At 43.5% G+C, this 288,358-nt stretch overlaps 2 protein-coding genes across 2 annotated transcripts; both read left to right on the top strand.

The window, feature by feature from the left end:
• The first annotated feature begins 107,208 nt into the window (after window positions 1-107,208).
• hcrtr2 (hypocretin (orexin) receptor 2) lies at window positions 107,209-167,856 on the top strand. Its single transcript, XM_055635223.1, has 7 exons — window positions 107,209-107,599; window positions 149,268-149,446; window positions 154,200-154,443; window positions 157,232-157,347; window positions 157,438-157,661; window positions 161,312-161,433; window positions 166,556-167,856. The coding sequence occupies exons 1-7, from the start codon at window positions 107,377-107,379 to the stop codon at window positions 166,774-166,776; spliced, it is 1,329 nt and encodes a 442-aa protein (XP_055491198.1). The 5' UTR covers window positions 107,209-107,376; the 3' UTR covers window positions 166,777-167,856.
• Window positions 167,857-196,840: 28,984 nt separating this feature from the next.
• Window positions 196,841-264,167, top strand: gfral (GDNF family receptor alpha like). Its single transcript, XM_055635222.1, has 10 exons — window positions 196,841-196,975; window positions 213,248-213,388; window positions 218,041-218,193; window positions 218,788-219,186; window positions 219,321-219,392; window positions 226,002-226,335; window positions 227,422-227,678; window positions 238,336-238,422; window positions 260,777-260,861; window positions 262,242-264,167. Exons 1-10 carry the CDS (start codon window positions 196,954-196,956, stop codon window positions 262,285-262,287), a joined length of 1,596 nt encoding a protein of 531 aa, XP_055491197.1. The 5' UTR covers window positions 196,841-196,953; the 3' UTR covers window positions 262,288-264,167.
• The last annotated feature ends 24,191 nt before the right edge of the window (window positions 264,168-288,358 follow it).

The raw sequence follows: 288,358 nt of genomic DNA, 5'->3' as shown, positions 1-288,358 counted from the left end.
CTGGCACTTTAAGGCAGCAACTCTACCGATGCAGTCGCCACAAGGTTAATTGGCCCAAGTGGTAAAATCTGAGAGTGGGTTGATGAGGACAATAAAATGGGATGTAGTCAGTGCACTCAAGTGCCTGCTTCTATGACTTGCGAACATGGCTATGACTACAATAAAATAGGAAGTTAAATGATAAATTTATATCCAGGTGTGGCCTCGCCAGCAGCATGTGTGTTATTACAACTTCTTCATTATTTTTAGTGTATCTAAAATATATGTTTTCATGTTTCTTGGTATGTTTTTATGTGGGTGGTGAGGAATAGGGGAAAACCGTTTTCAGTCACTTACCTCGACGGAGATGTGATCTTTCTCCGTGTCACTTCTCCATCCCCTCCCCGCGGCCTAACAACTGGATTGGTGCGGCCTTTCCTGGAGACTGGCCTGGAGCTTCAAGCCGCAAGCGCAGCGCAGACTTACAATCGCGGAGCCTGTGATCCTTTGCCGAGGATCGCTGTGGAAGTGCTCCGACCACGGGTTTGCAGACATTAACAACGTGAAGCTGCGGTCTCCGGTGAGAAAAGGCCAATTCGGGAACTCCATGCGGCGGAGTGTTTCCGTTCCGTCCCAACGCCAGAGTCTCCATCATCCCTCGGGCCCTCGGCAGAGGCATTGCTGAGGGTTCAAGGCCCCGACCACCATGGGTGAACAAAGGAGGAAGATGACTGAACTTTATTGCCTCCATCACAGTGAGGAATGTTGATTCCACTGTGGTGGATTATGTTAAAATGATTGTGTTGTATTATTTTTTTTACTTGTATGGCTGTATGGTAAATCAAATATCATTGAACCTTAATTAGTGCATGTGACAATAAATGTGAACTTGAACTTGGGTTAACCACCAGCTATCCTATAAATTATGGATAATCCCGTTATAAAATGTCAGATCTCTATGATGCTCAGCAAAACTCTAATAATCCATCATCTAACCTATAATCCCTGATGATAATGCTGATGTGTAGAGCAAACTCTGTCATGCTGCTTAATGTACGCAGATGTTGGTAGGTTTGGACATTGGCGATATAATATTGCATCACTTTGTATTGTAAATCTATATGACTATTAGATACTGCTTTTTGAAACCTCAGCACTTCAAAATTTGGAGGCTGCTGGGCCCAGTTCTGACCTTGTATCAGAGGTAATTATGCGGGTTTAGGTGGATTTGGAACAACTCTCTGCCCAAGACTGCAAGAAATTGCTGTTGGGGATATAGCCCAGTCCATCACACAGCCCAGATTTCCCACCATCAACTCCATAATACATTCCATGCCACCTTGGGAAATCAGCCAAAATGATCTCACCCCAGTCATTCCCTCTTCTTGAGGCAGGAGATACCAAAGTTTGAGAGCAAGTACCACCAGATTCAGGAAGTTTCTTCCCCGCTGTTATCAATCTGCTGAACCGTGCTCCCATAAATTAGTCCCAATCTTCATGCACATTGGACTTTGTTCTGGAACTGTAATGCTACACTGCTATAAACTATATTCTGCATTCTGTTATTTTTATCTTTATACTACCTGTTGGACTTGTATATGCCTTGATTATATTAATTTATAGTGCGAGTTAATTTGACTGGATAAGATATAATAAAAGCTTTTCACAATACCTCTGTAAACAAGACAATAATAAACCAATACCAACAGTAATGCAAATAAGCTTGTGATCCAAGACTTGTAATGATGTAATGCATGTTGATTCAGGAGATTTGCATATTGGGCAGCACAGTGGTGCAACAGGTTGAGCTGCTGCCTCACAGTGCAGACATCTGGGCTTCATCCTGACTTTTAACCTTTAGACTTTAAAGATACAGCACATGAACATGGCCTTCGGCCATGAGTCAGCGCCGACCAGCAAATATCCCATACACCAGCACTGTCCTACACATTAGGCACAATTTATAATTTTGCCAAAGCCAATTAACCTACAAACCTAAATGTGTTTAGAATGAGGGAGAAAACCAGAGACCCCAAAGAAATCCCACGCAGTCACAGGGAGAACGTACAAACTCCGTACGGACATGACCTGTAGTCAAGATCGAACCCGGGTCTCTGGCGCTGTGTGGGTGACTAGTAGAATCTGGAGAGAGTTGATGGGTATGTTGGAAGAATAATAATATGGGATTTTTTAAGGATTAAAGTAAATAGGTGTTTGATGGTCAGCACAGATTCTGCGGGTCGAAGGGCCCGTTTCCATGCCAAATACCTTTATGAGTCTATAAACCATCAGTCACACTCTGAATTATTCAAGCATTTCTTTCAACCAAAATCTGATCTAATACTTTCTCCACAGCTGCTGTCTGAACAGCTGGATGTTCCTGCCATGAATAAACTGAACATTGTAAATATTCATAAATGGTTCATGTTTGCTTGTTTTTTGGTGATATTGGTGTAGAAACCAGAATTGAAATGTATGAGGATAAATTTCCTGGCATCTTTAAATGATAATGTTTGTACAGTCATCAGTCATCCTTCACAGACAATTCCATCAACTTATCAACGCTGACATTTCATTAAAATTAATTAAAATTCAGGGGAAATTATGGAGACCTGGGCTTGCAAAAATTGAATACTTGAAATAAATTATTTGATTCAATCAATGAGTCTGCAATTTTAACAGAGCATGGGCATGCATGGCATATGCAAACCAAACTTACCTATAGGATGAATGCCTAGCGCACCAGGCATAGTCAGTACAAACGCACGCCTACCAGTCCAGACTGGAGAACACCCTCTCAATTGCAAAGAATCTCCTGCATGAGAAATAAACGCAGGGAACTCGGATAGCAAGCTTGCTGGCTGTCAGCTGGAAAACGATAGGCATGATACTCTCCTACTGTTAAATGACGACTAAATGTTGGCTAAACAAATCGTGCACTAAACCAATTTTAATCCCAGTTATCTTATATATCGGTGTAAGAAGAAACTGCAGATGCTGGTTTATACCGAAGATAGACACAAAACGCTGGAGTGACTCGGCGGGTCAGTCAGTATCTCTGGAGAGAAGGAATGGGTGACATTTCAGGTCGAAGAAGGGTCGCGACCCAAAACATCACCCATTCCTTCTCTCCAGAGATGCAACCTGTCCCGCTGAATTACTCCAGCTTTTTGTGTCTATCTAATACTCCTGATCTTTTCAAAGTAATTGCCCTTCGAGAAATTGGCTTCATAAACTTTTGAGTGATATTCATCATTTGAGTCAATTGCCCAGATAATAGCCTCACAAATTCCTCAGACCACATTTCCTCCTTTACTGACATATTCAGCGCACACCGTCACTGCATTTCTCGCAACAAAGACGAGGGACACTGAGATCGGCTAATGGGACCCCAGGGGAGATTTCCCCTTCCAGTGCTGATGCCTTGAACACATTGTCTGCCAAGCTCACTGTTTGATGCTCAGAATGTTTATCATCATTGCCATTTTACCACAAGGCATAATACAAGCACAAAGGAGATTCCCACATCTTTCATTTGGGTCAGTTGCAGCCTTTCTTGACTCAATATCAAGTCTTAGAACTGACCATTTTTACCAGTCATTACCAGTGCAGTTTTAGTTTAGCTTAGTTTAGATTCAGCGCCGAAACAGGACTTCAGCCCTCCTAGTCCGTGCCGACCAGCAATCCCCGCACTCACTTAACACTATCCTTCACACTAGGGACAATTTATAATTTTTTTTAAAACTGAAACCAATTAACCTACAAACCTGCACATCCTTGAAGTGTGGGAGGAAACCAGAGCACCTCTAGAACACCCTCGCGGTCACGGGAAGAACGTACAAACTCCGTACAGACAGCACCCGCAGTCAGGATCAAACCTGGTTCTCTAGTGCTGTAAAGCAGCAACTCTACCGCTGTGCCACTGTGCCACATGTAAATCATGCCACCCTTCTCCCACCCCCTGCTCCCCGTAAATCACCTTTCATTCCTTGATCCGATTCTCCCTCACTGAAACTAACCTCTAATGCCAATGCTCTCTTTAGCCTTCATTATCCCTCCCACCGGCTCCCAGTGCCAGTCCCAACTAGCTCCAGGCAACCAAGCTCTCAATCTATTCATGGTTTTGCAAACATGATCCCACATTAATCTCCTCTGCCGGTACATGATTTATATTTCAAATGTTGCCTAAACAAAATCATATAATCATTATATCCTGAATCATATTTAATTCCCCATTGGCATACATATATTAGTGTACGGGATGATCACTGGTTGGTGTGACTCGGTGGGTTGAAGGTCCTTTTTCCATGCTGTATCTCTAAAGTCTAATGCCTCAAACGATGAAGGCAAGCGTACCATTCATCTTTTTACCAATCTGTTGTGTTGCCACTCTCAGGGAGCTGCGAACTCAGACCCCAAGATTCCTCTGTTGACATTTATTTTCCTGTGTCAAAGGCATATAGAAGGAGATACTGCATCAAAATAAGAAAGAAGCTAGTTGAATTTAGTCCTGCTTGGCTCCTCGAACATAATGGTAGCACATCTGAAGGAACCACTGCCTCATGGCTCCAGTGAACTGCCTTCAATCATGCACTCAGTGCTGTCAGTGTGATGTTTGCATACTCTCCCTGCGACAACATGGGTTACCTTGGATGCTCCCATTTCCTCCCACATCCCAAAGGCGTCGTAAAGAAGAACGTTGGTCAATGGGACCAATTCCCAATCTACTCAGGAGGCACAGGTAGAGCTGCTGCCTCACGGCGCCACAGACCTGCATTCAATCCTGGCCTCGGGTGCTCTCTGTATGGAGTCTGCATGTTATCCCTGGGAACATGCAGGTTTCCTTCAGGTGCTCCGGTTTCCTCTCATGTTCCAAAGACGTGTGGGTTTGCAGGTTAATTGAACTCTGTAAAAAAAAAATTTTTTAAATCGCACCTGGTATGTAGGGAGTGGATGAGAAAGCGGGATACTATAGAACTAGTGTGAATGGGTGATCAATGGTCAGCCTGGACTCAGTAGGCCGAAGAGCCTGAACCAACATCTCATATAATTAACATTAGATTTTACTTCGGAGTCATGTGAGTGACTACGTGAAGAACCCCGCCAGGACGCATGTGTGTTATATCGCTTTCACACTTGCGAAACGACAGGCAGGGTGGAGCGTTCCCCCGCAGCGGTAAGTTTGAAACCGCGACCTGCAGGTAAGTGACTTACTCTGCGGTAGTTTTTTTTTTGTTCCCCGCGCTGTTTTACACAGGGGGGGAAGCTGGCAAAATAGTGTCCACAAGTGCTGCGAGTGAAGCTGGCTGGGGAGGACCGTGAAGTTGTGGGAGCCAGCAGCAGCTGAAGGCACAAGCCCCGTAAGTGGGATCAGCTGTGCCGACTTTTGGTCCCACGTCAGCCAGAACACCACGGCCGGGCGGGAGACTATTCAGAATGGGTCTGTCGACTTTGACAAGTCGAAACGGCAGGAGGCGGGGTGGAACGATGTTCCCCCGTAGCGACAGTTTAAACCTGGACCTGCAGGTAAGTGAAACTGCGGACTTTATTCTTCCCATACTGTTTCACAGGTGAAGAAACATGGAGAGCTGTGCAAACAATGGCAGACGGCACAGGAATCACCCGTAAGGGAACAGCTGTGCCCGACTTCGCTCCCGCACCGGCCAGATTAAACACCATGGCTGGGCGGGAGACTATACAGAATGGAGCTGTTGAATTGAATTGAATTGAATTTCCTTTACTGTCATTCAGACCTTTCAGTCTGAATAAAATTTCGTCTCTGCAGTCATACATACAATAATACAATAATAGACAACAGAACAGACAGTAAACACAAATTAACATCCACCACAGTGAGTCCACAGTGAGTCCATCCTCACTCTGATGGAGGCAAAAATCTTAGGGCTGTAGTCTCTTCCCTCCTCTTCTCCCTCTGCGCTGAGGCGATACCCCACCGGGCGATGGTAAATCAGTCCCGCGGCTCACCGAGCTCCGCGAACGGGCCGGTTCAAAATCCGCGGCCCGGGGGTGGTCGAAGCTGCCGCCCTCCAGTCCAGTGGACGCAGCTATTGACGACGTCGTCCACTGGCCCATGGCTGAACCCCGGTCTCAGGCCGCCGCCGCCAGAATGCCGTCTCAGCCACCAGAGCACCGTTCCAGCCCCGAGCCGGTCACCCTCCTGTGAGCGTCTCAGCCCCGCGCCAGGCCGCCCTCATGGGAGCGCCGTTACCCTCGAGCTGGGCCGCCCCGACGGGGGCCGCCCCGATGGGAGCAACGTTACCCTCAGGCTGGGCCGCCCTCACGGGAGCGCCATTTCCCTCAGGCTGGGCCGCCCTCACGAGAGCGCCGTTCCACCCTCGAGCTGGGCCACCCCGACGGGAGCGCCGTTCCACCCTCGGGCTGGTCCGCCCTCACGGGTGCGCCATTTCCCTCGGGCTGGGCCGCCCCGACGGGAGCGTCTCAGCCCCTCGCCAGGCCACCCTCACGGGAGCGTCGTTCCAGCCCCGAGCTGGGCCGCCCTCACGGAAGCGAGCTCAGGGCGAGTCCTGACAGGCTGCCTCCGGAGCCTCGAGGTCGCCAGCTCCTCCATTAGGCCTCAGCGCAGATGGAGGCAGAGACGGGGGATACGATAAAAAAGTTGCATTCCCCCGAAGCGAGAGACAGCAAGCCCTGTTTCAACGCCCCCCCCCCGCCCCACACATAAACTAAAATACCAAAAACTTAGCTAGACAAAACGAAAAAAACAACACAAAAAAGTGAAAACAAACGGACTGCAGTCGAGCCGCAGACGTTCACCAGCGCCACCACTTCCGGTTGGCTTTGACAAGTCAAAACGGTAAGAGAAGGGGTGGAAGGACGTTCCCCCATAACGGCAAGTTTTAAGCCTGGACCTGCGGACCTGATACTGCGGTCTTTATTGTTCCCATACTGTTCTACAGGTGGGGAAACATGCACAAGGCAAAGAAGTCGACCAGAGCTGCGACAAAGCTGGCGGAGGAAGACCGCGGAGTTGCGGACGCCAGCAGTGGCCGGCGGCACAGGAATCACCCGTAAGGGAACAGCTGTGCCCAACTTCGCCCCCGCACCGGCCAGATTAAACACTGCGTCTGGGCGGGAAGGCAAGAAGAAAACCAAAAGAGTCGTTGACTGATGAGTCCGACTTTGAGCAGCCACGAGCGGCCGGCTACTGTGAGCGCTGGAGCCGGTTGGAGCGGCTTATGGAGCAGAGCTCCAACATGACAGACTCCGGGAGACGGAGTCTAGTTACAGTGGTGATATAAAAAAACACCCACAGCAGCACCTTACGTAGGGCTGCACAGAAGCAGGTGAAAGCTCAAAGGCCGGGCTACAGGAAAGAGGTCTTTTAGGCCTGGCCCAGACCGGCCTTCCTGGAAGACGTGCAACCCCAAATCCCAAATCCCAAAACCGACGACACAACCTCTACGGCGACTGCAAGGAAGAAAACAAACTTTCCACTGGTCACCATGGAGGTCTGGTCTCTTCCAAAAAACAGGAGGTGTAAATAAGGCAAATTGGTGTGTAGATTACATTTTCTTGGGAGGCATGGAGTGCAATAACTACTAACACTTATTTTCTACCTAGTGTTCAGGGATATACAATTGAATTTGTGCAAAAAAATTCCCGGTTCAGCATGTACCGAACTGAATGTTCGTGCCTTCACGATAAGAAAAACTGGAAGTGCATGCTGAACTGGAGAGGCTAGATGCTAGGGAATCATGGGGAAATCCCAACACGACTCTTTGGAATTGTGTCAATATCTTTACAAAAAACAAAAAGATGTGGCTACCAATCATTCAGGTCTGACAAACCTGAATACATTGTGCAGCAAATTCATTCGAAATTGGAAACCTTTGTTACTGCCAAACAATTGATTCCATAGGCTACTTTATGAATTGCATCCATTAAAAGATGCTTACTATACGGTGCCTATGCGGAAGGATTATAGACATTATTAATTCTAAGCTAACACCTTCCACCACTAAGAATTACTTGGAGTTCACCTTTGACTTAGTCTACATGTGGGTAACTTATCAAAGGAAGGTACAGACTTAACTGAGGCCAACAACCTCATTGACATCAGTAAACCACCTATTCGACTGGTAGCAAGGGTAATTGGCAATACTGTAGCCTTTCCAGCCACACTGTTTGACCTTTGTATTACCAATAATTACAAGGACAAAGGTATAAGCACTTAAAATCAATACTGATCATGTGTAGAGACCAATGAGGCTACCAATCTAAGCAATCACGGAATTACAATGATAGGGGAAATATTGGGCATTTTCAAACCCTATCATTGTCAGCAACCATTCAGTGGTGCTACAAACTGATGCCAGTGTTCATGGTTGGCGTGTTATTAACCCCATCTCTAGTGGTGGATATAGATGGGATGCACAAGAAGCATCATTGCTTCAGATACATGTCATAAACTACTTGGAAATGTTGGGTGCGTTCTATGGACTAAAATCATACTGTTCAGAAATGCATCACCTGCATGTTAGACTATAGATTGATAACACCACCATGGTGACATATACTAACTACATGGGTGGAATCAAATCGGTATCATGTGATAATCCGGCTAACACAATTTGGCAATGGTGTATCCAGAAAAACATTTGAATATCTGCTAGTTACCTACCAGGCAACCTCAAATTTAGTGGCAGACACCAGGTCACGCAAATTCATGACAAACATCGAATGGATGTTGGACCGCAAAGTGTTTGCTGATATTGTAGCATGATATGAAACACCAGAGATTGATCTATTGCATCCCGGCTTAATCACCAGTTGCCTATCTGTGTTTCTTGGGAATCAGACATCAGACTGGGGCATCAGCGATGGGTGTCTTCTCGCTGCATTAGGGGGGGGGGGGGATTGTTCTTTATATGCATTTCCTCCTTTCTGCCTCGTCAGTCGGGTATTATGCAAAATACAACTAAACATGGCTCTCCGTTCCGAAATAACCAGATTGTTGGTTCATTCCGTAATGGGCGGGAAAATCATCCCTACCATAATAGGACAAATGTGTTCGTCAGCAGAATCTTAAGTAACCATTTCCATTACTTGTTGTTCTGTAATTTGTTGTTAATAACTTTATCATGGTTTTCAATGTGGGATTCATGTTTAAACATGTTAACACAATTCCTCCCTTAGTCAATTAAGGCAGATGTGATGCATGGACTCGTTTCCACGGCATGAAATCACAGAGCTTTGAAATCTTCACGTAGTCACTCATGTGACTCCGAAGCAAAATAGTAAGATTAAACGAGAATTTACCAGTTCAAAGTTTGATCGTTATTTTATGAGGAGTAGCGTTGAGGGAATACATGCCCTCCGCTCCCACCATTGATCATACAGTTCAACTGGTATCCTCTTCTCTAATCTTACTATGTTCAGTCATTACTGTTATCTGTGATTTCACACCACTGTTTTGAAGAATGACACGCATGCGTCCTGGCGGGTTCTTCACGTAATCCCTCAAAGTTACTCCTCATAAAATAACGATCAAACTTCAAACTGGTAAGTTCTCGTTTAATCTGACTATTAAATTGTTTCAATTCAGCTTCCATCCAAACTTATAAGCACATGATTCACACTTATGAGAAATAAATTCTTACCTTCACAAAAATTAATGGTTTTGACTGGAATAAAAAGCACACTCCACTTTGTCTTTGTGCAAGTCAAACATGGTTTATTATCCTGCTACCTACAATCACGGATTATAGTTTTAGAGATACAGTTTGTAGTTTTGATTCTAGTTTTAAGGTCAAGGATTTTTTCCACTTGCAAAGTTTCAACGTGCAGTTTTTGACAGTTGAGGCAATTATATTGAAGATTGTCAAATCAGAAAGATGATTTATTTTTCTTTTAAATTCCACTCACCAGTTAGTTTCTAATTTCAAGGCAAGGATGGATGGTTTATAACTTGGATTATGCAGAACCTCAATATTATGTTATAATATTGTAATAAATGTTGCACCTTTTATCTGTGTACTGTGGATGGCTTTATTCTATGGTCTCTTTTGTTCGACAGGATTAACAGGCAAACAAAAGCTTACACTGTCCCTCGGTACATGTGACGATAGTAAATGAAACTAAATTTAACTAAACACAAATAATAAACTTCTTGATCCACTGCCATCATCCTGCTCAAAGTGTTCCAGCACTAATACTGGGAGTTACCTATCCAAGCCAAATAAATTACTGTTTGTGTGCAAATTAGCTGCTGCACCTCCTGCATAACAATTAAGAAACTACCTTAAAAGTAATAAAAAGGAACTGCAGATGCTGCTTTATAACAACGATAGACATAAATGCTGGAGTAATTCAGGGGGTCAGGCAGCATCTCTAGAGAAAATGGATAGGTGACGTTTTGGGTCGGAACCCTTCTTCAGTCTGAATTTTAACTCGTCACTCACTCTCTTCTCCAAATACCGGAGAAATTCTGAAGAAGGGTCCCAACCCAAAACCTCACCTAAACATCTTCTCCTGAGAAACTGCTTGACCCGCTATGTTAGTGCAGCATTTTGTGTCTACCTTTGGTCTGGACATTCCAGAAGAGATGAGAGTGATGCAAGTGTGAACGGTGATGTCTTTCTTTCTACAACAAAGAACTCCACTTTCCTTTACTTTGTCAATAGATTAAGAGACAGAAAACACACGTTAATGGGACTCAGTGAAGCTTGAAGAGCTGTTCGGATTGCACAGTTTTGCACCTGACCTTATATTAACTGCAAACCTTGCCCTGATGTACCGTAGTCAGCCTTGCCATCTTCTGTAACAAGTGCACCCAGCTCCCCATGCAATCTCCCATGCTCAGAGTAGAAGAATCAAGAACAGGATGACATAGGTGTAGTAGCCATTTAGCTTAACTCAGTATATTATAATTATCCAGTTACCTTTAAATTTTTATCTGCCTGCAATTATGTGGGTGGGATTTATACGTAGGCCGGGGCATGATACGTGGCTATAATTCTGGTGCAGACTCCCAACTAGTTAGTTTAGTTTGATGAAGATCGTGGAAGAGACATAGTTTTCGACCATGCACGAACAGGACCACAAGTATGATTGAAACGTACTTATACAAGCAGAAGCTTCGAAGAATTATCTTACTGGTTTGCACTTCAATAAATAAACTATTAATCAAGAGACTTTTACTGGAAAATTTATCTCTCGACGGCATTGGATGTCTCGTGGAGAGCTTGTGGGTATGTATAGATTACCTTTGACCCACGGTCATCAATTAAAATAAAGCTAAACCCTTGAGACGTTGTAGAGACTGTCACTACAATAGGTTTAAGGTGAAGGGGGAAAAATTTAATAGAAATCTAAAGGATAAAGAATTTTAGTTATTAAGTTCAAGCCCTGCCTCTTACACACACCAGAATTCCAATGCAAGTTCCTTTCCTTTGCATTGTTGTTGCCTTTTGTTCTTTTAATTTAAAAAGGGTGGTAGATGTATAGAACAAGCTGCCAGAGGCAGGTACTATCGCAATGTTGAAGAAACATTTAGACAGGACAGGTTTAGAGGCATATGAGCCAAACGCAGGCAGGTTGGAAATTGTAGATGGGACATGTGTGGGCACGCTGGGCCGAAGGGCCTGTTGCCACGCTGTAAGATTCGAGGACTCTATTACTCTAAGTGCGTTTACAGTGATAGTGTTCTCCAATAATCAGAGAACGTTTCTCCAAAGCTGGGCATCAGTAATTCCCAAAAGTTTTCATCCTAATTTGGTTGCACTCATAGGTCAAGGTCATATCTGCAACATCTCAAACGCTAATACAATTCCAGATGGAAAGGAGAAGCACAGCTTCCTTTAACTTGAACTGAATAAGCTGCAATATCACCTGTAATTACAAAGCTCGAGTGTGCTTCCAGAAACTTTTCATAATACATCCAATATGTACACATCGACAGCTCAAATAATTAAATGTGAATCTTGCTGCTGCCGATTCTTATTTTAATACTGGAGATAGACTGGCCAAGAGTAGGTAATCACATGGACAATGCAGTCATACCTCGAAAATAAGTAATGAATTCCTGATTCACTGCAGTAAGGTGGCAAATGTTGAATTATGCAGAAAACATAATCAGCTCTCCATCAAATTACTAAATAAATAGAATGTGCAAAAATCATCTTTGAAGTGATCTCTGAATGTTCTCGGGATGGAACATTGGTGCAGATAGTAGAGGCATAGCCTCCATATAACCATATAACCATATTACAGCACGGAAACAGGCCATCTCGACCCTTCTAGTCCGTGCCGAACACATAATCTCCCCTAGTCCCATATACCTGCGCTCAGACCATAACCCTCCATTCTCTTCCCATCCATATAACTATCCAGCCTCACAGCGTCAGAGATCTGGATTCAATCCTGCACTGGGTTGGTGTCTGTGTGAAGTTTGTGTGTTCTCTCTGTGACCCTGTGGGTGTCCTACGGGTTCTGCAGTTTTCACCCACATACTTAAAATGTGGGGCTTGGGCAGATTAAAGTTTTAGTTTGGGAGTTACAGGGTGGAAACAGGCCCTGCGACCCACCGAGTCTATGCCGACCAGCAATCACCCATACATGAGTTCTATCCTACTCACAAGGGACAATTTACAGAAGCCAATTAACCTACGTTACAAACCTGCACGTCCTCGAAATGTGGGAGCAAACCGTAACACCCAGAGAAAACCCATGCGATCACCGGGAGGATGTACAAACTCCGTACAGACATCACCCATAGTCAGGATCAAACCCTGGCCTCTGGCACTTTAAGGCAGCAACTCTACGCTGCAGTCGCCACAAGGTTAATTGGCCCAAGTGGTAAAATCTGAATGTGGGTTGATGAGGACAATAAAATGGGATGTAGTCAGTCCAGTATTACTTCAAGGATTCCGCAGTTAATCAGATTTCTTTCTTTCGTTCTTTCAAGTCCTTTCTCAATCTTTCCCAAGGAAACTAAGCCTTCTGCATTCCAGTCAGATACAATGGCTCTGTTCTGAGTCATCCTTTCAACTGCACCTTCCCCTACATCACTACATCCTACGCTACAGATGGATATGATGGCCAAATCATTCAATATTTTTAAAGCAGAGATTGATAGGTACTTAATTGGTAAGGGTGTCAAAGGTTACAGAGAAAAGGCAGGAGAATGGGGTTAAGAGGAAAAGATAGATCAGCCATGATTGAATAGTGGAGTGACTCGATGGCCCAAATCTGCTCCTGTGTCTTATGCACTTATCCTTTGTATAATCCTTTGTACATTGTGTATCATTCCTCACCTTGTAAGATAATCCACATGTCTAAATATTTAATCCTCTCTGCAGCCTTCACAGCAGCAGTTAATGCAAGCAACATGCAAGCCACAAATGTATTCCAGGGGACAGGGGCCAGGCCACCAGGTGCTCCACCTACTGGTCAAGTGATGTAAATCACCAACACAACAGTGTTGAAGAGGATGATTGCTCATACCGTAAAAAGACGGGTCCAGACCTGAAACGTCACCTGCTCATGTTCTCCAGAGGTGCTGCCTGCCCCGCTGAATTACTCCAGCACTGTATGTCATTTGTATAAACTAGCATCTGCAGTTCCTTAGACACAAACTGCTGGAGTAGTTCAGCAGGTCAGGCAGCATCTCTGGAGAATAATGGATGGGTGATGTTTCAGGTCGGGATCTTTCTTCAGACTGGTTGTATTGAGAGGGGGGGGGGGGGGTGAGGGGTGGGGGGGGGGGGTTGTAACTGTAACTGCAATCGAGAAAAAATAGCGATAAAAAATAGACAGAGGATTGAGGCAAAAGTATTGATGAGTTGTGAATGGTGAAGCTAGAGGAAGGAATGTAGGTTGAAGGGGAGGAAGAAGGGGAGATGTAGGTGCCAATCCGGGTGGGGCATAGGGGAGAGGGTGGGTGGTTATGGGGGAAAGTAAGTAGGGTTTGTAATGACCTAAAATTTAGGGAATTCAATGTTCATACCATTCGTTTGAAGATGCCCAAGCTAAATAGAATGAAATACCTGAAAGTAAGCCGTTTTAAGACAATTTGCAAAATATGTCTGCAACCTCACACCATGGCTGACTATAGACATTCTCCTTATGTTTTTGGGCCTGTACTTAAGATCAGGGATTTAAAATGAAGAACGTACCCACTACCGATCACCACACTCCAAAGTCGTGGTAAGTTGTGCCGGATAAATATCCCCTCACGTGGCTCGCAGCACCCACCTGGGACGCTGCAACCGGGAAGGGCGTAACGGGTAAACAGCAACCCCTCAGGAGAGCGGGCAGCAGCCTTCAGAGAGTGGAAGCTGCAAAATTGTTACTTACGGCACACCAACGACACCAAATGTCAGTCAGGTCTGCAACTTAATCACATCAGAAGGTTGAACAAAGGTGTGTTATAAATGGCATGTTATAATACATCTGAAGAGGGTTCTCGAACCGAAACGTCACCCATTCCTTCTCTCCAGAGATGCTGCCTGTCCCGCTGAGTTACTCCAGCATTTTAGATTAGATTCAACTTTATTGTCATTGCACATTTACAGTACAACAAAATGGTTTAACCTAGCAGTCATAACATAGAATAAAATAACAAAACACACACTCAACACAGTTTAACATCCACCACAGTGAGTCCACCTCTTCACTGTGATGCAAGGCAAAAGCCCCAAAGTCCTTGTTTCTTCTCTCCTTGTTCTCCCTTGGCGATCCAGGCCTCTGATGTTGTGACCCCGCCGGTAATCAAGTCCCACGGCTGAATCTGAGGTCTACATAGAAACATAGAAATTAGGTGCAGGAGTAGGCCATTCGGCCCTTCGAGCCTGCACCACCATTCAATATGATCATGGCTGATCATCCAACTCGGTATCCCGTATCTGCCTTCTCTCCATACCCCCTAATCCCCTTAGCCACAAGGGCCACATCTAACTCCCTCTTAAATATAGCCAATGAACTGGCCTCAACTACCCTCTGTGGCAGAGAGTTCCAGAGATTCACCACTCTCTGTGTGAAGCCGAGCGGGCCGGTTAAAACTCCGCGGCCAGGGGCGGTCGAAGCTGCCAAAGCTGCCGCCCTCCAATCCAGCGGACAAAGCTGTTGTTGCGGGAGCCCTCGGAAAAACAAGTCACCAACCTGTGACCTGCGAGCTCCCAGCGATGTCATCCACTGGGCCCGCGGACGAGCCTCCGAGGCTCCGAAGTCGGGTGGCCGCCACTGGAATGCCGCCACAGCCCTGAGGTCGGGCCGCCGGAATGTCGGAACGCCGCCACAACCCCGAAGTCAGGCCACCGGAACGCCGCCACAGCCCCAAAGTCGGGCCGCCACCACCGCAATGCCACCACAGCCCCGAAGTCGGGTTACCACCGCCACAACAGCCCCAAAGTCGGGCCGCCGGAACGCCGCCACAGCCCCGAAGTCGGCCAGCAAGTGCTGGCTCTGCCTGCGGAGCCTCGAGGTCGGTCCCTGTTGGACGCCGCCAGCTCCGCCATTAGGCCTCTGTGCAGACGGAGATGGAGGATACAACAAGAAAGGTCGCATCCCCCCGAAGGAAGAGACCAAAATCAAGCTTCCCCACCCCCACACATACACAATCCAACTAACCAAAATAAACTGAAACGGGACAAATAGAAAACAAAAAAAAAGAAAGACACAACGGACTGCAGGCGAGCCGCAGCTGCAAGGCAACGCCGCCACCTCCGGATGTGCCTGCATTCAATATAATCTTTGTTTGCAACCAGTGAGAATTCCTGGATCATCCCATCCCAGAAATTATGATGCTCAGTTTTTCAAAAATACTGTAGGATGTGGAGGTTGAAGTTTCACTGAATGTGACTATCTTTGATTTTAATATGTTGTTTTCTTGTTTATGCCCACAGGTTTATGCCCTTTTGTGAGTACAGCTGATATTTTTAACATACAGAAGATGGACACAAAAATCCGTAGTAACTCAGCGGGCATTGTGTGTCTTCGAATAAACCAGCATCTGTAGTTCTTGCTTACACATATTAAAATCAAATCTACCCTGTTGTACAAAATCAATACTGATTCAAGATCAAGATCTTTAGTTTGGCTTATAGTCACGTGTACCAAGGACAGTGAAAAGCTTTTGTTGTGGGTTAACCAGTCAATGGAAAGACAATACATGATTACAATCGAACCATTCAGTGTACAGATAGACGATAAAGGGGATAACAAATCTAAAAGAATTCTAATCTAAAGTAAGACGAATCAGAGCCAATACATCTAACAAGACAACGTTTTACAGTGACCACCCATACAGAGCCTACCTACCATTGGCTATGTAAGGCAGGGGGATAATGACCTCACGCACGAGGCATGTTAAACTTCGGAAAGTGCGCTCTTCGAGTGCAACAAATTGCCGCTGGAGTGTTAATAAACTGGTACTTTGAGACATTGTCAGCAGCACATTGTGTAACTACCGAAACATCGATTTCTTTTTTCTCTTTGCAGTGGAAAGAAGCAGAGTGCAGGTTTTCTAATTACTGTAAGATATAATCATATTATATGAATGGTTCTTGGATCTGCCCACTGTCAATGCCAGGAAAATGAAAGTTGAAGCGCATTATGTCTCCAAACTAGCACTCAACTTATTGCCGCAATTTGGCTATTTCTTTATGGACAGAGGTACGATCGGGCGATGCATGTCCATTTTCTCCAGGAACCATCATTATCCTGAAAGAACAAATAAACCGTGAAACACAAAACTGACCTTGGTCATGTCTACTAAAAGATTTACAATGCAATATTCTCCAGCCTATGAATCAAATGCTTCTGTTGACTTTACTCGCCTCCTAAAATATTATTTTGCAAATCAGCTACATCAGTACAGATTCACAGCTGGCTGGTTTGTCGACTTCTTTCGGAACATTCTAATAATCTCACAACTGCCAAAATACTTCTGCACTGTTGTCCTTAATGATCAAACGTGCAAATTCCCAAATAGATTCCCAATGGAATCAAAGAAGCCTGAAATTAATGACAACATTAGAGTTTCCCAACAAAAGATTCCTCTGAGGCTTGTTAATGCATCACACACTTCAACCATAAGGACTTCTAGCTCCTTTTAGATGCAAAAAACAATGATGCCTGACCACCATGCTAAAATCATTTTTACCTGTCCACTTATTGTGCAGAAAATGAAACCAGCACTTGTATAAGCAGCAGATGTACAAGCCGTTGGTGAGGCCGCATTTAGAATATTGTGTTCAATTCTGGGCACCATGTTATAGGAAAGATATTGTCAAGCTTGAAAGAGTTCAGAGACGATTTACGAGGATGTTGCCTGGATTAGAGGTGTGAGCTATAGGGAGAGGTTGAGTAAACTGGGTCTCTATTCCTTGGAGCGCAGGAGGATGAGGGGTGATCTTATAGAGGTGTATAAAATCATGAGAGGAATAGATCAGGTAGATGCTCAGAATCTTTTGACAGAATAAGGGAATCGAGAACCAGAGGAGATAGGTTCAAGGTGAAGGGGAAAGATTTATTAGGAATCTGAGGGGTAACTTTTTCACACAAAGGGTGGTGGATGTATGGAACAAGCTGCCAGATGAGGTAGTTGAGGCTGTGACTATCCCAACGTTTAAGAAACAGTTAAACAGGCACATGGATAGGACAGATTTGGAGGGATATGGACCAAGCACAGGCAGGTGTAACGAGTATAACTGGGACAGTGGCAGATGTAGGCAAGTTGGGCCGAATGACCCGTTTCCAAACTGTATCACTCTATGACTATGACACTTTCCATGCATCAGGAGGCTATTGTAAAGCAGTGTTCAGGTCACTTGGAAGCAACACTGAAAACTATTAAAAAAAAACAATCAAGTTAACATTTTCGCCAAATTTTAACCATATATAATTTTGAGGCAGGAGGTTTAAAGGTGAATTGATGCTGATGACAGGAGCAGGGGTATTGGGAGCATGGTAAAATTAAATTGCCAGTGACAAGGAATGAGAACAGGTAGCTGTTCTTCACCAAGTCAACACGCTTTTGGGGTCCATCATGTTACAGCTTTGATCACAATTTTCGTTGGGCTGGAGACTTACACAAAATACTGGAGTAACACAGCAGGTCAGGCAGCATCTCTGGAGAAAAGGAATAGGTGGCATTTTGTGTCATACCCTTGGGGTAGTCTGTGCTTAATAATAATCACAGGCCCCTCTGCACATGGCTGGCACTCAAGGGTCATCACACTGGCACCCACCATGGTCCAGGTTCACTTTCCCTTTCCACCCAAAGTGAAATTCTTCTCTCATCGTATCTCTGTACCGCCCACTCTCCTGACATCAGTCTGAAGAAGGGTCTCAACCTGAAACGTCACCCATTTCTTCTCTCCAGAGATGCTGCCTGTCCAGCTGAGTCACTCCAGCGTATTGTGTCTATCTTCTTGTGGTTCTACCCTAAGCCAAGAACATTGTGTCTATGTTTCAAAATGAGCTTTTTGCCTTTGTGCCAAATAAAGTAAATTATTTGTCGTACAAGTCAACAAGCTAATCTTGGGTATCTCTGAGAATGCAAATGTTTATCTTAGTAACCTTGTGATTTGCTGGACACTAAGCAAACCTAAGCATTCATCCAAAACATCTAATTGTTTTCCAAGGAACAGCTTGACAGTGGTGCTGTTAATGTGGCTGGCAATTCCATTTTAGCTGACATTTTGTTTAACCCTTACATTACGTGCATTTGTAACTGATGGTCCAGTGAAGGATGGGACTGTGTGTGCGCAAGGATCTAAAATTCACACAGGTACTGTGTTGTAGTCCAATAGCCAACGTGATGTGTAGGTTGTGAGGCGTGGTGGGAGGCTTGTGGCCCTGCAGAGTGTGAGGATGCAGCAGAGATTCAGATTCAGTTATTGAGTTTCCATTACCCTCTTGGTCATAGACTCCTACAGCACAGAAATAGGGCATTCGGCCCATCCCAACCAAGATGCATCACCTACACTACACTAGTCCCATTTGCCCACGTTTGGCCCATATCCCTAAACACTTTTCCTCTCCATGTACCTGCCCAAATGTCTTTTAAATGCTGGTGTAGTATTTAAGTAAACAGTTCCCAGAATTGCTTTGCTCTGCATCGAGGCTCAAAGTTAATAACCATGTATTCATGGTTCACGAGCTTCTTTGTTGAGCCTTTTCTGACTCCCTCCAAGGTCAAAGCACCCAAACCTTGCTACAGCCTGGAGACAGGTCCCTTTTAAGAAGTGAAGCCAATCTTTAATTAGTGCGGTCTATCTCTAAGTGGTGCCAAGTATTTAGGAGTTTTCGCCGTCTCTCGCTAAGGTGTGCAGTCAATCTACACCGTGGTCCATGCCAGCCACACATTGCAATCACACAAAGAGGCGGGAGGAAGCTTGCTTGATGCCTGTATTCGAAGCAGTGGGCACAGATTAATTATGCACAATGTAAAATAATATGTAATGTAATAGAATATAAATAATATTGACAGAGACAAGGGAAATCAACAGGAAATATTTGGCATAGTCTGGAGAATTGCACTGTTAATCTTTTAGTAAACATGGCCAGGGTCAGTTTATACAAAGAACATAGAACTTAACAGCAGAAGTGCAGGAATTTCAACCCACAGTGTCTGTGTCGAACATGGTGCCAAGACTATCACTTGCAGCATCTACCTCCACAAAAACCATATCCTTTCATTCCCTGCACATCCATCCAATGGTCTTTTAAATCCCATTAACACATCTGCCTCATGCAGCACATTCTGCTCCATGTCCTGTGGTTCCTTTTAACCAATGTCTTCAGTATGGTAGAAGTTCACCTTGCAGAAAATGGGCATTTATCACATCATTGATACATCTGTATATAACAAATTGATAAACAACCAACAACCAAAATTGTGATCAAACTGGTAACAAGATGTACCCCAAAAGCGTGATGACTATGATAAGAACAAGAGGTCCTCCTACAATGTAACAATGCGTGCAACAAAGGTAAAACAGTTATAATGAGTGACTTCAAAGAGGAATTCTTGGAATGCATGCGGGATAGTTTTCTAAACCAACATGTAGAGGAACCAACGAGAGAGCAGGCTATTCTAGACTGGGTATTGAGTAATGAGGAAGGGTTAGTTAAGTCTTGTTGTGCGTGGCCCCTTGGGCAAGAGTGACCATAATATGGTTGAGTTCTTCATTAGGATGGAGAGTGACATAATTAATTCAGAAACAAGGGTTCTGAACTTAAAGAAAGGTAACTTTGAAGGTATGAGGCGTGAATTGGCCAAGATAGACTGGCAATTGATTCTTAAAGGGTTGACGGTGGATATGCAATGGAAGGCATTTAAAGACTGCCTGGATGAACTACAAAAATTGTTCATCCCAGTTTGGCAAAATAATAAATCAGGGAAGGTAGTGCATCAGTGGATAACAAGAGAAATCAGAGATAGTATCAAAACAAAAGATGAAGCATACAAATTAGCCAGAAAAAGCGGCCTACCAGAGGACTGGGAGAAATTCCAGCAGAGGAGGACAAAGGAATTAATTAGGAAAGGGAAAATAGATTATGAAAGAAAACTGGCAGGGAACAAAAAAGCTGACTGCAAACGTTTTTATAAATATGTGAAGAGAAAAATATTAGTTAAAACAAATGTAGGTCCCTTGCAGTCAGAAACAGATGAATTGATCTTGGGGAACAAGGGCATGGCAGACCAATTGAATAACTATTTTGATTCTGTCTTCATTAAGGAAGACATGGTTACATGGGAAAAGTACTTGATATATATTCACAAATGTTCGATTAATGTAAGACAATCTAATTCAATTTAAAATTTTACATAGATTATATTATTCAAAAACAAGATTGAACAAATTTTATCCAAATATATCCCGCATTTGTGATAAATGTTTATCCCAAAACGCAACTATAACACACTCTTTTGTTTCCTGCATAAAACGTTATAGATTTTGGAGTGATATTTTTGAAATATTTACAAAATTATTTAAGATAAGAATGGAACCTAATACTGAAATGATTATATTTAGAGCAATGGAAGATGGGAATAAATTTAACTCATCTCAAAATTTATTTTTAAATTATGGATTAATAATAGCAAAAAAATTAATACTTAAATTTTGGAATAATACATCAATACTAACGCTTAAAATGTGGATTGCAAGCATATTGGACACAGCACATCTTGAGGAAATGCGATTCCTCCTAATGGATAAATTCATAATGAGTTGGTCTCCATTTGTCGTCTTTTTGGAATCATATGGTGCAACACAATTATAAAAGCTAACTGTTTCAGGACTGGATGAGGGATGGTCAAGATTATAAACAATGATCTTACTTCTTTTCTTTATGTCTTATTCTCTTTTTCCTATTTTCTTTTCTTCAACTTTCCTCATTCATTCTTCTTTTTTCTTCTTCTTCACACACTATATATCTCACATTTTTCTATCCTTTACTATCTAATTTCTTTTTCTTATTCTTATTTTTCTTTATTATAATTTAAAACAAAGAAGCTGTGCATAAAATGTATTATGAATATATATTAGGCACTTTGGTGCCATATGATGGTACTTACTTCTAATAAACTAAAATATATATTTTTTTAAACTAAGGAAGACATAAATAATCTGCCGCTAATAGCCGGGGACCGGGGGTCAAATGAGATGGAACTGAGTGAAATCCAGGTTAGCTGGGAAGTGGTGTTAGGTAAAATGAATGGATTAAAGGCCGATAAATCCCCAGGGCCAGATAGGCTGCATCTCAGAGTACTTAAGGAAGTAGCCCCAGAAATAGTGGATGCATTAGTGATCATTTTTCAAAACTCTTTAGATTCTGGAGTAGTTCCTGTGGATTGGAGGGTAGCTAATGTAACTCCACTTTTTAAAAAGGGAGGGAGAGAGAAAACGGGGCATTACCAACCAGTTAGTCTAACATCGGTAGTGGGGAAACTGCTAGAGTCAGTTATTAAAGATGGAATAGCAGCATATTTGGAAAGTGGTGAAATCATTGGACAAAGTCAGCATGGATTTATGAAAGATAAATCACGTCTGATGAATCTTATAGAATTTTTCGAGGATGTATCTAGTAAAGTGGATAAGGGAGAACCAGTGGATGTGTTATATCTGGACTTTCAGAAGGCTTTCGACAAGGTCCCACGTAAGAGATTAGTATGCAAGCTTAAAGCATACGGTATTGGGGGTTCAGTATTGATGTGGATAGAGAACTGGCTGGTAGACAGGAAGCAAAGAGTAGGAGTAATCGGGTCGTTTTCAGAATGGCAGGCAGTGACTAGTGGGGTACCGCAAGGCTCGGTGCTGGGACTCAAGCTATTTACAATATATATTAATGATTTGGACGAGGGAATTGAATGCAACATCTCCAAGTTTGCGGATGACACGAAGCTGGGGGGCAGTGTTAGCTGTGAGGAGGATGCTAGGAGACTGCAAGGTGACTTGGATAGGCTGGGTGAGTGGGCAAATGCATGGCAGATGCAGTATACTGTGGATAAATGTGAGGTTATCCACTTTGGCGGCAAAAACAGGAAAGTAGATTATTATCTGAATGGTGGCCGATTAGGAAAAGGGGAGATGCAACGAGACCAGGGTGTCATGGTACACCAGTCATTGAAAGTAGGCATGCAGGTGCAGCAGGCAGTGAAAAAAGCGAATGGTATGTTAGCATTCATAGCAAAAAGATTTGAGTATAGGAGCAGGGAGGTTCTACTGCAGTTGTACAGGGTCTTGGTGAGACCACATCTGGAGTTTTGCGTACAGTTTTGGTCTCCTAATCTGAGGAAAGGCATTCTTGCCCTAGAGGGAGTACAGAGAAGGTTCACCAGTGATTCCAGGGATGTCAGGACTTTCATATAAAGAAAGACTGGAAAGGCTCAGCTTGTACTCGCTATAATTTAGAAGATTGAGTGAGGATATGATAGAATCTTTTAGGACCGAGATGAGAAAAACATTTTTCACACAGAGAGTGGTGAATCTCTGGAATTCTCTGCCACAGAACGTAGTTGAGGCCAGTTCATTGGCTACATTTAAGAGGGAGTTAGATGTGGCCCTTGTGGCTAAGGGGATCAGGGGGTATGGAGAGAAGGACGGTGCAGGATACTGAGTTGGATGATCAGCCATGATCATATTGAATGTTTATATGTAAATCCAAAGGGTTTCTACAGCTATATTAATAGCAAAAGGATAACGAGGGATAAAATTGGTCCATTGGAGAGACGGAGTGGACAGCTATCTGCAGAGCCAAAAGAGATGGGGGAGATATTGAACAATTTTTTTTCTTCAGTATTCACCAAGGAGAAGGATATTGAATTATGTGAGGTAAGGGAAACTAGTAGAGTAGCTATGGATACTATGAGGTTCAAAGTAAAAGAAGTACTGATACTTTTGAAAAATATAAAAGTGGACAAGTCTCCAGGTCCTGACAGGATATTCCCTAGGACATTGAGGGAGGTTAGTATAGAAATAGCCGGGGCTATGACAGAAATATTTCAAATGTCATTAGAAACGGGAATAGTCCCCGAGGATTGGCGTACTGCGCATGTTGTTCCATTGTTTAAAAAGGGTTCTAAGAGTAAACCTAGCAATTATAGACCTATTAGTTTCACTTCAGTGGTGGGCAAATTAATGGAAAAGATACTTAGAGATAATATATATAAACATCTAGATAAACAGGGTCTGATTAGAAACAGTCAACATGGATTTGTGGCAAGGCCTTTGACAAGGTTCCTCATGGAAGGTTGGTTAAGAAGGTTCAACTGTTGGGTATAAATGCAGGAATAGCAACATGGATTCAACAGTGGCTGAATGGGAGAAGCCAGAGGGTAATGGTGGATGGCTGTTTATCGGGTTGGAGGCCAGTGACTAGTGGGGTGCCTCAGGGATCTGTGTTTAGTCCTTTGTTGTTTGTCATGTACATCAATGATCTGGATGAAGGTGTGGTAAATTGGATTAGTAAGTATGCAGATGATACCAAGATAGGGGGTGTTGTGGATAATGAAGAGGATTCCAAAGTCTACAGAGTGATTTAGGCCATTTGGAAAAATGGGCTGAAAGATGGCAGATGGAGTTTAATGCTGATAAATGTGAGGTGCTACACCTAGGCAGGACAAATCAAAATAGGACGTACATGGTAAATGGTAGGGAATTGAAGAATACAGTTGAACAGAGGGATCTGGGTATAACCGTGCATAGTTCCTTGAAGGTGGAATCTCATATAGATAGGGTGGTAAAGAAAGCTTTTGGTATGCTAGCCTTTATAAATCAGAGCATTGAGTATAGAAGCTGGGATGTAATGTTAAAATTGTACAAGGCATTGGTGAGACCAAATCTGGAGTATGGTGTACAATTTTGGTCACCCAATTATAGGAAGGATGTCAACAAAATAGAGAGAGTACAGAGGAGATTTACTGAATGGTGCCTGGGTTTCAACAACTAAGTTACAGAGATAGGTTGAATAAGTTAGGTCTTTATTCTCTGGAGCGCAGAAGGTTAAGGGGGGACCTGATAGACGTCTTTAAAATGATGAGAGGGATAGACAGAGTTGATGTGGACAAGCTTTTCCCTTTGAGAATAGGGAAGATTCAAACAAGAGGACATGACTTCAGAATTAAGGGACAGAAGTTTAGGGGTAATATGAGGGGGAACGTCTTTACTCAGAGAGTGGTAGCGGTGTGGAATGAGCTTCCAGTGGAAGTGGTGGAGGCAGGTTCATTGGTATCATTTAAAAATAAATTGGATAGGCATATGGATGAGAAGGGAATGGAGGGTTATGGTATGAGTGCAGGCAGGTGGGACTAAGGGGAAAAAAAATTTGTTCGGCACGGACTTGTAGGGCCGAGATGGCCTGTTTCCGTGCTGTAATTGTTATATGGTTATATGTTATAGGGTTATGAATGACGGTGCAGGCTCGAAGGGCCGAATAGCCTATTCCTGCACCCAATTTCTATGTTTCTATGTTAATGCATATATGCACAAGTCAGTGCCATGTTTATTTCAATAGACATTTGTGGACTAAAGTAGTAACTTGTTCTTAAGAGGCCATGGTGTCTGATTACTGCAGGGACTTTATATAAAAACATTTTTTCCCTATACTGTTTAAATCCAAGACCGCTTTTTTCCTACTTGACAATTTCCAAAGTAACTTAGAAGTAGTTCTATAGTTCCTGATCAAATTATATATATAAACATAGAAACATAGAAAATAGGTGCAGGAGGAGGCCATTCGCCCCTTCGAGCCAGCACCACCATTCAATGTGATCATGGCTGATCGTCCACTATCAATAACCCGTGCCTGCCATCTCCCCATATCCCTTGACAATATATATATAAATTGTATACATTACGATATCTTTTCCTTCTCCCTCACTCACCTTTCTGCAATGACAAACTAAATCACCATTATTTAACAAAATTTTACAAATATGCTTTAGAACTTTTTCGGATAGAGTGAATGACCTTCACTTGAGACAGTACAAGACTGCATATTGTTCACTGTCTGATTTACACAGTGATGGTGTTCAGATGATCCATCATCAGTCCTGTATTCCCTCACCAGCCCTAGTCTTTGGCTCTAGATGATGATTGAGAGCATCTGCCTTTGCATGTCATTTCCCGGCTTCCATATAATGGTATATTGTTCTGCTCTCAGGATCAAAGCCTGCCTTTGAAATCATGGAGTCAAAGGAAAACAGGGCACCAAGTTCATTTTGAAAATCACAACAACGCAAGAAAATAGGAACAGGCCACTCGGCCTCTCGAGCCTGCCCCATCATTGATTATGATCATGGCTGATCTGCTCAGGCCTCAACTCCTCCTCTGTGTCAGTTCCCCATCAGACTCAATTCCCTGATCTTTCACACATTTATCTACTTTCACCTTATTTCCAATGATCTGATCAAAATCAGGGCTTTTGCGAATGGTGAAACAAAGCGTATACACGTGTTTACAAAGTCCTGCACTTCAAACATGTTGGCTAAACATTTTTATTCAGCTGATAGAACCTTTTCCCTGCTGCTCTCTCGTCCATTTACTTTTTTTGGAACCATTGGACTATACAGTTTCAACATTAAATGAATCACAAGATCATAGATGATGCAATAGTTACATATAAACATAGAAAATAGGTGCAGGAGTAGGCCATTCGGCCCCTCGATCCAGCACCGCCAATACAATATGATCATGGCTGATCATCAAATATCAGTACCCCGTTCCTGCTATCTCCCCAAATCCTTTGATTCCTCAAGCCTCAAGAGTTAAATCTAACTCTCTTGAAAACATCCAGTGAATTGGCCTCCAACACCTTCTATGGCAGAGAATTCCACAGATTCACAACTCTCTGGGTGAAAATATTTTTTCTTCATCTCAGTCCTAAATGGCCTACCTCTTATTCTTAAACTGTGACCCCGGTTCTGGACTCCCCCAACATCGGGAACATTTTTCCTGCATCTAGCCTGTCCATTCCCTTAAGAGTTTTATCCTTCTCATCCTTCTAAATTCCTTCTAAATTCCAGTGAATATCAGCCCAGTCGATCCATTCTTTTAGTTAGTGCTGCTGCCTCAGAGCCCCAGTAATCCACATTCAATTCCATCCTTCAGTGTTGGCTGTGTGGAGTTTGCATGTTCTTGCTATGAGTTATTTTATATAGTCCTATTTGCTTGCATTTGGCCCATATCCCTCTAAATGTTTCCTATCCACCATATGCTTGTCCAAATGTATTTTAAATGTTGTTTAAATGTTGTCTGGCAGCTCGTTCCATATACTCACTACCCTCCATGTGACCCTCCAAGTGAAATGATTGCCCCTCCGGGTTCATATTAAATTGTGCTCCTCTCATCTTAAACATGTCCTCTTGTTTTTGATTCCCCTACCCTGGGTAAAAGACTTTGTGCTTTCACCCCATCAATTCTCCTCATTACTTTAAACCTCTCTCTAAGATCACCCTTCCATCTCCAATGCTCTAACGAATAAAGTCCTATCTTGCCCAACCTCTTCCTCCAGCTCAGCCCCTCAAGTCCCGGCAACATCCTTGTAAATCTTCTTTACATAATTTTCGCTTACTTGTCCCTTATTCTTGAATGAGACAGAATCAAACCAACTCCTCTGACTTTGTGCTGGATCATGGGTCCTTTCTGAAGATGCACCAGCCTATTTCATTGACACTGAGGTAATCCAGATAATCTGTTCACCCACTATTTAGTCAATTAATTCCAAGCCAAGGGCATTTCCTACAGAAGTACATTTGCACCAGAGTTACACTACAACTGTGTGCACATTGAGCACATTGAGCACATTGCTGGAATTTGTTAACTAGCTCATGCCAAATCTATTCAGATCTCAATAGAATTACGCCGAAGATGGCGGCAGAATAATATAAATCATTTTTCTGAAAGCCACCAAACTGAGCTTTAATAACATTGCCTAATTTAATCTTAGACATTCATAGTCAGAAATTTTGCAGCTTTTTGCCAGGCAAGTCCTTATTCGTAAGTGGTTAATTAATGTCTTACCAATTAGTTTTGCAATAAACCAAACCAGTCTTTCTTGAAAAATATGAGAAGCAATTTTTAAAAGTTGTGTTTCCAAGAAGATCAATTTAGGAATGTAACGGTAATTAAAGGCAAAGCTTCAAGTACGTGTCTGAATTAAAAGGTTTAATTTATTTCAGTTTAGAGATATAACGTGGAAACAGGCCCTTCAGCTAACCGAGTCCATGCCAACCATTGATCACCCGTACACTGGTTCTAAGCATTACACACTAGGGGCAGTTTACAGAAGACAATTAGCCTACAAATATGCACATCTTTGGAATTTGGGGAGAAACAGGACATAAACATGCATAAAAATGTCCATTCCTGTAATAGCCGTGTAACAGGATTTATCTGAATAATCCTGCTAATTTGCTGAAAATGGCAACATTTAGAGTAAGAGTGTTCAGAGTGAAGAGTGGTTTACTGTCATATGTTCTGAAACAACAAAGGATTGCATAAAATGACTTAAGATATACTGCCTACTACCACACTGGCAGATAACCCTTCACACCTTTAAGTGCCTGTCCCAATTGGGCGTCATTTGCACGTTATTTACGCAACATAATTTATGTGTCAAGGCGCGCGAAGCATGCGTCGTGGTGAGTATGTGATGCGCGCATGGCGTGCATTAGGAGTGCATAATGCATGGTGAGGTGTGGTGGCGTAGGCAGTGACACGCGGTCGCGCGCAGCGTCCCAGGATTTTGGGATTCACAAAATCTTCGCGGACCACCTGCGTGACGCGCAAATGATACCCAAGTGAAACAGGCCCTTTACCAATCAAGTATCTGTTGATCTCTGCCTTTAAAATACACATTGCCTTGGCCTCCGCAACCATCTGGAATGGAGGAGGGCACTTGGATAACATTCAGAAATGGATTTAATGGACAGAAATACAGAGCACAATAGATTAATTTGCCTCCTGGGATAAATAAAGTTCTATCATATCTGTAGACTGGCTATTGCATGCTAGCCAATCAAAGTGTTTGTTAATAGTAGCTCCGCCTAGTACGGGCTTTATAATATCAAGAGCTCGCTTACTCTAGCCAGTAGATGTAGCAGCTCGGAGCTGTAACGTACTGCAGATCCTATGCTGTAAGTGATTTAATAAACATGTGTTGTATCTTAACGTGTGTTCGGGTCACATCATTACATGATGTGGGACAGTAAGTCTTACCCACTCCGTTCAAGTTTATTGGGTTTTATTTTCTTTTGATTGGTTTGTGTCTTTACCATCTCCATTATGGCTAATTCCTGTCACTGCCCGAGCCCTTGATCTTTGATTCAGACATTCCTGAGCGATGGCATCTCTTCGAACATGACCACACTCATTGTGCTTGCATCGTTTATCAGAATGTCCCCCAAGAAGTGTGTACATCTGTTTTGCTCAATCTTGCGGGACCTGAAGCAATGAATCGTGCCGAAAACTTCACTTTTGCTCCTGCTGTTTTGGATGACAACGGTCACGTCCGTGTACTGGCAGAAACAATTGATGATCCTGTGGTTTTGCTAAGCACGTTCAGAGAACTGTATGATATGCCTTCAAACCATATTATTGAAAGAACCAAGTTCTATGCTCGTTGGCAACAGATCGATGAGCCTATTGAACAATTTATCAGCGGCTTGAAGCACATGGCTGCACGGTGTTGATTTTGAGATTTAAGAGATGAGCTGGTAGGTGGAATGCTTGATAGAAAGCTGAGCTTCTCCAAAACACTGAATTGACCCTTGACCATGCCTGCCGTATTTCTGAGATAACATCTCCCCACTCTGACCCAGTGCCTTTCAGTCCCCACCAGCAACATAGCATTAATCTTACAGACTTCTCCCCTCGCAAACCCCATACCGGGTCAACTGCTCGCTGTCAGAATTGTAACTCTTTTCAAGTGAAGGGTCGTCAGTTTTGCATTGCCTACAGAAAGTCTTGCAATTTCTGTAAGAAATTGAACCATTTTGCACGATGCTGTCATTTCCGTGTGACTCCTAATGTTTCAAGGACAAGCCTGCACCTGCTTCAGCAGTTCACTGATACTGACACCCAAGAGCCTGAGTTGTCATCCCCCACTTTGCTCTCACACCATGTTGATAACAGTTCTGCCATCCACTCCCTCCTCCCTTCGTCTAATGAACTACTTGACCCTGAAGTAACTATGTTTGTGAATAACAGGCCTCTTCTTGCCAAGGTGGACTCTGGCGCAAAAGTCAACGTTATATTATTAAGGGAGTTCAAGATAATTCGCAATGCTGAACGTATTGACAAGGCCTCCGCAATGCTTCTGGCTTATGGGGGAGAGGTTCTGCACCCACTCGGAAAAGCTGATTTAAAGTGCACTGTAGATGAACAGACCCGCACCTTGCAGTTTTACATTGTTAAAGTTAATTCAGAGACTTTGCTCAGTATCAATGCATGCCATGATCTAGGCCTGGTCTACTTTGGACGTGCTGTCCACAAACTCTGCCTCACTGATGAACCCACTCAGCAGCTACTCTCTCAATGTTTAATGATGAACTTGGCAAGTTGCTTGTCAAATATCGCATTACTGTTGATTCTAAAGTCACACCCGTGGTCCGAGCGCCACATCGTGTCCCACATGCCATGTTTGACAGAATACATGCTGAACTCGAACGCATGATCTCAATGGGTGTTATTGCTGAGGTAACTGACCTGTCTGACTGGGTTTCAACTATGGTCGTTGCAACTAAGAAAAACAAGGAGGAGATCCATATCTGCATCAGCCCCAGACATCTTAACATTGCCATCAAGTGGCCACATTACCCAATGCAAACCACAGAAGATGTCGCTGCACAGATTTGCAACGCAGCAGTTTTTTCGGTCCTGGATGCCAAAAGCTCATTTTGGCAGATTCCACTAGACCCAGACTCGTCCAAACTCACTACATTCGGTACACCCTTTGGCCGCTTCAAATTTCTTAGAATGCCTTTCGGCATCAACTCCATCAGTGACGTCTTCCAGTGCACTATGCAACGATTGTTTGCAGAGTACCCGTGCGCCATCATTGCTGATGATATTCTCGTCTGCGGTTGCGACTTGGCTGAACATGATGCCAATCTGAAGAGAGTACCTGACTGTGCCGAAGATATTCAGCTTAAACTCAATCCACTAAAGTGGAGGTTTTGAGTTCTTGAGGTCACTTACGTCAGACATCTTTTTACCAGCGACGGTCTCAGACCAGATCCACTGAAAACTGCAGCTATCAACGTTATGCCGGTTGCTACTGATGTTGTGAGTTTACAACGATTCCTCGGTATGGTTAACGACCTGGGAAAATGTATTCCCAACCTCAGCGACATATCGGCGCCCCTGCGAGAACAGACACACAGGACGCAGCATGGTCCTGGTACCCACAGCATCACAGGGCTTTCGACACTCTCGAACCGCAGCTGGCTATCGCACCTACACTCTATTTCAATCTGGAGTTACCGGTGACGCTCACCTGCAATGCATCCCAGTACGGGCTAGGCGCAACGTGCCTGAAGGCCACTACTGACGCCGATTTCAAGCCCGTGTCATATGCATCCCGTACACTAACTGACACTATCCCCAGATCGTAGTGGTTTTCGCCTGCATTAAATTCAAGGACATCATCTGTGGTAAAACCGTGACCATCGAGACTGATCACCAGCCGCTGGTCATCATTTTGAACAAACTGATCCATGCTGCCCCAGCACGAGTACAGCGAATGATGATGCAACTGCAACCATTGGATTTCATCATAGTCTACAAGAAAGGTAAAGACATGTATATAGCGGACATGCTATCTAGAGCCCCGCGCAGAACCAACGAACAACAACCCTCCGAACAGGAAAAATTCTGTCATGAAGGTCTTGTTTGTGCCAACTGATCGTTTAAGCAGCCTAGCTGAACACACGACTGCTGATGAGACTTTACAATTGCTGTCCACAGTCATCCGCCGCGGCTGGCCCGACAGTCCAACACCCCACTCGAAATACGCACCTACTTCCTGGTTCGTGACGAACTAACGCTACAAGACGGAATCATAGCCAAGGGCCACAAGGCAGTAGTTCCAGCCGCCCTCCGGGATGAATACTATAACGACATCCACAGGGGCCAACCCGGCATGGAGGCAACCCTCCAAAGGGCACAAAGCATGTTATACTGGAAGCAGCCTTTACTGCCACAACCAGTCCCTCCTCTCCCATGGCCCTCGTTAGCCACCGACATCTTTGAGTGGCACGGGAAACACTATCTGGTTCTTGTTGGGCTGGTTCGAAATAGTTCTACTGCAAACCAGTCCCGAGTTCCTGCAGTCAAACGGATTTGCCGAACTTGCCGTTCGGAGTGCAAAACAACTCATGGAACGACCGTACTGTGCCAAATCTGACGTATACCTGGACTTACTCAATCTATGAAACTTTGCACAGAATCCCATACTAGGTTCTCCAGCCCAACGACTGATGTCTCGCCAACCCCGTGCTCCCCTGCCTGTCTCCCAGCAGCTGTTGCAGCCACAAGTTCTTTCCCCGCCTGCGGTTCAGAAACAACTGCAAATTAAATGTGACACACAGAAGTGGTTCTTCGACAAGTCCAGCAAGCCACTTAAACCTCTTGCACATGGACAAGTGGTTGGTCTGCAAACTGACAAGGCCCATACATGACTGGGACACATCCATGGCCCTGCCAAAGAACCACGTTCACACCTGGTCAAAGTGGACGGAGCCATCTACAGACGCAACCGTCAACACATCCTTCCTGTGAAGGAACAGCGTCCATCGACTCCATATCCTGATGTCCCGCGCCTCGTGCTCCCTCCCACAGTCGGTCCCGTGCCCCACCACCAACCGTCGTTCCTACCGTAGTTTCCCCGCATCGTTTGGCACCTGGCTCGCCTATTTCGTCTCCCACCATGCCTGCCGGGTCGCCGGTTGTTTTCCCACTCACCTCCCCGGTTTTTTCTCCCGCGAAAGGAGGCAAGGTGGTCTCCTATCGCACAAGGCCAGACTGGTTTGTAGGCCACCTGTTAGATATGGCGATTTTGTATAACTTTGCTAGTATGTTATTAATATTACGCTCATAATGCTTAGCCGCCGATGTTTCTTTATTTCTACAAGAAAGGATGTAGATTGGCTATTGCATGCTGGCCAATTATAGTGTTTGTTAGTAGTAGCTCCGCCTAGTACATGCTTTATAATATCAAGAGCTCGCCAGTAGATATAGCAGCTCAGAGCTGCAACGTACTGCAGATCCTATGCTGTGAGTGATTTAATAAACATGTGTTTTATCTTAACGTGCGTTCGGGTACATCATTATAGTATCGTATATTTTTTTTTTTACATAAATATTTCTTCAATCATAATATATGCAGAAAATACATGCTATCTCATTATTTTACTGTACCAAACAATTCAACACTTTCCCCCAAAATGAATCAATCTTTCACTAATGTTTCACCTTTAAACACTGCATCAGTGAAGCAGAGATGCAAGAGACTGCAATTACTGGAAGTGTACGAATGTCAAAATGCATGTAATTGTAACAAACACTCTTGATCAAGCACTGAAATCAAATCGATAATTATAGGAACAGTTCAACAATTAAGAATCAAAATCCATTGTTGGAGAGAGTTGATTGTTGCATTAGTGAAAGTGCTACACAAGGCACAGCCCCTCTGTGACCAGTGGTGAAAGGTCCTGGAGTTTATCCCCTTGTGAAGCTATGCTTACATACAATAAACCACTGGTTGAATTGTTTCATCCAGTTGCAGGTACATGAACTCAAGCACGGCACGGGAAGTATTTAGAGATACATCCTGGAAATAGGCCCTTCGGCCCACCGAGTCCACACCGACTATTGATCGCCCATTCCCACTAGTTATGGGAATCCGCTAGATCCGGTAGGCGGCGCGACTTACGTCAGCAGCGGCCTCTGCAGCCCGTCCGCGTTTTTATTATTTTTGTCTATGTTTTTATGTAGTTTTTGTTATTTTTTGTTGGGGGTTGTGTGTGTGTGTGTGTGGGGGGGGTTGGGAGGGGGGGGGTCGCCCATTCCCACTAGTTATTCCACTACTCACTAAGAACAATTTATAGAAACCAATTAATCGACAAACCTGCACGTCTTTGGTATGTGGGAGGAAACCGGAGTGGGATAACATAGAACAAGTGTGAATAGCGAATGATGGCTGGGCTTGATCTTGGGTGAGCCAAAGGGCCTGTTTCTATGCTGTATATTTAAACAAAACTAAACTGAACAAAACTAAATTGGACTAGTCTTGTATAGACTAGACCCACATTGGCCCCTCTGTACTCAGTTTGTTTTTCTCCCCTCAAGCAGGCAATTGCCCCATTCTCGATTATAGATTTCAATAATATCAAAATAACAGGTGTCAACCTAGCAGGTCTGACATTTTTCGATCATCCTCTCTCACATTTCTTAAATAACCATATGACATTTACAATTTTCAAATCTAAGAATTCCTGATTCCATCAAACTTTAGAAGGTTTTGCATAATATAACTGCAATTTGCTTACCTATCTCCTTCGAATCCCTGGCATAGAAACTATCAAGTTCTGAAATCAATCAGTCCTTGAAGTCATATTTGTTTTCTCAAACTCTGCTATTGATTCTGTTAATTTTAATGAGCTGGACTGCGATTCATTATTAGAAAATCCTTTCTTCTTTTGCTGATATAAGGTAGTGATGCATCGTTTTAATTTCCAATGTTATTATGATATTCACCATATGTTCAGAAGCAGGATTGGCCATGTGACCCTCAGCTATTAGTGCGATAGTCATTATTTTTTCTTGGTTGTGAATAGAGATCAGTTTCCCCAGAGAGTGATTGCGATTTACTGATAAATGCACAAGCAAATTTACTGCACCCAAAAGCATAACTACTTAGAGCAAGGGCCACTGTGAGAAGCAGTGGGCAGTTCAACCTTCAGCTGGCTGAACAAAACCACATGCTGTGATAAGAGAAGGATCTTGAAAGGACCCTGTACATACACCAACCCGACCGGAGAACTGGTAAGGAAGGAGCTGCTAAGGACAGAAGCCAGGAGCAAGGGTCCGTAGGAGGGTGAACCGGGTTAATGTCTCCAGTGCCTTCACAGGCTAAATTAAGTAACATTTCTAATTCTAGTTGACATTACACCTGTCCATATTGATTTTGCAGAAGCAGAATCTTTTTGAATTTTATTTATGATACCAATCCAGCTGAATCTTTCAAAGAACTGCCAAAGGCACTGTGAAATGCTGTCAACTTCTATAACTGGCAGATATTTTTTAATCATTCCTAAGTCAACATTTCTACAGCGCAGAGCAGAGAAGAGGTGGATTTCTGCGGGGTTCTTCAGCATCTATTCACGTCCCTGAAACACCAGAGAGAAGGTCCCTTGTTCATCTGGGCATTTGCTAATATTTCCTCCTGCAAGCACTGTCAAAATCAATGCTCTGAATGGTAACAGGACTTGGAATATAAGGATTTGAGACCCGAGAAGGACACATCAGTGCATTTTGTATGCGATGGTATCAACATTTTTATCAATGCCAGCACAAAAATAATTCAAAAGTGGAGATGAAAATACTCATTTTAAAATTAATGGAATACAGACCTTTATCTCAAAGGGCTGCTGCACAAAGAGTTTGAAGTTTGCTTCGTGATTTAATTAGACTCCACTTGGAACACTGCCTCAGCCCTGAACTCTGTATACAGCCTACATGTCAGGTGTACCAATAGTAACAATGATTATGAGATTTTATTTTTTGAAAATTAAAATATTTAACGTCAGGGCCCATAAATAAAAATCTTGGTATTATTTCATGAAAACACCCATTTGTTTTTCAGAAAAAACAATTTGGTCACAATTCAGCTGGAGTTGGCACTCTAAAGAATGTCTCTGCCCTAACCGTAACATATTGTGAAATGTCTGTGATTTAGGAAGATAATCCCGAAGGCCGAGCCCAGCACGCGGGTTGCAGAGAGTCCGAGGTTTATGTGACTTCACTGGTGGGAACAGATTCCTCTGGGAATCTGTGACAACATACTAGAGTCTGCCACAGCTCTTGATGCTTTACAATCCTCCTTCATATTCAGAAACGTAAAACAATTATTTCAGTTGGAAATTACAAAAAAAAAATCTCCCAAACCATTTAAAATACTTTTAGATAATTATAAAGCTTAAAGGTGATGCTCAATTTCCAAAAACGGCATTCAAACGGGCTGCTGTAAAATGGAGGCACAACTTACTTCCCGTCCCCTCCCTTCTACTTTCAGTCTGAAGAAGGGTCCCGTCTCAAGTTTACTTCAAGGTGATACGTGTGCCAAGGTACAGTGAAAAGATATTATTGCATGCTAAGCAGTCAGCAGAAAGACAATACATGATTACAATCAATCTATTTACATTGTTGTGATACATGATGGGGCATCATAGTTAAAGTAAGAAATGTTGCTGTAGGAAAAGGCATATAAGAGTGGAGCGATTGTAATATGAGTTTGTAGATTTGCTTCTGTGGATAGCATGTAAATAGTTGCCTGGGTTGGACACCACCTTGGAAGTAGATCCAAAGCATCACGCATCCTTTTTCTCCAGAGATGCTGCTTGACCCGCTGAGTCACTCCAGCACTTTGTGTCTATCCCCGATATACATTGGCGGCACCAAACGAGAGACGATTGAAAGTTTCAAGCTCTGAGGAGATTGAAAGTTTCAAGTTCTGCTTTCACCAGCTACTTATCCAGGACCAGCCATATCCAAGCAATAGACAAGAAAGCACACCAATGCTTCTATTTCCTGAGAAAGTTTAGGAAGTTTGGCATGTCCCCCAACAGCTCACACCGACTTCCACATATGCACCATGGAAAGCATTTTATCGGGATTCATCGCACCATGGTTTGGGAACAGCTCCATCCAAGAGCACAAGGAATTGCAGAGAATTGTGGACGCAACCCAGACCAATCACCCTTCCATTGACTCCATCTACACGTTACTCTCGGCAAGGCCAACAGCATAATCAAGGAGACACAAAGGGGACACACTCGGACTATCTTTATTCGGACTTTATTGGACTTTATCTTGCACAAAATGTTATTACCTTTATCCTGTAACTGTACAATGTGGAACGGCTTGCTGTAGTCATGTATAGTATGTCCACTGACTGGATAGCATGCAACAAAAATGTTGTTGCACGTGACACTAAACTTAAAATGGGATCTAAGAGGTTTTTTTTTTACATGAGTGCTTGTTATCAGGAACTCGATGCCAGAATGTGGTGCAATTATTAACTCATGGCCTTTCTTAGGGCCTGAATAATAAGTGAACTGTGTGGGATGAATTAAACTTAATTCTGAATAATCACTGCACACCAAGCTATCCTTGAGAATTATATAATAATTCTAATTAAAGTGAGTAAACGTCAACGTTAATTTACTGAATTGTTACAAATCACTGAAGGGCCTGTCCCACTTTCCTGAGTTATTCATGAGTTCTCCCGAGTTTTCAAACTTGCAGAATGTTTGTAACGAGTCAGTAGGAGGCCGTAGATCTATCATAGCAGCTCGTTATGCCAGCCATAGGCTGTAGACTCGGGGCTATTTTTTTGACTCGTCATTCCGAAAAATGTCCCGGCTTACCTGATGTCCCGAGTACCTACAGCTGGCATAATGAGCCGCTCCGATATATCCACGGACACCTACAGCCTCCTACGGACTCGTTACAAACATTCTGCGAGTTTGCAAACTCAGGAGAATTCGTGGCTAACTCGGGAAAGTGGGACAGGCCCTTAAATCTTCTCAAAGCAAATCTACCACCGTTGCTTGTTCAAACTCATATTTGACTCCAGACACGCAACTCCCACTAGTCTTCTTACTTCAACGACAATTAGGGAGGGGCAATAAATGCTGGCCCGCAAGCACCACAGAGAACATTTAAGCTAACTTCCTCTACCCTCCATTCCCTGCATATCCACATGCCTATCTAAAAGCCTCAAATGCCACCAATATATCTGCCTCCTCCAACACCCCTGGCAACACTTTCCAGGCACTCACCACTGTAAAAAAAAAATAGTTTAAAATTCTAAAATCTAAAGTCCGAAGTCCCACAATCAATCTGAGGAAGGGTTCAACCCGAAATGTCACCTATCCATGTTCCCCAGAGATGTTGTCTGACATTTGTGTCCCGTTTATATTGGTGTAACCTGACTGAGCGAAATAGTGTGACTTTGAATGAGCTACACTGAAACTGGATCTGTAGATGTGATATATGACATTCAGAGGGAGGAAGAATCTCTTGGGGAAAATCAATGGGGAGAATCTCCTGGAACTCAAAAAGCATTGAGGTTTTATACTCTTTAAGCACATGACTGAATAGGAACTCAATAGTTATAATTGCTATAATTTATTTCAGCATTTGTAGGCAAAGTTCAAGTATATACGTACAACAGAAATAAGTGTTAACTGACAAGATTAACTCTGAATATTAATGCATGGGTTTTTTTTTTTTTTGGCCTTCCATCACAGCAATGTGATGGATGTTTATGTAAAATGTAAATTATGTTGTGTCTGGGGTCTATTTGTTTGTAATGTATGGCTGCAGAAACGGCATTTCGTTTGGACCTCAAGGGGTCCAAATGACAATTAAATTGACTATTGACTATTGACTATTGATGGTTTAGAGTTTAGAATTTAGAGATACAGTGTGGAAACAAGCCCTTCCACCCACCAAGTCCACACCGATCACCAATCACCCATTCACGCTAGTTCTATGTTATCCCAGTTTTGCATCCTACACACTAAGGGCAATTTACAGGGGTCAATTAACCTACAAATCTGCACGTCTTTGGGATGTGGGAGGAAACTGGAAGGCCCATGCATTCACAGGGAAACGTGCAAATTCCACACGGACAACACCCAAGGTCAGGATTGAACTCAGGTCACTGGCAACTCTACCGCTGCCCCACAAGGCAGTCCTGCAATTCCAAATATTGTCGTTGAGAATCCAGATACCCAAAGCAACCGTCTATTACTACATTATTGAGAGATAGCTCTCAGGATACTCAAATGCCACAAATAATGATTGAGAGAACATATGTAACTGATCAATTTTGATGAATCAAGTGGCAAAATAACTGGCCTGGAACCTTTCCTGGTCTCTGTAACTGTGGTGTAAAATATCTTAGCTCAAAACTTTTGATGCCTGGTTTGACGTAAGCCAATTAAGGTAGTTCAGTTGGCTGCCTACTTGGACAATTCATGCAATTAGACTGCCTCATGGCCATGTCCGTTTTTTCAAACCATTTCCCTTCAGTTGCCTCCTGCTGAGAGCTAGTAGACTGCACTGTTCACAGGGAGTAATTGTTATTAATGCAGTTTCTAAATTGCCTTCTCCCTAACACTGTCATAGACCATAAGATGCAGGAGCAGAATTAAGGGCCTGTCTCACTTGTGCATGATTTGCGCGGCATTTACGCGACATCATTTACATGTCACGACGCACGATGCACGCGTCATGACACGCACATGATGCGTGCATGGTGCGTGGTAACGTAGGCAGTGACGCACGGTCCCGCGCAGCGCCCCAGGATTTTGGGATTCACAAAATCTTCGTGCGCCACCTGCACGACGCGCGAATGACGCCCAAGTGGGACAGGCCCTTAAGGCCATTTGGCCCATAGAGCCTGCTCCGCCATTCAATCATGGCTGATCTATTTTTCCCTCTCAACACCATTCTCCTGCCTCCCCTCCGTAACCATTTAGGCCCTTAAACATGGTAGATTATGGCAGCCACACAAATAACCATATAACCATATAACAATTACAGCACGGAAACAGGCCGTCTCGGCCCTTCTAGTCCGTGCCGAACACTTATTCTCCCCTAGTCCCATCTACCTGCACTCAGACCATAACCCTCCATTCCTTTTCCGTCCAACAAATGTTATTGAAGAGGTCTGAAATCCAATTTTAACCAACCTTCTCTCGATTCCTTCTCTCCAGAGATACTGTCTGTCCCGCTGAGTTACTCCAGCTTTTTGTGTCTATTTTTGGTTTAAACCAGCACCTGCAGTTCCTTCTTACAAATATAACTTTCCGGGATTTAAAAAATTTTTAAATAAGGTCTCCTCAGGTAAAGTACATGATAGTCTGCAAGTTGAATGTTCCTGTGCACTAACCATAGAATAAAACTATGGTTTATGTATTATAAAACTATGGTATTACGGTTAAATGTATCCTAAAATTCCAAACTCAATTCTTGTAATTACTGTGAGATTCAAAAATCACAAATGCTCTTGAGACAAATTCAGACAAAGAAGTGTTTTTATTAATTTCATATTCTGCAGAATAGGTGTCTCTCCTCTGATGTCCCCTGGAGGCACAAAGAAAATGGAGATGCTTTCTATCTTTATACCCTTCTTCACTGTGGTCACTACCTCAGGTCTCCCCATCGAGTTTCGTCCAATCATAACATAAAGCCCACGTTCCCACGAGAAAGTCCAGGAATGTCTCGGACCATTTCCTGACGTCAAAGACTCCCAAGGCCTTCTGCTGAAGTTGTTATCTGTTTGCTACTTTTTATCTAGAATTTCTCTCTGTTCTGTATATTGTTACTTTATTTCTACCAGCAGTCTGGCTTCTGCGGATAAGCTCATTTCTTTCTAAGTTATATTTTTCAGAGTTCTAGTATAATTCAATCATCCCTATTAACCCTTCTCTCACAATCCACCATTTTTCTTTTTGCTACGCATCTTTTGAATTATACTATATCTTCCTTTTCTAGTGCTAGCAGCAGATTCTTCGCCTCCCTATCCTCCTCTCGCTAGTCATACTGTGTTCTGAAGGCCAGCGCAGGGAATAATACAACATCCGAATAGGCACAAAGTCAATGGTTCCTTCCCTTCACGCACAGTCTACGGGCTGATATTGTCTGGTGGGGCCTCCACAGGACCCTTAAATCGGTTTGCGTGTGTCCACCCTTTTTCTTTTGTTCGTACTGCTGTCTCGGTGATTAATAACACAAGGTAGGGTCCAGTCCACTTTGGTTGCAGCTTTTCTTCCTTCCATGATTTTACAAGATCCCAGTTCTCTGCTTTCACAGAATGGATTGGCAAGTCGAGATGGGGATTCTGTGCCAACAGCTCCTTGGTTTTTAATTCTGTAATAGAATGAGATACTGCCAGTAAACAGTTCCTTAAGAAAACATCATTACCATGGTGGGTATTCCTTCTCTTTCCCAAATAATAAAAAAACTAACTTGTTCAACCTTTCTCTGTATCTCAGTTGCTGAAACCCAGTCAACATTCTAATTGATCTCCTCTGTACTCTCTATTTTAACCTTTTTCCTATAATTATGCCTACCAAAATTATGCACCATACTCCACAATTGACCTCACCAATACCTTGTACAATTTAACATTACAACCCAACTTCTATACACAATGCTCTGATTTATAAAGGACAACACACCAAAATCTTTCTTTACCATCCTTTCTACACGAGATTCCACCTTCAGGGAATTATACACAGTTGTTCCTAGATCCCTCTGTTCAACTTCATTCCTCAATTCACAATCATTTACCATGTAAGTCTAATTTGAATTTGGCCTGCCAAGTTGTATCACCTCACACTTATCAACATTAAATCCATCTGTCATGTTTCAACCCAGTCTTCCAAATGACTTAAATCTCTCTGTACATTTCCCAACAGTCACTTTTAATCCATCTTGCTATTCCTTACTAACCACTTCTTAACCAACCTTATTTCCTTTATTGAACTTTGTCAAAGGCCTTACTGAAGTTCACCACTTTAACCTCATCAATTTTCCTAATAACCTCTTTTAAGAAAAATCAAGATTAGTCAAATGTCACAATCACAAATCCATGCTAATTCTTCCTAATCCTATCCCACTTATCCAAATTCCTATAATATTGTCTTTAGTATCCTTTCCATTATTTCCCACCACTGATGTCAAACAAGTTCTTGTTAAAACTCTACTCTTCTTTGTCCTCCTGTTCAATTACCTCAGGGCTATTGTCTATTCGTACCTGTGGGCCAGCCCTCATGTAATTATTGAGATCGTACTAGGTATCTCAACCTTCTAAACGAACATCCGTCGGTGATTTAGAAAACTCATACATACACCTTGTCTTCAGGTTTAAAGGGTCCTTCTTCCTGGTCCATCTCCGACAGCTTTTACTTTACCTGTTCATAAATAGACTTGTATATCATTATTAACTGTTTCATATACTTTTTAAATTCTAATCGGTAACTGTTCCAAACTCGGTCCCTTGCAGGAACTTCTCCATTGTGTCACCTGCTGGTTAGTTTGCATGCAACATTTCTTCAGTGCCAATGGCAGAGCATTACACAAATCTTATTTATTTTAACCTTCAATGTTCCATTTATTCTTTTCATCAAATGAAAACAATCCGTTGTCAAAGCTGATTTCTGTAGGTTTACCAAACCTCTTGATTACCTTATTCAACATAAACGGCACTACAGTGCTCATACCTAAATCGATTCAGACTTACCCTGGACATCTCTTCCAGATGCTGTTTCAGCTGCTTTGTCTGCATTTTAATTTAACTTCTTTGACATGTACTTTTTCCATTTCACCATACAATTTCAAAATTCCCAATCTAGTCTGAACTATATCCTACCTTTCCCAAGGTCATCATCTGCTGTCTTATATTCTGAAGTATTTCTCTCTCTTCACTTGTGGAACAAACCAACAAATTGTCCACATCAACAAATACTTTCTAAGGGTATACCATATAACCATATATCGAACCTGCCACCACCACCTTCACTGGAAGCTCATTCCACACAGCTACCACTCTCTGAGTAAAGAAGTTCCCCCTCAACTTTCAACTCTGCCTTTCCCATCTAATTAAAAAAACCCTACCTCATCCTGGCCTTTCTTGACATCCTTCCTTAAATCCCTTCCTCTCTCTTGGGGACCCCAGTCCAGTTAGGGCTTATAATCTCCAGATTAATTTCACTCCTGATAGGACTTTGAGGAAAAGTTCCCCAAGACATGTATTATTGGCATGTAATTCTCTGGCCCCGCTTGGTTCCCTCATAGGACTCACTTGTGTCAGTTCATCACTTATTTCAGTCTTTTCAACCAGGGGCTTTGTTCATTGACATTGACCGCAGAGACCAACTGTTTGCTGAATCGGGGGTTGGAAACAAATGACAATCCCACCACCTCCTTCAATTCTGCTTGACTTTAAGAAGAATGACTTCCACCACAATAGTTCATAATATAATGTCCACATGCCTTCTTTTTCTTGTCCATTTTCAACTCTCCACCTTTTCATTCCCCTTTGTTCCTTGGGGTTCACCTTAAGTGGGTAACATTTGCTGAGGGGCCTGCATACCCTCGGTCATGACGGCATCCAACCAGAAGATGGCGCTGTAGCCGGTAAGTTTGTGAGCGGCGGCCATGTTTGTAGTCTTTTGTCGGCCCGGTTGTAACAATTTACATCATCTTTATCTGACACTTAGTGGTTCCCACTACTTTTACCAATGGTGCCTTCAAATCTTTCATGGCCAATAATCGTCCCACATTCTCCTCCTCCAAAGCCCTAATCCATTTCCTTCCCCATCAGGGATATAGGGTGAGGCATTTTTATTTATTATTTATTTTTATTTTAATTTTTTTATTTTTTTTTTTTTAGCCCTCTCAGTTTATGGGTGCCCCAAGGGATAATCTGTCATCCTGTCGTCTCCTACTTCTGTTTCTCTCTCTCTCTCTCTCTCTCTCTCTCTCTCTCTCTCTCTCTCTCTCTCTCTCTCTCTCTCTCTCTTCCTCTCTCTCTCTCTCTCTCTTTCCTCTCTCTCTCTCTCTCTCTTTCCTCTCTCCCTCTCTCTCTTTCCTCTCTCCCTCTCTCTCTCTTCCTCTCTCTCTCTTCTCTTTCTTCTCTCTTTCTGTGTCTCTGTCTTTCCTCTCTCTGTCTGACTCATAGAAACATAGAAATTAGGTGCAGGAGTAGGCCATTCGGCCCTTCGAGCCTGCACCGCCATTCAATATGATCATGGCTGATCATCCAACTCAGTATCCTGTACCTGCCTTCTCTCCATACCCTCTGATCCCCTCAGCCACAAGGGCCACATCTAACTCCCTCTTAAATATAGCCAATGAACTGGCCTCAACTACCCTCTGTGGCAGAGAGCTCCAGAGATTCACCACTCTCTGTGTGAAAAAAAGTTCTTCTCATCTCGGTTTTAAAGGATTTCCCCCTTATCCTTAAGCTGTGACCCCTTGTCCTGGACTTCCCTAACATCGGGAACAATCTTCCTGCATTTAGCCTATCCAACCCCTTAAGAATTTTGTAAGTTTCTATAAGATCCCCTCTCAATCTCCTAAATTCTAGAGAGTATAAACCAAGTCTATCCAGTCTTTCTTCATAAGACAGTCCTGACATCCCAGGAATCAGTCTGGTGAACCGTCTGTATCTCTGTGCCTGGCTCTCTCTCTCTCTCTCTGTCTGTATCTCTGTGTCTCGGTGTCTGTATCTCTCTCTCTCTCTGTTTCTCAACTTGAATGTCTACCATAAAACAACAAACCATAAAAGCTGGTCATGTTTCATCAATTAACTTATTTCCAATTATTTCAATCCATATTCACCATTATTTTAAATGTCCAATTCCTAGCACTAGTAACAATTTTCCAAATTAACTTTACTGACAAGAAATCTAAAAGAACATCAAGAAACGATTAAAAGAAAATCAAAAGCTGATTTTTACAACTTCCCTTTTTCAGGTTACGAGGATACAAAGGGTTAATTTTACAGCTTGTTCGCAATCCAATTTGAACTACAGTGAAAATACTCGCTCCCGCCACTGTGTTCAATTTTACAACTTGCTCATTCCAACCTTTCATCTTACAACCATTCGTTCCAAACCGGTTTTTACATACAAATCACATTCGTTCCATTCTTACTTCAAATAGATTATTCATTTTATATTTTCTCCCTGACCTGCACTGTTGTCCCTGGCCTTTGCCGTCTTCTTATCTGCTAATTTCGGGAGTAACTCCCTCATCATGCTGTATCTCTCTGTTCCTTATTTGCTGTTTTTCTACTGCCTGCAACATAATCTTTACTACTTGTTTTTCACTTCTGTGAAAAGGAATTGATCTAACTGTTCTTGTCAGACCTAAAGGATCTTCAAGGAGGCTATTTAACAAACCCCCTTCCCCCTCAGGGTCCTCTCCTAGGTACCTCCCAATGGGGTCTAATTTCAACCAAACTTATCTTCCCCTTCTGCCCTTTGACTCCCCGTCCTGTTGGCCGGGTGATTTTCGTCCACCCCGGCCCCTGTCTCTCTTTCCTTTGGGTATTTTGGCCCCCTCCGGCTCTGCATTTGTCCCAACGGACTATACCTTATCATTGTTGGCTTCTCCAACCCCTGGGTATTTCCTGCCCTCCAGGGTCCAGCATTTGCCCCAACGGACTATTGGGCAAAATGCGGGGATTTGGCCCACAGCCTTTTCCCCTCCCTTTTTCTAAACACCGTGTTTAATTACCTTATTTATCATCATCATATTCTTAATACCATGTTCATCATATTCTCAATACAGTGTTCATCATACCTGCCTTGCCCGTACAAGGTCTTTCCACAATCGCCCAGGAAGTACTTTATTAGTCATTGTTCCTACCTGGGTTCTGTGCACAGAAATTGCTCGATTGATTTTTCACGATTTCCAACTACTCCCACTTCTTTGCCGAGTCTCTGTGTGGTCCGGATACTACTGCTTAAACAGCTGACGACAAGCAAGGAGTCTGAGACTGCTGAACTCAGCAGGGTGCACCTTCCCTTCGTCCGTCTACTCCCGTCAGCTGTCTAGAGTATTGGATCTCGGAACGAGCCCCCAAGTTGTGAGATTCAAAAATCACAAATGCTCTTGAGACAAATTCAGACAAAGAAGTGTTTTTATTAATTTCATATTCTGCAGAATAGGTGTCTCTCCTCTGATGTCCCCTGGAGGCACAAAGAAAATGGAGATGCTTTCTATCTTTATACCCTTCTTCACTGTGGTCACTACCTCAGGTCTCCCCATCGAGTTTCGTCCAATCATAACATAAAGCCCACGTTCCCACGAGAAAGTCCAGGAATGTCTCGGACCATTTCCTGACGTCAAGACTCCCAAGGCCTTCTGCTGAAGTTGTTATCTGTTTGCTACTTTTTATCTAGAATTTCTCTCTGTTCTGTATATTGTTACTTTACCAGCAGTCTGGCTTCTGCGGATAAGCTCATTTCTTTCTAAGTTATATTTTTCAGAGTTCTAGTATAATTCAATCATCCCTATTAACCCTTCTCTCACAATTACCAATTAGGAAGGTAAATTGATTCATCCTTAGCAAATGTATTAATAGTGATGGCAATCATGGAATGATCCTTACATCGTATAGAGTGTAGACCATTAAATCTAATTGTAACTAATTAGCATGTAATAATGCCAGGGCACTAATTAATGTACGAAGACAGTTATTCCAGGAAATAAACTGGATTATTTAGTATATTTTGTACATTTCTCGATGGGCACAGAAAGAACTTCATTTTGGAAAGTATCATTTGATCGCTAATTGGCATTAATTTAAGGTTTAATTGAAATAAAAACACCGCATCTAATAAAGCGTTATTGCCTGAGACATTCACTGCTCTTCACACAGCAAAAGCATGTTTTTGTAACTTGGAATTAACTGCTGCCTCTACAAACTTATTCTTTAAAGGGAAGTTCTATTTCTATTTTCTCCTCCCCCTTCCCCACCCTGAATAATGCAGATCAATTTTAAGATTATGTTTCCTTGCTCTCAAGTCCCACGTCTGTGGTGATAGCTTCAAACTCCCCGCTAGACTCCTGCAAACGGTGACAAGTAGACCATTCCTTAATGTTCCACTTCAAGAAAATACAAGCCCAGAATACAAGCCTTTTAGCTCCTGGTATCACACAGGTGATTTTATAGTGCAATACCACCAGTTGCGGCAGGATACTATAACAATGGACACTTGGATGGGCACATGGATAGGACAGAAGATCCCTGCACTTGTCAGAATTGCTAAAGCGGAAACTTTACAGGCTTTGATTGGCGCCAGCCAGTCTCGGCTCTGACTGATATGCAGGATAGTAAATGGTCCAGGTGTTCTCCATGTTTCTCTTAAATTGATAACATGTATCGTGGTTTTGCAAACTAACCTTAAATGCATAATTTCTATTGGGTCACTGCAAAAGCATTGTAAAACAGTATACATAATGTTACAAGACGGTCATCCTGTTAATTGAAATTGGTCAAACTGTTGAGCCTTGGAGAAGTTGTTTGCATCTCAGGGCACATGTTTCAATGTTTGATCTTGTTAGCTTCCTTCGAGAGCTTTCTTTCTTATACAATGTATGAGCTGTTGTATTATTGGGTTAGGGAAATGTCTGTTATAGAAACATAGAAAATAGGTGCAGGAGTAGACGATTCGGCCCTTCGAGCCTGCACCGCCATTCAATATGATCATGGCTGATCATCCAACTCAGTATCCTGTACCTGCCTTCTCTCCATACCCCCTAATACCTTTAGCCACAAGCGCGAAAGGTATGTATGGGGTTAATCAATATTTGTGATTGGGTTATTAAGAGACCACCTCCATGTGGTTCGGCCGCTCAAGGTCAAGGGACATATAAAAGTCCACCACCGCAAGGTTCAGTGTCGATTTTCTGGGAGAGCACTTGGGACTGCGTGAACTTCTGTAGTGTCTCTGTCTGCGCGAGGACTAGAGGGCTTGAACAGGCAGATACGAGGATCAAACCCACTGTGGGATAAGTAGAGTAGTTGAACTGTAATGCGCATTTATTAAAATAAAATTTAGTTGTTTCGAGTGTTTGATTCAGTGTTTTTACTGAAACTAGACTGGGGGGAAGCTTAGAAACAGGCAATTTACAGGACAAGGGTAGAGAGGGCATTTTGGTCAGGAGTGACAAGTTGGCCAAAGGCCCTGCTCCTGTGCACTATGACTCTATAATTCTATGACTCTATATGATTATATTAATTGATTGTCTGCTGCACGGTGAAAGTGATCAATGAAACACTTTGGAAAACGTGAAAACTGAGCTATATAAATGCAGGTCCCTTCTTCTTCCCAGCTTTAGCTTCTGGATTGTAAATCAGATTGTAAGCAACATTTACAACTTGGCCATTTCCAACACTTCAATATTCCATTCGGAACATGAAATGTCACAGATAATTACACAGCAGGGTAACACCTCACTGCAGCATCCTCACTTCATGTTGCAAAATTCTCACATGTCTAAAATATAGCTGGATGGAAGGTTTTTGTTGCTAAATCTTGTCTAAATCTAAATCTTAAATACTGGGACTTAGTCCAGTATGCCAACTTGGTCAGCATGGACAAGTTGGGCCAAAGGGCCTGTTTCTATGCTGTATTGCTCTTTGAGTTATCCATTTGGGTGCATATCTTGAGGAGGAACAGATTATGAAAGTGCAAAACTCCAAGATTACAAAGAAAAAGCTCCGAACTGTCACCGGTATTCAAAGATTATTTATGGCAGTCTTAGAACCCTCATCAATATTCTTGATAGTCCACGACTAAGAAATGCCAAGGGAGACAGAACGTTGGTGGCTGCGAATGTATATTTCCTTCATATTTCAATTAAAAATTGAGATCAATGTTCAGGTCAGTGCAGTTCTTTTGTTCTGTTGAAAATACTCTGTCTGCAGGAGTTTACTTTAGTTAGTTTAGAGATACAGTATGGAAAGAGGCCCTATTGCGACCAATTCCACCCCGACCATCGCTCACCCATTCACAATATTTCTATGTTGTCCCACATTCTCATACACTCCCTACACACTAGGGGCAATTCTACAGAGACCAATTAACCTACAAACCTGCACGTCCTTTATGGTGTAGGCGGAAACCGGAGCACCCGGAGGAAACCCACGAGGTCACAAGGAGAACATGCAAAGTCCACAAAGACAGCATTAGAGGTCAGGATCAAATCTGGGTCTCCGGTGTTGCAAGGCAGCAGCGTTATCAACCGTGCCACTGTGAGTTTGTAATGGCCATTGGGTGGTAACTTACCTCCCGAGGTGAAAACAGTCAAGAAAGGGAGAGTGTTAGGGACAAGCCATGGGAAAACGAGGACATTGAGGAACTTGGCAGCAAAGGGAACAAAACATTCAAATGCGGTGATGGAACAAAAAGATCCCTTCTCTCCAGAGATGCTGACAGTCCTGCTGAGTTACTCCAACAGTTTGCGTCTATCCATGATTAAATGGGGTGGCCATTCATATTGTGCTGCTGGAGGTGAAATTCTTAACCGGTGGAAGACAGAGAACAGTGAAAGCTGTCATCAAGAATGTTTTTTCAGCGGGACTGTGACATTGCGGTACAATCATACAATGTGGAAACACAGGCCCTTGGGCCCACACCGTCCAAAATGTCCCATCTACACTAGTCCCACCTGCCTGCTTTTGGCCCATATCCCTCTAAACCTGTCCTATTCATGTACCTGCACAAATGTTTCTTAAACATTGCGATATAGTTGCTGTGTTAGCTGCACCAGAGACCCAGGTTCGAGCCGTACTATGGCTGCTGTCTGTGCAGAGTTTGCAGGTTCTCCCTTTGACCCTATGGGTCTCTGGGTGCTCCATTTTCCTCTCACATACCAATTTGTGCAAGTTTGTAGGTTAATTGGCCCCTGTAAATTTCCCTGTTGTGTAGGATGTGTTAGTGGGGTAACAGAACTAGTGTATGGGTGATTATAGGTCAGCACAAACTCATTGGGCCAAAGGGCCTGTTTTCATGATGCATGTCTAAACTAAACTAAAAACCACTACACGTGGTGATGGAAAGGCAACAAATCGAAAGGTACTCTATTAAAATGAGAATCTGATAAGCATCATCACAGAAGTGTTTCTCTGAAATAATTACTGCTGCAAATATCATGTTCATATCTCAGTATGATTATTTAAAGTTTGCTCCATAACACTGATAAGCAGATCTGATCCTTATATAAATACTGCCATTCTACCTGATCAAATGCCTTCTCTGCATCCAGCGTAACGACTGAATATCTTCAATGTCCTCTTTGTGAGAGTACATTATATTGAAAAGCCTTCTCAAGTTATTAAATGATTGTCTTTTGGGTATAAATCCCGTTTGATCCGGGTTTACCAATTTGTTAATATAATTATTCAGTCTTCTTGCTAGAATCTTTGCTAAGATTTTCTGATCCGTATTTAGAAGTGATATAGCTCTATAAGAACCCGGTTCATCTAAATCTTTATCTTTTATTGGTATAAGCGTTATTGTTGATTCTGCTAAAGTTTCTGGTAGTTTATTTTCGGTATAAGCCTGCGTGTATAAGTTGAGTAATCTTGGTACAATTGACTCCTGAAATCGTTTATAAAATTCATTACTAAAACCATCTGGTCCTGGGGTCTTCCCATTTTTCAATGAGTTTATTATTTGTTTTATTTCTTCACTAGTAATCCGTGCTCCTAATTCCTCTTGTTCTAAACTATCCAATTTAGGGAGGTTGCAATTATCTAAAAAAATTGTAATTTTACTATCATCTGTATTTATTTTAGTTGTGTATAAATTATGATAAAATTGGGCAAACCTTTTATTAATATCCTTTGGTAGTGTTAGAAGCTCACTCTTATCGGATTTAATTTTAGTGATAGTATTTTCCTTTTCTTGTTGCTTCAGTTGCCTCGCTAATAATTTATGTGGCTTATCTCCAAATTTGAAGTGTGCCTGTTTTGTAATTTGGAATAGTCTTATTACTCTTGCCGATAATATTCTATTGAGTTTATATTTCAATAAGGTTATCTTATTATGTTTATCTATGGTTGGGTCACTTGCATTGTCCAGTTCTAGTGATTTTATTTCTTGTTCTATCCTCTGAAGTTCTCTTTTATTTTCTTTATTTTGAAAACTTTGATAAGAGATTATAGCACCCGCGAATGTATGCCTTAAAGGTTTCCCATAATATCGATACAGAAATACCCGTTGTCTCATTTATCTCGAAAAAAAATTTTGTTTGTTCTTTTATATACTCATAACCCTGTGGGTTATTTAATATTTGTGCGTTAAATCTCCAAAAAGGTTTTATACCCGGCATTCCCTCGATTTTAAGTATCAAAGTCAGTGGTGAATGATCGGAAATAATACTATTATGGTATGATTGTTTAGTCGTATACGGGATTAATTTTGTATCCAATAAGAAATAGTCTTCGTGAATATGTTTTATGAGCCGATGAGTAAAACGAATATTCCCTTCCAATTGGGTTTGCTATTCTCCAAACATCAGTTATGTTATTATTTTTTATATAAGTATTTAAAAATTCACAGGTCTTAGTTTTAACAAGACGCTTCCCTACCTTTATTGATTTATCTAAATATGGGTCTATGACACAATTAAAATCTCCCCCCATTATTATATTTTGATAATTATGCTCTGCAATTATATCTACTATTTTCTTAAAATGGCAGCATTTATATAAGGTATTCCAATAATTTAATACGGGAGAGAATTTTATTAGATGGGGTTAAACTACTTTATGACAAACCTACAGCAAGAATATTAACTAATAATATGTTATCTCCATAAATGTTATTTATCAAGGGATAATAGGCAGGGTTGTGCCTTATCACCATTTCAATTTGCCCTTATGATAGAACCGCTGGCTGAAAAGATTAGAAATCATCCGAATATTCAAGGATATTAACGACTCTAAGAATAAAATGTCATTATATGCTGATGATATTCTTTTATATATTACTAATACACAAACGAGTATCCCCACCTTATTAACACTAATTGAGGAATTCGGTTCTTTTTCAGGATATAGAATAAATTGGAATAAAAGCAAAATTATGTCTTTAACATAGACACTATTTAAAATTCCCTTTCAAAATTGCAACAGTATTCAAGTATTCGGGTATTCAAATTACGAGAAGACACAAATCATTATTTAGCAACAAATTTTATCCCACTATTAAATAAACTGAATGTTATGATTACATTTTGGAAAACGCTCCCACTCTCATTGATAGATAGAATTGATGCTATAAAAATGACTTTCTTACCACAATTAATATGTTTGTTTCAAGTGATCCCAATATATATCTCAAAATATTTTTTCAAAAAACTAGATTCTAATTTCACTAATTTTATATGGGATTATAGAGCACACAGAATTCAACGAAAGCATTTGTGTAAACCTAAAGAAGTTGGGGGTTTATCATTACCTAAATTTATGTATTACTACTGGGCAGTGCATATTAAGAACATAATGTACTGGTTGGATAGTTCCACTCACCAGTCGAAGTGGATAAGAATGGAGAAAGAGGAGTGTTTCCCATACGATATAGGAACGATCTTGTTCTCACCGATAAAATTGAATAGTATAATATATAAGAAGGACCCAACTATTCACAATACAATAAGAGTTTGGAAACAAATAAAATTATCCTTGAAATTAAATAACCTATCAGTACTAACCCCAATATTGAACAATCCTGCATTCAATCCATCTCTTATCGACAAATCATATAAACAATGGGATAGACTGGGGATTAGGAAAGTAGGAGATATGTATGAATTGGGCAAATTGTTATTATTTCAACAATTAAAATCAAAATTTAAACTGAATGATAATCAATATATTAAATATGTGACTTTATGAAGAAATATATACATAGATTTCAAACTATATTTTTAGACCCTTTAGTAGAATCAATGAATATTAAGGCTGATTCACAAAAACTAATATCATATTTTTATAATAGTATATTAAATAGAGAATTACCCTCAACAGAGGCACTAAGAGAAGATTGGGAACATGAACTAATGATAAAGATCCAGAAAGATAGATGGGAAAAATATCTGATGAACACACATAATTGTTCCATTAATGCAAGACATAATTTAATTCAATTTAAATTATTACATAGACTATATTATTCAAAAACAAGGTTGAATAAATTCTACTCAAACATCTCTCCTAGATGCGATAAATGTTTGTTTCAAAATGCCAATATAACACATTCATTTGTAGGATGTACAAAGTTGAATACATTTTGGAGCGATATATTTGATATATTTACAAAGCTCTTGAAGTCAAGAATAGAACCTAATACGGAATGGATTATATTTGGAATAATAGTAGAATATATCAATTTAAACAAAGACCAAAAAGTATTCTTTAATTATGGGTTAATAGTTGGAAAGAAATTGATACTTAAATTTTGGAAAAATGGGGGAAGAGTTTATTTATTTTAGTTTTTGAATAATATAGTCTGTGTAATGTTTTATATTGGATTAGAGTATGCCGTACGTTGATCAAGCATTTATGCACATATATTAAGTGTTTATCCCAGCTCTCTTTTGAAATTTTTATAGCTAATTCTTGTTCCCAATCTCTTCTAATATTATCTGTTGTAGGTATTTCTATATTCAATATAATATTATAAAAGTATGATATTAGATTTGCTGATTCAGCCTTTATCTTCATGGCTTCATCTAATAAGTCTGGGGGCATATTATAATAGTCTTTTGTATATTTTTTCAGATAATCACAGATTTGAAGATATTTAAAATATTGATTATTTTTCAAGTTATATTTCAGTTGTAATTGTTGAAATGGTAATAATTTCCCTAATTCATACAGGTCTCCGAGCGTTTTGATTCCCGTTCTTTCCCATTGTGTAAATGATTTATCTATAATTGAGGGTTTAAACGAAGGGTTATTGGCTATTGGCATTAGCAGAGATAGATTTCTTAATTTTAAGTTCTGTTTTATTTGTTTCCAAGTTCTGATTGTACTATGTATCATTGGATTTTTATTATAATATTTGTTATTCAAATTCGTTGGTGAGAGGAGAGTCGCGCCTGTATTACCAGGAGCGCAGTCCTCTCTCTCCATTATAATCCAGTCCACCTGCTGGGCAGAGTTGTCCAGCAGGTGAATCATATTTTTAATATTTACCGCCCAATTATAGTACATGAAGTTAGGGAGCGCTAGACCACCCATCTCTTTTGGTTTACTGATGTGTGCTCTTTGTATTCTGTGGGATTTATAATCCCATATAAAGTTTGTGATGTCTGAGTCTAATTTTTTGAAAAAAAATTGTTTAAACTCTTCCCCAATGTCTCACCCATTTGTGATAAATGTCAGGTACAAGAAGCTAACATAGCGCACTCTTTTGTTTTCTGTACAAAAATTCAAAAATTCTGGAACTAAATATTTGAAATCTTTACAAAATTATTTAAAACAAAACTTCTACCCAGAGTAGAATGGATCATTTTTGGAATATCGGAAGGTAACCCTGAATTAAATATGTTTCAAAAGAACTTACTTAATTATGGGCTAATAATCGGAAAAAAGCTTATACTTAAATTTTGGAAAAATGCTCCAATACCAACAACAAAAATGTGGATTTCAAACATGTTCGAAACATTACACTTGGAAGAGATGAGACTCCTCCTAGCAGGTAAAGCAGATCACTTCCAAAAGACGTGGTCTGCATTTATGGAACTATTACAAGCTAAGGTGCAATAATAAGTTAAAATATAAAGGCTACCAGGACCGGGTAATGGGGGGTACAAAATACATTTTTAATAAAAACATGGTTGGTATATCCTTTTTTGCGGAGTTTTGTGTTACAATAGAGCGACTGATTTTCCTTTTTTCCTTTTTTTTCCTTTCTTTCTAGGGTCTTAATTATTTTCTTTGCTTCCTTCTCTAATTCCTTCCCTAAGGGGTTCTTTTCTGCACCTTCACGATTCTTGCTTACTTTTCTTACTTCTTTTATTTCTTTCTCTTTTAAAGCTCAAAAAATGAAGTGGTACAACATAATGTAATAAGATATATGCGATGTATTAATGTGATTTACTGTACTGCTAATAAAAATAAAATTAAAAAAAAAAAAAAATTTTGGAAAAATACAACTATACCAACTATTAAAATGTGGATTAGGAATATGACGGACATAGCACACCTTGAAGAAACGAGACTCCGCCTAATAGATAAATATGACCAATTCTTAAGGAGTTGGTCCCCTTTCATTGACTTTTTGGAATCATGTGATGCAGCAGTACCGTAAAGATTACTGATTTCAGGTCAGGTCATGGATAGATTTACATCTCCGAACAAAGATTTGAAAATCTCTTTTTTAAGGGTCTTTTTCTCCTATTTCTACTTTCTACTTTTTCTTTTCTTATATACACACTTCACGTTTTTCTATTTTCTACTATCTATTTTTTCCTCCTTTTCTTCTCTCTATTTTTTGTTTTTTTTAACTTCCTTTTCAAAAACATAAAACTAGAAGTTGTACATAGAATGTATTACGTTATGACATAGTTGGCACCTAAAATTAGGTACCACTGTATTGTTGTACTGTATTAACTTCTAATAAAATAAACAAAAAAAACCAAAAAAGCAGTTCTGATCCTATGATTTTTATTCCTCTTGCGATCTAAATAATGGAACACATTTTATGCTAGCTATGGCACTTAACTGCGGCAATCAGAAGTTTGCAGAGTATGAGCTGTCGAAACTTACAGTAAAGGCAAGAGTCCAGCCTTGGAATATTCCAACATGTTACTCAACAAAACTTGTCTTTGCAGCTTGATTAGAAACACTGCCATGGCACCCTGGAACACCAGATCAAGATTAGGTACAGCTTCCTCTTGAGTTTGTTTCCCCACTCACTCACTGGGTCACACAGCTATCTCACAACACCAGGGACATGAGTTCAAGCCTGTTTGTTAGAGTGTTCGGAGACATATTGACTCTCCTTAAATCTCTAAGAAAGTAGAAGCACTGGTGTCCCTGCTTTGTGATTGTGATGACCAGGACAGGTCATTCAAGATGCTGACAGCCAGGAATTAACTTTCTAACACTCTCCACCCCCGACTCATCAATTAAAACTAGCCCATGATCTCCCGAATTACCACTTCTGAACTTAACAATTAGTTTATGATTTTGTTGAAGCTGGGCGAGAGATGGTTGGTGCCTCACCAGTTGTTCTACCTCTCACCTGTTCGCTAGCCTGCTGAGTTCCTGCAGCAGTTGATACCCTGCTCTCAATTCCCACAATGCTCTGCGCATAGACTTTTCCTACTATTCCACTGAATGTTCGGGTTCTGATGTTATGATCACCAAGCTGAAAATAACAACGTGCCTGCACTAATATTGATCTCAGTTAACAGCAGAGGGATGTTAGGATGACACATTCACAGCAATAAAGGCATTTGTTTCCCTGCAATCCTGGACAAGGAACTATCAAGAAAACTAATGGCGGCCTTGATCAGAAGAAGCCATAAATAATCTTTGGACGTTTGTGACACTTCAAAGCCTTGGTTTGTGAGACTCAAGCGGATGAGAATCTTATGGATTCATAAGCTGTTTCTCATTGTGATTTGTATCTGGTTTGGCAAAGGAACATAGTGTGTGCATAGACTGTTGGTATATTTCAGCTGGGTTGCCTTAGTCAAAGTGGCGTTGCTAGGTAGGAAAGGATAAAGAAAATCACAATGTTGTTTGTAGGCAAGCCTGTCAGAGATGCGCTAACACTTCAGTCACAACTATTAACCTTCATCCTGTATTACAAGCCACTCTGTAATAATCCTTGTCAATCTTCCCCAAATCTCTTTTACATTAAAAAAAAATGATCATGGCAGGATATTAATCTGGATTTTTAATTCATGTATTCTGTTTTTTTTTAAATATATAATTTATGATGCTTTTATAATGGGACTTTCTCACGGGGCGACTTGACGCAAGAGGTAACCAGAGTTGAACATCGTGGGAACCTCGTACGATAACCGTACGGCATTCGTGGACCACCGTGGACCACCGTGGCGCTAACGGCAGGTACTCGTGTAACTTGTTGACTCGGGAGAAAATTCAAGCAAGCTTGAATTTCTCCAAGAGTGACTTGTACACTTGTGGTTGAACATTGAAACATTATATGGACGTAGTGGCCAGTGCGATATCCGTAATAACTCTTGCGTTTACCGTGGGAACTCCTGCGAACGGTGAACCCGGAAGCTGGACAGAGGGGACAGAAGGTGAGCGGTGAGCGCTTTAATCTGTGTTCTCACAAACTTAATTCATAATCTGTCTTTTTTTAATGCATTGACTAATACATCACTCTGTGATTCGAAAGTATACAGATAGGACATATGGAGTGCCGCGTGCAATGGGAGCACAGCCACAATTCCGTGCTGAACAGGTAAACAATTGTCTTCTGTGGGATTGAATTTAAAAAATAAAGATTTGCATCCGCATATGGACATCAACTTATTCATGAGTTATGTTAATGAGATTCAAGAAAATAACTATAATCTTTAAAAGGGACTTTACTGAAAGGTCCCGCATTTTTATGGTCCCTGAGAAATTTTTCACATGTACTTCTTAATTTCGTTCTAGAGACACTGATGTTTACAGAGCAGCAGCCTGCTAGAATTCCATGATTGCCTTTTGTTTACAGAGAGGGCAGTGCACAAACACCATTTCAAGAAGGGGCAGATGGTTTCGCTGACGTCAATTAGGCCAGTTATCCCTCGGACGTTGAGAATTATTTATGTAGTCTTTAATCGTTTGAGTTTTAGTTTATTTTAGTTGTTGGCCACTCACCATTTTGTGTGACATCTAGAGTCCTTTATAAATGTCTGTATGTTAATGTGTGTTTTTTCCTCTTGGGCATTACTTTGTTTCTGTTGGAGGCTCCACATTTTATTATAGCCTGAAGTGTGATAAAGCTTTTAACTCAGCAGTTTGATTGTCAGTGCTTGTTTACCTCATTGTTAAATAAATATATTTTTTACTATCAGATTGATGTCTGCAATTCTTCATTAACACATCACTACAAGATGAATGTCTCTAATGTTATAATCCCTCTCATGCTGAAACACAAAATAGTTGAAGGGAGGTGATATAATCCAATTTTCATTCTTTTTCATTTTTGAGTGTTCATTTGTGCCACGTGATGATTTAACAACACTTCACAGTTCACAATGTTCATTCAAGATTTAACGGGAAAGCTCGGGAGACGGACAAGTCACTCGCACAAATAACAGAAATGCCGAGTACCCGTGGGAACTCTTTATCTACCCCCCGTTATATTGTGTGATATCGTGCTAGACCACGACCACTTCACTCTGTTTACATCTTGCGTCAAGTCGCCCCGTGAGAAAGCCCCATGTCATATACTAAGATTTTATATGTACTTTATGATATTTTTTAATATGCAATGCATTTTTAATGTAATGTTGCCCCTTGTCTGGACCTCGAGTCTGTAATAAAGTTTATTATTATTATAATTATAATTTGATGCAAATTTGTTGCATCACAATCTATGGTTGCAGATTTCAATAACACAAGGATAAAATAGTAAGATTAAACGAGTACTTACCAGTATGAAGTTTGATCTGTATTTTATGAGGAGTTACGGTGAGGTATTACGTGAAGATCCCAGCCCAGTGTGCATGTGCGGCATACTTCGAAGCAGCGGTGTGAAATCACAGGATAGACACAATATTTGAAGTAAGATAGTAAAGATCATGAGACATCAGTTTATTAGTTTGATCTATATATTGAGGGTGGGAGCGGAGGGCACGTAATACCTCACCGTAACTCCTCATAAAATACAGATCAAACTTCATACTGGTAAGTACTCGTTTAATCTTACTATTTTACTTCGGAGTCACGTGAGTGATTCCGTGAAGACTTCAAAGGTCTGTGATTTCAAACCGTGTAACAGTTTTTATTTCACTCACTGCCAAAGTTTTTGAGGGAGGAAGTGTTATCGTAATCAACCAGTGGATCTGCTTTCACAAGAAACAGAAAGGTATTTGTTAACAATAACAACATAAAGAGCTCCCCTGAGCTTAAATTAATATTGCAGTTTGTAATATTCTTTCTGCAATTAAATCAGGTTTATCAACGGTTTATAATAAAAAATGTTCTGAACGTCGTTCCCTTGATCATTCTGCCGTATTGAGAATGTGATCAACCGGGATGTCCATTCGTTCAGCCGCTGATATCAATGCTGCCCTAGTGGAATGGGATTAAAATGTATTATTATATATTCCGGCAGCTTTCAGTACCTGTTTGAGCCACCTTGGAGTGGTTTGGCTCGTACCCCGTCTTGGGGTTTCTGTGGTTGACCCATAGGCTTTCCTCTCCCTCTAAGATTGTGGGTTGTGTCTATATATTGTAGTAGATGGGTCACCACACTCAACCTGGACTCTGGTGGGTAGGCCCGGAATCCCACCAGTGAATAGGGCGTTCCTGGTCTATATAGCCATATAACGATTACAGCACGGAAAACACAGGCGATCTCGACCCTACTAGTCCGTGCCGAACTCATAATCTCGCCTAGTCCCATATACCTGCGAGTTAGATTTTTACCAGACCTAGAATATGAACGTGATGCGTCTGGGGTAATCACCATGTTATCCAGTCTAGTTTTATGGAGTGACTGGACTCTGTGAGCGTGTACGAGAGCCATAAGCATGAGCGTTTTTAACATAGATTGAGCAAGCTGAGGGATCTGGCTGGTGCCATTCTCTGAGATATGTCAATATCACACCAATATCCCATACATGGGTATACCTGGGTTTTTGGGGCTTATTATTATAGTTGCCCTTGATAAGTTTACCTTCAGTGGATGGGATCCCATGCTCTGCTGTCATGCTGTTTTAGATAAGCAGATAAGGCGCTCCATGCTGTATTTACGGCACTGTAACTCACCTTTTAGTCATGGTGTAGATGTTCCAGGAACTCCAATACGTCAGTGGTTGAATAGTTTGTTGTCCCTGCGTCGTGGCAGTATTTTACCCATGTTAGCTTTTGGTGACTGTTCGCAGGGATGCCGACATGGTGGTAATGGTTCCTTTGGATAATCCCAGTCCCTGGTAAGGTCTATTCAAAACCTGCATCCAGGAGTTTGATGTTTTTCTGGCATGGGTGGCTTGTGCCTGATACTGGGTTGAGTCAGCAAACATGGTCCACTAGGGAAATCCATAGGTGACTCGCCCACCGTGTCGTGATGAACTGGGAACCATGGCTGTGTAGGCCGGTCGGGCACGTTCAATATCTCGGAGACAGATCCCATCTGTATTGCGAAGTGCCCGTCTGATGAGGCAGAAGGGAGGAAGGCAAAGCAGAAATTCCCCCTTCCAGCGTGTAGGCATCTATCGCTGCTGCCTCTAATCTGGTTCCTAAGTCACATACATAGGTTACTGGTGATTCCGTCTTGTGCAACCAAATTGATATCTGGCTTTCAAACTGCTTAATACCTTTAGCAGATATCTTGGGTTTGACATCTATTCAATGTTATCATAAATTTTACCCCGTGACATGGTGTCTCCCACTGTGTTCTAGCTTCCTAGGACATAGGCAGCTGATAGTTAAAATGTCTTTTGACACACCATTGCCAGATTTGTTTGACCAATTTGTTGCACAATAATGATTATTATGCTCCCCATATGGTTGATATAAGCCACCACCATAGTATTATCAATCCGTAACCACATATGTACATGCTGCATTTGAAATGCATATGCTTTTTAGCCCAATAGGCGATCACCAATCCCAAGTAGTTGATGCCCGGTATGTGTAGTAACGATGTTTGTGAATTGGTCCATCTGTTACCTGTGCTGGATATGGAGTTTAGTTGCTCCCCAGCCTAAAGTACTGGCATCGGTTTTTAATAACCAAGTTGGGATTGGTGATGATAATAGGGCTGAAAACTATGCCAAATATATGTCTGCCCACCACCGTAATTGTGATATAGCTTCAGTGGGTACATTCATGATTTGATTATAGTGACCCAAGTACCTTGGCAAAGTAACAGTCATATGGACGGAATTATTATTGAAACCCAGATAATCCATGGTAGTTAACGCTTCAATTCTGGTTTATCTGGGCGTGGGATAAACCTCAGAGCTTTAGGGAGCTGTTTCGTAGCTAGAACTGCTGCCACAGCTAATTCCTTTGTTTCCCCTAATATGAGGATATCATCCAATATATGCCATGATTATGCTTGTTTCTTAATATTTTCATGGCCATTTTTGTAATATTTATAATGTTTAGGCCTGAGGTTAGACCATAGGGAATGCTCTATGCTCCCATAGTTGCCCTAACCGGGATATCCATTATCCAGGTAAAATTTTTTAGGTATCTATAATGATCCTAGTGTATGGGTATAAGATAGTTAGCATCTTCCATATCAATGCTCCCCATAGGTATCCTTTGGAGATCAGATGTCTGGCAGTGAGAAAACCCGTCTCCATCTTAAAGTGTATATACTCAACAGATTATTTAGTGATATTAGATCAATGATGATGCTACATTCACCATCTTTTGTAGTTTTGGTGAATATATTCGATACAAATTCCAATGGTTCATGTTTACTCCCATGATCCGTTTAGTAATGAGCCTTCTAGTTCAGCTTGACCTTCTCACTTCTCTTTCTTAGAGGGAGAAAATGCCCTTTGGGCGCATTGCTGAACTGGCGGTAATATGCCCAATTTGAATTCGTTTTTATCCACTAATACTGTTGAGTATATTTTGGTTATTTGTGACAGCATCCCATGCTTTATCAACAAGTGTAAATGCCCCCCCCCCCCCCCCCCCCGCAGTTAGTAGAACACCCTTATTTAGTGTAAACTGGGAGGAACCAGACTACCTACCTCCATGTTTATTGTTTTTTCATGAAGGCCTAGTTTGCTGGTATGCTGGTGCTGTCGGTGGGGCGGCGCATTTTCCCACGGCTCCGCTCTGGGCCCCTGTCTAAAAAGAACTTTGGGGGTAATGTGAAGCGGTCGCCAGGCTTTCACCAGTCCTTGTTTGATATTGCTGGTGGATGCCGAGGGATGCTGCCAGCTGGGTGTTGGATGCGATGTCCTGCTCGTTCCATGGCCTGCCCTCATGAGGCGCACAGGTTTAGCTGCCTCTCTTCCCGCAGCAGCGGTTTGCATAGCCCCGTATATTTGGGGTTGCGGGCAGGTCTTATATGCACCATTGTTCAGTCTAGTATACCAAATTTGGGAACATCTTAGGCGTCAGCACCCTGGTAGTGCAACGGAATAGTCTCATCCTGGGAGAACCACCTTGGTGATCATGGCGTCTCGCCTGCCAGGTGAGTATGATCCGTGGAAAACGAGCAAAGGCGGTAACATCTTGACCCTCTGTTAGGAGCTTCAGAATTCGCTGCTTTTAGCTCTTGTCTGCGAGTCTGCTGACCCAGCTGCCTGCGGATTTGCCTCTAGAAAGGCCTGCTCCTGCAGGGCTTTGTTGGGAAGATGGTCGCGTGGAGGAGCCATGTAGTGGCCCACGACACCCAGTAGCTCTTCCTGATCCTGCTCCCCTGGCATACTGCTGTTCTCGTCCGCCTGCCCAGCGTTTAAGCCAGCCCAGCCCTGGCCTCCTTAGCTAGCCTCAAAAGCCGGAGCAAAAGGGTGTGCTATAAATTGGAGGAGGCATAGCTCAAACTCCGCTGTTGCATCAATCCCTCGTCAAGGGAGATGGCTAGTGCAATAGCACTGGGGTAGGAGTGTCAGCTCCCTTGGCATTCAGCCAGTGCCCCTTTTTCCCTGGAGGTTTTGAACTCCATGACCTCCTCTGGCTTGGGGAGACAGACATACTTATTTTTGCTGTCTCCAACCTGTTCCAGTTTTGGAGGAAGTTGGCTCCTGTAGAACCTGTTAAATTGGTAAGATTTTTGTCTTACCTGTATGTAGAGGCTGCCTGCCGTTTTTCAGGCGGCATTGTAGCGGTTCCCGGGCGGCGATTCTCCTTGTCAGGAGTCTGCAGGGCTGCCGGTCGGGTTTTTAAATTTCCCGCCGGTCCGCTGCTGTTAACCAAACAGCTGTTCAGCGGACCGGCATCAGCGCAGCTCCCTGCAGCGGTCCGCAGCCTGTGCGGTCCCGTTTGCGCCTTTCCCCCTCCACTGTCGGCTCCTTCGCTGGAGTCGAACGGGGGCCGCTTCCTCTGCTGCTTTGCTCCCCCTGGAGCAAAAACCACAAGGCCCGATTAAGGTAAGTACTTACCTCACGTCCTTGGATGCGGGAGCTGCCGACTCCCGCTGGCCGCGTTGCACAGCTGTGCGATAATGCCGCACATGCGCACTGGGCTGGGATCTTCACGGAATCACTCACGTGACTCCGAAGTAAAATTGATAATCTTCAAACAATAAGAAAAAAAATTGACGAAAAACTGACGAATGAACATGGCGAGGTGACTTTTTGGGTTGTGACAGTTCTTCAGACCGATTGTGGAGAGTGAGGGGAAAGCTGGAACAGAGGAGGGGCATGACAAAGCTGTTTGCACGATCGGTAGATGCAGGGCAGGGAGGGGTTTAATTGGCAGATAGTTGGACGTTGATTAGTTGGATGGGTGTTAGGGGTTATGGGGAGAAAGCAGGAGAATGGGGTTAGGTAGGAGAGATAGATCAGCCATGATTGAATGGTGGAGCGGACTTGATGATCCAATCACTTATGACATGGCAAAGGCCAGAGATAAAAAAAGACATAAGGTGTGAGATGAGGAGGAAACCATGTTTACTAAAGGAGGAAGACATCTCGGATGTCCTAGAATGGATCCAAGGAAGCGGAGGGCTGAACATGACCTTGTCCTCGCCAACAGAATTGCTGCAGAGATGGTTGACAGCTTCAAGTTCCTTGGCATCCACATCACCAGCAACCTAACCTGGACCTTCACACTGATGTGAAGATCAAGAAAACAGATCAGCGTATTTACTTCTTTGGAGTTCAAGTAAATTTCTAATGTCCACAAGGATTTTTTTTATTTCTACAGACGCGCTAAAGAAACTATTCTGATGTGTTTCATTTTATCTTTATTGCACCACTTGACCACCTGAACTGCAGAGAGTGCTGAACACAATCCAATTCATCACAAGCACATCACCTCCTTCCATCCAGTCCATCTTCATGGTGTCTTGCATTTGGAAGTAATGTCAAAGATGTATGCCACCCTGGCCTTCACCCTTACTCTTTTACCTTCTGGGGGTGAAGATACAGGAGCTTTAAAACTGCACATTGAGGAATAGCTGCTTTCCCATTGCTCTTAGACTCCTGGTCCAATCACCTATTTCACAACCCATTCTTGGGCATGCAGCCTTGTACTCTTATTCGCAACTAACTCATTTAGTTATTTTGTTATTGCACTTTCTTTTTTTTTTGCACAAGTTTGAATTTTTTTTACATCACAATCATGCACCATCCTTCTGATTTTCATAAGTCATAAGAGCAGAATCAGGCCATTCGGTCCAACGAGTCTACACCATTCAATCATGGCTGATCTATCTTTCCTTCTCAACACCATTCTCACTTATCATTGTATTCATTGTTTTGTTTATCATTACTGTATGTACAGTATATACCATTTACTCTGTAAGCTTGATGTTAACAAATAATTTTATTGCAGCCTGGTGGATATGATAAAGTAATCTGAATCTGATCCATCTCAATATATTACAGAATGACAATGTTACTTAACAAGTCAAACAACTCAAGAACTTCGGCAACTCAAACTCTAAAGGTGATTACAAAAAGTGGTAAACACAGTTGGGTCCATCACGGGTATTGACTTCCCCACCATCGAAGGGATCTACAGGAGGCACTGCCTCAAAAAAGCAGCCAGCATCATCAAGGACCCACACTACCCTGACCATGCTCTCATTTCAATTCCGCCATTGGGAAGAAGGTACAGGAGCCTGAAAATTGTAAAATCCAAGTTCAGGAATAGCATTTTCCTAACAAGCATTAAGCATTTGAACACTGGAAACTCCAAATAAACTCCAAACTAAGAACTGCCTCGATTGTACTCGGGACTTCAGGCTTTTTTTTTGCAGTACATTTTTTGCAGTTTTTTTTGTTTATTGAACTTTTTTTTAAATGTTAATTTATTGTATTATCTATTAAGTACTTTGTTAACAAACCTGTTATGCTGTTGCAAGTAAGAATTCCTTTGTTCGGTTTCAGTACATATGACAATGAAACACTCCTGACGTTGCAAATGGTCCTATTGAACCAACACAAGTCTTTCGACAGAAGTGGCAGATTTGCATTATCCTTTTATGTAAAAAAACATTTCACAATTTCCTATCTAAACGACATGCTTAATTTTTTCTGAAACTTGTCAGAGAGAGCAATTATGGCATTGAAACAATCTCTTCAGCCCATTGAGTTCACAAAAATGATATACACTGCATTCATCCCATTTTTTATTCTCCCCCACGCACCCTTCAACTCCCCCCAGATTCGACCACTCGCCTACACACTGAGGGACAATTCACAGTGGCCAACTACCTAACAACCTACACATCTTTGGGCTGGGAGGGGGAAACCTGAACACTCAAGGGGAAACCCATGCGGTGACAGGGGAAACATGCAAACTCCACACAGACAGCAGTAAAAATCAGGATTGAATCCAGGTCTCTGGCGCTTCAGGACAGCAGCTCTACTGAGCCATCAACTCCGGTGCCTAAATGCAAGTGTAGGGCAGTGCTGCGTGCATGGAGTTTGCACGATCTCCCTGTGACTGTGTGGATTTTCGCTATCTCTTCCCACATCCCAGACTCAGTTGGTTAATTGGCTGCTGTAAAATGCCCCTGGTTTGTAGGTGAGAGAGTTGATGAGAATGTCAGGACAATAGGTTACTTGAAAATTTAGTAGGAGAATTGCTCTGTGAACTACAGAGACGTGATGGGCCAAAATGGTGAAGGAAATAAAGAAAAAACAAATACTTGTCTTCATACCTCCAGGTCGAATCTTCCCCCGTTTTTATTAGTGTTGCCAGAAAGATCCTTTAGTTCCTGCCAAGAATCTCCAGTAATCTGAGAGGGTTGGAAAACCTCCATGCAGTTCACCAGGCTGTGGACAAATTCCCGAGGGAAGCCAGCTTTTGTTTGAGAGTTGATGCAGTTACTGGAGTTGATGGCTCAGTGTCTGGGCCACTACATAGCCAGTGCCGCCTCCAGGAGAATGATTCCAGGAATGAGCGCGTTAGCATAAATGAGTGTTTGACAGCACTGGACCTCAACTCGCTGGAGTTTAGAAGTTTGAGGGGGAACCTCATTGAAACTTACAGTATAATGAAAGGCATTGATACAGTGGGTGTGGAAAGGATGTTTCCATTGATGGGAGAGTAGAGGACCAGAGGTCATAGCCTCAGAATTAAAGAGTGCTCTTTTAGAAAGGAGGCGGGAGGAATTTCTTTAGTCAGAGGATAGTTAATCTGTGGAACTCATTGCCACGTAGTGCTGTGAAGGCCAAATCAATGGATATTTTTTAATGCAGAGATAGACAAATTCTTACTTAGAACAGGTGTCAAGGGTTATGGGGAGAAGGCAGGAAAAAGGGATTAGGAGGCAGAGATCAGCCATGATTGAATGGTAGAGTCAACTCAATGGGCCAAATGGTCTAATTCTATTCCTATGACCTGTCAACCTGTGAGATACACCCAGGTTGTAAGAAAACAGATACATGAAGTAAATAGCAAACATTGTCCCTAACAGGCTGAGGTTTTCCCTTCCTTAAATCATTCATCAGCCCCATGGTCATGTTAATGTTGAGAGCAACGGTGTTATTCTGGCACCATTCAACATGATTATCAATTGTCCTCCTGTACTCTGACTCGGTTAAACAGCCATGGATTTAGAGCGAGAGCAGGAGACTGAGCATGCAGCCTTGACGTGCCTCTATGCAGATGGTCTTGTCTGTATTAAATCATGAAAAGCGTAAAGGAAATTAATTAACTTGTGCTGTAAACTGACCCAAAGGCCATTTCATACCAGTAGCAAGGACAGTTAAATAATTATATAAAACATATTTGGAATTGAATGCCTCTTGGCTGCCTTCAGCAGAGGCGAGACACATACTAATCACTTCAAATGACAATCAGAGCGACTTCCAATCCTAAAACAAAAATGTTTATCTGCATATGTCTGTGTTCATAAGGCAGTCCTTTGCAGCAAATAAACTCAGGAGTTCAATAGAAAGAATGAAACACATATGAATGCAGTTTTAATATTATTGTCCAATTCTGTTTGTTTTTCATATAATTGGTTTTGATGCAGATATCCAGTGGCACCTGCATTCAATTATGAGAACTTTATTCAAACAGCAATTGCTAATATATTACTCAACCTCACAATATGATTGCTTGATTTTGGAAATGTATTTGGAATGTTTCTGCCTCAGTGCCTGCTTACAATTCCAGCACCATTATAAATGCACAAGGGAGAGTTGCACATCTGTGTTGTGTGCACATCACATCTGTGTTGTGTGCACATCACTCCCACCCCATGTTCCAAGTAGTGCAGGATTTACCTTGCATTAGCTAACAGATTCATGCAAAACTTTTGACTTATTCTTCACATCTATTGTTATTCATTCTTGCATCTATTGTCCACTATTCCATGCAAGTGAAAAATGACAGCACAGGACATGACATTCAGCCAAAAAAAACAAGACCACATGTTTTAGTTTAGTTCACAAATGGTAGGAGCAGAATTAGGCCATTCAGCCCATCAAGTCTACTCTGCCATTCAATCATGGCTGATCTCTTTCCCTCAACCCTATTCTCCTGCCTTCTCCCCATAGCCCCAGACACCTGTACTAATCTATCTCTGCCTTAAATATATCCATTGACTTGGACTTTGCAGCATTCTGTGGCAATGCATTCCGCAGGTTCACCACCTTTTGATGAAAGAGATTCCTCTTCATCTCCTTCCTAAAAGGTCGCCCTATAGTCTGAGGCTATGGCCTCTGGTCCTACACTCTTCCACCAGCTTGCTGTTTGAAATACGGATGAACTGTAAATTGCATTTCTTGAGAATAATTAAAGTGGTCAGATTTGCACTAACCTGGCAACAAAGTCCACCATCAGCAACAACAATTTTATGTAACATTTGTAATGAAGGAGAATACCCTAAAGCACTTCATGGTGGCACAACCATAAAAATGGGCACTGGAGGAATGGAAGTAGAGTTAAGAATGCAAGAATGAGGGCTGACAACTTCAGACCAGAAGGGGGAGAGCTTTAGACCCATTGTCAGTATCTCCCTCGCACACAATCGTCAGTGAATCTCAAAACCATGAGAAAGATGGGACAATGGTGATATTTTAATCTGGCTGAGGTCAAAAATCAAAGCATCCATCTCCAGACTTGTAGGAATTACGTGGATCAGTTTTAGGGCCACTGCTTTTTCAGTAGAACTCCGATAATCCTGAGATAGACACAAAATCTGGAGTAACTCAGTGGGTCAGGAAACATCTCAGGAGAAGAGGAATAGAATGAATGAATTAATTATACTTTGCCAAATATGCCAGGTCACAGTGATATTCTTTGCTTTGCATACATAAGGTATGCAAAGAGTCACCACATAAAGGGCATCGACAAAGTATTCAATGTTAACACAAACCGTTTTTAACCCTTTCCTTTCCTCTAACAGTCTGAAGGAGGGTTTCTACCCAAAACGTCACCTATTTCTTGCTCTAAAAATGCTGCCTGACCCACTGAGTTACTCCAGCTTTTAGTGGCCATCTTCAGTTAAAACCAGCATCTGTAGTTCCTTCGAACACATCCTATAATGCAGACTGTGGTTGTGCTGGACAAACTGACAATCTGAACTATCGGTTGCTTCTTCTATTAATACCACAACAAACTTCAAATTCACTTGGGAGACAGTGGTATAATGAATTGTTCAATGAATCCAGTGAGTTTAAAGGGAGCAGGCAATGTAAGACCCGGGCTCTGTTATAACTAAATGAACATGAGAGTGTGCAAGTCATTCAGCCTCTCACACTCATTCCGTCATTAAGTAGGATAATTACCAATCTTTCAACGGAGCATAACTTTCTAGCATTCACTTTATATCCCTTAATTTCCTCAATATCTGAAAACACATCACCTCTCTCCCGAATATGCTCAGTGATTGAGCTTCCACATCCCTCTTAGATTGATAGTTTAAAAGATTCACTGTCGTCTGGATGAATAAATCTTTTTCTTATCTCAGTCCCACATAGCCCAACCTTAACTGTCCAACAAGGGGAAGCATTAATCCTGCAATAACTTGGACAAACCCCCGTACAAAGTTTGAATCTTTCAATTAGGTCACTTCAAAACATTAAAGAATATGGGTCCAGTCTACTTAGCAGAGGATAAATCCACTATCACAGGTATCAAGCTGGCGACAAAAAAGAAGAGATCTGAAAGACAAAATTACTTGGAGACTGCTGGATGTACTCAGCAGTTCAGACCACATCTACTGCAAGAGAAACGCAGTCAGTGTTTCGGATCGAAGACCATTCGTCAGAACTGGAACGGCAAGAAACTTGTTAAACTAGAATAGTGAGGAAAGGGTCCGTCTCTCTAAGGGCAACATCTTAATGACCATGCGGTTGAGCTGTAAACAAGATTATCTGGTGAATAGGCATTAGGTGCAGGAGTAGGCCATTCGGCCCTTTCAGCACCGCCATTCACTGTGATCATGGCTGATCATCCACAATGAATGAATGGGAGCAGTTAGTGAATGAGAACATAGGCAAAGGAACGTGGATAAAAGAATGTAGGAGCTGTAGCAGCAGGAAGACATACCCGGCACATTGGGCAGGATAATTCCTTCACTCCCAGAAGAAAATGAAAATAAAACCCAAGTTTCAGATCCGTAAGACTTCCGGCTTTCATTCAATGTAAACTTTCATGGATTGCTTTAAAGTAATAGTTTTAGATCACTTTCAATTCCTATCTATAATGTTATTTCTTTGTATCCCGACACAATGAAAACAGATAAAATTCTCCATGAAATGCTCAAGTGGAAAATAGTCTCGTCAGCTTCTGATCGTCAGCAAGCTCGGTTCCAGTTGTTTACTAGTGATGGGCAAATATATTAGAGATGAATTTCCACTTGAGCAAAAGCTCCTGAACAAGAGAAAGGGAAAGCAAATGATATACATTGTGCGGCATAAGTCTAATAAATCCCCAATCCGATTATTTCAGAAATTCGGGTGCTTTAATGTCTGGTCCACCCATTCTTGCTCCTGTTTCCTTGAAACTTCTCAAACCCCCTGTATCTCACGTTCACCTGAAGCTCACCAGCAACCCTTTACTCTGGACACTCACTGGACTACGTAACATGTAAGCAACTGGAGTCATAAGGTCACAAGGAATAGGAATAGAATTAGGCCATTCAGCCCATCAAGTCTATTCCTCCATTCAATCATGGCTGATCTATCTCACCTAACCCCATTCTCCTGCCTTCCCCCGATATCCCGCGACACCTGTGTGTCATGGGATATGGCATCCTGTGCACTGTGTTATAGGAAAGATGTTGCCAAGCTGGAAAGGGTACAGAAGATTTACGAGGATGTTGCCAGGACTAGAAGGTGTGAGCAATAGGCAGATGTTGAGAAGGGACTCTATTCCTTGGAGTGCAGGAGGGTGATCATGTAGAGGTGTACGAGATCATGAGAGGAATAGATCGGGTAGATGCACAGTCTCTTGCCCAAAGTAGGGGAATCAAGGACCAGAGGACATACGTTTAAGGTGAAAAGATTTAATAGGAATTTGAGGGGAAACTTTTTCACACAAAGGGTGGTGGGTGTATGGAACAAGATGCCAGATGAGGTAGTTGAGGCAGGGACAATCCCAACATTTAAGAAGCAATTAGGCAGGTACATGGTTAGGACAGGTTTGAAGAGATATGGACCAAATGCTGACATGTGGGACTAGTGTAACAGGGACATGTTGGCCGGTTTGGGCAATTTGGGCTGAAGGGCCTGTTTCCATGCTGTATCACACTATGACTATGACTCTACCCAATCTCTGTCAGTCCAGCAACACCAAGGCCACAATGATGGCAGATTATCAGTTTCAATATTAAAATATCCCCAGTTTCACAAGTTTCTATCCTCAGTTTCACAACAGCATTGCATATCCTTATCTGTGTCTAAGAAAATAAACATGCAAATCAAACTATTTAAAAATGAATATTTAAATTAAATTAATAAAATGACAAAGAATGTTGTTGCATTAAGTAATGCATAATGAGATTGTTAATTAAATCTTAACATGAAAATTATTTTGAATTTTTATTATAAGAATATGTAGCCAATAGATAATATAACCAGAACAATTTCACAAAAAATGTAAATTCAAAATCAACTCCAAAAACTACTTGAGCAAAGAATTTGAGCAAAGATTTGGGTTAGGCAGCATATGTGAAGGGAATAGATAGATGACAGAAGGGTCCTGACCCAAACCATTGCCTGTTCATTCCCTCCGTAGCTGCTGCCTGACCTGTCGAGTTCCTCCAGCAGTTTGTTTATCTAAGATTCTAGCACCTGCTGTTGCTTCTGTCTCCAGAAATAATCTCTTGTTTCTTTCACCTGAACATTTAAAGTAAGAGCAGGCACCAGTCATAAACGCGAAATGGTTTGGCCTGAAGCAAACATTAACAGCAATAAACTATCTGTGAATTCAATCCTAAGCTGTCAGAAGCAGTTAAGATCTCATTGACAAATAATATTTTTTTAATCTTTTTGTCTAAAGCAGGAATTAACATGTTATCGAGATTCGTAGACCATGATCAGAATGGTGAGAGGGTAGAAATTGCAATGCACATAATGTCAGTGTGCAACGTTATACAGTCAGACTCTTTTTAGTTCAGGAAGGAACTGCAGATGTTGGTTTAAACTAAAGATAGACACAAAAAGCTGCAGTAACTCAGCAGGTCACTGAGCATCTCTGGAGAAAAGGAATAGATGACATTTTGGGTTGAGACCATTGTTGAGACTTCTTGACCCAAAGCTTCACCTATTTCATTTCTCCAGAGATGCTGTCTAACCAACTGAGTTACTCCAGCTTTTTGTGTCTATCTTCTTTTTAGTTTAGAGATACCACACAGGAATAGGCCATTTGACCCACCAAGTCCACACCGCCCAGCGATCCCCGCACACCAACACTATCCTACACACACTACGGACAATTTAGCCAATTTAGCCTACGCTTGTGGAGTGTAGGATTAAACTGGAAAAAACTCACACGGTCACAGGGAGAACATACAAACTCCGTCCAGTCAGCACCCGTAGTGAGGATGGAACCTGGGTCGCTGGTGCCTTTAGGAAGCAACTGTACGCCTGCCCCACTGTGCCGCCTCAGAGAGATACAACCCAGAAACACACCCATCAGCCCAGAGAGCCCACGCTGACCAACAAGAACCAGTTTAATGCCAACCCTACACTAATCCCATTTTCCTCTCCGCACATTCTCCTTTCGATCTTGCCCACTCACCTCCATTCATGGTGGTAATCGACGGTGATCAATTAATCTACCAAAGCACATGAATTTGGGATGAGAGACAGAACCAGTCCACCCAGTGGAAATCCACCACAAGGTGTACGTGCAAACTCCACACAGGCAGCTTGGGAGGTCAGGATTGAACCCAGGTCTCTGATGTTTGCGGTTGTGGCGCTAGATGTTACTGTTCAACTCAATTCAGGGGAGTACAGAATATGCTGGAGAAACCTGGGAAGAGCGTGCTGTACTTCATTGCTAACTTCTATTCATGTTTGAGAATAGTGCATGCTATATCTTGAACAAAACTTTTTGTAAAAATTGAAAATTCTAGTCTAGTAATTAAATCAGTCACGCTTATTTTTTCAAAGCAATGAGAGATTCTACAGGACTAGACTAAATAACAAAGTTTCATTTTAACGACGGCAATACAGATGCCCAGATGAGACACTTCTAAAAATGCTATGGATAAATCATACTCAACGTTCTTCAGCAACCTGACAGCACAAGAAAGTTTCATTCTACAAACACAACTCACACAATGTAGTTGTGACTTAAGTATAATACATGCTGATATCACTTCAACATCACGGTAAACTTCAGAATACAGATTAGGTGACCCGTGATGTTGCCGAGAGAAAGGTTTTCATTCTACCTGCATGCATATGACAATAAACTTGACATAACTTGAATATAGAACAGCATTGGAACAGGCCCTTCTACCTACAATGTCAGTGCCAAACATGATGCCAAGACCAACTGTTACCTGCCTGCACATAATCCATATCTCTCCATTCCCTGTTTATCCATGTGACTATCCAAAAGCCTCTTAAATAATGCAATTGTACCCCTGTGCATTCCAGGCACCCACCACTCTCTGGGCAAAAAGTGTAACTCCTTTAAACTTTGGCACTCTCTCCTTAAAGTTCTGCCCTCGAGTCTTTGACAATTCCACTGAAAAAAGGGTCTGACTGTCTGCCCTACCTATGACTCATAATTTTACATACATCTATCAGCTCTCCCCTCAGCCAATCTAAGTCTATTACAAATTGAGATTGAATAGACTAATTGGAATACATAGTTAAAGGGCAAATTCCCACTCAAATACAACAAATTCAGTTGAGGAGCTACTGAAATTCAATTAAAATTGATCAACCAAAATTTTATCAATAGGTGTACATTTTGTACCTTATTTGAAGTTACCTGTGCCCCAAATCTAAATCCAGCTGTTGAATTCAAACTTGCAGAGTGATAAATCCAGTAACCTTAATTGAATTGTAGTGATGCAGTATAACATGGCCCTTCTTCCCCTGCTAACACCCTGAAAGTCCCATCAAATCCATAGAAATGCAATTCTTTCCATTCATATTATCTATCAGGTGCATTTTGAATGTTGCTATCAAATATGCTCCATCAGTTTTTCAAGCAATGTATTTTGGATCATAACTGTGCTGACAAAAATCTTCCTTTTTATTCACTCATACTTTACCTTCAGCCATGATCACATTGAATGGCGGTACTGACTCGAAGGGCCGAATGGCCCACTCCTGCACCTATTCTTTTTTGTCCTCTGGTTACTACCCCTTCACCCACTGCAACACAATTCATTTCTCTTCACAATCTTCAACACCACAACTAATTATCTTCACACTGCTCTCTGCTCCGAGGAAAATGATCCCATCATCCCCAATTACACCACTGTGTATCTCATCCTCGATGATATTCTAATAAATCACCGCTGCTCAATCCAAGGTCTTGGCATCCTTCCCAGAGTGCAAAATTGAACCCAAGACTTTATTCCAGGCCGAGATTTATAAAGTTGTGGCATAAATGCTATTGTTATGTTATGTTTGCTGTGCTAAAGATAATGCTTGCCTTTGCTTATTGAATATAGCTCACAACTCCTACCTTCTCTCCACCAATTTCAATGTTTTGTTAATGCTGCTCCTCTTTATTCTGACCTCGCAATGACAACACTTCACTTTTCTTTGTCGAGCCTCTCCCACTTAGGCGCTTGTTTTGGCGACTGCCAGCGACTATCACAGTCGTAACAGGTCACCGACAAAGCGACGACTGGAACCCCACCCCCCCCAATGACAATGTCTACGACAAGCGCCGGCAACCTACCACCTAGTCGACATCCAACTACGGCAAGCTACCGACAACCGGCGACCCATTAGGAAGTCCACCAATGACCACAGCTACGACCACACAGGCAACAACTTACGACAACAAAAGTCAACCTACATCCACCCGCGACAAGCTACGACAAGCAATGACCCTGTCAGCGACAACTGAAGACAATTCAGTCACCGGTACCGGTCGCCGGTTGACGTAGGTAGTCGCCAATGGAATTCACCAAAGTCACCTGGCGACAACCTACAACAACATCTACAACAGGAGAAGACAAGCTATGTCAAGCCCACAGTTGCCAAAAAGTTTTGAACATTTCAAAATACAGTGCCAACTTTGTGGAGTGGAGTGCACACAATAATCTCCATCTCAACACCAAAAAAACGAAGGAGATAGTTGTGGATTTCAGGAGGGGGAGGAGGAGGATTCAACCAACACCAATCACCATCAGGGGCACTGAGGTGGAGGTGGTCGCCAACCACAGGTACTTGGTGTGCAGCTTGACAGTGAGCTGGACTGGAAGAGTCATATGGAGGCGGTGTACAGGAAGGGACAAAGTAGACTGTATTTTTTAAGGAGGCTAAAGTCATTTAATATCTGTCAACCCCTATTGTGCAGTGTCTACCATTCAGTGGTGGCCAGTGCTCTGTTTTTTGCTGTGGCCTGTTGGGGAGAAGGCGCCCGAATAGCGGACAAAAACAGACTGGATAAGCTGATCAGGAAGGCCGGCTCAGTGGTTGGGGCAGAGCAACTAACGGTCAAGCAGGTGGCAGAGGCCAGAACTCTGAAAAAACTAGGCTCAATAATGACCAACCCCACTCACCCACTCCACGCCCTGAAGGTGATCAAGTGTAGCATCTTCAGTCAGAGACTGATTGCACCAATGTGCAAAACGGAGAGACATAGGAAGTCTTGTATACCAGCTGCTATAAGGTTTTATAATGCACAAAAATTTTAACTTATTATGTATTGAAGATATCTGTTGAAATGTGTGGTGTTATGTCTGTCTTGAAGCTGTTGTGGCACTGTAATTTCCTGTAAAGGATTATTAAAGGTTATTCATTCATTCATTCAACCAGAAAAAACGTTACGACTCTTTAGGCGACTTGAGGAGAATACTCATGACCATACAGGCGTAGCCCCGTGACCATGCGGCGACTGCCTAGGCGCTGAAAAAAATCGCCCAAGTGGAGTTTAGGCTTTAAAATATAGCAGATATGTATCTGCCTGTTGCATCACAGCATCCCAGTCCTCCTAAAGAATTCTGCTATCCGTCTCACTGTATTTCCGAATATTGCATTGTCTGAAGACTTTGAAATCTAAGTCACTGACATATCAAAAAAGCAATAATTTCCTCCTTCCCAGGAAGAAATGATCCACTTCGCTGCTTTCTATTTGTGATCATTTATTTAACTGCTTCACTCTGCTTGAAGCAAGAAGCTTCACTTTTGCGAAGACTGTGCTTTATTGAACATCGTAGTCCGAGAAAGATGCAGCAGGGAAACAAGCCATTTGACCTACTGAGTCTGTGCTAAACATCAAACATATATTTACACCAATCGTTATTGTCACCAGAGCTGCGGGTAACAGCAAAATGATCAAGACTAAGCTGCTGAGTGTTTTTGCCTCCAAGTTTTCACTGGACCTAGATGCCGAAATTTTTTCTGTGAATCTTAAAGATAAACTTAGCCGTGAGGTTACCTGTCCAAAGATTGACACTGTACACTAGTAGATACTGTTCATTTAAAGTATCTGCGGAATGTAATGAGGTTGGTGAAATGTACCATCCGGAGCTCTGGCCAGAAGGGGCATTTGTCCGGCGCTATTACGAGCCGCGCAGGGTCGGATTCATCGGATCAAGCACTGCACCTGCTGCGGGGTGAATGATTGTGCCTGCTGGTGCTAGGGGCACTCACTCGTCTCGCTAAATGACCATTCGGGTTCTATCGTACAACTGTCGTGACCTACGTTTGGGCCAGAGCGCAGGGGATAAAGCTCGCCCCTCAGTTGTTGACAACCTTCTGGAGGGGAAGAATCGGTAGGCGGCGCGACTCTCGTCAGCAGCGGCCTCTGCAGCCCTTCTGCGTTTTTATTATTTTTTGTCTATGTTTTTATGTAGTTTTTGTTATTTTTTGTTGGGGTATGTGTGTGGGGGGGTGAGGGTGGGGTGGGAGGGAGAGGGGACGGGGTTAACTTTTAAATCTCTCCCTGCACGGGAGACCCGACCTTTTCTTTGTCGGGTCTCCGTTGTACTTGGGGCTGCAACGAGGAGCGGCCTCCAACAGGAAGACCGGGGGCTCTGGTGCCGACGACTCACCTCACCGTCGCGGAGCTGGCCGAGTCCAGAGCGAGTGGAGCGGTGGTGGAGCGCTGCTGCGGCCCGACCTCCGGAGATTCGGAGGCTGCAACTGCGGGTCTGGCGGACGGCGGCACCGGGAGCCTGCGGGTCCCTGGAGGGAGACCGCTTTTCAGGACTCCCGCAACGGCGACTTCTCCCGCCCGAGTTGCGGGGTCGAAGAGCTACTGGAGTGGGGCCTTACAGCACTGCCCCGCGCGGCTTGAAATGGCTGCGGGACTCTGCGAGCGCACGCCGGGGGCTCTAACACCAAGACCCGGTGTGCGACCTTGCATCACCTGGCGTGGCTTTAATGGCCGCGGGACAATCACCATCGCCAGCCGGGGGCTTTGACTTTGACATCGGGGGGGAGAGTGGAGAGATAAGTTTTTTTGGCCTTCCATCACAGCAATGTGATGGATGTTTATGTAAATTATGTTGTGTCTTGGGTCTATTTGTTTGTAATGTATGGCTGCAGAAACGTCATTTCGTTTGGACTTCAAGGGGTCCAAATGACAAATAAATTGTATCTTGTATCTTGTATCTTGTGAGAACTGTGACATACTATGCAAGAGACATTCTTAGCAAAGCACGACTTGGACAAACTCAATTTTCTCAATGACAACTTTCAAGGGGCTGGGGAGTCTACAATTGACCTTGGCATGGAAATAGTCAGAGGTAGGATACCAGGGCGTGTGGCTATTCTATGGAACAAGAAGCTTGACTCATCAATAAATGTGGTTCAGCTTGATGCTGACTGGTGTATTGCAATACACTTTGCTCATAACAACAAGGGATTTGTTATCCTGAATGTGAATCCCTATGAATGCCATCAGTATGAGGATGAATATTTAACTAGTCTTGCTTTCATCTATTCCTTAATTCAGAACAATAATTATTGGAGTGTATATGTCATTGGGGATATGAATGCAGGTATCTCAGATAGGAACTCATTTTTTGCCAATCATATGGCTCGGTTCTGTCAAGATAATAATTTAATACTAGCCTAAGTGGGACCCGTTGGGTCCCATGTTCACACTTGAGGGTTGGTCCCCCAAAGCAATATTCCACCTCCATCAATTCCAATATTGATGGCCAGTGGGGTGGAGGGCTTTCTGGAGTGCTAGTATGGGAGTTGTGGGCCGAAGGGACTGGTTTCCGGAGGGCTAGCATGGACATTTTGGGATGAATGGATTATTGGGCTGACAGCTTAGTCACTCAGGCCTAGAGGACTGGCAGCTCAGTCACTCAGGCCTGTTAGGCTGGCAGCTAAGTCACTCAGGCCTGGTGGGCTGGCAGCTCAGTCACTCAGGGATGGTGGGCTGGCAGCTAAGTCACTCAGGCCTGGTGGGCTGGCAGCTCAGTCACTCAGGCCTGTTAGGCTGGCAGCTAAGTCACTCAGGCCTGGTGGGCTGGCAGCTCAGTCACTCTGGGCTGGTCGGCTGGCATCTCAGTCACTCAGGGCTGGTGGGCTGGCAGCTAAGTCACTCAGGCCTGGTGGGCTGGCAGCTAAGTCACTCAGGCCTGGTGGGCTGGCAGCTCAGTCACTCAGGCCTGGTGGGCTGGCATCTCAGTCACTCAGGGATGGTGGGCTGGCAGCTCAGTCAATCACGGCTGGTGGGCTGGCAGATCAATCACTGGCAGTTCACTCACGGCTATTCCTTGAAATTCCATTTCAAGCAGAGTTCAGGACACCACATTCAATTTCATAGCATTTCAAGCAGAGTGCAGGCCACCGCATTCAATTTCATACCATGTTAAGCAGAGTGGAGGCCACTACATTCAATTTTGTAGCATTTCAAGCAGAGAGCAGGCCACCACATTCAATTTCACAGCATTTCAATCAGAGTGCAGGCCACCATGTTCAGTTTCATACCATTTCAGTCAGAGTGCAGGCCACCACATTCAGTTTCGTAGCATTTCAGGCAGAGTGCAGGCCATCACGTTCCATCACGTTTAATGCAGATAAATGTGAGGTTAGCACTTCGGTAGTAACAACAGGAATGCAGATTACTATCTAATTGGCGTCATTGGGAAAAGGAGAAGTACAACGGGATCTGGGGGTCCTTGTACATCAGTATATGAATGTAAGCATGCAGGTACAGCAGGCAGTGAAGAAAGCGAATGGCATGTTGGCCTTTATAACAAGAAGAATTGAATATAGGAGCAAAGAGGTCCTTCTGCAGTTGTACAGAGCCCTAGTGAGACCACACCTGGAGTATTGTGTGCAGTTTTGGTCTCCTAATTTGAGGAAGGACATTCTTGCTATTGACGGAGTGCAGCAAGGTTAATTCCCGGGATGGCGGAACTGTCATATGCTGAGAGAATGGAGCAGCTGGGCTTGTACACTCTGGAGTTTAAAAGGATGAGAGGGAATCTCATTGAAACATACAAGATTGTTAAGGGTTTGGACACGCTAGAGGCAGGAAACGTGTTCCCGATGTTGGGGGAGTCAAGAACCAGGGGCCACAGTTTAAGACTAAGGAGTAAGCCATTTAGAACAGAGATGAGGAAACATTTTTTGTCACAGTGAGTGGTGAGTGTGGAATTCTCTGCCTCAGAGGACGGTGGAGGCAGGTTCTCTGGATGCTTTCAAGAGAGCTAGATAGGGCTCTTAAAAATAGTGGAGTCATGGGATATGGGGAGAAGGCAGAAACTGGGTACTGATTGAGGATGATCAGCCATAATCACATTGAATGGCACTGCTGGCTGGAAGGGCCGAATGGACTACTCCTGCACCTATTGTCTATTGTATGCGAGTATGAGGATAGCTCCTCTCCTTGCTATTTGTTTTACTGGCTTTATGATTAATGGCTTGTTACCAGACTCAATGTTGTCCGTTCTGTTAGTGCCGGTCATTAAGGACAAAGCTGATAAAGTAGGCAGCCTAAATAATTACAGGCACATAGCTTTAGCCAGCATATTGTCAAAAGTCTTAGAAAGAGGTCTGCTGGATAGAGTAAGTACGTTTGTTAACTCCACAGATAACCAGTTTTGTTTTAAAGCTAAACATGGCACTGACTTGTGGCCCTTGTGGCTAAAGGGATCAGGGGGTATGGAGAGAAGGGAGGTACTGAGTTGGATGATCAGCCATGATCATATTGAATGGCGGTGCAGTCTCCTGCACCTATTTTCTATGTTTCTATGAATCCCAGTTGTGGAGACACTGGTATTGCTGTCTCGTTGTAGGGCACTGATTTTTCTTTTTTTATTCTGGATTTTAAATCATCTGTTGTGTTTTTTTTTAAAATATATTAATTTAAGATGCTTTTACAAGTGATATACTAAGATTACTAAGGAGGGATTTCACAGCCGCAGGGAGAATGTGCAGACTCCACATGGATGGCATTGAAGATCTGGATTGAAACCAGGATCATGGCAGTAGCAAGTGCTTTAGCGCCATCACATGGGTTGTGGAACCGCGGGGTGGGTTAGGGGATTACAGCCCCCCCACGTTTTGGGCTACTGTACGGGGTAATCGCGGGTCTAAAAAGCTGTAGTCTGAAGATCAAAGTGATGTGTGTAGGGAAAAACTGCAAAAGTGGTTTAAATCGAAGGTAGACACAAAATGCTGGAATAGCTCACCCTACAGGTAGGGTCTCGACCCGAAACATCACCAACTATATGCTAGTTGGGAATTGTGATTATACAGGAGAGAATGGACACTTGGTCCATCTTTCCCTGCTGGCGCACTGAAAGGCCCATCTACTCCACAGAAATGCCATTTTAGACAATAGACAATACTCAATAGACAATAGGTGCAGGAGCTGGCCTTTTGGCCCTTTGAGCAATGTGATCATGGCTGATCATCCCCAATCAGTTCCCCGTTCCTGCCTTCTCCCCATATCCCCTGACTCCGCTATTTTTAAGAGCCCTATCTAGCTCTCTTGAAAGCATCCAGAGAACCTGCCTCCACCGCCCTCTGAGGCAGAGAATTCCACACTCACCACTCTCTGTGAGAAAAAGTATTTCCTCTAAATGGCTTACTCCTTATTCGTAAACTGTGACCCCTGGTTCTGGACTCCCCCAACATCGGGAACATGTTTCCTGCCTCTAGTGTGTCCAAGCCCTTAACAATCTTATATCTTTCAATGAGATATCCTCTCATCCTTCTAAACTCCAGATTGTACAAGCCCAGCTGCTCCATTCTCTTAGCATACAACAGTCCCGCCATCCCGGGAATTTTTCCCCACTCATATTATTTACCAGATGCTTTTGAATGTCACTATGGAACATATCCCATCAGCTTTTCAAGCAATGGATCCAGGATTTTAACAAAAACTCATTTTATTTTTTAACTGCCCATGGTTTACCTTCCATCTGTGTACTGTGATTACTGCCTTCTGCCAATGCAACATAGAATGAATGAATGAATGATGAATGAAAAAACTTTATTGTCATTCAGATATACACCGAGACACAGTGCACCTTGAACGAAATTTCGTTGCATTTGACTCTCCAAAATCAGCTAAAAGTTAAAAGTTCCAGGTGCGTCCATAAAAATGCGTCATGCGCATGGTTCTGTAAAATAAATATATATTAAAAAGTTTTTAAAAGTGACGATATTTAAAAAGTTCTAGCCTCGGTTTTTTGATTGTTCAGTAATCTTATGGCCTGGGGGATGAAGCTGTTGCAGAACCTGGTTGTCCCGCTCTTCATGCTGCGGTACCTCCTCCCAGAGTTAAGCAGTATGAACAGTCCAAATTGTGGGTGTGTGGGAGCTCTGATAATGCCCTTAGCTCTACTCAGACAGCGCTTGTACCCCATGTCCATGATGGAAGGAAGAGAAGTCCCAGTGATTTTTTCCGCTGTCCTCACCACTCTCTGAAGGCACTTCCAGTCCGCAGCTGTACAGCTGCCGCACCACGTGGAGATGCAGCTGGTCAGGACCGACTCAATTGTGCTTCTGTAGAAAGTGGCGAGGATGGGAGGGTGGAGGTGTAAACTTCTCAACCTGCGGAGGAAGTACAACCGCTGCTGTGCCCGTTTTGCCAGAGATGTAATGTTTGTGGACCAGTTTAAGGTGTCCGTTATAGTTTAACCCTCTTCGCAAACTTTAACACAACTAAACCTCATCACAATGATCTCCGCTCTGAGAATGATCTTGTACTTCCGGTGGCGCTGGTGTCAGCAGCCTCCACCTACAGCCCGGTATCTTTTTGTTTTTTGTTTATTTAGTTATGTAAAAGTGTGTTTTTTTGCGTTTTTTTGGTGTTTTTATGTGGGGGAAGAGGGCACGGTGCGGGGGATACCGTCCTTCAGCCGCTTCCTGGTGAGGACGCGACTATTATTCGAGTCGCGTCCTCGCCCCTCCCCCCTCCCCCACAGCGGCCTACCTACCTGAATTGGCGTGGCCTTTCCTGCAGGGATTGACCGGAGCTCCAGCAGCGGCGGGACAGCGCTGGAACATCGTGGGGCTGGCGATGCCTTACCGGGGGTCGCCGTCTGGAGCCCGGAGTGCTGGACCTGCTGCACTGACATCCTGGAGCTGCGGTTTGTGGAGCTCCGAAACGCGGGCGGCGCTGATGGACAGCGCGGGGTCCTGTCACTCTGCCCGGCTCGGCCTGTGGACTCAGGAGCTGCAGACTCCGGCTGCAGGAGGCGGCTGATCAGGAGGTCCGGGCCGCTGAGGAGGAGGATGCTCACCGTCGGGGTTCGGCGTCGGCATTCCACCAGCCCGGCGTGAGGGCCTGAACATCGGGCCACCCGGGACGGCGACTGCGGGTGCTCGCAAGGCCCTGACCACGGATGAACACGGAGGGGAGGCTGGCTGGACTATGGTGCCATCCTCACCTTGGTGCCATTTATGTTATGTTGTGTCGTGGACTTTCTGTGTTTGTGCTTTTTTTTAATTCAATTTCAATTTTATTTTTAATACGTTTTATTATTTATTTATTATTTATTTATTTATTTGTTTTTTTTTTTATGATACTGCCTGTAAGGGAAATTCATTTTGTTGTCTCAAATTGCGACAATGACAATAAATTTGAATACAATACGATCTCAGCTTCCCTAACTTCACCATGTAACTGAAATACCACATCCTGCGTGGTGGGCATTTCAAGTTTCTGCAAATGGATATAAACTAACCTTCATTTATTTTCCTAGCAGACAAGAGTCCGAAGCGAGGATGTGACTAAAAGTGAATTTATTCCTCACTGGCACCTTTCCCATAGCAGGGACCATGAACTTTTTACATTGGATGCTGCACCATAAAGCAGATGTAGTCTCAAACAAGAGAGATGACACCCATTATTCAATGCTTCCCAGCAAGTTTCCAGAACCAGTTTAGAAGCCTGCACTCGATAGGTTTATGCCTCTGTGATTACTGTGCGGGGTTAACATTTGCTATCCTCCTGCCCTCTGGGATTTCATGTCAAATGATAATTTGTAGATTGTGCCAAAATGCAAACTGAAGATCAGCGAGATTTTTTGAACCGAACTCATGCAATTCAAAGGTCAGGGAGATAAAATCTGAGTCAGAACAGCAAACACAAAAATGTGATTCTGCAAAATGGTGTCTACCGCTCAACACCAAGCAGCTGTACGCTTTTCAACCAAAAATCATATCTGCAAAATATCACACACACACCATTTACACAGCAAAAGCCATCAACATTACACAAAACGGGTTGTTGTGGTTTTGTAGTCAATCATCCCAAGCCCATCACTACAGCAGTGTAAATGGAAGTGTCAAGCTCCAATCATCTTCAGCTGGGTTGACAATGATTGTCATTCCCCCGTTCCTGTTGTAAATGGGAAATTTGCTGAAGTTTACACAAATTTCAGTTCCATTCACAACTCCTCTGCTAATGACATGGCCCCATGCCTGCACACTCCACGATACAGTCAATTTTCTGGCTTGGGCTAATAGGTGGCAAGTTACATCTATGACAAACATTCCAGACAACAGCTATCTACAGGGAAAGCAACCAATATAATCAAGGTCTTTGATGATGACCACTCACACACTGGTCATCCCCTTTTACTCCGCTCATTTATTGGGCAGGATACCCATTCAGCAGAAAGTACAGAAGTTGAAAGCATGTATCCTTAGACTCAGGAAAGGCTTTTTCCCTTCTTATCAGGCTTCAGAATAGTCCTTCCATAAGCTAAGGTTCTGTTCGATTCACCTCTAACCCATTGGATGTTGACTCCGGAATTGATGCACTGCAAAGCACAACATTGAGAACTATATTCTGCACTGTATTTCCCCTTGGATTTATCCAGACTCTAGTAGACTTCATTGTATTGATGTAAGATACTTCCAATCTATTTGGATAGTATTCAAAATAACATTTTCCACTGCACCTCGGTACACGTGTCAATAATAAAGCCAAACCTAAACTAGGTGGAGATTTCCTGCCCAGATTTGAAGTGATGCCTGAAGGAAACCTTGGTTTATTCCCTCCCAACTCTATACTCAATACCCAACTCCATACCCAACTCAATGTTACCCACTCAAGTGAAGCTAACCCCTGGACAAGGTATAGCTTATCGCAGTGAAGGAGTCATCAAAGATATTGTCTGAAGTTTGGGAACATGACTATCAGGATACAGCGAGTCAAGTTTAGTTTAGTACAGGTATCAGGGGTTATGGGAAGAAGGCAAGAGAATGAGGTTAGGAGGGAGAGATAGATCAGCCATAATTGAATGGCAGAGTAGACTTGATGGGCCAAATGACCCCATTCTCCTCCTATCACATGACCTTGGTGAATTTAGTTTAGAGATAGAGCCTGGAAAGTCTATGCCAACCCATCAATCATCCGTTCACATTAGTTATCTCACTTTCTCATCCACTCCCGACACACAAGAGGAAATTTACAGAGGCCAATTAACCTACAAAGCTGCCATCTCATCTTTGGGATGTGGGGGGGGAAACTGGAGCACCCAGAGGAAACCCATGTGTTCACAGGGAGAACACACAAACTCCACACAGATAGCACCCGAGCACAAGATCAAACCCGGAAGCAGCATCCATACTAGCACCACCACTGTGCTGCCCGAGATAGCTCTCCGAATTTTGGTCCAGGATGATCAAGCAATGTGTTTTCAAAATGGTGGCTGCTACGCATAAATATTTGGGCAAGGCATTGGAAATAGTTCTCTCACTCTTTTCAAAACTAGGGTTGTGCACATGCAGGAGCACTCATATTCACTGCACAATTTCCAGTTTGAATGTGCTTGGCCTTTCAAATGCCTATAAATCTAAATGTCTTTGAACACCCAAGTCTGAAGCTGTCCCATGGAAATCTTCTGATATACTGTACTCAAGAGAGACGACAACATGATCCCCCTCTTAAAGCTGTGCTAAAGGACTCACCTTTGTCAGGGCAGCACCCCTCAACTTTAACTTCACAGGGGACTGCGGAGTATAAGCTATCCAGTGCCTGTGAAATCTGTATTGAGAGCCAGTGGCATCTGGGGTTTAATTCCCATCTCTTCCAGCACTTTATAAAAATAAGACTCATGTTTAACATTAACTGTGGGTCTGAAGTCAGAGGTCAGACTGGGAAAGGATTGCAGTTTTTTCCCCTATTAAAAGGCAGTCAGGAACACAATGATTTTTTAAAATATAATACAGTAAATCCTCCATTGTTAAGTACTTATTCACCCTGAATACTCATGCAGCCAGCTAAATTATCTGAGTGTTAATCTCCACATCTTTTGACTCACAAAAGTTCTGTTGAACCTGCCGAATACCGTTAGAGTGCCCAGAACACCACGGATAAATCACACTGCCCTTTTAACATTTAGTATTTAGTTTAAGCATTAGTCTATCCCTGACTAAGCTCGCCATTGAAGCTTCTGCATGGCCTACATAGTATTGTCCTAGTTTTATGAAAATAAAATTCACTGCTTAAGGTTAAGATATTTTGTTGTTTATTTATCATTATAGGAACCATAGAGGTATAGGCTAACAAGCACTAAGTCCACTTTGAAGATTCAGCACTTCATAGGATGATAAATGCTGCCAGTCAGTAGATTTAAAGTAATAATACCCAACTTGCCCATACTAACTAACATGCCTCATCTACACAAGCCCAACCTGCCTGCATTTGGCCCATTTCCCTTGTGGAATTGGGGGATGATGCTAGGTTTGGCAGTGACCATACCAACACTTGCAATAGGGTAAACTCAACTAATACATTTTATTTACAGTGACAATAGACAATAGACACAGGATAGGCCATTCAGCCCTTCAAGCCAGCACCACCATTGAATGTGATCATGGCTGATCAACCCCAATCAGTACCCCATTCCTGCCTTCTCCCCATGTCCCCCGACTCTGCTATTTTTAAGAACCCCATCTTGCTCTCTTGAAAGCATCCAGAGAACCTGCCTCCACCACCCTCTGAGGCAGTGGTAAGAAAGGCCAGGGCTGCATGGGGGCACTGTCACTCACCACCTGGGCACATTGTGCAGCACATTGGGGATCTTGGGCTTGTCTCAAAAGCTCAGTCCTAGTCTTGAATGTGGAGGCATGGTAATCTCAGGCTTCTCCCTGCTGTTCACACTTGCTTTGAGAGAAGGCACTGGCAGTCTCAGCTTTTATCCTGTCTGCTTGGGGTTGGGCTTGTAGAGGCAGCACTAGCAGTCTCTAGATTATCCTGTTGGTTCAGTGTTTGCCTCGGAGTGTGGCCGCAGTCCTTCATTGCCCATGGGCAGGAAGGGGCACTGCCTTCTCATGTTTGCCCCAGCCACTCAGTCTCAATAGAAATGCTGGCTGTCTAGCGCCTTCCCAGCTGCCCAGTCTTGACCACAGCGGCAGTAGTAAGTTTGACCCAGCAGTCCTCAAACCTGTGACAAGGCAACCTCCTTGCCCCTGGCTAGGAAGGACTGGGTTTTATAAGGAGTAGGCTGGCAAGGTTCAGGTGGCCAATCTGATGTTAGCTAATTGGACCCAGCTGTTACCAATGATGATGATGAGGATTGGCCTCTCCTGTCAGCCAATGATGGGGATCAGAGTGACATCCAAGTCAGGGGCCACTATCACACCCTCTAAACCTATCCTATCCATGTATCTGTCCAAATGTGTGATAGTATCGGCCTTGACTACCTCCTCTAGCAGCTCGGTCCATATACCTACCACCCTTTGTGTAAAAAGGTTGCTCTCAGGTTCTTATTAATTCTCCCCTCCTCCCTCACCTTAAAGATATGTCCTCTAGTTCTTGAATCCCCTACTCTGGGTAAAAGACTGTTCATTTACCCAGCCTATTCCTCTCATGATCTTATACACCATTATAAGATCACCCCTCACCTTCCTGTGCTACAAGGGATAAAGTCCTAGCCTGATCAACCTTTCCATATAGCTCAGGCCCTTGAGTCCTGGCAACATCTTAAATCTTATCTGCACCCCTTCCATTTAATAACATATTTCCTACAACAGGGTGACCACAACTGAACACAATACTTTAAATGTGGCCTCGCCAATGTTTTTTTTTTCATTAAACACAGTTTAACCTTAAACGGTCCCAGGCAAGTGTGCATGTCACCTGGATATATAAGCAAGAATGCATGCCCCTGTAAATAAGCTCTTCTAAGCTTCCCCCAGTCTAGTTCTAGTTCAAAAGGACAATGCAAAAGGTCACGCAGCCCAAAGCACTCTTCAAGAAGATCGACAAAGGACCTCATGGGGCTGCCTTTTATAGGTTCCCGAACATTGAGGGGTTGAACTACAGAGGAGTGGTCTATTTACAATCCAATCAAACATATTAATTACAATAATACATTATTGACAGTTACACAGAATCCCCCTTATATTGTTGCAGGAGAATTTTCTGGAAGAAGCTAACTTACCTCTATTAATGCAACATTTACCCTGGAATCCAAACAAACCTGCCAGAGGCTCAATACTTTAGCCAATCACCAAACAGCAGGGTGACTGTCTAGCAACATTATTTACAATATGTACACTTAGTTTGTAGTAATCCAAACATCTTCATGCATTTCACACTTCCTTGGAGGTCCCCTGCAGAATCCCATTCATACTGTCAATAGAATATGCAACACTGATCTGGGCCCTGGACTTACTGGCATCATTCAGAAGCTTGTCGTATTTCTGCAGAGCACATCACACTTGACCAAAATGGCCTAACAATACACAAGTCCTTTAGTAAATGTGGGTGCTATGACTGCTCTGGTTTAGCCAGGATTAACATTCCTCCCTTTTATCACATATATGATAACCATTTTATGATAGCCAAAGGTACATTAGTGACTGTTACATGGTGATTTCCAATGTACTCCTAATGAAGGTTCCTCATATGAATTTCAGCTAGGTTCAATCCAGATTAAAACCGAGATGAGAAGAACTTTTTTCACAGAGAGAGTGGTGAATCTCTGGAACTCTCTGCCACAGAGGGTAGTCGAGGCCAGTTCATTGGCTATATTTAAGAGGGAGTTAGATGTGGCCCTTGTGGCTAAGGGGATCAGAGGGTATGGAGAGAAGGCAGGTACGGGATACTGAGTTGGATGATCAGCCATGATCATATTGAATGGCGGTGCAGGCTCGAAGGGCTGAATGGCCTACTCCTACACCTTATTTCTATGTTTCTATGTTTCTATTTCCTTACAGGTGTGACTTATTCAAAACAACCATGGGGAATGCTTCAATTCATCCAAATTCAGTCTCAGCCTTTAATTTACTATTTGAGTTTCAAGGTCTGTCTTACCCTTTTCCAATCCACAGCTTGTGGTCGATAAACACAATTCAATTCAATTGCTGTGGAATTCCCAGCTGTTTAATTTCAATTTATTTCCATATATTGTGGACCATTTCTTTAAATCAAGCCAATTTTGAATACCGAATCTAGGGACAATTTTCATTACACCTAGATAATAGTAGCCGCTTTATAATCATGGGTTGGATAAATTTTGATCCACCAGTCAAATACATTGACTGACAATCCCCTGATACTTCTTCTAATTATACTTAAGGATAAAGGGGAAATCCTTTAAAACAGAGATGAGAAGAACTTTTTTCACACAGAGAGTGGTGAATCTCTGGAACTCTCTGCCACAGAGGGTAGTTGAGGCCAGTTCATTGGCTATATTTAAGAGGGAGTTAGATGTGGCCCTTGTGGCTAAGGGGATCAGGGGGTATGGAGAGAAGGCAGGTACGGGATACTGAGTTGGATGATCAGCCATGATCATATTGAATGGCGGTGCAGGCTCGAAGGGCCGAATGGCCTACTCCTGCACCTAATTTCTATGTTTCTATGTTTCTAATCCGGTCAACTCTTTCTTATCCAGCAACTCTTCTCTAGGCAGTTAGCCTTGAATTCGTGAAAGGAAGCTTTGTCCTTTGCACTTCCTAATTCCCTATTCTTTTAACACTGTCTCTCATGTTCTCTGAATATTCATTTATGCTCTACAATATCGGACCTCTGCCAAGTTCTGTTCTTTCCTTCATGACTTACCAATCTTTCCAATCTCTGGCTATCTGTCTGGGGGTTAGACAATAAAATATACCAGGTTAATTCTCAAATTTCAAATACATTTAAGCAATATCCCATAAACCATTTCCAAATCTCAAATTTCAAAGTCCTTCCAATGCATCACCACACAATTTTAAAGAACTAATTTAGAATTTGTCAATTTATTCCTAACAGCTGAAATTTAGGCACAGAGCCAAAAGAGATGGGGGAGATATTGAACAATTTCTTTTCTTCGATATTCACCAAGGAGAAGGATATTGAATTATGTGAGGTAAGGGAAACGAGTAGAGTAGCTATGGATACTATGAGTTTCAAAGTAAAAGAAGTACTGACACTTGAAAAATATAAAAGTGGATAAGTCTCCAGGTCCTGACAGGATATTCCCTAGAACATTGAGGGAAGTTAGTGTAGAAATAGCCGGGGCCATGACAGAAATATTTCAAATGTCATTAGAAACGGGAATAGTCCCCGAGGATTGGCGTACTGCGCATGTTGTTCCATTGTTTAAAAAGGTTTCTAAGAGTAAACCTAGCAATTATAGACCTGTTAGTTTGACTTCAGTGGTGGGCAAATTAACGGAAAAGATACTTAGAGATAATATATATAAGCATCTGGATAAACAGAGCATTAGGAACAGTCAACATGGATTTGTGCCTGGAAGGTCATGTTTGACTAATCTTCTTGAATTTTTTGAAGAGGTTACTAGGGAAATTGACGAGGGTAAAGCAGTGGATGTTGTCTATATGGACTTTAGTAAGGCCTTTGACAAGGTTCCTCATGGAAGGTTGGTTAAGAAGGTTAAACTGTTGGGTATAAATGCAGGAATAGCAAGATGGATTCAACAGTGGCTGAATGGGAGAAGCCAGAGGGTAATGGTGGATGGCTGTTTATCGGGTTGGGGGCAGGTGACTAGTGGGGTGCCTCAGGGATCTGTGTTGGGTCCTTTGTTGTTTGTCATGTACATCAATGATCTGGATGAAGGGGTGGTAAATTGGATTAGTAAGTATGCAGATGATACCAAGATAGGGGGTGTTGTGGATAATGAAGAGGATTTCCAAAGTCAACAGAGTGATTTAGGCCATTTGGAAAAATGGGCTGAAAGATGGCAGATGGAGTTTAATGCTGATAAATGTGAGGTGCTACACCTTGGCAGGACAAATCAAAATAGGGCATACATGGTAAATGGTAGGGAATTGAAGAATACAGTTGAACAGTGGGATCTGGGAATAACCGTGCAGAGTTCCTTGAAGGTGGAATCTCATATAGATAGGGTGGTAAAGAAAGCTTTTGGTATGCTAGCCTTTATAAATCAGAGCATTGAGTATAGAAGCTGGGATGTAATGTTAAAATTGTACAAGGCATTGGTGAGACCAAATCTGGAGTATGGTGTACAATTTTGGTCGCCCAATTATAGGAAGGATGTCAACAAAAAATAGAGAGAGTACGGAGGAGATTTACTAGAATGTTGCCTGGGTTTCAACAACTAAGTTACAGAGATAGGTTGAATAAGTTAGGTCTTTATTCTCTGGAGCGCAGAAGGTTAAGGGGGGGACTTGATAGAGGGCTTTAAAATGATGAAAGGGATAGACAGAGTTGATGTGGACAAACTTTTCCCTTTGAGAATAGGGAAGATTCAAACAAAAGGACATGACTTCAGAATTAAGGGACGAAGTTTAGGGGTAATATGAGGGGGAACTTCTTTACTCAGAGAGTGGTAGCGGTGTGGAATGAGCTTCCAGTGGAAGTGGTGGCGGCAGGTTCGTTGGTATAATTTAAAAATAAATTGGATAGGCATATGGATGAGAAGAGAATGGAGGGTTATGGTATGAGTGCAGGCAGGTGGGACTAAGGGAAAAAAGTTGTTCGGCGCGGACTTGTAGGGCCGAGATGTCCTGTTTCCGTGCTGTAATTGTTATATGGTTATATGGTTAATTATTTTAAGTTGGAGCCTGCCTCAATGGTCTCGAGAGGCTGTCTATATTTCTTTAAATTCTTGAGACTTTGTTCTTCCTTTTCACTGGTGTCAAATATGATGTTATGTTGGTGTTTAAGAGGGAACTGCAGATGCTGGAGAATCGAAGGTTACACAAAAAAGCTGGAGAAACTCAGTGGGTGCAGCAGCATCTATGGAGCGAAGGAAATAGGCAACGTTTCGGGCCGAAACCCTTCTTCATGTTGGTATGGTTCGGCACTAGGGTATGTGTAAATTATGTAGATCTTCTTTTAAATCTGTAGGAATAGGAATACCGAGGAGCAACCTTCGTTGTCGTTGGTCTTTCCCAGATGGTAGATGTTAAAGGGACGGGACAATATCACTTCTTCCTTTCTGTTTGTTTCTGTCTCTGGGGAGCTACCTGGATGTAAATGATGACTACACATCCTACCTGAGCTGTGTCTTCTGCCCGTTCTTGAGGGTCCACATGCACTTTTACCTCACTCCCCAGGTAATGGTGTGTTATAGGCAGTGCTGTCCTGAAGGCACAACTCCACAAAAAGTTATTAAACAAGTTTACAATTGCTCCTATTCCTCATTCCTACACCTCCTGCGCAATAGATTATTTTCTTTCTTTCCCGAGTGCCAATCTAAGTTCCTTTGAATTTTTTTCTTTGTCTTCTGACACCAGCTACTTTGTCTCTTTCCTGGTATCTTTATTAATTTTTTGCTCCTTTCTATCAGTGGCTGTTCTTGATCACGATTTGACACAATTAAGGCAGTTCCTTAAAATTGCTACCTTCTCTTTACAACTTCCTTCCAGGTACCTGCAAGGATTGGCCTCTCTTGTCAGCCAATGATGGGGATCAGAGTGACATCCAAGTCAGGGGGCCACTATCACACCCTCTAAACCTATCCTATCCATGTACCTGTCCAAATGTGTGATAGTAGCCTTGACTACCTCCTCTGGCAGCTCGGTCCATATACCTACCACCAGTGGCGGACTGGGTCTAAAAATATTGGTTGCCAGGAGATAAAGGGGGCCCACTTCATCAGGGGCCCACTTGCCATCGGGCAAGCTGACACCCTGGCCAGTCCGCCACTGCCTACCACCCTTTGTGTAAAAAGGTTGCTTCTCAGGTTCCTATTAATTCTCCCCCACCCCCCTCCCCCCCCTTACCTTAAACATATGTCCTCTACTTCCCGATTCCCCTACTCTGGGTAAAAGTCTCCGTTCATTTACCCAGTCTGTACCTCTCGTGATCTTATACACCCCTATAAGATCACCCCTCCCCCTCCTGTGCTACAAGGGATAAAGTCCTAGCCTGATCAACCTTTTCATATAGCTCAGGCCCTTGAGTCTTGGCAACATCATCTTAAATCTTCTCTGTACCCCTTCCACTTAATAACATCTTTCCTACAACAGGGTGACCACAACTGAACACAATACTCTAAATGTGGCCTCGCCAATGTTTTTTTTTTATTAAACACAGTTTAGCCTTAAACTGTCCCAGGCAAGTGTGCATGTCACCCGGATATACAAGCAAGAATGCATGCCCCTGTAAATAAGCTCTTCTAAGCTTCCCCACAGTCTAGTTCTAGTTCAAAAGGACACTGCAAAAGGTCACGCAGTCACTAGTGCTCTTCCAGAAGAGCAACAAAGGACCTCATGGGGGCTGCCTTTTATATGTCCCCAAACATCGAGGGGCTGAACTACAGAGGGGTAGTCTATTTACAATCCAATCAAATATATTAATGACAACAATACATTATTGACAGTTACACAGACCAATAACAGAATCCCCCTTATATTGTTGCAGGAGAAGTTTCTGGAAGAAGCTAACGTAACTCGATTAATGCACCATTTACCCTGGAATCCAAACAAACCTGCCAGGGGCTCAACACCTTAACCAATCACCAAACAGCTGGGGTAACTGTCTAGCAACATTGTTTACAATATGTACACTTAGTTTGTAGTAATCCAATCATCTTCATGCATTTCACAATTTCTTGGAGGTCCTCAGCAGAAATCCCATTCATACTGTCAATCGAATATGCAACACTGATCTGGGCCCTAGACTTACTGGCACCATACAAAAGCTTGTCTTATTTCTGCAAGGTACATCAGACTTGACCAAAATGGCCTAACAATACACGAGTCCTTTACTAAATGTTGGTGCAATGGCTGCTCTGTTTTAGCCAGGATTAACATTTGTCCCATTTATGATATATATGATAACCATCATTTATGATAACCCAAGGTACATTAATGACTGTTAAATTATCAAACTAACAACAAGATGATGTATCTTCTCAGAATCTCATCAAGCTTCCCGAGCTTTCGTGAGCGTAGCTTCATGATTCCCGTCTGATGAGTCTTCACCTCCTGAGTTTTCGTGGGTGTAAATCCCCTCCATCCATGTTGTCAATCCCTCTATAATGATCCATAGCTGAACCTATAATTTCTAAGAGAACTTGGGATGAAGTAAGTTACACTCCATGCTTCACTGATGATTTCCCATGCATTCCTGTCATTCAGTATCAACAAAAGACCTCTCTCTGTATACTATTACTATTCTGTGATACAATCTTTCCCATACTATGATCAACACCAACATGTAGTCACTTATCTCCGCAGTCACATAGCGATTTCCGAAGGTTCCTCATATGAATTTCAGCTGGGTTCGGTCCAGATTTCCCTGGTTTTCTTCTTTAATTCTTTTAAGTTGGAGCTGCCTCAATGGTCTCTAGAAGCTGTCTATATTTCTTTAAATTCTTGAGACTTTGTTCTTCCTTTTCACTGGTGTCAAATATAATGTTATGTTGGTACGGTTGGGCACTAGGGTATGTGTAATGATGTAGATCCTCATTTTAAATTTGTAGGAATAGGTATACCAAGGAGCAGCCTTCTTTGTCTGTTGGCCTTTCCCAGATGGTGGACGTTAATAGCAATTATCCTAGCAATTATAGGCCTGTTAGTTTGACGTCAGTGGTGGGAAAATTAATGGAAAGGATACTTAGAGATAATATATAAGCATCTGGATAAACAGGGTCTGATTAGGAACAGTCAACGTGGATTTGTGCCTGGAAGGTCATGTTTGACTAATCTTCTTGAATTTTTTGAAGAGATTACTTGGTAAATTGATGAGGGTAAAGCAGTGGATGTTGTCTATATGGACTTCAGTAAGGCCTTTGACAAGGTTCCTCACGGAAGGTTGGTTAAGAAGGTTCAATGGTTGGGTATTAATGGTGGAGTAGCAAGATGGATTCAACAGTGGCTGAATGGGAGATGCCAGAGAGTAATGGTGGATGGTTGTTTGTCAGGTTGGAGGCCAGTGACTAGTGGGGTGCCACAGGGATCTGTGTTGGGTCCACTGTTGTTTGTCATGTACATCAATGATCTGGATGATGGTGTGGTAAATTGGATTAGTAAGTATGCAGATGATACTAAGATAGGTGGGGTTGTGGATAATGAAGTAGATTTTCAAAGTCTACAGAGAGATTTATGCCAGTTGGAAGAGTGGGCTGAAAGATGGCAGATGGAGTTTAATGCTGATAAGTGTGAGGTGCTACATCTTGGCAGGACAAATGAAAATAGGACGTACATGGTAAATAGTAGGGAATTGAAGAATGCAGGTGAACAGAGGGATCTGGGAATAACTGTGCACAGTTCCCTGAAAGTTGAATCTCATGTAGATAGGATGGTAAAGAAAGCTTTTGGTGTGCTGGCCTTTATAAATCAGAGCATTGAGTATAGAAGTTGGGATGTAATGTTAAAGTTGTACAAGACTTTGGTGAGGCCAATTCTGGAGTATGGTGTACAATTTTGGTCGCCTAATTATAGGAAGGATGTCAACAAAATAGAGAGAGTACAGAGGAGATTTACTAGAATGTTGCCTGGGTTTCAGCAACTAAGTTAGAGAGAAAGGTTGAACAAGTTAGGGCTTTATTCTTTGGAGCGCAGAAGGTTAAGGGGGGACTTGATAGAGGTTTTTAAAATGATGAGAGGGATAGACAGAGTTGACGTGGATAAGCTTTTCCCACTGAGAGTAGGGAAGATTCAAACAAGGGGACATGACATGAGAATGAAGGGACTGAAGTTTAGGGGCGCTGCACTGGCAGCAGCCTCTACCTACAGCCTGTCTGTCATTTCTATCTTCTTTTTTTTCCAGTTAGTCCAAAGTCTGTTTTAGGGGGAAACTTTAACCGATACCAGCTGGATCGGAGCGGCCTTTCCTGCCGGGGACTGGGAACCGGACCAGGGCTGCTACAGCGGCGGCACAGCGTTGGAGTCACCGCGGAGCGGGCGATACCTACCTGGGTCGCCGTTTGGAGCTCCGGAGCGTTGGGCCGTTGTTCCAACATCGTGGAGCTCTGGTGCGGAGAGCTTCCAACGCGGGCGGAGCTTAACAACATCGTGGAATCCTGGGGCGCCTTGCAAAGGGTCGCCAGCAGCAGTCTCCACCCGGCGCGGCCTACGGACTTTGGAAGCCGCCGACTCCGGTAGGAGGGGGCCGACTCTGTGTCCACGCCGCTGAGGACGTCCCGCAGCCCCGACGTCGGACTTACAACACCCCGGCATGCGGTCCTGGACAATCAGCCGCCCGTAGCGGCAACTGCGGAGGGCTTGGGGAGGCCCTGACCACGGGGAATAGTGGAGGAAGAGACTGACTTTGGTGCCTTCCCAAACAGTGGGAAACTTTGATTCTGCTGTGTGGGGATGTTTTATGTCAAACCCTATAGTGTGTTGTGTCCTGTTGATTTTTATTGTATGGCTGTATGGAAATTCATTTCACTGTGCTATCAGGCACACGTGACAATTAAATCTATCTTGAATCTTGAATGAGGGGGGACTTCTTTACTCAGAGAGTGGTGTCTGTGTGGAATGAGCTTCCAGTGAAGGTGGTGGAGGCAGGTTAATTTTTATCATTTAAAAATAAATTGGATAGTTATATGGACGGGAAAGGAATGGCGTGTTATGGTCTGAGCGCAGGTGTATGGGACTAGGGGAGAATACGTGTTCGGCATGGATCGAGATGGCCTGTTTCCGTGCTGTAATTGTTATATGGTTATATGGTTAAAGGATGGGACAATATCACTCCTTCCTTTCTGTTTGTCTCTGTCTCTAAGAAGCAACCTGGATGGAAATGATGGTTACACATCCTACCTGAGCTGTGTCTTCTGCCCGTTCTTGAGGGTCCACATGCCCTTTTACCTCACTCCCCAGGTAATGAGCAGTACTGTCCTGAAGGCACAACACCTCAACAAGAAGTTATTAAACAAGTTTACAATTGCTCCTATTCCTCACTCCTACACCTCCTGCACAATAGATTCCTTTCTTTCTTTCCCTAGTGCCAATCTAAGTTCCTTTGAATTTATTTCTTTGTCTTCTGAAACCAGCTACTTTGTCTCTTTCTTGGTATCTTTATTAATTGTTTGCTCCTTTCTATCAGTGGCTGTTCTTGATCACGATTTGACACAATTAAAGCAGTTCCTTAGAATTGCTACCTTCTCTTTACAACTTCCTTCCAGGTACTTGCAAAGGGTTTCTCTCGTTCTAATTCTGAATAGTGTTTGTTACTATTTCCCTTAGATCATCCCAGTGTTATGCGGAGGGTATGTTCTATCTGCTCAGATTTCATTTCGGTTTTCTGAGGCAGGGGTCAGGTTACTTTGTCCACACTCTGGACTGGCTGGCAGATCAGGACTATAAAAATGGATTCACCTGCAAGAAAGGTGTCTGGCCTCCCGCCCCCAGATCCTCTAGCCAGCATCCTCTCCTTTGATCTTCAGGGTCCCAAGTATCCCTATATCCCCCATGGGATCCTCCGACTTCTTGGACCTCATGGCCCTTTCCTTCAACCCCTTCCTCCTCTTTGATCTATTGTGGGGCAAGCTCTGCTCCAATGCCCTATCTCTCCACAGACATAACACTGGTCTGGTCCAACCATTTTCTACCCTTTCCCATAGAACTGAGGAAAACCAGGCTTCCAAATAGGCATGTCCCTAAGGTAATCTGGAGGGATCCAAGCCTTAAACTCCTCTTCTTCTTTTGATTTCACTTTCAATTTCTGTATCAGTTCCACTGGTCCCCGGAAGGATTTAATAAGAGCAGCAAAGATAGTCTCTTCTCTGTCACTTTTTCCATGTTACCCCCTCCACTAAGGCTTCAGGAGTAGGGTATCCCAGAATCGGCAAATAATTACTATGTTCTTCAGGGGTGATCAATCATTGTAGAGGCAGCGCTAGCAGTCTGTAGATTATCCTGTTGGTTCAGTGTTTGTCTCAGAGCATGGCTGCAGTCCTTCATTGTCCGTGGGCAGGAAAGGGCACTGGCATCTCAGGCTTGCCCCAGCCACTGAGTCTCTGATTCAATAGAGACGTTGACTGTCTAACTACTTCCCAACTGCTCAGTCTTGACCACACAAGTGGTGATGGTAGTAAGTTTGTCCCAATGACCCTCAAACCTGTGACAAGACAACCTCCTTGCCCCTGGTTCTTCTTCTTCTTATAGGATTCCAGCAGTGTAGACGCTGCTAAGCGTATTACTGCCCTCCACAGGTCAAAGTTTGAACTAAATTCTTACATACAGTCCTGTAACTTGCAGGAATTGAAGAACAGCCCTGGATATCAGTTGATGTTTCTCACTGTGTCCAAACAAAGATGAAACAGAAAAAGCCTCAACTCCAAGACGCGTCAGTCTAACAATCAATACTTTTCTTTCTACCCTGTACTTTTTACATTCTAGGAAAACATGCTTAACTGTCTCATTACTCCCACATTCACACAAGCCAGAAACATGTTTCCCTACAATGCACAAATAGTAATTTAACCCACAGTGTCCCAACCTCAATCTACACAGTTTAACTGAGTCCCTACGGGACAGAGATGTACAGAAACATATTTTCCTAACTTCAGATTGTATAGAAAAGTAGTGTCTACCCCTGACTTTCATTTCCCATCCTCTCTGCCATTCTTTTGTTAAGCCCACTTTAATTATTTCTCTCAGTTCCACTCTTCCCAATGATACATGGATATCTATTTCTCTTCTTAAACTCTCCTTTGCTATGAGGTCCACCTGCTCATTCCCCCTCACCCCAGCATGCCAGGGAACCCAGCGAAAAGTGATGTTACATGCAAACCCAATTCTAGAAAACACACTCAAGATTTCATTTAGAATGTCAGGACGAGCTTTAGATTTCCCTACTCTTAAAGTTTCAAGAGCAGCTGCAGAATCAGAACAGATAATGACTTCTCTAAAACTGGCTTCCTCAATCCACCATAGAGCCCATTGAATTGCCATTAATTCAGTCGTGAGAACAGAGCTTCCATCAGAAATGCGCCGGCTAATCTTCAACCCAAGCTGCTCCACATACATTCCAAACCCAGCTCTCCCACTAACAGGATCTTTAGATCCATCTGTAAAAACAATCAAAGTGCTCTCACTGATTGAATTAAGATATTCCACTATTCTTGGAGTCACCTCACGCTTATCTTTTTTCTGAAGAAAAGCAAGCTCAATAAACAGTTCAGGAAGAACCCAATAGTTGTCCCCTGGTTCTTCTTCTTCTTCTTCTTCTTCTTTGGAGTTTTACGGCAGCCGGCATCCACAATGTTGCATTGCTGCCGCCTTCTGGCTTCACTCCGCAGTCCTCATGTCTTTACTTTATATCCTTTTTATAAGGGCCAGAGGCCCTCAAGAAATTAAACAACAAATTTACTCCTTTTCCTTCCCCTCCATACTCTAGAATGTTCTTTTCTGATATATCTGATCAGTGATACATAGATATGTTTAAGCGATAATATATCTGCTCCCCACTCTAAACCTGCCAAGCATCTCATTACATTGATGGCTTTTTTGCATTTTCCAATTATTTTTGTAATGTGGACCCTCCATGTTAATCTGGAGTCAAAGTAGACTCCCAGGAAATGGAAATCTTTTACTCTTTCCAAATTGTTGCCGTATAGTTTTAACTGGACATCCTCTTTAATTTTCTTCCTTGTGAAAACCATTGTCTTTGTCTTCTCTATAGAGAATTTAAATCCCCACTCTTCCACCTGTTGCCCCCTGGTTAGGAAGGCCTGGGTTGTATAAGGAGTAGGCTGACAAGGTTCAGGTGGCCAATCTGATGTTAGCTAATTGGACCCAGCTGCTACCAATGATGCTGAGGATTGGTCTCTCCTGTCAGCCAATGATGAGGATCAGAGTGACATCTAGGAGACACTACCACACCCTCTAAACCTATCCTATCCATGTACCTGTCCAAATGTGTGATAGTAGCTGCCTTGACTACCTCCTCTGACAGCTCGGTCCATCTACCTACCACCCTTTGTGTAAAAGGTTGCTCCTCAGGTTCCTTTTAAATCATTTTCTTCTCACCTTAAACATATGTCCTCTGCTTCTTGATTCCCCTACTCTGGGTAAAAGACAATGTTCATTTACCCAGTCTGTTCCTCGCATGATCTTATACACCCCTATAAGATCACCCCTCACCCTCCTGTGCTACAAGGGATAAAGTCCTAGCCTGATCAACCTTTCCATATAGCTCAGGCCCTTGAGACATGGCAACATCATCTTAAATCTTCTCTGCACTCCTTCTACTTAATAACATCTTTCCTACAACAGGGTGACCACAACTGAACACAATACTCTAAATGTGTCCTCGCCAATGTTTTTTTTTCATTAAACACAGTTTAACCTTAAACGGTCCCATGCAAGTGTGCATGTCACCTGGACATAGAAGCAAGAATGCATGCCCCTGTAAATAAGCTCTTCTAAGCTTCCCCCAGTCTAGTTCTAGTTCAAAGTGACACTCCAAAAGGTCATGCAGTCCCAAGCGCTCTTCCAGAAGATCTACAAAGGACCTCATGGGGGCTGCCTTTTATAGGTCCCCGAACATTGAGGGGCTGAACTACAGAGGGGTGATCTATTTACAATCCAATCAAACATTTTAATTACAACAATACATCATTGACAGTTACACAGATCAATAACAGAATCCCTCCCCCACATTTCTTTATTTTTTATTTAATTAAATATTTATTTAGAACAGAATAAAAGAATAAAAAGCAAGTGTGAGACAGCATACCAAAAAACAAAACAAGAATATTTATAAAGTGTCATAAGCAATATCTATAAATAAATGAAATCGTATGTGTCTGAAAAGGAGCTGGAAGAAGCCAAAGCTTATTAATTCCCACCCCTTGTTCAACTGCTTGTAATTACTTGATACAAATGTAGCAGCTATATGTACACCATATGTACACCAGCAGCTATATGTACACCAAATTATTTTCATTTATACACTAATCAAATATTTACAAAGCCATACAAAAACAAAGAAAAGAAAAAGAAAAGAAAAACCCTTATATACTATACAGTATCATTCTGGAAGAAGCTAACTTAACTCGATTAATGCAACATTTACCCTGGAATCCAAACAAACCTGCCAGGGGCTCAACACTTTAACCAATCAACAAACAACAGGGTAACTGTCTAGCAACATTATTTACAATATGTACACTTGGTTTGCAGTAATCCAATCATCTTCATGCATTTCACACTTCCTTGGAGGTCCTCTGCTGAAATCCCATTCATTCTGTAAATTGAATATGCAACACTGATCTGGGCCCAAGACTTACTGGCACCATTCAGAAGCTTGTCTTATTTCTGCATAGCACGTCAGACTTGACCAAAATAGCCAAACAATACCTGAGTCATTACAAAATGTTGGTGCTATGGCTGCTCTGTTTTAACCAGGATTAACACCCTCAGTATATGTAAGTATGCATGCTCCCAAAATATGCAAGAGTCCAAGCTCCCAGGGAATATATACAAGAGAACATGCCACCAGGTATGTATGCAAAAGTGCATTTCCCATGTGTATGGGTGATTCTTCAGTAAGTGTGTACTTTGGTGTCCCGCTACTTTGATGCTGAATATAAGGAACATCCGTAATTCTATCCCATTTCTTCTTTTTGTATATTGTTAATAAACATAATCCTCATAAATAAAGATTAAACCTTAAATGAATAAAGTGTTATTTTCTAATGTTTTTACCGATGTTTGATGCCCGTTTAAAAGTATTTTCATTTCAGATAGATCCCCCATTAAATAAATATGCCAACTTGAAATTTCACAAGTAACCATCGAGACAGGCGGTTTTCCGTGGGCGCGTGGGGGGCATCAAACATTGGGATCGAACATCGGGCCGGGAAAAAATAAAATAAAACACATTTAAGATTTCATCTTTATTTATGAGGATTATGTTTATTAACAATATAGAAAAGAAGAAATGGGATAGAATTATGGATTTTCCTTATATACAGCATCAAAGTAGCGGGACACCAAAGTCGACAGTTACTGAAAATCACCCTTTGGTCATCTCTGTCACGTGACACTCCCGAACTTGATCATCCCCATCGCGCTGAATCATGTCCGTCACATGAATATTTTATGCTCATAATGTCTCAAATAATATAACAATTGCCATAATTGTAATTGATAAATGAACAGGATGCTTCTGCCCATTCATCTGAAGTTAATATTGTTTTAGAGGAAGTTGGTGAAAGGTTATGTGACGGTTACCATTCTTGCTGAAAATCACCACTTTTTTCAGCAGTAAACTGTTACGAAGGTTTAAACTCAATGCATTATACTGAAAAAAGTTTTTTTTTGGTAGTTTATTTGAAGAAGATACTATAATTTGAAAGACCGATAAAAATTTGATTTTATATTCTTAAATCAATTATATTTTACAATGTTGTTTATAAAAATGCGACGGATATGACTGAATGCAATGGGCAACCTGGAAAAAGTAGAGGAAAAAATGAATTAAATTAAGATTGCGCCAACCATATTTTTCCCAGCGTAGAGATATTCATCTATGTGAAACAACATTCAAAGTTGCAAAAACTTAAGGTTTATAATCGGGATTCTAGAAACTTCAAAGTAGACACTTACTGAAGAATCACACACATATATATATTCAAGGGGGCATGCTTGCAGTATTTATATGCATGAGTGCATGCTCCCAGTGTATCTATGCAAGAGTGCATACTCGCAGTGTTTTTATGCAAGAGTGTATGCTCCCTGGGCATTAATGCAAGAGTGCATGCTTGCAGTGTATACAGTGTATTCAGAACGTATTCAGATCCCTTCACTTTTTCCACATTTTGTTATGTTACAGCCTTATTCTAAAATGGATTAAAAAAATTTTTTTTATCATCAATCTACACACAATACCCCACAATAAAAAGCAAAAACAAGTATTTAGAAAGTTTTGCAAAGTAATTAGAAAGAAATAACTGAAATATCACATTTACACAAGTATTCAGACCCTTTACTCAGTACTTTTTTGAGGCACGTTTTGCAGTGAATACAGTCTCAAGTCTTCTTGGGTATGATGCTACAAGCTTGGAACACCTGTATTTGGGTAATTTCTCCCATTCTTCTCTGCAGATCCTCTCAAGCTCTGTCAGGTTGAATTAGGAACATCGATGCACAGCTATTTTCAGGTCCCTCAGAGATGTTCGATCAGGTTCAAGTCCGGGCTCTGTCTGGGTCACTCAAGGACATTCACAGACTTGTCACAAAGCCACTCTTGTGTTGTCTTGGCTTTGTGCTTAGGGTTGTTGTCCTATTGGAAGGTGAACCTCCACTGTCTGAGGTCCAGAACGCTCTGGAACAGGTTTTCATCAAGGATCTCTATGTACTTTGCTCCGTTCATCTTTCCCTCAAGCATGACAAGTTCCTGCCGCTGAAAAACATCCCCACGGCATGATGCTGCCAGCACCATGCTTCACCGTAGGTATGATATTGGCCAGATGATGGCGGAATGGGGAGAAGGCAGGAACGGGATACTGATTGTGGATGATCAGCCATGCTCACATTGAATGGCGGTGCTGGCTCGAGGGCCGAATGGCCTACTCCTGCACCTATTGTCTATTGCCTATTGTCTATTGTGATGAGCGGTGCCTGGTTTCCTCCAGACGTGACGCTTGGCATTCAGGCCAATGAGTTCAATCTTGGTCTTGTGTTTCTCATGGTCTGAGAGACCTTTAGGTGCCTTTTGGCAAACTCCAAGTGGGCTGTCATGTGCCTTTTACTGAGTAGTGGCTTCCATCTGGCCACTCTACCATTGGTGGAATGCTGCAGATAGAAACATAGAAACATAGAAATTAGGTGCAGGAGTAGGCCATTCGGCCCTTCGAGCCTGCACCGCCATTCAATATGATCATGGCTGATCATCCAACTCAGTATTCCGTACCTGCCTTCTCTCCATACCCTCTGATCCCCTTGGCCACAAGGGCCACATCTAACTCCCTCTTAAATATAGCCAATGAACTGGCCTCAACTACCCTCTGTGGCAGAGAGTTCCAGAGATTCACCACTCTCTGTATGAAAAAAGTTCTCCTCATCTCGGTTTTAAAGGATTTCCCCCTTATCCTTAAGCTGTGACCCCTTGTCCTGGACTTCCCCAACATCGGGAACAATCTTCCTGCATCTAGCCTGTCCAACCCCTTAAGAATTTTGTAAGTTTCTATAAGATCCCCTCTCAATCTCCTGAATTCTAGAGAGTATAAACCAAGTCTATCCAGTCTTTCTTCATAAGACAGTCCTGACATCCCAGGAATCAGTCTGGTGAACCTTCGCTGCACTCCCTCTATGGCAATAATGTCCTTCCTCAGATTTGGGGACCAAAACTGTACGCAATACTCCAGGTGTGGTCTCACCCAGACCTGTACAACTGCAGTAGAACCTCCCTGCTCCTATACTCAAATCCTTTTGCTATGAAAGCTAACATACCATTCGCTTTCTTTACTGCCTGCTGCACCTGCATGCCTACCTTTAATGACTGGTGTACCATGACACCCAGGTCTCGCTGCATCTCCCCCTTTCCCAATCGGCCACCATTTAGATAATAGTCTGCTTTCCTGTTTTTGCCACCAAAATGGATAACCTCACATTTATCCACATTATACTGCATCTGCCAAACATTTGCCCACTCACCCAGCCTATCCAAGTCACCTTGCAGTCTCCTAGCATCCTCCTCACAGCTAACACAGCTCCCCAGCTTAGTGTCATCCGCAAACTTGGAGATATTGCCTTTAATTCCCTCATCCAGATCATTAATATATATTGTAAATAGCTGGGGTCCCAGCACTGAGCCTTGCGGTACCCCACTAGTCACTGCCTGCCATTGTGAAAAGGACTCGTTTACTCCTACTCTTTGCTTCCTGTTTGCCAGCCAGTTCTCTATCTACATCAATACTGAACCCCCAATGCCATGTGCTTTAAGTTTGTATACTAATCTCTTATGTGGGACCTTGTCGAAAGCCTTCTGGAAGTCCAGATACACCACATCCACTGGTTCTCCCTATCCATGCTACTAGTTACATCCTCGAAAAATTCTATAAGATTCGTCAGACATGATTTACCTTTCATAAATCCATGCTGACTTTGTCCAATGATTTCACCACTTTCCAAATGTGCTGCTATCCCATCTTTAATAACTGACTCTAGCAGTTTCCCCACTACCGATGTTAGACTAACTGGTCTGTAATTCCCCGTTTTCTCACTCCCTCCCTTCTTAAAAATGGGGTTACATTTGCTACCCGCCAATCCTCTGGAACTACTCCAGAATCTAAAGAGTTTTGAAAGATTATTACTAATGCATCCACTTTTTTCTGGAGCTACTTCCTTAAGTACTCTGAGCTGCAGCCTATCTGGCCCTGGGGATTTATCGGCCTTTAATCCATTCAATTTACCCAACACCACTTCCCGACTAACCTGGATTTCACTCAATTCCTCCAACTCCTTTCACCCGCGGGCCCCTGCTATTTCCGGCAGATTATTTATGTCTTCCTTTGTGAAGATGAAACCAAAGTAGTTATTCAATTGGTCCGCCATATCCTTGTTCCCCATGATCAACTCACCTGTTTCTGACTGCAAGGGACCTACATTTGTTTTAACTAATCTATTTCTTTTCACATATCTATAAAAACCTTTGCAGTCAGTTTTTATGTTCCCTGCCAGTTTTCTTTCATAATCCATTTTTCCTTTCCTAATTAAGCCCTTTCGTCCTCCTCTGCTGGTCTCTGAATTTCTCTTTTTCTGGCTAATTTGTACGCATCATCCTTCGCTTTGATACTATCCCTGATTTCCCTTGTTATCCACGGATGCACTACCTTCCCTGATTTATTATTTTGCCAAACTGGGATGAAAATTTTTTGTAGTTCATCCATGCAGTCTTTAAATGTCTTCCATTGCATATCCACCGTCAACCCTTTTAGAATTAATTGCCAGTCAATCTTGGCCAATTCACGTCTCATACCCTCAAAGTTACCTTTCTTTAAGTTCAAAACCATTGTTTCTGAATTAACAATGTCACTCTCCATCCTAATGAAGAACTCAACCATATTATGGTCACTCTTGCCCAAGGGGCCACGCACAACAAGACTACTAACTAACCCTTCCTCATTACTCAATACCCAGTCTAAAATAGCCAGCTCTCTCGTTGGTTCCTCTACATGTTGATTTAGATAACTATCCCGCATACATTCCAAGAAATCCTCTTCCACAGCACCCCTGCTAATTTGATTCACCCAATCTATATGTAGATTGAAGTCACCCATTATAACTTCTTTGCCTTTGTCGCACGCATTTCTAATTTCCTGTTTGATACCATCTCCAACTTCACTACTACTGTTAGGTGGCCTGTACACAACACCCACCAGCATTTTCTGCCCCTTAGTATTTCGCAGCTCTACCCATACTGATTCCACATCCTCCAAACTAATGTCCTTCCTTTCCATTGCGTTAATCTCCTCTCTAACCAGCAACACTACCCCACCTCCTTTTCCTTTCTCTCTATCCCTCCTGAATATTGAATATCCCTGGATGTTCAGCTCCCAGCCTTGGTCACCCTGGAGCCATGTCTCCGTGATCCCAACTATATCATAATCATTAATGGCTATCTGCATGTTCAACTCATCCACCTTATTACGAATACTCCTTGCATTGAGACACAAAGCCTTCAGGCTTGTTTTTACAACTCTCTTACCCCTTATACAATTATGTTGAGAAGTGGCCCTTTTTGATTTTTGCCCTGGTTTTGTCTGCCTGCCACTTTTACTTTTCACCTTGCTACCTCTTTCTTCTACCCTTATTTTACACCCCCCTGCCTCTCTGCTCTTGTACCCATCCCCCTGCCACATTAGTTTAAATCCTCCCCGACAGATAGGAGAAGAACTTTTTTCACACAGAGAGTGGTGAATCTCTGGAACTCTCTGCCACAGAGGGTAGTTGAGGCCAGTTCATTGGCTATATTTAAGAGGGAGTTAGATGTGGCCCTTGTGGCTAAGTGGATCAGGGGGTATGGAGAGAAGGCAGGTACGGGATACTGAGTTGGATGATCAGCCATGATCATATTGAATGGCGGTGCAGGCTCGAAGGGCCGAATGGCCTACTCCTGCACCTAATTTCTATGTTTCTATATAGTGGTCCTTCTGGAAGGTTCCCCCATCTCCACAGAGGAACTCTGGAGCTCTGTCAGAGTGACCATCGGGTTCTTGGTCACCTCCCTGACCAAAGCCCTTCTCCCCGGATTGCTCAGTTTAGCTGTTCGGCCAGCTCCAAAGTTCTTCCAAAGTTCTACCATTTAAGAAGTGCGGAGACCACTGTGCTCTTCGGGACCTGCAATGCCGCAGAGATTGTTTTATACCCTTGTGTGTCTCGACACAATCCTGTCTTGGAGGTCCACGGACAATTTGAGTGCCATAGCAAAGGGTCTGAACACTTATGTAAATGTGATAGTTCAGTTATTTATTTTTAATTACTTTGCAAAGATTTCTAAACACCTGCTTCGCTTTTTCATTCTGGGGTATTGTGTGTAGATTGATGATTAAAAAAATGAATATAATCCATTTTAAAATAAGGCTGTAACATAACAAATTGTGGAAAAAGAGAAGGCGTCTGAATACTTTCTAAATGCACTGTATATGAAACTGCATGCCCCCAAGTATACTGTATATGCAGGAGTGCATGCTCCCCGGTATATATGCGTGTGCATGCCCCCAGGTATATATGCAAGAGTGCACTTTCCCAGTGTATATATGCAGATGTGCATGTTCCCAGTGTACTGTATATAAGCATGTGCATGTCTCCCAGGTACACTCCGTGCCACTTGTGAATTTGCAAGCCTTTGCGTGAATGCGTTACGCCTCTTCTCCGTGTGTAAGTGCACCTGAATCTAAGAGATGCAGATTCCTCCCGTGAATGCATGTCTTTCGCTCCATGCCTGTGGATACCCGCCGCACTTCCCCACACACCATCTCAGGCAATAACTAAAATATGGAGTGACAAAGGCAGGTCTCCGATGTGCACCCCGCTTCCAACAGCTCGGATTAAAAAAATATATATTTATTTTTTTTGTTAAATTCTGAAGTGGGGGGTTTGGGAGCCTGAGTCGTTCGGTGGAAGCGGCGCCTGCGGAGAGTGTCTGCAGCTGCGAGAGACTCACGGGGGGAGAGAGACTGGGGCGAGTGCCCTGCAAATACTCCAAGGGCAAAGTTTCGGAGGCTGGCTTGGAAGAAGAGAGGGTAGGAGTTGGCTTAAGCTCAGTCACCTTCGGGCTGATCTTTATTCCTCCCGAGTCACAAGCATCTTGCCGGTGAAGCGGGCTGGACGGTTCCCCGGGCTGTGGGGGATGGAGGGACCGGAGAGAGAGATGCAGAGCGGGGGGACTGCGGTGGGTCTGTTCCTGACCAACGAATCCACCGGCAGCCCAGCCCTGGATCCCAACACCGACTACGACCAGGAGTTCATCCGTTATCTGTGGAGGGAGTACTTGTACCCGAAGGAATACGAGTGGGTCTTGATCGCCGCTTACATTGTTGTGTTCATCGTTGCTCTGATTGGGAACGTACTGGGTGAGTGACCACTGTTATTGGGACACCTCGTTCCTTTCCCCTACATCTGCAACCCCCCCCCCCCCCCCCCCCCTCGCCCTTCCTCGTCCACTTTCCATCCTCTCCCAGGTCGATATACGTGTGAATCAGCTGGATGTTGATGCTAAAGATAAGATTGGAGTAGTACTCAGCGTGTCGGGCAGCATTTCTGGAGACATTGGATCGGTGACATTTCGGGTCGCGAGTCCTCTTCTTCAAACGGTATCGACCAGCATCTGTGTAGGAAGGGACTGCACTGGATTGCACCGAAGATGGGCACATAATGCTGGAATACCTCAGCGGGACAGGCAGCAACTCTGGAGAAAGGGAATAGGCGACGTTTCGGATTCCGAACCCTTCGGTTCCTTTTTATTTCAAGGAGTTCTATCCAACCTGCATGTTATTCTAAAGCATTTTAATTCACAGCGCAATAGAACACCATACTGCTAGAGGAACGCAGTGGGTCAGGCAGCATCTGTGAGGGGATGGATAGAAGATGTTTCGGCTCGGGACCCTTCTTCTGTCCGCTAATGTACCCCTACACTGGTCCGCTGAGTTCCTCCTGTAGTCTGTTCTGTTTTGCTCAAGATACCAGTGCCTGCAGTCTCTTGTGTCTCCATTGTAATTCGCAGTCGGGTCCGGAGATTGTGCCCTGCCAATTTTTCTCCCTCGTTGTCGACAACCGTATACCATGCATCCTGTCAGTAGCAGGACGCTCGGAACCGGTAACAATGTCTGAATGTTAGCCGGTGGGGTGTTGCGTTATGCAGAAGTGATTGCCACCCTTAAGTGGGAAGTGGGGTATTCGTGGAAGTTAGTGGGGTCACCAGCCTTTGGTTGAGATGCGAATGAAGACGTGATCTTGGCATTTGGGCATGGGGCTGTCTGCAAACTCAAAGAATACTGTAAAAGGGTCTGAAGAAGGGTTTGACCCGAAACGTCAGCTATTCATTTTCTCCGGAGATGATGTCTGACCCGCTGAGTTACTCCAGCTTTTTGTGTCTATCTTTTGTGTCCCTTGATTTCATTGTCCCTCTGCCAAACAGTGAACCTGACCTGCACTACCTGTCCACACTGCCTGTCACTTTAATCTCGATTACTCAGGTTAAAGGTGAGAGAGGGTGCACATGACCAGGAGTGAGAGGCAAACTGAATGCATGGCTATGGCTGAAAAGCAGCAAGATATCCAGGGGAGATTATGGGGTGAGGGTATGAGATTGGAGTATAGAGGGGAAAGTAAATCAGCCATGATCGAATAATGAAGCAGACTCAATGGAGCCAATAGCCCAAATTTGCTCCTATTTGTGATCTTATGACGATCTGAATCCCTTGAACAAACATGCTGGTGTACAGGTAGTATAATGAGAGGTGCACACAAAGTGCTGGAGTAATTTAGCAGGTCAGGCAGCATCTCTTGAGAAAAAGGATGGTGACATTTCGGGCCTGGACCCTTCGTCAAATTACTATGGGAGGTTTGCCTCAAACTGTGAAGCCTCCCTCACTGATATCTAACTCGCAACCAACATACTACTGTTGGGACATCTGCTTGGCGTTCAAGACAATATATAGGCTGATGCAGTCATAAGAAAATGCTGTGTATGCTTTCCTGTGTGTGAGATGTTAAAGCTGTTTCATAAAGACACAAATGCATGCGTGGTTATTTCAGGAAATAGCAGGTGAATCATTCCTAAAGACTCACTGTGTAGAGATGATTTACAAGGATGTTGCCTGGACTCAAGAACCTGGGCTATAGGGAGAGGTTGAGGCTGAGGAATGATCTTACAGTGGTGAATACAATCATGAGTGGAATAGATAGGGTGAAATCACAGAGTCTTTTAAGAATTTAGGAAATTAGGATTTTAGGAAATTAAGAATTAGAGAGTATACGTTTAAGATGAGAGAGGAACCTAAGGAGCAACCTTTTTCCACACAGAGTGTAGAGGCTACATGGAACAACCCTCCAGAGGAAGTAGTTGAGGTAGGTACAATGACAACACTGAAAAGGTATTCGGACAGATACATAATTAGGAGCGGTTTAAAGGGATGTGGACCAAATACGAGTAAATAGGACTAGCTTAGATGGGGGGGGGGGGGGGGGGGGGGGGGGGGGAGGACCAGTGGATCAGTTGGGCTTGAAGGGCCCTTGTTTCCATCCTTTGAATGCTCCCAAAGAAATGAACTGCTATTTTGCTAGGAGCATCCTTCAAGCAAAATCTCCTATTTGCTCCCTGCATTGCAACAGTTCTGCTTTTTGAAAGTGCTTTATTAAAACATCAGAAGCTGGGGAAAAGAAGGTATGAAATTGAATGAATTTCATTTCTCTCCACGAGGATTTTAACATCTTGCTCAAAGTGCATTTCTCAGGTATCCGAAAGGCCCTTTGAAATTCCTGAAATGTCAGCAAATATGGGCGGCACGGTGACGTGGGATTTTTCCGGGTTCTCCGGTTTCCTCCCAAACTCCAGAGGCATTCAGATTTGTAGGTTAATTGGTTTATTTGTAAATTGTTCCTAATAATAATAATAATAATAATAAATGTTATTTGTGGGCGCCTTTCAAAAGTCTCAAGGACACCTTACAGAAATTAACAAGAGTAAAAAAACATATAATCGGAGTAAAATAAATAATAAAGACATCACCAATACACAAATTAAAGACAGAATTCGACCCAAAGACAAAAAATCAAAAACACAATGTGAAGAGAGAGCAGCGGCAGCTAAACCGCGCCAGCGTACACTCTCCCTTCTGACAGCCATCTTGGACACAAACTAAAATATTCACTTACACACAAAAAATCATCCCCCCCACAATGGTTACCACTGTGAGGGAAGGCACAGAGTCCAGTCCCCATCCCCAGTTCTCCCAAAGTCAGGCCCATTGAGGCCTCCGCTATTGCCTCTACGGAGGCCCGATGTTCCTGGCCATTCTGGCCGGGTGCTGTTGCCCCGGCGTCGGGAGAGTCCTCTCAGCGGCTGGGCCACCTGGAACGGCCGCTTCCTTACTGGAGACCGCGGCTTCTGAAGCCGACAAGGCTTATATATATTATTATTATATTATATAAGGCCGCGCCAGTTTGGAGCTCCCAGGCTCCCGATGTTGAAGTTGGCACCGCCCGCTCCGCTCTGCAGACCCGCAGCCCGGAGGTGATGAACTCGACGGTCACAGCTCACCGGAGCTCCAGCGCGTCGATCCAGCGCGGCGACCCAGGCAAGGCATCGCCCGCTCCGCTCCGCGATAGCACTCCAGCGCTGTGTTGCCACCGAAGCCGAGGTGCTGGGCGGTCCCTGCCAGGAAACGGCGCTCCACGCCTGCTGGTAGGCCACGAGGACAGGTCGACGGGGCAGCCCGGAGAAAAAGCTGCCTCACCGACCAGGTAGGGACCTAGAAATATTGTTACCCCCTACCCCCACATTAAAAAGTCTATCTCTCCCACAAAGCACAGGACTCACTAAAACTACAAAAAAAAGTGAATTAAACGGACGGCTGTTGGTTAGCAGACGTTCCCCAAGATGGTTCCTAGTGTGTACAGATAGCGTTGATGTGTGGGGGAATCGCTAGTCGGCGCAGACTCGGTGGGCCAAAGGGCCTATTTCAGCGCTGTATCTGAATCATGAGAGGAATAAATCGGGTAGATGCACAGAGTCTCTTGCCCAGAGTGGGGGAATCGAGGACCAGAGGAAGGTTCAAGATGAAGGGGAAAAGATTTAATGGGAATCTGAGGGGTAACTTTTTCACACAAAGGGTGGTGGGTTTATGGAACAATCTGCCAGAGGAGGTAGTTGAGGCTGGGACTATCCCAATGTTTAAGAAACAGTAAGACAGGTACATGGATAGGACAAGTTTGGAGGGATATGGACCAAATGCTGACAGGTGGGACTAGTGTAGCTGGGACATGTTGGCTGGTGTGTGCATGTTGGACCGAAGGGCCGGTTTCCACACTGTATCACTCTGTGACTCTAATATATAACTCAATTTTTACTGATAACAAGGATTAGTCATCCAAGAAGAGCGGTGCAGTGTCTTTTTACCAAATGCAAAGTGACACAAACAATTTAGAACAACCAGAGTGTTATGATATAGTTGTTTTTTAGAAACGTGGAAGTTTCCTGTAGATTCTGCCCGCTCATTTATTGAGCCGTTCACATATTATTGCATCTTCCTGCCAAAGGATAAGAACTCTGATTAGGAACAGTCAACATGGATTTGTGCCTGGAAGGTCATGTTTGACTAATCTTCTTGAATTTTTTGAAGATGTCACACGGGAAATTGATGAGGGTAACGCAGTGGATGTTGTGTATATGGACTTCAGTAAGGCCTTTGACAAGGTTCCTCATGGAAGGTTGGATAAGAAGGTTCAATGGTTGGGTATTAATTGGTAAGTTTTAGAAACGTGGAAGTTTCCTATAGATTCTACCTGCTCATTTATTGAGCCGTTCACATATTATTGCATCTTCCTGCCAAAGGATAAGAACTATCACAGAAACACGTTTGTTGAGCATTGCGGATTGTGCATTGAAAGATGACAAGCAACAAGCTTTGAAAGAAAATATATACTGGGCACTGTATCACCTGCAGGCAAGCACATACAAAGGAGGCACAGAGGAGAGGGTGGCATAGCTAGTAGAGCTTGTGGCTGTTATCTGTGTAGAGTTTACATGTTCTCTCTGTGACTGCAGATGTTTCATCTGGGTTTCTCCCACATCCCATAGATACGTGGGTTTGTAGTTTATTTGTCTGTGTAAATTGCCTCTAGTGTGTAAGCTGTGGATGTGAAAGTGGTATATGTGGCATCTGGGATTATACCAATTTTGACAGTGACCACACCAACAATCACAGTAGGAAGAACTTGTGTATATATTTTATTCACAATAGTAAAAAGTTCAGAACTGCATCAGGGTGCTGTCCCTCACTTTCAGGGCATGTGCAGTGATGCTGTTGATCCCAGGCTTGTCCCGGCAGCCCAGTCTTGGTCTTCAAAGGAGGAAGCGCAGCAATCTCAAGCTTCTCCCTGCAGTTCACCCTTCCCTTGAAAGAAGGCACTGGTGGTCCCCGACATATCCTGGCAGCTCAGCATTTGGGGCTTCAAGAGACAGTTCTGGATTATCCTAGTGGCCCAGTCTTTGCCTCAATGCATGGGCATGGTTCTTCATAGTCCCTGGGCAGGGGAAGACACTATTGTCTCAGGCTTTTCCCAGCCAAACACACAGGCTAACCTCTGTAGAGGTGCTGGCTGTTAGGGGCTTCTTCCTGGCAGTCCAGTCTTGACCAGACAGTGGCACTAGTGATCTCAGGTTTGTTCTAGTGGTCTCAGGTTTGTTCTAGTGGCTCAGTCTTCCTCAAAACTATGACCGAAACCCAGCCTGCAGGGAGACCTACCCCTTTGTTCTTCTTCTTATTTGGAGTTTTACGGCAGCCGGCATCCACAATGTTGCATTGCTGCCACCTTCTGGCTTCATTCCACAGTACTCATGTCTTTATATTAGATCCTTTTTATAACCCCAGAGGTCCTCAAGAAATCAAACAACTTTATTTCTTTTCCTTTCCCTCCACACTCTAGAATGTTCTTTACTGATATTTCTGTCAATCCAATTTTCCTCATTTCAATTATCATAAATCCTCTTTCTGTCTCATATCTCCTACATGCAACTAGGGCAAGCTGAACTGTTTCTGGCTGATGGCATTCCTCACACAGCCCAGTAGGGTGTTTTCCCAATATTTTTAATGTGCTGTTCATGTGGGTGTGTCTTATCCTCAATCTTGTTAATACTACCTGTTCCCTCCTGTCCCCCCCTCTTCTTGCTGTAATGCCCACTCTGTTTTGTAGCAAATAGAGGTGTCTCCCCTTTGTCTCCTGTTCCCAGTATTGTTGCCACTCCTGATTTATTTTCTTCCACACAATGTGTTTTCCTTCAGATTTGGATAGTTGTAAGTTTACCTCTATGTTTATTTTTTTTACAGCCTCCTTTGCCAATTTATCCACCTTTTCATTCCCTAGAACACCAATGTGTGCTGGGACCCACAACAAAGTCACGTCACTGCCCCTCCTTACTTGGCTTAATAGTAGCAGGATTTCATAAACTAAGTCAGGCCGCCTATGGGATGCACCAGACCCAATACTCTGGATTGCAGATAATGAGTCGCTACATATTACTACTTTACATGGTTGCACCTGTTCCATCCACCGAACTGCCATCAAAACAGCGTACAGTTCCACTGTATATACTGCCAAATAGTTATTTGTTCTTTTGCAAATCTCAACATTCATCCCTTGCACTACCACAGCTGCCCCTGTTGTTTCAACTACTGGGTCCTTTGATCCATCTGTAAAGATTAAGAGGTGTTCCCTGTATCTATTATATATATGGTTATGGTATTCTGTTTTTAGGTCCAAATTTTTTTCCCTCCTTTTTGCTTCCCATATCTCCAGATCAACTTTTGGGATGTTCAATAACCATATTGGCACAGATGGCCACAATACTGCTGGGCAGAACTCTTTGTCCTCTACTCCCATGTCCCTTGCCACAACTCCTCCAACCCAGCCGAAGCTTCCAGACTGAGCCACCCCTCTCTCCCAACACTCCTGTGCTACCTGTTTTGTTGGGTGGTTCTCTCCATGACCCTTAAGGCTTAGCCAGTAATTAGCCATTAGTTGTCTGCGGCACAGTCTCACCAGCATCTCCCCCAGTTTCCACCTGTAGTGCACATACAGGTAACCCTACCCCCTTCCTCTTGGAATGTCTGGGTTTTATAGAGAGGAGGTTGACAAGGTCCATGTGGCCAAACCAATATCAGCTAATTGGACCCAGCAGTTACCAATAATGCTGGAGATTTGCCTCTCCTGGCCCGTCAGCCAGTGATGGGGATCAGTGGCATCCAAGGGAGGGGGCGCTATCACTGATAACACAGAATAAGTATTAGTGAATCAGCCATGTTCACAATGAATGGCAGCGCTGGCTCAAAGGGCCGAATGGCCTCCACCTGCACCTATTTTCTATGTAACAAGTGGTCAGTGGTTGGTGTGGACTCAGTGGGCTGAAGGACATGTTTCCAAGTTGTATCTTTAAACTAAACTTTGAATTAAACTAGATTGAGCATTATGTAACTCGTTTTGAATCCAGATATACTGTATTGGATGTTGTCTAACCTGCTTATAATTTAATCACTGAACAATGCACAACAAAATTTGAAATGGTCTTCCAATGTTGTATAAGACGTTAATGAGACCGCATTTAGAATATTGGGTTCAGTTCTGCACACCATGTTATAGGAAATATATTGTCAACCTTGAAAGGGTTCAGAAAAGATTTACGAGGATGTTGCCAGGACTAGAGGGTGTGAGCTGTAGGGAGAGGTTGAGTGGGCTGGATCTCTATTCCTTGGAGTGCAGGAGGATGAATGAATGAATCTTTTTATTGTCATTGCACATGGTACAACAAAATTTAAAAGTCAATCCCACGGTGCGATTCACAAGAGCAATTTTAAATATAGAAGAAAAGGTAAAAATATATACATATTTAAAAAAATTACAGATAAATAACAATAGCAGCTGAGGTAGAACCATTCAGTTGAATGTGAGTGTTATTTCTTATTTTGCATTGTTAAGTTCACGTATGGCTATGGGGTAGAAGCTGTCTCTGAGTCTGTTTGTGCGAGTTTTGAAAGACCTGTACCGTCTGCCAGAGGGCAGCAGGTGGAACAGATTGTGTCCAGGGTGGGAAGGGTCCTTCAGGATGTTGGCTGCCCTGCCAAGGCATCGAGAGCTGAAGATGTCCTTCAGGGAGGGCAGTGGGCAGCCAGTGATTTTTTGTGCGGTGTTGATGACTCTTTGAAGGGCTCTCCTGTCCGCTGCAGAGCAGCTGGCATACCATGTGGTTATACAGTACGCCAGCACACTCTCGATGGAGCAGCGGTAGAAGGACGCCAGCAGCTTCTCCTCCAGGTTGTTTTTCCTGAGAATCCTCAGAAAGTAGTCGCTGCTGGGCCTTCTTGACTGCTGTGGTGGTGTTTGTAGTCCAGGAGAGATCCTCTGTAATTTGTGTGCCCAGGAATCTGAAGTCTGAGACCCTTTCCACACAGCCCCCATTGATGAATAGGGGTTTGGGAGCTGCACTGTTCTTACGGAAGTCTATGATAATTTCTTTTGTTTTTGTAGTGTTTAGGATGAGGTTGTTGTCTGAACACCACGCTGCCAGTCTTTGGACTTCCTCCCTGTAGGCTGTCTCATCTCCTCCTGAGATGCGTCCAACCACAGTCGTGTCGTCCGAAAACTTGACGATGGTGTTGGTGGAGTGGGCGGGGGCACAATCGTGGGTGTAGAGGGCGTAGAGGAGGGGGCTCAACACACAACCCTGTGAGGAGCCGGTGCTGAGTGTGATGGGGTGGAGAGGTGATGGCCCAGTCTGACGGTCTGGGGGCGGTTAGACAGAAAGTCCTTGATCCAGAGGCAGATGGGTTGGGAGAGTCCTAAATCCATGAGTTTGGTGACCAGTCTGCTGGGGATGATGGTATTGAAGGCGGAGCTAAAGTCAATGAAAAGCATCCTCACATAGCTCCCCTAGTGTTCGAGGTGGGTCAGTGCAGTGTAACGAGCAGTGGCGATGGCATCCTCAGTGGACCTATTTGCTCTGTAGGCAAACTGGCGTGGATCGAAGGTGGGCGGGAGGCTGGCTTTGATGAAGAGTGGTCTTATAGAAGTGTACAAAATCATGAGAGGAATAGATTAGGTAGATGCACAGGGTCTCTTGCCCAGCATAGGGGATTCAAGAACCAAAGGACATAGGTTCAAGGTGAAGCGGAAAAGATTTAATAGGTATCCGAGGGCTAACTTTTTCACACAAAGGATGGTGGGTGTCTGGAACAAGCTGCCAGAAGAGGTAGTTGAGGCAGGGATCATTTAAATGATCCCATTATTTAAGAAACAGTTAGATACCCACAATACCTCTACTCTGATCAAGAAGGCTCATCAGCGTCTCTTCTTCCTGAGGAGACTGAAGAAGGTCCATCTGTCTCCTCAGATCCTGTACATGGATAGGACAGGTTTGGAGGGTTATTGGACCAGGGCGCTCAGTGCAGGCAAGTGGGACTAGTGTAGCTGGGACATTGTTGGTCCGGTGTTGGAACAAGTTGGGCTGAAGGGCCTGTTTCCACACTGTATCAATCTTTGCATCGACGCTATGACTCTAACATGTTTTTGCACTAACTGCTGGACTCGGGTTTGGCTGATTTTCTTGGATAGCACGCAAAACAATACTGCTCATTACAATACATTAGATACAAAAAGCTGGAGTAACTCAGCGGGACAGGTAGCATCTCTGGAGAGAAGGAATGGGTGACGTTTCGGGTCGAGATCCTTGTTTCTGCTCCACTGCTCACCGTAGCTTGGTATACGTGATTGCAATAATAAAACAATACCATTTCAAAAGATATTAAAGGCTAGTGTTGCCAAGAATGCTGACATCCACTGTACCTTTAGAGACAAGCATTGTTTACTGCAGACACTGGTTCCATGCATCACAATGAAGCTGCAAAGTGATTACATCTATTACTAATTGCTTGCTTCTTTTAGTTCTGATTAATTTGTATCCAATTCTATGATGTGAATACGTCTATCTGTCAGGGCCAGCAGTCATTGTCCATCTTTAATTATCTTTAAAGATGGTGGAGGAGGCAATTTGTACAGTTGTGGTTCCAGTGACTGTACTCGCATGGTATCATAAGGCAGGGTTCCAGGATACAACCACGATGAAAGAATGATGATACTTCTAAGTCTGACCTGCTGGAGAACGTACAGTGACTTCCTTATCATCCGTAAGTATTCGTTTATTATTGTCACATTCACCGAGATATGTGAAAGACGTTGTTTTGCCTGCTATCCAGGTAAAACATCCCAACATGTTCGCAATCAAACCGTGCAGAGTTTAATGTTGCATTTACAGATAAAGTGCAGATAAAAGAAAGAGGACAATGGCCACAATGAGGTAGATTGGGAGATTGGGAGATTGTGAATACATCTTTAGTTTACGTCCACTCAAGAGTCTTAATAACATTATCAACCGGTGAACGGTTCTTCCATATACGATGCTCTGCAGTGCTGAGAACTATATTCTATGCTCTGTATTTCCACCTTTTACTTGATCTATTGTACTTGAAATTGAACTGATTGTATCTATGTATGGTAAGTAAATCTGATCTGTCTGCATTGCATGCAAACCAAAGCTTTTCACTGTACCTCTGTGACAATAATAATTCGAAACCTAACAATGGGAAGAAGCTGTTTCTAAAACTGTTTGTATGTACTTTAAAACTTTTCTAACTTCTGCCCGATGTGAGAAGGCAGAAGAGCGAATGACTGAGGTGTGAATGGTCCTTGATTATTGTAAACGAACTCCAGACACGCTATGTGATCCAAAATCATCTTTAATCAGCACTTAAACTTTAACAGCATGAAGGATGGTTAGATGTCAGAACATGCCAACTGCTGCTCGAACTGAGCAGTGCAAGAAGCAAGTGTTAATAGAAACGTTATAGCGGGGTGGGCTTAATGATGCTAAGTATGTGTGATTGGTTAACATGCATAGTCAATCTACAATTATGTTACCTGCTTTCCCGAGGCAGCGTGTAGCATAGATGAAGTCGATGTGGGGGAGGCTGGTTTGTGTGATGGACTGGACTGCATTCCCAACTCACTGGAAACTAGTGTGGTCTTGGGCATAGCAGTGATAACCAATCTGTGGCATGTCTTAATAGAATGCTTTCCATGGTGCAACTGTAGAAATTATAGAGAGTCTGAAAACATGCCAAACTTCCTTAGTCCATTTCCTTCCTCTGAGTGTTAGATTCCATGTTTGGTGGGTTAGGTTGAAAGACCCTGAGTGAATGATGCAGGGCACTTTGCAGATGACACACACTGCAGCCACTATCCACTGGGGGCATTAGGAGTGAAGGTTTGGGGTGATGGATGTCATGCTCTTGAACCAGGTTGTTGCCTCACATACAATACAATACAATACAATACAATACAATACAATACAATACCATTTATTAGTCATTTGAACTTCACATGAGGTTCAAACGAAATTTGGTTTCTGCAGTCATACAAGAAAAGAACCAAGACACACACCAACACAATTTACACAAACATCCATCACAGTGAATCTCCTCCTCACTGTGATGGAAGGCAAAGTCTTGTCTCTCCCCTGCTCTCCATTCCTCTCCCGATGTCAAAGTCAAAGCCCCCGGCGGCATCAGCAAGTCCGCGGCCATTTAAAGCCGTGTCGGGCGATGTAAGGCCCTGCTCCGGGTCTTGATGTTGGAGCCCCCGGCGGGTGCTAGCAAGTCCGCGGCTGTTTAAGCCACGCCAAGCGATGTAAGGCCCTGCTCTCGGTCACTTTCAACCCCGCAATTCGGGCGGGAGAAGTCGCCGTTGCCGGTGCCCCGCAAAGCAGTCTCCCACCGGTGACCCGCAAGCTCCCGGTGTCACCATCCACCGGAGTCGGGTCACAGCCACGTGCCACCGCAGCTCTCCACGCTCCGAAATCTCCACGATCCGAAGCTGGACAGCTCCACGGTGGTGGGTCCACAGCTCATCAGGCTCCGTGACTTGAGCCCCCAGGTCATTCCGGTTGGAGGCCGCTCCACGGTGCTAGGCCCCAATGACAACGGAGACCCGACAGGGAAAAGGTCAGACATATCTAGCTATCTGAGGAAAGACATTCTTGCCATAGAGGGAGTACAGAGAAGGTTCACCAGACTGATTCCTGGGATGTCAGGACTTTCATATGAAGAAAGACTGGATAGACTCGGCTTGTACTCATTAGAATTTAGAAGATTCAGGGGGAATCTTATAGAAACTTACAAAATTCGTAAGGGATTGGACAGGCTAGATGCAGGAAGATTGTTCCCGATGTTGGGGTAGTCCAGAACAAGGGGTCACAGTTTAAGGATAAGGGGGAAATCTTTTAGGACCGAGATGAGAAAAACATTTTTCACACACAGAGAGTGGTGAATCTGTGGAATTCTCTGCCACAGAAGGTAGTTGAGGCCAGTTCATTGGCTATATTTAAGAGGGGGTTAGATGTGGCCCTTGTGGCTAAAGGGATCAGGTGGTATGGAGAGAAGGCAGGTGCAGGATACTGAGTTGGATGATCAGCCATGATCATATTGAATGGCGGTGCAGGCTCGAAGGGCCGAATGGCCTACTCCTGCACCTATTTTCTATGTTTCTATGTGGCCTGTGCATCTCCAGACAATGGATGAGCTGGACGCAACAAAGGGCGTCCCATTCACATAAAACGTGAATGACCACGCTTTCTGGTCATAAAACTCTCAAGCAGAGTTGAAGGATATCAGAAAAAGACACAAAGATGCCACGTTGGCTGTGCCAGCTGAGAGACGGCAGTGGCGGCTTGAAAGATATCAGGCCACTTGAACAGATATCGACTGTCAGCAACACAGCGGTGCAGCGGGTAGAGCTGCTGCCTCACAGAGCCTGAAACACGGGTTTGATCCTGACCTCGGTTGCTTTCTGTGTGGAGTTTGAACGTTCTCCCTGTGACCGCGAGCATTCCTTCGGGTGCCTCCGTTCCCTCCCACATCCCAAAGATGTGTGCGTTTAAACGCTAATTATCCTTTGTAGGTTGCCCCTGTTGGAAGAGAAAGTGATATAAGATAGAACTAGTGCGAACGGGTGATCGATGGTCAGCGTTGACTTGGTGAGTCGAAGGGCCTGTTTCCATGCTGTAAACTAAACTAATCTAAATCAAACTAAACTAAACTAAACTAAACTCTACATGACAAGTTGCTGTTGATTAATTATAAACATAAATATACACTGAAAGAGAGATAAATAAATTAAAAAAAAACAAATGCACATTTGAAATGCAGTTTCTGGGCTAGATATCTGGGTGACATCATGGTGACGCAGCGGTAGAGTTACCACCTCACAGCGCCAGAGACCCGGGTTTGATCCTGACTACAGGTACTACCTGTATGAAGTTTGTACGTTCTCCCTGTGACCATGTTGGTTTTCTCCCAGTGCTTCACTTTCCTCCCACATTTCAAAGACGTGCAAGTTTGTAGATTTAATAGGCTTTGGTAAAATGGTAAATTGTCGCTAGTTTGTAGGATAATGTGAGTGTAGGGGGATCGCTGGTCGTTGCGGAATTAGTGCACAGGGTGATTGCTGGTTGGCGTAGACTCGGTAGGCCGAAAAGCCTGTTTTCACGCTGTATCTCTAAAGTATGTCTAATGTCTAAAGTATGGCAGATAGGAATTATTCCCGACCAGTGGCGTAGCGTGGGGGGGGCCAGTGGGGCGGTTGCCCCGGGCGCTAAATTTTTAGGGGCGCAAACAAATTGTTGAATGCATTTTTAAAATAAAATTAAGAGGCCCGGGGAGCCGTTGGAGCGAGGAGGGGTTACCTGGAGCTGTGAGTATAAAAACAGCGCGGGCCAGGCCGCCGCTGCCGCCGCCTCAGCTCCGAGTTCTGGTCGCCGGTGCCGCTGTTGCAGCCAGCAGCTGCATCAGATGCCCTCTACCCCCTTTGACCTCGCCTCTGCCCCCTCGCCCCCGCCCTGGCCTCTGGTGCCCCCCCGCTAATTCTAAACTGCGTGCCTACGCCACTGTTCCCGATAGAGAACGCTGGAGACTGTTGCAGAGCAGGCATCAGATGAGTACACCTTTGACCTCGACTGCTATTCTGGTGTCCATTCTAGCGTGCAGATAGAGAACGCTGGAAAATAGTTCAATGGTGCTTTATTGTCACGTGTGGTGCAAACACACAGTGAAATTCTTTTATTATAAACAGTCCAGCAGAGTATGACCATACAACCCCCGATATGCATTTGTACAGAAATAGTCGACTGAGCCCACATGCAAGTGGCGTCATGTTTGGAAGGAAAAGGCCTTGAGTCATAAGAGGCTGGATAGGCTTTTAACCTTTCACCCTGTAGCAAAGGTGACTTGATTGGGATTTATATAATCATGAGGTGTGTAGATATGGTGGATGGTCATAGTCATCTTCCCAGAGTAGGGGAGTCTAAAACTAGAGGGCATAGGTTTAAATTGAGAGGGGAAGAATTTACAGGGGATCTGAGGGTTAAGCCTTTCACACAGAACCAGCTGACCAGAGGAGTTAGTTGAGACAGGTTCAATTACAACATTTAAAATACATTTGGATAGGTACCTTGATAGGAAAGTTTCAGAGCAATATGGGACAAATGTAGGCAAATGGGATTATCCAGGCATCTTGGTTGGCATGAATGAGCAGAGCCAATGGGCCTGTTTACTCTGTGAATCAATAAATTCACTGCCATGCTCATTGCTGCCGGCACATGACGGATTGTTACAGACCCACTGGCTTTTCTTCCAACCCTTCATTACATATGCCAAAGCAACTGGAATTTAAATAACATGTAACCTCTGAGGTAACAGTAAAGAAAGGGAAATCTATAAAGAAATCCTGTTTTCAAGTAGAATGAGCTGTTCGTGCAAATCGACAAATTTTTTAAGGTTATTTAGATCCATCTAATTATTTTGTAACAACCTGATACATTCTCATGGAGTTGCCACAGAATACAGAGAGAATGGGGAGTTGATATATCGGCCTCAGAACAATGAAATTCTTACGTGCAGAAGTTTAACAAGCCTGTAGGCAACACATTCAGATAATGCATAATACATTTTTTAAATCAATAAATTAATAACCGTAGCGCTAGTGCAGAAAAAAAAACCAAAGTCTGTGATGCAACCAAAGACACAGTCCATAGATGTTCATAGTTGCTGAGGTTAGTGCTGTGCAGTGTTCACGAGCCTGATGGTTACCAGGAAGAAGGTATCCTTGAACTAAGTGGTCACGACTTTCAGGCCACTGTGCCGTCTTCAAAGTGAGCAAAATGAGAGCATGGCTGGTGTGTGGGGTGTTAGGGTAGTGTGGTAATTTCTATTTTCATGTGAAATGTTGACAATGTCCAGAGTAAAAGAGCAAATAGGAGCCTAAAGCAGGACGTTGCCAAGTGGGAAGGTCAAGGGATGGCAAGGGCTATTAACAGCAATGAAGCAGGGATGACAACAGGCATTAGGTTGGAAATGCAAACACAACATCAATACGAGTGCAAAAAAAGGCTTGTCCTATGGTTAAGGAGGGAATGGTAAATTGATTTTAAACACTGCCAGGCAGCATCGCTGGAGAACATGGGTAGGTGACACAAATTGCTGGAGTAACTCAGCGGGGCAGGCAGCACCTCTGTAGAGGTCTCTCCTGAGACGCTGCCTGTCCCACTGAGTTTCTCCAGCATTTTGTGTCAACTTCAGTTTAAACCAGCATCTGCAGTTCCTTCCGACACATAGATAGGTAACATTTTGGGTCGAGACCCCTTATTAAGACTCCATGAGATATTTCAGATAGGGGATGGGGATGGTAATTGTGATTCTGCCTTACGTAAAATCTGACGCATAAGGAGACAGAATCTGAGCACTTAAAGCCTAAATACAAAGGCACCCCAACCATACATCTGTTTCCAAAATATTAAGTAATTGAATGAACTCTTCAAAATAAATGGATTTACTTTAACATTGGGGTACAGATGGAAAGTATACAAATGTATTTATATTCAATAACCTTCTCAGTCAATTAAATTAGCATCCAGTTTTTAAACTGAAAAAGGTGAGAAATTTAAAGCAGCTGGAAAGGGTCATTACCAAATATTTGACAACAGCATTATTTGTGCTTCGTTTCCCCAGACCCTTATTAAATTATTGTGATTTTGCTGCATATCCTGATGACTCCACAGATTTATCATGCGGTATAAAAGTTGATTGTGACTACTTTCCAATCAGTGCTCTGACTAATTTTAACCCCCCCTCCCACACAGTATTTAACCTTTCACTGGTTCAGCTGCAAAAATTGTTAATTTTCTGATACACAAATTACACCATTTAACACGTATTCCCACCAGATTCATAATTCAAAATCTAATGTTCACACTATTAGCTCTATAAAATATTGACTGATATTTTGAACCAAAGACTCCAGACCAAGGTAATGGTGCAACTTAATGTTAATTAACACTTGAGTTACCCAAGCGTGCAAGGAAACCACTGATGGATAATATCTTCTCATTTGATTTACTTTTCCAATCTATCACTACTTTTACCAAATCATGAGCCTCACAGCTTGGTTGTTGAATTGATGAATGAACTGGTCAGATGGACCTGTGGAGAGGGGCGATAGTCTTCTCTGAGCTTTGAACTCAGGGCCCTCCTTCTTGCAGTGATTGTTCCTGGGATGTCACCCTGGGATGGGTGGGGTGCAAGGTCTCGATAGATTTCCATTCAGGTTTCCTAAGTGGGACAAGGGCTTTATTTCCAGCTTTTTTCTCCCCACTAAAATCAGTCTGAAGAAGGGTCCCGACCCAAAACATTACATATCCATGTTTTCCAGAAATGCTGCCTAGCCCCCTGGGTTGCTCCTGCACTTTGTGTCTTTCCTTATCTCTTCTCACTCCCTGGGTGCTCTTATACCCTTCAAAATGTCAGCAAAATAGAGAGAGTACAGAGGAGATTTACTAGAATGTTGCCTGGGTTTCAACAACTAAGTTACAGAGAAAGGTTGAACAAGTTAGGTCTTTATTCTTTGGAGCGCAGAAGGTTAAGGGGGGACTTGATAGAGGTTTTTAAAATGATGAGAGGGATAGACAGAGTTGACGTGGAAAAGCTTTTCCCACTGAGAGTAGGGAAGATTCAAACAAGGGGACATGACTTGAGAATTAAGGGACTGAAGTTTAGGGGTAACATGAGGGGGAACTTCTTTACTCAGAGAGTGGTAGCTATGTGGAATGAGCTTCCAGTGAAGGTGGTGGAGGCAGGTTCGTTTTTATCATTTAAAAATAAATTGGATAGTTATATGGATGGGAAGGGAATGGAGGGTTATGGTCTGAGCGCAGGTATATGGGATTAGGGGAGATTATGTGTTCGGCACGGACTAGAAGGGTCGAGATGGCCTGTTTCCGTGCTGTAATTGTTATATATGTTATATGTTATAAAAGAGAAGCATTTTACCTTTACCAGCAGCAGTCGGACACTGCTGCTCCCCCACAACATTTGCAAGCCACCCAAATCTGAAGACAGAGCCACCTTCTGATGCACTCTCCCACCAGCAACGCACCAACCTGACGGATTATAGGGAGAGTAGGTCTCTGAAGAAGCTACATGGTGGGGAGATCAGTACCCGTGATGGACTGGGCAGTGTTCACCACCTTTTGTAACCTCCTTCATTCCTGGGAAGTTACATCATTCCACATTTCCATGTCTTCCCCAACTACTTCCTAATTAGAATGGAGCGGCATAGTGGCACAGCAGTAGAACTGTGTCGGCTGAGAGAGGACAGTTACAGCTTGAACGATATTAGGCCACTTGAACCGATATCGACTCTGGGCGACACAGTGGTGCAGTGGGTGGTGCTGCTGCTTCACAGTGCCAGAGTCCTGGGCTTGATCCTGACTACAGGTGCTGTCTGTATAGAGTCTGTCCATTCTCCCTGTGACCACGTGGGATTTCCCCGGGTGCTCCGGTTTCCCCACACACTCCAAATATGTACAAGTTGTAGGTTAATTGGCTTTGGTACAAAATGTAAATTATCCCTAGTGTGTAGGATAGTGTTAGTATGTGTGGATCGCTGGTCGGCGTGCACTCAGTGGGCCGAAGCGCCTGTTTCCACGCTGTATCTCTAAACTAAACCAGACTCGAATGATGGCTACCTTCGAGGCAATTTTATCTCCATTGCTGACCCAACCGTCCTGCACAGTTTAAGAAGCTGAACGCTAATAACGAAACAAAGACATGTAAGTTCATGTTGAGCAAGACACCAATGAAGTCCTTGAAGAAAGTGGTGCTAAAGTTTGTCACCTTTTTATGAACAAACATCCCTGCAACACAAAGGGAGTTCAAAGTTAAAATTAGTGTTATTTTCTTTTGGAATTTTATTCTACATATGTTGCATTATTGCTATTGAGGGAGTGCAGCATAGGTTTACCAGGTTAATTCCCGGGATAGCGGGACTGACATGTGATGAAAGAATGGGTCGACTGGGCTTGTATTCGCTTGAATTTATAAGGACGAGAGGATATCTTATAGAAACAAATAAAATTCTTAGGGATTGGACAGGGTAGATGCAGGAAAAATGTTCCCGATGTTGGGGGACCAGAAACAGTGGTTACAGTTTAAGAATAAGGGATAGGCCATATAGGACTGTGATGAGGAAAAACCTTTTCACCCAGAGAGTTGTGAATCTGTGGAATTCTCTGCCACGGAAGGTAGTGGAGGTCAATTCACTGGATGTGTTCAATAGAGAGTTAGATTTAGCTCTTAGGGCTTCTTCTTGCATTTGAGGCAGTAGAAGTCTGCAACAAGTTGATGCCATCTGGTTTGACAACCATAGGCGCCTGCCCTAAAAAAGGTGCATGCTTCGGGTTGGCACCAAGCTGCAGCGCTGTTGCAGTCTCTGTTTGTTGTCGTTCGCCTGACCGAGGTCAGTTGACAGCGCTCACCACGGGGAGGTCGACAACATGAGGCCCCTCTTAGGGCTAAGGGAAGCAGGGATATGGGGAAAAAGCCGGAACGTGGCACTGATTTTGGATGATCAGCCATGATCATATTCAATGGCGATGCTGGCTCAAAGGGCCGAATGGCCTAATACTGCATATTTCTAAGGCAGAGATAGACAAATTCTTGATTAGAACAGGGGTCAAGGGAGATGGGGAGAAGGCAGGAAAATGGGATTAGGTGGCAGAGATCAGCCATGATTGAATGGCGGAGTGGACTCGATGGGCAAAATGGTTTAATTCTACTCCTATAACTTGTGAACTTGTTCCACAGTGGAACGAATGCACATTTTAGGCGTTCCCTAAGTTCTGAACCTCTGTGTTTTGCCACATGCCCTAAATTCCTGAACTTATTTTTGAAGTTGAGGGAAATCTTTGAAAGTGGATTGAAATGGGGTCAATGGGGTCAAATGTTTTTTTTGTTTTTACATTTCTATTAAATGATTATGTAAGATGAACAAACGGCATGTAATAGTATTTGCAAGTAACAATAATTAGCCCTTAATTTATATTGTGAATGAAGAGCCAAACTCATGTGGAGCTTTAGTTTAGTGATGCAGCATGGAAACAGGCCATTCGGCCCACCAAGTCTATGCCAACCATTGATCACCCATTCACACCAGTTCTACTTAATCCCACTTTCTCATCCACTCCCGACACACAAGGGTCAATTTACTGAAGCCAATTCACCTATAAGTCCACATATCTTTGGGATGAAGGAGGAAACCAGAGCACCCGGAGGAAACCAATAGACAATAGACAATAGACAATAGGTGCAGCAGTAGGCCATTCAGCCCTTCGAGACAGCACCGCCATTCAATGCGATCATGGCTGATCATCCCCAATCAGTACCCGTTCCTGCCTTCTCCCCATATTCCCAGACTCTGTTATTTTTAAGAGCCCTATCTAGCTCTCTCTTGAAAGCATCCAGAGAACCTGCCTCCACCGCCCTCTGAGGCAGAGAATTCCACAGACTCACCACTCTCTGTAGAATCCATGAGGTCAGAGGGAGAACGTGCAAATTCCGCACAGACAGTACTTGAGTTCAGGATCAAACCCAGGTCTGTGGTGCTGCGAGGTGGCAAATCTACCAGCTTCACCACAATGCTTTCCCTAATGCCTAATCTGTAATCCCAGGCATTGCTGCAATTTACAGAAAGCTACAGAGGCAACTTGATGTGGAATCACGGTGTCAATGCCAGCTATCAACCACTCATTTACACTGTGGCAAATTGTCAAAGCCAATTAACCTACCGACCTGCACATCTTTGAGATATGGGAGGAAACCAGAGCACCTGGAGGAAACCCACATGGTCACAGGGAAAACATACAGACTTGACACAGGCAGCACTTGAGGTCAGGATTGAACCCAGATCTCGGGAAATGGGAGGCAGTGGATCCACTGGCTGTACAATAAATGTATTTTAATTTTTGTGAATACATTGTAGTACATAGATTCTTTAGTGTTGCAGCTTGGACAAGCAACTAACGGAACTCGCAACAGAATATCATATTTTGTAAATTGTTAAGGATAAAACTATAAAACAATTTTGGACAGGCACATGGTTAGGAAAATGTAGAGGAAAATGAGCCAAAGCAGGCAAATGGGATTATCTATGTCAAGGTGTCTTAGTCGGCATGAACGAGTTGGGCTGAAGGGCCTGTTTCCGTACTATATGACACTATGGCTCTAATAATGTTCAATTAATGGCAGTGTCTCCTACAACAATACATGAAAATAATGGCATAATGACACAAGTATTCTCAATTTTTAAAGAATTGTGAAATTACATAAATGGACAGCAACTGTAGTGATCTGTCAATTCAAGGGTTGCCAGCAATTCTTGCAAATTACGCTTGACTACAATGCTCTGTGTTTTTGTCAGGAATCTGCTCATTTACATCAAATCTCTCCAAGATAATGCAGCTGAAACCGTGCCATTTCAAACGTCCCTTGCAGGTCAGAAGAACCGTAATGGTGGACCAAAGCAGTTGTTAGCCGTTAACGTTCCTGGCAGGCAGGCCTTTAAAAAAACAATTACAATTAAACCGTATCAATAAAATATGGCCAGAACATTTTCCCCATTAAGCAGAAGCCTGTTTCAGAGCAAAGAGTCTGGCTGCCCATTCACAGAACTTGTCAGGAGAATGAATCAAAGAATTCCGTTCCATTTCACCTGTTAGAAGTACGTAAGGTTATGATAGGCACAGATAAGGTAGACTTTTTCACAGGTAGAAATATCCAAGAATAGAGATATCAAAGTTATTATACCCAACAGTTCTAGCAGCTGTCTCGTTGCTCCCGACAACTCGCTTTAATTTAAACCCTTTGGCCCGCATGATGTTTGCTCACAATACAATTATCGGATAGCGCCGCAGTACTGGTGGTGAGAGCTGCCATTTATTGAGCAGCCCCAATGCCATCTGACACGATGAGGAAAAGAACGCAGGAAGAAATTGGGAGGTCATGTTGCAGTGATATAAGACATTGGTGTGGCTGCATTTTGAGTATTGTGTACATTTCTGGGCACCATGTCAAGAGTCAAGAGTCAATTTATTTGTCATTTGGACCCCTAGAGGTCCAAACGAAATGCCGTTTCAGCAGCCATACATTACACACAAATAGACCCAGACACAACATAATTACAGTTTTACATAAACATCCATCACATTGCTGTGATGGAAGGCCAAAAAAAACATCTCTCCACTGCACTCTCCCCCCCCCCCCCCGATGTCAGAGTCAAAGTCAAAGCCCCCGGCTGGCGATGGCGATTGTCCCGCGGCCATTGAAGCCACGCCGGGTGGTGCGAGGTCGCACACCGGGTCTTGGTGTTGGAGCCCCCGGTGTGCGCTCGTAAAGTCCCGCAGCCGTTCCAGCCGCGCGGGGCAATGGTGTTAGGCCCCGCTCCAGGAGCTCTTCGACCCCGCAACTCGGGCGGGAGAATTCGCCGTTGCAGGAGCCCCGAAAAGCGGTCTCTCTCCAGAGGAGCCGTGGGCTCCCGGCGCCGCTCTCCGCAGACCCGTAGCAGCAGCCCCCGACCCCGCAGCAGCAGCAGCCCCCGACTCCGCAGCAGCCTCCGACTCCGCAGCAGCCCCCGACTCAACAACAGCCTCCGGCTCCGCAGCAGCCCCCGACTCCGCAGCAGCCTCCAACTCAGCAGCTGGAGCAGCAGCAGCAACCCGCTCCGGACTCGACCAGCCCCGCGACGGCGACGGTGAGTAGCACCTGAGTCCCCGGCTTCCTCCTGTTGGAGGCCGCTCCTCGTTGCGGCCTCAACGACAATGGAAACCCGACGAGAAAAGGTCGGGTCTCCAGTGCAGGGAGAGATTTAAAAAGTTTCCCCCCCCCCCCACCCACCCCACCCCCACCCCCCCCCACACACACACCCCAACAAAAAATAACAAAAACTACATTAAAACACAGACAGAAAATAATAAAAACGCGGACAGGCTGCAGAGGCCGCTGCTGGCCAGAGACGCAGAGATGCAAGACGCATGTTACGGGAAAGGTGTTGTCAAGTTGGAATGTGTACAGAGAAGATTTACAAGGATGTTGCCAGGACCTGAGGGTGTGAGCTTTAGAGAGAGGTTGAGTAGGCTGGGACTCTATTCCTTGGAGCGCAGGGTGGATGAGGGGGTTATCTTATAGATGTGTATAAAATCATGAGAGGAATAGATTGGGTAGATGCACAGAGTTTCTTGCCCAGAGAAGAGAAATCAAGAACCAGAGCACATAGGTTCAAGGTGAAGGAGGAAAGACTTAATAGAAAACTGAGGTGTAACTTTTTCCACACAAAAGCTGGTGGATGTCTGGAACGAGCTGCCAGATGAGGTAGTTGAGGCTGGGACTATTGCAATTTTTAAGAAACAATTAGACAGGTACATGGATAGGACATGTTTAGGGGGTTATGGGTCAAACGCAGGCTGGTGGGACTAGAGTAGATGGGACATGTTGATCGGTATGGGCAAGTTGGGCCCTAGACCCTGTTACCACACTGTATTACTCTGTGGCTCTATGCATTTAAATGGCAAGAGTTCAAATGGACCATGAAGGGTAGATTTATGATTTGGTTAAACAGGCTGCAGTAAAGGTTAATTTACTTCGGAGTCACGTGAGTGACTACGTGAAGAACCCACCAGGACGCATGCGTGTCATATCGCTACACGCATTGCAAAATGACAGGCGGGGTGGACGTTCCCCCGCAGCGGCAAGGTTAAAAGCCGGGACCGACAGGTAAGTGGTTACTCTGCAGTCATTATTGTTCCCATACTGTTTCACAGGTGGGGAAGTGATGGATAACTCGAAAAAGTCAACTAGAGCTGCGACAAAGCTGGCGGGGGAGGACCGCGGAGTTACGGGCAGCCAGCAGCGGCCAGCGGCACAGGAATCACCCGTAATGGGATCAGCTGTGCCCGACTTAGCCCCCGCACCAGCCGGATCAACACCGCGGCCGGGCGGGAAGGCAAAACGAAAAACAAACAGAGCTGTTGACTCTGATGAGTCCAACTTTGAGGAGCCGCGAGCAGCCAACGACCGCGCGTGCTGGAGCCGGATGGAGCGGCTCATGGAGCAAATGCTCCAACGTGACAGACTCCGGGAGATGGAGTCTAGTCACCGTGGGTCATACATAACACCCACAGCAGCAACTTACGTCGGGCTGCACAGTGCATCTCCCTCATCAGAGGGGAGCACTGGGAGTCAATTCTGGGCTGACCCCGAAGAGGGGTTTGCTGAACAAACTACAAGTGTGCAGGGGGTGCAAGAAGGAGAAAATCTACTGGACATGGTGTCCAACTACATACAGCCAAATCAGACTCGACGAAACCTAGAACAGAAACTAGCTGCCAGCATTGATTTCCTGTCATTCAAGCAACTACAGGAACAGGCTGTGATGGACACCACTGCCAAATATCTGGCACCAGGAAATTGTGTATTCCTGAATGTTCCAGTCGTGAATAATTGTGTCTGGCAACACGTCGGAGCAGCAGTTAGAAGCCTGGATGTCAAGCTCCAGAGAATACTAAAACTACTAACAGCAGGGATCACAACATTCGCTCGCACAGTGGATGGGAAGGAAATGTCACAAGAACAACAGGATGCACTGGCACTATTCTGCAATACACAGTATGAAATCAATAGTGTCAGAAAGAGTGCCATCCGACCTGCCTTAAATCCAAAATTTGCAGGCCTGTGCAAACCTGGAGACACAAAGCCACCAATATTATTATTTGGGGGAAACCTGTCCAAGCAGGTTAAGGAGCTCGATGAGGAGGCAAAAACCCTGGGGTTTATAAAGGCGACAACAGCAAGGACCTCCCACAGCCACAGACAGCACCCTTACGCACCCACCAGCAGAACAAGAGAAGCTGGTGAAAGCTCAAAGGCCGGGTATACAGGACAGCGGTCTTTTTTAGGCCATGGCCCAGGCTAGCCTTCGTGGAAAATGCGCAAACCCCAAACCCAAACCTAAACCCAGACACCGGCGCCTGAACCTCCTCGAAGACCACACAGGAAGAAGTAAACCTTCCACTGGTAACCATGGAGGTAGGTGGGTCTGATCATTTACAAATTATAGGAAGTGTGGATAACACACATATCGGTGGGCTATTACACTTCTTTTGGGAGGCATGGAGTGCATTAACAACAGACACTTATATCCTAAACAGTATCCAGGGATATAACATTGAATTTGTGCACAAAAATAGCCCCCCAGTTCAGCATGTACCGAACCGAAGATTCGTACTTTCATGAAAAGAAAAATTAGAAGCACATGCTGAACTGGTGAGACTTCACGCAAAGGAGGTAATTGAAAAAACCCAACACGATTCGCTGGAATTTGTGTCTAATATCTTTACCAAAAACAAAAAAGATGGTGGTTGTCGCATCATCATAGATTTGACCAAATTGAATACATGTGTGCAATATATTCATTTTAAAATGGAAACCTTCGTTACTGCCAAACAATTGATTTCCAAAGGCCACTTCATGGCTAGCATCGACTTAAAAGATGCTTACTATTCAGTGCCTATACGGACTGACCACAGACGTTATTTAAAATTCAACTGGATGGGGCAGCGCTGGCAGTATAGAGCTCTACCAAATGGATTAACATCAACCCCCAGGCTGTTTACAAAAATTTTGAAACCAGCCCTAGCATTTCTTCAGAAACAAAAACATATGATCATGGCCTATCTAGATGACATATTAATTGTGGGCAAAACTTTGGAATTAGCCAAACTAGCTGTATCAGCCACCAAACAATTGTTTGAGAAACTGGGGTTTATCATCTATCCAGTTAAACCTAAACTAACGCCTTCCACCATAATGAATTATTTGGGGTTCACTATTGACTCAGTTCACATGTCGGTGACTCTACCAAAGGACAAGGCTACAGTCTTAACTGAGGCCTGCAACAACCTCATTGACATCAGTGAACCATCTATCAGATTGGTAGCAAGGGTGATTGACAAAATAGTGGCTGCTTTTCCAGCCACACAATTTGGACCTTTGTATTATCAAAATTTACAAAAGGCAAAAATACAAGCACTAAAAATTAATGCTGGTCATTTCGACAGACCAATGAAGCCACCAATCAAAGCAATTATGGAATTAAAATGGTGGAGGGATAACATTCGTCATTGTTCCAGCCCTATAATTATCAGCAACCCCTCAGTGGTGCTACAAACTGATGCCAGTGCACTTGGTTGAGGTGCTACCAATTCCATATCCAGCTGTGGAGGTAGATGGAATGCACAGGAGGCATCATTACTACAGACACTTGGCATAAACTACCTGGAAATGTTCGGTGCGTTCTATGGCCTAAAGTCATACTGTTCTGGAATATATCACCAGCATGTTAGACTACAGATTGACAATACCACCGTGGTGGCATATATTAACCATATGGGTGGAATCAAATCGACATCATGTGACAATCTGGCTAATACAATTTGGCAATGGTGTATCCAGAGAAATATTTGGATATCAGCTACTTACCTACCAGGTAACCTAAATTCAGTGGCAGACACCAGGTCACGCAAATTCAATGAAAACATCGAATGGATGTTGGATATAAAAGTATTTGCTGAAATTGTAGCACGGTATGGAACACCAGATATCGATCTATTTGCATCTAGACTCAATCACCAGTTACCAAACTATGTTTCTTGGGAACCAGACCCTGGGGCATCAGCGATAGATGTTTTTTCGCCGCATTGGGGGAAATTGTTTTTCTATGCATTCCTCTCCTTTCAGTCGGGTATTACGCAAAATACAACAAGACTCGGCGTCTGGTATTTTGGTAGTGCCCGATTGGCCTACTCAACCATGGTTCCCTGTGATACTCGACATGGTCTTAGAACCATGTATCACCATCCTGAAACAACCAGATTTGTTGGTTCATACCGTAACTGGGGATAGCCATCCATGTCATAATACGACAAACTTATTAATTTGTAGAGTCTAAAGAAACCTCGACTGGAACTGGGACTGACGGACCAAACATTGAACATTATCTCAGCTGCTCACAGGCAGTCCACCAAAAACAATATCTGGTATACATCAGGAAATGAGAGATATATTGTCACAGAAACAACATCACTTACAGCTCGATGAACATAACATCTGTTCTAGAATTCCTGGCAGGCCTCCATTATGATGAGGGGCTCAGTTACAGTGCCATTAACTGCGCCAGAATTGCCCTTTCAGCATATCTATCGCGAGGATCAGAGCGTCATTCTGTTGGGACTCACCCCCTGGTAACCAAACTTATGAGGGGAATTTTTAATATCAATCCCCCAAGAACCAGGTACTCTCAAATATGGGATGTGAGTATTGTCCTAACGTTTCTAAGGAACTGGTCTCCAGCAACAGCTCTGTCCCTGCAAAAACTGACGCATAAAACAGTCATGCTGATGGCTTTGGTCACAGCACAAAGGGTACAGTCTTTACATAAGTTAAGGCTGGACAATATGACTTCTTCAACAAGAAATATAACTTTTCATTTTCACGAATTAGTCAAACAGAACAGACCGGGATCATCAGGCCTCAAAATAGAATTTAGGGCTTACCCTATAGATGATCGTCTCTGTATTATAGGACATTTATTGTTATCTATGGAGAACACCAAAAACATCAGAGGCTATGAGATGGCACTACTAATCAGCCACAAGCTACCCCACAAAAAAGTGTCAGTTCAAACTATTTCCAGATGGCTGAAACAGGTTTTAAAATCATCTGGAGTGGATACTAACATATTCAAATCTCATTCCACCAGGGCTGCAGCTACATCGGCAGCTATGGAGTTGGACGTACTGATGGACCAAATCCTGGAGACAGCAGGATGGTCAAGGGAAAAAACGTTCCAACAATTCTACCATAAACCAGTGGTTAAACCTGGAACTTTGCAGAATCAATTTTAAGTTCTGTAATATGATTTCACCCCATGAAATAGGGGCTATAATTTGTTGTTAATAACTTTATCATGGATTTCAATGTCGGGGTCATGTTTAAACATGTTAACACAATTCCTCCCTTAGTCAATTAAGGCAAATGTGATGCATGGACTCGTTTCCACGGCATGAAATCACAGAGCTTTGAAATCTTCACTTAGTCACTCACGTGACTCCGAAGTAAAATAATAAGATTAAACGAGAACTTACCAGTTCGAAGTTTGATCGTTATTTTATGAGGAGTAACGTTGAGGGATTACGTGCCCTCCGCTCCCACCCTTAATCATAAAGTTCAACTGGTATCCTCTTCTCTAATCTTACTATGTTCAGTCATTAGTGTTATCTGTGATTTCACACCGCTGCTTTGAAGAATGACACGCATGCGTCCTGGCGGGTTCTTCACGTAATCCCTCAACGTTACTCCTCATAAAATAACGATCAAACTTCGACCTGGTAAGTTCTTGTTTAATTTTACTATTAAAAAGCACATTGATGTTTTATTTCGTACCTGGATATAATTGGCTGTGAAAACGAAGAGATAATATGCAACTTTCCAATCAGCCCATCGGGAGTTGTCTATGCACATCTAGATTCCATAACAACAACTAAATATACAACCGAAAAGGTGACATCTCATCTGCAAAATGTGTTTCCCAGAGCACGATCCAGAGAAGTGGAGTAATCAGTGTAGCAATAGTGGTGTAAACCAGTCATACACCAACTCTTGGTGCTGGAGTTTAATGGTGGTAACCTCCTCACCAGATGAGCAGCTCCTCACCTTACATTCCATTTACATTAATGGGGTGAATCGCGGGCTTGGTTTGGGAACAGCCCCATCCAAGAAAGCAAGGTAATGCAGCAAATTGTAGACGCAGCCCAGGCCATCACACTAACCAATCCCCCTACCATTGACTCCATTTATACCTCACACTGCCTCGGCAAGGCCAGCAACATAATTCAGGACGAGTTGCACCCTGACTACTTCCTCTTTTCCCCTCCCCTCTCCCATCAGGCAAAAGGTACAGAAGTGTGAAAGCGCATACCTCCAGATTAAAGGACAGTTTATCTAGCTGTTATCATGCAACTGAACCATCCAACCAAAACTAGAGAGCAGTCTTGAACTGCTATCTATCTCATTAGTGACCCTCGGACTATCTTTGATCGGACTTTACTGGCTTAACATTGCAGTAACTATTATTCCCTTATCATGTATCTGTACACTGTGAATGACTCGATTGTAAGCATGTATTGTCTTTCCACTGACTGGTTAGCACGCAACATAAGCTTTTCACGGTACCTCGATACACGTGACAATAAACTAAACTAAACGGAATGCTGGGAGTGTCCCGGGGAGCCACGCGTGCAACGGGAGAGTCCTAGGAAGCTGCGCAGGCCCAATCCACCCTCCGAACAACTGCGGCATCACAGACCGGAACGCATGCTGGTAGGTTCCACCTACCGGAGAAGCCGGGCGGCGAGGCCTGTCAGGACCAAAAGAGCGACGATGGCGAGCAGAGCCTCAGCAGCAGCGATGGGAGTCTCGGTGGTGGGGCCTTGGCAGCAATGGAGGCCTCTCCGGCAAAGGGAGCCGTAACGGCGGGGGGGCCTCAGCGCCGCTGATGGGAATCTCGGCAGCGGCAGCAAGTGCCTCGGCAGCAACATGAGCCTCAACAGCGATGGGAGCCTCGATGGTGGTGGGGCCTCGGCGGAAATGGGAGCCTCAGCGGCAGGGGGGAAGGACACGCGATCGACCCGCAATCAATGGTCGGTGAGCATAAGTGAGGAGGTGGAAACAGTGGGGACCCGGCGTGCGGGGACCACCATGAGGGACGGTGGGAAAACAAAGGGGGACCCTGTGTGAAGAGGGGGGGTGCACTGTAGTTTAGAATCCTCTGCCCAGGATACTAATCAAGAATCTGTCATTCTCAGCCTTAAAAATATACATTGACGATCTCCACAGCTGTCTGTGGCAATGAATTCCACAGATTCACCATTCTCTGACTTCTGTGTGGAAAATGTTTATTTCTGATAAAATGGGTGAATTGTCACCAGTTCTGATTGCCGACTTCCGGTACTAATGTTAATCATGGCCAGATTGGAGAGGTTATGACTTTAAAACGGGGTAAAACCTTCAGGGTTGCTGGGAAATTGGTCAATTTGAAAGTGTTCTCTGTGGAACTGGGTGGTGCCAGTTTGTCTAGAGTCTAGATCCAAGCTGCAGGAAAAGAATAAGAACATTTGCAGACCCTGTCAATTAGGTGCAAAATGCATAGAATGGATTGGATGACTGCAAACCAGACATACACCTTGTAAATAATTGTAAATAATGTTGCAGAGCTTCACTTTGCCGAATGTTGATTGGATGAGGTATTGAGCCTTATCTGGTTTTCTTGCAGATCAGGGTAAATGTTGCTATGTTTCCTTCCTCCAAGAAGCCCTGTTTGAATACAATGTATTAACTACTGTATTATTGGGTTAGGGAAATGCCTGTTATGTATGGAGTTAATCAATAGTGGCCCAAGATTAGATTTGGTATCCAATTCGTGGGGTTTTAAATAAATGTAATTTGAAGTTGCAAATTCCATTTCTAGTATTAATTAAAAATAAACTGTTTATAAAACATTTATCCTCCATTTTATCCCTACACTTGTTTTTAATGCAAGGGATTTTTACTTTGCGGAAGATCAGCAGGCTTGGCAATCATAGGTGACCTGGCCTTCATCCCTTGTTTGTTTTTCTCTAGAAAGTCAACAGGTGTGAGCACACCCATTAAACATTCTGATTAATATCAGGAAATTGATTGTCAAGTTTGAAGTTGCTTTATATATATAACAAAATTCAAATTCTGATTTTATTTAGATCTAGACTAAGTGGGACCCGTTGGGTCCCAGTCACACGGGAGGCCTGGTCCCCCAACGCAACCCATTCCCCAATGCAATATTCCACCACTCACCTGCACCCCCAAGGCAATTGCAGGAGCATTCCGTAGTCAGGGGACGGGGACGGCGACGGCTTCAGGCAGGGAGCGATCTGCAGCCAGGGGAGGGTGATGGATGGCACAGGCGGGTCCTGTCGGAGGCTGGTGAGGGGGGCGTGTGGGGGAAGGGGAGTTGGGGGAGGGGGACGGCTACAGGCGGGGCTTGTTGGTGGCGGGGAGAGGGGGTGTGGGGGGGGGGGGGGGTGGGTGTGTGGGGGGGTTGTGTGGTGAAGGGGCTGGTACCAGAGGACTAGTATAGATATTGTGGGCCGAATGGATTCTTGCGCTGGCGACTCAGTTAATCAAGCCTGTTGTGCTGGCAGCTCACTCACTCACGGCTGGTGGGCCGGCAGTTGACTCATGGCTATTCCTTGAAATTCCATTTCAAGCAGGGTGCAAGGCCACCAAATACAAGTGCAGTTTCATACCTTCAAGCAGGGTGCAAGGCCACTAAAGACAGTGAGTCATGGCCTCTCCCTCTTCCATCTCGCAGAGACTGAGCCACGCCCACACTTCTGGGTTTTATAGTCCTCCCCCCCCTCCCCCAAACCAACAAGAAGGGGCATGGTCTTCATGGCGTGATTGACAGGAGAGATAATCTGATGAGCGGAGGGGGACTCTGAGTAAGATGGCCAAAAATCACAACCGTACATGGTAGCGTTTTTCTAAAATTAATATAAAGCGCAAACAGGAAGTGGTCACAATTAGACTTTTAATTATATAGAAGGCAAGGCAACTTTAATTAGGCAAGGCAACTTTAATTAGGCAAGGACATTTTAATTAAGCAAGGTAACTTTAATTGGGCAAAGCAACTTTAATTAGGCAAGGCAACTTTAATTAGGCAAGGCTTCTTTAATTAGGCAACAAAGTTTAGCATCTCCAAACCAAAGGCAACATAGCTTTAGTATTTCCAAACCAAAGGCAACACAGCTTTAGCATTTCCAAACCAAAGGCAACACAGCTTTAGTATTTCCAAACCAAAGGCAATACAGCTTTAGCATTTCCAAACTATATTTTCAAACCACATTAAGGAGTCTGACTGTGGCACTCAACACTTCCAGGTTTTAAAGTCCCTCCGGAAGGAAAGAAAATCTCAACATTTTTTAAACACTAATAACTATTTTATTTTTCATCAATGGGAAAGAATCCTCTTGTCCTGCACAGCGGAGGGGGACTCAAAGATGGCCAAAAATCACAACCGTAAGTGGCAGCGTTTTTTTCTAAAAACAATATACAGAACAACAGGAAGTGGTCAAGATCAGACTTTTACTAATATAGATTTAAGAACCACAATGCATGTATATCATGCAGATTCCCAGGATTTGTGGGAGACCATACAACAGATAATTACTCCAGCTGAAAATACCAAATTTCTAGTAGTCCTAGGACACCCAACTTATGAAGCCTTGGCAAAAGTAATAATGAATGGCAGTGTAATAGAAGAGCCTGTTTTAACAGTCCTTGCAAAAACGTTTCAGAAACCAGGTGATTTAAAACGAGTTCTGGAAATAAAACCAGAATAGGGTGAAGGAGCATACGAATTTCTAGACCGTTTTACAAAATTATATATGGACCAATCAGGTGATTTAGACTATCAGAATGGAGCAAGTTCCCCTCAATATTGTGCTATCCTATTGAATTATCTCCCCACTAAAGTAGCGGATTTAATTCAAACTGATAACAGGAACTGGTCTGAGAACCGAGCCAGTGAATTGGCCAGAGCTGTGAGGTATTATTGGAAGGAAGGTAGAAACCAGGAAAATTATCCTGTAACTAGAAGAGAAAGTGAACGCATAGCCAAGAAAGAATTGCCAAGATCTAACTGAACCATGGATTCCCAGAGTACCAGCAAATTACGGATTGGGAGAAATTAGGGTTCCAGACTACTCAGATCATTATCTCTCCCAATTTAGAACCCATTCCAATGGAACCAAGGGTAGAATAAGACCAACCATGTTGCCTAATCAATGCTATACTTGTGGTGGAATGGGACATTGGAGTCGGGCCTGACCAACAAGAGAGCGAGTGAAAGAGAAGGGTCAACGAAGGGATTTCCAGGATTACGAAGAAATTAGAAATCCCAGAGAAGATAGAAACATCCGAGATCCAAGGAACTATCAGAGGTCCTTTAATTCAAGAGGCTACTGGGACCCAAGAGACCAGAGAGGAAGATAGCCCGAATGTCAGGAACCAAGAAGTCACACACCGTTCATTCAATCCAACCCATTTTCTCAGTCCTTTGTGGGCGTGGAGACATGACCCCTACTCTAGAACCCCCTCAAGTAATTTACCAGAATGAACAAATTGGATGTACTATTGTAGTAAAAACTGAAAATCACATAGAAGAATATTGTAAACCATCTAATGACTACCCCAGAAAAACCCCTTAGTGCAAAGAAGGTTGTAAATCAAGGAGCTTGTTACAACTGTACCCAATTAGGTCATTGGAGTAAGGAGTGCCCAGCGAGAAGGCAGAACATAGCAGGATGGAAAAAAAAACCAAGGGGCAATAAAGAAAGCAAGAAAAGGAACATAGTAGCTTGTGTGAGGAGGAATGGTAACTAAAGAATCGAAAGGGCACCAGGAAGAGAAGAAACAAACGTGTACAGGAGGTACGGGAGTGGGGAAAGATGATTTTATACTAATGTGTTACTGAGTTTGTGCCTGCATGAAAGTATATCGATGACGTACTATCTGGAGAGTGAGGTAAAGAATGCACAGACCCCTTGAGAACAGGCAGAAGACAGCAAAGGTAATGTAGCTCCCCAGAAACAGGAATCAACTAGCAGGAGGAAAATATACTGTCCTGCCCCTTTAAGACAAATTTGGGGAGGACAACACACGGAGACAGAGCTCCTCAGTATCCTCACTCCCTTGAAAGTGAAATTGACACCAGAAAAGAAGAACTTTAATATCACCTAGCTTTTGAAGAAAGAAAAGGGAAGGAAAGTAAAGGACACTCTAATCTTCCTTAAAAGAAACAACACCGACAACCTATGACAACTTTTGGGACAAGCCCTACTTTAAAGGACTGAATTTGAATTAAAAGGAATTCGTCTGTGGTTCGGGGCAAAATACTCACTTTGCACCAACATTTAATTATAACTAAATTAATTTAAAGAGGTGCCTATGGGATACAGTCTTAAAATTGGTAGAGAATTGACTGTTAATTTGGTATTATTCTCTTGTCTCACCCATCGGAGGATAGTCGAAGTTGGGACTGGACTATTTAGTTACTATCAAGGAAGGGACAGACCCTAGCGGATATCAGGAATTAAGACACACCCAGGAAACGTAAGGTGGTAATATAAAATGATGAGATAGACTGAAAATATTTGAGTTCCCCTCGGAAAGTCAATACTAACCATCCAGAAGATTTACTTAGAGATAAAAAGAACTAGTAAAAGCGATAACCCCCAGACTGAGAACTGAGCCAACATAGTAAAAAGTCAATATATAAAGTCAACATAGTAAGGAGACATACATAAATAGGAAGAGGTACTAGAGGAGAGTCTTAGTGAATTAGAGGGAGATACTTGAACGGGTGTAGGAATAGCTGAGCCGATGCATATTTAACCGATGGATCTAAATTGTTTAACCCTTGATGGTAAAGTGGTTTCTATTATCAAGGTGGATAGAAATTTTCCCTGAATTCGGCATTCTTAATTGGATTTATGATGAAATTGACAACATGTAGAAATTGATTGTTTAAATTTGAACAGCTGGGAATTTCATAGGAATTGGAATGGAATTGTGTTATCGGCCACAATTCTGTGGAATAAGAAGGCTGAGATGGACACTGAAATTTGAAATAGTAAATTGAAGGCTGAGACTAAATTTGGTTAAATTGGAACATTCATCATGGTTTGTTTTAAATTAGAGTCACTCCTGTAGGGAAATCTGGACTGAACCCAGCTGAAATTTATATGAGAACCCATCATCAGATATGCACATTATAACATTGTGTGAATATGGGGAGGGCTGATTAGTGTTGATCCTAGGATAATAAAAAGTATATTAGGGAACAGAATAGGAATACGGTGATAGAACAGAATATAATAGGTTTGAGTGAAATAGAATTACAGCGAATGTATGGGAGAGCATGGGTGCATGATTGTAACTTGCTTTGTCCCAGGTTTTTTTTCAGGAATTTTAGGTTGTAGGTTCAACTATGGAATGGGATGGAAGAATGGGCAACAACACGGATGGAGGGAATTCACACCCATGAATACTCAGGAGGCGAAGACTCATCAGATGGCAATTGTGAAGCTATGCCCACGAAAACTCGGGAAGATTGACATGATTCTGGGAAGAAACATCATCATCTTGTGTTGCTGATGAATGGAAATGTAATGGACACACTTATGTATATCTGGTTAGCTGATTATTGGACTATTTATCATAAATGATGGGGTATGATATATGATAAAAAGGAAGGAATGTTAATCCTGGCCAGATTGGAGATGCTAGGACTTTTAAATGGGGTAAAAGCTTCAGGGCTGCTGGGAGATTTGATTAATTTGAACGTGCTCTCTGTGGAAATGGGACAAGCTACAGAGTGGTGCCAGTTATCCTTAGCCCCACGTCCCCCTTCCTTTTCAGCTGTGCTTGAATTGCCGCATATTATGTTTCGAATTGAATTCTGTCTTTAATTTGTGTACTAGTCATGTCTCTACTATTTATTTCATTCCGCCTACATGTTTTTCCTCTACTTGCTAAATTTTTGTAAGGTGGCCTTGAGACTCTTGAAAGGCGCGTATAAATAAAATTTATTATTATTAACCATATAACCATATAACCATATAACAATTACAGCACGGAAACAGGCCATCTCGGCCCTATTCTGTTCCATCAGGGACTGGATTGTTTTTTTTTTAGTGTTATTATGTGAGAAGTGTTTTAAATTTCATGTGCGAGGCTCCGCTATTCACTGGGAAACGTCTTTTCATTTTGCACTGTACTTGTTGCTTGCAAGATGACAATAAAGGTTGATTGATTGAAGTCCGTGCCGAACAAATTTTTTTTCCCCTTAGTCCCACCTGCCTGCACTCATACCATAACCCTCCATTCCCTTCTCGTCCATATGCCTATCCAATTTATTTTTAAATGATACCAATGAACCTGCCTCCACCACTTCCACTGGAAGCTCATTCCACACCGCTACCACTCTCTGAGTAAAGAAGTTCCCCCTCATATTACCCCTAAACTTCTGTCCACTAATTCTGAAGTCATGTCCTCTTGTTTGAATCTTCCCTATTCTCAAAGGGAAAAGCTTGTCCACATCAACTCTGTCTATCCCTCTCATCATTTTAAAGACCTCTATCAAGTCTCCCCTTAACCTTCTGCACTCCAGAGAATAAAGACCTAACTTATTCAACCTATCTCTGTAACTTAGTTGTTGAAACCCAGGCAACATTCTAGTAAATCTCCTCTGTACTCTCTCTATTTTGTTGACATCCTTCCTATAATTGGGCGACCAAAATTGTACACCATACTCCAGATTTGGTTTCACCAATGCCTTGTACAATTTTAACATTACATCCCAGCTTCTATACTCAATGCTCTGATTTATAAAGGCTAGCATACCAAAAGCTTTCTTTACCACCCTATCTATATGAGATTCCACCTTCAAGGAACTATGCACGGTTATACCCAGATCCCTCTGTTCAACTGTATTCTTCAATTCCCTACCATTTACCATGTACGTCCTATTTTGATTTGTCCTGCCATGGTGTAGCACCTCACATTTATCAGCATTAAACTCCATCTGCCATCTTTCAGCCCATTTTTCCAAATGGCCTAAATCACTCTGTAATTTATCTATTATTATTAGTTTGTCCAGAGCCTAGATCCAAGCTGCAGGAAAAGGATAAGAACATCTGCAGATCCTGTCAATTAGATGCAAAATGCATAGGATGGATTGGATGACTCCTTGTAAATAATTTACACCTTGTAAATAATTATAAATAATGTTGCAGAGTTTCACTTTGCCAAATGTTGATTGGATGAGGTATTGTGCCTTGTCTGGTTTTCTTGCAGATCAGGGTAAATGCTGCTATGTTTGCTTCCTCCGAGAAGCCCCGTTTAAATACAATGTATTAGCTACTGTATTATTGGTTTAGGGAAATGTCTGTAATGTATGGGGTTAATCGATATCTGTAATTGGAGTCCCCAGCTCTGCTTTCCCTTTTTACCGTAATGGAAGGTAATATTGTGATGAACCGTACACATGCACCTCAAGCAAACCACTCTGCTCAGAACTGAATTTAGCAACTGTGTCCACTGGAATGATACACATTGGAGATTAGATGTCCTTTGGAAAGAATTTGCATTTATAAGCCGTCTTTCATGGGCTAAGGATTTGAGCTTTGAAGTCAACAATTGATTTTGAGGTGTTGGAAGCCACATCTGATAAACCCACTGCCTCACGGCCTCAAGACCCGGGATCAATCATGACTTTGCATGCTCTCTGTGTGGAGTTTGTACGTTCTCCCTGTGACTGTATGGGTGCTCCAGTTTCTCTCCAACATTCCAAAGATGTGCTGGGTTTGTAGGTTAATCAGCTGCTGTAAATTGCCCCTAGGTTGTGGAGAGTGGGATAACATAAAACCAGTGTGATTTTGTGATTGCGCGATCGAATGTTGGCGCGGATTCGTTGGCTCGAAAGGCCTGTAACTATGATGTATTATTCTATACAAGGAATTGCAGATGCTGGAATCTTGGCAAAACACAAAGTGCTGGAGGAACTCAGCATGTCAGGCAGCCTTCGTGGAGGCAACGGGCAGAGGACGTTTTGGGTCGGGACCCTTCTTCTGAAAAAAGACCATGTCAATTCCTTCCACAGATGCTGACTGACCCATTGAGTTCATCCAGCACTTTCTGTTTTGCTATAAAACAGGAAAAGCTTGGATAGATCACTCAGATATTTCCAGCGATGGGGGTAACAGTAAGGCAGGGAGACCTGTAAAATTACAGCTGCTTTTGCTGGATCGGGAAGAAAATTGTCAGGTGACCTTTGAAGTTACAAAGCAATGTAAGTAGAAGTACATTCTTTCAGTTGTTCAGCAAGATTAAACAACAGAACTTGCTTTTAAGACAATCACAAGACTGACAACTTGATTTGTGAAAGCATCTCAGAAGCCAGAAAACCAAAAATTGGAACAAGGCAAAATAGATTTCTATTTTGATTTTGGGCAATGCAGTAGAAAATTAGGCTGCAAAATAGCACAGCTAGTAGAGCTGCTGCCTCATAGCTCCAGAGGCTCAAGTTTGATCCTGGTCTCAGGTGTTGTCTGTGTGGGGTTTGTACAATCTCCTCGTGACAACGTGGGCTTCCTCCCGGTGCTCCGGTTTCCTCCTACATCTCAAAGATGTGCAGGTTTGTTTTTCATTGGCCTCTGGAAATTGCCCTGAATGGATAGGGAGTGGATAGGAAAGTGGGGTAGCACAGAGCAGTGTGAACAGGTGATGGCTGGTCAGCGTAGAGTCGGTGGGCTGAAGGACAGCACAGGGAGCTTTCAAACAAAGTCAACAATTAAATTGTCACCTCTTACAAAATTAGGCCTGAGTGCTGATTGATATTCATGCTTTAGAAGTAGATAGAAATTCCCTCTTGCGTATTTGATTACACTTCAAACAAAATTGGAGTCTGGAGATACATCATGGAAACAGACTCTTCAGCCCATTGCATCCACACCGACCACCAATTCACACTATTTCTATGTTATCCCACTTGCTCATAACCTCCCTACACACTAGGGGGCAATTTACAGAGGCTAATTAACGTATAAGACCTAGACGTCACTGGAAACCAATGCCGTCACATGGAGAACATGCAAACACCAAACAACAGCACCTGCGATTAGGATTAAACCTGGGTTGTAAGCACTGTGAAGCAACAGTTCTACCAGCAGTGCCACTGTGCCTCTTAAGTATGTTACTATGCTAACATTGGGTGAAGCACTTCCTCAATCCTGGTCTGCTTTTTTAACCTTACAGAATGTTACGATTCCGTAAATCGAGGGAACTATGAAGTTTCCTCCAATGTACCTGGTGGCAGTAATTATTTTCCTTTTTCATTTCTGCTGCATGATTGGGTCTAGGTTTATTATTGCCGCGTGTACCGAGATACGGTGTAAAGCTTTGTTTGTGTGCCATCACGTCAAATCAGATAATATTATCCATGAATCCATGAATACAATAAAGCCAACCGCAAGTACAAAGATAGATCAAAGCGAAGAATACCAGGGTGCAGAATATAGTTTCTCAACGCTGTAGCGTAACAGTTCCGGAGAAAGGCTTCAATGTCTGCAATGAGGTCGAGTGGAAAATTGTAACTGTACCTGAGCCTATGGAAGGATTGTTCAGAAATCTGATAACAGCAGAGGAATCTGTTCCTGGGTCTAGTGGTGTGCACTTTCAAGCTTCTGTATCTACCGTTGGATGGGAGTGGGGGAATGATGGTAGGACTGGGGTTGGAAATGTCCTTGATTGCATTGGCTGCTTTCCTGAGGCGGCGTGCAGTGCAAATAGAGTCTGATCTGTGTGATGGACGGGACTACATCCGCAACTCTCTGCCATTTCTTAGTCTTTGCCGGAGCTGTTCCAAAACCTGACAGTACAGTATGTTTTCCACGATACATCTGTAGAAATGTGTAAGAGTCATTGGAGTCATGTCAACTTTCATAATTCTGAAGAGGTAGAGACATTGATGTGCTTTTTTGCCTGAGGCTTCAATGTGGGTTGTTCACAACAGATTGTCGATAATATTTATGTCTCGGATCTTGAAGCTCACAACCATTTTGACTTTGGGACCAGTGATGCTGATGGGAGCACGTACTCCACCATGTTTCCTGAAGTTAATAACTACCTGCTCGAAAGAGAGGTTGTTGTCCTGACACCATGCCACTAAGCTCTCTACCTTCTTTCTGTATTATGTCTCATTATTGTTCAAAATCACCAAGCTCTCATTCTCCATCTATTCCGATTCATCATTGTTTGAGATGGCATGATGGCAGGCAAGCTGTGATCTTCAACAAACAGGTCCCCAGCAGATCGAAACAAAGTGCTGGAGTAACTCAGCGAGTCAGGCAGTATCTGTGGAGAAAAAGGATGGGTGACGTTTCAAGTCCGAACCCTTTTTCAGACGGGACCCTTCCCGAAACTGAACGGTCTGTCCTCAACAGAGGTAACCTTTTAGGTTGCAGGTCTCCAGCAGACCTGATTGCAGTACAGACTGGTATCAAGCAAGGCTGCATCACCACTCCGCTCTTTCATCAGTCTTTCTCACTGTAATGCTGCACCTCCCTCCAGTAGACTCACTGCTCTGCTGGAGCTAATCCAAAGGACTAATGATGAACTGCGCCTGAACCAAGATCACCCCACATCCAGTCTTTGAGCTGCAGAACAGTACACAGGCAGTGGTGCGTATGTACACATGCAGAGGTTAAGTTCCAAGTCATTGTTGACTCATTCGTTGAAACGTAGCTCTATGCTCAACATCTGAAAACAATGGTCCTTTACCACTGCCCAGTTTTAGTGGAGAGATACAGCATGGAATCAGACTCTTCGGCCCACCGAGTCCACACCGACCATCAATCAGTTCTATGTTATCCCACTTTCTCATGCACTCCCAACACATCAGGGGCAATTTACAGAGGCCAACTAACCTAAAACCTCACACGTCTTTGGGATGTGGGAGGAAACTGGAGCATCCGGACAAAACCCATGCAGTCATGGAGAGAATGTGCAAACTCCACACAGACAGCACTGGAGGTCGGTATCAGACCCAGGTCTCTGGCACTGTGAGGCAGCAGATAGACAATAGACAATAGGTGCAGGAGTAGGCCATTTGACCCTTCGAGCCAGCACCGCCATTCAATGTGATCATGGCTGATCATCCACAATCAGTACCCCGTCCCTGCCTCCCCACATCCCCTGACTCTACTACGTTTAAGAGCCCTATCGAGCTCTCTCTTGAAAGTATCCAAAGAACCGGCCTCCTCCATCCTCTGAGGCAGAGAATTCCACAGACTCACAAGTCTCTGTGTGAAAAAGTGTTTCCTCATCTCCGTTCTTAATAGCTTACCCTTTTATTCTTAAACTGAGGCCCCTGGTTCTGGACTCCCCCAACATCGGGAACATGTTTCTTGCCTAGCTTGTCCAAGCCCTTAATAATCTTATGTTTCAATGCGATCCCCTCTCATCCATCTAAATTCCAGGGTGTACAAGCCCAGCTGCTCCATTCTCTCAGCATATGATATTCCCGCCATCCCGGGAATTAATCTTGTGAACCTACGCTGCACTCCCTCAAAAACAAGAATGTCCTTCCTCACATTTGGAGACCAAACCTGCACACAATACTCCAGGTGTGGTCTCACTGGGACCCTGTGCAACTGCAGAAGGGCCTCTTTGCTCCTGTACTCAACTCCTCTTGTTATGATTCATTGCCATTCGCTTTCTTCACTGCGTGGTGTACCTTATTTTCATTGACTGATGAACAAGGACACCCCAGATCCCATTGTACTTTCCCTTTCCCCAACGACACCATTTAGATAATAATCTGCCTTCCTGTTTTTCGCACACCTACCGACTGCGCTTCCGTGCCGCCCCACTAATAAATGTCTACCCTGGAAGCGATATCGGGAGCCTCCTCCTGCACGGAGACCTGGGATAGGTGATGTTTTGGGGCAGGACACAGGCGAGGAGGGGTTTGAAAAGCAGATTACAGGAATGAAGGCCAGAGATTAAAACAAGAAAGTTTGAGACAGAGAAGTGTTGAAGAGTCGCATATTGTGGAACGAGAGAAAGGAATGTGGGAAGAGGGGTAAGAGATACAAGATACAAGATACAAGATACATTTAATTGTCATTTGGACCCCTTGAGGTCCAAACGAAATGCCGTTTCTGCAGCCATACATTACAAACACATAGACCCAAGACACAACATAATTTACATAAACATCCATCACATTGCTGTGATGGAAGGCCAAATAAACTTATCTCTCCACTGCACTCTTATTTCTTATTTCCCCCCTCGCAGAGGAGGGGAGAAATAGGTGCATGCTCAGGTGGGGGGGTTTGTGGTTATCTAAAATTGGATAACTCAATGTGCATACATTGGGTTGTAAACTACCCAAGCAGAATATGAAGTGCCGTTCCTCCAGTTTGCATGTGGCCTCACTCTGGCAATGTCGGAGGCCAACGACAGAAAGGTCAGAATGGGAATAGGCAGGGGAATGGTTTACAGTGGTTTACATGGGAGATCCAGTTGGTCTTGGGCACCGAGCACATGTGTTTGGCAAAATGGTCACCGAGTCTGTGCTTGGTCTCGCTCCAGAGATGCTGTCTGACCCACTGGTTACTTCAGCACTTTATGTCCTTGTTTCTTCTCCCTCTCTCAGCTCACTCCACCACTAACTTGCTGCCCCCCCCATCCTATGCTTTCTTCTCCCACGTGACTCGACCGCCACCATTTGATTTCTCACAAGAAGTCATTGACCTAAACGATCAAGCAGGTTCCCCTCTCCGCAGATGCTGCCCGACCTCAGAGACTAGCTGCAGGAAAGCACAGCTGCTAGGAAGCCGAGGTGCTGCCTTTGCTCTTGCTAATTCTTTCTTTCTCCCAGTTTGTGTTGCAGTATGGAAGAACCACCACATGAGGACAGTCACAAACTATTTCATCGTGAATCTGTCATTTGCCGATATTCTCGTTACTATTATCTGCCTGCCTGCCAGCCTTGTGGTGGACATAACTGAGACCTGGTTCTTCGGCCATACTCTCTGCAAAGTCATTCCTTACCTACAGGTAATTATTAATCAATTATAAAACTCAAATGACAATCGAGGTCCATGCAAGTTTTTATTACAAGACAGAAACTGCTGGAGTAACTCAGTAGGTCAGGCAGCACCTCTGGAGAATAAGGTTATGTGACATTTCATGCTGAAACATCAGCCATCCTTGTTCTCCAGAGATGCTGCCTGTCCCGCTGAGTTACTCCAGCACTTTGTGTCATTTTGTGTAAACCAGCATCTGCACTTCCTTGATTCTACAAGTTTTCATTAAACTAGCTTATAGAATTTAATCTGTGCAAGCTACTGGAACTGACAGTTCGATTGTGAATATTGCAAAGCTAAAGTGGCAGCAAACATATGATACGATATGATAGAACTTTATTTACCCCAGGATAGAAATGGATTTTCCAACAGTCATAAAAATACAAAATAAATGAAACATGAAATTAAAGTGACGAGTGGAAAGGATTCAGGATGTGCAAAGATTTGGGGAGCGTGGGGGGGGGGGGGGGACACAGCACCAACAGTTGATGGGCACACAAAGGAGGGATAACGTAAAGAAAAAGACAGACCTCTGGTGGCGAAAATCACTTGGCTACCCTGAACAAGTTGGTTTAATACACAGAGAGGTGCTGCAGCAGAGGCTTGAACAGATATCAACAATGTATTTGTGTGCTTTGCTCCCACTGGGTTTCTTCTAGCCACTGAAATTCAAATCCAATTTTAAAATAATTGCTTGTGAACTTCAATAATAATAATTATAAATGTTATTTATGGGCGCCTTTCAAGAGTCTCAAGGACACCTTACAAAAATTATACCTTCAAGACATTTGTTTGATTTCATCTCAGTGCCAATTGTTGTTTTTCTGTGGGGATTGTGGATAGCTTTTCTTTTTTTTTAATTTTTTTTTATAATATTTTTATTAGAAGTAGACATATTATAAAGTATAGTTACATATTATAGTAAAAGACTTTTCATATACATGTCATACATTATTAAAATGTTCAATTATCAATTACTTCTGCTTCTAGTGTTTTTATTTTTTATTGAAAGTGAGAGAAAGAGAGGGTAGAAAGTTACAAATAAAAAAAAAACAGCAAAACAGAAGAGTTGGAATGGGTTACCTGTAATACGTCAATGGAGATAGGTTCGTAGAAAGTATAGCTTTTCATCTGACCCTGAGTTCAAGTTTCAGTTGGGTCCTCGTGCTGTGCCAATCTATCCCTTCAGATAGTTAATGAATGGAGCCCAGATTTTATCGAAAAGATCTTCTTTGTCCATTAAGACGAGTCTAATTCTTTCTAAGTATAGGGTCTCCGACATTTCCGTAATCCACATTTTAATTGTGGGGGTTGTAGGGCCTTTCCAAAATTTTAATGTTAATTTTTTCCCAATTATTATACTGTAGTCGAAGAAATTTCTTTGGTTTGTTGTGAGTGTTAAACTTTGTTCTGATATTCCAAGTATTATTAATTTTGTGTCTGGGTCCAGTTTTGTATTAATAACTTCTGAAGTTATTTCAAAAATATCAGTCCAGAAATGTTTAAGTTTTATACAGTTTGCAAACGTATGTGTTAAATTAGCCTCTAGATGTAGACATTTATCACAAATAGGAGAGATTTGTGGGAAGATTCTATTTAGTTTTATTTTAGGGTAGTGTAGTCTATGTAAGACCTTGAATTGTATTAAAGTATGTCTGGCATTTAATGAACATTGATGTATTTGTTGTAAACTTTCGTCCCACATATCTTTCGTTACAGGGTGACCTATTTCATTTTCCCATTTGTATCTATATGATTCGGACGGTGGTACCTCGTTGTTTAGTAGGGTGTTATAAATATAAGCTATTAGTTTTTCAGTATTAGGATGCTTGTTCAAACATTCATCAAGAGTTTCTGATTCCCTACTCCTGTAGACTTGTGTATTAGATTTAACATAATCTCTAATTTGTAGATATCTGAAGAAATTATTTGAGTGCAGTCCATAATTCTGTTGTAACTCTTGAAATGAAAGAAAAGCGCCTTTCCCATAAAGATGTCCTATATTTTTGATTCCATAATTTTTCCATTGTGTGAAACCTTTGTCCATAAAGGATGATTTGAATAAAGGATTGTTTACAATGGGAAGGCATAGTGGTATATTATTCAATTTTAAATCTTTTTTTATTTGTTTCCAAATTCGTATTCCACTATGTATTATGGGGTTTTCTTTATAGGTTTTTTTGTGCAGTTTTGTGGGGGCAAATATGATCGGACCTATTTCAAAAGGTAGACAGTCTTCCTTTTCCATCATTAACCAATCTGGTTGTTGATCCATTTCTTCCAGCCAGAAATTCATGTTTTTAATATGGACTGCCCAAAAATAAAATAAGAAATTTGGCAAAGCCAAACCTCCATTTATCTTTAACTTACATAAATGTTTTTTACTTATTCTATGATTCTTATAATCCCAGACAAAACTTGTAACAATGGAGTCGACCCTTTTTTTGAAAAAGGTTTTTGGGATATATATCGGAATTAGTTGAAATAGGTACAGCAGTTGCAGTAAAAAAATCATTTTTATAGCATTAATTCTCCCAAGCATAGAAATGGGGAGTATTTTTCAGTATTGAATATTCTTATGTAGTTTATTCAGTAAGGGTGGGAAATTTAGTTTAAATAAAGAGATATATGTCTTAGTTACATAGATTCCTAAGTATTTAAATTTATCTTTAACTATTTTAAAAGGGGATTGTTGTATTGTATGTAAATTGAATTTTGTTATTTGCATGATTTCACTTTTATCCCAATTAATTCTATATCCCGAAAACTGACCAAATTGAGTTATTAGATTTAATAGGTTGGGAATACTAGTTTCTAACTTTGTAATATATATTAGTACATCATCTGCATATAAGGAAATGTTATTCCTTGTGTCTCTAGTATTGTATCCATATATTCCTGGATGGTGGATAGCTTTTCTCACTGCTTATCATACTTCATGAATTTATTTAGTTGATCAGCTCTGATGAAGCATCGGATTATTTCAGTATGAAAACCAATTTATTAATGTAGATCAGCCCATGGCCATGAACACTTTATTATGTTACTATCACTGGCAAAGCCAGTATAAATTACCCATCTCTGGACGAAGACGTACATGTTTGTAGGTTAATTGACTTTTGTAAAATGTTCCTAGTGTGTAGGACAGAACTGGTGTATGGGTGATCATTGGTGGGTGCAGACACGTTGGGCTAAAGAGCCTGTTTCCACTCTGTATCTCTAAATAAAGCTAATGTCAGCTGAGCATTAGGAGTCAAGATGATTGCTGTGGGATTGGAGACCCAGGCCAAGGAAGAACATCAGACTTAGACACAAAGTGCTGGAGTAACTCAGTGGCTCAGGCAGCATTCCTGGGAACATGGATAGGTGCCGTTTCATGTCGGGACCCTTCCTTAGAGCGGGCCCGCCATGATGTGGAGCTCGTCTTCCATCACTTCTGCCTCTGGGTCTTTTTCTATGATAAGGAGTCCCCAACAAGAACATCAGATTTGTTCACCTGAAAGGCACAGTGGCCTCGATGGGTGGCATGGACTCGTTTTGCCAAAGGGGCTATTTCCAAGTTGTGTCTCTCTTAGATGTCAGTGAACCACTGTGCTGCACGGTGGCACAGCGGTAGAGTTACTGCCTTACAGTGCCAGAGCCCCAGACATGACTACCGGTGCTTGTCTGTACGCAGTTTGTATGTTCTCCCCATGACCTGCGTGGGCTTTCTCTGAGACCTTTGGTTTCCTCCCACACACCAAAGACGTAGTTGTTTGTAGGTTAATTGGCTTGGTATAAATGTTAATTACCTTAGTGCATGTGGATAGTGTTAATGTGCAGGGATCGCTGGTCAGTGCGGACTTGGTGGGCCGAAGGGTCTGTTCCCGTGCTGTATCTCTAAACTGAACTAAACTAAACCTAACCAGATGGAGTTTTAACCCAGTTCAGTTATTGAACCATTACAGTGACTGAGACGAGGGTTTTAATGTCTGCATTGTTTTGCTAACTGATGTTAAACTCCACTACTGATGCCGACACAGAGTGCTGGAGTAACTCAGTGGGTCAGGCAACATCTCTGGAAAAAATGTTTCAGGTTGAGACCCTTCTTCAGACTCGATTCCAGAATGTTGCTTATCCATGTTCCCCCGAGATGCTGCCTGACCTGCTGAGTTACTCCAGAACTTTGTGTCTTTATTTTGTAAATCAGCATCATCTTTGTCCCCAACTGATGAGGAAGAATATGAACCGATGCACCTGGATAATGAATCCAGGCCTCTGTGTCTGCCTGTAAGCACTGCTGTTGTTTTATATCGGGCAGTACATGGGAAACTGATGAGTTACAGAGGCATACAGCACGGAAACAGACCCTTCAGTCGAACTTGCCCATGGCGATCAAATACTCCATCTACACTTGTCCTACCTGCCTACATTTGGCCCATAACCCACTATAATACAGTCTGGAAACAGGCCCTATGGCCTAACTTGCCCGTGCCGACCACGAAGCCCCATCTACTATGGTCCCACCGGCCCCCGTTTGGCCCACATCCATCTAAAATGTAATAGAGTCATACGGCATGGAAACAGGCCCTTCGGCTCAACTTGAAAAGTTGAGGGAAAGCTGTGCCTGAAATGTTTGCCCTGTTCAAGCCATTAACAGATGACGACTTTAAAGAAGGTAGACAAAAATGCTGGAGTAAGTTTAAAGCGATGAGATGTAATGACCCTTGTTTTGTGTGCTGCAGACTGTTGCGGTTTCTGTGTCTGTACTGACACTCAGCTGCATCGCTCTGGACCGCTGGTATGCGATATGTCACCCACTGATGTTCAAGAGCACGGCCAAGCGAGCACGGAGCAACATAGTCATGATATGGATCGTGTCCCTTGTCTTAATGATTCCCCAGGCAATCGTCATGGAGTGCAGCATCATGGTGCCAGAACTAGCCAACAAAACACTTCTATTCACCATCTGCGATGAACATTGGAAAGGTAAAATACTATTTCTACTGAAATAAAGCTCATATTTTATCATTAATAGCATAAAAATGCAGACTGCCATGATAATCATTTTACTTTTTTTTATCAGAAACAAAGCCCTTGAGCCCACAAAGTCCATCTTTGTACTAATCCTTCCTTAATCCACTTTATATATCTTCACTCCATTCACACTGCAAGGTGGCGCAGCAGTAGAGTTGCTGCCTTACAGCGAATGCAGCGCCAGAGATCCGGGTTCGATCCCGACTACGGGTGCTGTCTGTACGAAGTTTGTACGTTCTCCCCATGACCTGCGTGGGTTTTCTCCGAGATCTTTGGTTTCCTCCCACACTCCAAAGACGTACAGGTTAGGTTAATTGGCTTGGTAAATGTAAAAATTGTCCCTAGTGGGTGTAGGATAGTGTTAATGTGCAGGCGTCGCTGGTCGGCGCGGACCAGGTGGGCCGAAGGGCCTGTTTCCGTTCTGTATCTCTAAACTAAACTAAACTAAACATCAACTGACCAGCCCCACCAACCTCATCACCACCCTTCCCCTTCCCTCCCTGCTTGCCCTAGATTACAAATCATTCAGCCATCAGATAGACACAAAAAGCTGGAGTAAATCAGCGGGACAGGCAGCATCTGTGGAGAAAAAGAATGGGTGACGTTTCGGACAACTGCAGAAGGGTCACAACCCGAAAAATCACCCATTCCTTCGTTCCCGCTGAATTACTCCAGCTTTTTGTGTCTAATGTCGGTTTAAACCAGCATCTGAGTTCCTTCCTACAAATGCAGCCATCAATATTTTACGCTCGTCTACGATTTGATTCTTGTGACGAATCAACGTATCAACATGCATATGTCTGAGGGGTTGGCATTGGAAGGTTGCAGTGGCATCTGCCCTCACATCAGTGCACTGAATTTACCACAGTTGTTCTCTGCCAAGCCCATTGATGCACTGAAACGTATACTGAGGGTTGTTAATAAGCATGAAGTATTATTCTTCTAATGTGCCAATGTGCCCTCCTGGTCAATCTGCTTGTATACGCCCCCACCTAATCTCTCTGTACTGAAGTCTATGTCCAGATATTAGATTCTTCAACACAAATGATTGACCAGATCACTCCAGTCGTCAGTTGTGCATTAGTGAGACTAATTCTGCCATGCTTTATTTTAACTTAATTATACAGAACTTGAGCTACAGACAAATGGTTAAATAAATGTAGGAAAGACATTAATAAAGCAGAAAGCACAAACAATGAATTCTGAAAGTGAAAAAAACATTGAAATATAAGAATCAACATGATTAAAGTGTCTGAATAAGAAAGATTAGAAAGTTTAGGGAGAACCGTTCTTTAGTGCAGATAGTTCTGCTATAACATGTGTTTCCATAGCACAAACTAGGTAAGACGTGAGTAAAGATTTAGAGAACACTATTTGCATTATGTACAATTTTAATCAGGGACTAGAGAATCAATTCAAAGTTGAAGTCTGAAGAAGGGTCTCGACCCGAAACATCACCCATTCCTTCTCTCCAGAGGTGCTGCCTATCCCGCTGAGTTACTCCAGTTTTTTGTGTCTCTCTTCAATTCAAAGTTACTTTAGAAATTGATAAGCAGGAAAAAATCTGTCTTAAATTTAAACAATATAGGGGGGAAATGGGTTCCATGTAATCAGTAATCAGAGACCATTGTTTCTTAAGAACACAGCTGCTCATTTAACCATGGGAGGTGGTGACATTGACAAGCGATTGTTTCAATTCACACTACTGAACACTGTAGCATTCAGCCATTAGCATCTTTTTGCTTGCAGAAACAAAAATACACATTTGTCATTGAAAAGTCATGTTTTTGAAAATCCTGCGGTGAAATTAACTTTGCTGTGGCGATCCTGAAACTCTCTAGACCTAATTGCTCTGCCAATTAAAGGGCCTGTCCCACTTGGGCGTCATTTGCACGTCACGCAGATGGCGCGCAAAGATTTTGTACATCCCAAAACCATGGGGCGGCGCGCACATGCGCACCATGCGCCGTGATGCGTAAATGATGCCGCGAAAATGACGCCGCACAAATGACACCCAAGTGGGACAGGCCCTTAACACATTGTCTTTATAACATAATTTTCTCTAACATGAGATGTTTGGGAACTATCAGAACTACCTGCATTGGTGATGTTCGTTTTATGAGGCTGGCAAAACAAGTAAAGGGCAATGCCCACACAAAATTAGGGAATTAGGAACAAGGAATTTGTATAATCTTCTTCACCTTCTGATAGACTGATCCAGAAGATTAAGATGCTTGGAATCCATGGGTGATGGTAGGGACATAGATGTTTTGCAAGTAGAAGGGTTTAGTTTAAAGTGGTATCATGTTCAGCAGACTTCATGGGACTAGGAGCTTGTAACATGTGTTGTACTGTACAGCTGCAGCTGTAATTCTTTCATCTAGTGGAATTTTTATTTTACCAAAATTAAAACACCTTTGGAAACTAAGTCCTCGTGCTTAGTCAGCAGTTCATGAAAAGTCCCAAATTGTCAAAACGGAGTTATGTTCTGTTAACATTTTTCACACAGTACTAAGATAAGTGATCGATATTATGTTTCATTTTGTGCAGTCGTTGAATAAATTATTCATAAATGTATCACTTGGGTGTTTTATTCACTCAGAGGAAGTAAACTGTTAGGTAAAAACCATGAAACGGATCAGTACTATTGTAATCTCTTATTTTCTGAATAGAATCACTGATTGCAGTAGTGTTCCATTTTAAGGCATGGTTTTGGTAATGCTTTGCTGTTCCGTTCCAGATGATATTTACGCCAAGGTGTATCATATCTGCTTTTTCATTGTGACGTACATGGGCCCTTTATGTCTCATGGTTTTGGCCTACTTTCAAATATTTCGGAAGCTTTGGTGCCAACAGGTGAGCTCACGGTAACGCCACTGACGGGAAACTTGTTGTTGGGTTCATGAAAGAGCCGCCACTCATGGAGATCTCTCACTGAAATTGCAGATTCCCGGCACTTTCTCGGTCATACAGAGGAACTGGAAGCCCCTTGCCCTGCAGTGCCCCTCGCAGCGAGGTCGGAGAGACCAATCCAGGTCCAGAACCCATGGTGTAGCGGCAGAAATCAAACAGATCCAAGCGAGGAGAAAAACAGCAAGCATGCTCGTGGTGGTTCTGATTTTCTTTGCACTTTGCTACCTTCCAATCAGCGTCCTAAACATCCTGAAAAGGTGAGTGGATTCATTTTCAGGAGAACGCAAATACCATGCCAATTTGAGCACTGTTGCAGTGTAGCTTAGAGATGCAGCATGGAAACAGGTCCTGCGGCCCACCGAGTCCACACCGATCATCGATTACCCGTGCGCACTGGTGTTATCCCACTTTCTCATCCACTCCCTACACACTAGGGGCAATTTATAGGTACAAATTGACCCACAATCCAAAGCACCCGGAGGAAACCCACACGGTCACAAGGAGAACGTGCAAGCCACACAGGACCTGAGATCAGGATCAAACCTGGGTCTCTGGCACTGTAAGGCAGCACTGCTATCTATGGTGGTGCAAGAAGGCTTGATTTTACAGACTATTAAATACTCAGTAAACCAAGCTCACTTTTAATTCTTTTTTTTATAAAAGATGTTAACGAGTGGGATAATACATTTTCCAGTAAAACGGGGTAGGTTTGTAGGGAGTTTGGGAAACGGGGACCCCGATGAGTTTAAATGGAGTGATGGGAAACCAAGCTGTGGTGAGGTACAAGGATCGCAGGATGTGAGGTCCCGGTGTGTTTGCCAGTAGCGTGCAAACCGGGGCTGTAGGGGAAGCATGGAACATATGGGCCTGGTGAGATATATGAAGTGTAGGGGTCCCAGTGATATTAAAAGGAAGTGCAGGAAACTAAACGTGGTCGCTCAGCTACTGAGCCATCAGGATTTCTGAACAATCAGATAGCGGATTGTTGGAACTTTATTCATTCTCACTCAGTGTACATCCAGATAGGGCCTGACACAGTGCATATGTATAATGAATATGAAACATCTACACAAACCAGGTATTATTTGAAGATGATCACATTTAACTAACTAAGAGTAATGTGTTCGGAGACACATGGAACTGCGGATGATAGTTTACAAACAAAACACAAAGTGCTGGAGTAACACGGCGGGTCAGGCAGTATTTCTGGAGGATGTGGGTTGGTGACGTTTCGGATCAGGACCCTTCTTCAGAGAAATGCATTTGGTATTGTTTCAAAAAACACCTTGGCAATGTGACCAAAAGCTTGTTTAATGAAAGTGAAGTTGCTAATATTTGCAAGGGTCAATTGAAAATAAAGGAGATTATAAGGTGACATTAATCAGGAGCGTTGACAGCTGATTTCGGCTGAAATTGACTGCTGCTGGTATTTTGCTGCCATTAATAGACCATGAGGGAATTATCAAGTGGATCTTCATCACAACCTCAAGAAGAACAGTGAATTCTGTTGAGGAATAGGTGTTCATATGAAAGGATTTCAGGAATTTGAGGCATGGGACATCTCACCAGTATTTGTTCCATAAAAATAATGCAACGCTGATCAAAGTGTAAATCAGGAATGGACATGAATGATTGAAAGTACTAAACTGTAGTCATTTTCAGGTGGATGTCAGCTACATAATTAAGTCTAATGGTCCAGTGTTTATAGCAAAAAAAGGAGAGCTGTTGGAGGAACTCAGAGGGTCAGGCAGCATCTATGGAGAAATGGGCAGTTGACATTTTAATTTAGTTTAGTTTAATTTAGAAATACTGTGCGAAAACAGGCCCTTCGGCCCACCGAGTCCGCACCGACCAGCGATCCCCGCACACTAACACACTAGGCACAATACTCAATTTTACCAAGACAATTAAGCTACAAACCTGCACATCTTAGAAGTGTGGGAGGGAACAGGAGAAAATCCACGTAGGTCTAGGGGAGAATGTGCAAAGTCCGCACAGACAAGCACCCGTAGTCAGGCTCAAACTCAGGTCTCTGGCGCTGTAGGGCAGCAATTCTACCATTGTGTCATCGTGGTCGAGACCCTTTAGGTGAAGTAGATGAAGGGTCCCGATCTGAAACTTCAAGTGTCCATTCCCTCCGCAGATGCTGCCTGACTCGCTGAGTTCTTCCAGCAGCTCCCGCTGATTCGAGCATCTGTCATCTATTGTGCCACCAATCTTTTATTGGCTTTGTAAGTGAAATAATTCAATTATATTTAGATTAGTATGCAAGCGAAAGAAAGCCTTGGTACTAATCGCTTTTTAATTATCTCCCTTGTTCAACAGAGTTTATAAACAGCATGAAATGTGACATTAATTTTATAATGTCCGGTCTTATCTTAAATAAATGTAACTTTGCATTAAACAGTTGTAAAACAGGAAATGGCACAATAGGTTTGTAAGGAAGCTTTAATGGGAAATTTAACATTCATTTTGTCACGGATTCCATATTATTTTTCTCTTCAAAAGATTGCAACCAATAAAGCATTTGATGACTGTTAAAAGTATTTATTCATGAGTGTGAGAGGCATATCTCATCTCGCGTTTCATCATTGCTTTGGGGATGTGCTTTATTTTGTGTAAGTCAAGGTAGATTTACAAATTCTTGCATCAAACCCTGATCAAAAGCATTCAGACCTCAGGACTAACATGGCCAGGTGACTACGACTTAAGGGCCTGTCCCACGAGCATGCGACCTGCATGCAGCAAGCGCGACCAAACCGGAAGCGGGGGCCGCGTGGAGGTCGAGTGAATGACATGAAGTTCAAGCAAAGTCCGCCGGGCGTCCGCAGCGTCAAGACACTTCGTACGGCGTCAAGACGCTGCGTATGGCGTCGAGGCGGTGCGTATGGTGTCGAGGCGGCTGCGGGCCAGCAGGCCGTTGTCGCGCGGAAATTTTTGAACATGGTCAGTTTTTCGGAGCCCCGTGCGATGTCGGGACCAGCTATGCACAACTCCATACGGCTCCGGCGATCGAAGCGGGACCGGCCCCGCGAGGCCGAACGGCTCAAGCGACCACGTTAGGTCGCGCTTGCCGCATGCAGGCGCATGCTCTTGGGACAGGCCCTTTAACTAGAATGTAGGTGACATTTCTGGACCGCACTCCAGTCATGAGTGATCTGCCAAAAGCATTCCATGATAAACCAGATACTTGTCACTACATGTTGCAGCAAGAAAGAGGCAGACACAAGGAACCACTGATACTGATTTACCAAAAAGTACACAAACGTCTGGAGTAACTCAGCGGCTCAGGCATCAACCCTGGAGAATATGGTTAGGCGATCTTTCAGGTCGGGACCCTTCATTAGACTGATTGTCATAAGAAGGGAAGAAAGTTGGTAAAGAGAGGTGAGAGCGGGACAAATTCTGACAAGTGATAGGTGGATACAGGTATGGGGGGGGGGGGGGGAGGGGGGGGGTTTTATTAGCAGATGGCTGGACAAAGGCTAGAGGTTTTGTTTAGTTTAGAGATACAGCATGGAAACAGCCCTTTCAGCCCACCAAGTCCATGCTGACCATCCTTCACCCATTCGCACTCGTTCGATCCCACTTTCTTATTCACTCCCAACATACTAGCAGCAATTTCGTAGAGGCCAGTTAACCTACAAATTCGCATGTTTTGGGATGTGTGAGGAAACTGGAGCACCTGGTGGAAACCCACGTGGGCACAGTTAGAAAGTGAAAATCCAATCTGACAACACACGAGGTCAGGATTGAACTTGTGTCCCTGATGCTGTGAGGCAGCAGCTTTGTACGATGTACCGCCAGTGTTTCTAGAATTCTCTTTGCCTTTCAAATTAAATTTGTGGTCTGTCCCTGTAATGTGAACTCCGCAACTGATTCTGCCTTTTGTTTCCACATTCCACAGAGTGTTTGGGACTTTCGACAATATTAATGACAGGGCAACACTCTATGCATTGTTCACCTTCTCACATTGGCTGGTCTATGCCAACAGTGCAGCTAATCCTATCATTTATAATTTTTTGAGTGGTAAGTTCCTTATCATAATTCTTTGGCTTGTGTTACCTCTATAACTGAATTCACTTTCAAACATAGATTTGTAATTAAGTTTAAATTGTTTGCACCATTGTTTGAACAAGTGCTTAAGAAATAACTATGTTCTTCGGTAACGTGGCATGTTTCCAAATTTGAAGCAGTTAATGAACTATTTGGCAGTCGCCGTGGTTGCAGGTGCATTTTCAGGTTTGAAGGAAGTACAGGAAAGAGAAAAGATGCCTCATTGTAATGAAATAACAAGGAGCTACAGATGGTGGTTTGCCAACGAAAGACACAAAATGCTGGAGTAATTCAGCGGGTCAGGCAGAATCTCTGGAGAACGTTAGGTGACATTTTGGACTGGGACTCATTTAGACTTTAGACTTTGGAGATACAGCGTGAAAACAGGCCTTTCACCCGACCAAGTTCATGCCAACCAGCAATCACCCTGTACTATGAGCACTATCCTACACTCTCTGGTGCTATAAGGCCACAACTCTATTCCAGCGCCACTGTGCTGCCCTGGCTCTGGGTCTGGGTCTGAAGAAGAGTCCGGCCCCGAAACCTATACATGTTCTTGAAAAATGTTGCCCGACACATTGAATTTCTCCAGCAGTTTGTGTTGTTCTCATTATAATGAGTTCCTTTGCACAGAAACATGAGTTTGTTGCTGTTTCGGTTTAACGCACGAAACGCACACTTTCACAAAGTGTTTTTGCAGGATGTTACCAAATGCTCTGGTATCTTTCTGAGCCCGAGCACCAAGGTGCAAGCGGCTGAAGGAGCGCATCCCTCGGGACAGCCACAGACGCCCTCCGCCCACCCTCCGCCCACCCTCCCACTGTGTGGCTGCACTGTCACCGGCTATGGGTCGGCAGTGCCCACACCCGGGGCCGGGTGAAGCGAGGCCGTGGGCCCTCCGGGCAGCCACATGGAGACGAAAACCCAGGCAACGTCACGTGCCTGCAGCAGAGTTGGGGACGCGCCCTGCACCGGAGTCACCCGCGACCGGCATCCACCCCCCCCCCCCCCCCCCCCCCCCCCCATCTCCGGCCGCGGGGATAGACGGCGTGGGGGTCCGTGAGTGTGAAACCAGACAGCGTGGAATCCAGATGCTGGGACAGAAGAAGTCTGTCCGTACTGGCAGCCATAGTAAGTGCTTACCTGACATTCACCGCGTGTACTCCAGAAGAGTTGCGTAGCAACAGCATGGGTCATGGGTTGTGACCTCGACTGCTGTGCAACCTCCCTGTAGCAATGACGGATTTAAACGAAGGACTGACTTACTGCCTGCTACCCCAGCACCCTGAGGTTTCACTTTAGGATGCTGCACTGTGGTCGTGGTGGAGAATGCACTTTTAGGATCTGATTCACTTCCCAGTCATCAGTGCAGGGATCTTCTGTGTATCCCAAGCATTAGCAAACCAGCAGGGAGCATTTTTCGAATGGAGTGAAGGTGTAGAGATGGTGCCGGCTTCATCAGTATTGCTTCAGTGGAGCAGTGGGGAATATGGAAATGATGACATATGAACAGTTTGTTAAGGATAAATGACATCAATTTAGGTTGCTTTGACACATTCACTGAATGGGCAATCACACTCATGGGACAACTTTACCAGGTCATTGTACAACGATCCAAGTTGATTGGTGACACCAAACATGGAGTATTGTGCACAGTTGCCCAACTGTGGGAAGAATGTTATTAATCTGCGTGTAGTAAAGGGTGAAGAAGAGATTCACGAGGATGTTATCAGGACTGGAAGGCTGGAAAGATGAGGGGAGGCTGGACAGATTGGGACTTCTCTGCAGTGAAGGAGGCTGAGGGGTGACCTTATAGAGGTTTACAAAGTCTCATGGGGCATAGATACAGTGTTGGTCACAGTCTTAACCTTTCCTATCCACGCACGCAATGGGGTAGGGATGAATTGGACAGTATCCTAGCATATGGAAGGACAGTTCAGAAACCTGATAACTGAGCACAAAATTCACCCATTGGGACAAACCAACAACACCGTCTAGGATAAAGACACACAAAACTGTGCTTTTGCCTGCTGTTATTTGCTAAAAGTATTTAGAGGTTGAAGAGAATTTTTGAACTTGTTTATCTTTAGGGAGGCTGTCGGACAATGCAAACTAGATAAGCACAGGATTTGAACAACGTTGCTCAAAGCCAGCAGGCTCTTCGACCAAGATGACTGTTCCAGTTCAATAACACCTAGTGTTGTATCCCGGAGATGAGACTGACTGCTGGTGAGAACAGCACTGAGAATATTAATGTGCAGCCAGGATTGATTCCCATTACACTCCATCAGCAGGGTCAGATTTTAGCAAGGTTACAAGTAAGGTTGAAAAATAAATTGATTTGGAGGCCTTGAAACAAGTAATATGTACGAAATGGGAAACTTGTTATCATTTCAACAATTACAATCAAATTACAAGCTGAAAAATGACCAATACTTTAAATATCTTTAGATCCGTGACTTCCTGAAAAAATATATACAAGGATACCAAACTTTAACTCTAGACTCATTGGAAGAAGCAATGAACAATAAGGCTGAATCAAGGAAATTAATATCATATTTATACAATAGTATCTTAAATAGAGAATTACCACAGACAGAGGCACTTAGAGAAGAATGGGAACAAGAACCCACTGATAAAAATCCCGAAAGAAATTTGGGAAAAACACTTGATACATATACATAAATGTTCGATTAATGCAAGACATAATTTAATTCAATTTAAAATTCTACACAGATTTATTATTCGAAAACTAGATTGCACAAATTCTACCCAAATACTTCCCCCATTTGTGATAAATGTTTATTTCAGAATGCCACTATAACACACTCTTTTGATTCTTGTATAAAATTACACAAATGTTGGAGCGAAATCTTTGAAATTTTCACAAAATTACTTAAGATAAAACTTGACCCTAACACTGAATTGATTATATTTGCATTACTGGAAGACGAGAATAAATTGAATAAGTTTCAAAAATCATTTTTTAATTATGGTTTAATAACGGCAAAAAAACCTATATTGACATTTTGGAAAAATACATTGGTACCAACGCTTAAGATGTGGATTTCAAACATGTTGGAAACTCTACATCTTGAAGAAATACGATTCCTCCTAACAGACAAAGTAGACCAATTACTAAGGATTTGGTCTCCATTTGTCGATTTCTTGGAAGCATATGGTGCAATACAAACATGGAAACGATCCGTTTCAGGACTGGGTGAATGGTGGCCAAGAATAACAAATATCTATCTCTCCTTTATTCTTCTGCTTTCTACCTCTGCTTCTTTTCTCTTCATTCTCCTTCTTTCCTCATTTTCCTTTTTCTTACTTTCTGATATCACACACGTTTCTATTTCTTTTCTATTCTTTCTCTGTCTCCGTTTTATTGTTAAAATAAAAATACGAAGAAGCTGTACATGAATTGTAACATGCCAATATATACTAGGTACCTATGGTACCATAATATTGTACTTACTTCTAATTAAAAAAAAAAATGTAAAAAAGAGGGAAAAAAAAGAAACAAGTAATAAGACATTTTCATAAAGAGAGTGCAGTCCGGACCTCCCATCTACCTCACTGGAGACCTTTGAACTTTCTTTAATCAGACTTTATTTGACTTCAATGTTATATCTTTGCCACTAAATCTGTTGTTTAATTTAGTTTAGATATAGCGTGGAAACAGGCCCTTCAGCCCACCATGCCATCAAGTGATCACCCCGCACACCAGCACTATCCTCCACACTAGGAACAATTTACATTTTTTTACCGAAGCCAATTAATCTACAATCCTCAAAGTCTTTGGTTAGTGGGGGGAAACTGGAGCACCCAGAGAAAACCCACGAGATAACAGGGAGAACGTATAAACTCCATACAGACGGCACCAGAGGTCAGGATTAAATCCAGGTCTCTGGCACTGGAAGGCAGCAGTTCTACCACTGCGTTGCTATAATTGTTGTACCCTTTATCCTTTATCTGTACACTGTGGACAGACGGCCTGATTGTGTTCATGCATAGTCTTTTTCTTGACCAGAAAGCATGCAAACAAAAGCTTTAGTTGGAGTTTAGTTTTAGCTATAGTTTTGTCTATTTTAAGTTTAGTTTATTATAGTCACGTGTACCGAGGTACAGTGAAAAGTTTTTTTTGGGTGCCATCCAGTCAAAGAAAAGACTACACAGGACGCTTTTCACTGTTTCTCAGTACACGTGACAATAATAAACCAAACTAAACTTAATTAAATCTCCTTGTTCCTTCCCTGTATTCCTAAATGGGCCTCGTAAACATTGGATGGGTCAGTTGCAAAGTCTTTGGTGAGGAACTGTTATGTTCCATGCAGTCTGCCCGCATTGCTGGAGGTTAAATGGCAACGAGTTGGAGATTGATCCAAACAGTGTGTCAACGTGGGAAGTCCAGAATATTTGGGGTAATCCTTGCCAACATCCTACTGATTACGTTCCAACTTTGCATCTTCATGGATCCAGCAGGGGGTGAAACTATACAAATCACCAACCAAACATACAAAGTGCTGGAATAACTCAGTGAGCAAGGCAGCAACTCTGCAAAGCATGTACAGGTAACATTTTGGATCCCTTCCATGGATAAGTGACATTTCAGGTTAGGACCCTTCTGAAGGTGATATTTGGGATTGGGACACTTATGGAAGTAACATTCCGGGTCGGGACCCTTCCATGGATAGGCTACGTCTTGGGCCACGACCTTTCTGAACAGACGCTGCCTGACCCATGGAGTTACTCCACTACTTTGTGGTGGGTTTTTTGTAAACCAGCATTTGCAGTTCTTTGTTTCCACAAATTCACCAACACTCAAATGAGTGATTCTGTCTGAAAAACTAGTGCCTGGTTAGACTGGAGAAGAAGTGTGAAGGGAGACCTTAATGTTACATCTTGCACTAAATGTTGTACCCTTTATCCTTTATCTGTGCACTGTGGATTGTATTTGTGTACGGTCTTTTCTTTGACTGGATTGAGACACAAACAAAAGCTTTTCACCGTACCTTGCTCGGTGCAGATGACAATAATAAACTAAACCAAACAAAACTATAATTGATTGAGAGTTCTGCTCTTTTTCTTGAAGGCAAATTCCGGGAAGAGTTTAAAATGGCGTTTTCCTGCTTTGAGCGGAGGGACGGTCGGAGCGAGGAGCCACTCAGCAGGGGGCGGGCGAGCACGGAGAGCCGCAAATCGCTGACCACGCAGATCTGCCACTACAACGTTTCCAAAAACGCGGAGCATGTGGTGCTTGCGAACGTGACCACGCTGAAGTCCAGCGCTTTCACTGCCATTAGAGACTGGTGACCGTGACATTAAAGACCCACCCGAGGATGTCTCACCGCATCGCAAGAGCAAAGCCGAGGCCGTGTGTGGTGATAGGTGACAATATTTTGGACGTGCATCACGTCCTTAAAGTTCACGGTGACAGAAAATAAAATTCCTCCTCTGATATTAATAGATGGAATGACAAGAATCAGAGAATGCATACAATAGGTGGGAGCTGCTGAAACCTCGTGACCATGGTGACACCGAATTACCTGGACAACCTGCTACCCTCCCCTTCACTTTCACCACATGCCAGCTAACTCCACTTTTTTCAGACGGGTTATACACTCCCAGAATGTGAAACTTTTCATTGGACTTGCATCAGGCAGTGCAGTACAAACAGTAGTAAACACTGCCCAGTCCATCATCGGCTCTGACCTTCCTTCCATCAAGGGGATTTATTGCAGTCGCTGCCTCAAAAAGGCTGGCAGTATCATCAAAGACCCACACCATCCTGGCCGCACACTCATCTCCCTGCTACCTTCAGGTAGAAAGTACAGGAGCCTGAAGACTGCAACAACCAGGAATACCTACTTCCCTACAGCCATCAGGCTATTAAACCTGGCTCGGACAAAACTCTGATTATTAATAACACATTATCTGTTATTTGCACTTTATCAGTTTATTTATTCATGTGTGTATATATTTATATTATGGTATATGGACACACTGATCTGTTTTGTAGTAAATCCCTACTATGTTCTGTGTGCTGAAGCAAAGCAAGAATTTCATTGTCCTATCAGGGACACATGACAATAAACTCACTTGAACTTGAATTTGAGTTCATATTGCAACTCACAGCATTCCACCTCAGTGCCCTCTTGTCCCTGGTTTCATGCCTTAACTCTTAGAGTCCAACATCCCCTAAAAACCACCTTATCTACCTGTCCCGCTTTATTCCTCCGTAACGACCCATTTCATGTCCTCCCTGAGGATGTGTAGCCCCAATGGGATCTCTACTCTTGCTCCCACCTCCATGTACTGGATGGGAACTTGTGATGCCAAACCAAGCCACTGAACAGCACCATCTCAGGGTCCATCTGCATAACATCACCTGTTAAATGCTCGAAGGGCCGAATGGCCTACTCCTGCACCTATTGTCTTTTGCTTATTGGCTAGGTGTTAGACAATAAGCAAAAGACAATAGGTGCAGGAGTCGGCCATTCGGCCCTTCGAGCCAGCACCGCCATTCAATGTGATCATGGCTGATCATCTCCAATCAGTACCCCGTTCCTGCCTTCTCCCCATATCCTCTGACTCCGCTATTTTTAAGAGCCCTATCTAGTGTTGTACAAGTGAGACAGAGGCTGGTCAGTGCCCCAACGTTACCCTCGTACTAAGGTTGAAAGGTTAGCTCCGTGACGCTAATGGGCTGTAAAATGGGCTGTAAAATTGGTTGATATTGTTCTCATTCTTTCTTTCATTTTGCATTCATTTCGGTGAGCAAAAGGCAGAGATATTCAACAAATTATTACAGAACAAAAGGACCTTGGAGAGCACACCCTGCCTGTTGTTCTCTCTGCGGACTCAGCGAAGCATAGGTGGGCTGGGGCTTCTAAATTGTTCCCAATTGACTGACGTGTGCCATTGTGACTGTGGGAAGGCAGGGACTTCCTCCTCCATTCTAGCTGCAGTTCTACGAGGGGACACTAGATGGCACACTTTACCACCAGCTCCCTTAACCCCGTTCTCATCGCAAATAAATGCACCATTGAAGTGTGCTGTCCGAAACTTGGTAAAACTCATGACTGGGATTTTAATGTCAAATCTTATAAAATAAAGTCATAAATCAATCATTACAAAATGTGGAATCGAAAAATTATAGTTGTTATAAGGGACCCGGTGGATGGCGAGGTCTGGAAAGGGGAACCTGTCGATCCGACCCCTGCTCGTCCTCCCGAAGCGCAGAGACATAGAAAACATAGAAACATAAGAAATTAGGTGCAGGAGTAGGCCATTCGGCCCTTCGAGCCTGCACCACCATTCAATATGATCATGGCTGATCATCCAACTCAGTATCCCGTACCTGCCTTCTCTCCATACCCCCTGATCCCCTTAGCCACAAGGGCCACATCTAACTCCCTCTTAAATATAGCCAATGAACTGGCCTCAACTACCCTCTGTGGCAGAGAGTTCCAGAGATTTCACCACTCTCTGTGTGAAAAAAGTTCTTCTCATCTCGGTTTTAAAGGGTTTCCCCCTTATCCTTAAGCTGTGACCCCTTGTCCTGGACTTCCCCAACATCGGGAACAATCTTCCTGCATCTAGCCTGTCCAACCCCTTAAGAATTTTGTAAGTTTCAATAAGATCCCCTCTCAATCTCCTAAATTCTAGAGAGTATAAACCAAGTCTATCCAGTCTTTCTTCATATGACAGTCCTGACATCCCAGGAATCAGTCTGGTGAACCGTCTCTGCACTCCCTCTATGGCAATAATGTCCTTCTGGGGGGATGGAGCCGGTGATGATGCCGCATGCGATGCAATGATGGGGGGGTAATGCCGCTCAGAGAGGAGAGGAAACCGGGGTCTAGCCTACTGTGCCCAAGAGGTCGGCTGCAGGAGGCGACCCCGGGGAGCAAAGATGGGCGGGCGAGGAGAGGGTCGTCGGTTCGCTGCTCGATCCGCACATCCACGGAAGGCAATGGCTGGAGGCCCGCAGCAGCCTGGGGCTTGCGTGGTGCGGGCAATGTTCATAACAACTAGAACTGGTCTGTGAAAATGGCGGAAAAACATGTCGCCTCTTGAATGCGGGATCAGTACATTATTTCTGTACACTTGCTCATTGGGGATGTGCTTGGTTATTGCAATACTCTACTGGACTGTTTGTAAGAAAAGAACTTCACTCTGTGTTTGCATTTTGCACGTGTGACATTAAAAGCAGCATTAAGCCGTTGAACCATTGGAATGGTTGCTGCCTATATATATATGCCATTTATATATAGATTAGGGGCTATTAGCTACGAGGAGTGGGTGGACAGACTTAGTTGCATCATGGCCTGGTTCGGCAACTTGAACGTCCAGGAGCGGAAAACACTGCGAAAAGTTGTGAGTGCCCAATCCATCACCGACTCTGACCTCCCTACCATTGAAGGGATTTATTGGAGTTGCTGCCTCAAAAAGGCAGCCAGCATCATCAGAGACCCACACCATCCTGGCCACACACTCATTTCACCATTGCCATCGGGAAGAAGGTACAGGAGCCTGAAAACTGTAACGTCCAGGTTCAGGAACAGCTGCTTCCCTTCAGCCATCAGGCTATTAAACACAACGACAAATAAGCTCTGAACTACAATTACTATTATTGCACTATAATTGTTTGTTTTTTGAGTATGTGTGTATGTGTAGATATATATACACTGAACATTTTGTTCCTCTCATTTATGTACTATGTTCACATATTCTGTTGTGCTGCAGCAAGTAAGAATTTCATTGTTCTATCTGGGACACATGACAATAAAACACTCTGGACTCTTGATTGTTTTCTCTTGTGCACCGGAAGTTGAGGGGAGACATGATAGAAGTACATAATGTTATGAGAGGCATAAATCAAGGTGGACTGTCAGAAGCTTTTTCCTAGGGTGAAAATGTCAAACACTACAGGGCATAGGTTTAAGATGAAAAGGGCAAAGTTTAACGGAGATGTGCCGGGGCAAACCTTTCCACACAGCGGGTGGCGGGTGTCTGGATTACGCCGCCAGGGATGGTGGTGGAGGCAGATAAAATAGTGGTGCTTCAGAGGCTTTTAGATAGGCACTTGGATATGCAGGAAATTGAGGGATATGGATCATGTGCAGGCTGGTGAGATTAGTTTATGTTATCATCGGGTTCGGCACAGACATTGCGGGCTGAAGGGCTTGTTACTATGCTGTCCTGTTCAACGCATGTCTGTGGCGGGTCCCTGGGGGGTAGGCTACTCCTTGGATCAGCCCCCTCGCCGGTTGAGGGACAGGGGCATGGGTCTGCCACAGGGTTTCCAGACGACCCTGGTTTTAGTGCTCTCGAGGTGTGTGTGTGTGTGGTGTACTCTAGCTGTAGGGATTAAAAGACTACTGTTTGAACCCGCCTGGCGTCTGGCCTTTTCCTGACCTCGTCCAGGCCAGTACATGTCCATTAATTTATTAGATAGTTGACATTTAACACATATTTGTTGAGGATTCACCATCTCTGCAGCCACATCTTTGGTGTAAGAGCTCCACTTGCTGGTGGAAGCTGAGGTTGTGGCAACAAAGCAGGAAAAGGGCAAGGAAAGTTGTGTGGGGTGGCACAGTGACACAGGTAGAGGAGCCGCTGCCACACAGTTCCAGAGACCGGATGTTTCATTCCGCCTGCTTGGAGTTTGCATGTTCTCCGTGACTGTGTTGTGGGATTTGACCGTATTGCAGCATTGCACAGATTGAGGCCGTGGTTCCGTCTCCTTGTAAAAAACATAGAACTGCAAATGCTGGTTAATGCACAAAAGGACACAAAGTGCTGGAATAATTCAGCGTGTCAGGCTGCATCCCTGGAGAACGTGGATAGGTGACGTTTCAGGTGGGGACCCTTCCTCAGACGGTTGTAGAGGGGGAGAGGGATAGAAAGCTGAGAAAGAGGAGAGGTAGGACAAAGCCTGACAGGTTTCAGCCACCCCCCCCCAGCAATCAATAGTGGGAGAGGCCAGGACTAGAGGACATAGCTCCAGAATCAAAGGCCGTTCTTTTCGGAAGGAGATGAGGGTGGTGAATCTGTGGAATTCTTTGCCACAGGAGGCTTTGGAGGCCAAGTCAATGGATATTTTCGGCAGAGATAGATAGATTCCTGATTCTTGTACAGGTGTCAGAGGTTATGGGAAGAAGGCAGGAGAATGGGGTTAGGAGAGAGAGAAATGGATCAGCCATGATTGAATGGCAGAGTAGACTTGATGGGCCGAATGGCCTAATTCTACTCCTATCACTTGTGACCTTATGACCTTAATCTGTCTGAAGAAGAGACGTGACACAGAACGTCACCTAGCCATGTTCTCCAGAGATGTTGCCTGGCCCTCTGTCACTCTAGCAGTTTGTGTCCTTTCATGTAAACTAGCATCTATAGCTCCTTGTTTCTGTGGCTTGGATTCGCAGTGTGCCTCGCACAGCAGGTAAACATGCCCTTCAGCCAGCAAGCTGTACACTGTCTCAAAATCCATCACATTAAGATCAATCTCAGTGAAGCTTGCCGATCCAAAACGGCATCTTTCCATTCCCTCCACAGATGCTGCCTGACCCACTGAGATCCCCCAGCACTTTATGTTTCGTTCAGATTTCTAGCATCTGCAGTTCCTTGTGTCCCCATTTCAATGCAACCATTATCGGGCACATCTTCAGGTGCTGAAATAAGCAGATGGTGATACTCAAGCAAGCCACATGGAGAAGCACCATGTCCAACATTCATGGCAGTGTTCCCATCAAACACCTTCATCCAAATGATTTTAAAGATTACTGCAGCATTAGCTGATGAGAAAAGCTATTAGTGTCAGCTGTGAAAAGCAAATGAGATGTTACCAAGTTGTGCATGTTAAAATAGGATAGTACCTGTATATCAATCAGCGGAAGTGTCATTTTTATGTAGTTTTCATATTCCAAACTGTCTCCTATTGTTCTTCACTGATTACATTTTAGAGATGATCTTGTGTTCAGGAATGGTCCATTATTCCACCCCCCACGGTATGCCTGCCTTCATTGGACGTCATGTTGCAGCTTAATACAACATTGGTCAGGCAGCATTACGGAAGGCACAGTGGCGCAGCGGTAGAGTTACTGTCTTACAGCGCTCACAGCATCGGAGACTCAGGTTCGATCCCGACTACGGGTGCTGTCTGTACGGAGTTTGTGCATTCTCCCTGTGACCGCGTGGGTTTTCTCCAAGATTTTCGGTTTTCTCCAACACTTTGGAAAGACGTACAGTTTTGTAGGTTGATTGGCCTAGTATAAATGTAAATTGTTCCTAGTGTTAGTGTGCGGAGATCGCTGGTCGGCATGGACTCGGTGGGTTGAAGGGCCTGTTTCCGCGTTGCATCTCTAAACTAAACTAAAAAAATTGGAGTATTGGATACAGTTCTGGTCACCCCATTACAGGATGGATGTGGAGGCTTTGGAGAGGGTGCAGGAGAGGTTTACCAGGATATTGCCTGGATTTCAGGATATTAACTATAAGGAAAGGTTGGATGAACTTGGTTTGTTTTTTCAGGATTGTTGGAAGCTGAGGGAGACCTGATTGAAGTACAGACACCTGGCGTTTTACACCCGTTTGATTTATGCTTTTTTGAAATAGCCCACTTGTCCCTTTAACAGCAAAGCTTGATAAATGCACTGGAATTTTTGAATTTACTGCTGACAGCATGCTCGCGTATAAGTTTACTTTACACATTTTTGAATTACACGCTGCTTTTCCACCAAGGAAACCCTACGTAAAACACAAGGTCCCTGGATATATAATTATGAGAGGTATAGATAGGGCACAGAGTCAGAACCTTAGTCCCTGGGTGAAAATGTCAAAGACTAAAGGCCGAGCTTTAAGGTGAGAGGGGAAAACTTTAAAAGATATTTACAAGGCATGTTTTTTAACACAAAGACTGGTAGTTGCCAGGAATGCACTGCCAGGATTGATGGTGGAAGTATGTAGCTGCAATAGCATCATTTAAGAGCACATGAACAGGCAGGGAATAGTTAGATGGACCTCAAGCAGGCAGTTTGAATTGGCATCGGTGTCAGCGTGAATATTGTGGGCCAAAGGACCTGCTCCTGCTGTATTGTTCAACGCCCTTGTATAAAATGTTCCCAGAGTCTCTCAATGACAACTATTGAAGAAGTGCTTCTAACTATGACCCTTGGATTTACCTCTCGATGGCGTCCTTGTAAAGACCAGTGAGGAAACAAGCATTGTACAAAATGGTGGGTACTCTAACCAGGGCTTGCCTTTAGCAGACAGACCCCTCGCTGTGATACATACACAACCAACGCTGAGGAGAAGCTTCCTGTTGTAAGGAAAGCATCAATCCTGAGGGTTTTGCAGTACTTAAACGAGAAACGTTGCAGGATGGCACTATTATGCATAGAACTAAAAGTATATAAAGAACATTTCAAAGGGATTAGCTTTAATGAGCTGCTTAATCTGTTTTTATAGAGGAAGCACATTTACAGTAAAAGCTTGCGGTGAAGCATTCCAGGAGATAAATATTAGACCCTAATGAAGACTTCGGAAATGTGGTTTTCATTAAAGACAGCTCACGATTCAAAGTATCTAGTTTCCTATCTGATTCCCTCTCGCCTGTTCCACCGCCAGCCACCAGCAGGGAGATGTCTGGTCTCTGCTTAGTGTGTGCAGTGTGAAGGCATCTGACTGAAGTGGTTCAATCTACTTTGGTTGGAAAGAAACAGGCCCTTCAGCCCAGAAACTCTGTGCTGTACATCAAGCACCCGTTTCCACTAACCCAATTCATTCTCCCAACCTTGCGTTCAGCTCCCCCAGATTCTATCATTCACCAACATCTGTCTGTAGGATTTATTATGGACTACAATGCCCCACAGTACAGCAATGTGCTCTAATCGTACGGTAGCCTGGAAACCTAATCATATTGAGTCTGCTCTGCATGCTGTACGCTATCCAGTTTTGATTTTACTTCAAGTAGATCCAATTGGAAATTATTTCCAAATGGAAGAGCACCAGATACAAAATTGGCCTGGGCACTTATGTGGACTATTCACGTTAGTACATCTGGTATTTTTCCACACATCGGTTCCACACAATCGGCTATTACTTTTGTGCCAGGACTGTTGTGAAATAATTTCAGTCAAACTGGAAGCACTTTGCACTAGTTTTTGCCTTTGGAGCTATTTAAGATGCCTGGTTGCTTGCAAGGGGAAGTCTATCACAACGCCTAGACAGGTCTAAGAAGGCAGTTTGAGCATTTTGCAAATCCATGGTGTGTGGCCAAACTAACAGGGTGTTTGTCCAAGATTTGGCTTTCAGGAAAGGGCCTGAGCTAGAGGAAGAGGTTGAACAGACTAGGGCTTTATTCCTTGGAGCACGGGCAGATGAGGGGTGATCTCAGAGAGGTTCAGTTTAATTTAGAGATACAATGTGGAAACAGGCTCTTCCGCCCACCGAGTCCACGCTGACCAGCGATCCCCGCACATTAACTATATCCTACACACACTAGGGACAGTTTACACTTATATCAAGCCAATTAACCTAGAAATCTGTATGTCTTTGGAGGTGGAAGGAAACCGAAGATCTCGGGGAAACCCCACGAATGTCATGGGAGAACCTACATGTAAGGCAGCAACTCTACTGCCACGCCACAGTGCCGCCCTTGTATAATAGCAAGAGAGGAATAGATAGGGTAAATGCACAGAGTCTTTTACCCAGAGTAGGGCAATCAAGAACCAAAAAACATAGTTTTAAGGTGACGGGGGAAAGATTTAATAAGAGCCTGAGGGGTAACATTTTTACACAAAGGGTGGTGGGTGTGTAGAACTGTCAGAGTAGGTAGTTGAGGCAGCTACTATCACAGCCTACTTTGATAGGTACATGGAAAGGATAGGTTTAGAGGGATACTAGACCGTGGGACCCATTGGGTCCTGTCCCCTCAACGAGCGAGTTATGGGGGTGTGGCCTGCAACGTCACACACACACACTAACCACCCCCCGTGGGAAGCGGGGTGGGGGAGGGAGGTGGAGAGGGGGGGGAAGATGGGAAAGGTGGGGGAGGGGGAGGGGAGAGGGGAGAGAGAGGGGAGAAAGGGGGGAGAGGGGGGATGGAGGGGGTGTGGAGGGGGTGGGGGGAGGGGAGAGGGGGAAGATGTGGGGGGGGGGGGGGGGGGGGGATGGGGGAGGAGGGGGGAGATGGGGGGGGAAGGGGGAGGAGTGGAGGGAGTGGAGAGGGGGGGGGGGGGGGGGGAAGTGGGAGGAGTGACAGGGGGGGGGGTGGGGGAAGAGGAGGGGGAGTGGGGGAGAGGAGGGGGGAGGAGGGGGGTGAAGGGGGGGGGCGTGTTGTAGAGGAGGGGGGAGGGGGGATAGGATAGGATGGGGGAAGGGGGAGATCGGGGAGATGGAGGAGGGAGGAGGGGATTGGTTGGGGGAGAGGAGGGGAGAGGGGCAAAGGGGGAGAGGGAGGAGTGGGGGAGGATAGCCGTGTGGGGGGGAGCAGGAGAGAGTGCAGGAGGGAGTGGGGGGGGGGGGGGAAGGGGGGAGCAGGGGGAAGCGGGTAGCACCGGGAGGGAGTGGTTAGCAGCGGGGGCGGGGGGGGGGAGTGGGCAGCAGCGGGGCGGGGAGGAGCGGTAGTAGCGGGGAGAGGGGGGATGACTTCACTCACTGAGCGTGGAACATAGCGCAGCTGGCCGCAAGGAGAAAGTTCTTCAAAAGCAAGTCGGGAAGCTCGTGAATGGTCGTGGGCGCTCCTGACCTCGGGAGACCTCGGGCGACCTAGGGATCTGCAGTACAGAGCCCACTTGCTCGTTCTTTCTGCGTCTTTTGAAGAACTGGCGGGGGGTGGATGGAGTCAGGGGGGAGGGGTGGTGACGTCACTCTTGGAAAACAGTGCCCAGCAGGCAGCGCGTTGAAAACTGCGCAGCTTGCGGTGGGGAGGAGAACCATTGTGATGTCATCAGCTCGTTAACTTCAGCTCGTTAACTTCAAAAAAGATTTCAGATTGGTGAAAAATGTTAGTAGAAAACTCAAGAAATAATGAATTAAATTTTCAGATGAGGTGATTTTTGAGATGATGAGGTATATCTCTACTGGAAAATGTAAAAATGCCACCTTTACCGCGTCGGGATTTAGAGATGTGAATCACATATGAGAACACACACACGCACACAAATAAATACATTCACATCCAAGATCAGAGTTTTATATTATAATAGTTCTGCCAAATGCAGGCAGGTGGGACTAGTGTAAATGAGGCATGCTGGTCGGCATAGGCAAGTTTGGTCGAAGGGCCTGTTTCCACTGTATGACTCTATAGAGTCTTCAAGTCAAAAGTGTTTTATCATCATATTCCCTGAAACGGAACAATAAAATAGATATGTAAACATGGTGCCCTGTAAACATTATAATAAACAACAAAAAAGTTCAGAAAACAAAACACAAACAATAATAGTGCAAAGACCAAAGCAATGTCCCCAGGTACATGTAGTTCAGAGCTTAGTTGGCGGTTGTAGTGTTTAATAGCCTGATGGTTGTTAGGAAGAAGTTGCTCTTGAACTTGGACGTTACAGCTTTCAGGCTCCTGTACCTTTTTACCGATAGAAGGAGTAAAATGAGAGCATGGCCAGAGCGGTGTGGGTCTCTGTTGATGCTGGCTCCCTTTTTATGGCATCGACTCCTGCAGGCCCCTTCGATGGTGGGGAGGTCAGTTGTTGTGCAAAATCATTTGCTTGCGCTGCAGGCCCTCAGTCTTAAACTTCACCTTCCCCCCCCAAAGTACCAATTGTCAATTGTCATCTACAACTTTCAAACCCCTACTCTATGACCTGTGAGCCTGCACACCTCTGCAACAGCAGGCTATGTACAGGATGAGGATTATCCCAGACCTCTCCTTTCTCTCTTGGATTTTTCTTCCTAACAACCCTTTCTGGGAAGAGATAAACATGAATTTCTCACAAGAATTCCTTCAGCATTTTGTATTCTGATCAAGGTAAGTTGGAAAATTAGCATTACACCCTCGCTTATGGGGGGACCATTCAGTGATCTGATAACAGTGGAAGAAGCTGTTCCTGATTCTGTTAGTACATGTTTTCAAGCTTTTGTATCTAATGCCTGATAGGAATGGGGGAAGCGGTAATAGCAATCAAGCCATAAACGAGCACAATAGGTAGTGCAATGTGCAAAATACTAGAGTTTGGAATATAGTGTTACAGCGTTATAACCTTATAGTTACAAAGTACAGATTAAAAATATACAAGCATTCTCTTGTATATATATTACCCCTGTGACCGTGTGGATTTCTCTGGGAGCTCTAGTTTCCTCCCACATTCCAAAGATGTGCTCGTTTGTAGGTTAATTGGCTTCTGTAAATTGTGTGCAGGATTGAACTAGTGCACGGGTGATCATTGGTGGGTGCAGACTCAATGGGCCAAAGTGCCTGTTTCAACGCTGTAGCTCTAAACTGATGTAAACTAAATTAAACTAGCCCTGAAGCATCTAAGGAAGCATTTACTCTGACCTGAGACCTCTGAATCTCCCATAATTTTTTTTTGCAAGTGGGTGTATCTGCCTCTCACCTTCCCTTGCAAGCTGATCTACATCTGCCGGTCCTGTGATGCAAATATTATAAAAGGGACTGACAGATAAGAAGCACTACAAAAACCAATCATAAGGCTACACAGCCAGAGATGTTTCACCTTCAGGAACCTTCTCATGAAAAATCCTTGATCTGAAACGTTAAAGGGCCTGTCCCACTAGCATGCAAATCCATGCGGCAAGCGCAGCCTAACGTGGTCACTTGAGCCGTACGGCCTCGCGGGGCCGGTCCTACTTCGATCGCCGGAGCCATATGGAGTTGTTTGGAGCTGGTCCCGACATCGCGCGAGGCTCCGAAAAACTGACCGTGTTACAAAATTCCGCTCGGCAACGGCCTGCCGGCCCGCAGCCGCCTCGCCGCCATACGTCATGTGCGAACCATCAGTTTTAAATGGATGGTTCACCCAGAATATTACCAGCTCCAATCAATCAACTCTGCTTTGGGTTTTAATTGTTGATGTTGGATCTTGTCAAAAGCTTTCTGAAGATCTAACCCAACTTAATTTAATCTGATGCTTTCCCCCCCACCCCCTTCATGAATTTGTTAATTGGTGCTTCAATTCGCTGTCTTTATCCATTGCAGCTGAGTTGAATTCCATGAGACAAATGTGGACTTTTAGTGATGATCACAATTGCCAGTAATTGAGACATATTGTAATCGGCAATCGAAGGGGACCTCACTCATCATTTTTCCATGCCAGCCATAAAGTCCCTTCTAGCTAATACAGGGCCTAGGGCTGGCATTCGTAGTAATTGTAAGCTTGGTTTAACATGAAACCAGGCTCATGTGGGGCTGGAGAGATGCTGTAGGTTGAAGAGACACTAGAGGAGTAAGTTGAGAGGCTTTTAGTTTAGATTTAGTTTATTATTGTTAGATGTACTGAAGAATAGTGAAAATATTTTTTGTTGCACCAGTTTGCCACTAAACCAACCAACTCCACCTTGATTTGGTTATCAAACCCGCTGACAAGGGAGGTGCCGTGGTAGTCTGGCGCGCCGATCTCTACAAAGCTGAGGCCACGCGCCAACTATCGGACACCTCCTCCTACTTACCCCTGGACCATGACCCCACTGACGAGCACCAGGCCACCATCTCCAGCACCATCACCAACTTCATCCACTCCAATGCCCTACCCGACCGAGCCTCCAACCTCATCGTTCCCCAGCCCCGCACAGCCCGATTTTACCTTCTCCCTAAAATCCACAAACCTGATTGTCCCGGAAGACCCATTGTCTCCGCCTGTTCGTGCCCCACCGAACTCATTTCCAAATACCTTGACTCCATCCTATCACCCTTGGTTAAATCCCTCCCTACCTATGTCCAAGACACCTCAGACACTCTCCGTCGTCTCCGCGCATTCAATTCTCTAGGCCCTCACCCCCTCATCTTCACCATGGACGTCCAATCACTATACACCTCCATCCCCCACCACGATGGTCTCACAGCCCTCCGGTTCTTCCTCGACCAGAGAAGCAACCCATACCCAGCCACTGACACTCTCCTCCGCCTAGCGGAGCTGGTCCTTACCCTCAATAACTTCGCGTTCGACTCCTCCCACTTCCTCCAAATACAAGGCGTAGCTATGGGCACACGCATGGGCCCCAGCTATGCCTGCCTATTTGTAGGTTACGTCGAGCAATCCTTGTTCAATACATACCAGGGCCCCATCCCCAACCTCTACCTCCGCTACATCGACGACTGCTTTGGTGCCACCTCCTGCACCCGCACACAACTGACTGACTTCATCCACTTCACCACTAATTTCCATCCGGCACTGAAATACACCTGGACCATTTCCGACACTTCCCTACCATTCCTTGACCTCACTATCTCCATTGCAGGTGATAGACTTCTAACCGACATACACTATAAACCCACTGACTCCCATGGCTATCTGGACTACACTTCTTCCCACCCTGCTTCCTGTAAGGACTCCATCCCCTACTCCCAATTCCTCCGTCTACGCCGCATCTGCTCCACGGATGAGGCGTTCCACACCAGGACATCTGAAATGTCCTCACTATTCAGGGAACGGGGGTTCCCCTCCCCCACCATAAATGAGGCTCGCACCAGGGTCTCTTCCATACCCCGCAACACTGCTCTCTCTCCCCATCCCCGCACTCACAACAAGGGCCGAGTCCCCCTAGTCCTCACCTTTCACCCCACCAGCCGTCACATACAAAAAATAATCCTCCGTCAGTTTCGCCACCTCCAACGTGACCCCACTACTCGCCACATCTTCCCATCTCCCCCCATATCTGCCTTCCGCAAAGACCGCTCCCTCCATAACTCCCTTGTCAATTCTTCCCTTCCCTCTCGGTCCACCCCCCCCCCGGGCACTTTCCCTTGCAACCGCAAGAGATGCAACACTTGTCCCTTTACCTCCCCCCTCGACTCCGTTCAAGGACCCAAGCAATCGTTCCAGGTGCGACAGAGGTTTACCTGCATCTCTTCCAACCTCATCTATTGCGTCCGCTGCTCTAGATGTCAGCAGATCTATATCGGTGAGACCAAGCGGAGGTTGGGCGATCGTTTCGCCGAACACCTCCGCTCGGTCCGCTGACCTCCCGGTGGCTCAGCACTTCAACTCCCCCTCCCACTCCGCCTCCGACCTCTCTGTCCTGGGTCTCCTCCATGGCCACAGCGAGCAGCACCGGAAATTGGAGGAACAGCACCCCATATTCCGTTTGGGGAGTCTGCACCCCGGGGGCATGAACATCGAATTCTCCCAATTCTGTTAGTCCTTGCTGTCTCCTCCCCTTCCTCAGCTCCCCTGCTGTCTCCTCCCACCCTCCAGCCTTCTGGCTACTCCTCCTTTTCCCTTTCTTGTCCCCACCCACCCCCACCCCCGATCAGTCTGAAGAAGGGTTTCGGCCCGAAACGTTGCCTATTTCCTTCGCTCCATAGATGCTGCTGCACCCGCTGAGTTTCTCCAGCTTTTCTGTGTAACCTTCAACTCCACCTTGAAGTGGTTTCGGATTCTTGCGAGTCTCCAGCTTTGCTCCAGTGGACTTGTTACGTTCTTGTGCAACAATTATTTCAAACAAACCCATTCTGATCACTGGTGCAAATGCTTCATATCTGAAGAAACTAATAACAGCATCTCCCTTCCCCTTAGCTATAGCATGTATGTTTCCATTTGTTTGCCAGTAGAATATGGCAATGCCTCGTTTGGGCAGAGGAAACACAAATGGCTGCTTTTGGAACTCTGTTAAAAACCATCCGTTGAAACTTTCAAAAACCACAAAAGGAAATTCTGCATATCTCCAATGTCCCTTTCCATTTTATACACCATAGAAAGTATCCTTGGTTTGGCAACTGCTCTGCCCAAAACCATGAGAAATTGCAGAATGTTATGGATGCAACCAAGACCACAACTCAAACCAGCCTCGCCTCCATCTATACTTCATGCTGCTTCGGAAAAGCAGTTAACGTAATCTTGGACCATTTTCACTCTGATCGTTCTTTCTTCTTCCATCAGGCAGAAAGGTTCCATGGTACTTTATTGTCACGTGCCTATGAACAGTGAAATTATTTTTTTGCTCACAGTTCAGTAACTATATATTATGTAAGTACATATGTAAGTACAAGAGTGTAATATAGTAGATTACACTGAGGCAATCTAAAAGAGTTGCCATGTTTCCAGCAGCAGATACAAAGCGTGAGAGCATGTATCACCAGATTCAGGAACAACTCCTTCCATGCCGTTTTTAGATGGCAAGAACCTCTGCAAAGCTAATGGTGTAGCCCCAATCTCCCAACCTACCTCTTTGTAGCCCTTGCACTTATTCTATCTGCACTTTCTTCAATAGAACTACATCATAGTTAATTTGATACAATAATAAGTGAAAGGGATGAAAGTTGAACACACATTACAATTCTCTTAGGAGAAAATACTGTTGCAAAGCAACTTCCTAGAAGTTTTGGAGGTTGCCTGCCTCCTGATTAACAATTGAAGCCTTCTTGCCTTCTAACCACTAGGGCCTCTGGTGAAACAGTGGATATTGATACCAATTCTTTTCACTTTCTGGATGTCGTGAATTGTCCAAATTGGTATTCGAGAATGTCATTGGGCATGATAATGGTGAAGGCAAAAGTGTGGAAGCAGTAACCATCTATCTGTGGAGGCAGCAGTGGGTAGTTCCAGCAATGTCCAGTCTTATTCCACAACATGTGCACCAGGCATCTTAAATCTTTATCTTTCTCTCTTCAGCCTCTTATGTCGTGCCAACAGAGCCCAACATAAACTCCAGAAACACTATCTTATCTTCCATTCGGGCACACTACACTTCCCAGGACTCAGCACTGAACTCTCCAGTTACAAGCTACAAGCTACATCTGAAGTGACTAGATCTGATGACCTGTAATGTTAACTCCTTTTTTTCTCCCCACTGAGGCTGCCGGATATGCTGAACATTTCAAACATTGTTCTTGATCTCGAGTTTCCAGCATAATTACAGTCATACAGTGCAGAAACAAGCCCTTCTCACCCTAAACCTAAAAAAAGACACAAAGTGCTGAAGTAACTCAGCAGGAGAGGCAGCATCCCTGGAGACATGGATAGGTGATGTTTTGGGTCGGGACCCTTGTTCAGACTGATTGGTAGGTCCATCACCCTGAAGAAGGAGCCCGACCCGAAATGTCCTCTATCTGTGTTCTCCAGAGATGCTGCCTGACCCGCTGAGTTACTCCAGCTCTTTGTGGGGTTTTTTTGTAAACCAGCATCTGCAGTTCCTTGTTTCTTCTCCTTGAACCTATGTCCTCTTGTTCTGAATCCTCCTTCCTTGGGTAAAAACTGCATTCATCTTATCTATTCTCCCTCGTGATTTTATACATCTCCATCAGATCACCCCTCAACCTCCTCCACTCCAAATAAAAAAGTCCTAGACTGCCCAAACTCTCCCTATAGCTCAACCCTTCAAGTCCTGGCAACATCTTCATGAATCTCCGCACTCATTGCTGCTTAATGACATGCATCCTGCAGCAGGGTGACCAAAACTGAACACCATACTCCAAATGCCACCTCACCACCATCTTGTGCAACTTTAATATAACATCCCAACTTCAATACAATACTCTGACAGATGATGGCAATTACATCAAAAGTTTTCTTGACTGCCCAATCTATCGGTGATGCCACTTTCCAGGCATCATTAAAATAATGTCATCGTTCAGGGAACTTTGTACCTGTTCGCCAAGATCTACAACACTCCCCAGGGCCCTGCTATTCACTATGAAGATCCTGCTCTGGCTTGGTTTCCCAAGATTCAACATGTTATATTAAAGACCATTAGCTATTCCTCAGTCCATTTGTCCAGATGGTCACGGTCCTGTTGTAGTTTTGGATAATCATCTTCACTATCTATGATACCGTCCACTGGTCACCGGCCTCCAGTCTGAAAACCAATCTTACACCATCACCCTCTGCTACCTTCCATGAAGCCAATTCTTTATCCAGTCCGCTGAGTCTCCCTAGATCCCATGTGATCTAATCTTCCAGCCAACCCAGTGGAACATTATCAAAGGCCTTGCTGGTCCATATAGACAACATCTATGGCTTTGCCCTCAGCCTTTTCGGTTACTTCAAAAAAACTCAATCATATTTGTAAGACATGATCTCTCACATATAAAACCATGATAACTATCCTTGATCAGCTCATGCCTATCCAAATGCATATATATCTTATCGCTGAGAATCCTATCCAGTAACTTGCCTACCACAGAGGTTAGGCTCACTGGTCTATGGTTCCCAAGCAGGCCTTCTTAAATAGAGGCACAACATTAGACACCCTCCAGTCTTGGGGAAATTGAATTGAATTGAATTGAATTGAATTAAATTGAATTGAATTGAATTGAATTTTTGTCATTCAGACCTTTCAGTCTGAATGAAATTTTGTTTCCCTGCAGTCATACATATTATAAAAATGACAAAAACACACAATCAACACAAATTTAACATCCACCACAGTGAGTTCACCAAACACCTCCTCACTCTGATGGAAGGCAAAATCTTAAAGCCTCTGTCTCTTCCATCTTTGTTCTCCCTCTGCACCAAGGTGATCCAGGCTCCATATGTTGTGACCCGAACGGGTGATGGTAAGTCCCGCGGCTCAACCGTGCTCCGCGAACGGGCCGGTTCAAACTCGGGGGTCCTCGCCGCCGCCACAGCTCCGAGACCGCCAGCTCCGCCATTAGGCCTCGGCGCAGACGGAGACGGAGACGGGGAATACAACAGAAAAAAGGTCACATCCCCCCGAAGGAAGAGACCAAAACATGTTTCTCGCACCCCACCCACACATATACACAACTTAATAAAACAAAATTAACCTCACTTGTGTCTAATGGTCATTTATATATCACAGCTGAGGATCCTGCAATTTCTTCTCTAGCTTCCCACATGTAGATTGGCTATTACAATGCTTAATAATTATAACTCCGCCTAATTATAACATTCATAGTGTAAAAACGTGCCCACTGGCTGGCAGTAGCTGTAGCAGTGTGAACGTGTAATGACCTGCTTGCAAGATCATGACCTGAACAATAAAGATGCTTGTGTTTCAACCTGTGTGAGTTTGAGCTCTTTACATGGTGTCAGAAAAACTGGTCTACCCCGGGTCTGTTTACCGTGATTTATTTTGTTTATCAGTTTTTATTTGTGAGTGATTTTGATGACAAGGCTAACTCTTGTCGAAAGCCTAGCGCGCTCGTGTTTGACTCCGATATTGCCGAGCAATGGCGAATGTTTGAGAAAGGCTATTCTCATTATATCCGCATCGTTCACCAAAACGATCCCAATGATTTGAAAGCATCACTCACTGCCGTTGAATTGAATATGATCTGCTGCTGACTCGTTTGAATTTGCACCACACCTCAACTAGACGAATGTGTCTAGTAGTGGTGCTGCTGTGGTGTTGTAAAAATTGTGCACAGCTGATCTATGGAAGTGAAACAACCTTGTCTGGTGGCCTGTGTATGTGTTTGTGTTTGAATCTATTTGACATTCGACTGTTGTGTTACCGTGGGTGAGGATTTGGATGTGCACTTTTTTGACCGAATGCAACAGGCTGATGAGCCTGTAGAACGATTTATCAGTGACCTGAGACATATCAGCTCTCGATGCAGATTTGACGAGTTGACAAATGAGCTAGTACGTGATAAAATTGTGGGAGGAATGAGCAACCGCAAGTTAAGGGTCAAACTGCTGCGGAACACTGAACTGACTTTGGAGCAAGCGATTCATGCTTGTTCAATGGCTGAGACTGTAGCACCACTTGCTGACTTTGATAGTGTTAACACTCATCAACAACTTAATGTGAATCTGGCTAGTTATTCTCCACAAAGATTTCAATACGTCCCGCAAAGATCAAAATGTGCCTGCCACGAGGTGCTCTAACTGTAACTATTTTCACCCAAGGAGTGCCAATTTTGCATAGCCCATGGGAATGCAAATTGCAAAGCTCTTTGAGCTTGCAATGAAAGTACAGCTAGCATTTGACGAGTTGACAAATGAGCTAGTACATGATAAATTGTGGGAGGAATGTACAGCAAGTTCAACACTGAACTCCTTTGGACGAAGCTGCACCTGTTCAACAAACTAGCACCACTTGATTTTGATGCACCATGAACAGGATGATTCTCAATCCCCGCAAAGATCAAAATGTGCCTGCCACGAGGTGCTCTAACTGTAACTATTTCCACCCAAGGGGTGCCAATTTTGCATAGCCCATGGGAATGTATGTCAGAATTGCAAGAAACTCTTTGCTAATTGTTGTCGGTCTAGTGGGAGTACAGCTTCAAGGACGAAGCTGCACCTGATTCAACAAACTGCACCTGATTCTGCACCATGAACAGGATGATTCTTCCCACGGGAACGACTCTGATAACACAGACACTGAGTCCACCATTCTTTCCCTAAACCTGTGCACCCCAGGCAAAATGACTGATCCTGCGGTGACAATGATAATCAATAACAAACCTCTGATCCAGGACAAGGGGTCACAGCTTAAGGATAAGGGGGAAATCCTTTAAAACCGAGATGAGAAGAACTTTTTTCACACAGAGAGTGGTGAATCTCTGGAACTCTCTGCCGCAGAGGGTAGTCGAGGCCAGTTCATTGGCTATATTTAAGAGGGAGTTAGATGTGGCCCTTGTGGCTAAGGGGATCAGAGGGTATGGAGAGAAGGCAGGTACGGGATACTGAGTTGGATGATCAGCCATGATCATATTGAATGGCGGTGCAGGCTCGAAGGGCCGAATGGCCTACTCCTGCACCTAATTTCTATGTTTCTATGTTTCTATGTTTCTATGATCGCCAAAGTCGATACGGCATCAGAGTAAACGTCATGTCACTCAAAGTGTTCAATAAGATAAGAACCACTGAGCTCATGAAAAAAGACTCCTCCACTCTACATGCTTATGGAGGGAAAATTCTACACCCACTGAAATGTACCATCAACGAACAGACAAAGAACTCACTCTTTTACATTATTCAACCAAGTTCTGAAACCCTGCTTGGCATCAACGCATGCCATGACTTGGGTCTGGTTTATTTCGGGCGTGCTGTCCACAAACTCTGTCTGACTGAGGAACCAACACAACAGATGCTATCCAACTATAAAGACTTGTTTGAAACGAAGTTACGATAAGACCAGCAAACTGCTCAAGCCACTCATTCAAGCCCAAGTGATCCGACTACAGACAGACACAGGACATACCAAACTGAGGTACATTCATGGCCCCTCAAAGGAACCGCGTTCCTACCTGGTCGATGTTGGTGATACCATCTGTAGATGCAACCGTCAACACCTCCTTCCTGTGAAGGAAAGGTGTCTGGCGCTCCAGGGACCTGATGCCCCACCGCTCAAGTTTAAAATGATCGCAGTTCCAGCCGTTCCAACATCTGCCACCGCCAGTCGCATCCACTTCCCCTTTTGGAACCGGCTCTCCAGTGCTTCCGCAACGGTCTTCCTTGGTTTCCCATACGGTGTCTCCCCATAGCACGACGGGCTCACTCAACTGCGGCCCCAACTTTTCGGAGGAAAAGGTTGATGAGGCAGCTCCATACTGTACGAGGACCGGGCGGGTTAGCAAGTCACCTGTTAGATACGGCGATTATGTTTAACCCCATTATTATTAGATGTGGCGATTTACATTTAACATTTTATTTACTCATTGTAGTTGTAATGTCTTACTAGAGATGTAGATTGGCTATTGCATGTTAGCCAATTAGAATGCTTAATAGTTATAACTCTGCCTAATTGTTAGGACATCCCACACAGTAAAACACACTATCCTCAAGACAACTCCATTAACTGCCGTGTTTCCCATGTCTGTCTTGTCTTCCACTATGGTAAAAACCGTGGACAAATACTCATTGAGCACCTTGCTCATCTCCTGTGACTCCATTCAGAGATGGTCACTTTGATTTCTAAAGGGCCCTGTTCTCTCCACAGCATAGTTACCCTCTTTGCCTTAATGTACTTGTAAAATCTCTTTGGATTTTCCTTAATGCTTTCTGCCAGAACTATCTCCTTTACTTTGGGAGGTAGTACTTTGGTCCTGCACCTGTAGTCATAGAGTCATGGAGTTGTACAGCACAGAAACTGGCCCTTGAGCCATACTCACCATGCCAATCAACATGTCCACCCAAGATAGTCATATTTGCATGTATGTGGCCCATATTCATATAATATTTTACTTCTGCCTACCTGAAAACATTAAAAATGTTTTTAAACATTGTAGTTGTAAACCCCTCTATCGCTTTCTCTGGCAGCTCATTCCCTTCACCCACACCTTATGTGTGAAACATTTGTCCCTCAGGTCCCTTTGAAATCTTTCCCTCTCTCCTTTTAAAGCTATGCCTTTTGGTTTTAAATTGTAATCATCCATCTTATCAATGTCCTTTGCGATTTTATTTACTATTATAACATCAACTCTCAGCCCACCTAAGCTCCTGGGAAAATCGTCCCAGCCTATCCTTTCATAACTCAAGCCCGCCAGTCCTGGTAATATCCTCAAGAATACAGCACTGTGGCACACTGGTAGAGTTGCTACCTTACAGCGCCAGAGACCAGGGTTCAATCCTGACTAAGGGTGCTGTGTGTATAAAGTGTGTACATTCTCCCTGTGACCGTGTGGGTTTTTTCCATGTGCTCAGATTTCCTCTCACATCCTCAAAAACGTGCAGGTTTGTAGGTTAATTGGCTTCTGTAAATTATCCCTAATGCGTGGGATAGAACTATTGTATGGGGATCGCTGGTCTGTATGGACTCAATGGGCTGAAGGGCCTGTTTCCACGCCGTATCTCTAAACTAATCTTTTCTGTGTGTTCAATCTGATCCAATATTGTGCCTGTGCAAATAATCCCATTCTCTTGGCTGTGGTTTACAGGGATATCATACCCCACAATGTATGTCTTCAGAACCATTCCAGCTGGTAGAGCCGCTACCTCAGCACCAAGACCCGGGTTTAATCCTGGCCTCGAGTGCTCCCTGTGTGGAGTTTGCATGTTTTCCCTGACTGTGTGGGTTTCCTATGGGTGCTCTGGTTTCCTCCCACATCCTAAAGACATGCAGGTTCATGGGTTAATTGACCTCAATAAAATCACCCCTTGTGTGTTGTGCATGGATAACATAGAACCAATGTGGCTGGGTGATCGACAGTAGGTGTGGACATTGCGGGCCGAAAAGCTTGTTTCCATCTCTAAAACTAAAACTAAAAACTAACTGCACATGCAATAGGTTGCAAATTTGATAATAAACTTGCAAACAAAAGCATTTTACATTAAACAGGCAAGTAAGGAGTATTTAGTACAAGAAGCGAACCAAATGCTAAATTTCATGTTCTCCTTGAAATATCAAAGTAACAAAAATCCTTATTCACTCACAATTGCTACAGCTTTCAACATGAAAATCAATTGATGAACTGACCAGGAGGAAGTCCATCAGTAGATATGGCATTCAAAATCCTTCAAATATACATTAAAGCAAATAATATTAAATATATATTTCCTTACATTCCCCAGCTGTCAAGTAAGTAGCATTTTATGAATTGACGAGAGAGGTTTGCATTATTGATCTGTGGCGAATACCATAAGTGATCTATCATATGAATTGCTGTGCAAGTGCAATGGGTGCACGGATCCAGATTTCCTGGGACCACACAGAGCCTAGTCCGCCTTGTTCATTAGCCTTTTGCTTATGGCTCACTATGTAACACCATCACTTTTCAAGCTAAAGGTCTGAGTGAAGAATCTATACCGACACTACACTGTCTTTCTAAGGGGGTGTTCATAAATTGATAGATCCATAAGACATAGAAGCAGAAGTAGGCTATTTGGCCCATCGAGTCTGCTCTACATTCAATCATGCCTGATTTATCTTCCAACCCATTTCTCCTGACTTCACCGTGTAAACATTGACATCTGTACTAATCAAGAACCAGTCAATTTCTGCTTTAAAAATACCCAAAGACTTGGCCTCCACAGCAATGGCGATGAATTCCATAGGTTCACCATCATCTGGCTAACGACGTTCCTCCTCATCTCCTTTTACATCTCCAAAGATGCGTTCTTTTATTCTGAGGCTGAGCCATCAGGTTCTAGATTCTCCCACTACTGGAAACATCCTCTCCACGTCCACTCTATCTAGGCCTTTCACTAATTGGTAGATTTGTAGGAATGAACTGCAGATGCTGGTTTAAACTGAAGATAGAGACAAAATGCTGGAGTAATTCAGCGGGACAAGCAGCATCTCTGGAGAGAAGAAATGGGCGATGCTTCGGGTCGAGATCCTTGTTTAGGAGTTAGAAGTTGGTTTTTTAAGGTGAAAAGTCAAAGGGAGCTTATTTTAGCTTCACAGTGGCACAGCGGAAGAACTGCTGCCTTTCAGCACCAGAGACCCGGGTTCGTTCCTGACTACAGATGCTATCTGTACAGAGTTTGTACGGTATCCCAGCATCCGCATGGATTTTCTCCAGGTGCTCCGGTTTCCTCCCACACTTCAAAAATGTACAGGTTTGTAGGTTAATTGGCTTCAGTAAAAAATTGTAAATTGTCTCCAGTGTGTACGATGTTTACAAATACACAGGACTAGATGTTAAAAGTCCAAAGTACCAAATATCAATTTATTCCCGATGGTGATGGGAGCCTTCTGCACTCACCTATGCTCCTCCAATGTTGAGAAAGGCTAGGTAGTCACGTTATTGGGGTTATCAAGTGGGCACCTACTTTCATCGACGTTTCGCTGATTGAACCCACGATGTCTCCAGTAGGCTCAGCGGTGCATTCTGGCATCCCAGGACCACCCCACTCTGCATCTGTCCAGTTGTTTATTTGGGAGACCAAATGGGGTCTTTCCTCTTCAGCCAGAGCCACTGGCTACTCCGCTCTGCCACCCGTGATGTTTCTTTGATGGCCTGGCGTAGGGCTTGTCCTCTGATCCCCAGGTCCTTCATCAGTCTTAAGGTAGATGATGCCATGAATCCTCGACATCCAACTTCTACCGGGCAGATCTTAGCTCTCCAGCCCCGCTGCAAGCTCTGTATATCGCAGTTTCTGTCTTTCAAAGGCTTCCTGCACAGCATCCCCCCAAGGGACTGTGGACTCCACAAAATACACCATGTGCTGGGAGCTCGACCAGAGCACAAGATCAGGCCTCAAGTTGCTGATGGCTATCTCTGATGGAACTGTAAGCCGTTGGTCCACATTCACCAGCATCTGCCAATCCCGGGCTGCCTCCGGCTGTTCAAACCTAGTCCTTGGTGGAATTTTCCATTGCCTTTGTTCACCCCCCCCCCCCATCCACCGAACAAAGGCAATTGTCTAAACTGGGTGGGTTGTTCTGGGCGGCAGGGCATTGTTGGCTGTTCTCCTGCGTTCCAGAGTCACTGCCAGGCATTTGAGCACTTGATTATGTCTCCAGGTGTACCATCCTTGGGAGAAGCTACTTTGCACCCAGTGAGTATGTGCCTAAGTGTGGCTGGTGTTGAACACAGGGGGCATGATGGATCTTCACCCAGCCATTGGTTGAGATTTTTTGGTCTAGGAAGGACATCATTGCCTGAATGAGGAAACATATCTTGCTCGCCTCCATCTCCCACATGTCCTTCCTCTTTTCCACACTCCCCCACCTCACCCACTGGCCCTGTTTAGCTTGCGACACAGCCTTGGCACACCTACTCAACTCCTCCAGTCAGCGTACTTCAGCCGCGACCAACTTCCGGCGCTCCAGTGATGATGCCTTGTTCCAGCAAGGTCGCTTTCCGCCAAGCCCCAAGCCACTTCTTCCATGTTGGATTTTCCCCACCATTTCGCCTTGGTGGAGAGCAGATTTTGCCTGCTGTGTCGCATTCTTAGCCATAGTATTAGTGTGCAGGGTAATTGCTGGTCGGTGCAGCCTCAGTGGGCCGAAGGATCCATTTCTAAATCCCAAAGCTGGTGTTTCTTAGCACCAGAAACCTGGGTTCAGGACAAACCTCTTGTCTATATGGAGATGACACATTCTCCCTGTAACCCTGCCACACCCCATATCGCAAACACATGTGGATTGGTGGGCTCATTCGTGACTGTAAATTTGAGGGATAATAACTAGGGAGAGGTGATGAGACTGTGGGGCGAATATAAAATGAGATCAATGTAGAACTATTATAACTGGATGGTTACTAGTCAGCATGGACCTGGTGGGCAGAAGGGCCTGTTTCTGTGCTCTATCTGTCTATGACTCTTAAGTCTAAAGCAATACATCTCCCTTCAACAATACTGCTAAGATTAAGATTTTCTGACCATTATCAAATTGCCATTTGTGGTCATCTTCCAAAACTAATCCAGATACTAATACTTACAGTATACCTCTCTTCTCAAAATGCCTGAAACCCAGATTTGATTCTGGCTACGGGTGCAATCTGTACAGAGTTTGTACATCCTCCCTATCACAGCTTGGGTTTTCTCGGGGTGCTGCAGTTTCCTCCCACGCTCCAAAGTAGATCATGTGTGTAGGTTAAATGGCTTCTGTAAATTTCCCCAGCAACTAGTGTATGGGTGATCGATGGATGGTTGGTGTGGACTCGGTGGGCCAAAGAACCTGTTTCCTCATTGCATCTCCAAACTAAACTGTTAAGCTAAACTTCTGCTTCTCATGAGTTAGTACACTTTGAAAGTATTTATCTGACTGAGAAGTGCGGACAACATAAGGTTTTGAGTGGTTATATATAAACACAAGCCTTTTTCAGTTATTTTGTCTATTTGGACAAGGACAGGTTGTACTATTTGAATTAAATTAGTTGCTGTGTCTTGTTACCTATAATCCAAGGAATAAAACACTGATTCACTCTTGAACATCATCTTATTCACTTCACAGTTCACTTTAAACAAAATGCAGGGACGCATTTAGGGGTCCACACGTAAAAGGTCTACAGTTCAATCACAAACACCTCATGTGTGATAGCCATGGGTTCTGTTACATTATAGTCAGCTGACCCTAAGTGTTGGCTTGTACCATTGATCTACCTCACAGCGCCGGAGACCCAGGTTCGATCCTGACCACAGGTGCTGTATGTGTGGAGTTTACACGTTCTCCCTGTGACTCATCCTTCAGGATACTCCAGTTTCCTCCCACATCCCAAACACGTGTGGGTTTATACATTAATTGGCCTCTGTAAATTGTCCCTAGTGTGTGGGGAGTCGGTGCGAAAATGGGATAACATAGAACGTGTGTGAACAGGAGATCGATGGTTGGTGTGGACTCTGTGAGCTGAAGGGCCTGTTTACATCCTATATCTCTGCCATCTGCATGTGTGAGGCCTGGCCAAGGTGGGCATTCAAGGGTTCAGGTAACGGGCAGTTGAGAGTTCTTGAGGGTCTGGTCATGTCTATATAACCATATAACCATATAACAATTACAGCATGGAAACAGGGCATCTCGGCCCTTCTAGTCTGTGCCGAACACTTATTCTCTTCAAGTCCCATCTACCTGCACTCAGACCATAACCCTCCATTCCTTTCCCGTCCATATACCTATCCAATTTATTTTTAAATGATAAAATCGAACTTGCCTCCACCACTTCCACTGGAAGCTCATTCCACACAGCTACCACTCTCTGAGTAAAGAAGTTCCCCCTCATGTTACCCCCAAACTTCTGTCCCTTAATTCACAAGTCATGTCCTCTTGTTTAAATCTTCCCTACTCTCAATGGGAAAAGCTTATCCACGTCAACTGTCTATCCCTCTCATCATTTTAAAGACCTCTATCAAGTCCCCCCTTAACCTTCTGCGCTCCAAAGAATAAAGACCTAACTTGTTCAAACTCTCTCTGTAACTTAGTTGCTGAAACCCAGGCAACATTCTAGTAAATCTCCTCTGTACTCTCTCTATTTTGTTGACATCCTTCCTATAATTAGGCGACCAAAATTGTACACCATACTCTAGAATTGGCCTCACCAATGCCTTGTACATGTCCCTGGAAAGGTAGCACACGGTGTCCATGGGCACTTTGAAGAGTTTCTGGGAACAATGAACACCGCAAGGGCTCAAGTGAGTCCTATATACAACTAACAGTGTTCTAACTCGATGGTGTAGATTGCAACAGATAACGGATTTGAAATAATGTAATAACATGATAATTGTGATTATGGAACAAAATCTCCTTTTAAAAGACAAAAAATAAATCTTCCATTTGTGACACGGGGTGCAGGTTTGAGCAGTGGCTGAGGACATAACATGTATTTACTGTGAGAGAACAGATTTAAGAGATTGGTCAAAACTCAAAGCAGATTTAAATGGAAATTTTTTTTTTTGTGTGTCAGGATGTGGGCTAGGCCAGTATTTATTTTCCTTTGCAAATTGCTCTTCGGGAGGTGAACCACCTTCCTGAACTGTTTCAGTCTTTCTGGCTCCCACTGTGTTGTGGGGATGGAGTTCCAAGGACTAGATCCTGTATCGATGAAGGAAGAGCAATATCATTCTCAGTCAGTGAGTGTGAAGGGAACCCACAGGTGGTGACATGTCCATCTAACCTTGTTCTTCTGCGGGTTACAGGCTGTGGACTTGGGAAATGCAGTCAGAGTAGCTTAGATGAGAAATTTCATTGCATTCTGTGGTTAGTACAGATGGCAGCCACTGTGGAGAAGGCCATGCATAGTTATCATGGTGAATGGAGTTCCAGTCGTGTGGGATGGTTGATAGTGGATGGTGTTGACTGTGATTGCAGCTGTGTTCATCCACACAAGTGGAGAGTATTCCATCATGCATTTTACATGAACCTTGAAGATCTTGGAAAGGCATCGAGGTTGCTTGGAAGGAAGTCACACACGACAGGATGTCTGAACTCTGACCTGATCTTGTGCCCATGTTTTTTTTATGTGACCACTTTGGTTGAGTTTATTGTTAATCGTGACGCTCGAGATGTTGTTGGAATGGAAACAGCAATGGTAATACCTGTTGTGGCAGCACCCTTCCCTTGGATGCCGCTCAGATCCCGATCACTGGCCAACAAGCCAAGAGAGGCCAATCTTCAGCATCACTGGTGACATCTGGGACCAATTGGCTTATCTTGTTTTGGCCACCTGAACCTTGACAGCCCCCTGCCTATAAAACCCAGGCATAGGAGGAAGAGGAAGAGGACGAGGAAGAGGAAGAGGAAGAGGACGAGGAAGAGGATGCGGATGAGGACGAAGACGAAGACGAGGAAGAGGAAGAGGAAGAGGAAGAGGACGACGAAGAGGACCAGAACCAGGACGAGGAAGAGGATGTGGACGAGGAAGAGGAGAGAAGAGGAAGAGGAAGAGGAAGAGGAAGAGGACGATGATGAGGAAGAGGACGAGGATGAGGAAGAGGAAGAGGAAGAGGAAGAGAGGAAGAGGAAGAGGAAGAGGACGAAGAGGACCAGAACCAGGAAGAGGAAGAGAAAGAGGACGAGGAAGATGAAGAGGAAGAGGAAGAGGAAGAGGAAGAGGAAGAGGAAGAGGTGGCACCTCCCTGCTAGTTGTAACCCCCTATCACATGTTCACGGAAGACTGAGCCACTAGGCCAAACCTGAGACCACCAGTACCATTGTGTGGTCAAGGCTGGGCTGCTGGGAAAAAACCTGACAGCCAACATCTCTATTGAGGTCAAGAATAAGTGGCTGAGGCAAACATGAGATGCCATTGCTTCTTCCTGGCCATGGAGAACTAAGGACTGTGCTCACACACACAAAGGCAAAGATGGAGCCAGTGACAGCCACTGCTGCCTCTTCAAGCCCAAAGCTGAGCAGCCAGGATAAACATGAGACTGCCAGAGCCTCCTCTTGTGGCAAAGGTGAACTGCAGGAAGAAGTCTGAGATTGCCACACTTCCTCCTTCGAAGACCAGGACTGAGCTACTGGAACAAGCTTGTCTTGGTTTCTTGATTTCTTAGCTTCCTGGTCCTCCAAAATATTCCAAATGGAATTTAAACTGGAGGTTGTCAGAGAGAGGAGGAGAAGTTCTTCAGAGTAGGAGATTTTGCAGTGGAGCCAACAAAATGTGTGGGAAGGGACACAAAATGTTGGTATTACTCTGGGTTGGGCAGCATCTATGGAGGAAAGGAATGGGTTGTGTTTTGGTATATCTTCAATGTAATCTGCAGTTCCTTGCTACACATTTTGGCATCTCCTCTCTCTGGTGAGAGTTCTGTAACACCCTCTCTCACTGCTCCCGCTCTGTGTTTCTTTCTGCTCTCCATCTCCACAACCATGTTTTAACCTAGGCTCGACTGTTTGTGTGCCTTGCTGTCACCTTCCCCTCAGCCAACAATGTGCCTTTGTACATTTCCTTCATTATCATCAGCTTTGATCTGTCCTTTTCACACCTTGTATGCTCTTTGTACCCTTCCATATCTCTAGTTTCCCTCTCCCCTCAGTCTGAAGAAGGGTCTTGGCCTGAAACATCGTCTATACCCTCTCAAAGAAGCTAAGTTACTCCAGCATTTTGTCTACCCTCATCATAACTTGTTCTTCCACCAATTTGCATGTCATCGGCAAGTAATTAATAAAGTAAGTCAATTTAGAAACTATATAGTACTAGTATCTTTTCTTGGAATGATTCAGATTCAAATTCAGATTCAATTTTAATTGCAGAGCTGCTGTCTTGTGGCACCAGGAAACTGGGTTCAATCCTGACCTCCAATGCTTTCTGTGTGGAGTTTGCACGTTCTCCCTGTGAACAAGCCAATTTCAACCAGGTGCTCTTGTTTCCTTAAGAAGCGCAGGTTGGTGGGTTCAATGGGCATGACAAATGACCCCTGGTGCCTGGGTGAGAGATAGAATGGGGGGAGGGGGGGGGGGGGGGGGGGGGGTGGTGAGGTGGAATTTGTGAAAATGAGGGGCAAATAAAATTGGATGAAGAAAGGATTAGTGTAAAAGATTTGCTCCGAAGGTCCATATTCTGTATTGTATCTCTCTGTGGCATTTGACTCTATAACTCAAATCTTGATTAGTATGGGTATCAGGGATTGTGGGGAGAAGGCAAGAAAATGGGGTTAGGAGGGAGAGATAGATCTGCTATGATTGGATGGCGGATTAGACTTGATGGGCTGGATGGCATAGTTCTCCTTTTATCACTTATGAATTTGACAACTCATTTTATCTTTAACAGATAACCAGGAGAATTGTAAGCATGTTAGTGCTGGAGTTAAGGGTGTTCATTTCAGTGGCTCTATGGTGTGCCGGAGATGATGAATGTGCGACCTTAGTGTTTCATAACAATATCAAGCAACGGGTAGAGTTGGGTTGGGGGCGTGTGAGGTACAGTGAAGCTGACGTCAGTGAAAAGTGCCTGAGCTGTCCACGATCTTAGTGCTGAAATCACAAACCCGCCAGTTCCACTCAACCGGCTGAGAGAACAAATCAACACCTTCACACGGAGACTCTCCCGTCAGGAGCGCAGTTATGGGGTCCGTACTCCTGCTCGGTAAGTGAGATAATTTATTTATCTCTTCATTGGGTGCGTTGTACTGTCTTTTCCCGAGGTAAATATAAATGTTTCTACATGCCCACTTAAGAGATGTTTAATGCACTCATGAAACTCTTCAGCTGCAAGCATCAGTCGCGAACTGCGGTTTCAACTTTTAGCCCCTTTGTGAACAGTTCCTGTTGTTAAGGCTCGTCTGTAAAACGGTCTGAATGGAAATTTTATTGGAACAACCGAACGTCCTGGACTTATCACAACAGCCGAAGACCCTCGGAATACGTTGTAAATGTACGGGGGGGTCTAGTACACAGCAAGCTCCCACAAACGGCAAACCATCTGTTCTGTTCTTATACCGAAATATTGAACATAAAACAAACTGCTGGTGGAACTCAGCGGATCTAAACCCTATTCAGACTAGATACGGTAAAGGTGAAGAAATAAATGCTAATATGCCAATTCCAAGAAAGTTTTGAAAGTAAGTCGGGAAAACTAAGCTATGCAATATCGTTGTGAAATTAGGTGGATGCTCCGGAAAATTGTACGTCCTTTTAGTAAATTCCACTTGTTTCATGATAAAGAATCGCTCACTCGTAATGAGATTAAAGCAGGATATTAGTGTCTATAGAAATACCACCATGTTAAATCTAGGCACAATTATAACCACAATTGGGATCTATAGGTTCGTAGATGAGAAAATCAGACGGTCTAACTTTCTGAAATAGGCAGCTCTCATTAGTCACTCTCGCTGAATAAAGGGCAGATCGGATTAGGCGCTGGTAGAATGCTTCAGGGCGGGATGCCGTTTCAAAACATTTAACTGCTTCTTCCCCCAATCACTGCTCAAAGAAAGTAGAGGTGCACATTTCGCAGCATCAAGTGTATCTGCAACCTCTGTGTGATTTTCCATCTATGATGGGTATATGGAACCCGCTGCCAGAGGCTGTAGTTGAGCCAGGTACAATAGCAGTATTTAAAAGACCCTTGGACGGGTGCATGTATAGATGGGGTCTGGATGGATATGGGCTGAACGTGAGCAAATGGGAGTAGCTCAGATGGGACATTTGGATCAGTATGGAGGAGTTGGGCCGAAGGGCATCTTTCCATGCTATATGACTCCATAACTCTATGATTGCACAATATTGCATGCTTCATTAGGATATTGTGGGAATATTTGTGTGAAATTTCTTAGCTCACATTTTTAATACAACTTGGTGACTTTAATATGTACTTAAATTTGTTTATAAATGATATTAACACCAAAGTATTAACCCATCAATTACAAATGTTAGATTAGAAAGATCTTTTGAGTCATGGTGTTGTATAGCATGGAAACGAGCCCAACCTGCCCATGTCGACCAAGATGCCCTATCAATGCGAATCCTAACTGCCCCGCGTTTGGCCCATATCCCTCAAAACCTTTCCTTTCTATGTGCTTGTCCAAATATCTTTTAAATGTTTTTATCAAACCGGCCTCAAATACTTGCTCTGGGTGCTCGTTCCATTTACCCACCAGCTCCTGTGTGGAAAAAAGTTGCCCCTCAGGTTGCTAATAAATCTTTAACGTGTATATATTACTTTCCATTATTTAACACAGTGGTTTCTGTAGTGAATGCCATCTGATGATCAGTCAGTGTGGAGGTGCATTGCTGGGTTGGGTACCTTTATTCGCTGGACAATACTTCAGGTCATTTGATTCAAAACCTCTCAGCCTACTAAAAGGCACAATGGGTAGCGATTCCATCTCTTCAACACCACCCCCCCCCCCCCCCCCCCCCCCCCCCACCAATCTGAATACCCCCCCCCCCATTGCTGATTGGTAACATTTCACAAGGCTGAAACTAGAGTATGTGCAAGTTAAATTACGAATTTGCTAAAACACTTAAATGTCTGTTGGGAAAAGAGCATGTTACATTAGATAAATTAGTATGTTGTAAATAAATGATTTGATGGCCTAGAGAATGGGAGCCAGCATTAGTGGGGAGTAAATGCCTGCTTTCCCAGGACATGCAGAGCTGATCAAGATCAGCACTGGGTGAGTGCTTAGACTGCTGCTCCCGGCTTATCGCTGTCTGTCCTGTTTACTAATGGTTAACATGAAGATTCCAGCAGTCTCTATGTTGCGACAGCTCTTGAAAGCTAAACATACGCAGTCTTCAATGCTGATAACTATATTCTGCACTCTGTACCTTCCCCTTTGCTCTACCTATTGTACTTGGGTTTGAAGATTGTATTGAAGTATAGTATTAACTGATTGGATGGCATACAAAACAATGCTTTTCACTGTACCTCCCTAGACTTGCAATAATGAACCTAAGCCTCTTCTAAAAGACAACTGCCATGTTTGTGTGCCTGGTACAGCAGGGTCATTGATTACAACACCCAAAATAAGTCACGGTGACTGGAATTCATTGCATGTTAATCCCTGCTGGAACTGTGTAATTATCCTTTGTTCTTCTGCAGACCAATCTGCTCAAATCTGTTCATCATCTCTATAATTTACAGACCAGACAGTGAGCCTTGTCTAGTCTTACCTACCACAAATAAGTCATTATAATGGAAATCCAAAAGACTGCCGATGCTGGAATCTGGAGCATTAAACAAAGTGCAGGATGAATGCAATGGATCCACCGACATTTGTGGGGAGGAAAGGAGTTGTGGGCATTTCAGATTGAAATCCTGCATCAGGACTGAAAGTAGACAAGGTAGATAGCCATTAAGAAAAGTGGGGGAGTGGTGAGGCAGGGGCTGGTAGATGATCATTATAGTCATCTCTTGTTTTCAACCAGAAATTCTAGATTGAAATCTTTAATCTGGTCACTATCACTCTTTTTGTTTTGAGAAACGGAGTCCTCTTACAGAAGAGGCAGAGGCCAGAGGAATAGACATAGTCCATTCAGTCTCTCAGCCTTGCTCTGCAATTTAATTTGTCCATACCTGAATGGATTTGTTCCCAACTTTGCTTCTCAAACAGCTTTTTAAAATCACTGACTAACTCCAATGATGATGGAAGCTCTCCTTCCAGTCAATATATTTTTTGTTGTAGCGAAGGAACAGGAATATTATGACAATATCCACTATGAAAGTAAATACTGGCCGGCTTTCTCTGAGAAAGGAAACTGCAAGCATAATAAAAATTGGGAGATCACAAAGAACTGCAGAAGCTGGAATTTTAAGCAAAAGACAAGGTGCTGGAGTAACTCGGCGGGTCTGGTGTAACTGACCCACTGAGTTACTCCAGGACTTTATGTTTTATTTACTAAGAGTCCCCATTGTGCCCACAATAGATTGTAAGTGTGTTCACCAATATTAGTCTCACAACATTATCGGTTCAACTCTCATGCTCTTTTCCCTCGAGTTCTACATTCCAACTGCACCCGGCTGTTTTTAAAAGTGACAAATAGAATTTTACGATTCCTTCAAATTGCATTTTCATGGTTACGAGTTAATTAATGTTAATGGTTTTAAGCAAATGTTGTGTGTTGACTTGCGTCAGTAAAGTTAGCCACATAGTAAAGTCAGGCTTTAGTTCAAAGATAGACACAAGGTGCTGGATTAACTCAGTGGGTCAGGCAGCATTTTTGGAGAAAATGGATAGATGACTTTTCAGGTCGTGACCCTTCTTCAGACTTCAATTCAACTTTATTTAGGGATATTAACAATTTTTCACATGGTACACTCAGCATTATTATGGAAATTATCTTTTGCATCAGCAACAATCCAGAATTAGTTACTACAACATTTTCTGGGTGTTAAAGCCATAAAAAATGTTTATGTCTTAGACCGGGATGAATGTTAAATCGGTTGATCTGCCTTGTGAAAGGAAGCAAAAATCCATGATTTTAAGCACAAACTTCTATTAATAACGTAATTCATTTTATGTTGAGATTACTTTGAATGAGCAATGGATTAGTTTAGTTTTGAGAAACAGCATAGAAACATCAAATCCATGTTGACCATTGATTACTTGTTCACACTAGTTCTGTTATCCCACTTTTGCTTACACTCCCTACACATTAGGGGTAATGTTACAGCGGCCAATTAACCTCTAAACCCACATATCTTTGGGATGTGGGAGAAGTACCTGGAAGAAACCCTCACGGTCAATGAGAGAAAATGCAAACACTACACAGACAGCACCAGAGGTCGGGATTGAACCCGGTGTCTGCCCTAAAATGATGGTCATCTTTGTTAGCATGGACTAATTGGTCTGAAGGGCCTTTATGATGCTATGTTCCCATGACTTGTGTATGGTCACATGTAGCTGAACAATTTGTATTATTTATTCATTTTAAGGCAGTAGCATAATTAACAAATTTGAAGTTTATTGCAAAGATAGACACAAAATCCCACATAAAGAATTAGTATACAAACTTAAAGCACACGGTATTGGGGGTTCAGTATTGATGTGGATAGAGAACTGGCTGGCAAACAGGAAGCAAAGAATAGGAGTAAACGGGTCCTTTTCAGAATGGCAGGCAATGACTAGTGGGGTACCGCAAGGCTCAGTGTTGGGACCCCAGCTATTTACAATATATATTAATGATCTGGATGAGGGAATTGAAGGCAATATCTCCAAGTTTGCGGATGACACTAAGCTGGGGGGCAGTGTTAGCTGTGAGGAGGATGCTAGGAGGCTGCAAGGTGACTTGGATAGGCTGGGTGGGTGAGCAAATGCATGGCAGATGCAGTATAATGTGGATAAATGTGAGGTTATCTACTTTGGTGGCAAAAACAGGAAAGTAGACTATTATCTAGATGGTGGCCGATTAGGAAAAGGGGAGATGCAACGAGACCTGGGTGTCATGGCACACCAGTCATTGAAAGTAGGCATGCAGGTGCAGCAGGCAGTGAAGAAAGCGAATGGTATGTTAGCATTCATAGCAAAAGGATTTGAGTATAGGAGCAGGGAGGTTCTACTGCAGTTGTACAGAGTCTTGGTGAGACCACACCTGGAGTATTGCATACAGTTTTGGTCTCCAAATCTGAGGAAAGACATTCTTGCCATAAAGGAAGTACAGAGAAGGTTCGCCAGACTGATTCCTGGGATGTCAGGACTTTCATATGAAGAAAAACTGGATAGACTCGGCTTGTACTCGCTAGAATTTAGGAGATTGAGGGGGGATCTTATAGAAACTTACAAAATTCTTAAGGAGTTGGACAGGCTAGATGCAGGAAGATTGTTCCCGATGTTAGGGAAGTCCAGGACAAGGGTTTATAGTTTGAGAATAGAGGGGAAATCCTTTAGTACCAAGATGAGAAAAACATTTTTCACACAGAGAGTGGTGAATCTCTGGAACTCTCTGCCACAGTAGGTAGTTGAGGCCAGTTCATTGGCTATATTTAAGAGGGAGTTATATGTGGCCCTTGTGGCTAAAGGGATCAGGGGGTATGGAGAGATGGCAGGTACAGGATACTGAGTTGGATGATCAGCCATGATCATATTGAATGGCGGTGCAGGCTTGAAGGGCCGAATGAATAAATACAAGCGGCCATCCATATAGCAGAATATAATTAATGAATACATGGAAAAATACCAAGCAACATATCTTTAGACTTTACTTTAGACTTCAGAGATACAGCATGGAAACAGGCCCTTCGGCCCGCCGAGTGTGCGTTAAACTTGTGCTATCCTACATATCAGGGACAATTTACAATTTTACAGAAGCCAATTAACCTACAAACCTGTACACCTTTGGAGTGTGAGACGAAACCGGAGGAAACCCATGTGGTCAGAGGGAGAACGTACAAACTCTGTACAGACAACAGCAGTGGTCAGGATCAAATCCGTGTCTCTGTCGCTGTAAGGCAGCAACACTGTGCCACTGGGAACTGATCCGGGAAGAGTCCCGCAACAACATAGCTTATTTGTTGAAAAAATAAAGTGAAACACATATTTAATGTTACAATTAAATAATGTTAATATTTAAAATAATTAAAATGTGATAAAATATGTATTGGATTATAATGTGAATCTCTTTATTAATGCTACATATCCAATTGTTTGCATGCATGCAGAGTAACAGCAAATTCTATCTATGGCTGGACAGCTTTATATGCTTAACAATTAATGCAATCGGTGCTTTGGGATTGCCCATTGCTCAGGCACAGAAGCAGAATATATCGAGCTTTCATATACTTTAGTGTGCAACTTATTGGATATTTGTGGACTATTGTGAAGATAGACACAAAAAGCTGGAGCAATGCATAAAAGTGATGATGTTAAAGGAAGCAGGCCATTGTTAGCCGTTTGTTGGGTGAGAACGAGAAGCTAGAATGACTTGGTTGGGGGAGGGATAGAGAGAGAGGGAATACCACTGGGCTGTAAATTGCACAAGTGAAATATGAGATGCTGTTCCTCCAATTTGCTATTAAGCCTTACTCTGACAATGGAGGAGACCAAGGACAGAAAGGGTATGTATGAGGTATTGGAAGAAGAATTCAATTTAGCAACCGGGAGATCAGGTTGGTTCAGGTGGACTGAGCGAAGGTGATCAGTGAAACGATCGCCCAGTCTACGTTTGGTCTCGCCGATGTAAAAGAGTCCATATCTTGAACAACGGATACATAGATGAGGTTGGGGGAGGTGCAAGTGAACCTCTGCCTAATCTGAAAGGACTCTCGTAGTCCCTGGACAGAGTCGAGGGAGGAGGTATAGGGACAGGTGTTGCATCTTCTGTGGTTGTAGGGGAAGGTACCTTAACATAGAAATTTCACCAACTAGAATTTTTCTGGTAAATTGAGGATTGGGATAATGTTGATTGCGGGAGTCAGCCAGAAGACTGATGCAATCAGACTGACTAACCACATGTTTCGCACACTGCTCCACACGCCTATTAAAGATTAATTGTTCATTCACTGCCAATTACTGTTTGTGGTATGTATCTGCACAACAAGAGTGAGTTGTACATCAAAGTAATTAATTATAATGGGAGCCTCTTTATGTGAATTCGCTGAGACATGTGATGCAAGACCAATGCAAGAAACATCCTTGCACATTTCATTCTTTCTATATTACGATAATGACACTTTGCCTAGCCCCAGCCCTGCGACATGACCCTGTGTCATCGACAGGACAATGGCCTTTACAGCCAAGTTAAGACTCTAAGATTTTTTTTTAATTTTGGACTTCAGACTACAAGAATTTCTGAATTAAAGGACATTCTTTTAGAAAGGAGATGAGGAGAAATGTTTTTAGTCAGAGGGTGGTAAATCTGTGAAATTCTTCGGGGAATTATGGGTAGAAAACAGGAGAATGGGTTTAGGAGGGAGAGATAGATCAGCCATGATTGAATGGCGGAGTAGACTTGATGTGCCGAATGGCCTAATTCTACTATTCCTTGTGACATGACCTTAAGATGGTGTCAAAAATATGACGACTCATGTCTACTGATGCAGTGTGGTCTATTACCATACCCTCTAAGTATGATTGTGCACAATATCTAGTAGAATTGACATTGAACTGTGCAAAAATAAAATTATTTCACTGTAGATAGACGTGGCAATAAAGACATCTTTTTTAATAGCATGATCAGAGCGAATTGGTCACTTAGAAGAAATTCTGTAATGAGTGCTTGTGCCAACTAAGAAAGGTTTATTGCCTCCCAGACTAATGTTGGCATGACCCCTATAATCTTCAAGTTGTGCATGCAGTGATCTCATTTGTCAACATGGATGTAAATTGACAAGAAAAGTGAGAAAGATGTTCCTCGATATTATGCATTTCACTCACACCTGTAAAATTGATCCAATTTCTATGCCATATGCCATATAGAGAAACCTACCCCAAATACAGTGACAATATAGGGCAGATAAACATAAAACCTTACATAGAAAACAAGTACTAACACACACACTAGCATACGTTCTAACCAAGTACTAACAGTAATAGTGAAATTTAAGCCAGAATGACATATTATGGATTTGCCAACTATTGGTGTAGTTGTTGTACATAGAGACCCAACTGAGGATGTACTTTCATCATGTACCAGTGGGGCTATAGGAGGTAGAATGGTCATCGACAAAGATGTGGGACTGAATAATCTGATACTTAGAACATAAAGTGCTGGAGTTACTCAGGAAGTCAAGCAACATCTCTAGCAGACATGGATGGGTCTGAAGAAGGGTCCCGACCTGAAATGTCAACTATCCATGTTCTCCAGAGATGCTGTGTGACCTATTGAGTTACTCCAGCACTTTGTGTCTTTTGCTGTAAACCGGCATCTGCAGATCCCTGTATCGACATGGATGGATTACTGAGACTCTCCAGCACTCTGTGTTCGACGCAAGATTCCGGCATCTGCAGTTCCTTGTATCTCCATAAAACATTATTAGATGTACTCATAGCAGGAACATATTAATTAGTAAGTATCGGCTTGTACTCGCTAGAATTTAAAAGATTGAGGGGGGATCTTATAAAAACTTACAAAATTCTTAAGGGGTTGGACAGGCTAGATGCAGGAAGATTGTTCCCGATGTTGGGGAAGTCCAGAACAAGGGGTCACAGTTTAAGGATAAAGGGGAAATCTTTTAGGACTGAGATGAGAAAAACATTTTTTTACACAGAGTGTGGTGAATCTCTGGAATTCTCTGCCATCAGTATACCAAACATATTAAATCTAATTGAGGACTTTGGATCTTTCTCAGGATACAGAATAAACTGGAACAAAAGTGAAATTATGTCGATAAAACCGAAAGACTCAACACATCTCTTGAAATTCCCCTTTAAAATAGCCACAGAAAAATTCAAATATTTGGGAATTGAAATTACTAGAAACTATCACGCTATGTTTAATGCCAATTATAGCCCCTTACTTAAGAAACTAAATAATCTAATCAAATTCTGGAAAACACACCCGATGTCTTTAATAGGTCGAATAAATGCTATAAAAATGATCTTTTTTACCACAAATCCTATATTTCAATCAATACCTATATATTTTCCAAAAAGGTTTTTCAAAAAACTAGACTCAGACAATACAAACTTTATATGGGATTATAAATCCCACAGAATACAAAGAGCACACCTTAGTAAACCAAAAGAGATGGGTGGTCTAGCGCTCCCTAACTTTATGTACTATAATTGGGCAGTAAATATTAAAAATATGATTCACCTGCTGAACAACTCTGCCCAGCAGGTGGACTGGATTGTAATGGAGAGAGAGGACTGCTCTCCGTGTAATACAGGAGCGACTCTACTCTCACCAATGAATAACAAAAATTACAATAAAAATCCAATGATACATAGCACAATTAGAACTTGGAAACAAATAAAACAGAATCTAAAATTAAGAAATCTATCTCTTTTAATGCCAATGGTCAATAAACCGTCGTTTAAACCTTCAATTATAGATAAATCATTTACACAATGGGAAAGAATGGGAATCAAACTGCTCGGAGACCTGTATGAATTAGGAAAATTATTATTATTTCAACAATTACAACTGAAATATAATTTGAAAAATAATCAATATTTTAAATATCTTCAAATCCGTGACTATCTGAAAAAATACACAAAAGACTATCATAACATGCCCCCAGACATATTGGATGAAGCCATGAAGACAAAGGCTGAATCAGCAAATCTAATATCATACTTATACAACATTATTTTAAATATAGAATTACCTTCAACCGATGGTATTAGAAGAGACTGGGAACAAGAACTAGCTATAAAAATTTCAAAAGAGAACTGGGATAAACACTTACTATATGTGCATAAATGCTCGATCAACGTACAACATACTCTAATTCAATTCAAAACATTACATAGACTATATTATTCAAAAACCAAAATAAAGTTTTCCCCAATGTCTCACCCACTTGTGATAAATGTCAGTCTCAAGAAGCTACCATAGCGCATTCTTTTGTTTTTTGAATAAAAATCCAAAATTTCTGGAACTAAATATTTGAAATCTTCACAAAATTAATTAAAATAAGACTTGTACCAAAAGCAGAATGGATCATTTTTGGAATATCGGAAGGTAACCCCAAACTAAACGTGTTTCAAAAGAACTTACTTAATTACAGGCTAAGAATGGGAAAAAACTTATACTCAAATTCTGGAAAAACGCTCCAATACCAACAATAAAAATGTGGATTTCAAACATGTTCGAAACATTACACCTGGAAGAGATGAGACTCCTCCTAGCAGGCAAAGCAGACCACTTCCAAAAGACGTGGTCTGCATTCATGGAACTATTACAAGCATAAGGTGCAATAGTAATTTAAAAAATAAATGGTACCAGGATCTGGTAACGGGGGGTAAAAAAAACACGGTTGGTATATCCTTTTTTGCGGAGTTTTGTGTTATAATAGAGCGATTGTTTCTCCTTTTTTTTCCTTCTCTTTCTAGGGTCTTATTTCCTTTCTTTACTTCCTTCTCTAACTTCTTCTCTAAGGGGCTTTCTTTTCCCAACACTTTCCTGCACCTTCACGACTCTTGCTCACTTTCCTTACTTCTTTTATTTCTACCTTTTTTAAAGCTCGAAAAACAAAGTGGTATATTTTTTTTTTAAAAGAAGTAAAAAAAAAAATAAAATAAATAAATAAATAACGTGCTGGAGTTACTCAGGAAGTCAGGCAACATCTCTAGCAGACATGGATGGGTCTGAAGAAGGGTCCCAACCTGAAATGTCAACTATCCATGTTCTCCAGAGATGCTGTGTGACCTATTGAGTTACTCCAGCACTTTGTGTCTTTTGCTGTAAACCGGCATCTGCAGATCCCTGTATCGACATGGATGGATTACTGAGACTCTCCAGCATTTTGTGTTCGACGCAAGATTCCGGCATCTGCAGTTCCTTGTATCCCCATAAAACATTATTAGATGTACTCATAGCAGGAACATATTAATTAGTAAGTATCAGCTTGTACTCGCTAGAATTTAGAAGATTGAGGGGGGATTTATAGAAATTCTTAAGGGGTTGGACAGGCTAGATGCAGGAAGATTGTTCCCGATGTTGGGGAACAAGGGGTCACAGTTTAAGGATAAAGGGGAAATCTATTAGGACTGAGATGAGAAAAACATTTTTTACACAGGGTATGGTGAATCTCTGGAATTCTCTGCCACAGAATGTAGTTACATAGAAAAATAGAAACATAGAAATTAGGTGCAGGAGTAGGCCATTCGGCCCTTCGAGCCTGCACCGCCATTTAATATGATCATGGCTGATCATCCAACTCAGTATCCCGAATGTAGTTGAGGCCAGTTCATTGGCTATATTTAAGAGTGGGTTAGATGTGGCCCTTGTGGCGAAAGGGATCAGGGGGTATGGAGAGAGGGCAGGTACAGGACACTGAGTTGGATGATCAGCCATGATCATTTGAATGGCGGTGCAGGCTCGAAGGGCCGAATGGCCTACTCCTGCACCTATTTTCTATGTTTCTATGTTTCTACGTTTCTATAACCACTTATATAAGTAACTTAAACAATACTTGTATGCATCACTATTCACTCTAGTTCTCAGCAATATTTCCAGTCTTGTGATTAAATTGCGTGGAAATAGATCAGTTGCAAAAATGATGCTCATGCCTTAAAATTGATATTAATATTACAGGAACCAGCATGTTGTGTTGTGAAAATTAAAATAAATGAAGGTGGTAATATAGGCTGCTTTAGTGGAAATAGAATTGGAAAGGCAGCTAATGTGATTGCATTCTTCAACAGAAAGGTCAGAGGAATTATAGACTGGGTAGCTGGGTCATAACAGTGGCAAGCATATTGGTGTCTCCTTGAAAGAAAACAATTAAGAGTCAGTTTGAGAGGTTGAAGGAAATTAAGCAAAGCCAGCAGAAGTGAACAGTAGCCTGTGATTAAAACATTCATGAGCATCTTTAAGGATGTAATCAACTGACTGGATTAGGGTAAGCGAGGTGAGATTATATTTTGATTTTTATAAAGTAGATGAAAGCTTTTCCCTGAATGTGAACAGCGCAAATTGGACAGAAAATTGACAATATAATTTGCAGAGGGGTTAGATTCTCAATGGGAGTATTGTTCTAAATGCTTCTGACGGCAAAGAACATCCACAGAAAGTGGTTGTGAATTTATCCATATTAACTCGTGGTGCTGCTTAAGCAGTCTATCTAATTGTGTAGCTAATGCCCAATTACTGCAGAAACAGCGCTATTGATGCAGTGTATACAATTGACATGATGCTGTGCAGTTCAATATTAACCCAATTAACTTTCACCTTGATATTAAAATGATCGTTCTTGTTTTCAACTTTCTCTATGGTTTCCTTTCTCCCCTGTCTTCACAATCTCATCTGTTGATGCAATTAAAGGGGCTGACAGTCACCTCTTTCTGAATACAACTACTAATAGAATCCGCAAACAGACACAATGGTGAAGGAAGGTTGGTGTGTTTGCTCGCAGCGACCATCACCCACGACAGTGTGATTGTGTTTTTACTCATCCTTCACACTCTGTGGCAGAGTGCCTTTACTTTAGACTTTAGCGATACAGCATAGAAGCAGACCCTTCGGCCCCACCGAGACCATGCCAACCAGTGATCACCCTGTACACTAGGACTATCCCACCCACTAGGGACAACTTACTATTTTTGCCGAAGCCAATTAACCTACAAACCCTGTACAAACTGGAGCACCCAGAGAAAACCCATGGGGTCACAGGGAAAATGTACAAACTCTGCACAGACAGCAGCTGTAGACAGGTTCAAACCCAGGTCTCTGGCAATGTAATGCAACATCTCTAGCACTATGCTGACAAGCCAAGTGCTGAATGCCAAACTCATCTTCCATGGGTTTCAGAACCCCAGCCACAGACTGGACAGGCCAACTCCAGGTGCCACGGTGCAATTCCTAGAGTGGAATTTGGGCTAACCTTAGACTCATAGAGCTATACGGCAGATAATCAGGCCCTTCAGTTCTACTTTTCCATGCCATCCAAGTTGCCGAACCGGGCTACTCGCACTTGCCTGTTCCTGGCCCATATACCTTCATTTCTTTCCCATACACCCGTCCAGGAGTCTTTCAAATATTGTAATTTAACCCACCTCCAGTTTAAATTCCATTTGGAATATTTTGGAGGACCAAGAAACCAAGAAGAACCAGCTCCACCACTTTCTCTGGCAACATCTTCTATGATTCCACCAACATGTGTGTGGAAATGTTGGCCCCTCAGGTCCCCTTTCCCCTCTCGCATTAAACCTGTGCACTCCAATGTGAGAGTCAGAAAGACATGCAATGCTGGAGTAAAACAGTGGGTTAGGCAGCATCCCTGGAGGACATGGATAGCTGGCATTTCAGGTCAGGACCATTCTTCAGCCTTCTCTAGTTTCTCGAGGCTCACCTTCTCTAGACTCACCAACCCTGGGCAAAATCCAATGGCTAGTCACTTTACCTATGTCTCTCATGATTTTGTAAACTCCTATCAAGACACCCATCAATATCCTACACTCCAAGGAAAAAAGAACCCAACCTATTCATCCTTTTTCAAATTGACTGCATGGAACTCACCTGTACAGCTACCTCTTCATACAGATGCCAGTCTCTGGGAAGCATTGTTTCCTGGCTTGGTATGGCGACTTTTCCAGGATACAGGGCATAGATGATTTTATCACATTGTTGAATTCCTATGGAAGGCAATCATAGTCATATGGCACGGAAACGGGCCCTTCAGCCCACCAAATCTGTGCTGACAAACACACACCTAATTACATTAATTTCATGTCAATCCCATTTTATTCTCCACACAATGTATTTAATTCACCCCAGAATCAACCACTCACCTACACACTGGGAGCAATTTACAGCAGTTAATTAATCTACTAACCCGTCCCGTCCTTGGGATGTATGAGAAAACCGGAGCACCCGAAGGAAGCCCAGAGGGAGAACATGCAAACTCCACACAGCCAGCACCTGATATCAGGATCAGATATGGGTGGCTGGTGCTGTGAGCTAAGGGCTCTACTATATACACCACTGTGCCATCACAGTAAATTATTTTGATTTGATGACAACAAAGGGAGCACGAGCCAGGGAAGTGTATACAGAGAGAGAGATATTAGGGTAGACAGTCAGAATCTTTTCCTCAGGGTGAAAAAATCAAATACTAGAGGGCATAGCTTTAAGGTTTAAAGAAGATGTGTGTGGCCATTTTTCTACACAGAGGGTTATGAGTGCCTGGATCGTGCTGTTAGGGTTGATATGATACAGGCATTTAAAAGACTTTTGGATAGGCATATAGATATGCAGGGAATGGAGAGATATGTTTTATGTGCAGGAAGATAAGTGATGGTATTGACATCAGGTTCGGCACAGGACCTGTTTTTGTGCTATATTGTTCTATGTTCAATATCCATGACCTCTCCAAATGTGGAATTCTTCAAACACTTTGATCACTGTCTTGAACTGGAAGCTGATGCATCTGCCTTTAGGTATGCTGGAAGTTCTCTGTCAATGCTGGTGTCACCAGGCATAATGTGGATGTGATGTTGATTAATGTTGATTAATAACCTGCCAATAACTTTTATTTCAGGCATTGATGCGGGGGGTGGGTTTCTCCAGGAGGACACTGGTCCAGGACTTTGGTTTTATTCGCATTCCCTTTTGGTTCTCTGCATTAAAGTAATGTGGGGAAACAAGAAATGAGAAAATGCTAAGTAAACGTCACTCTCAGAAATAGCAACAGAATTGGAAGACGGAATGGTATACTCAGAATCAGAATCAGAATCACACTTTATTCGCCAAGTGTGTTTTGCAACATACGCGGAAATTTCATTGGCCAGGTCAGTCATACAATTAAAAGCAACAGGTCACTCAAAAACACATTGTAACATGGACATCCACCACAGTGACTCCCACACATTCCTCACTGTGATAGAAGGCGAAATAAAGTTCAAGTCCTTTCCCTTAGTTCTTCCTTGGTCGTGGGCCTCGAGCCTCCATTAACGGAACGATCTTGACTCCCGTAGCGGCGGCGTTCAGGCCCTCCGCATCGAGGCGATTCGCTCCCGCATCAGGGGGATGTCAGCTCCCCCGCGCTGGACGATCGAACCTCGCGCCGGGGCTGGCCGAACCTTCTGCGGTGTTGGAGCTCTCGTCTAGCCTCTCCCAAAGATTGCGAGCTGTTGATGGTAAAGTCCACGGTGGTCGTGGTGGGAGCGATCCCAGGCAAGGGATCAGCTCCGATGCTAAGTCCGCGCCCCGCGGTGGGGCTCACGACAGTCCGAGGAGGCCTCCGGCTCCAGCGATGGAAGGCCGCAGAGCACGCTGGAGAATGTGATCCGAAAATAATCACATCTCCGGCAAGATAGGAATTTGAATAAAAAGTCTCCCCCGATCGCCTCCCCCGCCTCCCCCCACATAAAACAAACCGAAGAACTTTCAAACAAACTTTTAACACACTAAAAAATAACATAAATAATGGAAAAACGAACTACTGCCGGCAGGGCGGCCCATCTCCCCGGCGCCCCTGGTGGTTTCTCCTCACTCAAGAATGAACCCCAGTTTCTGGCTCTGTGAGGCAACGGCTCTAACCAGTTTAGTTTAGTTTAGAGATATCCCTTCCTCCCACTGATTCCGTGCCGACCAGCGATCCTCGCACACTAACACTATCCAACACACACTAGGGACAATTTACATTTATATCGAGCCAATTAACCTACAAACCTGTACGTCTTTGGGGCGTAAGAGGAAACTGATCTCTGAGAAAACCCACTCGGTCACTTGGGAACGTATAAACTCCGTACAGATAGCCCCCTTAGTCGGGATCAAACCCGAGTCTCTGGCGCTGAAAGCGCTGTAAGGCAGCAACTACCGCTGCTCCACCATGCCGCCCTTATTGTTACCACCATTGTACCATTCTGTCGCCCTATGTGAGGAGAGACTGAATAAGATAGGCCCATGGTCTCTGGGGTTTAGAAGACTGAGAGGTGAAAATGTTACAACATGAAAGATTCTGATCAGGAGTAAACTTTCCTTTGGCTCTGAAAAGCGAAGAATAATTTGGAGTGTGCTGTGGAGAAATGTAAATCTGTGGAGTTTTATACAACCAATTGCAGATGTTTCATGGTTGAATAAACACAAGCCAGAGAGTGATGGGTTTTTGACTATTGTAGAAATTAAATGACATGAAGAATAAGAGGGGAGGACCTGCACTGATATTAAAGGGTAGAGAAGAAAGTTTTGTTGAACTATATGTCATCCTCCTGCTAATGTTGATGATGCCCATGGTGCTATCCTGCACAGATATAACCACTGTGGCCGGATTGAACACTATATAACAATGTTTCTCCATTATTCTCTTTAGCAGCAATTTTGATATCTCAAATCACCAATGGTCCTGGTCTGGAAACCACCAAATGTCTCCAGGTAACGAAATGGTGCATCGCCGACACAGGTGGCTGTAAGGATGTATGGAACTTAATTGAAGATGTCTGCAACCAGACAGGTACATAAATGAATGCTGTGTTGTAAACATGCTTGCATTAAACAATGACAAAAGCTTATGTTTATACGGGTGTCCTTTTTAACGTTGCAAATATTTTGCTTCTAATTTTCCACATTCAAAAAACAGCTGTTTCTCTTGCGCTACCTAAATGGATATAAAAGCGGAATTTATTTCTAAATGAACAATATTGGGATATTAAAATACTGATTTGAAATTGAATGAAATCTTGGTCAATTGAAAGTTTTATTCTGTGTTTAAAATGTAAAACATGAAGACATTAGAGATGTCAATTGCAAAAAGAATTATTTTAGTTTTTCTTGTTTTGTAAATTCCTTCGGTGATATTTTAAGTGGACGATGATTATATATATAAAGGTTATTTCATTAATTAGTGGAATAAGCATTATAAAGCTTTCGTTATTACATTAGATTAGTGTTTGATATTTCATAGCCCCATTCCCGGCCCTTGCATCCATTTCCTTAAGTTATTTTTCAAAATATTTACCTCCCTATTACAGGAAATTATACATTCTGCTTTCATTGCAGTTCCTGATTGTTAAGTTAAATATTATGGCCAAACTCTCCTTGAAATAAACTAATTAATCACTCCCTCTGCTCTTTCAATGGTAATAAACGAGGGTCATCCCATTAGCAATTCAGGGATTGGAGAAAATAGCTTCTCTCTATTTATGACCTCTCTTTTACACAGTAAGTTTACTCTTACATTATTAACACGGTACTGCAATGTTTACAACCACGTCTGTAAATTGATGGAGAGATTGCAAGTTGGAGACTTCAAGAGAGTATCCTAAAATGGGACAGATAGGGACTTGGTTTAGTTCGAGTGCAATATAAAGCAGTCAAGTCCATATCATTGCTTAAGAAGGAACTGCAGATGCTGGAAAATAGAAGGTAGACAAAAATGCGCTCGAGAAGCTCAGCATCTGAAGAAGGGTTTCAACCCGAAATGTTGCCTATTTCCTTCGCTCCAGAGATGCTGCCTCACCCGCTGAGTTTCTCCAGCAATTGTGTCTACTTTCCCTATCGTTGCTTCTCACTTAAAGCTTTATGAAATATTGGTAAGGTCACAGCTGAATTACTGTGTGTAGTTCCAATCACCACACTATCGGAAGTAACTGGGGAGGGATCAAGGAATTTCACTGAGGTGTTGCCAGGGATGGAGCATTTCAGTTACGAGGAGAGACTGGAAAGACCAAGTTTGCATTCCTTGGTGGAAATAGACACTAGACAATAGACAAAAGGTGCAGGAGTAGGCCATTCGGCCCTTCGAGTCAGCACCGCCATTCAATGTGATCATGGCTCATGGAGGTGGCGGGAGATGTGATTGAGGTGTGTAAAATTCAGGGCCATGGGTGGGATGTGTGGCATCGGTCACAACACTGGGTCAGCAATAACTACACTTGCGCTCATAGTAAGGTGAACTCTACGCACAGGCGTATTTCCAATGTTAAACAATAGTGACAAGGTATTCCAGGTCCACACAGGGATGCAGTCTTTCATCATCACTGTGGAGGCACAATTTATTTCCTTCGCTTGCTGCCCAGCTTCCTTCCATGCCTTACTTCCTTCCTCTCTTTGCTCCTTCCCCCAAATCCCCTTCCCCAAACTGTCCATTTAATTCCACAGACGCTGAGTTCCTGCAGCAACTCTTTTTGTTGTCCAGATTTCAGCACCGCCAATCTTTTATGCCTCCAAATCAGTTGTAAGGTTTATTCCCTGAGGTTTGTAAAATGCTGCATTGTCCATCTGCTTAAGGCAAAAGTCAGCCGTGGGCATTATATGTACATTATTAGTGGGACGACAGATAGCACAATGGGCTAAGAGTTCGGCTGGCGACCGGAGGGTAGCCGGTTCAAATCCCGCTTGGAGTGCATACTGTCGTTGTGTCCTTGGGCAAGACACTTCACTCACCTTTGCCTGTAATGGAATGTTACGGCGGCAGGCGCGGGCACACCGCGACGCCCTGTGTCTCCCTTTCAAGGGAGATGCTAAAAATGCATTTCGTTGTCTCTGTACTGTACACTGACAATGACAATAAATTGAATCATTTCATTTCATTTTTTTTTTCATTGAAACTGTGTAGTGAATGGGGCCTGAACACAATGTGTCTTCGACCTGGAAACCTTAGCTCTGCTTCTCTTCCCACAGATGCAGCCTGACCTGCTGAGTATTTCCAGCATTTTCTGTTTTTATTACAGAAACATAGAAACACAGAAAAATAGGTGCAGGAATAGGCCATTTGGCCCTTCGACCTAGCACAGCCATTCAATATGATCATGGCTAATCATCTAAAATCAGTACCCCGTACCTGCCATTTCCCCCAAATCCCTTGATTCCTTTAGCCCTAAGAGCTCTTGCATCTAGCTCCCTCTTGAAAACATCCACTGAGTTGGCCTCCACTGCCTTCTGTGGCAGAGAATTCCACAGATTCACAACTCTCTGGGTGAAAACGTTTTTCCTCATCTCAGTCCTAAATGGCCTACCCCATATTCTTAAACTGTGACCCCCGGTTCTGCACTCTCCCAACATAGGGAACATTTTTCCTACATCTAGCCTGTCCAATCCTTTAAGAATGTTATATGTTTCTATAAGATCTCCTCTCATCCTTCAAAATTCCAGTGAATACAAGCCCAGTCGACCCATTCTTTCATCATATGTTAGTCCCACCATCCCAGGAATTAACCTGGTGAACCTACACTACACTCCCTCAATAGCAATAATGTCCTTCCTTAAATTAGGAGACCACAATTGCACACAATACTCCAGGTGCGGTCTCACCTGTTCAACTGCAGTAGGACCTCCTTGCTCCTAAACTCAATTCGGCTCGCAATGAAGACCAACATGCATTAGTTTTATTCACTGCCTGCTGTACCTGAATGCTTACTTTCAGTGACTGATGTACAAGCACAACCAGGTCTCGTTGCACCTCCCCTTTTCCTAATCTGACACCATTCAGATAATAATCTGCCATTCTGTTCTTGCCACCAAAGTGGACAAGCTCACATTTACCCACATTATACTGCATCTGCCATGCATCTGCCCATTCACTCACAGGGTGACCTATCCACGTCACCCTGCAGCCTCATAGCACCCTTCTCGTAGCTCACACTGTCACACAGCTTTGTGTCATCCGCAAACTTGGAAATGTCACATTTAATTCCCTTGTCTTATTTGTTAATATATATTGTAAATAACTGGGGTCCCAGCAACGAGCCTCGCGGCACCCCACTAGTCACTCCCTGCCTTTCTGAAAAGGACCCATTATTTCCTACTCCTTACTTCCTGTCTGCCAACCAGTTCTCTATCCATGTCAATACCCTTCCCCCAATACCATGTGCTCTAATTTTGCTCTCTTGTGTGGGACCTTGTCAAAGGCTTTTGGAAAGTCCAGATACACCATATCCACTGGCTCTCCCTTATCCATTCTACTTGTTAGATCCTCAAAAAATTCAAGAAGATTAGTCAAGCATGATTTTCCCTTCATAAACCCATGCTGACTTTGACTGATCCTGTCACCGCTTTCCAAATGCGCTGCTATAACATCTATAACAATCGACTCAAGCATCTTCCCCACTACTGATGTAAGGCTAACTGGTCTATAATTCCCCATTTTCTCTCTACCCTCCAGTTTGCAGGAACTGATCACGAGTCGAAAGAACATTGGAAAATGATCGCCAACGCATACTCGATTTCTAGGGCCACCTCCATGAGTACTCTGGGATGCAGACCATCAGGCCCTGAGGATTTATCTGCCTTCAGTCCCAACACCCCATACTCTTACTAACTCTCCCAGATTTTTACATTCGCACCTACCAATTCACACGTTTTAGGGGTATGATAGGAAACTGGAGCATCCGGAGGAAACCACTCAGTCACAGAGAGAAGGGGCAAGAAAAAGGTGCAACAAAAGGAGCACTGAAGGTCAGCATTGAGCCAGAGATCTGGAACAGTGAGGCAGCAGCTCTTTTGGCTGCACCAGTCTGTTGTCTGATATCTAGCACTGGAGCAGAATAGGAGTGTTTTATCTCTCCATAAGCTAAAAACAACAACTGAGTATGAGAATAATCACCGTACAAAGACAGTCAATGCAAGTAAACATGGTTATTACATGGTTATGTGTGAATTGGTAGGTGTGAATGATAAAATCTGGGAGAGATGATAAGAATGTGGGGTGGATTTTTTACCCCGAGCAATCATCTTTCACACACCCAACTGAAGTTGTCTTAAAGTCGACAAAGGGATTCAGCTATTGCTGAGATATCTGACTAAAATAAAAGAACTAACTTTGCAATCTCTTTACATTTGTTCGGCCAATGTTTGACTGGAGCTAATTTAGTGGCAGGCTGGGGAAATGGATCGCATTTTATCCGGCTTGTTCTTCATTCGGAGATGGAAACAATAAAGTAAGAGAGCCATAGAACCTTTTCCAAAAGAGATATTTCATATGGAAAGACTCTTCTGAAGGCAACTTCACAGAACCGGTAAAAATTGAAAACATGGACTTGGTTGGGTCATTTCCATAGCTGTAATTTGAACCATGGCTGCTTTGAATAATTCAGACTATACTAAATCATCCGAATTCTGGCGAATCAAAAAAAAACTCAAATATATTATTCTTCTAATGCATTACAGGTGACGCTTGCACAGTAAAGGATCACAGCAGTTGTAACATAACCATTCAGCACTTAGCCAACAGTTACCCGGCATTTAGAGAGTGCAGCTGCCTTGAAGATAAATCATGCGACTTTTTCAGACAACTTGGAAGACAGTGCAGCAGCCAAGAAGGTAAATGCAGCACATGCACGTGTATAATGAGGTGGGATCAATGAAATTGCAAACAGACTGGTGTTTGATCATTCTTCAACCTCTAGCAATGGAAAAATAAGGTGACAGATTCACCCAGAATTAACACCTGTTTGAGGATTGCAGAGCAAACTTGGCAGAAGTGTTGTTAAGTATTTACACTGGAACAGTACCAATCAGCAAAAAAGCACCCCACAGCTCAAAACCTTGTGCAGTTAAGAGTAAATAGGGAATTTGGTTAAGGCCATTTCACATTAAAGGCAGTAAATAAACATATGGAACAAGTTATGAGCAAAAGGTCGTTGTTAAAAGGACAAGTTTTGAAGAAAAGAAGGATTGAGAGGTAAAATTGGGATTAACTAAAAACAGGCTAACTTTCTTGCACAATATCCTTTTCCTGTTCCTTAAATATGGCAGAATTTGCCTTTTAGATGTGGAAATCAAAAAGAAACCTTTAATCCCGTAGAGTTAGGAGTTTAAACAGGTGCATCAAAGTTATTGCTGAGATGTGTTCATGTGTTTTGGATAATCTTTTCATGGCCTTTGGCATTTCAACATTTACTCTCTTCCACATAGAGCGATCCAGGGCACCTACCCTTAGCTCGGGAGTGCCACCAGAATGGAAAAGACGCTTACGGATGATGAACACAAATAAAAGCACAAGGAAAGGCAATGATTGCCCGTCAGCGAAACACAGCTGTCTGAGATCCCCGAATTGCAGTTCAGTTTATGCAAGGTTTAAGAAGATGTGCCGGCACAAAAAGGATAATTGCAGCATCCCAGCCGTAGGGCAGAAGTGTCTAACCGCTTGGCAAGCATTGCAACGCACAAAGCTCGCCGGCTGCAGCTGTTCAAGGCAGGGGAGATTAAAGTGCCTCAGAATACGGACCAGCCTCGCCAGCAATGCCTGTGTACAAATTGCAAGTAGAAGGTTAAACACGAGCAGCGATGAAGAAAACGAAGTGAATATTCCTGGTGGGGACAACTATGCATTGGCATCAATGCTTTCCATCCCTTTGAGCATTGATTCTTTCATGTTTTGAGTCTGCTATTCATTTCGGGCCCACCTTTTGTGCATTATTTTCTTTTCACTGTTGTTTCTCTTGCAGGTGCAGCTGAGTTCATGAGGGGCAGGAAATCAGCCGCAGAGTTCACCGCACTTGCCGCATTCAATGGTGAAAGTAAGGAAAATAAGAACCTTGCCTGTCAAGAGCAGACATTCGGAAATGGCACATAAATATCCCATTTTACACATTCTCGTAATCAATGACAAGACAACCCTTCTAGATTCTCGACTTTACTTTCTTTGGCTGTAAGCTCAAACTTTAATTGTCTAGATCCGACATTGCCAGTTTTACTGACAGATTACACAGATGAGTTTAAAAGTCCAATAATGCAATGTGTAGGTGACATATCAAAACTTTATCATTGGATTCTCATCACTCTATAATCATGGTCAGAGCATTTCACTCGGCTCTTTGCTCATCAGCTTACAAAGTCATTGAAATTCCATTGTTGAGAGGGAGTTAGGTCACTTGCTGACACTGGGGGGTGTAGAAGATAATGCACAAACTGATCCCAGCTAGTTCATTGAGCTGCCTAAAACTTTTAAACTATGCTTCAGAATAGATTTCAAGTATCAAACACTTGGCACCAAAGTCAGATGATGTGAGACCACACGTTGGAGGAGCAGGAGTTGGAGAGGGTGCAGAGGAATCTCACGAGGATGCTGCCTGCTTTGACGAACTTGCTAATGAGAGAAATTGAATCGGCTTGGCTTGTTTTCTTTGGAATAAAGGAGGTTAAGGGGTGATCTCATATGGTGTATAAAATTATACGAGGCATAGATAGGGTAATAGTCAGAACCTTTTTTTTATGATATGAGTTTCATTGGGTAGATGAGTGTAGATGTAAGATGAGGGGACGAAGTTTTAAAGAGGGTTTAAGAGGGAACTGCAGATGAACTGTTTTTTTTTTACACACATGGTGGATGTCTAGAAAGCGTTGCCAGAGGACTTGGTGGAATCAATTACAATTACTATATTTAAGAGACTTTTGAACAAATACTTAAATAAGCAAGAAGTAAAAGGATACAATCTTAATGTGGGTAAATAGGATTGGTGTAGATGGGCAAAAAAGGTCAGCATGGATGTGCTGGGGCCATTTCTGTGTTGTACGACTCCGAGCTCTTTTTTTTTAAACCAATATGAATGTCCATCTATCTTGAAAGTTATACTCCTGCCTTTGTGTTGGTGTGCCTTCAGAACCATAATTGGAAATCAATCATTAGTATGCAGTTTCACCAGTGCTGAGTAAATATCCATATTGATTTCCAGTGACCCTCTTTACTCACGAGAATAAATGTTACAAAGTAAAGCCACAATAATCAAGCATACTTGAGCTTTTGGCAACATCAAACTAGTACATTTTCTGACCTTTTGGATATGATTCCGCTTAATACTCCACAGTTTTAATTCATTAAAAAAAAGACAACAACATAATACATTATTTTTAGTGAGCTTAGTAGTCTGAGAACTAGAACCTGATGAGCTGCAAGGGAGGGTGGAAATGAGGACCCAGTCAGTTAAAGGGATGTAGCAACTGGGGCCCTAGTGTGCTAAAGGAAATGCAGGAACCAGGGCCCTAGAGGTAAAGGGAGAGTGAACTAGATGCTGCACCTTGCAATTTGCAAACAATGCATCAATAGGTTTTTACTGGAATCAGCATTGAAAATCACATGATCTGATTGACCCTGCAAAGCTGTTACACACTCACACTGTAAATGAAATGGTGTTGTGGTGCGTCAGTTAGATCCCACTACATGTCCAGGCCCAACTCTATTTAACTCGAGGAGACCTCAAAATCTTAGCTCTCAACAAACAACAGTCTAGAGAATGGCTGTTGGAAAATATTAATTATCAGGAGAGATCGGATAGGTTGAACTTAATTCCCTTGGAGCTTAATTGAGCTATATACATGTTCTGGTAGCCTGGGGCAAGAGTAAATGAGGACTTATCTCCATTATGAAATTAGCCAAAAAATGGGGGATAGTTTTTAAATAAGGGGTAGGATTACACCTGAAATGAGGAAAGACATCACAATCAGTAGGTGGTGAGGTTTTGGAGCGCACTGGGTGATGGGGCACAATCCCTCATCGTATTTAAGAAGTCCTTGGATATGTGGTTGGACGTCCAAGACATAACGGATAAATCAGGCAGCTTTTTTTTTTCAATCAGCACAATTTGTGCGTTGGAAATGTTCTATGACTCCAAAGGAGTAATCCAGTGAACACACACCAACATGCATTTACAGAAATATTCCTCAGAGCATAATTTTCTTGCCTGGAATGAGTTGCCAGAGGAGGTACTTGAGACAGGAATTATAATAACATTTAAAGGATATTTGGACAGGTACAGGGATAGGAAAGGTTTAGACGGATATCGGCCAAACACTGGCAGGTGGGAGTAGTGTTCATGGGGCACCTTGGTTAGCATGGGCAAGCAGGGCCGAAGGGTCTGTTTCCATGCTGTATGACTCCATGTCTCTCGGCTATTTTACCTCAGACATTACCCTACGTTCTCTGATAGAAATAAAAACCGAGAGAACAGGAGTGGTCATTGGCCTTTCGGCCCTGCTTCAACATGCTACACCTGTTTCTGCTTCTCACTTTGTCCCTTGCTCCCTTTCATCTTCTCCTCCCTGAATGTATTGGCTTGGCCCCCCCCCCACTGCCTCCTGGGTTATAGAATTCCACAGGTTCACCCCCTTGAGGGGAATGTCTCCTGATTCCGGTTCTAAATGGCATATCACTTATCCAATGCTGGATGTAAATTTTTGCTCTTAATTCGATGCAGGTTCTTTGTTTATTTATGCAACCTTGTAATCTCAGGATGATTTTTCATTCTAAATTGATGCAGTAATGTATTTGTGTAACTTAATCTTTCCTGCCGCTTAAAACAATTTAACAACAAAAATATGGGGGACTATACATTGCTGGCAAAACGTGCTTTTATTACCCAATGAGCTGTCTTGTTGGATTGCATTGATCACTATGGTGAGGCATTCCCACCACACTGTTGGGGATGGAAATCCAGGTTTACATCCAGCGATAATGATGGAATATAATTTGTCAAGGTTGTGTGTGTGGGCAAACCTTTTACCCTTGCCCTTCTTCAGTTTAGTTTATTGTCAAGTGTACCGAGGTACAGTGAAAAGCTTTTGTTGCCTGCTAACCAGACAGTGCAAAGACATTACATGAATACAATCAAAGCCATTTACAGTGTATAGATTCTTGGTGGTAGAGATCACGGCTTTGCGAGCTTCTGTTACAGCAGCCGAGATTAGTACCTGCAATGTGTTCTGTGCAGCAGCCATTGTGTGCCAGTGCTGAAATAAATCATGAGAATGGTCCATGGAGTGTCAATCTAAAGCAAGGTCCTGCCCTGAAATACCATCTGTCCATTTCCCTCCTCAATGCTGTTAACTAAAGTGAATGCTTGCAGTCCTTTGCCCAGGGTAGAGGATTCTAAAATTAGAGTGCATAGACTTATGGTGAGAGGGGAAATATTAAAGTGGGACCCCAGGAGCAACTTTTTCATTTAGAGGGTAGTCTGTTTCCCGATTGAGCTGCCAGAGGAAGCTATAGTAGCTGATACAATTGTGACTTTTAAAAGATATTTTGAACAGATATGTGGATAGGAAGGGTTTAGAGGTGATATGGCAAATCAGATGCACCCAGGATGCCAACTTGATCGGCTTGGACAAGGTGGGCCAAAGGGACTATTTATAACGAAGAGACAAGGGACTGTGTCTCTCCATTATCTCTAATGCTTCATGTCATTGTGAGTTCCCCCAGCAGTTTGTTTTCAATCAATCAATCAATCAATCAATTAATCCAGTTTTATTCGTCACATACACATATTAGTGCAGTGAAATTAATTTGCCAGCAGCGGTACAATCAAAAAAGAACACACAATACACAATAAGATTTAACACAAACATTCACCACAGCATTCTTCACTGTGGAGGAAGGCACAAAGTACAGTCAGTCCTCCTCCATTTTTCACCCTTGGTCGGGGCTATAAACCTCTGCCGTCATCGCTACGGGCGACCGGATGTACAGGCCCTCTCGTCGGGGCTTGGAAGTCCCGCATCGGCGCTTTCCTACCGGAGACCGCGGCCTCAGGATGTTGCAGGCCACAGGCTGGCGGTCGGAGCTCTTCTCTGGCTGTCCCCAGTGAGGTAACCTAGGCTCCGGATGGTAAGTCCACGCTGCGCCCACGGCTAGAAGCTCCACAGACCGCGGCTTCGGGATGTAACAGTCCACGGACCAGCGATCGGAGCACTCCCATCTGGCGACCCCGGCAAGGGCTCGCCCGCTCCGCGATGAAAAGTCCACGCTGCTCACGCTGCTGAAACTCCGGGCCCGACTCCGGGAAAGGCCGCTCCAATCCAAGCTGTTAGGCCGCGAGGGACGCGACATGGAAAAAGTCGCCTCTCCGTGGAGGAGGCGACGGAAAGCGGTTCCCCCTACACAAGACACTAAAACAAACATTTGGACACACTAAAAAAAACAAAAAAGTAGAAATAACAGACACGCTGCTGGCAGGGCAGCCTTCTCGCAGCGCCCCCTACTGACCCTGCTCAAGATTCCAGCATCTGCAGTCTCTTGATTCTTCAATGGGCTGCTTTGATGTGGATGGTTGTGCATTTTGGTAGCTGTTAGAACGGCATAGATGCAGGCAAGTGCACAGTATTCCTTCACCCGTCTGAATTGTTCTTTGTAGATGTTGGAAAGGCTTTGGAATGTTGGAAGTCATTCCTTACAGAATACCACGTCTCTGACCTGCTCGTGTAGCCATGGTTCTTGCGTGGCTGGTCCAGTTATGTTTTGGTCAGTAGCAGCATCCAGGATTCTGACTTCAACTATCTTCAACTACCCCACCTCACTCATTTACTTGTCATTTATTGTGGCATGCATTATTTGCCCTTGCACATCCCATTTTTAAATGATTGAAAGATACAGTATTGACACAGAGGGATGGGGAGTATATTCCCTAATAAAGTGTTTCATATATTACTGAGCAAATGCAATTCATTGCACAGATGTGAGTAAGGTCGTGGATAGATCATGTAAAAGGATAAAACCCCAGCAGTTTTTCAATGTGGGCGGTTTGGAAAGGACAAAACGATTTCCTAAGAATTGTAAATCTAGCCATTCTGTAAGATGAGAACATAAGAAAATCAGAGCAGGAGATGGGCACGGTCCCTCAAGGCTACCCTACCATTTAGTACAGACACGGGCTGATCTGCCCTAAGCTTCATCTCCTCTACCATGAAGGGTCTGGATGTTCCGGTACAGAAATTATTAATGGCTGATACACTGGTACAAAAATTAAGTTTGAAAGACTGGCAGGAATCTTCCCTTCCCCCCTGCTTACATTCATTCTTGTAGCCTCACAATTCGCAACTCTTCAATATTTTTGTCTGACACTTTTTTTTCCATTTGTGGCCTTTGTCCAACCATCTGCCTATCAACCCCCCCCCCCCGCCTGTGTTCACCGAATATCTGCCATACTTTGTCCTGCCCCTCTCTCTTATAGCTTTCTTCACTGCTCCCCCCCCCCCCCCCCCCCCTCCCCCTCAGCCTCCCACAATATCTGAAGAAGAATCCAGACCCAAAATGTCACTTCCCCACTTTCTCCAGAGATGCTGCCTGGCCCACTGAGTTACTCCAGTACTTTGTGTGTTTTGTTTTGAGGACCAGCATCTGCAGTTCCTTGTTTCTACAGTAGAAAGCTACTGTTTGTTGCAATTGAAAAAGAGGGAAGATAATGTTTGGTTGCAGAGATTTGACTATGACTTTCTATAAGTCTGTTTGGTTGGCTATATCTGCACCCATATTGAACACAGACCCTCATACACTATATGTGGTCCTTGGAAGAGGTACACCACAGGCCTGCCAGAATGCTTCCAGGGTTCAATAAAATAAATCATGAGGAGAATTTGTACTTACCAAGCTGATGTTCCCATGAGGTTAAGAATTGACTGATGGTTTAATTGAGTATACAGAGATTAGACTGTGGTTTGATCAAAGAAATGCATGTTGCTTGCACCTGATAAGGCTCCAAGCAAGGCTGTGAAATATTTGCTCAGCAGACTAATTACTTTTCCACGTCAGAACTGTGGGCTCTGATTGTGTCCTGGAGGCACATCAACAGGGATGGACCTGCATGGATATGGGCCAAGGATAGGTGGGAATCAAGGGAGTGATCGGTGGCAGTATCATCCCCACAGATAAAGAAGACTGTTGCTTTTTCCAGTCCCTTAATAAGGAACCTCCAGATTCAGGGACAGTTTCTTCCCAGCTGTTGTCAAGCAACTGAACCGGCCATTCTGAGGCTATGGCCTCTGGTCCTAGACTCTCCCCTCTCCCACTAGTGGAAACATCTGCTCCACATCCACTTTATCCAGTCCTTTCACAATTCGGTAATTTTCAATGACGTTCCCCCTCATCCTTCGAAACTCCAGTAAGTACAGGCCCAGTGTCGTCAAACACTCATGATATGTCAACCCACTCATTCCTGGGATCATTTTCGTAAACCTCCTCTGGACCTTCTCCAATCCCAGCACATCCTTCCTCAGATATGGGGCCCAAAACTGCTCACAATACTCCACATGCGGTCTGATCAGCGCTTCAACATTACATCCTTGTTTTCGTATTCCAATTCTCTTTGACATAAATGCTCGCATAAATGATGTGCCTGTGACTGTGATCCCTTTGCATCTAGAGCAGAATCATTCCATGTCTTGCTTGAAAGTGACCGAGCAATGCATCAAGGATCAAGACGTGTGCAACAGGCATTTAACTCCTCAGAAGAAGGCGTGTCCTCAAGCCCGCAAGCAATGCAACCTTGAGGATTGTCACAGAGCCATTCGATCCTTTTACACCAAGATCTCGCCAGACCTCGCTCAGATGTTAGTGTTCTGTGGGTGCAATCCGTCTGATGACCTTTGTCTGCAGGCAAAGGAAACCCTTCACAACAACTCCTGTGCCAATTACATGGACACCGTACCTACGTGCCTACATCTGAGGGAGAAGTGCCTCGCCGAGGATATTTGCAGGTTAGTTCACCTTTAAAGGGTATCTGTCCAGGACGTTACTGAATGCGGCCTCAAATGTGGAATGAAAACAGCAGGTGCCCAGTTCAGTAGCATCTGTGAAAAAATAAAGTCATATTCCAGTTACAATTACTTTTCATCAGAGTGTGATGAAAGGTCACCAAGGTGAAACATAGCAAAGACACAATATGTTAGAGTAACTCAGCGGGTCAGCCATCAAAGATATTCCCTTTGTTCTCCTCATGATACCTGAATTAGGGGGGATTAGCCACAGGGAGAGGTTGGACACTCAGATTATTTTCTCTAGAGTGCACGAGGTTGTGGGGAAACCTGATAGAAGTATATACAATTATGAGAGACATAGATAGAGTAGTCAGCCAAGACCTTTTATTCCCAAGATGGAAATATCAAATACTAGTGAGCATAACTTTAAAGGGAGAGGGGCAAAGTTTAAAGCAGATGTTGTGGGGAAGATTGTTTGCACAGAGATTAGTGAATCCTTGGATTGCACTGAAGGGATGGTGGTGGAGACAAATACGGCATTTAAGAGACTATTGGATAGGCACATGGATATACAGGGATAGGAAGGATATGGATTATGTGCAGCCAGATAAGAGCTGATCTTGGCATCATGTTTGGCACAGACATTGTGGGCTGAAGGGCCTGTTCCTGTGCTCTACTGTTCTATACACTATGCTCTATGCACTATGCACTATGCACTATGGTCTATGCACAATGCACTATGCACTATGCACTATGGTTTATGCACAATGCACTGTGCTCTATGCAATATGCACTATAGTCTATGCACTATGTTCTATGCACTATGCTCTATGCAATATGCACTATAGTCTATGCACTATGCTCTGTGCTCTATGCACTATGCTCTATGCAATATGGTTTATGCACAATGCACTATGCTCTATGCAATATGTACTATAGTCTATGCACTATAGTCTATGCACTATGCACTATAGACTATGCACTATGCACTATGGTTTATGCACAATGCACTATGCTCTATGCACTATGCACTATAGTCTATGCACCATGCACTATGTTCTATAAGCATGTCATTTGTGCTTACAGATCAAGATATGAATTGTTTCAAGTAAAGTGTTGGGGCCATTTGATGGGAATGTGCAGTCAAGAATATGATCCGAGCTGCCTTTCAGGGCTCAGCTGGAATGAATGGACCTGCAAGGCTGATGCAGAGTGCATGGCGGCATACATCAGTACCCGAGGCACTCTTCTTCAGGTCCAATGTACGTGCAATGGCATCACGAGAGATGACCAACCGTTTTGTGAACTATTCCAGCACATGCTAAATCATCAAGTGTGTTTCAGTAAGTCATACTATAATTATTTCTACAGTCCCATGACCATTCCATCCCTCCCTCTTGAAGTTGTTGCCACGACCGTATATTCACAGATCCATGTTATGAGGAACAACAGTGTATTAGTTAAAGGTACACAAAATGCTGGAGAAACTCAGCGGGTGCAGCAGCATCTATGGAGCGAAGGAAATGGGTAACGTTTCGGGCCGAAACAGTGTATTAGTTAATATGTTTGCAGAAACCATTTTTGATGAAAAGAGAAAGGTAGGAATCATTTGTCCAATTTAGGTTTCTATTTGATCGTTTTCAGTGCATATTCAGCTTAAAATGCCCATCAATGAAATGTAGCCACTGATTGGGAGTCAAAAACAAAACATTACAATATATTTAAGAATTTACTTTACTTTACAAATACAGCTTGGAAAATTCAGCCCACTTAGTTCACTCTGACCATGGATCATTGATCATATGTACATAAGTTCTATGTTATCCCACTTTTGCATCAGAGTAATTTACAGACTTTACATAGAAACATAGATACATAGACAATAGATGCAAGAGTAGGCCATTCGGCCCTTTGAGCCAGCTCCGCCATTCAATGTGATTATGGCTGATCATCCACAATCAGTACCTCGTTCCTGCCTTCTCCCCATACCACTTGATTCCACTAGCCCTAAGAGCTCTATCTAACTCTCTTTTGAATGCATCCAGTGAATTGGCCTCCACTGCCTTCTGAGGAAGAGAATTCCAGAAATTCACAACTCTCTGTGTGAAACTCAGAGCTCCCATGGATTTTGAAGCAACAGCAACAAAGAGTAGCAGGAGAAAGCATTGATTGGCTCTAGCCCTAGTGGGAGGAGAGTTAGAAGAGGGGAAAACAGTAGAAAAGGAGAGGCAAAGCACAGGCAGACTTAACTCAGAGCACCCGTGGAATTTGAAGCAACAGCAACAAAGAGAAGCAGGAGAAAGCACTGATTAGCTCTAGCCCAAGTGGGAGGAGAGTTAGAAGTGAGTCAGAGGGGGAAAAACAGTTTAAAACTGAGGAATTTGGTTTGAAAATTGGTAAATTGGTAAATTAGGCAATTTATCGGTCAATATAAGCAAGACGGCCCTAAGTGTGCGGCAGTGAGGTAGCGGCCTTGTGAGTCTTCGGCGAGGAGGCTGAGGAGAGGACATAAAGTGTGAGAGGATGGAACGTGGTGAACACATGTCGGGGCAGATGAGACAGTGTGAGGTTTGCAGAATGTGGGATCCCAGGGACACGTATGGAGCCTCTGGCTGCTACAACTGTGGCAAGTGCATCCAGCTTCAGCTCCTAAAGGGCCATGTTGGGGCACTGGAGAAGCAACAGGGTGACCTCAGGGCCATCCGGGAAAACGAGAGTTTCCTGGACAGGACCTACAGTGAGGTAGTCACACCGAGGTTACGGGAAGAACCAAGGTGTGTGACAGAGAGAAAGGGTGGAAATCGTGGAGTGCAGAACACTCAGGTGGCTGTGCCTAATGAAAACAGGTACGCCCTCTTGGGGACTGTCTGGGGAGACGATGTTTCCATTCCGAGTGGCGGACACGTCAGTGGCTCCAATCCAAACAATCCAATTGTCTATTGTCTATTGAAAACGTTTTTCCTCATCTCAGTTCCAAATGGCCAACCCCTTATTCTTATACTGTGGCCACTGGTTCTGGATTCCCTCAACATCGGGAACATGTTTCCTGCATCTAGCGTGTCCAATCACACAATAATTTTATATGTTTCGATAAGCTGGGATGTAATGTTAAAATTGTACAAGGCATTGGTGAGACCAAATCTGGAGTATGGTGTACAATTTTGGTCGCCCAATTATAGGAAGGATGTCAACAAAATAGAGAGAGTACAGAGGAGATTTACTAGAATGTTGCCTGGGTTTCAACAACTAAGTTACAGAGATAGGTTGAATAAGTTAGGTCTTTATTCTCTGGAGTGCAGAATGTTAAGGGGGGACTTGATAGAGGGATGTCTTTAAAATGATGAGAGGGATAGACAGAGTTGATGTGGACAAGCTTTTCCCTTTGAGAATAGGGAAGATTCAAACAAGAGGACATGACTTCAGAATTAAGGGACAGAAGTTTAGGGGTAACATGAGGGGGAACTTCTTTACTCAGAGAGTGGTAGCGGTGTGGAATGAGCCTCCAGTGGAAGTGGTGGCGGCAGGTTCGTTGGTATCATTTAAAAATAAATTGGATAGGCATATGGATGAGAAGAGAATGGAGGGATATGGTATGAGTGCAGGCAGGTGGGACTAAGGGAAAAAAGTTGTTCGGCACGGACTTGTAGGGCCGAGATGGCCTGTTTCCGTGCTGTAATTGTTATATGGTTTCTATAAGATTCCCTCACATCCTTCTAAATTCACATGAATACACTTTAGACTTTAGAGATACAGTGGGAAAACAAGCCCTTCCGCCACCGAAAATATTGATTGAGTTGGCCTCCACAGTCTTCTGCGGCAAGAAATTCCACAGATTCACCACCATCTGACTAAAGAAGTTTCTTCTCAACTCTTTCCTAGAGGAGCGTCCTTTAAATCTGAGGCTATGACCTCTAGTTCTGGACTCACCCACTAGTGGAAACATCCTCACCACATCCAATCCATCCAAGCCTTTCACTATTTACATTTCAATGAGGTCCCCCTCATTATTCTAAACTCTGGCAAATACAAGCCCAGTGCCGTCAAATGCTCAGCTCCTTCAATAGGAGGGAGTTAGATGTGGCCCTTGTGGCTAAGGGGATCAGGGGGTATGGAGAGAAGGCAGGTACGGGATACTGAGTTGGATGATCAGCCATGATCATATTGAATGGCGGTGCAGGCTCGAAGGGCCGAATGGCCTACTCCTGCACCAAATTTCTATGTTTAATAGAACAGGTGACATGTTTTAAAAACTTAAAACATTGAACATTAATTATGAACATTTAAATTAAGTAAATTAATTATGATAATTAGTAAATGTACTTACCTGGGTCCCATTTCCTCACCATTGTAAAGAGTGGCCCATTATGAGAGGTATAGATAGGGTAGACAGTCAGAACCTTTTTCCCAGGGTGGAAATGTCCAACACTAGAGGACATAGCTATAAGGTGAGCGGGAGAAAGTTTAGTGGGGAAGTGCAGAATTGTTTACTCAAAAAGAACTTAAGTTTATTATTGTCAGTTTAGTTTTGTTTATTAATGCCATGTGGTCACCGAGGTACAATGAAAAGCTTTGTTGTGTGCTTTCCAGTCAAATGATTATGATTACATAGAAACATAGAAAATAGGTGCAGGAGGAGGCCATTCGGCCCTTCGAGCCATTCATTGTGATCATGGCTGATCGTCCCCAATCAATAGCCCGTGCCTGCCTTCTCCCTATATCCCTTGACTCCACTAGCCCCTAGAGCTCTACCTAACTCTCTCTTAAATCCATCCAGTGACTTGGCCTCCACTGCCCTCTGTGGCAGGGAATTCCATAAATTCACAACTCTGGGTGAAAAAGCTTTTTCTCACCTCAGTCTTAAATGACCTCCCCTTTATTCTAAGACTGTGGCCCCTGGTTCTGGACTAGCCCCACATTGGGACATTTTTTCCTGCATCTAGCTTGTCCAGTCCTTTTATAATTTTATATGTTTCTATAAGTCCCCCCCCCCCATCCTTCTAAACTCCAGTGAATACAAGCCTAGTCTTTTCAATCTTTCCTCATATGACAGTCCCGCCATCCCAGGGATCAATCTCGTGAACCTACGCTGCACTGCCTCAATCATAATGCCCCTGTCCCACTTAGGAAACCTGAATGGAAACCTCTGGAGACTTTGCGCCCCACACAAGGTTTCCGTGCGGTTCCTGGAGGTTGCAGGTGGTTGCCAGTGGAAGCAGGTAGGGAGACTGACAAAAACCTCCGGGAACCGCACGGAAACCTTGGGTGGGGCACAAAGTCTCCAGAGGTTTCCGTTCAGGTTTCCTAAGTGGGACAGGGGCATTAGGATGTCCTTCCTCAAATTAGGAGACCTAAACTGTACACAATACTCTACATGTGGTCTCACCAGAGCCCTATACAACTGCAGAAGAACCTCTTTACTCCTATACTGAAATCCTCTTGTTATGAATCTTGTTATGATTATAGTCAAACCGTCCACAGCGTACAGATAAAAGATAAATAAGACAACATTTAGTGTAAGGAATGCTGCTGTTGAAATAAAGATTTAAAGGAGTGAAGTGATTGTAATGAATGATAGCAGAGCCACTTCTGGGACCAGCACACAAAGAGTCGCCTGGCTTCAGCACCTTCCTAGTTACGCCAGCCTTGGTTATGAATGATTACCAAATATCCTTGCAATTTTCTGCCATTCAAACCATTGAATCCATAAGAAACACTGTAGGACTAACTCAGGCGGTCCTGTGATAGAGCAAGGGATGAATATTCTTCTAGTTCATCAAGAGATAACATTCTTTCCATTCACAATATAATAACTTCCATTCTAAAGAAAATGAGAATCTGTTCTGTCACGGGAAAGGCTGAACATGCTGACAATAAAAATATAGCCATTCCGTGCGATGTAATCATTGCATCAAGTATACCCAGTGAATTGCTGCCAGGTTAAAGCAATTGCTGCAACTTAAAGAGGTGATAGAGGATCCCTGTATTACCACTATAAGATCATTCCAATTTTCATGTCAACTTTTTTTGTCAAAATGTTTCTTGTTCTTCTTCTTCTTGCATATGGCGTGCACAGCCTAAAGTTGTAGGACAACTTGTTATATTTGATCTTACTTGATTGTGCATGCCAGGTTGATTGCATTCGTTGAAACAGGGCGGTCCCAGGTTGCAATCGGGTTGCAATCTCCCACCCCAAAATGTTTCTTGTTGCAGCTTTATAAGTCATTCGTTTGGCCACAGTTGAAGAATTGCTTACAGTTCCGGTCACCCCAATCCAGGAAGGATGTGGAGGCTTTGGAGAGAGTGCACAAGAGATTTGCCTGAATGCTGCCTGGATTATAATGTATTAGCTACAGGGAGAGGTTGCACAAATTTGGATTGTTCTCTGGAGCATTAGAGTCTGAGGGGATAGCAGTATATAGGGAAGGCAGGGACATGCGGTCAGGGGAAGCAGGGGAGGCAGAGCCTCACCTGTCATACTCCCCATGAAAATAGCTGTGAAGAAAAGTAAAGGAAAATAATAATAAAATAAAATAAATATTAAGAATCGGGGCCGATTAGCCTACAAACCACATGATATGGAAGAAGACTGGAGCACTCCAGGGAAACTCATGAGATCACAGGTAGAACATGCAAACTCTGCACAGACAGCACCCACTGTCAGGATCGAACACGGGGGCTCTACGAGCTGCACCATGGTGCCGCCCACTGATACAGCAGGGCAGCATGAAAGTTCCGTAAGGGCAATATGATGAAGAGTAAGAACTAAATGTCACCAGTACAAAATATAGTCTGCCGGTTTTCCATCAAGATATGCAGCTTAACCCTCCAGCAGTTTATTTTTCAGTAAGAAAGAAAACTAATATTTTTGGATAGGCATATGGATATGCAGGGAATTAAGTGATATGGATTATACATAGGCAGGGCATCATGGTGGCGCAGCGGTAGAGTTGCTGCCTTGCAGCGCCATAGACCTAGGTTCCATTCTGACTAAGGGTGCTGTTTGTATGGAGTTTGTATGTTCTTCCTGTGATCTGCGTGGGAATCCTCCCACACTCCAAAGACTTACAGGTGTGTAGGTTAATTGGCTTCGGCAAAATTGTAAATTGTCCCTAATGTGTGTAGGTTAGTGCCAGTGTATGGGGGCTGGTCGGCGTGGACTCGGTGGGCCAAAGAACCTGTTTCCGCGCTGTATGTCTAACTAAACTAAACCTAAACTAAAGCTAAGAGATGGTCTTTCAACACAGGCATTATGGGCTGTAGTGATTGCCAATTTGTCAATTTCAGTGTCTGACATTTTGGTTTGATCACTTGTACATGCTGTACATCCTAAATTCTATGTTTCATGTTTTATATTTCCTAAAAACAGTTTCATTTGAACTCAACTAGTTATTAGAGGAAGGAGACATTGCATCGTAGTCATAGAGTCATAGAGTGATACAGTGTGGAAACAGGCCCTTCGGCCCAACTTGCCTACGCCGGCCAACAATGTCCCAGCTACACTCGTCCCACTTGCCTGCTCTTGGTCCATATCCCTCCAAACCTGTCCTATCCATGTACCTGTCTAACTCGTTCTTAAATGATGGGATAGTCCCATCCTCAACTACCTCCTCTGGCAGCTTGTTCCATACACCCACCACCCTTAGTGTGAAAAAGTTACCCTTCAGATTCCTATTAAATCTTTTCCCCTTCACCTTGAACCTATGTCCTCTGGTCCTAGATTCCCCTACTCTGGGCAAGAGACTCTATGCATCTACCCGATCTATTCCTCTCATGATTTTGTACACTTCTATAAGATCCTCCATCATCCTCCTGCGTTCCATGGAATAGAGACCCAGCCTACTCAACCTCTCTCTATAGCTCACACCCTCTAGTCCTGGCAACACCTTGTAAATCTTTTCTGAATCCATTCAAGCTTGACAATATCTTTCCTATAATATGGTGCCCAGAACTGAACACAATATTCTAAATGCGGTCTCACCAACTTCTTATACAACTGCAACATGACCTCCCAACTTCTTTACTCAATACTCTGACTGATGAAAACCAAAGTGCCAAAAGTCTTTTTGACCAGCTTATCTACCTGTGACTCAACCTTCAAGGAACCATGCACCTGTACTCGTTGATCCCTCTGCTCTACAACACTACCCAGAGACCTACAATTTACTGCATAGGTCCTGCCCTTGTTCGACGTCCCAAAATGCAACACCTCACACTTCTCCGTATTAAATTCCATCAACCATTCCTCCGCCCACCTGGCCAATCGATCCAGATCCTGCTGCAATCTTTCACAACCATCTTCACTATCTGCAAAACCACTCACATTTGTATCATCAGCAAACCTGCTAATCTTGCCCTGTATGTTCTCATCCAAATCATTGATGTAGATGACAAACAGTAACGGGCCCAGCGCCGAACCCTGAGGCACACCACAAGTCACAGGCCTCCAGTCTGAGAAGCAACCTTCCACCAACACCGTCTGCTGCCTTCAATGGAGCCAATTTGCTTTCCATTCAGCTATCTCTCCTTGGATCCCATGTGATCTAACCTTCCAGAGTAGCCTACCATGCAGAACATTGTCGAATGCCTTACTGAAATCCATGTACACAACATCTACAGCTCTGCCCTCATCAACCTTTTTGGTCACATCTTCAAAAAAATCAATCAGATTTGTGAGACACGACCTCCCACAAACAAAACCATTCTGACTATCCCTAATCAGCTCTTGCCCATCCAAATGTCTGTATAACCTATCCCCCATGTAGATGAACTCCAGACACGCTATGTGATCCATAATCATTAAACTTTAACGGCATGAAGGATGGTTAGATGTCAGAACATGCCAACTGCTGCTCGAACTGAGTAGTGCCAGAAGCAAGTGTTAAAATAAACGTTATAGCGGGGTGGGGTTAATGATGCTAACTATGTGTGATTGGTTAACATGCATAGTCAATCTACACCTCTAGTAACTTTCCAACTACAGATGTTAAGCTCACCGACCTATAGTTCCCAGCATTTTCCCTGCAACCCTTCTTGAAAAGAGGCACAACATTTTCCATGCTCCAGTCTTCCGGTGTCTCTCCTGTATGTAAGGACGACTCGTAAATTTCAACCAGGGCTCCCGCAATTTCCTCTCCAGTTTCCCGCAATGTCCTCTGGAATCAAAAGTGGCATTTGAGTCAGTCTAAAAGGGTGAACGTTTCCTTATGCACAGGTTGGTTTCAACAGGCAAACAGCATCTAACTCAAGGGTCAGGGTGGAGCGAGAGGGGCTGATGTTACCAGAATAAGAACAGGATGGAGAAGGAAATGCTGGAAAGTATTTGCTGGGGAAACCCTGCATCAGGTTAGAATGAGGAAGGTAAAGGAGGATTTAATAAATGCTTTGAATGGTTTATGGCAATCGGAAAGGATCCAGAAATATCTTGCAGATTATTCACGTTATTTTCCAGCACGTTATTCTGATGTAAAACATTTGGGGGCCATGGTTTATACACCAACAATCAAAAGTAAAAGGATATTTACTTGATAGGAAAGGATTGTAGGGCTATTGATAAAGGGCAGGGGAATGGAACAGCTCTATCAAAGAGCTGACCCGGTAACAAATGGCTTATTTCTGTTGTAAGGCTCAATGATTCTGCTACCTGATCCCTCTGACATTTATTTACGATAATGCATTTTTCACATCAGAGTTTTAAAGTAAAAGCCATCATTGACGTTGCTTTGATCAATATCTCTTGCTATTTTGTTTTAGGCTTTTTTTTTCCCCCAAATTATTTGCAGTGATATTATTATATAGCTTTCTTGTGGATGGAACGAAATCCAATACTTCCATTAATACATTTCTACTTATCAATCAAGCACTTGTGAAATTAAGAATTAAGCTCGTGTAAGCACTTTAATTTCATGTGTCTGACATTTTGGTTAGATCAAATAATCGGTTTGTTTTAAATTATGTATATCAATAATCCTTGAAATTCAATAGATTGGAAAAAGTCATTATGCAAAATGAAGATGTAGCACTATAACAAAATCAGAAAAGTATTAGCCCAGCAGTTTTTTTTTCTTTCCTTGCTTTAGCAAACTAAGATTTACTCAACTCCATGGTCACATTTTTAGTTTTTCTTCTGCATCTAAACCAGGATATAAAAGGTCAGAGAAATGGTTGAATATTAAATCTATTCATCCCAGACCTAGCTTCTTGCTGATTGAATCCCCACACTCATTAATATTGTTTCTGTTTGATCATTTCTATAATTCTCTCTAAATCAATACGGAGGGGATATTTGTGGGAAATCTCGCAGTCTGTGACAGATGGGAAATTAGAGCCGCAAAATGATCATCATGAACTTTATTCATCATAAATAAGGCAGAAGTCAGAAAGTCTGGACTTTATCTTGCACCAAATGTTAATCATATTATTCCCTTTATCATGTATCTGTACACTGTGGATGGCTCAATTATAATCATGTATTGGCTTTCCACTGACGGGTTAGCACGCAACAAAAGCATTTTACTCTACCTCGGTGCATGTGACAATAAACAAAATGAAACTAAGCTACGATGAAGTGATGCCAGCCACGACTTGTTCCTGAATCAGATGACCAATGTGTTCAAGTTCACCAGCACATCAGGGGCAACCTACGGTGCAAATTTAACCAACCGATCTGCACATCTTTGGCACGTGGAAAGAGACAAAAACACCTGGAGGAAACGAGCTTGGTCGCAGGGAGAACATGCAAACTCCACACAGCCAATAGTCCCAGGTCAGATTGAACCCAGTACTCTGGTGCCATGAAACAGTGGCTCTACAAGCCGTGCCACTGTGCTGCATCCTGCTGGAAGCCCAAGGAAACCTCCAGTTGCTTTTATAGATATTAAGCTCCAGACCGACACTTAAAGCAGGTTTGACTCGTAAGTAATTCCTGCAACGGCTATGTTAAATACCATGTGGTCATGTTTCTGTGTTATACACATTACTGAACAATGAAACGTCTAGATAGAGTGGACGTGACGAGGATGTCTCCACTAGTGGGAGAGCCTAGGACCAGAGGGCACTGTCTTGGAATAAAAAGGCGTTCCTTTAGAATTGGAGATGAGGAAGATTTTTCACCAGAGCATGGTGAATCTGTAGAATTCATTGCCTCTGTGGAGGCCACGTCATTTGGAATATTGTTAAAGCAAAGATTAATAAGTTATTGATTACTAAGGGTGTCACAGGTTACGGGGAGAAGACAGGAGATTGCGGTTGAGAGGGAAAGATAGATGGAATAGTGGAACAGCCTCAATGGGCCGAATGGCCTATTTCTGCTCCTATGCCTCATGATCATACACTGCTTCCAAAGATCATTTCATTAATTTAAGTTAAGTAAGATAATTGGTGCAAGAACAGAGATAAAAGGTGTCGAAGATTTTGAGGGATATGGGCCAAACGTGAGGGATGAGGCATATTGGTCGGCATGGACAAGTTGGGCTGAGAGGCCTGTTTCTGTGCTGTATGACTCTATAACATTATGAGACAGTATATGAAAGGGATATCAGTGTAAACAGTAAAACAAACAGTGCTTCAAGCAATTTATTTTTGATGTACAGTGTTAACTCAATAGCAATAAAACAACTGATAATGGCTTTTTTTTTAACAGTATGCAATTTATTCCCAATAACATGCTGTACAAACTGGAAACCAGCAAAAGTATTAATCTCACACTGTGATGTATTTGTGAATGCTGGGCACATCAAAGGTTGTAGCAACAATTGTTTTAAGTGTGCTCTTTTCCTCCTCAAATGGCCAACGTATAATCAACATAATTGTATCATTAAACCTTTGGGCAATATTAGATCTTTGGCCGTTAAAGAATAATTGCAGCTTTTATTATTTTTCTTGGAATAAATGATTTGTACCATGGGCCCATAACAGCCAATTGCTCTCAATGAAAATCGAAGTAAATGCTTATTTGATTTTAACAATTGCCCTACAACTTTTGCCTTTATCTTTTAATTACAGCTCAGGTTTCAAGCCCAGCTGTTGAGGCAGAAGCAAGTCAAATGGAAGAAGAACTCAGTGTAACAAGGACCCAGATGAAACTAAGTGGTATGTGGATTCAACCACCGATCCTCCTACCAACATACAAACAGAGCATGATTAGATTACTAAACTAAGCTGTGATGACCTACAGAACGTTAGCTGTGGAACTTTGTGTGGGGGGGGTGTATATAGCAATCAGCAGTATAGGAATCAGTTTTCACTCAGAAAAATGAATGTTGGCATGCAGGGAGGGCAAAGAAGATGACTAAAATCAGCCCTGATTGATTGTACTGTGGACACTAATGTCCTCCCTGCCTGCTACAGTAGCTGTAATTATCTGATGCCTATCAGAAGGTCCATCACTATGTTAGTTAATGGTGATCACAAGCTCGTAACGAGAATGTACACAAGAAGGAGCTAGTTAGCGGGGGGGGGGGGAGGGGGGTTAGATAGAGGTGCTTAAAATTGGAGAATCCAATATTCATGCAGTTGGGTTGTAAGCTACTCAAGCTGAATATGAGCTGGCTCGGACTCCATGCGCTCAATAGCCTCCTCCAAAATCTTTAAGAACTATACAAGTGACAGAGGCAGAACATGAGTAACATGAGCAAAGATCAGGGCGGCACGATGGTGCAGCATCAGAGGCCCGGTTTCGATCCTGACTACGGGTGCTTGTTTGTACGGAGTTTGTACATTCTCCCCGTGACCTGCATGGGTTTCTCCGGGAGCTCTGGTTTCCATCCACACTCCAAAGACGTACAGGTTTGTAGGTTAATTGGCTTGGTTAAATTGTATTATGGTCCCCAGTGTGTGTAGGATAGCGTTTGTGTGCGGAGGTCGCTGGGTCGGCGCGGACTCAGTGGGCCAAAGTTTCTGATTCCATGCCATATCACTAAACTAAACTAAACTAATCATTGATGATGCACTGAAGGCCAATGTATCAATTTAAAGACATGCTTTACCTCTTGGGAGATGAGAAGCTTTTGGAGGGAAATGAAAGCTGGAAGAGGAATGCTCTTACAGCGGGATTTCCCACCGGTCCCAATGTGGGATTTTGAGCCAAAATGTTGATAATTCCTTTCCCCTTCACGGATGCCGAGTTCCTCTGGCAAATAGTTAGTGGTTCCAGATTCTAGCATCTGCAGTCCCTGGACATGTGGCCCCAAACAGATTATTTTTCCTGCAGGAGGAAGTCACAAGTGGCAGGCAAATGTTACTTGACCACTCTTAACTAATCTATACCCACCTGTAGACACAAGGAACTGCAGATGCTGGTATCTTACATAGCACACAAAGTGCTGCAGTAACTCAGCGGGTCAGGCAGCATCTGTGGAGGACATGGATAGACGATGTTATGGGTTGGTACCCTTCTTCACCTTTTGATGTCCTCTAGAGAAGCTGAGTTACTTCAGCACTTTGTATTTTACACCCGTTTGCAGTTTATTTGCAACCCCCCTCAAGTATGCTGTCCAATCCATATTTGCATCTTCATCAAACCTGGGTGCATTACAACGGGCCTCTGCATCCATGTCATTGAGCCATTGTAAGCAACTAGACTGGTCCCTGCAGTTCCCCATCTATGCAGGTCAACAACACCCCAAACTTGAATTATATTCTCCTGCATGCCAGAGGTTGAGGGGAGACTAATAGAGGTAAATAAAATTATGAGCGGCTTTACCAGGGAAAACATTCAAAACCTTCTTCCCAGAGTTAGAACAGTAATGGCTAGAGGGCACAGCTTTAAAATGAGAGGTGAAAAGTTTAAAGGAGATGTGCTAGGTTTTTCACACACAGGAAGGTGGGTGCCTGAAACTACTGCCAGGGAGTAGTGGTGGAGACAGATATGACAGTGGCATTTAAGAGGGTTTTAGTTGGCACATGGACAGGGCCGGCCCTAGGCCGATTGGACCGATTTTTCCAAATTAGGCCCCGCGCCCAAGGGAGGCCCCGCGTTAATTTTCCGTATTTCATATGGAAATACAAATTTGCTTTGTTAAATAAAGATGACGGATTTTTTTACAAAACGTACATGGTTTTGTACATGGAATACAGGCGCTGTACGGCTATCAGACACAAACGATGTGTTAACGACTGTAGCACTTGTGTTAACAAGTCGTTATCCAATGCGTCATCAATGCATGGATCCACATTCCTCAGTAAATGTGTAATTGTGTTTTAGAAGAAGTATTAATGACGCTGCGTTCCTTTGAATACAATTCACGCGGCGTCATTAACACTTCTTCAAAACATAATTACATTTTACTGAGGAATGTAGATTGACGCATTAATGACACATTGAATTTCTTAAAACTCACCATCATGAGCAAAGATCTTATAGCTCCGCTATAAGATCTTTGATCATGAGTGAGAACTTCTTCTTGGTCTGCAGCAGGTTGGTCATTCAATTTACCTACCGACCCACGTTGTGTCTCTCTGTCTTTCGCTCTCTCCCTCCCCCGCGCGCTCTCTCTCTCCCGCGCGCTCTCTCTCTCCCGTGCGCGCTCTCTCTCTCTCTCTCTCCCGTTCCCCACCTCTCTCTCTTGCTCTCTCGGCATTCCCGGAATCATTGACGTTTTGCGGTAGACAAGAATGCTGGAGAAACTTAGAGGGCGAGGCAGCATTTATGTAGCGAAGGAAATATGCAACGTTTCGGGTCGAAACCCTTCTTCAGACCCGGCTATTTCCTTCGCTCCATAGATGCTGCCTCACACCCGCTGAGTTTCTCCAGCATTTTTGTCTACCTTCGATTTTCGAGCATCTACAATTCTTTCTTCGACGTTTTGTGGTGATGGCTGCATCTGCGGTTCCTTTCTGTTGGGGGCGGGGAGTCCTGGCCCGTGGCGGCTCCCGATAAGTGATATTTTCCCTCCATGGGTGCTGCCTTGCCCACTGAGTTTCTCCAGCACTCTGTGTTTTTTGTTTGGCTCTGAAGTTGAAGGTGGACCCCCCTGTGTCTACCTTCAACTCCCTGTCTGTGGTGGCTCAGCGGGACAGGCAGGGGCTCTCGGGAGAGGGTTGCGCTTCTGATCGAGATCCTTCTTCAGACAATCACAAGTACTCTCACTGACGAGAGTTCAGTTCAGTCTGAAGAAGTGCCTTCACTCCAGAGTCGCTGTGTTCCTGTCCTGCTGAGCTACTCCAGCTTTTTTCTGTCTTCAATTTCTGAGTTAGATAAAATTGCAGACTTAATTTTCAAAATCTCAAAATTTTGTAACATTGCTGGAAAATGTACCTGCATCTTGGAGGCCGAAGATTAGGTTGTTAGCCAAGAAGGATAGACTTCGTTATCCCTCAGTACAGCAACATCAAGAACAATGTTGCTGTACTGAGGTATAGCCAAGTCTATCCCTCATTGCTAGCAGCTGATGGGAAGCGGCCACAATGCGGTGGCGCCCACAGCAGCGAGTGAGTGTTACAGGCATGAACCCGACCCCCTCCTTCTCAACACTCATTCCCTCCTCGCAACTTTACCCCTGGCTAGACTCCCCACACGCTGTGAAAGGAACGCTCCCCCGAATTGACATGTTACTCACGACACGTGACTCATTTATGATTATTTATTTATATTTCAACAAAAAAATTGGGCTCCGCACCTCCTAAGGCCGGCCCTGCACATGGATATACAGGGAATGGAGGGATATGGATTACATCCAGATAGCGGTGATTGGTTTAACTTGGCCTAATGTTCAGCACAGACATTGTGGGCTGAAGGGCCTGTGCTGTACTGTTCTATGTTCTGTGTTCTATTTATTCCATCGTTATGTTTCCTATTGCTATAATTTTACCCACAAAACATATGACAGGTCATTTTCTTTTTTGACGTTAATTGCAGTACCTTAAGCTTTCCGAGAATTCCAGTTCTTGTTTGTCTACAGACTAGAACATCGAAGAAAAATAGCAGATTAAATGTGTAGGAACTGCAGATGTTGGTTTAAACTGAAGAGAGACTCAAAAAGCTGGAGTAACTCAGCGGGACAGGCAGCATCTCTGGAGATAAGGAATGGGTGACGTTTCAGGTCGAGACCCTTCAGTCTGAAGAAGAAGGGTCTCGACCCGAAACGTCACCCATTCCTTATCTCCAGAAATGCTGCCTGTCCCGCTGAGTTACTCCAGCATTTTGTGTCTAAAAATAGCAGATTAGTTACGTGAGTTCCCTTTCACACATTCCCATTGACTTTGCCCGGTAGTGATTCGCTGGATTGCCGCATTCACATCCAGATTCTAGCTTTCTCCCTGCTGCCAATGTCTGATTCATTCATCTTTGGTTCCCTGTTTACCTTTTCATCTTTTCTTGGCTATCACAGGCCCACTTGCTCCCTTCCAAACCCCAAGGCCAGTTCTGAAATCTTCAATACCACTCCCTTGGCTGCAGATCCCAGGATTGACGATCAGATTAAAATGCCGAACTCAGGCTAAGAAATATTATATTGCGGTTAAATAATTTAAAATACGTTGACAATAAATAAATGAATTTGGGTATTGACTTATTAAGTTTCAGAGCCATTTTCAGCAATCCGAAATGCCATTAACAATTGCCTCATCTCATTGATTTAAAACATTTAAACTCATATAAAGCGGAGCGATAATTAGCAATTTGCTATCTTACATTTGCTGTGTACAAAGAATAAAGGCTATATGGAAACGATTACATGATTGTAATCTCATTGTGAGGTTCAAATAATGTCATAAACCACCAGTCATTTATATCTCTTAACCTGAATCCCTGAGGGAGATTGCAAGCTTGAAATCATTCCAATCTTTCTTTTAAAAAGAATCAAACAGTTGTTGCTCCGTGGCCCACGCCGGTTGCCTGGGGTGTAGAGCACAGGTTGTGATTTTAGCTGCTAATCTATCCTAACCCCTTAAGGTACCGCTGTAGTGACCCTGTGAGGATATGATCTAAGTAACCCAATCCAGGTAATTTGAACATCTGGGAAGCTCCTGGGGTGATATAGAGGTCACGGTGTTTGCTTGTAAGTTCAGGGCTTCAGATCAAAAGAATTCCACATAAAAATGACTGGCATAAACTGTGACAGGAATAAGAGGTTATATAAAAACAGAAAGCAATGGAAAAATCTCAGCAGGCCAAACAGCATCCATGGAGAGCGAAAGAGTTATGCCCCTGTCCCACTTAGGAAACCTGAACGGAAACCTCTGGAGACTTTGTGCCCCACCCAAGGTTTCCGTGCAGTTCCCGGAGATTCCCGGAGGTTTTTGTCAGTCTCCCTACCTGCTTCCACTACCTGCAACCTTCGGCAACCACCTACAACCTCCGGGAACCGCACGGAAACCTTGGGTGGGGCGCAAAGTCTCCAGAGGTTTCCGTTCAGGTTTCCTAAGTGGGACAGGGGCATTAATATTTCAGATCCAGGGTCTTGCATATTTGAGGCGGCACAGTGGTGCAGCTAATAGAGCTGCTGCCTCGTAGCGCCAGAGACCCAGGTTCGATCCTGACCTCAGGTGCTGTCTATGTGGAGTTTGCACATTCGCCCTGTGACCGCGTGGGTTTCCTCCGGGTGCCACGGTTTCCTCCTATACCTCAAAGCCATGTGGGTTTGTAGGTTAATTGATCCACTGTAAATTGCCCCTAGCGTGTAGGAAGTGGATACGAAAGTGGGACTATGTAGAACTAGATAGACACAAAATGCTGGAGTAGCTCAGCGGGAGTTGTAGACTGTAGCAGGAATGTAGAACTATTGTGAACAGGTTATCAATGGTCGGCGTGGATTCAGTGGGCTGAAGGGCCTGTTTCCAGGCTGTAACACAGAGGTTGGTGGATAATTGGGCAGAAAGCAGTCACCTTGTTGACCCATGGTCACATTAGAATTGTTTGCATTCTTCTCTGTGGCCAGACCTTCCCACAAACCCCAATCCCACCCCTTTGCGGTTCATCTCTTCACCTCTCAACAGGCTCCATGGTACACACTTGGATCTTAATTCCATATCACAAACAGCACCAATGGAATTTCACCGGCTTAATGGTTATCTAACATTCTCAGCAGCTGCCTCTCTCCTTCAGCCCTGCTGCCCCCTTCCACATCTTCAGAAGGCTCGCCCTATAAAGCCATCCTTTCCAACCACCATCCTAACATCGCCAATTCCTTCTCTCCATAGGTGCTGCCGCTCCTGCTGAGTTTCTCCAGCATTTTGTATCTACCTTCGATTTTACCAGTTCTTTCTTGAACAGTGGCACAGCGATAGAGTTGCTGCCTTACAATGCCAGAGACCCAGGTTCAATCCTGATTCTAGGTGTAGTCTGTACTGAGCTTGTATGTTCTCCCTGGGACTGTGTGGGTTTTCTCCGGGTGTTCCAGATTTCTCCCACGTTCCAAAGATGTGCAGGCTTGTAGGTCAATTGGTTTCTGTAAATTACCCCTTGTGCGTAGGGTAGAACTAGTGCATGTGTGATCGTTGTGGCGGCAGCGCTAGGTGGGCCGAAGGGCCTGTTTCCATGCTGTATTTCTAAACTAAACTGAATTAATCCAAACTAAACTAAACTAAACTAAACTATATTTGGTCGTCCCCATTCTGAGCTTGTTGAACCACATTGATTTTGCAATTCAGTGTGACCATATACCAATGAATATATATATACACACATAAATAAACAGATAAATTGCAATGGGCTATTAATGTGAGAAGCACAAATTGCTTCAGGTTCTTGCACAGGGCTCCAGTGCCTTCCACACCCAGTGTCATGGGACACACAGCAGGCACTTGCCAGAGTGTCCCTGTATTGTGACTGCCCCAGAACTCAGAGCATCACTTGTGTAGGAAACAACTGCAGACGCATAAATCAAAGATAGACACAAAATGCTGGAGTAACTTAGCGGGAGTTGTAGAATATAGTGGGTAATGTAGAACTGGTGTGAATAGGTGATTTTTGTGTCTATCAGAGGATCACCCCATAGATTAAATTCCCAGATCGGTGCCAATTGCAAGTGGTATTCCTCCCAATGACCTCCAGTCCCCCTCGCTCACTGCTTCATCTTCCTGCCCCACCGCACAGTCCATGTTCAAAGCTGGATAACATGAACGCATCCCAGGAATGGCTTGTTGTCTCATCTACTGTGACTAACACCCACAGCTTGCAAGTAAAGAAGGAATGGTGGTGGTGAATCTGTGGAATTATTTGCCGCAGACGGCTGTGGAGGCCAAGTCAGTGGATATTTTTAAGGCAGAGATAGATAGATTCTTGATTAGTACGGGAAGAAGGCAGGAGAATGGGGTTAGGAGTGACACATCTGCCATGATTGAAAGGCGGAGTAGACTTGATGGGCCGAATGGCCTAATTCTACTCCTATTCCATGTGACATTATGACATTATGAATAACATTGGTGGATAATTTCTGTTCTTAGAACATAGAACATGGAAGATAGAAGATAGGACAGAGAACAGTGCAGCAGAAGACCAGCCCCATCAGCCCACAAGGGATGTGTTGAACATCATGCCAAGACCAATTCTAATCTGCCTGCATGTAATCCATAACCATCCATTTCCGGAATATCCGTATGCCTAATCTAAAAGTCTCTTAAATGCCACTATCATATCTGCCTCAACCACCACCCTGTGCAGCATGTACCAGGCACCTATTAGTCTCTGTGTAAAAAAAACTTGCCCCACACACCTCCTTTAAATTTTACTCTGCTCATCTTAAAGCTCTGCCCTGTAGTATTTGATCCGGGAAATCTTTCTTGGGTACACAGATCCATTTTCTCCTCCCCATTGCCTGAACAATGGAAGTCTGAAAATATTGCAATTTGATCTTCCCATCTTGAATTTTGTGCACTGTAGTTTTGCCCATTGACTTAACTTAAGCCATTCACATCCATTTGTAACTTGTTTCCATCTACAGAATGTGCAGGCATAACCCTAGGTTCCGAATGTCTAACTTATTAAATTCACAAGCCCAATCTACAAATATTCAATCCTGCAAATGGCAGAACTTGATTTCCCTCTCCTTCCACTTTTAGTAATTGATTATTCTCATCAGTTTTGAGTGTTCCATGCAATGGAGGTCTACCGATATGAAAACAATGTGTCATATATGTTGGAAAACTGACATAAAAGCAGGAACTGCAGGAAAGACTCAGCAGGTCAGGCATCAATGGTGAATAAAGAAGCAGAGCTGTTGTGGTCAGATCAGTAACTTTTAACTGACATTGAAAAGCTTAGAGATGCAATAGATACTGAGGCTGGTACAAAGGCAGGGAAAGATTCAAGATTCAAGAGAGTTTATTGTCATGTGTACCAGATAGGACAATGACATTCTTGTTTTGCTTCAACACAATGGAATATAGTAGGCATAAATAAATACAGAGCAGAACAGAACAGATCAGTATGACCATATACCAATGAATAGTAAGATTAAACGAGAACTTACCAGTTTGAAGTTTGATCTTTATTTTATGAGGAGTTACGTTGAGGGATTACGTGAAGACCCCGTCCAGCATGCATGCGCAACATTCTTCAAAGCAGCGGTGTGAAATCACAGACAACAGTAGATGAAATTAACATAGTAAGATAAGAAGAACTAGAATACCAGTTGACCTTTATGATAGAGGGCGGGAGCGAAGGGCACGTAATCCCTCATCGTAACTCCTCATAAAATAAAGATCAAACTTCAAACTGGTAAATTCTCATTTAATCTTACTATTTTACTTCGTGAGTGACTACGTGAAGATTTTAAAGATCTGTGATTTCATGCCGTGGAACGAGTCCATGCTTCACTCACTGCCTTAGTTGACCAGGGGAGGAAGTATGTTATCGTATTCAGACATGAATAATGACAATAGTAGCCTCCCTCACCCGGGAGGAACTATGAACAGAACTTTACATAGAGTTCGTAAATACCCCCCCATCTGGTAATGGGTTAGTACTAAATGTGTGGAAAATTGCTAGATTGACCATCCTGCAACCGCTAAGATGTGGTCCCGCTAACTACCATAACCCTGCTGCTGAGGTTGTTACAGCCTTGGTGGAGTGATTTGAAATGTCAGTATTTACTCCTGTATAAGCCAGACCCATAACCACCTGAAGATGGTCTGAAGTGATACCTTCTTCAGATGTAACTAACAATATTGCTAGTTCAGAGTCTCTAGGCTCTAATGATCTAACATTCTGGTGTAGATGTGTGACCATACACAATCGAAGGTTCATGGGATATGTGAACATCTAGTTTGAGATCTGGTGCCGCTGGTCTATACTGCTTGACTAAGTCATAACATAAGTGTTATTTAGCCTGCAGATATAATCATCCTATCCAGTCAACGTTTATGTAATGACTGGACCCGTAGTGCTGCATTCAGGGCTATGAGCATAACCACTTATAAGTGAGTTAGTCCAAGGACAGGGATGTAGCTGGAGCCCTTCAGCGAAGCAACGTAGTACAACGCTAACAACCCATATCTCTGCGTCCCTAGGCCTGGGAGTTTTCAAGTTGCAGATTTCCTTCATAATCTAGAGCTCAGAGGGTGACCCCCAGAGGATTCTACTCCTCTCAGCCAGTATGGTGAAGCACTTAGGTATGGTAGATGGCACTTTAGACATCATGATTTGTCAAGCCCTCATATGAGCCTGAACTACAAGACGTCAGTCATCCGTGCCGAATATGTAATATGATTATAAAACAAATACCTCCCATCTCCTTATGAGGAAATATTGATATTTTTGGGTGCTATCCCTGCAATCTGCAGTGAACACGTTCATGTTGGTTTAACAACCCCAGCCGCAGGAACGGTCTTCTCAGTCTCTCAGTCAAAGAATTGATTATATCATGCTGAGGATGGTTTCCCACGTCACGGCTAGACCAATGCTTGTGTCTAGAGTAACCATATATGGTTCTATCATTCCCCACATCAGTGGGAACCATGGCTGGCTAAGCCCGGCAGGCACTATATAACCATATAACATATAACCATATAACCATATAACAATTACAGCATGGAAACAGGCCATCTCGACCCTTCTAGTCCGTGCCGAACACATAATCTCCCCTAGTCCCATATACTGCGCTCAGACCATAACCCTCCATTCCCTTCCCATCCATTAACTATCCAATTTATTTTTAAATGATAAAAACGAACCTGCCTCCACCACCTCCACTGGAAGCTCATTCCACACAGCTACCACTCTCTGAGTAAAGAAGTTCCCCCTCATGTTACCCCTAAACTTCAGTCCCCTAACTATAAAAATGCCTGGCAGGAACTTGCTGAATTTTGCAAACCCATCTGATGCAGAAATGTAGGAAGACATAAAAGAACATTCTTCCTTAGTGTAGCTAGAATGTAACCAACGCTACCGATATGCCACATATTTTCCACTGGTGATTGAGCCTGGATGCAAGCTTCTTGGTCTTTAATGTTCACAATGTGATCCAACACCCATATTGTGTACCGTAATGAGGTTTGGGTAAACTATCACCAGATATTTTGACTTGTTTGCACCCATGTAAACAGACATTTTCCACCACCGAAGTGTATCAACTTGGACTAGAGCGTGCAGATTAGGCATATTCGCAGAACCTTTAATCCACAGAATGCACCCAGTGTCTATAGGTAGTTGATACCATGTAACTGAGGAATTGGTAACTCTCCCATCCACATCTGTAACTAGATGGCATGAGCAATTTCTCATCCTGAACAATAGCATCAGTTTGTAATTTAACTGAAGATTTGCTGATTTAGTGGAATAGCATAGAGCTGGTAACAATGACCACATGGTACTTGAGTGCTTACTTCTTTTGCATGCTGTATAGTTCTGATTGTGCAAAGGCCTAAATAGCACAGCTGTAAGCCAATTATACTTGATGAACAGAAGGTTGCTTGATCAGTTATGTTACGGGCTTCAATTAATTCCAATCCCTTACCTCAGGGCGGAGTCCCAGACGATTAAATAGAGTTAAAGGTAATCCCAATCATCAATAATTTCAGTTGGTATCAACTTAAATTTATCTGGACAGATGAGAACCCAATTTCTCAAATGGGTTTTGTGGCTGATACAGCTAACTTAGCAAAAATACAGCGTTTAATCTCATCCCGATAGTTCTTAACAATATTTTTTAACTCTGAGCAGCCGAAGCACTCTTTTAGTAAATAACCTGGGAGCTGAAGTTAGCTTATTTTGCAATGTTTTAACTGTATCATTGCCCCATCCAGTTAAATTTCAGATATTTCCGGTGCCCTGTGAATGAAGCTGACCCCATGGTAATTAATAGTCATGAAGTTTCAATGTCTATGCTGCACATGCGAGTTGGGCTTGTTGATAATAAACATGCCTCATTTGTCATAATAGCGAGCCTGCCTAAAGAGGCAACTCCAGCCATATTCCGAGACTGTCTCGCTTGTACTGTGCAGTATAAACTAAACTCATCCAACCTTCTTGTAAATGGTCCTCAACCCCACGTTTCGGAAAGAACCAGAGCCACCTACCGTTATGGCTACCGGTGGCTTTATGGTAAGTCCAAAAGGCCCCCGATGCGGGTTCGATTTCCATCCTTGATTGGGGCGTAGGGCTGCTGGTGTATGTGGACCCATGTCTTTCCAGGTGCATGGTAACTCCCAGCCGGCACCTGTTCCTCGGACATGCTTCCGAGTTCAGAGTCAGTTGCCAACTGACTCCTCGCACTCACCTTCGCAGAAGGGGGTTTTGTAGGCAGCCCTGAAAAGGGTGCTGCCACAGGCTCTCGAGGAGACCTGCGCTGATATGGCACTCCCTGGCCAATTAGGATGGGTAAAACATCCGAGGATAAACCCATGTCGGAGGGGACCTTCCTGGCCTGACTTCAGTCTAGGCCTTTCAGTCTCCTGTTTTAGCTGTTACCCTTCTCGGGCAGCCGGAGTCTGAAGTCGCCGCCGGCTACCCGCTCTTCTGCGGTCCTAGCCGTGTCTTCCACACGGTCCCCATAGCTGGGGTGTCCCCCAAGCACGGTTCTACCCGCGGTCTTCCATACGGTCCCCGTGGCTGAGGTTTCACCCATACACGGATCTACCCGCAGCTTTTGCACGGTCCCCGTAGCTGAGGTTTCTCCCAAGCACGGTTCTACCTGTGTTCTTCACAAGGTCCCTGTAGCTTGGTTATCCGCAGTCTTCCCATGGTCCCTGAAACTGGGTTATCCGTGGTCCCTGAAACTGGGTTATGGCTTTCCACAGTCGAGGCTGGGTTATTCGTGGTCTTCCCATGGTCCCTGAAGCTGGGTTATCCGTAGTCTTCCCTCGGTCCCTGAAGCTGGGTTACCTGTGGTTTTCCTGTGGTCTCTGAAGCGGGTACCCGCGGTCTTCCCATGGTCTCGGAGAACGGGTTACCCGCGGTCTTCCCCCGGTCCCAGAAGGCAGGTTACCTGCAGTCTTCTGAGGTTCCGTGGTCCCCGCAGCCAGGCTTCTTCCTGCGGTCGGCATTCCCCATGGCCCTTGTAGTTGGGACCTAAAATGCTGGCGAAACTCAGCGGGTGCAGCAGCATCTATGGAACCTTGTAGCAGGGATCCTTGCGGTGTCGGGAGCCGGGATTTCCCCTTTGAATGCTCCCTCGGTTTTGGGCTTCCCCCGAGCCGGCGTGGCTTAGTAAACGGGGTTTCCCTCGCGGTCCCTGATAAAGGGCTTCCCCGTGATTCTGCCAGAGGATCTTTGTGGTCGGCTTCGGATATCCCCGCGATTCGCAGCCGGGATTCCCCCCCCCGGCGGCCCCTGTAGAAGGGAGCCGGGTGGCGCTGGGGTTCCAACCTCGGACCTCCAACAGGACCTCTGAACGCTTCCTGCAGTAAAAACCTGATAAAGTTAAAAACTTACCTTCAGGTCGGAGCTGTTGGAAGCAGCGCTTCAACAGCCTGTCGTTTGCGCAATGCGAGAGATGATATGTCGTGCATGCGTGCTGGACGGGGTCTTCACGTAGTCACTCACGTGACTCCAACGTAAAATATATATATATATACACACATAAATAAACAGAGAAAGTGCAATGGGCTATTAATGATCAGAGTTTTGTTTGAGTTGAGTTTAATAACCTGATGTCTGTGGGGAAGTAGCTATTTCCTGAACCTGGATGGTGCAGATTTCAGGCTCCTGTACCTTCTACCTGAAGGCAGCGGGGAGATGAGCGAGTGGCCAGGATGATGTGGATCCTTGATGATGCTGGCAGCCTTTTTGAGGCAGCGACTGCGATGGATCCCCTCGATGGTAGGGAAGTCAGAGCCGATGATGGACTGAGCAGTGTTGACAACTTTTTGCAGTCTTTTCCGCTCCTGGGCGCTCAAGTTGCCGAACCAAGCCACGATGCAACCGGTCAGCATGTTCTCTACTGTGCAGGCTGCAAGGAAAAAAGTGTCTGCAAGGAGAAAAGAATGGAAATGAAGGTCTGAGACATAGTGGAAGACAAGGGAAACTAAATGGGAAAAGGGACAATGATGCAAAGTGAGAGGGGATGAAAATTGGGGCGTATAAAGAGAGCAGTCTAAAGCAGAAGTCAACTGCAACTGCAGAATTAGGCATAAAGTCACAGAGGCGTAACATAATGGAAACAAGCACTTCAGCCCATTGACTTCACGCTGGCCATGAATCACCCGCCTACACGGGTCCTTCACTGATTCCACTTTATTCTCCCCACATTCACATAGACTTCTGGATTCTATAACTCACCTACACACTAGGGGAAATTTATAGCAGCCAATTAATTTAACAACCAGCATGTGTTTGGGAAGTGGGAGGAAATCCATGTTGGTAATTGAATATTTGCAATGTAGAGAATGATATGACACTACGGAAATTGGTTTCTCAGCCAACTATTTAACCTTCTATTGACCTATATTATCAGATCAGAAATCTAGACTGACGGACAAATGCTGAGACTAAATGTATACGTGTTGAGGCCAGAGAAAGTGAGAAACAGCGAGCTGAAAAGCTGTAATATTGGGGTTTGTAACACTAGTAAAAACTATATTTTGTGAGGATATTGAGGGCCTGAATTATAGGGAAATGTAGGGCAGGCTAGGGTGGTATTCCTTGGAGTGGAGGAATATGAGAGGTGATCTTATGTATCTATTATGTATAGGATCATGAGGGGAATAGATAGGGTAGATGCACAGAGCCTTTTAGCCAGAGTGGGGGAATCAAGAACCAGATGAGATTAGAGAACTTACCAGAGTTTGAAGTTTGATCTGTATAGGTTATCAAAGAGATACCAGTTTTTGATATGATCATAAGAGGGTGGGAGCGGAGGGCACGTAATCCCTCAACGTTCCTCCTCATAAAATACAGATCAAACTTCAAACTAGTAAGTTCTCGTTTAATCTTACTATTTTACTTCGGAGTCACGTGAGTGACTTCGTGAAGATTTCAAAGCTCTGTGGGACCTCATGGGTGAAAGGGTAGTGATTTAATTGGAATCTGAGAGGCAACCTTTTCACACAGGGTGGTGGATGTAGAGCAGTGCATGTTCCTTTAACCATAGTGACCTCCCCACTACTAACCACTCACATTGTCTCCAGTATAATTGTAGTGTCCCCACCTCTAGCTCGCTCTCTAGCTCCAGTGATGACCACGGACAGCTATTGCATAGTGTGAAGCAGTAACTTTAATAAACAGTTGTAGTAAAAGACTTGTGAGTGGAATAAGTCATTTTACAGTGGGTATATGGAATGAGCAGCCAGAGGAGTTTGTTATGGCAAAACTTATAGTTTAACAATCAAAAGGTATTTTGACAGGTATATGGGTAGGAAAGGTTTAGTGGGATAAGGGACAGATGGGACTAGTGTAGATGGGGCATCTTGGTCAGTGTGTGCAAGCTGGCTGGAGGGCCTGTTTCCATACTGTATGACTCCATGACTCTATATGAAAAGTTTAAATTAGATTAGAAAAGTAGGCTTTGTCCATTTCCCAACTCTTTCCCAACTTTCTCCCCACAATAAAATCAGCCTGTATTAGGGTCCTGACCCAAGACATCGCCAAGCCATGTACTCCAGAGATGCTTGAACCCGCATGAGTTACTCCAGCACTTTGTCTTTTCCAGCACTTAAACTTATCTTGAGAATAGTCCCAATCATATTCCACACCCTTTCCTCGTTCGCACTTTATCTCCTTTTATTTGTCTACCTTTCTAGTCTCTTTGCTGAGAGTTGTCTTCATCAGGGAGAATTATCCTGATTGTTCATTACTGAGGTACGAGCCTGGGATAAAAAGGATATGTTTTCTTCACTCTGGATTTAGTTTTCTCATTTAAACGTGCTATGTTTGCATGATTTGATATACCGTGCCTACAGCACACACTGAATCACTAGGAATTTGCTAACTGAAACCTCGAACCAGCCTTTGGAGACTTTTCAATGTAACTGTCTTGTTTTGACAGCAGCTGCTTTCTGAAGATGAATAGCAAACCAACAGGACTCCCAGAGTGCCACAGAGTCATTCAGCACAGAAACAACCTATTAAATATGTATCTGTACAAATCCCAAAAGAAATCCAAAGTGTGCCAAAATTTTGCAACATAACATCTGAAACTAAGGGTGAAATTGAGCAACTGTAATCAAAGAAGGATCTTTCCCAAGGCAGTAACCAGTGATAGCAATTCGCAGAAGGATAATGGTTCATTTTCAGTACTTTGTTTACTTTGCTGTAATTAGCAACTTCTTTAACCCATAAGTGTTTTGTTGCAGTATGTTAAGGTTACTACACTACATCCACCGATTACAATCAGTTACAAAGAAAGGAAATGAATGTGCTTTAATGAGAAGATACAGAAGTATTTAATTCTGATACTAAGGCATGCATTGAGTGCTTGATTGAGATAGTAAATTCATTACTCACTCATCCATTATCTCTCAATTACCTTTGTCCATAATACCTTAGTTTTAAATCTCTCTTCCTCATATTCATAAAACATAGAGCAGTACAGCACAGGAACAGGCCCTTTGGCCCACAATGTCAGTGCTGAACACAATACTGAGTTAACCTAAACTCCTCTGCCGGCACATATCCATAACCTTCTATTCCCTGCATATCAATCAATCAATCAATCAACATTTATTGTCATCTTGCAAGCAACAGTTGTACAGTGCAAAATGAAAAGACGTTTCCCAGGGAATAGCGGAGCATCGCACATGAAAAACGTTTCACACATAATAACACAAAAAACAATCCAGTCCCTGATGGAACAGTATAAATAAATAGTTAAAAGCAGGTAAAACACAACGTTAAAATACAGTAAACCAATCATAAAAATGTCCGGGGCAGCTGATTTGAGTGGCCAGTGCCAGCCGCAGAATCAAATGACTGTGAGTACAGAGTGACTGTTTAGCAGCCTCACAGCCTGTGGTAGGAAGCTGTTTAGCAGTCTTGTAGTCCGGGCTTTGATGCTTTGATATCTCTTGCCTGATGACAGGAGATACAGATGTGTGTGGAGGGGGTGCAGTTTGTCCTTGGCAATTCTCTGAGCTTTTTTCAGACAGCGGCTCTGGAACAGTTCTTGTACCGAGGGTAGGGAGACGCCAATGATCCTCTCTGCTCCCCTCACTACCCTCTGCAGAGCCTTCCTATCCGAGCAGTTGCAGGTGGACTACCACGTATTTATGCAGTACGTGAGTACAGACTCCACCGTACCCCTGTAGAAAGTCCAGAGGATGTTGGTGGGGAGTGAGGCCTGTTTTAGTTTCCTCAGGAAGTGCAGTCGCTGATGGGCCCGTTTGACGGTCCCAGTGGTGTTCCTGGACCAGGTTAGGCTGTCTGTAATTTGCACACGAGGAACTTTATGCACTCCACTCTCTCCACTGTGGTGCCACTGATGTTGAGGGGTGTATGCTTTGGCTGCGCCCTCCTGAAGTCAACAACCATCTCCTTCGTTTTGTCGACATTTAATTCTAGATTATTTTTGCCGCACCAGTCCACTAGTTGTTTTACTTCCTCCCTGTACATTGATTCGTCTTCTCCGCTGATGAGTCCCACCACTGTTGTGTCATCCGCGAATGTTATGATCTTATTGTCCCTGAATCTGGCAGCACAGTCATGTGTGAGCAGTGTGAACAACAGCGGGCTGAGCACACAGCCTTGAGGGGAGCCAGTGCTCAGCGTGATCGAGCCTGAAGTGTTCTTGCCAACACGGACTGACTGCGGTCTCTCTGTCAGAAAGTCCAAGATCCAGTGACACAGGGTGGTGTTGAGGCCCAGCAGGGTTAGTTTCTCCACAAGTCTCTGTGGGATGATGGTGTTAAAGGCTGAACTGAAGTCAATGTACAGGATTCTGGCGTAGGTTTTTTTGTTTTCCAGATGCGTGAGTACTGTGTGCAGCGTGGTAGAGATGGCATCCTCTGTAGAACGGTTGGGGCGATAGGCAAACTGGAGGGGGTCTAACGATGAGGGGAGGCTGGCAGTAATGTGGGGTTTCACCAGGCGTTCAAAACACTTCATTATTATTGGGGTCAGGGCGACAGGGCGGTAGTCATTTAGGCAGGCAACAACTGGTTTCTTCGCTATGGGGATTATCGTGGAAGTTTTGAGGCATGTGGGGACAATGGCTTGACTAAGGGAGATGTTAAAGATGTCTGTTAGCACATCTGCTAACTCCTCAGCACATTCCTTGAGCACACGTCCTGGGATGTTGTCGGGTCCGACTGCTTTCCACGGGTTGACCTTAGACAGGATTCTCCGTGTGTCCATTGAGTCTATGGTCAGGACTGGCTGGTCGGTTTGTAAGCAGGGGCTGGCTCTCCCCTTGGGTGTGGTGTTTGCTGCATCAAAACGTGCAAAGAAGTTGTTCAGTTCATCTGGGAGAGAAGTGTCCATGTCGGTTACCTTATCCACATGTCTATCTAAAAGCCTCTTAAATGCCACTGTTGTATCTGCCTCCACCACCAATCCTGGCAGCACGTGCCAGGTACACGGCACTCTCTGTGTACAAAAAAACCGCTGCTCTGCACATCTCCTTTAAACTGCTCTTCTCACCTGTAAAGGGCTGTCCCACTGTGGCAACCTAATTGGCGAGTTTAGAAGAGTTTAGGAGAGTTTGAAAAAATGTCATGTTGAAGACCTCCTTCGACTATGTAGAAGACCTCCTTCGACCTCCTTCGACTATGTTGAAGACTAGCTTCGACTAGCTTCAGAAAAATTGGATACCGAATAGTGGAGAGTGAAGACGACCTCCTTCGATCTCCATCGACTTACCTTCGACTATGTTGAAGACTATCTATGACTACCTTCAACTACCTTCGATTACCTTTGACTACCCTCGATTGCCTACGAATAACATGCCGACCTACTACGGCCTACTTCGACTAAACCTACGGGTAAAAAAATATCGATTTTTTCCATGGCAATCTTTTTTTACTCGCGGGCATTTTTCAGCATGTTGAAAAATACGCTGTGACCTAGCTGAGGCCTCGAGTACGCGGGGACTACTCTCGAGCATGAAGGAGAGTTACAAAGACCTCCTACGACCTCGTGTCGACCATGCTGCGAGTATGAGTCGAGGGCAAACTCACCAGAGCTCGCGGATTAGGTCGCCACAGTGGTACAGCCTTTAAAGCTACGCCCTCTGGTCTTTGCCATTTCCATCTTGGGAAAAAGGTTTTGACTTTTGACCTTATCTATGCCACTCATAATTTTTGATATGCCTCTATCAGGTCATCCTTCTGCTTCCGACGCCCCAGAAAAAAAACAATCCCGTGTATGTCCAACTCTTCTTATTGCTAAATCTATAAGATTTAAGAATCTAAATCTATTCTGAGAATCAATACTCGGATTCCTCTGCCTGCTTTTCCTTCACCATATGCCTTCAATAAAATGTTGCTTGCAACATGCCGTATTTTAAAGAGGCTACATAAATGTAGATTGCTGTTCAAACAGGGCGGCAGACCTCCTGATCATCATCCTTTATTGCACATGAGCCGCTTCAGGCCATTGAACAATCCAAAGCCAATTCCTAATCCTAACCATATTTTTTAAATTGGTTCAGCTTTCCAAAGCCAAATTTTACATCACTGAAATCAGACACGTGAAGTATTTGAATGTGATTTCTCAGACCACATCTGAAGCACCAGACTACACGAAGAACCTGAAATTGAATCTGCTATTTCTACATCTTGTTTGCCTTGAATGTTACGGTCTAAAGAGAATGAAAACAGACATAACTTTAGATTGATTGATTGAATTGATTGATTGAAAGATATTGCACGGAAACAGGCCCCTCAGCCCACTGAGTTCACATCGAACATCATTCATGCTCGTTCTATGTCATCCTATTTTTATACCCACTCCCTACACACTGGGGCCAATTTATAGCAGTCAATTAAACTACAATCCTGCACGCCTTTGGGATGTGGGAGGAAACCGAAGCACCTGGAGGAAACTCACGGAGTCACAGGGAGAACATGCAAACTCCACATATCCATGCAAACGCCCAATGTCAGGATCGATCTTGGAACTCTGGCGATGTGAGGTAGCATCTCTACCAGGTGTATCTCTACTGACCGCATGGAAAAGTCAGAAGAATTAACAAATTAGTTGTTCAAAGCTCAGTTTTCTTCATAAGACAATAAGATCATAAGACATAGGAGCAGAACTAGGTCAGTTCAGTCCATCAAGTCTAATCCACCATTCAATCATGACTGATCTATTTTTCCCTCTCTACCCCATTTTCCTACTTTCTTCCCGTAACCTTTGATGCCTTATTAATCAAGAACCTATCAATCTCTGTCTTAAAAATACCCATTGCATTGGCCTCCACAGGCACCTGTGGCAATGAATTCAACAGATTCACCACCCTCTGACAAACTAAATTCCTCCTCATCTCCATTTTCAGGTTACATCATTTTATTCTGAGGCAGTGCCCTCTGGTTCTATACTCTCCGACCACTGGAGAGATACTTTCCACCTCCACTCTATCTAAGCCTTTCATTACCAACAGTGTCAGTGAGATCTCCCCTTGTCCTTCTAAATTCCAGCAACTGCAGGCCCAGAGCCTTCCTTGCATATTAACCCAATCATCCCTGGGATCATTCTCATAAACATCTTCTAAACCCTCTTCAAAGCCGGCACATCCTCAGATATGGGGCCCAAAAACCATTCACAATACTCTAAATGTGACCTGCTCATCAATGCCTGATAAAGCCTCATCATTACATCCTTGCTTTTATATTCCAGTCCCGTTGCAATGAATGCTAACATTACATTTGCCTTCCTTATCACTGACTCAACCTGCAAATAAACCTTTTGGGAATCTTGCATCAGCGCTCCCAAGTCTCTTTGCACCGATTTCTGAATCCTCTCCCCATTTCGAAAGTCGTCTATGCCTTTATTCCTTCTACCAAAGTGCATAACCGTACACTTTGCTATACCGTATTACATTTGCCACTCTCCCAACCTGTCCATCCTCTTGCAGCCTCCCTGCTTCCTGAACACCACCTGCCCCTCCACCTATCTTTGTATCATCCAAAAATATGGCCACCAAGTCTTCAATTCCCTTCTCTAAATCATTAACATCCTCTCCTTGTAACGTCCCTTTATAAAAACAGGCATGCCATTGCTAACTACTTGTGATATGCTCTTGATGTTGTGAGATGCATTGCCAGTATCGAGATTAATGACATTCCTTGATTATGCTGGAGCAGAATAACAGAGGAGGCATAGCAGCACAGAGAGTAAAACTTCAACCGTGCAGTGCCAGAGACAGTTTCAATCCTGACCTTGGGTGCTAAATGTGTGGGGTTTACACATTCTCCCTGTAACCTCATAGGTTTCCTCCCAGTGCTCTGGTTTTCACCCACATTCCAAATACGTGTGGGTTATTAAGTGAATTGGCCACTGTAAATTGTGGTGCATATGTAGGTATGAGATAGAATCTGGGAGATTTGATGGGAATGTGGAGAGAAATTAAAATATAGGATCCGTGTAAATGGGAGGCTGATGGTCAGTGGGAAAACACAATACTCATAGATAATATATAGTTTTAAAAAATATTAAAAATATCAACAACCACAATACTAGTGCATCTTGATGATGGCGCCGGAACATTACGACTCTTTGCTGCTGTTCCCAGAAGGTGATCTGTTTTCATACATTACAATTGTTCCAATTTTAAATATTTATTTTAACAGCAGCTTTTCACTGTGTGACAACAGTAAACTTAACGGAACTAAACTAAAATCTTTTTAACTTGACAAATTCTCTGTATTCTTCAACCATTTTGCAATCAGGGACCACATGCCATTTGCCTTCATGAGACCTTCCACTTAAAATGTTGTGAATCATGAACTAGATTCATGTTCTGCATGGACATTGTGGGCTGAATGGCCTGTTCCTGTGCTGTACTATACTATGTAAAACCTAGATCGCCATGTCTCTCTCCATTTTGAAAATAGAAGCAGGAGACCAGATGTGTATGGTTTTCTAGTCAGAGGATTATTCTTGAAAACAACCTTTACTCAACAATATGCAATGAAGAAATACATTAAATGTTTGCCTTGAACACAAATCCAGGCCAGCGTGCCTGAGAATATTTCTGCCTTTGTTCACTGTTAAAGGAAAATACACTCTATAGAATTTAACCAGGTTGATGCAGCCATTATTTCCTTAATGATCTTTTTATTATTAACTGCATATGGAATTCCAATAAAACTCTAATGAAAAAGGCCTTTCAGAAGCCCTTGTAGAGAGGTTAGAAAAAGTTAAACCAGGTGTTTGTCATTTTCGCACAAGTCTGTAAACTATGAAATAAACTGCCTCGGTGGCAATCTGCCCAAACTCTGTCACTTAGGAGAAGGGAGTCTTTGTAAAAGACAGCAATCTTAAATATAAGGAATTAAAACAGGCCCAAGATAAATCACAGTGCTGTTTACTTTGAACCTAATATTGTTCCATCTTCTTTTCAGTTTTACTACCTTTTAAATAATCATTTTTCTGACAATTTATTATCTTTATAAAGCATTCTTGCTTTAAGTGGATTGTATTGCCTGAAGGCAATGGGAAAAGGTCAAAAGGTGATGGCATATGATACCTATTCAGTATGCCAAAGTAACAGACAATTTCACTGTCTTCATTATGGATCGACCAAGGGATTGAGAGGCCTCTGAACTTACAGGACTGAATGTCCCATTAACAAACAGTAATATAATTTCCTTGCTCTCACTAATTGCATTATCCTTTCTTCTCTTTGAAAAAAAATCACACAAAGGTAGTCGATGCCATCCCACATGTGAAACTTAAAAGGTATTTCTAAAATGACCATAAGTCAGAGACCTTACATGTGTGACGCATCCCTTGAAATCCTCAGAAAAAGGACACAAAGTGCCGGAGTAACTCAGTGGGTCAGGCAGCATCTTTGGTGAACAAGGAAAGGTGGTGTTTCAGGTTGGAATCCTTCTTCGGATGTTTAAAATTCCAATGGCAACAAATGTTCATGGCATGAAGTACAACATTAATCCAGCATCCTTTTATTCCCCCCAGGTATAACAATATGTGCGATTACATATGTCTGCGTGGTCACTTTGGTCTTAGGGGTTGTCATTACTGTTATCTTATGCAAGACAAGGTAAGCAATGTCACCTTTCTTCAGCCTGTAATGAAATATTTCTGAAAAAAAGCGGTTGTGGGGTTGCCTCACAAGTGAAACATTATTTGGTTCACTTTGCTACCAGCTGGGTTTATGGGAATGTTGGTTGAAAGCCTTTTCACATCATACATTGAGGTGGTAATACAATTACTATTAGATTCAGGCCAGACATGCTTAATTAGCCTGCCATTTCTATCAATCAATGTCAGGCTAATCAATACAGCGTGAAAGCAGTCACATTACTAGATCTGTTTATTTATGGGCTGATCATCATTCTCACTATTGTCAGAAGAGTGATTTGCAGGAGGAGCCTGTTATGCCAAGTATATTTAGTTATAAATATGTACAGATGTTTTTTTGGAATAAAGCTTCAGCACAGATGGGCTCTTGCTGCTTGAAGAGCTGTGTAATTATTGCTCTCTACCCTGTAGAACTTGGAGACATGACGGAACATAAAACTAATTGCTATATACTGCGAGCTTCATGCAATAATTGTGTTTGCAGTGCACTAACTAATTTACCCATAAATCATTTATTGTGTAGGTTTGGCAGAGAAGAGCTGAATATCTAAAAAGGAAATAGTTTGTATTATCCCTCGCCAATGTTGACCTATAGGCAATGCTCGATTGAACAAGCATCAATTGGAAAAAGTAAACAGTAATTACAGATCACATTCTTTGTTCAGTCTGAAAAGGATTCAGGCTGGTGTACTGTAAGAACGATACTCCTCTGAACATTACTGAGATAAATGGGGCTTGATAAAAATGGAGCAAAATGATCTGTAGCTGGTTGGATGAAACTGTGGAATTCTTATATCTTGATGAACAAACAAGGTAGATGTTCGATTCTACCTTTAGATTCTACCTTTATTTTCCTTAACGGGGTGAACGTTTTTTATTTTGGTGGGTGGGAGGGGATAATCTAGTGTCTTTGTATTGATCAGATGCCGTGCAGCTGGCACCAACAACAGTGCATGAAGCCTCTTACAAAGGTATTATTAAAACGTCTTGTTATTGCATAGTAAAGCGTCAAAGGTAATGGGGAGAATGTAGGAGAATGGGGTTGAGAGGACAAATAGATCAGCGGTGATTGAATGGCAGAATAGACTAGATGTGCTGATTAGCCAAAATCTGCTCCAATGTCTTATGGTCAAAGTTGCACTCTTGACACTGTGATGTTACCTGGCACAAATTTTAGGTCAGGTTACAGCAGGGATTCAAGTGATATTTGCAAATGTACTTATTTAACAGCAAAACAGCCCTACAAGAAGTATTGGCTGGGTGGAAACATTATTTCAGCAGCTGTGCTCACATCTGGTTTTTGAGAATAATGCACTGACACAATTGTGTTTCTTTTCAGAATATCCAAGATATCTGAACAGACTGCAAAAAGTTCTACATGTTAAACAAAGACAAAAATACTCAAGTACTGGCAACATTGGAGTGGATGTTCTGGTTGAAAAATATAGTTCTCATGCCGTTTTGCGTGTGCCACATCCTATGCATGTGTAATTATTTATTGTGTGGTTAGGTTTTCGAAGTTCTCCTGCATAACTTATTTGATAAACTGAATTTATATTTGATTTAAGCCATGGGTAGAAAGCAAAAGTTAGTCATCTTCGACTTCCAGAAGAAATTTTGCTTGACAAGACAGGTTGGAGAAATGAAGATGCAAGATAACTTTCACCCACATTCTCACTGAGGAAATTCCTACCAACAACGTTAATGTGTACAAGACATTCAGTGGACGTATTGCTTTTTTGTTGCTTTAGAAACACACTGTATTCAACTAAATAATTTATTATTAAATGCAAAATAATTGTAATAAACACGATTTTAAACAATGGGAAAGTGGTCCTTGTTTTGTAGCTCAAGCATTCACTGATTGTATTATGATTCTGTTCATATTGACCATTAGCTTTTTATTTGTAATGAAAATGAACTTTAGGTACTGGTTTGTACCAAAGATAGGAACGAAATGTTGGCTTAACTCAGCGGGTCAGGCAGCATCTCTGGAGAAAATGGATAGGTGACGTTTTGAGTCGGGAAAGTTTTTTACTTGTATTCCTGTTCTGGCTTTGACAGCCAATAAAGCTGGGGCTTAGCCAGCTGGCAAGGCTGTCAGAGGGTTTTCTGGAGCAGAGTTTCTCTTTGGCATTGTACAAGGATGTGCTGCGACTCTGGGTATTGCTGCGGGTCTCTGGGGTGGCTCAGTGTTTTGTGGTCAAACATAATGGAACAGAACGATGACATTCTTACATACTTTCAGCAGCATAAATTCTGCAAGACAGTGATAAGGCAGTGCAACAAAACAAGACTTTGGTGCGAAAATATATAATTGGAAAACATGTCCATAGTTGTGCAAGAGGTCATCATTGTGTTCCGTTGTCGAGGTATAAGTAAGGTTTAGTTTAGAGATGCAGTGTGAAACAGGCCCCAGCACACCAAGTCCACGCCCATCAAGGAGACATGCTGAGCAAGTTTTGTTCATACAGGGAGTGTTCGGTGCCTGGAACGTACTGCCAAGGATTGTGGTGGAGGCAGAGATGACAATGGATCACGTGCACGCTGAGGAGATTAGTTTAACTTGGTGTCATGTTCGGCATGGACATTGTGAGCCAGGGGACCTGTTCCTCAAGTCAAGTCAAGTTTATTCGTCACATACACGTATGAGATGTGCAGTGAAATGAAAAGTGGCAATGCTCGTGGACTTTGTGCAAAAAGACAAACAAACAAACAACCAAACAAACTACAAACAGAATGGAACAGAATCACATATTCTTTTACATATTGTGGGTGAAAAGAAAAAGGGAAAAAAACAGCAATTTAAAAAAAAAAGCCATAGAGTGGTTCAGTAAAGCTAGTCCCTGGTAAGATAGTTTACAGTCCTAATGGCCTCTGGGAAGAAACTTCTTCTCAATCTCTCCGTTCTCACAGCATGGCAACGGAGGCGTTTGCCTGACCGTAGCAGCTGGAACAGTCCGTTGCAGGAGTGGAAAGATCTTATTGGCTCTGGAGTTGCACCTCCTGATGTATAGTTCCTGCAGAGGGGCGAGTGAAGTTCCCATAGTGCGTTCGGCCGAACGCACTACTCTCTGCAGAGCCTTCTTGTCCTGGGCAGTGCAATTCCCAAACCAGATTGTAATATTTCCAGACAAGATGCTTTTCACAGCCGCTGAGTAGAAGCACGGGAGGATCCTCGGAGACACTGTGAATTTCCTCAATTGCCTGAGGTGGTAAAGGCGCTGCCTTGTCTTACTCACGAGTGCTGCGGCGTGTGATGTCCATGTCATATCCTCAGAGATGTGGACTCCCAGGTATTTAAAACAGCTCACCCTATCCATAGGATCCCCATTTATCCTCAATGGTGTGTACGTCCTCGGATGATGTGCCCTCCTAAAGTCCACAATCAGCTCCTTTTTTTTTGATGTTCAAGAGGAGGCTGTTGTCCTGACACCAGAGTGCTAGATCAGCCACCTCCTCCCGGTAGGCCTTCTCATCGTTGTCTGAGATCAGGCCCACCACCACAGTGTCATCAGCAAACTTGATTATTGAGTTGGAACTGAACCTTGCCACACAGTCATGTGTGTACAGGGATTACAATAGGGGACTGAGGACGCAACCCTGGGGCGATCCTGTGCTCAGGGTGAGGGACTCCGATGTATTCCCTCCCATCTTGACTACCTGGGGCCTTGCGGTGAGAAAGTCCAGGGCCCAGGCACACAGGGGGGTGTTGAGCCCCAATTCCAGTAGCTTCTAGGCCAGTCTGGTGGGGACTATCGTGTTGAAGGCTGAACTGAAATTTATGAACAGCTTCCTCACGTAGCCCCCCTTCTGGCTGTCAAGATGAGAGAGAGCGGTGTGCAAAACCTGGGAGACCGCATCGTCTGTGGATCTGTTCGGACGGTATGCGAACTGTAACGGGTCCATGTTGCGAGGGAGGAAGGTGCAGATGTGTTTCTTCACCAGCCTCTCAAAGCATGGGCTGGACTGTTCTATAGTTCTATGATAGTGTCCAAATCATAACAAGGCATGGTTTGATTCCTATAATGGATATGTGTATGCGTGTGTGTGCGTGTGTCTGTGCATGTGTGTGTGTGTGTATGTGTGTGTGTGTATGCATGCGTGCTTGTGCATGTGTGCGCGTGTGTTTGTGAGTGTGTATGTTGGTGTGTGTTGAGATGTGCATTTGTGTGTGATGGCAGAAAGAAACTAATTCACTCATGCACACAAATCACACATGTCACTAATGGGTTTCCCTCTCGTTACACAGGCCGGAGTAGTGATTAGAAGTAAGGCCTTTGCCATCCCCTGTTATAATTGGCAGCCTCAACATCAACTAAACCCTAAATCCCTAACTTCCTCTTAACTCTTTAATAAGATGTTTTTGTTATGTATTCAATTTTTAATATGGGTTTGCTTAAAGCAACTGAATATTTGTTTGGTTACACGCAAATGACTTTTTTTTTATTACTTCAGATGACTAACGGCTTCAGCCCATGGCAACACTGATGGGAATGTTGTGCATCTATGGTGACAGAACACTGCCACATTATCCGCTCTGTAGGGTTTCCCATGAAGCCGGATTAGAAACCCAGATTAAACTGAATAATCACTCCCAAATGGTGATAAATGAACACATTGAACAGAATCAACAGTGCAGTAAGAAAGGCAGGCAAGCACATTTTGTTTACTGATGCCTTCAGTGTGGTTTAATAGGATCTGTTGAGCAAACAATGAGGGAATAAAATGTTCCTTGTTACGATCATGGAAAAGAAGTCTCACGTTACACATTAATGCTTAATATGTTTCCCAGTTGATTGAGAATACTGCCATTGATTTGTTCAGCTGATTCTGCTTTGTATTATATTTGATGATCGGTATGTAGGTTGGCTGGCAGTGTTTCACAGATGGTGCTTTATGACTCGCATGTGCTACTGCCGAAAGACAAGCTCCTCACAGCATCTGCTCAACATTGTAGGTGCATTACCCCGACCACAGGCTCATTCTACCTCAACTAGCTTACAATTCATTTTGACATTCACATGTTCCAAATAATTCCCAAGAAAAACAGCATTTGAATGGCATGCTCACCAGCCATTGCAAGAATAATACACTTCTTATTGTGTGGACAATTGAGCCCACACATAAGAGAGGCACAAAGTGCTGGAGTGAGTCAGCGGATCAGGCAGCATCTCAGGAGAAAGAGGGTGGGTGATGTTTCGGGTCAGGACCCTTCTTCAAACTGAAAGTAAGGGGGGGGGGGGGGAATGTGTAAGAAGGGACTGCAGATGCTGGAAGATGCAAAAAGCTTGAGTTACTCAGCATGACAGGCAGCATCTCTGGAGAGAAGGAATCTTTAAGAGTCTTGACCCGAAACGTCACCATTCCTTCTCTCCAGAGATGCTGCCTGTCCCGCTGAGTTACTTCAGCTTTTCGTGTCTATCTTCAGTAGAAGGGAGGGAATTGGAACAAAGCAGAGGCCAGAACAAAGCAGAGCTGGCAAAAGTTGGCCACGGAAGGGTGGAGCCCATAATGGTCTAGTTGGCTGGGGAAGAAGTTATAGTGAATTGATACAAGGATGCAAACAGCGGAACTAGTAGGATGAGTAGGGTAGTGGAGGGGGTGGGAAGGAGGGAATGCAGGGGTTACTTCAAATTAGAGAAATCAACGTTCATACAGCTGGGTTGTAAGCTGTCCAAGTGAAATATGAGGTGCTGATCCTCCAATTTGCATGTGGCCTCACTCTGACAGTGGAAGTGGCCCAGGACAGAACAGTCAATATGGGAATGGGAAGGGGAGTTAAAATGGTTGGCAGCCATGAGATCACGTAGGCCAAGGCAGACTGAGCGTAAGTGTTCAGCCAAACGATGGCCAAGTCTGCGCTTGATCTCACCAATATATAGGAGTCCACATCGAGAACAACGGGTACAGTAGAGGGAGGGTCAGGGATCCTGGATGGGTACTGGTCCAAATCCCTTTCAGAACTTAACGATGAACCCGTCCCCTACCATCTTTTCAGGCTGCGTTTCCCTGGTTCGGGAACCGTTCCATCCAATACAGCAAGAAATTGCAGAGGACGTAGGCCAAACACTACTATGTGACATACAAAGATAATGGTGGGAAGCAGGAACTGACTTGGACAGCATGGTAATGTAGGATTGTTTCTAATACTGATGACAAAGGAAGCTTTGGGAACCATAGCTAGACAGTCCCAATATCCCATTAGCTGCATCATGACCTGGTACAGCAATTCCAATGCACAGGAATGCAAGAGGCTGCAGAGAGTGGCATACTCAGCCAGTCCATTACAGCACAGCCCTGCCCACCATTGAAAGCATCGACATGCATCTAAACTTCAAGAGTTCAGTTAGTTTAGTTTAGTCAAGTCAAGTCAAGTTTATTCGTCACATACACATACACATACGAGATGTGCAGTGAAATGAAAAGAGACAATGCTCGCGGACTCCGTGCAAACAGACAAGCAAACAAACAAACTATAAACAAAATGGAACAGAATCACAAATTCTTTTAGTTTAGTTTAGTTCATTATGGTCACGTGCACCGAGGTGCAGTGAAAACGTTTCTTTGTATGCTATCCAGTTAAAGAAAAGACTACACATGATTACAATCAAGTCCACAGTGTACAGATACAGAATAAAGGCTACAACATTTGGTGGAACATAAAGTCAGATTAAAGATTAAAGTTCAAAGTTCTGCAATGAGGTAGATGGGAGCTCTAGCTGACGAGAGGATCCTTCCGATGCTTGATAACAGCTGGGGAGAAACTGTCTCAGAATCTGGAGGAATGCGTTTTCACATTTCTGTACTTCTTGCCTGATGGGAGAGGGGAGATGAACGACCAGGGTGAGGCCGGTCCTTGACTATGCTGGTGGCCTTTCCGAGGCTGCGTGAAGTGTAGATGGAGTCAATGGACGGGAGGTTAGTTCGCGCGATGGTCTGGGCTGCGTCCACAACTCTGCAATTTTTTGCCTTCTTGGATGGAGCTGTTCGCACACCAAGTTGTGATACGTTCTGATAAAATGCTTTCTACAGTGCATCTGTAGAGGTCAGTTAGGATAGTTGGGGATATGATGAACTCCCTAAGCCTTCTAAGGAAGTAGAGGCATTGTGTGCTTTCTTGGCCATAGCTTCGATATGGCTGGTCCAGCATAAATTGGTGGTGATATTTATCCCTAGGAACTTGAAGCTTTCAACCATCTCTGCTTTGGCACCATCATTGTAGACGGGAATGCACCGCTTCGCTTCCTGAAGTCGATCACTATTTCCTTTCTCTAGCTCACATTGAGGGAGAGATTTCTGTCTTGGCCCTACCATCCTGGCCATGCCCTCTTCTCACTGCTACCAAGTGGGCATGAAGTACAGAAGCCTAAGGTCCCACACCAATACATTCAAGAACAACTACTTTCCTGCAGATATAAAGTTCAAGTGCCTGAACTAACCTACACAACCCTTAATCCTTCCTCACCAATGCAATTCAATGGACTATGCCTGGACTTGTGTCTTTTTCCTTTACAATGTCTTGTAAAATTCATTTGTAATTGATATATATATATGTTTTAATGCATTGGCTGGTCCATGTGCCAGTGATGCTGCAGCAGGCAAGATTTTTAACATGTATACATCTGGCTGTACATGTGCACATGGCAATAAACTTGGCTTGGCTCCCAACCCCTCCTACCATCCTTCCTTCTTGCCAGCTCCTGCTTCAATCTCTAACCTGAGATTATTCCCAGTGAATTATGAGGGGCATGAATTTTGAACCCTATGCTGCACATACAATACAATGCAGTATTTATCGTCATTTGAACCTCAATAAGGCTCAAATGGAACTCTGTTTCTACAGCCATACAAACAAAAAAACGATTCCTACTAGACATACAACCAATTTAATTCACACAATCATCCATCACAGTGAACCTCCTCTTCACTGTGATGGAAGGCAAATTCTCTCCCCTGCTCTCCATTTCTCTCCCGGGCAATGGTAAGTCCCACGGCCATTTAAGGCCACGCCGGGCTATGTACGGCCCTGCTCCAGGCCCAAAAGTCACAAAGTTGGAGCCCCCGGTGGGCGTTCAAATGTCCCGTGGCCATTAAGCCGCGCCGGGCGATGTACGGCCCTGCTCCAGGTCGTTCCAACCCTGCGACACGGACTGGAGAAGTTGCGTTGCGGGAGCTCCGGAAAGCGGTTTCCCACCCGGACCCATGAGCTCCTGCTATCACAGTCCATCGGACCTGCAGCTGCAGCTGGAGCCTCCGCGCTCTGGAGTCAGGCCGCAGCAGCGAGTCACCACCGCTCCCCATGCTCCAAGGCCGGCCAGCCCCATGATGGTGAGTAATCCGCAGCTCCGCAGGCTCCGCGACTGGAGCCCCCAGGTCGTTCCGGTTGGAGGCCGCTCCACAGTGCTCGGCCCCAACGACAACGGAGACCCGACAGGGAAAAGGTCAGGTCTCCCGTGCAGGGATGAGATTTTTTTAGTACATGGTACATGGGTTTTCAGTTTTGTTTTAATATACAGTTGGTATCATCTTGTGTGAAATGACCTCTCTTGAGGGATTTTTTGCTTACGCGTATATTCTTCCCTTATATGAATGTGGGTCTAGAAATATTTCACCCAGTCAATTACATCTGCAAATGTTGTCAATGGAACGAGAAGCATTTGCTTTGGGTTATGCTATGGGGCTGATGATAACGTTTGACATGCGCCGATTAAAGTGATTGCCTGACGTCATACTCAGCTGTGCAATATATTGCCTAGCACGGCATGGCACGTGTTATGCTAATATCTAGGATTTCATCCAATGCACATTACTTAACATTAAACAATGCACAGCTGTTATTGTTATTTAACATATACTGTGCTAAATTTAACATGTTATTCGGCAAGCTTATTTCTTATGTGAGGTCTTGTTGTTCAACCATGAAATCCAAAAAATTAGTTTAGCTTAGAGAGATACGGCGTGGAAATAGGCCCAGCAGCCCACAGAGCCCATATCAACCGCTATCATCCGTACACTAGTTCTATCCTATTTACTAGCATAATTTAAATAAGTCAATTGACTTAAAAACCTGCACGTCTTTGGAATGTGGGAGAAACCGAAGCACTCTGAGAAAGCCCATTCGGTTACAGGGAGAGCGTGCAAACTCCATATAGATGGCACCACTGAGGCAGCAACTCTACTGCTGTGCCACTGTGCCGTCTGCACAGATCCAAAATACAAAAAAGACCCCAAAAAATAACTAACCTGAGGATTAGGGATCAGACAGGCTAGATGCATAAAACATTTTCCCGATATTGGGGGAGTCCAGAACCAAGGTTCACAGTTTAAGAATAAAGAGTAGGCAATTTATGACTGAGATGAGGAAAAACTTTGGTTTGAATTCTCTTCCACAGAAGGCAGTGCAGGCCAATTCACTGGATGTTTTCAAGAGAGAGTTCGATATAGCTCTTAGGGCTAATGGAATCAAAGGATATGGTGAGAAAGCAGGAATGGGGTACTGATTTTGGATGATCAGCCATGATTATATTGAATGGCGGTGCTGGCTCGAAAGGCCAAATGGCCTACTCCTGCACCTATTTTCTATGTTTCTAGGTCATGTAGCACAGAGCGCCCTGAGAAAATTAATTGTTCTTACAAATACCATAGCCCAGGTCACTTGCTTCTGGGAAACATTGCTTCCAGGCTTGGTATGACTGCTTTTCTAGGATTCAGAGTGCAGGTGATTCTCTGCATCCTAGTCCACCTGCCTGCCAGCCTTTGGCCCATATCCCTCTTAAACTTCCTATCTATGTATCTGTCCAGATGTATTTATTCATCCTGAACGAATCTAATTTTATTCTTCCCACATTAAACATAGAAACATAGAAAATAGGTGCAGGAGGAGACGATTCAGTCCTTCGAGCCAGCACCGCCATTCATTGTGATCATGGCTGATCGTCCCCTATCAATAACCCGTGCCTACCTTTGCCCCATATCCTTTGACTCTATCTCCCCATCTGCCTTCTCCCCATATCCCTTGACTCTATCTCCCCATCTGCCTTCTCCCCATATCCCTTGACTCTATCTCCCCATCTGCCTTCTCCCCATATCCCTTGACTATATCTCCCCATCTGCCTTCTCCCCATATCCCTTGACATTACTGTCAATAACTCCCAAGAACATACCACCCACCCGTGCACTAAAGGGAATTTCTATCTGCCAAATTACTGGCAAACTTGCACTTCTTTGGGATGTGGGAAGAAGCCAGAGCACTTGGGGAAAACCCACACGGTCACTGGGAAAACATGCAAACTTCACACAATCAGGATTTCTCCCGGGTAACTGATGCTGTGAGGCTGCAGTCTCACCTACTGCACTACAGTACCACAAGATGCCAGTCCTCTGAGCTCAGAGTCAGTTTTCAAGCACTCACTTGCACAGGTAATATTTACTGAAAGCTAATTACATGATGAATAGATTGGCTGGTAGGTAGGTTAGTAACTTGATCATTTACCCTTCCAGGCCTTGCAACTTTACAATTTCTTTATTTTCCATCTTCCATATAAATGTGAAGTAAAAGAATTTGACAGCCAGCACATTGCAAAGTTTCAGCAGGGCTGCTTTTTATCTTCAATCTGATTAACATTAGCACCAACATCTCATTTGATCCCTACTAGTGGATGCCTTACTTGTTACAGCCACAAAAACAACCTTGTTAATCTGCCAGAGGTAATTTTATAATTCACTGAGGAGTGGTTTTAATAATAAATTTTACTCCGTCAACTATAATTATCTTTCATTAATGTTAATTGACTTGAAAATAATCAACTTGGGTCCCGGCCTTCAACCACTTTTGGAAGGCAATTTGAAGTCAGAAAACAAGGCAAACCATGGAGTGATCATCTCCCACCTTGTCAAGACCTCGACAGTATTCCAGGATCATAGAAAATGGCCAGGGTAAAGAATGGCATTGTGGCACAATTGGTAGAGCTGCTGCCTCACAGCACCAGAGACCCGGGTTCGATTCTGACTAAGGGTGCTCTTTGTACTGACTTTGTACATTCTTCCTGTGACTGCTTGATTTTTTCTGGGTGTTCCAGTTTCCTCCTGCACCTCAAAGACATGTGGGTTTGTAATTGGCTTCTGTAAAATAGACCCTAGTGTCTTGGATATAAACGTGGGATAAAAGAGAAATAGTGTGAACAGGAAAAATGGTCAGCGTGATTTCGGTGGGCTGAAATGGCAAGTTACCATGCTGTATCTCTTCAATACCCCGCAACACTGCTCTCTCTCCCCATCCCCCCACTCTGAACAAGGGCAGAGCACCCTTAGTCCTCACCTTCCACCCCACTAGCCGTCACATACAACAAATAGTCCTCGGTCATTTTCACCACCTCCAACGTGACCCCACCACTCGCCACATCTTACCATCTCCCCTCCTAATAATAATAATAATAATAATAATAATAATAATAATAATAATAATAATAATAATAATAATACATTTTATTTGCGGGCGCCTTTCAAAGTCTCAAGGACACCTTACAGAAATTAACAAGAGAGAAAAACCATATAGTCGGAGTAAAATAAATAATAAGGACATCACCAATACACAAATTAAATACAGAATTCGCTCCAAAGACAAAAAATCAAAAACACAATGTGAAGATAGAGCAGCGGCAGCTAAACCGCGCCAGGGTACACTCTCCCTTCCGTCACCCATCTTGGACACAGACTAACATATTCACCTTACACACAAACAATCACCCCCCACAATGGTTACCACTGTGGGGGAAGGCACAATGTCCAGTCCCCATCCCCAGTTCTCCCAAAGTCAGGCCTATTGAGGCCTCCGCTATTGCCTCTCCTGTCTACTTTCCGCAAAGACCGCTCCCTCCATAACTCCCTGATCAATTCTTCCCTTCCCACCCACACCACCCCCTCCCCGGGCACTTTCCCTCGCAACCGCAGGAGATGCTACAATTGTCGCTTTACCTCCCCCCTCGACTCCATTCAAGGACCCAAGGATGCTCTCGATGGTGCAGCGGTAGAAGTTCACCAGAATCTGAGGAGACAGATGAACCTTCTTCAGTCTCCTCAGGAAGAAGAGACGCTAGTGAGCCTCCTTGAGCAGAGTTGAGGTATTGTGGGTCCAAGAGAGGTCATCGGAGATGTTGACCCCCAGGAACCTGAAGCTGGAAACACGTTCCACCTCCGTCCCATTGATGTGGATGGGGGTGTGCGTGCCACCCCTAGACTTCCTGAAGTCTATAATGAGCTCCTTGGTTTTCTTGGAGTTAAGGGCCAGGTTGTTGACAGCGCACCATGCTGCTAGGACCTGGACCTCCTACCTATAGGCCGACTCATCGTTGTTGCTGATGAGGCCAATCACCGTTGTATCATCTGCATACTTGATGATTAGTCGTAGGTGAAGAGGGAGTAGAGGAGGGGGCTCAGCACACAGCCCTGTGGAACGCTGGTGTTCAGGGTGAGGGTTGAAGAGGTGTGCTTGTCTAACCTAACAGACTGGGGTCTGTTGGTTAAAAAGTCCAGTATCCAGTTGCAGAGGGAGGGGTCGATGCCCAGGTCACCGAGTTTGGTGATCAGTTTAGAGGGTATAATGGTGTTGAGTGCTGAGCTGTAATCGATGAACAGCATTCTTATGTAAGTGTCTCTGTTGTCCAGGTGGGAGAGGGCGGAGTGAAGTGCCTTTGAGATGGCATCCTCCGTACTCCTGTTCTTGCGGTAGGCAAACTGATAGGGATCCAGTGTGGGGGGTAGGCAGCCTTTGAGGTGTGCCAGGACCAGCCTCTCGAAGCTCAACATATTCATGCCGTTATACAAATTTACGACATTCAGGAATTGTCTTTTTTTTTACATAATATTTCCAGGTCATGAGCAAAAGGAATTTTCCCAATTTAAATCATGTTCAAAACTACCCCAACAATAATGCAGATGTGCAATCATAAAGCAAGCATGCCATAAGCTTAAAGCATAACAATACCCTGCAGACAAGGCATCCAGCAAATGCATAAAATACTATATAATCATCAAAGACATGACCACGACTTATTTCAGCTCCCCCACCCCCTGCTCCCACTCCTCCACCTCATGATCTTTCCTTTTGATCAGGGATGTTGTGGTCTGAACACAAGGCAGATTTTATTGTTTCAGGACTCCACCTAAGGCACTGATTAACTCCCCTCACTTTGGTTTAAACTTTGATTGTAACTAGCCTTGCTTTTTGCTCAGCTGTACACATTTTTCACTGTGATTCAATTGTAACGCCAATCCCTTCTTTATGCTCTTGTTGCTGTTATATTGTCAGTTCTGGTGGCTACCTCCCAAAATTTAGGTTCTAGGGTACCCACGGGATGGTCTAGGAAGGAACAGCAGATGCTGGTTTAAACAGAAGGTTAAACAGAACAAAATGCTGGAGTAGCTTAGTGGGACAGGCAGCGTCTCTGGAGAGAAAGAATGGGTGGGATTGCCTGCCTTTGATATCTCAGTCATAAACAATTGAACTAGGCCTGCTGAAAACTAGTCTATTAACACCTAATCGCTCCAAACTGTTAACTCAAATAGATCTAGGAGACACCAGCACTACTGCTGTACACTTGTACTGTACTGTGATGGTCATCTAAGATGTATGTCTTCTAAGTGCTTATCTATAGAAATATTTGTGCTGAACTGTATATACAAATTAATTTCACGGTAATTCCGTGCACGTGACAAATAAAGTGCCATTGACCGTTGACCCTTGAACCAAGGTTGTTGATCAGTGATAATAACACTGTTAAAGATTCAAAGACCATTGCTTTATTCCAATAATAGCTTTGATTTTCAATAAGAACAGAACATGCTAGATATGGTCACCAGCTGGTATGGAGTAACTCAGCAAGTCAGGCAGCATCTCAGGAGGACATGAATAGGTGACGTTACACATCAGTAGCCTTCTTCAGTCTCGAATTTTACCCCAGCTTTCGTTTTCCTCTTGTTACACTTTCTCATAACAGATGTTTTCACTTGAGACATTCCTTGTATTTTCACATTCTATTAAAAATAAAATTATTTGTTTGGTCCATGATCAACAATAACAATGATGGCTCAGAAAAGGACACAAAGTGCTGGAGTAACTCAGCAGGTCAGGCTGCTTCTCTGGGGAACATGGATAGATGACGTTCCCTGCTTCTAACTGATTGGGGCGGGGGTTGAAGAAAAGAAAGCTGGAAGAGGGGAGGGGAGGGGCAGGACAAAGACCGGCAGGTAATAGGCAGATACAGGTGAGGGGGGTTTTGATGAGCAAGTGGGTGGACAAATGCCAGAGATGAAAAGGCAGAAGGTGTGTGACAAAAGGATTGAAGAGTTATGAATTGTGAAGCCAGAGGAAGGAATGTAGATGGAAGGAAAGAGGATAGATGCGTATCCAGGTGGAGAACAGGGGAGAGGGGGGAGAAAACAAGGAGGGAGACAATAGACAATACGTGCAGGAGTAGAGGCCATCCGGCCCTTTGAGCCAGCACTGCCATTCAATATGATCATGGCTGATCATCCCCAATCATAACTCCGCTCCTGCCTTCACCCCATATCCCCTGACTCTGCTATCTTTAAGAGCCCTATCTAGCTCTCTCTTGAAAGCATCCAGAGAACCTGCCTCCACTACCCTCTGTGGCAGAGAATTCCACAGGCTCACAACTCTCTGAGTGAAAAAGTGTTTCCTCATCTCCATTCTAAATGGCTTACCATGATTATTAAACTGTGGCCCCTGGCAGGTTCGATTTTATCATTTAAAAATAAATTGGATAGGTATATAGACGGGAAAGGAATGGAGGGTTATGGTCTGAGCGCAGGTAGATGGGACTAGGGGAGAGTAAGTGTTCAGCACGGACTAGAAGGGATGAGATGGCCTGTTTCCATGCTGTAATTGTTATATGGTTATATGGTTATATGGTTATGGACTCCCCCGACATCGGGAATATGTATCCTGTCTCTAGCGTGTCTAAACCCTTAATAATCATATATGTTTCAATAAAATACCCTGTCATCCTTCTAAATTCCAGAATATACAAGCCCAGAAGGAGAGAAGCTGGAATCCCATGAAAATGTCCCATTATTGTCCCATGAAAATTATTTTTTATCAGCATGTACTTGCTCCTCAACTCTAATATTACTTCAATTTCCTGATTAAGCATAACCAGAAATTTCCTTTCTCCAAGATACTACTTCCTTATCTCATGGCCAATTTTGGAATGTGATTAAACAGTGAGATGGGTTGTTAATTCCAGATCACTTCCCCTTCCCTGTTCTGCCCAGGTCTGGAGAAAAGGAATAGATAATGTTTCAGGTTGAGACCCTTCATCAGACCCGTCCCAAAACGTCACCATTCCTTTTCTCCAGAGATGCCGCCTGTTCCGCTGAGTTTCTCCAGAATTTTGTGTCTATCTCCGATGTAAACCAGCATCTGCAGTTCTTTCTACACACTCTGATACAATCTGGCAGTAGACTTTCAATGGTTCGTATGTGGATGTTTGTGAGAGTCATTGGATACATGGTGAATTTTCTCAGTGTCTGAAGGAAGTAGAGCTGTTGGTATGCCTTCTTGGCTGCCTCTTCAATGTGGGTTGGTCGACAATAGATTGTTGGTAACGTTAATGAAGCTGTCAACTAGGCCCACTTTGTTTGCATTGATGCTGACGCCACGCTTTCTGAAGTCGATAACTAATTCCTTCATCTTGCTTCTTCATAGTCATGGTCATGCAGTGGGGCAACAGGCCCTTCATCCCAACTTGCCCACACTGATCAACATGTCACAGCTACTCTAGTCCCACCAGCCTGCATTTGGCCCATATCCCTCTAAACCTTTCCTATTCTGACATTCATGTAATTTTGCATAGATCATTGTTCACAGGTATGGAAGAAGCTAAGTTATTGTAATCTGGGAAATGGGGGAAAAACACCTTGACTGGGGTTGCTTGTAAAATCTTTGCACATGTTTTGAATCAAATGATTATGGTTCATGTTTCCTCATTGTCAACAACACCACAAATGTTCATGTCATCTGCAAACTTAATAGAAGATCTGATACCACATTAATGTATAAAACACAGAAACAAGGAACAGCGGATGCTGGTTTACCAAGGAAAGACAGCAGGTGTAATGGCTATTTTAGAAATGCTCGCTGCAATGAGAGTCAAGGACATTACAAGCGACTAAGTTGCCTTCGAACCAACAAACTTCCCAATAGAAAGTTATTCCCAAGCAATCGATGACTCTGGGTTTGATTGCACAGACATCCCTCTCCAACCCTGGGAACAAATGGATGCAGATGTGAAATTCCTGAAGAATTAGCCGGGACCCCCCTCACACAGGCCGCTGGCTCGTTATCCACTGCATCGCTAACTTAACTCTGCAATCAATATGTTTGCAAGTGTGATGAATACCATGGGCCTCTCATGTTCAACAGACCCCATCAATGCTGTCTCTTTATGTTGCCACGATATTACCAGCCGAGATGATGAGAATGACATGGGTTTCGTGCTGCCAGCGCTTATGAAGGGAGCTCTTGGATGGGATGATGCCAAAGCAGTCTTAATGTCCGAAGAAGAGTCTCGAGCCGAAAAGTCACCGATTCCTTCTCTCCAGAGATGCTGCCTGTCCCACTGAGTTACATTTTGTGTCCATCTTCAGTCTTAAAGTGATAGCAGCCATTCAAAGTCATGTTAGTTCCTCTGAGATAGATTCTATTTCACCAGTAGGGATAATGCGCCTGTACTGCGGAGATTCTCAATCTGTTTTAACCTCCCTCTTTAAAATATATACATCAACAAAACAGGACACATGAAGCAGTTATCCCAGTTTGTTAACTGGTACCAAAAAGTGCATGTGGGTTGAATTATTTAATAAGAATTGACATGCATTTCTTTGACTCCCATGTGAGAATATTGCATTTCAAAGTTGACTGTGATCTTGGCACACCAGCAACAGACTATTATCTAGTCGAAGAATCTAATGCAATACATGTGTTTTATAGGTATCCATTAATTTAATTTAAGAACTCTATTTCTTCTGCAGTTGTAACTGATTAAAAAAATACAGCCACAAACATAACATGTTGTCAAATAGCATTGGGCATGATTTGAAAAATCTGTTATTATTCTTTCTAATTTATCAATAATGACTACACAAAATTTGCTGGCATCATTACTGATCATTTTACAGAGAATTATATAGTTCCGTTACATTTTTCTCTTTAGCAAAGGCACTGCACAGAAATGTTTGTTAAAATGTTTTCTCCTGACTCTCAGCAACAGCCAAGATGATGCATCTCTTTATCATCATTTCATGTCCATAAGCCATAGGAGCAGAATTGTGCCATTCGGCCCATTGAGTCTACTCTGCCATTCAATCATGCCTGATCTATATAGAAACATAGAAAATAGGTGCAGAAGTAGGCCATTCGGCCCTTCGAGCCTGCACCACCATTCAATATGATCACGGCTGATCATCCAACTCAGTATCCTGTACCTGCCTTCTCTCCATACATTTAGCCACAAGGGCCACGTCTAACTCCCTCTTAAATTTAGCCAATGAACTGGCCTCAACTACCTTCTGTGGCAGTGAATTCCACAGATTCACCACTCTCTGTGTGAAAAATGTTTTTCTCATCTCGGTCCTAAAAGACCCTTATCCTTAAGCTGTGACCCCTTGTTCTGGACTTCCCCAACATCGGGACCAATCTTCCTGCACCTAGCCTGTCCAACTCCTTAAGAATTTTGTAAGTTTCTATAAGATTCCCCCTCAATCTTCTAAATTCTAGCGAGTACAAGCCAAGTCTATCCAGTCTTTCTTCATATGAAAGTCCTGTCATCCCCGGAATCAGTCTGGTGAACCTTCTCTGTACTCCCTCTATGGCAAGAATATCTTTCCTCAGATTAGGAGACCAAAACTGTACACAATACTCCAGGTGTGGTCTCACCAAGGCCCTGTACAACTGCAGTAGAACCTCCCTGCTCCTATACTCAATTCCTTTTGCTATGAATGCTAACATACCATTCGCTTTTCATATATTTCCTTCTCAACCCCATTCTCCTAATTTCAATCAACATTCCAGACAAATGAACCACCCGTTCGCGTCCCCGCTATTAGTGTCTGCCTTCTCCTGCCAGATTCTCTTTCCACCTGAGCTACCCGCATCGTACTAAGAGCATCATTTTTGACTGCTGACAATCTAGCACTCTGCCAGCCATCACACAACCATCATGTTGGAAATGCGGAATAAAAACAGATAGCGTTGGAAACACTCAGCAGGTCAGACAGCATCTGAGGGGAAAGAGAATTATAATTTCAGGTACACAACTTTCTATCAGCTAAATAGTTCAAGGAGCTAGAGACACAGATTTGAATTAACGGATAAGTGATGCAGCCTTCAGCTACCGGGTCCACAGTAACCATCGAGCACCTGTTCGTGCCAGTACTACGCCATCCCTCTTTTTCATCCACTCCCTACACATTAGGGGCAATTGATAGAAGACCAATTTACTTACAAAACCGCACGTCTTTGGAATGTGGAAGGAAACCAGAGCAACCAAAGGAAACCCACGCAATCACAATAGACAATAGGTGGAGGTGTAGGCCATTCGGCCCTTTGATCCAGCACCACCATTCACTGTGATCATGGCTGATCATCCACAATCAGTACCCCTTTCCTGCCTTCTCCCCATATCCCTTGACTCTGCTATCTTTAAAAGCTCTATCTAACTCTCTCATACAAGCATGCAGAGAATTGGCCTCCACTGCCTTCCGAGGCAGAGAATTCCACAGATTCCCAACTCTCTGGATGAAAAAGTTTTTCCTCAACTCCATTCAAAATGGCCTACGCAGTATTTTAAACTGTGGCCCCTGGTCTGGACTCCCCCAACATCAGGAACATGTTTCCTGCTTCTAGCATGTCCAATCCCTTAATAATCTTATATGTTTCAATAAGATCCTCTCTCATCCTTCAAGAGGATTTGAGTGTAGGAGTAAATAGGTCCTTATACAGTTGTACAGGGCCCTAGTGAGACCACACCTGGAGTAGTGTGGGCAATTTTGGTCTCCAAATTTGAGGAAGGTCATTTTTGCTAAAGGGGAGTGCAGCGTAGGTTCAAGTGGTTAATTCCCAGTATGGCGGGACTGTCATATGTTGAACGAATGGAGCAACTGGGTTTGTATACACTGGAATTTAGAAGGGTGAGAGAGGATCTTATTGAAACACTTAAGATTATTAAGGGATGGGGCACGCTGGAAGCGGGAAACATGTTCCCGATGTTGGGGGAGTCCAGAACCAGGGGAAGAGTTTAAGAATAAGGGGTAGGCCAATTTGAACGGAGTTGAGGAAAATCCTTTTCATCCAGAGAGTTGTGAATCTGTGGAATCCAGTTTCCTTCCATGTTACTGCTATCCAAATGTGTCGCTATTTCATATTTTATGATTGACTCCAGCATCTTCCCCACTACCAATATTAGGCTAACTGATCTATAATTCCCTGTTTTCTCTCTCCCTCGTTTCTTAAAAAGTGGGATAACATTAGCTATCCTCCAATTCATAGGAACTGATCCTGAATCTATAGAACATTGGAAAATTATCACCAATGCATCCACAATTTCTAGAGCCACTTCCTTAAGTACTCTGGGATGCAGACCATCAGGCCCTGGGGATTTATCAGCCTTCAGTCCCATCAGTCCACCCAACACCATTTCCTGCCTAATGTGAATTTCCTTCAGTTCCTCCATCACCCTAGGTCCTCTGGCCACTAATACATCTGGGAGATTGTTTGTGTTTTCCTCAGTGAAGACAGATCCAAAGTACCTGTTTGACTCATCTGCCATTTAACCATATAACAATACAGCACGGAAACAGGCCATCTCGGCCCTACAAGTCCATGCCGAACAAATTTTTTTCCCCTTAGTCCCACCTGCCTGCACTCGTACCATAACCCTCCATTCCCTTCTCATCCATATGCCTATCCAATTTATTTTTAAATGATACCAATGAACCTGCCTCCACCACTTCCACTGGGAGCTCATTCCACACCGCCACCACTCTCTGCGTAAAGAAGTTCCCCCTCATATTACCCCTAAACTTCTGTCCCTTAATTCTGAAGTCATGTCCTCTTGTTTGAATCTTCCCTATTCTCAAAGGGAAAAGCTTGTCCACATCAACTCTGTAATTTCCACAGAGAAGACAGCCCCCGGGGTCAGGATCGAACCTGTGTCTCTGGCGTTGTGAGGCAGCTCTACCAGCTGCGCCAATGTGACACCCACCTGGGGAAAATCATTTGCAAGAACTACAAGGAAAGGATGAGGGGACAGGAATGGGGCTGAATAGTTTGCTCTGCAGGCTGGTAGCAAAGAACAAACTGGCCGAATAGTCAACTTGAGTGCCACAGTAATCCTATGATTTTACTTCGGAGTCACGTGAGCACCGGAATAAGCCGCAGCACCGGAATTGATATCACCAGGCAAAACCTAACCCAATGCTGCTCACCGTGTATTATCATTTTTGGAAGGGTTCCACTTTTAAAATGAACAGTACTCTTCAAAGTAACTCATCCAGCAGTTAATAACAGGAAACAAATAAATGAATGTTTTTAGTTTTAGTTTTTAGTTTTTAATTTTTAGAGATACAGCATGGAAACAGTCCCTTCAATCCACTGTCCATGCCGACCATCAATCGCCCATTCACGCCAGTTCTACATTATCCCACTTTCTCCCACTCCCAACACATTAGGGGCAATTTTACTGAGGACAATTACCTACGAACCTGCGCGTCTTTGGAATGTGGAAGGAAACCGGGGCACCCGGAGGAAACCCACTCGATCACGGAGAGAGCGAGCAAACTTCACACAGACAGCAGTTGAGGACAATATCGAACCGGGTATCTGGCACTGTGAGCCAGCCATTCTACCAGCAGCACCACCGTGCCACCTTTAATTAAATGTGTTTTACTTTAATTAAAAACAATAGAACAGCACTGCAAAATTAGCTGAACAAATTTTATGATCCACATGTTGAAGATAATTTGGATGGATTTCAAAATTAAATGGTCAATTCTGTGGTAATTAACCTTTGCAGAGAACAGGCTGGACAAATGACTAATTCTGAAGCGAGTAAACAAGGATAAACACAAACAGAGCAATTTAGTTATGTCCAGTGTGATGAATCATACAGCCATGGAGCTACACAGCCCGGAAACTGGTCCTTCAGCCCAGCTTCCCACACCAACTGTTAGTACCCATCATTACGAATCACTTTTTCCAGCACTTGGTCCATCACTTCATACGCCTTGGCTTGCCTAGATAATTTTACTTTGGAGTCACGTGAGTGACTACGTGAAGAGACCCCGTCCAGGCGCACATGCGTCATATCATCAGACGCACAGCGACTGTGACCGCGTTAGGAGGAGCAGAGCCCTCCAAGCGGTGAGTGAAAGATAACCTGAAGGTAAGTACTTTCACTTTCACTTTCAGGCCATTTTTCTTCCGTGGAGACTTTGTGCTGAGAATCAGGCGTCTAATTATGGAGAAAAGTGGGAAAACTAAAGGGAAGCGCACCGCAGTTAGAACTCAAGAGGACAGAATGTCTGAGAGTAGCGGGCGCCCTATTAAAAAGTCGGCTGTAGAAAGACCAGCAACTTCTAAAACGGGAGAAAAAAGCTCCGTTGAAACACCCACAGGGTGTAAGGCCAAAAAGGAAAACAAACAGGCCAGTGGACTCGGCTGAGTCGGAACCGGAGGTCATGTCAGACTGGGTTTCACAATTGGAAATCCACATGGGGAAAATGATATACAAAGGCAAACTCCAAAAGGAGTACAATTACTGGGAAACGTTGGCCTACGTGAGCCAGCCCCAGAAATGCCTTATGAAGAAGAATATGTATGTTGGCCTAGCAGAGAGCCAGCAACAGAAATGTCTGAAAGACAATACAGAGACGTTGGACTATAGGAGAGCCAGCGTATGGAGCAGCATCCAACAAAGGGCTGCCAGAATATGGCTCTATGGAAGAGCCTGTGATAGCCTAAAAAGGGTTGACTAAGCGTAGGCCTATCAGAGAACCAGCGCATGAAATACCTGAAGAAGAAATACCAGGTGAACCCCATTATGAGGAGGAATATCCAGAAGATTCTGACAATGAATCATATGAAGACTAGAGCCCAATAATACAGCGCAAAGTACCAGGTCTGGCCCAAAAGTTCTTTAGTCCCAGACACAAGGGACAACCTCTGCCAGAGGAAATAGCAGAAAGTATAAATTACCTGCTTTCCCATCACTTGGAAGAACTAACGATGGATGAGATTGTGAACAAATATGAAATCCCTCAGAATTGCGCACTGCTAACAGTCCCAGCGCTAAACAATGAAATATGGAGTTATTTGGGCACTGCAGTACACGCACAAGAAATGAGGTTACAGCGGGTACTGAGATTAATGGGGTCAAGCATTACGGCATTTGCCAGAGACCTGGAAGAAGGAAATGTGACAACGTCACAACAGGATGTTTTGAGACTAATGTGTAATGCACACTTTGAAATAAATTGTATTCGTAAAAGTGCGCTAAGACCTAACATACATCCTAAGTTTGCAGGGCTCTGTAAACCATCGAATATACAATTGCCGAACTTACTCTTTAGAGAAGATCTAGCCAAAAAACTGAAAGTCCTGAATGAAGAGGCAAAAACCATGGGTATGATAAAACTACCGATGTTTGGCAGATTAGTTCGAAGCCAATATCCATACCGAAGGGTGGCTGGAGCTGGTGAAGGAACAAGCCGCTCGTACCCGTATACGCGTTATTGACGCACTACTCCAGGACGTGGAGGACATGACATTCCCACAAGGGGCAAGGTACAAAAGGTGACACCAGCAAACCCTGAGGTAGGTGGCTCTGGTTCTGAAAGAAACATATCAGATGTTTCACATTCACAAATTGGGGGAAGGTTACAATTCTTCCTAAAAGAATGGTGAAAAATAACATCTGACGCATTTATACTGTGCAGTATTATGGGGTTCAGAATTGAACCCACATGAAAATCCCCCTACTCAACATGTTCCTAAGCGAATACATGTTTTCTCTAAAGAAGAGAATATAATCATTCAAGTAGAACTTGACATATTGAGTAAAAAAGGGGTTATTGAAACAAAACCACCAATTTATATCTAGTATTTTTTCTAGACCAAAAAAGGATGGTGGCTGTAGAATCATTCTAGATCTAACAAGTCTCAACCCTTTTGTACTGTATAACCATTTCAAAATGGAGACATTTACTAATGCTTTGCAGCTAATTTCAACAGAATGCTATATGGCAAGCATAGATCTGCAAGATGCATATTACTCTGTGGCTGTGCATGTGAATGATCGCTCTGCCAAGGACAAGAAGGCTCTGCAGAGAGTAGTGCGTTCGGCCGAACACACTATGAGAACTTCACTTGCCCCCCTGCAGGAACTATACATCAGGAGGTGCAACTCCAGAGCCAACAATATCATGAGAGACCCCTTCCACCCCTGCAACGGACTGTTCCAGCTGCTACGATCAGGCAAACGCCTCCGTTGCCATGCGGTGAGAACAGAGAGGTTGAGAAGGAGTTTCTTCCCAGAGGCCATTTGGACTGTAAACGCCTATCTCACCAGGGACTAACTCTACTGAACGTTTTTCCTTCCATTATTTATTATGTAAAGGTATATGTGTGTTATGATTGTGTTTATAGTTTGTTTGGTTGTTTGTCTTTTTGCACAAAAGTCCGCGAGCATTGCCACTTTCATTTCACTGCACATCTCGTATGTGTATGTGACAAATAAACTTGACTTGACTTGACTTGACTTGATATTTGAAATTTAACTGCATGAATCAATGATGGCAGTTCAAAGCATTGCCTAATGCGTTAACCTCAGCCCCTAGACTGTTTACAAAATTGCTAAAACCAATCTTAGCATTATTAAGAGCCCAGGGCCATTTGATAATGGCTTATTTGGATGACATTTTAATTGTGGGAGACACTGAAGCTACAACAAAAGCATCAGTATCAGAAGTCAAACTCACATTTCAAAATCTGGGCTTTCATATACATCCAGATAAATCTAGACTGTCACCAAACAAAACTATTGATTACTTGGGGTTCACTATTAATTCAGAACACATGATAGTGACTTTACCCAAGGACAAAAGGCTGCAGCTAATCGAGGGTTTTATCAAACTAATTACAGAACATCAAACATCAATTAGGCAAGTGGCAAGCCTACTTGGCAAACTGATTGCTTCCTTTCCAGCTGTACAGTTTGGTCCACTGCATTATCGGCAACTGCAGCGAGCAAAGGTCCAAATATTAAAAAGACATTCGGGGCATTTTGATAGGCCCGTGCAACTACCAAAAACAGCAATTGATGATATACAATGGTGGATTAAGAATGTTCCTTATTCTTCCAGGAAAATTCTGGTTGAATCACCAGCTATCATTCTACAGACTGATGCAAGTGCGCTAGGTTGGGGCGCTGCTGATACCATTTCCAGCTGTGGAGGTAGATGGTATGTGGAAGAAGAACCTTTGCTCGAAGCACATGGAATTAACTATCTAGAATTATTAAGTACATTTCATGGGCTTAAAGCTTTTTGCTCTAATGTGCAAAATCTGCATGTGCAGGTTCAGATTGACAACACTACGGCAGTAGCATATGTCAATCATATGGGTGGAATCAAGTCGGAAGCTTGTGACAGATTGGCAAACATTATCTGGCACTGGTGCATTAGTAGAAACATTTGGCTTTCGGCAATTTACCTCCCAGGTAAATTCAATATAATTGCAGACAGTAGGTCACGAAAATTTAATGACAATACAGAATGGATGTTAAATCGTGACATTTTCTATAACATTGTTCAAAAATTTGGAAAGCCAGAAATTGACTTGTTTGCATCCAGACTGAACCATCAATTACCTCAATATGTTTCATGGGAACCAGATCCAGGTGCAACAGCGGTGGATGCATTCTCGCTAAATTAGGGTGGAATGCTTTTATATGCATTTCCTCCCTTTTGTCTTATTAGTAGGTGTCTACAAAAGATCAAGCAGGATAATGCTTCAGGATTGTTGGTGGTCCCAGATTGGCCTACACAACCATGGTATCCACTGGTGTTAAAAATGGTGACAGAACCTCTAATGCATATCCCAAGACAAGAAAACCTACTCGTGCACCCTGTAACTGGTGATTTTCACACTTTACATGATCGTATTGATTTGTTGATTTGCAGATTCTAAAAACGCCAAGAGGTCTATCAAATCGCACTATGGATGTAATTACAGGAGCCTGGAGGGATAGTACCCAGAAGCAGTACATTTCTTATATTAAGAAATGGGAGGAGTTTTGTTCAAGACAAAACATTTCATATCACACTGCAGACATTTCAGATGTTTTAGAATTTCTGTCAACATTACACTTTAATGTAAATTTAAATTATAGTGCGATCAACACTGCAAGTAGTGCCCTCTCTGCATATTTATGGAGAGCATCTGAACAACAGGTTCTAGGATCACGCCCCTTGGTCTGTAGATACATGAAGGGTATCTTCAATGCTAAACCTCCCAGACCCAGATATACGGAAATCTGGAATGTGAGGGATGTACTCGTGTTACTTCAGGAATGGAGTCCCATTTCAAATTTGTCTTTGGACAAAATTACCATGAAAGTAGTCATGTTAATGGCATTAGTTTCAGCACAAAGAGTACAGACATTACACAAATTACGTATAGACAGAATGGGAATGACAACAGAGGAAATTACATTCTATGTCTATGACTTACTAAAACAGAGCAGACCAGGAGTCACGGGGTGCAAATTGGTCTTTACAGCATATCCTTCGGTCCAAGACTATGTGTAGTGACACATTTAAAATGTTACATTAAGGCACCAAGGACCTAAGAGGTGCAGAATCCGCATTATTTATCAGCCATAAAAAAACACATAAGAAAGTGTCAGTACAAACTATTTCCAGATGGCTGAAGCAGGTGCTATTGGATGCAGGAATTGATACTGACAAATTTAAATCTCATTCCACCAGGGCAGCAGCAACATCGACGGCCAAGGATTTAGACGTTCCAATAGACCATGTCCTCGCGGCCGCAGGATGGGCAAATGAACGGATGTTTTACAAGTATTACCATAAAGAGATTGCAGATCCTGGTGTATTTGGTGGTACTGTTTTGGATTCAGTATTAAATGTTCCCCAGTGATTAAAAAAGGGGACAAAAGATGTTTTATGATAAATAAAAACCATTAACTGATTACATCAATGTTATGGTTGCATGTTATTGATTGTCTTTCACTCATATAGAGTCAATCAAATGCAGTGAAATGCCTGGATTGAATCTACGGCCTGAAATCACAGAAGCTTTAAAACCTTCACGTAGTCGCTCACGTGACTTCGAAGTAAAATAGTAAGATTAAACGAGAACTTACCAGTTTGAAGTTTGATCTTTATTTTATGAGGAGTTACGTTGAGGGACTACGTGCCCTCCGCTCCCACGCTAATAAAGATCAAAGGTAGGATATGTTTGCCTCACGTAACTTTCTATTATGCTTCGATATCTATCATCTGTGATTTCACACCGCTGCTTTGAAGATTGATGCATGTGCGCCTGGATGGGGTCTCTTCACGTAGTCCCTCAACGTAGCTCCTCATAAAATAAAGATCAAACTACAAACTGGTAAGTTCTCGTTTAATCTTACTATTCTTAAGTAGTCTCTGTTTCCACTGCCCACTGAGTGAGTGTGTTCCAGACTCCAATCTCCCCGTGGGTGAAGAATGTCTTTCATAAATACCTCCTCAGCTTCTTTCCCCTGACCCTAAACATAAGGCCTCTGGTGTTATACACCTCTGCTATGAGGAAATGTTCCTTATCGCTATCCTACTGTGTCCTTCATGACTTTGTACTGTATCCCTCATGACTATTACGCCTCCTCCACACCGAGGAAAACAAATTGGCCCTGGAGATATGGGAGTTGTCAGGTGCTGTCATGGAGAGTGTCAGAGGTTATGGGGAGAAGGCAGGAGAATGAGGTTGAGGGAAATATAGATCAGCCTTGATTGAATGGCAAAGTAGATTTAATGGGCCGAATGGCCTAATTCTGCTCCTATAACATGCATTTATGAGAATTGTGTGGCACTGTGGCGCAATGGTAGTTGCTGTCTTACAGCGCCCTTTAGCTTTTCATTAAAAATGCAACATGAGACTGATTTTTTAATATAAAATTCATTGGATTAACTTGAGCCCTCTGAAGTTATGTCCATTAAAGTCTGTACCCTCAAAGCCAATTATAATCACTGTGAAGTGAACTTGACTGAGCTTTTGATACTTACCAACCTACCTTTACACATTGTTTGACTATATGACTATAAACTACATAGGTGCTTAACCCTCCACTCTTTCTTCAATGTTCTTTAAACTCCTCT

The sequence above is a fragment of the Leucoraja erinacea genome, chromosome 5 (assembly GCF_028641065.1).
Source record: "Leucoraja erinacea ecotype New England chromosome 5, Leri_hhj_1, whole genome shotgun sequence".
NCBI lineage: Eukaryota > Metazoa > Chordata > Chondrichthyes > Rajiformes > Rajidae > Leucoraja > Leucoraja erinaceus.
The sequence above is the reverse complement of the archived record's forward strand: the minus strand, read 5'-3'. Positions and strand labels throughout refer to the sequence as shown.

Bases quoted from the DNA above. Each gene is read 5' to 3' on its own strand.
- hcrtr2 (XM_055635223.1), top strand. From the start codon at position 107,377: ATGGAGGGACCGGAGAGAGAGATGCAGAGCGGGGGGACTGCGGTGGGT. The intron at 107,600-149,267 runs GTGAGTGACCAC...TCTTTCTCCCAG, and splicing joins TCTGATTGGGAACGTACTGG to TTTGTGTTGCAGTATGGAAG. The intron at 154,444-157,231 runs GTAAAATACTAT...GTTCCGTTCCAG, and splicing joins CTGCGATGAACATTGGAAAG to ATGATATTTACGCCAAGGTG.
- gfral (XM_055635222.1), top strand. From the start codon at position 196,954: ATGGGGTCCGTACTCCTGCTCG. The intron at 213,389-218,040 runs GTACATAAATGA...AATGCATTACAG, and splicing joins AGATGTCTGCAACCAGACAG to GTGACGCTTGCACAGTAAAG. The intron at 218,194-218,787 runs GTAAATGCAGCA...TCTTCCACATAG, and splicing joins ACAGTGCAGCAGCCAAGAAG to AGCGATCCAGGGCACCTACC.